Below are 288,358 nucleotides of genomic sequence, written 5' to 3' on the forward strand. Positions count from 1 at the left end.
AGTTTAAGATCTCAAATGCAGATTTTCTAATGATGCATCAGAATTTGTCAAAACTTCTATAGAAAGAGATAATTAAGGTGCTGGGGGTGGGGTCACAGCAGAGCAGGGTGAAAATCTTGCTCAGTTTAGGGCAATCTTCCAGCTCCCACAGGGTGCACTGGCCAGTGATGTAATAGCTGATGCACCCATTATCCCCTTCAGTGCTCAACACTAGCAGAGTGAGGAAGTGGGACTGGTGCTCTGCCTCCTGTTTTGTGGAGGCAGAAATGGGCTTTGGGAGGCGAAAATAATTTGCCCCAGGCCTTCTAGCTGGAAGGTGGGGGAATTAAAATTTAAATCTATATGTTCTGATTTCAAATTCTATGATTTTTATTACTCACACTTGACTCAACAAAGCACTCCAGCCTGAATCTATTTACAGTAGAGAAGCTGCCTGGTATTGCCTGGTTTTTCAAATCACTAGACTGCTCCTTTCCCACAAACAGCATTTGTAAAAGCCCATTACACATAAATCAACATTATATGTAACATTATACTTAATGCTGAGAAAAGGTGAATGCTTTCTCCCTAAGATTGGGAACAAGGCAAAGATGTTTGCTCTCACCATTTAACATAGTAGTAGAAGTACTGGCCAGTGAAATAAAGCAAGAAAGGAAATAAAAGGCATACAGTAGAAAAAGGAAAAAATAAAATTTTCCCTATTTTCAGATGACATGATCATAACACAGAAAGTCCCAAAAAATCTATAAAAACTCCTAGAACTAACAAAGAAGTTTGGAAAGTTCATAAACGTACCAAAAAAAAAAAAAAAAATCAACCATAATTCTATATACCAGCAAGGAACACATGGACACTGACATTACAAGTATAATGCCATTTACAATCACTCAAAAAATGAAATACATAGGAGTAAATCTATAAAACATATGCAGGACTTGTATGTTAAAAACTCAATGAAATAAAATAAAAGATCTCAATAAATGGACAGATATACTATGTTTATGAACAGGAAGACTCAACAAGGGAAAGATATCAATTTTCCCCAAATTGATACACATATGTTTGACACATTTCCTATCAAGATCCCAGGAAGAATTTTTTTTGTAGATATAGACAAAATTATTCTAAAAATGCATATGTAAAGGCAAAGGAACAAGAATAGCCAAAACAATTAAAAAAAAAAAAGAATAATAAGGTGGGAGCAATCAGTCTACCCAACTTCAAGATGTATTATATTGCTACAGCATTCAAGACTGGATGGTATTGGCAGAGGGACAGACGTGCAAATCAAAGGAACAAAACAGAGAACCCAGAAGTAGACCCACATAAATGTGCACAATTGATTACTGACATAAGCACAAAAGTAATTCAGTGGAGGAAGAATAATCTTTTCAACAAATGGCGCTTGATCAACTGGACTTCCGTAAAAAAAAAAAAAAAAAAAAAACCTTGACCTATGTCTCATAGCTTATATAAAAATTAACTAACTCAAAATGGATAATGGACATTAAACTATTTAACAGAAAGTAAGGAATATAAACTCACAGCACATAATTGCCCCTTAAAAAAGAAAACTCAGAGCACAACTACCCACTTTGTTTTGTTTAATTAAAACACCTGTGGCCTAACTCATTATCTCTAAGAGTTTCATTTTCTCAGTCTTGCAGAACCCTAAGCAGACAGCAGGGATGTGAACTCCCCACCCCAGCTCTCTGTCTCAGTTTCTGCTAGAAAAACATTTTCAAGGACTCAGATAAGCCAACCTCACAGAGAAAGGAAAAAATAAACAGCACCTGCAACAGCTTCACAGCCGCTTCTGTTATCAGTCTGCTGAAGCAGAAGGGGGAAAAAAGCCATTTTTTACCCTTTAAAAATTCCAAGCAAATTTTCCTTGGGGAACACTGCCCTCCTTCCTCCATGTGCCATGGTCACTCCCTCCTTTTCTGTTTCTCTCTCTCTCTCTTTCTTGGAAAAAACTAAACTTTTTGCTACTTTATATCCTAATATCTACATGAAAAATCTTTCTCCACCAGTGGTGTGAGCACCTAGTGAGCTTTCCACCCTTTCACTAGTTAAAGAGTTTTTACACTTGACATCAAATACAAAATCTATAAAAGAAGAAATGGATAAACTGGACTTCATCAAAATTAAAAACTTTTGCTCTATGAAAGACCTTGTTAAGAGGATGGAAACACATGCTAAAGACCAGGATAAAATATTTGAAAATCTTTTCAATGAGTCCTCCAACAAAGGACTAGTATCTGGAATATATAAAGAACTCTCAAAACTCAACAGTGAAAAAACAATCAAATTAGAAAATGTACAATAGACTTGAAGAGACATTTTACCAAAGAGGATATACAGATGGTAAATAAACACACAAAAAGATGTTCAACATAATTAGCCAGTAGGGAAAAGCAAATTAAAACCACAACATCACTACACACCTAATCAGGATGGCTAAAATAAAAAACAATCACAACACTAAATGCTGGTAAGAATGTGGAGAAACTGAATCACTCAAACACTGCTGGTGGGAATGGGAATGTAAAATGATACAGCCATTCTGGAAAACAGCAGATTCTTAAAAAACTAAACATGCAACTACCATATGATCCAGCAATTGCATTCCTGGAAGTTTATCCCAGAGAAACGAAAACTTATGTTCACACAAAACCTGCGTGTCCACAGCAGAATGTCCAAGCAGATTAATTACTAACGGTCAAAAACTAGATACAGCTAGGTATCCTTCAGTGTTTAAATAGTTAAAAAAAACACACTGTGGAAAATCCATACCATGGAAAACTACTCAGCCATAAGAAGAAACAACCTACTGACACAACTTAGGTGAATTATGCTCAGTGAAAAAGCCAATCCCAAAAGGTTACAGACTGTATGACTACCTTGATATAATACTTTTGAAAATTATAGAAATGGAAACTAGATTAGTAGCTATGGGGTGTGGGGCACTGGGGTGTGTCCATAGAAGGGCAACATGCAGGATCCTCGTGGTGACAGAAACGTTCTGTCTGCAGCTGACTGGATCAACGCCAATATCCTGGTTGTGTAACTACAGTCCTGCAAGGTATTTCCATTGGGGGAACTGGAAAAGGGCATATGGGATCTCTCTGTATTATTTCTCACAACTGCATGTGAATCTATAATGGTCTCAAACCTACTACACATTAATTAATCAACTAAATTAAAAAAAAAAGGGGATAACTATGCTTAACTTCAGAGTTAGGGAAGCTACTGTGGAGAATGTATTATCAATAAGCTAAAAGACAGGCCGGGCACGGTGGCTCACACCTGTAATCCTAGCACTCTCGGAGGCCGAGGTAGGTGGATCGCTCGAGGTCAGGAGTTCGAGACCAGCCTGAGCAAGAGCGAGACCCCGTCTCTACTAAAAAATAGAAAGAAATTATCTGGCCAACTAAAAAAAAATACATATAGAAAAAATTAGCTGGGCATGGTGGCACATGCCTGTAGTCCCAGCTACTGGGGAGGCTGAGGCAGTAGGATCGCTTGAGCCCAGGAGTTTGAGGTTGCTGTGAGCTAGGCTGACGCCACGGCACTCATTCTAGCCCAGGCAACAAAGCAAGACTCTGTCTCAAAAAAAAAGAAAAGCTAAAAGACAAAACAAAAACAAAAACAAAAACAAAAACAAACCCAAAGCAGACCCACAGTAATTCTTAATCAGCAGGTGCTGGACCAAGTGTGCCTTAAAATAAATGAATGGACTGGAATAATACTTCAAGAAACTGGTCAGGTCACAAAGAAAGAATCCAGGATGTCAAATTTCATGTTTTCCACCAAGAGCCATACTTAAGTATGAGAGGAGAGTCATCCAATTTTGCAAGTAATTTGGCTATAAAGACCTATATTGAGGGCTGGGCATGGTGGCTCATTCCTGTAATCCTAGCACTCTGGGAGGACAAGGCAGGAAGATCTCTTCAGGTCAGGAGTTTGGGACCAGCCTGACCAAGAGTGAGACCCCAGCTCTACAAAAAATAGAAAAAAATTAGCCAGGCATGGTGGTACACACCTGTAGTCCTAGCTACTCGGGAGGCTGAGGCAGGAAGATCACTGGAACCCAGCAGTTTGAGGTTGCGTGAGCTGTGATGACACCACTGCATTCTGGCAGGGGTGACAGAGTGAGACTCAGTCTCAAAAAATAAATAAATAGGCCGCAGGCCGGGCGCAGTGGCTCACGCCTGTAATCCTAGCACTCTGGGAGGCCGAGGTGGGCGGATCGTTTGAGCTCAGGAGTTCGAGACCAGCCTGAGCAAGAGCGAGACCCCATCTCTACTAAAAATAGAAAGAAATTATATGGACAGCTAAAAATATATAGAAAAAATTAGCCGGGCATGGTGGAGCATGCCTGTAGTCCCAGCTACTCGGGAGGCTGAGACAGGAGGATCGCTTGAGCCCAGGAGTTTGAGGTTGCTGTGAGCTAGGCTGACGCCACGGCACTCACTCTAGCCTGGGCAACAGAGTGAGACTCTGTCTCAAAAAAAAAAAAAAAAATAAATAAATAAATAGGCCGGGCGCGGTGGCTCACGCCTGTAATCCTAGCACTCTGGGAGGCCGAGGTGGGCGGATCGTTTGAGCTCAGGAGTTCGAGACCAGCCTGAGCAAGAGCGAGACCCCACCTCTACTAAAAATAGAAAGAAAATATATGGACAGCTAAAAAATATATATAGAAAAAATTAGCCGGGCATGGTGGCACATGCCTGTAGTCCCAGCTACTTGGGAGGCTGAGACAGGAGGATAGCTTGAGCTCAGGAGTTTGAGGTTGCTGTGAGCTAGGCTGACGCCACGGCACTCACTCTAGCCTGGGCAACAGAGTGAGACTCTGTCTCAAAAAATAAATAAATAAATAAATAAATAAAAGACCCAGATTGATGTCTTACGTGAACGTGAAAACTGCTAGTATGGATCAGTGACTCAGTTCCCCCATGCTTTCTGTGTATGTTAGGAAGGGGAGGCACAGATAAGGCTTAGGGTTCATGATGAAAGCCAGAGATGCTGCCAGGTTGCAAAGTAACCAGGATTACAGAGGAACATCACTCTAATCTGACCTCCTCGTAACCTCCTCTAACCTGACATAACTCAGAAGCTTGTCTTCAAGGCTGTTCTCTGTAAAATGCCAGAATACTTCCTTTTCCATCTTGCTAAGCTGCCTTTCTCTGCGTCCTCTGAGACCCAACTGCGATGTGCTGCCCTGGCATATCCTCTGGCTCGATTGTGTGCACCTATTTGTTTAGGAAGCTTGAGGTCCCACAGCTTCAGGTATCATCCACAGTAGCTTCAAGTGCAATAACACAATACTATTTATCCCTTGATGAGAATGATGAGAATGATTGTTATTTATGGAGTGCTATTAACCATTCATTTCCATATGCTATCCATTTAATGTCCCACTAACTTATTTGAGATGTTTGAGGTATTGCTATCCACATTTTATAAATCAGGAAATAGGCTTAGAGAGGGTAGGTATGCTGCCCAAGATTATAAAACCAGTGGGTTCTACACGTGGGATTTAAATTGGGGTTCATTTGATTTGTCAGAACATACTACATGGAAGTGTGTATCTGTTTTAAATTAATAAGAAATATTATTTTTACTGCTACTTTTAAGTACATATACTTGTTATAAAAGATTCAAATATGAACACATAAAATGTGAAAATTTTCCAACTATCCCATCCCAACCCATATCCCCACACTCTGGTCAATACTGGGTATTACAACTTTTTAAAAAATCTTTACCAATATCACTTTTTTACTTTCTATGAATTTCATGACAGGGTGAAACACATTTTTACATTTATTGACCCACATGTTTCCTCTAGTATCTCTTCCTGAGTTTTGCCCATTTTTCTACTAGATTTAGTTTGCCTTTTTCTTGTCCATCAATACAACCCTTTGAATTGAAGGAGAATGTATAAGGAGAATATAAGGAGAATGCGCCCTGTGTCACATATGTTGCTAGTCATTTTCTCACTTTCTTTTGATTTTGTTTACAGTGATTTTGACATATATAATTTTGTTTTAATATCATCAAATTTATCAATATTTTATAGGGAGATTTTGGAGTTTTTGGTTTTTATATGAATGGATATATTAATATACTATCTCCTTCGATATAGCAAAATGTACAGCTCCTTCTCTCCATAAACAGACTACCATAAGTATTCTATTCAGACCATAAGCATGAAGCCATGATAAAAATGCTAACTGTTTCTTTTATAAGGGGGTTTACTAGTTATTTTAGGATCTCAATTTAGGATTATCTCCTAGACTAGGAACCACACTGAACATAAGTCTTCAAATATAGAGGGAAGAACACATATGCATGACTCTCAGCAAAGTAAAGAAACCAAATGGAAAAGAAGAAAAATAAAGAGAACGACTACTCGCATGGGGGAAAAATTCACACAGATCAACTTGAAAAAAATCTTATTTTGGAAACCAAGAAAAAAAAAAACCAACTTTCTCAGAGGGAAAAACAAAAACAACCCCCCTAGACTTTTCCATATGTGAATTACCCTGATGAAACAGGTGAGAGGGTGGAGGAGGTACCCTGGCAGATTCCAGCACAAGAGCATCTCAGGCAGCCCCACCCAGCCCTGCCCAGGGACAGCACTACCCCTTCCCAAATCTTTCTTTCCTCTCCTCTCATCACAGCCCCTATCACGCTCATTTCCATGAGGCTTAACTTGCCCAACTGCTGCGCAGGCTGAGCTGCCCCTTCTCTGTGGAAGGGTCTGTTGCTCTTCCCACCTCCAGGCGGGCTCCTGCCCCTCATGCCCGGGAATGGCTCGCCAAGGTCAAGAAGACCTCTGTTCCCTGGCTGTAGGGACTCAGTAGTTTACTCAACTTCTCTCCGGCATTGTGTGCTCTTCAGCCTGCTTTGATAAATTTTCTGGCTTCCGGGCCACTGCTCTCTGGTTTTCAGCTCACCAGGGGCTATTCTATTTTAATCTCCATCAAGGAGTTCTCTGGCTGGTTCCCTCTGCTCTCCTCTGGGTCTGGTTCACAGCCCACTTCTCATTCTGCAGCCTCTTTTGGTGATCTCCACTTCTATTTGGCTGTCCCACAGGAACCCCAAACTCGATCTAGGTAAAAGTGAACTCAAATCCTCCCTATCGCTGCCATTTCCCCAAAAGGACAATAAAAACCAGGATACAAACCTGTTCCTTTTATACTCCCGGCTCAGTGGCAGCACCATCACCCACCCTTTGACCAAGCCAGAAATTTCAATTCATTTTCAGGCCTCCATTTCTCTTACTCCTCTCATCTATCAGCCACCCCCGTGCCATCAATCCGTCTCCAGTTCTGGCCTCCTCAACCCACCCCCCAAGCAACAGTCAGAATGATCTTTCCAAAGGGCAAATCTGATATTCCCATTCTGCTTACCATCTGCAGCACTGTCTAACCACTGCTGACTCTGCACGACATACTCTGGTGCTAACCTAAAGCTAATGCTTTCCCAACTTCTTGATTTTACAGACTTACTAAAAACAAACAACTCTCTAAATCGGGGAGTCCAACAGAGTGTTGCCCCCTCTTTATTTTGCAAGGAAAGACATAAAAAATTCACAAACCCAGTAGGGATATTTTTTTAAAACACGTAAATGGGTAGAAAGGACACAATGTCAGTATATCCTCCCAGAGGAAGGACTGGTGGCACTATAGTCTGTATAGTCATGCGTTGCTTAATGACAGGGATACATTCTGAGAAATGTCTCATTAGGTGATTTGGTGTTGTGTGAACATCATAGAATGCACTTCTGCAAACCTACGTGGTGAGCCTACTACACGTCTAGGCTACAGGGGATGGTCTATTGCTCGGAGGCTACAAACCTGAACAGCACGTTACTGGGGGCAATTGTAACACAACGGGAAGTATCTGTGTATCTAAACAAATTGAAATATAGAAAAGGTGTCGTAAAAATACAATAATCTTAAGGGACCTCTGTTGTATATGCAGTCTTTCATTGCATATGACTGCATATGGAAAAATAATTTTTTTCTAATGCAAAAGAATTACAACATAAAATTTTACTTTATGACATTAAAGTGTGTCTAAATTATTCTCTTGATATATGATTGTCAGTTTGGTGACCTTCAGGGAGGGATCATCAAGTGTCCGTCCAGCTTGTTCTGAAATCCAAGCATTATCAAAAATCCAGTTTCATCTGAGTATGCTGACAATGACACAAAATGATGTTATTTTACTCACTTTGGAACTTCTGGATGAACCAAGATAAGCTGAGGAGCAGCGGTTTCTCTTTCCAGAAGGTACTGAATACCCAGGCCATCACTTGACTCCGCACAGTCTGCCCAGTCTGCTCAGAGGCTGCACTCTGAAGGCTGAGCGGCTGGCAACCTGATCTCCACTCACAGCAGTCAGGAGAGGGCATGCTGGAACAGGGCGCAGAACCTCTGCTTCGGACCTTTGACCGTGCTGCTTGCAGAAGGAGGGACCACTGACACACACTTGTCCCTGACCCTCAGGATCAAGAGGCTCTCTTGGCCTCCGAGCATCTGGGAACGAGCCAGTTCACATGTGTCGGCCTGATGCTTTCTAGAAGGGGTACCTGAGTCTTCTTTATCATTTACTGCTTTATGCCATGTGCCTAGCATATTGCCTAGTGTTTCATGTTTGTTAAGTAAATTAATAACTAGATTTGGAGAAGACTGGCTGGGTGATGGGAGTATTAGCTCAGATTCTTGTTCTCCTAGATTGATCTAAAAAATTCTCATCAATTTAATGCCTGCTATATTTTGGAAGAATGTTTCAATTTAAAAATGTCACCTTGTGTTTGTTCATGCTAACAATTAAGTTCTGAATAGTGATTTATAGTTTACAATAACCCCGAAGGGTAAAGACCTTGAGAAGAATGAGGCAAGAGACTCAGGCTGCAGACTGAGGTCATGTTAAGGATTTTGGTCCATATTTAAAAGCAACAGGAAGCCACCCAAGGGGATTTTAAGCAGGATGACTCAATCAGATCATCTAATCAGTCCAGAGAGGAGATCTGCTAGTGGTCTACAAGAGAGATGATGGGCTAGGGAGTGGTGATGAAGATAGAAAGAAATGGGCAGGATTTTAAAGATATTTAGAAGATAAAAATCAACAGACCTGGTTGGTGGGTCGGATCAAAGTGTCTGAGATGTCTCGTAGACTTCTTACTTACATAACTGGATAGACTGTGGTGCTCTCCACCAGGAGGGAACACAACCAGGGCAAAAACCCCGTTTGGTGGGGAAGGGCAAGACATCAGGTTCAGACACGTTGGGTTTGAGACACTTTTGAGACACCCAAGCAGAGATGAAGAGTATATGCTGGTTATGTCGGTCTAGAGCTCCTAAGTCTGGACTATGATTTATGTCTGAGAGCCTCCACAGAAGCCAGGTGTATCTAACTTCAGAAGCCCTGTTACTAATCTTAAATCACTACAGTGTCCTTCAGAGAGATTAAAACTGTCAACAAAATAAGAGTCAGGATTGAACCTTTTGTCTTCTGGGTATATAGTTCATGCTGTCTCCTGTCCACTACCTTGCTCTATAGAGCATTCCTGAAAGTTCTTATTGATCCTAGACGATAATCAGACATGGAACTGGAGACCTATATAAAACCCTCAACCATTTAAACGCTGCAAATGGAACTTAAAATAAAAAAAATTGTTTGTCTTTCCTAAATTAGAATAGTGAGCAGAGAGGAACTGAAAAAAAAGTAGCAATGGAGCGAGGAGGCAGTTCTTTCATTACAAGAAGGTTTTTAAGAATGCCTCCTTTATGTATACATGTGTACAAGGTTTTTCCTTAAGTAAATTCAGAGACTGCAAGACATATTCGTATTGATATAAAAAACACTTTCCGAAGCCAAGTATAAATGACCTTTTAGATTATTTAATGCTTTGGTTTTTATCCTCACCACCATTTCCCACATTGATAAGGGGACAGTGACTACCTAGCTGGCAAGTGCTTTCAGTTTCCACCATGGAGCACCTAAGGCTGATCCTTAAGCAGGTTACTCATCTTTTGGAGGTGCAGCTGAATGGGACACAAAACCATGTTCTATTTTGACGACCTAAGTTCTCCCTTCACTTTCAGTATAAGAACAGGAGACCAAAACAGCTTTTGGGAATTGATGATACCCTTTTTAAAGATAATAGCTCTTCTAAGGCACTAAACACCACTTAGACTACCCGTTTCAAGAGCACTAAAAGGGTCCTCTGAAGTTCTCGATTTTATTTAAGTGAAGCATAAATGAATACTGTAATGCACGAGACATTACAGTAATAGAAGCAGCATTACCCACAAGTAAGATTGATTCTTTCCAGTAGTTTATACCACTTACCAGGATGAAAAACTGCTTTTTCAATTAATATTATTAATAATTAATATGGGAGGGTCCATGAAGTAAACCTGAATCAGGCTGGTCATTTGAATTTTAATATATTTTAAAGCTGTATTTCAAAGGTAGGAAATGCATCTTATTTAGTTGTGATGACAGATCAGTATATTTTTCTTAAACTTCTTTAGTCAACCCTCTCCCATAGTAATTAAAAAAAGGAGGGGCATAAACTAACTTATGTTCACATTGGAAAGCATTATATTTATAAAAGATTTGTCTTTTCAACTTCATTTTCCTTACGTTAACATTTAAATTAGTTTTTAGTTTCCAAATGTAAGTTGGGGTCATAAGGAGGCAATTCAGGGACTTTTTAGGTGCCAGGTACAAGTAGGTCAGAGATTTATGGCTAATAAAGAGTTGATATTAAAGTGATAATTCTAAAGGCATTATACTAAAATAAACTTTAAGAAAACCTGCATACGATCACACACAACAAAATTAAAAACTTTATCTGCTTCTAATAACCCACCAAGTAGCAACTGTTTTCCTTTTTTATATGCCATATGATAATTTGTAAAATTAATCTGAGGAAAATGTAATCACCTACAGGTATAGCTCAAGGCACGCCATACTTGTTTGTGTTCCAAATGTTTTTAACTCAGTCTCAACTGAATAATATATTTCAATATTTTAGGGCAGAAATTCTCAAGATTTTTGGTGTTAATACTTCTTTACACTCTTTAAAATGACTGTGGTTGCCAGTTATATGTTTGTATGGATTTTAACTATCGATATTTACCATATTAGAATTAAAACTGAGAAATTAAAAAAATATTTATTAATTCAATTAAAAACAATAAACCCACTCACTACATGTTAACATAAATAGCACATTTTTATGAAAAACTATTTTCAAAAACAACAAAACAGTGAAGTGGCCCCTTTTTATATTTTTGCAATTCTCTTTCATAGAAGACAACTGGATTCTGCATTTACTCTGCTTCTCAATTTACTCTGTTGTGGTATTTGTTTTGCTTGAGTGTTTAATAAAATCCAGCCTCACCTACATAGTTGGAAAAAGGAGAAGTACAAATTTAATAACCTTTTCAGGCAACTGCGGCTATTTTTCTTTGATATTATGCCAAAACTTGACAAGTGGTAGTTTCTTAAAGGTTAGTTGTATGATCTAAAACTACATCAATGGATAGACCTGCCCACTCAATTACAGCAAAGTTCACTCGTCTATGCACTTCAATGGCTTTTACCCATGCATGATATCAACATCATCCACTGGTCATTTGGAAAATATGAGCTTACTGTGTTAAGTAGATCTTCCCAATGTCAACACATTTTGCCAACAGTGAAAAAGGCCAATAATATCTTTTTTTTAAAAAATTTCATCTTATTGTTATGGGGGATACAGAATTGCAGGTTACATACGTTGCCCATGTACCGCCTTTCCCCCCAAGTCAGAGCTCCAGGCGTGTCTGTTCCCCAGATAGTGCGCGTTGCACCCATCATGTAGGTATATATCCCTCCCTTCCCCACCCCCCCCTTCCCGAGTCAGCACCTTCAAGTGTTACCATTCCCCAAACGGTGCGCAATGCACTCATTGTGTAGGCATACACCCATCCCCTCCCCCACCCCCCATCTCAGTCTGATATCCGATTGGTGTCGTTCCCAAATGTGTATTTAGGTGATGATCAGGGAAACCAATTTTCTGGCGAGTACATGTGATGTTTGTTTTTCCATTCTTGGGATACTTCACTTAATATAATGGGTTCCAACTCTCTCCAGGAGAACCATAGAGATGTCGTATCTTCATCATTCCTTATAGCTGAGTAATATTCCATGGTATACATATACCACAGCTTACTAATCCAATCATGTATTGATGGGCATTTGGGTTGTTTCCACATCTTTGCTATTGTGAATTGTGCTGCTATAAACATTCGGGTACATATGTCTTTGTTACAGAATGACCTTTTTTCCTTTAGATATATGCCCAATAATGGGATTGCTGGATCGAATGGCAGGTCTACTTGAATCTGTTTAAGATACCTCCATAATGCTTTCCACAGGGGTTGCACTAGTTTGCAGTTCCACCAGCAGTGTATGAGTGTTCCTGTCTCTCCACATCCATGCCAACATGTGTTGTTTTGGGTTTTTTTGATAAAGGCCATTCTCACTGGGGTTAAGTGATATCTCATTGTGGTTTTGATTTGCATTTCTCTGATGATTAGGGATGTTGAGCATTTTTTCATATGTTTGTTAGCCATTCTTATATCTTCTTTTGAGAAGTTTCTATTCATGTCATTTGCCCACTTTTTGATAGGGTTGTTTGATTTTTTTCTTGCTGATTTTCCTGAGTTCTAAATAGATTCTTGTTATCAGTCCTTTATCTGATGTGTAGTATGCAAAAATTTTTTCCCATTCTGTAATAATATCTTAGTATTACTATGACAATAGTTTTGATCTTATGTAATTCTGAAAGGATCCTGGGGATTCACAGCAGTCCGTAGAGTAGACCACATCTTAACCAACCACTGTTCAGAATCACTTTGGGGACTCAGACAATCTAAATGACTAGCCTGGTGCAGGAGAACACGCACACTTCGCAATCATTTTTGCAGATGATTCTGATGCTCACCCTTACTTGGTGCAGAATTTAGGAGGCAACTATTAAACAAACAGTATGCTAAAACCTCTTGCAAAGAAAAAATAGTTTTTCTGAGTACTGAGGCAGATACATAAAAATGCTATACAAATTTCCATCTTTGCACACTGAGCTTTCTTGAAGTGACAATCAAAGTCATATGATATACATCTCCTGCATGTGAACTGGGGATTATGTGTTTGAGCATAAATACTAGCGTCTAACTTGACCTCTCTACCATAAAAAATGGTCCTAAATGTCTTAGATTTCCAACTCTTGATAAACGTACTGTGGCTACTCATTCCACATCTTAACGACTGTATCCCCATTGTGAAAATGCTGAATCTTATTTACTATCCATTCAAAATAACATTTTTTAACAGTTTAATTTGCTAATAAAAATTATAACCTATTTGAGCACAAAAAAGGTTTTAAAAATGTTCTCAGTCTAATGCTTAGAATGTTTACAATTTTTTTTATTATAAAGACAATTAAAATTTTCAATTCCCTTTTAAGTTTTCAGGGTCATGTTTGGAGACCCAAAGAGCATAAGAGAATAGGAAAAGTGATAAATGACCTTTTGCCAGGCACATTTGGAAATTTACGGTAAATATCTCCAGCAAATCAGTTCTTCCAATCTTCCTTCCCCATGACATTCTGGCACCACACAACTTGCCCAATTTTTCAAAGTTACTACAGGGAAAGGTGATTCGGTCTAGGGAGGAAGCACCAAGAAACTAGAAGAGCTCCCACCTCTACCGAAGCTGATCCCACGCCAATGCCATACTGATTGGCCTTAGGTGGGTCCTTCACTCTTCTCTTTCCGTAATTCTCAAACGGGAAAGCACACATCCCCTTATTCAGGGATGTGCAGTGGGTTCTAGAAATCACAGGATTACAAGTTGTATTTCCTTAGGGGTTTGGCGTGGATAAATTTTTATATTACATTACCTTATAAAAGTACAGACTTAAAAATGGCAAGCAGCTGAACTGTACTACAAAGTTTTAGGGGTGCTTTATATACCATGCTCATTAATGGGTTCCTCCACTGCTGACCATTGGTGGCACTTAATACCACTGGCACATCACTTCCTGTACTTTTAGATATTATAATGCTTTGGCTAGCAAATAAACTTATATAAACCACAAGTTTACCAAATGAGAAGTGCCCAGTTAAAAAGAATGTAGTATTAGCGGTAAATTACTATCTTAAAAATTACCTTTTAACAGTTTGAAGACATCCTGTACACACACCAAGAAGGTCATTCAGAATGCAAAACGAAATTTACGTTGCCAATTAATTTGCTTTGTGATAAATCAGAGAAACGAAAATTTAAATGGCTTAGTTCTGATTTTGTATTAAAATTCCAGGCCTCGCACACTAAAACGCCAGTGATGCGTACACCCAGCCCTTGTGCTCCGTCGGGGTCAATATAGATGGTCTACAGAGCAGACTCTACACTAGAGGACAAGGGCAACCGGTTTAAGTAAACCTAGCGTCCTGGAGTTCTGCGTGAGCCCGTAATTCTGACCTCCTTCTTTATGCTTTATTTTACTAAAACAATACCCTATAAAAATGAATAGAATCGAGACACACACTAAGTAGGCCCACTGTATGATGAAAGAGCAAATGAACAATGCAGACGGGTGGGGAGGGGCAGCTAAGAGCCTGGGTTGTATCCCTAAGGCATAATTAGGAGTTCAAGTAGTTGGAAGTTCTCGCGTGTAAATGGCGTAGCAATAACTGTGTTTTCACTCCACCCTTGCTTTCTTTATTGCCTCTCTAATTCACTACCAGCTAAAAGCGACAAAAACCTTCTTCCCATGCAGTTTCTGGCTTAGCGCTCTTCGCAGCCTTGTTTAAAAATTAATGGTTTGGAGGTTTCGCTACGCCGAGAAAACGACTGCGGCCCCGGGAAGCAGCCTCCGCATCCCCAACCTTCCCCTCCCGGAGCCCGGGCCGCGCGGGTCGAGGCAAAGCAGCGGAAACCGCAGCGCAGCTCCGGGCTGGCCCCGGCCTTATCGCAGGCGCAGATCGCCGCCGGTTCAGCGCGCTCGACACCCGCGGCCAGAGCCGCAGCGAGGGGCGAGCAGGGCGGCGCCCAGCAAGGCCCGCGCATCCCCCGCCCGCCCAACAGCCGCCTCGCCCCACCCCGGCCCATGGGGCGGGAGCCTGACCGGAGGCGGGGCCGGGATGCGCGGCGCCAAGACCCATGGGGCCCCTCCGGTCTCGCCGGCCCCGCCCCCGTCTCCGAAGGGCTGGGGAAAGGGGAGGGCGACGCACTCTGGCCGCGCCGCACGCTCGCCGCTTCCCTCAGTTCCGCGTGCGCGCGCGCGCTCGTCCCAAGTCCCGCGGAGTTTAACACAATGCCGACGCCTACGCCGTGCGCAACGCCCCGGCCGGCGCAACAGCCCGGCGCCGGGGGCGGGGGGTGGCCCAGACAAGGAAAGGGGATGAGCGCGCGCGAGAGCCGGAGACAGCGCGAGACCCGAAGAGGCCGGAAGCGCGCGTGCGCGCCCCCGCCCGCGAGCGGGGAGGCGGAGCCGTAGCAGTAGCGGCAGCAGCTGTAGGAGCCGCTGCAGCTGGGAGAAGCGCCAGAGAGGCCGGGCCTGCTCCGGTCGGACCGGATCCCTCCCCTCCCCCTCTCCCTCCCTCCCCTCCCCCAAACCCACTTCCGCAGCTCGCGGCCTTGCCGCCGAAGCAGCAGCGGCGGCAGCAGCAAGAGGCGGCGGCGAGGCGTCGGAAGGATTACGCACCTGACGGGCCCGCCTTTCGGGGCTCCAGCGCTGGACGCTCACCGGCCGCCGCCGCTCGGGACGCTCTTTGCGGTGGCAGCGGGAAGGGAGGGACCGGCCACGGGGAACGGAACGCGAATCGCCCCCCTCCCCTTCCTCCCTCCCTCCTCTGATCCGCCGCCCGCCCTCTCGGCTTCCGTCCCCTCCCCCTCCCGCAAAACCCCGGATGGAGCCGCCGCCGACTCGCCGCCGCCTGGCTCCGGGGGATGGTTTTGTCAGGCGGCCAGAGCCCGGCGCCAGGCGCAGCCGCCACCGCCCCCGCGGGGCGCCCCTGCCCTCGCTTCCCAGAACCGGCTCCCCGTGTGGCCCGGGCCCTCCGCCTGCCTTAACCCGGAGCCCTAGGACGGGGGTCATTCGTCTTCTTTGTTGCCACCGCCGCTGCCGGAACCGTTTGCGAGCTCCGGTGGCCCCCGCCCCCCCTCCGCCTTCCCGGAGCCCGGGCCGGGGGTGGCACGTGGGCACCGGCCCCGGGAGGCGGAGGCGGTGCGCGCTTACCTGTCGCCGGTGCTGCTGCGGCGGGGGGTGTGGAGGAGGCGCCGCTGGGCAGCCCTGGCTGTGCTGTCTTCCCCGCCGCTGCCTCTGCTTCTCGCTGCTGCTGCTGCTGCCGCCGCGGTCGGTGTCTCCGGCGCGGCGGCGGCGGCGGCGGCGGGGCTTTTCCTGTCCGGTTACGTTAAGGTCACATGACCGAGAGAGCGGAGCGACTAGTGCAAAGAGGCTGAGAGCGGCTCCCGCCGGGGGGGAGAGGCGGCGAGGGAGCAGTGGCGGCAAGAGCCCCCTCCGCCCCCCCAGCCGCTCCCCTCCCCCCTCCCGCCTCCGCCTCCGCCTCCGCCTCCTGCTGCTCTGCCGCCGCCGCCACCGCCGCCGCCTGCAGCACTACACTGCCGCTCCCACCCAGGCTCAGCTCTCAGCTCCAGCCAAACTTCTGCAGACCATGTGCAGCCGAGGCGAGGAAACTTCTCTCCACCTATTGGGGCTGGAGGCTTGAGTCACAAGCCCCTTGTTTACATAGAGTGTTTAGGTAGGACAAATCCTTGAGATGCTCGGGGTAAGGATGGAGAACTACTACTGCTCGGATCTTTCTGCTAGCTTGTGCTTGACATCACTAGGCCTGTACCATTGCCCCTTGACTTCCCGTATTAGTTTAAGTTATAATCTTGGGACTTAAAATGAAGTGGACTTTAGAACCTGGGAGATACTGTAAACCACCAAATACCTTTTTATCACCAACGGTAATTGAAAGTCATACTGAAGTAGAGGTGCCTGTATGTGCTGTTTATAGAGGAAGAGATGCTTCCTTACAGCGTACTTGAATGTGATGTAAGATGTGCTTGTTAGGATTGAATTTCATGGTTATTTCAGTAATTCGGTTATAGTTTTTGAAGCTTTGGTCCCCTCAAAATCAGTCTGTAAAGCATGTTTGTTACTTAACAATTTACTCTCCTGTTAAGTTTTGGTCTTTGAGGTAGATTCCAGAGTTGGCTATTCTGTTAGATTTAAAGGTCCAGAAAATCTTTTATCAGGGAGACCCTGAAACGTGACAATGGCAGGGGAGTTAGAATTTCTTGATGGTTATTCTTAACATTTTAAGGTTTACTTTTTTGTTGTTGCCATTTTGCTAGCATTTATATATTTTCTTTGGAAGTACAGTTGAGTCCTTTGAGGACTGGAATTTAATGATTATTTTACATATTTAGGATTTTGAAGACTTAAGAAAGGATATGGCTTGATTCATAAGGAAATGGAGGCAGCAGTTTCGAAGTTACTCTTTGGTTTTAAAGCATGCTAACCTGGTTGTCAGTGCCTTGACTGTCTGATGTGTACACAGCCAGACCCTAGCACAATGTTTACCACATACTTTACAAGTCATTTAAGGCAAGCATACTATCTTAAGACAGTTTAATATACAGAAGTGTCTCTCCTAAAAATCTGAGTTTGATTTAGCAATCCAGTTATACCTGCAGCTACTGATGACTGATTCCTTCTTTAAAGACAAAACAGGCAGCTGTGTAACTTTAGTGGCTCAAAAGTGAATAATAGATTAAGTATACACCTGCCTTGAACTTTCTTGTTCTTTGATCAGCTGGATAAATGACTTGTTGAGTGGTTAAATGTCTGCCTCCAAAACCAAATTCTGACCCTGATCTCAGTATTCCAATGCATTGTCCCTAAGAGATCAAAGTTGGCCTTCAGACTTGAGTGCCAGCTTCCTTGGATTGGCTCTAGAGTTTCATCTTATTAGGAAGCTTAGATGATTTTGAATGTTTTGTAGAGAGTCATAGCTAGAGATCTTTAGGTTCTTAATTCTTTTTGGACTTTGAAAACTTTCAAGGTTATGGTGCTGATGGAGTGCTCGTGAAGAGTGAAGTGATTAAGAAAAACCAAAAGAAAGTGGGCAAGACTAATGCTAGACCTGAAGCCTTTGGGCAGAAACTTGCTTACGTGTCTAGAGTAATTGGCCTTGAGTCAAAGTAACTATGCTTATTCTTAAGATCAGTAAATAGTTTCCCAGTACTATACTCTAGGTTTGTAGAAATAAACCCAGGGGTAAGCCTGAAACCATCATTCCTAAAAGGAAGTGATGCCAAGAGCATCCTTTTCTCTTGGAGAGCTCTTAAATTTAGAACTGGGCTACTTTGCTGCTAATTTGCTCAAGGCATAGGCACACTTGAATTTTGCCAAGTATGCAGATTATTTTGATTTTTAGTCACCATCGTCAAGCGATAGTATTATAAGGAGAGCTATACTGACTATATCTGCTTTCTACAACTTGCTGAAGTAGAAACATTTAGATGGATACGTACATCTGCAAAGGTTGAGGAGAAAACAGCCCCAGCAGCCCCAGGGCTGGTTAGTGTATCTTCCCTTGGACAAGGCCAAGGGAAGCTATCAGTTCTCTAGAAAAGTCTGGTTGTGGGAGAGCCACAAATGCCCCAAGTTAAGTAATAAGATAAATGAAAGGTTAAATCTTTCTTTAGTGTTTATGTGCCAATTTATTTTGGTATTTTGAAACTAAATCTGGCAAATTAGGAGTTCAAAAAGTTTCACACATTTTACTTCAAAGACAATTGGTGCAAACAAATAATCTGGATTCATCAAAAATTAAGTTATGCATAAATACACAAAGTCTTTATTGCTGGAAGTTTTGATTTGTGTTCTGCTGGGGCACAACTATAAAAATATGCAGTTGCTTGTGTTCTGAAGAGGGTAGTTCAGGAAGACTTGGACAGTGGGCAGAAAATAATTTAATAGTATTAAACCTTTTTCTTGTATGTACGCTCAGGTTGAAGATGGAATTTATTAATACTTTAACATTGATAAGAAAAAATAGGAGGAAGTAATAAATGTGGTTAAAGCCCAAAGCAGCTTTTTTGCTAAATTTATGAAGGATATTCTTTTGACTTTTTTTTTTTTTTGACTTCTTAAATTAAGAAATTAAGAAAATGATATGCTTTTACATGGCAGATTTAACGTCTAGGTCAGATACCATGCCCTCTGTTTTATATCAAGCTAACACGCAAATCAGAAAACATGTGTTTTGTGAGTGCCTTGCATTTCGTTGGTTTGGTCATAAAGTTTATAGAAAACGCTTTTTTTATATTTGGTTGTTATTGAGACCGTAGTCCCTCAAGGAGAATTCCCTATGCTTTAGGGAACTTTTTGTTTTAAGGCTACTGATGTAGACCTGTGGGTTTAAATGTTTTCAACTGTGATTCTAAGAAACACATTTTAAATTTCTATGTAGTATGTACATATACGTAAAACTGAAACAAAATTTTTAGGAAATAGTACTTACTATGAATGAGTGATGTACTCTTTTTCTGTTTCATTTTTTTTTAAAGTTGCTAGTGCTGTCTTAAATTGATTTCATCAACCATAAATGGGTCAGGTCCCATAGTTTGGAAAACATTGGTGTAGTTTCTTTGCTGTTATAAATTAAGTCAAAATTTAGTGGCTTAAAATAAACAAACATGTTTATCTCATACATTTTTTTGTGGGTCGGGAACCTGGGAGTTGCTTAGCTAGGTGGTCCTGGGTCGGAATCTTTCATGAGGTTGTAGTTAAGATGTTGACTGGGGCTAAATGGTCCCCTTCCAAGGTGGCTCACACTCTGGGACAAGTCAGTGCTAGCTGATGGCAGAAGGTCTCGGTTCTCCATTGAACTGCTTGAGTGTCCTCACAACATGGTGCTGCTGGTTAACTATCCCCAGAGCAAGTGATTCAAGCCACACACCATCACTCCCTTCCATACTGGTAAGTCAAGCCAGAACTCAAGGGGAGAGGAATTAAGCTCCACCTCTTCAATGGGGGAGTATCAAAGAATTTGTGGACATATTTTAATAACTGCCACAGTTCTTTATTTTTCAGTTTACGAATGAATTAGGATTGAACCAAAAGCCTTACTGAAGTCAGTCTGTAATTTAGTTAATTAAGTCAATTTTTTCTCTGAGGGCATGTATTCAAACTCCCTTTTCAATCTTAAATTTGAGAAAGCAAGCTCGGAGAAGTTAAGTAATTAACAGGTCCAAGGTCATTCAGTCTTGGGGAAACTTGAACAAATTTTCTCTGACCTTTGTCATGAATAATATGGGTTGATAAAGATGAGAAAATTGGCCGGTAAATTTTACTTTTTCTAAGAAGTTATAGTGTAGAAGTCGTTCTCTGGTCTTTGAATTTGTAGGCTCCTACATACTTTAAACTACAGATGATGCTTGGTGTCTGGATTTGTAGATTCCTCATACCAGCACCCCTTCTACTCGCTTTTTAGAGGAAACAGAAAAGGTATTTAAGAAACAAAATACACTTATTAAATGAATTCAAACTACTTTGAATAGAGTTAGCTCCCAGATGATGCCAATTGCAAGATACTGACTTGAAATTGTGCAAACTAATTCCATTTAGCACATTTTGAGGACCTAAAAGAGAATGTTATGACTTAAAGATAGTCAGGATTTAAATATAAAGAAAACTGTACCACTTCTTTTTGCTGTGAAATTTTCATAGAAATTCTGGATCTGAAAGAATTTGTTCTAAGACTAGCTTTAGTTTAGTGGATAACAAGGAATTGAATGAGACCCTGACATTGGTAGTGTGAGTGAAGAAGCCAGGATAAATTTCTAAGGCCTTCCTTAAATTTTTTCTTTTTCTACGCCATTAAGTTTTTCTGGGATAATGGCTACTTTTTCTTAAACCACTTTCCAGTTTCTTACAATTCCTGACAGTTCTTTTTCTGACCTGTATCTTACATCCCCCACCCTCACTGTAAGCTGCTTGAGGGCAGGAACTTCTTATCATGTATACTCCTGGTACTCAAATGCTTGCAAAATTGAGTTGATTTGCAGTTGAAGGACCTAAGAAGACCCTTTTCCCCACTGGAACTGAATGAAAAAAGGTTTATTGTTGTAGAAAGCCATTGGGTCTAGGTGTAAGGTGCAGGTGGTGTATATGTGAAGGAGAACTATCCTGCTCTTCAGGTGCTCTCTGTCCCACTGCTCACTGTGGGGGAGAAAAACACAATCAGATACTTAATATACAATTTGTTCTATACTACAGATGTGTAGTTGTGTAGGGGAGGTTAATGTTTAAGCTGAACTTTGGAGTACCAGTAAGGTGAACGAACAGGTGTTCCAAAGGTAGACTTAGTTTTGTGATGTGCTTGGAAGTTGTGCATGTCTTAGCTTTTTACTCCATCGTCATACATTTATCTTGAATTGATTTCCTTTTATTGTTAGTTACCATAATTTAATAAGTTCGCTTCTTCCTGTGGCATGTATGTTCTTGTTATTTTGCTAGAACTGTGCTGTCCAGTAGCTGCTAGCCACATGTGGCTTGTGTCTACATGTGCTCCAGTAGCCACATGTGGTTAGAGGCTACCATATTGGACAAATGTTTATTACAAAACATTTCTATTGTTGCAGAAAGTTCTGTTGAACAGCACTGTTCTGGAATCATGTTTTGCTTATCTGCATTTCTTCACATTGTATATAGTGTGTTGAGTTAGGAATAGAATAAGGAAACTTAATAGCCTTCTGATACTGTCATTGGGAGAGACAGAGTGGTTGGTATTTATGCACAGGTGGGATGGAATATAGTATATTGTAGGTACCTGGGTTGGAATCAGGCTTCATCCTTTATAAGCTGTATACTTTGGGCATGTTACTTAACCTCTGAGCCTCGGGTCTTTCTTTTCCTCAAAGAGGGATAATAATATTGATCACCTAATGGTTGTGTGAGTATAAGATGGTGTATGTAGGGAGCCTTAGCACAATACCTCCTTAAATGCTAGGATCATTAGTGCATTTTTGAAATAATCACTGATTTAAAAGAATTTAAAATTATGCAGTGAAATGACTTATTTTTTTCAATGTACAGATCTGTGAATTTTAACAGTGTTCATTTGTGTAACCACTACTACCAGAATACAGGGCGGGTCTGTCACTTCAAAAAATTCTCTCATGCTTTCTTTTTGTAGCGCTCTTCCTACCCCTCACCCCTGGCAACCACTGATCTGTTCTCCATCGCTATAGATTTGTCCTTTCTACCACATTAAATAACGAGAATTATACAGTATGTAGCCTTTGCAGACTGGCTTCTTTCACTCAGCCAAGTTGAGTGAGAGGTTCATCCAAGTAGACACATGTACCAGTTGTTCACAACTGATTTTTAAAGACATTAAATTTTGAATCATTATTTCTTAAAAGAATTGTGAATCTGAATTATTATAATTCAAGTTGTGTTTGACTCAGGATTTTTATGTTTAAAAGTGAAATAACTGATGAAATTTATAGGGAAAAATTACTACTTCCCTTGATTACTAACAACTTGTGTCTATGTATGATATCAACATGTTTTTCTTTATGAAAACGATTGGTCATTGGTAGGGAAGGTTCTTGTTTTTAATAGTTGATCCACATTAAAGACCTGTAGAATTGCAGCAAGGACCTGAGTTGGAAGGGTGGCTGTTTAAATATTAGTTTCTAAAATGTGGTCTGAAAATAGGGTGACCAGTCCTGGCTGCCTAGGACTTTCTCAATTGTAGCACTGAAAGTCTGGCTGCTCCCAGGAAACCCTTTGGTCTCAGGCAAACCCAGGATTTTTGGTCATCCTATCTGAAAACTGGAGGATTCCAGTTCTTCAGGTTTTAATAGTGAACCATACGTCAACTAATCTTAATTGCTGTCAGGGTGCTCAGAGTCAAAATCTCCAAGGTAACCAGAATCCAAATCACATGAGACTTTTTAGATTAAGATCACCTTGAATTTAAGATTTTTGTGGCTTAGTGGTTTAGATTTGACTGGAATTACATTGTTAATTTTTGTTAATTTGCTGCCCTCTGTAAGTCTTCATTTGATGAGTTCAAGAAGCACTCCAGTTCATCTTTTTATATTAGCAGTATTTTTAAAAATTATTAATGGTAAGCAAATTCCCAAGCCTTATGTATAGAAGCTAAGTTAAAAGTCGAGTTTATACTGAAGTAGAATGTCTCCTCTTTTGACTTTTTAAATTCAAATGGTGATTCTAAACCTCAAGTAAATTTTAAGTTCTTTAGTTGTAACAAGAACTAACTTATACCACTGTTGTACTTTTTTTTATAGAACAGATTACTTTGTCAGTTGTTTTACTCGTTTTCTTGCTGTCACCGTTAGAATGTGAGCTTCATGAAAGCAGGGGCCCTACCTAGCTGTCATCTTTACCGCTGTATCTTGGAGTTCAGAGCAGCACTGGATGAAAACATGAATATCCATGAGAGGTTTTACAATGCTGCATGCTTTCCAGATTATTTCATTAATAACAGGCTAGGATATGTGGAAATGTTTTTAAAGAAATGTTTAAATTCATGTTTTGCTTCAAATTGTGCAGAGAAAGTAGAAATGTGGCCTTTAAAAATCTTTTGTTTCATTAACCCAGGAAAGGGAATTTATAGTGAACTTATATCTTCCTTAAAAATGGCAATTCAGAACCAATGGAGAGAGCCGAAAGTGAAAAGATTTGGATTGGAGGTATTTGAAAAATTCCCCCTACTTCTTATCCTCATCATCTTCTCCCAACACACACGGTTTGTAACGGCGGAGAGAGCAGGGTTATGAGGAGATTGAGTTGGGGAAAGAAAGGAGAACTGAGTCACTTGAGGAGATTTAGTACTTAGTAAGCAAGAGTGCTAATGAATTATTTAAAGTCTGCATAACCTGAGTACAAACCAATAAAAAGACTGTAAGTTAGTGGTTCTCAGATTTTAGTGAACATAAAAATCTGGAGTTGTAAGGAACAGATTTCTTAGCTGCAGCCTCAGAGGTTCTGATTTAGTAAGTGTGGTGTTGAATTCAGGAATCAGTAATATTAATGGACAATCTGGGTGTTTGCCCATGCAGTTGGTCTGAGGACCGTATTTTGGAAAACCTGCTGTAGAAAGAAAGGAGGTAATTTAAAATAGGTGAATATGGTTTCTTTAGGTAAAAAACAAAACTAGAACTATACTGATTTTATATATATTAAAAAATCTCTACTGCTGACAAGAAGGCACCCTGGAATACCTGGTGGCAGCTGCCTGGTATATGCAAAATGTGTAGCGTTTAAAAAAGCCTTTGGGGGCTTATACTGAAGAGCCAACCCATTTTAAACAGTGGAAATACTGCTTTATATCAAAATGGACCATTCCATTCCTATGCAGGATTCAGTAACATCTATCTTTTAAGTCTCAGTCATGATGTTTCTTAAAGATTCAAAGGGGGATCCTGGGAATTTGATTCAGGCTCCATTTAATCTCAGAATCATGTATGGATTTTACAACCCAGAAGGATTGTAGTAATAGTTAACACTCTTACAGCTTCACACATATTCTGTTAATCTTCATAGCAACCCTGTGAGACAGTAGGAGTGTTAAACCTGTTCTACACACATCTTCCATTAATCCTCACAGCAACCCTGTGAGATGTAGTAGTATTAAACCCGTTCTACAGATGAGGAAATCGAAGCTGAGAGTGTCAGTGATTGCCCAAGGGTGATAGAGCTAAGTAAGTGGTGGTGAAGCAAGAATTCAAATCCAGGTTGCTCTTAACCGCTTGAACTCTCTTTCTTGGGTGATAAAAATTTGATACTACTTTGAGGAGGGCTTTGGGAGCCAATGGTGAATGTATTTAATTTAGACTCTTAATATTCTGGTGTAATTTCTTGGTCATTTTGTTCTTAGAAGAGGTAGTGATCTTGAAAATCAAAGCTATCTTATCACCTTTTAAAAAGCCTTTGTGTCTAGTAGAATGTAATGCCATCATAGTGAATTTTGATGTCTACCATGATCCATTTAAACAGATAAACTACTTAAATTTAACATTGTTTTTTCTTCTTAAAACTGTATTTTTGTTAAATTTCTCCCTCTAAACTTTATCCTAATATAATAAATATTTATCAAAGTCTTATTGATCATCTTTTCATTCTTTGTAACATTTGTGTATATAAATTGAAGGTAAAATTTTAATTTGCCATAGCCATAAGGCACGAAATGTTCATTTTTTACTGGTTTGTTAAAATTGTTACTGTTGATCAATTAACAGCACATTTTACACATTGATATGTGGAGTAAAATTTTATTGAAATTGCATCTCTTGTAATAGAAAGGAAAATATGACGTCAATTAAAGGAGGTTGCATTGACCAATCTTTGAAATTGTCCACTGGTGTAACTTCCCAAAAGTTTAAAAAGAAAATAGGTTAAATATATTTAAAGGTTACTGAATAAAGTGTACCAAACTATTCAGGATAGGTGAGAGCTGCCTCCCTTCTGTAAAGTGTGATAAGGGAAGATGGCAAAAGAGAAGAGGCACGTTTGCAGGTGTGTACACAGGCATGCTAATTTAAAAATAATCTGGTGGAATTAGATATAGAAAGCAATTTTTTTCTTTTTCTGAGATACAGTCTTGTTCTGCTGCCTGGGGTAGAGTGCAGTGGCATCATAGCTCACTGCAACTTCAAACTCCTGGGCTCAAGCAGTCCTCCTGCCTCAGTCTCCCAAGTAGCTGGGACTACAGGCACATGCCACCACACCAGGATAATTTTTCTGGTTTTTGTAGAGACAGGGTCTCACTCTTGGTCAGGCTGGTCTTGAACTCCTGACCTCAAGCGATCCTTCTTCCTCTTTGGCCTTCCAGAGTGCTAGGATTATAGGCCTTGAGCCCATGGCTAGCCTAGAAAGCAATTCTTTAACTATCAATGCCTGCATGCTCCTTGGAGTTTTTGGATACACTTGGGGTACAGGTACCACAGATGGAAAACAGCTCCTCAAGAACTTCCAGTGTGCTGAAAAGGACACCATACATTTACCTTAGCACTGTTAATTCATATTAGCAAATACATAAATGTCCATCAGTAAGGGTATAGATGAATGTGTATTCTCTTGGTGGAATATTGTGTAGCAGTAAAGCAAGTTGTAAGATGGCACTGCAACAAAGTAAAATTTTGTTCCCATTTAGATACGTATTTATGAAGAGAAAGAACATTTAAATTCACCATGGTGGGGACTGTAGTGGGGCAAGAGGGGTTATACATAAAAATTCGGCAGTGAAGATAAAGATTTGATCTTTAAAATGTTAATTGTCAATTTAAGATGGTAAGTATATAGATGTTAAATTCTTTGGGCTTGGTACTTTTCAATTTCCCTAAAGTATGTGCAAAACAAAAGTCTCCATGGGAAGAATATTTTGACTAGGTGAAAGGAAAGAAAGTATTGATTAATAAAAGGCAAAGTGCCAGTGAAGTCACACTCAGTGCTATCTAAAGTGGGTATCTAAAATTCCTTTCTGCTGTTCAAAGCCTGTTTTGTTATTGAATATATTGGTTTCGTCACTTCCAAGTTCCCGTGCAGTTCTCTTAGCTAGGGCCCTGATTGGGATTCCCCTGGGATAGGTTAAGTTACAGTGTCCAAAATCTAAGCCTTTTGTCTTTCAGAAAAGATCTTTGCCTGGATTTCCTAGACACTGAGGTTATCTATTCCTTAAACTGAAATATTTTCCTTTTGAACTGTCAGTGATAACCTAACACCAGATTGTTTATAATTTTTATTCAAGCAACCATATATTTGGAGCTGAAAAAGATCATAACAATTTCTTGATTAAAAAAAAAAATACTAAATAAAAGGTGACCCAATAGTGAACATTTATTTTTGATTGCAGAACTTGAACATCTCTTGCAATGACACTTTGGTTATCACTTGGTCAGAAAAATACTCGTCCCAGCTCAAACATTACCTTGGGATGATAAAAAGTGAGAATTAGTAATTTCATAGCAAAGAAATTATTGGTACAAATGAAAATGACTTTTCCAAGATTATGATTAATGAAAAGTGCTCCTGAAGTTAGAGTAAACACTTGGCTTTCTCACAAGGCAAGCTGCAAATCTTGAGGCACAGGTACTTGATGTTGGGCTGTGCATTATAAACTTGCAGCTAGAACTTTTTCCAAATGCTATCTTTAAAAAGGTGGACCCTTTTCAAATACTACATTTAATGTATTTGCAAAATACAGTCATTTGAAACTTACTTCCAAATAGACTTAGTAATTATAACAAAGTCATTCTCTTTCCTGCTATAATTTTCTGTGTCAAATTATCTTTATTCTCAGCCCCTATATAAGATGTAAGTGATCACAGTTCACGGCATTTCCATTTACCTCTATAGTGATGAGGATGACGATCATCCACTCCAAGCGGAGCGCCCTCTTCTCATTCAGATGATTCCGCATCAGATCTGTTAGTTCCATACAGTGCTGAAGTTTTTCATTCATGACCTGTATAACAAAAATCTTAGTATCATGTATTTAAACAATTTGCTTTTATTTAAGTAAATAATATGGTCACATCCATCAAAATTCCATAGGTATACAGTAAAAAAATTGTCCCTTCAACTCTTGCTTCCCAGTCCTCTGCCTGAAGGTAGCTAGTGTTACCTACCAGTTTCTTGTGAACCCATCCAGAGACACTTTGTAATGCACAGATTTGACTGCAAGAAATACTTTGCATACTGAAGCTCTTCTATTTGAAAGATTTTGATGGAAGATCTAAAAGTTTTTGAGTCCTAGCTTTTGGTAGCTGCCCTTGTATTTTTAGCAGTTAAAAAAGGCAAACTTGAAACATTCCTTTTTTTTTTTGCATGGCCTAAAGATAACAAAACACAATGATTACCTTCTACACAATGATTACCTTCCACAAAAACCTCAAACTTAACATTTGATGTGCTGCACACTCACCACTAGATGGCACTGCTTTCAACTCTGAACTGCAAAGGTTCTCAAAACAGGTTGGCTGTGGGGAGTTCAAAGAAGATAGAATCTTTGAACTTAAAATTTGGATGTGACTACTGGCAAGTCATACACCTACTCAGTATCTTTGTATGTCGCTTGCCTTTGGAAATTGGAAAGTCTGGAAGCAAATTTTTAAAATAGTTTGATTCTCTCATAGGGTATGCTGAAGGTATAGGTTTGGTCAGTGAACATTCAGAGACAAAGAATCATCACAGATATGTGTTCAGGGATTGACAGGAGTATGTTAGTGCACCATGATATGATTTTGCACAGAGCATTAAACTGCCTTACTAATGAGGGATGACACACTGAAGTGCATTGGTAACATCTGCACCTATTTCCAGATTTTATGGTCACCCTGTAGTTTCTAATCTGTATAAACTGTTTACAGTGTACCTCTTTTCCTTCTCTTTTTTCCCTCTCTTTTCCTTTCCTCTTGCCTTTTCTTCCTTTTTTCTATTTCTATTGGCTGCTTGATCCTGTTCTTTAACATGTTCATCCTTAAGCTTGCTTCTCTCTTCAAACTACTGACTCAGCCCTCTTCCATTTTCTTTCAGCTCTGATCAATGAGGAGAAAACTTTCTTCCTCCACTCCTCATCACCCAACTTATTCCTTAGCTCTTTAGAATTTGTATATATTACCACAAGTCCCCAGAAACTTCCAAAAGTCTCCTAATGGTTAAATCTAACAACTCTTCTTAGTTCCACACTTCAACTAACCCAAGCATTTGACAACATGTTGAAATGTACAAGCAAGAGACCCTACTACTGCATGCTTCCTATTTCATTTAGTTGTGGAGGAATGCCCGTTACGTGCATGCAGATGAAGGAGCAGGAAAAAATGGGGGAGGCTTCACAAAATGTGAATTAGGCTTTAAGTAGGCAGCTGCCAGGTTGAAAAGGTGGGGTAGCGGGGAGGAAGCATTTCAGGCAGAGGAAATGGCATAGAGACAAGCCTAGCTAGATAGGCGACAACTTGGAAGGAAGTGCTTGGAAGTGAGGTTAAGAAGGTAAACTGGTACAAAACTGTGAGAGGTACATAAAGACACAATAATGCACCCCCCCCCCCCGCCCCAAAGACATTTACGTTCTATTCCTGGAATCTGTGAATATAACAGCAAAGGTGAATTATGATTGAATATGAAATTAAGGTTACTGATCAGCTGACCTTAAGATAGGGAGATAATCCTAGATTACCTAGGAGGGCCCAATGTAATCACAAGGGTCCTTAAAAGTGGAAAGGCAGGCAGAAGAGTTCAGAATGATGTGAGGACTCAACTCGCTTTGCTAGATGGAGGAAGGTGCTATGAGCAAGGAATGTGGGCGGCTACGAGGCACTGGAAATGGATCCTACCTGCAGCCTCCAGAAGGGCACGCAGCACTGCCAACACCTTGATTTTAGCCCAGTGACACCCATGTCAGACTTCTGACCTACAGAACTATAAGATGATAAATTGTGGTCAGCTGCTAGGTTTGTAGTAATCTGTTACAGCAGCAATAGGAAACTAATACACCTTGCTAGAATATTTGAACTTTATTCTGCAGGTAATGGGGAGTCCTTTGTTCAATCTTGAGATATTTATTTAACATTCACTACACTATGCTGGGCAGAGGTGACAGACTGGTGAATAAGATAGATTCGTCTCTTTCTTCTGGCGAAAGGGTGCAGAGAGACTGGAAAAGGGTCCAGTCTAGAGGCTGAGACAGTGAAAAAAGTAGAACAGTCCAGGTGAGAGGGCAGGGGCTGTGGGATGCACATTAGTAGTTGGGGGGCCTGAAGACAGGGCATTTCTCCATCCAGCCCAGGATCAATCACATAGGCTTTCAATAAATGTCTGCCCATGAATGACTGATACTTAGGGGGAAATGAAAAGATTGACTGAGTAGATGTGGTGAGTGCAGCAGAAAGAGGTCACTCGGAAACTTTAAGTTTCTGGTTGAATGACTAGGTAAGTGAGGCCAGCTGAAATAGAGAACAGAGAAGGTTCTGCATTTTCTGGGAGAATACCACAAGTTTCATTTTGAAATCTAATCACTGATTCATTCTACAAATATTTATTGAGTACAACTGTAAGTGAGGCCTTTGCCAAGAACTGGGAAGAAAATAATCATGTCTTTGATCTCATGGAGCTTACTACATTCTAGTGGGGAATGATGCAAATAATTTAAAAAAGGATGCTATGAGACACGTAAATGTGGAGGATCTGTGAGATTTAGGAGGCAACTGGGAACATCTGGAAGGCAAACAAGAGATTGGGGTTAAGAGATGTATGTCTGAAAATTAGCAGGAAAAGGTGGGAATAGAAGTCATGAAAACAAACACCCCTGCTCAGGGAGTAGACAGCACAGGGAGAGAAGACTCAATGACAGGACCTTGGGGGACACTGACAGGAGGACGCAGAGCGAGGGACCCACTGCCAACTGAGTTCTGTCCCACACACTGCTGTAATTGCTCTCTGAATCTGTTGCAGTGATCTCCTAATTACCAAAGAAGGTGACTCAACCTCTGTCCTCAACTGTTTTGACTGCTTTTCAGCATGTCTTATGCCTAATCACCGGTTTTGCTCAAGACTCTTTTCTCTACCTTTTGAGAGAGAAAACAGAAAACAAGGACCAACTTTCTTCTAGCATTACCACCACCCTTTCCTTGTTTTGTCTTCTTAGAAGTCTGCAAAGCTTGTTGAAGGTCAGGCCAGTTCTTACTTTTCTTTTGTATTATACAGTGTAAGCACTGTGTTGCTCAGAAGGGAAGGTAAACTCTTAACCCCTTACCCTGCTAAAAAACCTTCACATAATCCAACCAGTCTGAACTGCCTTTGGGATGCTAAAAAAATACTCTGAGAAATGTAGTTTGAGAACTCTAGGTATGCTTTATAACTCATGTAGAAGATTTAACACCAAAGATTGAGACTGGGGAATGAAATGAAGAATGGTTAGATTGCGAGTAGTGGGGATTGTAAAAAAAAAAACCAAAAAACCAAACAAACAAAAAAAGGCATTTTAAGGCTGCTTTTCAATGATGTGGCCCATCTGCAGTCTCTGCTGTGGAGGATGTCAGGCACTTTTGAGAAAGCATAAGAGAAGAGGTCTTTCTGTATTTTCCTACTCTGGCTAAATCTTTCCGTACAAGCTGTCACTCATTCAGAAAGGCTGTTATGCACTGATACCCTGGAGACTCCAAAGATGTGGAGCTTCCCTTAGGAAACATGTAGTCCTAGAGACTGATGTACTCCGACCACCGCGATGCAGGCTGGGAAGTGCTGCATCTGAGGAATACATACAAAGTCCTCCAGGAGAACACGGTAAGGACTGGGAAACCTTTCCTAGGCGGTGATATTTGGGCTCATGGGGCAGAATGCAGGCAAGGATGGTCCTGGCCAAGGATACAGAATGAATCAGATCACAACTAGAAAGAGCATGAGATATATATTTGTAATGGTGCCAGATTAAATAGCTTTTTATTTTGATTCTTCAGGAGATTACCTGAATTTTTTTACCACCCTGCCCCTACCCAAGCTTGGCTGAGGTATAAATGACAGATATTTCAAATGTTTACAATATTGTTCAGTGGAACAGCATGCATTCTCCCTGTGTACTCACTTAAGGATTCAGAAGCCAGTTACTATATTTATATATCTGATACATTCTGAGAAATGTGTCATTAGGCGATTTGGTCATTGTGTGAACATCATGGAATGTACTTACACAAACCTAGAGCTTAGATGGTATGCTTAGGCTATGTGGGATGGCCTATTGCTCCCAGGCTACAAACCTGTACATCATGTTACTGTACTAAATACTGTAAGCATTTGAAACACAGTGGTAAGTATTTGTGCATCTAAACATAGAAAAGGTACAGTAAAAATACAGTATTATAATCTTATGGGACCACCATCCTGTATATGGTCTATCCACCAAAATGTCATGTGGTACATGAATGTAGTTCATATAAGATTTTTAAAAATAACTGCCACCGAACTGAGTTGTTACAGGAATTTTCAAATTTTGGGACAGAGTGGAACCTGCTCCGCTAGCTCTCTGGGCTGCTTAGTCAACTTTTCAATGGTGGGTACAGAAGCAGTCCTTCCACTCAGAGGAGCTCTGTCCCCAGACAAGCTCCAGGGTACCCTTCCCGACGTGTTCCTTCCCTCTGGTTTAGCAGATGCACAGTGCACCGGCACTTTCTCCAGGTTTTCCCCTTCCTTCTTAGTAGATTAATTCTTGTCCAGCTAGTTGATTATTCATTGCACTTTTGTATTCACTATTGATCCTTCTTTGACATTTCTCATTTTCCACTGTTGCTATCATGTTGAACGTAAGGGATTTGAGTAAGTTCTTGAAAGTCATCCTTATCTTTATACTTCTCCTTTGGACCATACACTATCTTCCTTGCCCAAGCCTCATTACTGGTGGCTGTAATCTTGTTCTCCTTTCCTGTACTCTCCCCGAGGAGAGACATGTGAAGGATACCATGGCTATCACCATCAAAGAGATTTGAGGGAGGCCACAGAATGCAGCAGGGACGCCTGAGCTCAAGCTTGCCAAGAAGCTGGTTATCTTAGTTACTGCTCAGTCACTTTTATTAACTTAAGCAGAGCGGGCTGGTTATCAGAAGGAAAGAAGTCTGCATCTGCTTGATGGCAATGATACCATCTCTCATCACAATCACGATTCCACCAGAGGTCTCCATACCAAAGAAAAAGGAGAGACATCTAAGAGCAGTAAATTCTGAATACTTGCAGATTTGTCCCCAGTAAATATTACCTCTAAAGAATTCTCACAAGAGGCTTTATTTTCAAATTAACTTTGAGACATAATTTACATACAATAAAATGTACCCATTTTAAGTATACAATTTGAAGATTTCTGACAAATGTATACCCATGTAATTGCTGTCACATTTCGATCACCACAAAAAGTTCCCTTGTATCCCTTTACAATCTACTGTTCTACCCACCCACCCCACTCCCATGCCTTAGGGAATCCTTGATCTACTTTCTGTAACTATAGATTAGAGGTGTCTTTCCAGAATATCTTATATGTAGTACAACAACAGCAGTATGCTTTGGTATCTAGCGTCTTTATCTCAACCTAACAATTTTTGAGACTTATCCATCTTTTTGCATGCATTAGAAAGTAATTGCTTGTATTGCTAAGTGGTATTCAACTGTATGGAGACACTATAATTTGTTTTTCTATTCACCTAGTGATGGGCGTTTGGTTATTTCAAGTTCTTGACTATTATAAATAAAGCTACTATGAACATTCATGTACAAATTTGCGTGAGGACAGATTTTCATTTCTCATGGGTAAATACTGAGGAGTGGAATTGCTGGGTCATACGATAAGATAATGACTAAGTTTATGAGAAACTGCCAAGTTGTTTTGCAGAGTGGCTGTACCAATTTATATTCCACAAATAACAGATGAAAGTTTCATTATTCCACATCCTCACCAACACTTAGTATTGTTAGTCTTCTAGATTTTAGCAATTTTAATGGGTGTGCACAGTCTACAACCATGGAAGTCCAACACTTTCGACAATCCAGTATGTCTGACCAGACAACTACATTGTCAAATCTGTGTCTAATTAGACATCTTATATCTGAAACTGTGTTGAAGGAGTCCACTGAATTTGGTTCTTAAAGCATCATTCACTAATTAATCTTTCACTGTCAGCTAAAAGCAACATAGCTTGGGATGGTTACCTTTCTCTGACCACTAGCAATGATCTCTACTTTCCTGTGCTGGAAGACACATCCACACAGGAATAGGTGATACCAAGATCAGTGACAACTGCAGATAATTTCAATGTGGTTTTGCAAGGGGTAGTGTCTGGCTTGGAGGACAAGATATGTAGATACCAGAGCTGCCATAGCATTCAATGAGCCATGGTGGGTTTCTGAAATTGTACGTTATTTATTTTTTATGGGAACACAAGGCAAATGTGGGAAGTGGTAGGATAAAGATTGAAAAAGGGATAGATTAGGAAGGACCTTGTATATCAAGCAAAAACACTTGAATATAACACTTCAGACAATGAGGGAGACTGGTGGTATAAAAATTAGTTGGAAGGAATAAGAAAAGACAATCAATAGACACTAACATCAAGAGGAATCTGATGTTAGAATTATCCGACAAGGATGTTAAGGCAACCATCATAAAAATGCTTCAATAAGCAATTATGAACACACTTGAAACATGAAAAAATAGGAAGTCTAGCAAAGTAATAGAAGATATAAAGAAGAAAACAGACATTTTAGAGCTGAAAAATAAAATAAGCGAAATAAAAAACTGTGATGATGGGCAGCAGAATGAAGGAGACAGACGAAAAAATCAGTGAACTTTGAAGACAGAACATAGAAATTACCAAATCTGTATAACAGAGAGAAAATAAGCTAGAAAAAGGTGAACAGAGCTTCAAAAATTTGTGAAATTATAGTAAAAGATCTAACATTCACATCACAGAATGACAGCAGATTTCCTATCAGAAATGATGGAGGCCAGAAGGAAGTGGCACAGCATTTATCAGGTACTAAAAGAAAAAAAAAAACCCATCAACCCAGAATCCTATATGTAGTAAGTAAAATCCTTCAGGAATGAAGGGGGAAATGAAGACATTCTCAGATGAAGGAAAACTAGAGAATTTATCTCACCGGAGTTACCTTAAAAGAATGGCTAAGAAAATTCTTGAAACAGAAAGGAAAGAATAAAAGAAGAAATCTGAGAACATCAGAAGGAAAAAAGAACACTAGAAAGAATAAAAATATGGATAGATACAAGAGACTTTCCCCTCTCCTCTTGAGTTTTCTAAATTATGTTTGACAGTTGAAGCAAAAATTATAACACTATCTGATGAAGTTCTCTATGACTGCAGAAGAGGACAATTAACACAATTATATTATAAATTGGGGGGAGGGTAAAGAGATGTGAAAGGAAATAAGTATTCTATACTTCATTTAATCTGTATAATGTTGAAACCAGTAGACTAACAAGTTAGGTATAATGTATAATGTAATACCCAGAGCAACCAATGAATATCTGTGCAAAGATATAGACTCAAAAACAATATAGATACATCAAAATGAAATTGAAAAAATGTTTACGTAATTGGCAAAAAGGCAGGAATTTGATATATACAACTTGAAGGCATCTCATGGGCATTATACTTAGTGAAAAAAGACAATTTAAAAAGTCACATACCATTCAGTATGAATATAGTAAAAAAAAAAAAGGTCACATACTATATGATTCTATTTATATATAACATTCTCAAAATGACAAGATTATAGAGGTGGAGAATAGGTTACTCACTGCCCGGGGTTAGGAATGGTTGGGGGAGGAAGAGAGGCGTGTGACTATTAAGTGGTGGCATGAAAGAGATCTTTGTGGTGACAAATAGTTCTGTGCCCTTGACCGTGTGGTTACACGAATCCATGTGTGATAAAATGTCACAGAACTATGTACACACATTGTACTAATGTTAATTTTCTGTTTTCTATGCTCTTTTCCCATGTAGTCCACCTCCATCATCAACTTGATACAGCTGTCTCTCTTCTCAACTTTGTGCCCACATTTCTATATGCCTGAGTTGGCAGTGCTAACTGAATGTCCTGCTGCTACTCTAATCTCATCCTATCTTAGATTTAGCTTCTCACCTCCCTGCTCTGACCTCTGTCTGTTCTACCTGTCACTCCCAGACAAACATCAGCCATCATTTATTCTTCCCTCTCCCTGGCCTCCCATTACCAGTCACTTGATTTGTCTTATAGGATTCTTTCTTAAATTAATTTCTATTCTGTCACCATTATAGTTCAGGGCCCCATAAACTCTTGCTTGAACCTTCACAAGAGCCTCCTAATAGACCACTGAGCCTCCAGACTTTCACCAATCTTATCTAGCCTATAGAGCTAATATCAGAAAATCCTTTGACACAAAAAGTTGAAAAGTTGACTGTATAGAGGACAAAAGGAAGGGGAAATATAAAGAGATCTGAATAGAAGTCAAACCAGACATTTCTCTGAAAGCAGGTAAACACATTCACTTAACTTAAAATTTATCTTCACATAAGTCATGCAAATTCTAGGCAACAACATGTCTTTCTCTCTCAGTACAAAATACATACTTTAACTCTTCGGGTAATGCTAAGGAACTGGCAAGTTTTATCATAAAGTTCTTCCAGGTTTTCTCTGTCCCAGTAGAAATCAGGAGTAATCAAGAAGTCGGAACTCAAGTTTATACGGTGCCTTAAAAAACAGAAAATTATAACTTTTTATTTATCTTAAATTAAAAATCACTGTTTCTCTTATACTTCACATTTTTAAGGTGTGTTATGAAAACATTTTTTTAATGCTGACCTTTGCAAAATACTTCTCAGAAACATAGAAAGTTTACAAAAAATTTCAAAATTCTTAACCAAATTAATTCAATCTTTACCATTAACATTATTTATGAAGTAAAGAGAAAAAAACCCTCTCATTTTGTTTCTAATTTCTAAGCTTGTTTCATTTTTCATTAAAAAATTTACAATATATACACAGATATGTTTTTTGTAGATAGGTAATCACATGGCTTAAAAATAAAAAAGGTAGGCTGGGTGCAGTGGTTCACACCTGTAATCCTAGCACTTTGGGAGGCAGAGGTGGGAGGATCCCTTGAGACCAGGACTTTGAGGTTGCAGTGAGCTATGATCACACCACTGCACTCCAGCCTGGGAAACAGAGCAGGACCCTGTCTCTAAAAATAAATAAATAAAAAATAAAAAGATATAAAAAGATAAAAATTGATAAACCTTATTCTTATCTCCATTTTCCTCTTGCAAAGACACACACACACACACACACAGTTTCTCTTTCTCTCTAATTTCTAGCTTTTTATATAAGAGGTCTGAGCTTATTTTTTTTTTAATCTGCTCCCCAGAAAAGTATAAGCTTACTTTTAAAATTTTTAATTAAATGAAAATCTAAGTTATAAAAGTACATATAAATAGCTGTTCACAGCTGGGTGAGGTGGCTTACACCTATAATCCTAGCACTCTGCGAGACCACGGCGGGAGGATCACTTGAGCCCAGGAGTTCGAGACCAGCCTGAGCAAGAGCGAGACCCCGTCTCTACAAATAAATAGAAAAATTAACCAGTGTAGTGGGGTGCATGCCTGTAGTCCCAGCTACTCAGGAGGCTGAGGCAGGAGGATCGCTTGAACCCAAGAGTTTGAGGTTGCTGTGAGCTATGATGACGCCACTGCACCCTAGCCTGGGCAATACAGCAAGACTCTGCCTTAAAGAAAAAAAAAAAAAGTAGCTGTTCACTATAAAAAAAGAAAATACCCTACAGAAGAATTCAGAAAATCAGCTGTAGGCCATCTTACCCGACCACACAACTCAAATTCTTTCTTCTCCCTAAGGATACACCTGTGAACACTTTGATGTGTCCTTCTAGATCTTTATGCAAACATGCATGTGTGTGCAAGCACACACATATATGTAGATAGAGATAAATAGTGCATTTATTTTTGTTTGCTTACACAAATGGGATATCATATATAATTTGTGACTTAATTGTTTTACCTAATATAACTTGCCATGTTTCTCTCCACAGAATTATCGCAGTCCTTTTAATAATACGTAAGCACTTTTGTTGAAAACTTACGGTAAGAAAAGTAAGCCTGTATAGAAACTGTTCGTAAACCTAATTAGTCCAAACTTTTGGAGTTTTGATATTATAATTCATTATATCAAATTCTGCTCGCACTACTAAGACAGCAGGAGAGAGAAGAATCTTTCTACTGTACTTCTCAGAGGACAAGATTTTAGATCTGCTGTGCAATGCTCCTGAAGAATGGGTTTTTTGTTTTTACTGGTACCCTGAATGAAGGTCCCTGAGCTATGAGAAATGTATAGAGGATGAAACACTGGACCACCCTCCTCTCCAGGCAGAGTATCTAAGGATAATGTAGAAACACAAGTCCTAGGAAAATATCTATGATGAGCTCTGGCAACTCACTCCATATGGTAGAAGAAAACTGGACAATGCTGCTCTGTGAGAAAAACACCAACATCTGGGATGTTTCATTCCATAAATCCTAGGGCAATTACAAGAATAAAATAAACGGAAAACCTTTCTAGACATTTACTGAAAACAATGCATTACTGTAGAACATTAGTTTTAAGACACAGCTCTCTTTTAATTATCTCTGAAAACGTGAGGCATCTTAAAATTAATGGTGTTGTACAGAGGCCAGTGGACACTTGGTTGTCATTGCCTTAAATAAGTTATTTCCCTTATGCCTTCCTTTTCACGCATGCCCAAAAGGGAATGTGACAGAATCTACATCCAAGTAAGACTGAAAAAGCTATTTTGGCAAGTGTAAAATGTAATTCTGTGATTAAAAAAAAGCACTGTCATAGTTTAATTGGCAGCGTCTTTTTTCTCCTGTGGCATCTTGGTGTCTTGGATTCAATGAAATATGGTACATGACTTTTCTGTAGCAATTATGTGTATTTAGCATTATGATGCACTGATGTATTTTTACTGAGAATTCCCATCAACCAAATACAAGAATATGTCTTTCTACCTTCAAAGAACATCTACTGAGCACCCTATGTGGGTTCATGGAGACGAGTTATGGTCTCTGTTACACATGCAGCATTTCTTTAAGTGTAGTCCTAACATAGCCCAACTGCTTCTATCGGGTAAGAGTTCTCCCTGCCTGTAATCAATGGAATGAAAACAGCTGCAATTCCCACAAAGGTACAAATGTGTGCTCTTTACTACAGAACTATACAAATGTTTTCTGGAGATTGGCAAATATATGAACTATTTTGTTTACAGAGAAAATTTTTACCTTAGGGCAAAGAGTTCACCCAATTTCTGCATGACTTCTTCATGAGATAGTTTCACTTTCTTCCCAGCTTTTAAAGCCTATTTGGAAGGAAACAAAACAAAATCTCTCTTTTTCTCTAATAAGCATTAGGTCCGTAAGTCAAATTCTGCAGTGACATAACTGTGATCTTATGTAAATATCTCTTAGGATGACTGTCTCCCAGATTAATGTCCTAACTCACCTTGAAATTTCACAATTTTACTAGATACAAATTTTATCTTCTCTCTTCATTTCCCTTCTCATCAGCATTTTCTATGATATAGATTCCTGACCTCTTAGTGGAAAAGCAGGGCCTCCTAGGTATAGTTAGATTATTCTTTCACAATAAAGACAAAGTTAATTAGAGTCAAAATGATTTTTAATATATTTTGAAATTGTAATATAACTTTATATGTATTTTTCATGCCACTATTTTCTCCTAATTTAGCAAAACACTTTTTTAAAATCAAGAAAGGTGGTCATAATTTCCTTCCTTAGAGAGGAAACATTTCATTTTTCTTCTTTAATTCACTTACATTAAAAATATTGCACCATCAGAGGAAAGTGATTTGAAGTTTTAAAAAGTAAAAAAAAAATCAATATGAAGTTTCTTATTTCATTATTTTATATGTAATTGGGAGATCTATTTTGCTTAAATTCAGTGAGCCTTCTCAGTGTTTGTTATTACTTTATTGTACTCCTAAATACTGTTGGCCTTCTGTATTCATGTGTTCCACATTTGTGGATTCAACCAACTCCGGATTGAAAATCTCTGGAGGGGAAAAAAGGTGGTTGCATCTGTACTCAACATGTACAGACTTTTTTCCTTGTCATTATTTTCTAAATGATATAGTCTAACAACCACTTACATAGCATATACATTGCATTAGGTATTACAAGTAATCTAGAGATGATTTAAAGTATTCAGGAAGATGTGTGTAGGTTATATGCAAATACCATGCCATTTGATGTCAGGGACTTGAGCATCTGTGGATTTTGGTATCCACTGGAGTCCTGGAACCAATCCCCCGTGGATATTGAGGGTTGACTGTGTATTGTCAAATTGGTAAGTTAATATTACTTTTCCCATATAAAAATCAATCTTCGAAAATAAACGTAAGATTGACATAATTACCTCTGGAATTGACTGAATAGATTCAATAAATTTATCCAGTGATGCTTCCCAAATAGCCAGTTTCACTGGGGGGAAGAAGAAAATTAACAATGGAACATTTCTATATCATTATATTCACATTTATACAAAATGCTTAACTGCACAGTACCTTTACCACCATTTCAACAATAGTTTAAGAGAAAAATGGGCTAAAAATTTGAAGCTATACTTTAAGAATAGTAAATTACTATTATAAAGGATAGAATTAAAGTGGAAAAAAGGGAAACAATAGATTTTCAAGCCCTATTGGCAGACCAAAGTTACATTTGGTAGAACCCTTGATTTTGTAACATTACATCTTGGAAACAGAAAGTGCAATGTACAGACAGGGCAGGAGTGAGATTTTCCTGGCCTTTGCTTCTACTCCTCAAGAGTGTCAGTAAAGCTCAGAAACCTCCAAAGCCTCTCAGAGTGGTATAGACAGGCTGCAGCAGGTACAGCCTAACGTAGACTGGCAGCAAAAGAAATTCTTAGAGAACTTCTACAGTTTTATTCAGGGGCATAGATCTGTTAGAAAAAACTTAGAGCCACTGTGACTCCATGTCCCATTCCTAAGAAACACTAGAGTATGTTTTTCTACACAGGGACCTGTGCCCAATCCACAAGGCTGGGCTTTCTCCGCTTAGATTAAAGACTACCTAAGAATGACAATCACATAGAACAGGATAGGAAACAAAGGCAATAATAGTATAAAAAATATTTTTGGAGAGGTTTAGCTTTATCAATACAATTAATAAAGAATGAGTAAGTTTAGCACAGTACTATCTTTTATACTACATATTATATATTTTTTCTGTTGGAGGGAATAAAAGGAAAAGGAATGCTAAGGATTTGTTGAGTATTTTAAAAACATGCCAAAATCTTTACTAAATACTTAAACTTCCCTTGATGAAATGAAAATTAATAGTACCTTCTCCCATAAGTAGCAGTAACTTACCTGAAAGGCAGAGAGCATTGGAGAAGGCAAATTTCTCTAGAATGGCATCATCTAAATCCAACTCCGAATTTAACTTGATTTCCCCTCTGTGGAGTTTTGACTGGCCCCTGTGAAAAGCAAAAAAGTGATTATCTTCTAAATCTTAAAAAGCACTAAGTTTTTCCTTTGAAAAAATTACCTTATAATCTTTCTAGAGGTCATTTTGACAATGTGCATCAAGAATCTTAAAAGTGTTCTCATATTCCTTGATCCAGGTAATTCCATTTCTAGGAGTTTATCCTAAGGAAATAATCTAAGGTGCAAAGAAAAATTTGTGTATAAAAAACTTTTTATGGTCAATGTTCAATAATAGAAAATTAGGAAAGAAATTAAATGTACAATGAGGGATGGTTCAATAATAGTCATTCCAGGCTGAGAACAGTGGCTCACACCTGTAATCCCAGCACTTTAGGAGGCTAAGGCTGGAGGATCAGTTGAGGCCAGGAGTTTGAGACCAGCCTGAGCAACATAGCAAGACCCTGTCTCTACAAAAAAAAATAGAAAACTTAGGTGGGTGTGGTGGTACATGACTGTAGTCCCAGCTACTTAGGAGGCTGAGGAAGTGGGGATCAATGAGACCAGGAGTTTGAGGTTGAAGTGAGCTATGATGATGCCACTGCACTCCAGCCTGGACGACAGAATGAGACTCTGTCTCAAAAAAAAAAAAAAAAGTAAATAAATAAATATATATATATAGTCACTCCACACAACAAAAATTAAAAAGTGTGTTTTGGAAGGATATTTAATAAAAGGGAGAATGTTGACAATAAATTTCTAAGTGAAAAAACACTGAATATAAAACTACATAGAGAGTGTAATCCCAAATCACATGACGTGGTTGGAACAGAGAGGGAGAGGGAAGTTGTGAAAAATGAGTGTGTACCTTGGAGAACTTTGGAAGGGACAGTGGGAGGTGGGGGCAAGGAAGGGAACCTGTGAATGTAAATGTCACAAGTAAATGGAGAAAGGGTAAACCTTCAGAAAAGATGTGAGACAGAAGAGATGGGCAAAAACAGGTGGACAAGGCACCTAATGGGCGGGCCGAGAGGGAGAATCTGCTCTGACAACGTCAGGTGGAGGAAAAAAAGAAAGACAAAAAGAGAGAGCAGAGTTTACAAGATGATTTATGAACGAGGTTGGCCATGCCACAGAACCGAGTCAGGCAGCAGATACCGGGAATCATAGGTGGAACTCACATAACCACCATGGGGGTGGCAGCTAGGATGGTCTTTTTGAAGAAACAAATAGCTGACTCTGGGATCCGAAAAGGTAAGGACTTTACTCCTCACAGACTATAAGGGTGTGTGTGTGTGTGTGTGTGTGTGCACACACACACGTGCATGGGCCTAGTAAGCAACAGTTTGATCTAGAAGTAGAACACAGAAGGGGGATTCATGGGAACCATGAATAAAAGGCTGAGGGTTTAATAATTAATAAAGTTAATGAAATTCTATTAGTTCCTCATTTGCCATGTCCCTTAGGTTCACATCCTCACTTCTGATTGCAGCCACCGTGGGCCCAGGCCCCAACTCACTAGTCAGGTGCCCTTTGGCAAGACAGAACTTCTCTGAACCCCATATAAGAGCCAGTTAACTGCAGTTATAGGGTTTTTGTCAGGATGAAATGAAATAATGAATGGAAAGCACCAAGGAAACAGTGACCTCACATGGTGAGTACTTACTCATTGTCTGGCTGTTATTACTTAGCTCCTATAGGTAGTATAGGAGCCAGACACTAGACTAGACACTAGTCTTTCTATAGCTAGTGTCTCTCCCAAGCTTCCCAAAGCTCTGCTTTCAACACTTCCCTTCTTAAGAACCTACAGTGACTTCCCCCCCGCCCCCCATATCCCACCAGACAGGTAACTCTGTGAGGAAAAAGACTTCTCACCCTAACAACTCCCCAGCCTAACAACTCTCTTCATTTTTCCCCTCGTGCTGAGACAGGAAAATCAGCTAGTGTATTGCCTACCCACATATCTTACTTGAGAGTGGTATGTCAGGCTCCCACTTCTTGCAGGCACCCACATTTCCACAAGTGGTTCTTTTAGACAGCCCCCTCATTATATTTCCCTTTTATACCCAAAATCAATAGGAAGAAAATGGATTTACTTAAGAGAAAACTTTACTGGAATAATTTGATAGGTTCATTTGATAAAAGCATACTATCTTACTGATTTAGTCTGCTTAAAAACCTTAAACTTTCCATTTTGGGGTTATACTATTTACTTGTTTTAATTCGTGGATAAAGAGAAGTTAAAAAAAAAATTATTGGCTAGGCACAGTGGCTCACACCTCTAATCCCAGCACTTTGGGAAGCTGAGGTGGAATGAGGCTAGAAGTTTGAGACCAGCCTGGGCAAGATATCAAGACCCCATCTCTGAAAAAAAAAAAAAGAAAATTATGTTTATCTTTTAATATTTTTTATATGGTTTAGGCTTTATACTTGTACCAGTAAATTTTTTCTTAAAATGAAGTCTTATTATTCATAATAATGTACCTCCTCTACTGCTTTAACTAGTTTAATCCAAACGCCCTTTCCATAAATTTGACAAAAAGTTGCTTACTCTGTTTTTATGTAGTTAAGTTCTTCATTTTCCCAGTGTACCAGTGCAATTTCATAAGGCTGAATCTCATGTTTTTCTAGAACTTGCATGACACGCGTCATCTAGAAGAAAAGGAAGATTGACCTGAAATTATAAGTGACTCCCTCAGGATAAGTATGTTATGGTGCTAATGCTTGTAACATTCTTCATTACACTTAAAGGCATGTTTTCTGTTGCACGTTTTTAAGGAAAAGGCAAATTCATTGTGATATTAAACTAATCAGGACAACCTGTTCATTTGTTTTACATTTGGAAAACACAGATGAGCATAAAGAAGAAAATCAAGATTATCCCAAAGAAAATCACTAGTAACATTACGGTTTGTATCCTTTAAATCTTTTTTAAAAAAGCTAAAGCACAACATACTTATAAAAATTTAAGCATCACAGAAGTATAGGAAGTGATCATCTCTCTCTGCTCTCCTGAAATCCTAATTCCCAGAGGTAACCATGATTAAATTCGGTGCATATCTTTCCAGACTTTCTACGTGTATATGTGTACACACTTATTTTGCTTTTTATGTGAAATGGGATCATACTATGCATATGAACATTTTCAATACTCAGTGCTCCCTAATGGAGAAACTACAATTAATTTAACCATCCTAAATGTGCATCTGTGGGGGATTATTTCTACTCTGCATTATTAGTGTTGCAATGTGCCATACTTACGCATGTATCTTCACGGCCTTGTGGGACTACTTCTTTAGAAACTGCTAGCTCAAAAGACACGCATGCATATCGTTTTGATAAATATTGCTAACCTGTTCTCCAAAATAGTTTCTCCAATTTTAGAATCTAAACATTTATGAGAGCACTCTTAAAGAACACTGGGTATAATCAGCCTTTTACATCTTTACAACTTCAAATAGCCAATTTGTATTTTCTTATGTTTACTGGTCGCTTATATTTCCTTTTCTCCAGGATCCCTCCCCCACTGAGTGTGTCTATTTGCATGTATTTCCTTTTAGTAAAACTAGGATTATATGAAGTATTATTTTTTAACCAGCTCTGATATCATATGTTATAATCTGCTCTTTTAATTTAACTGTATTATACACACAGGCAATTTCCCAGGAATAGATATTTTTCCACAGATTTTTAAGAGGTTTAGTGTATTTTTATCCTATGGATATATTTAACAAGCTTTCTATTATTGTGTGTTTTTGTTATTTCTTATTTTTCTGATTATAAATAATGCTTTGATGAACGTTTCTGTACATAATTCATCATGCATAATTGTTATTTCTTTTGGATAAATTTCTAGGTGTAAAATTGCTGAGTTAAATATAAAACTTTGATGTAGATTAACAGATCACCTCTAAACAAGTTGTGTTTAGACAAATCCTCATTTGGATGTTGAGCAAATTATTTCCCATAAGTGATAAGTGCTAGAAAACTTGATCTAAGACTCAATGCAAACAACTTCCAACTAATTGCATATATATTCATTTTGTATTTATCACATGCAAAGTACACTGTACTTCTTTCTGTCTGTCTGCAGTGTAGCTAGGATAATTCTGATTCTCCACAAATTAGTGTGTGTCCAGAGAAGGAAAATGCTTGAAACTTTAAGCAAAAATACAATATATTTTGGAAGATGAAACTGATAAGATAAATACCACATAACGCAGATCAAATAAGTTGTGCATTAGCTGTTAATTTCTCTTCTAATAGCTCACATTATTGAGTGACAATTAACAACTCATTCTCATAAAACTTTAATTTTTTACTTTTACATTTTATTCATACTTACAGTTTTGTCTTTTACATTCCAAAACACAGCAGCGCCTTCCCTGATTTAAAAAAAGAATCAATATCAAAATAAAAAAAAAGTAATGGTATAATACATTCTTTAGGGTCATATATAAAGCTATACTTAGGTAACTTCTAGAATGTGTCTAGGATGCAATTTTTAAAAATATGATTTATTTACTAATTTGACATTATGGTCCCTAGATGAGCTTGCTAAAATAAGAGCTACTATTTAAATTCTTGAAAAAAACCTGGCCTCTAAGAAATTCATGACTGCTCTCATGGTTTGGAGAATAAATAGCTATTACTGCAATACTATATAACTTCATGTATCTAGACTCTTTCATAACCAGTTCAATTCTGGTTCACAGAAATCAGAATAAGGAAATTTTTTGAGACCCCATCTTAGCTCTCATTAGGTAGACTCTGCCGTGGGCAAAGAATAACTGATCATGCTTTTACTAGTTGTGTAATAAAGTGACTGAGATCAATTAAAGCCTCAGTTGACTAAAAGCCACTATGGAGTAATGCCACCCATCCTTACAGGGCTTAGAACAGAACTATAATGAAGCCATACGATGCCTTCTGCATCCAATTCTGGCTTTAACAGAATTTAAGGTCTAAAACTATAAATGCACTTGTTTGATTTCTGAAGTTTGATGTGTTGTTGTTTTAGGTGGTAAATCAAGTGAGTTATGGCTCTGGGTTACTGCACTGGGGGAAGGAAAAGTAGAAATGGAAGAAAGGAAAAAATATGATGACCCCATATCACCCTTTAAACATTTCTTAAGTAAACTGCTTAGTACATGAGTGAGTCTGTGCTTAGCATTTGGGATAAAATGATGAGCATGATCTATTTCCTATCCTCCACCTAGAAAAGGCTGACATTTGGACCACCAGTTACAACAGCGTGTGATCAGTGCATCAGAGTTCTGCGGAGTATCCTACGGGCTGCACATCAGAGGGACACCTCTCCTAAGAACTAGCAGAGCTACCAAATGAGAAAATGACAGGAGCCAACAAGCAGAGGAAACACACAGGCTCAAGGAGGAGGTGGGAGCATCAGAATAAATAGCTAGTGGCTGCATGGCTGTGGACAGAGTCAAGTAGTGGGCAACCAGGTTAGAGAGGCAGGCAGGAGCCAATCCCTGAAGGAACTTTATGCAATGATAAAGAGTTTGGTCAGATTCCACAGAATTTTAAGCAGGAGTGATCAGAAATGCCTACTGAAGAATGACCCTCCCTACGATTGACACACAGACTGGCGGTGGGGTGAGCAGGCGGGCAGGGAGACCAGTTAGCAAGCTGCTGCAAGAGGACAGGAGGGGGTCTCAGGACATGGATTTAAGAGACGGTATTTCAAGCAACATCCACAATATCAGTTCAGAGAATTACTTCTAGGCAGAAGAGTGGGCCAGTGAATTGCACACTCCTTCATTTAGAGCCATGCATGTTACACGGTGCTCAGAAGCCACATGTGGCAACAGAGCACTTAAAATGTGCCTGGTGTAAACTGGGATGCGCCGTGTGACATATACAGCAGATTTCAAAGATTTAGCATGAAGAGAAGAGTGGAAAAATCTCATTAGTGATTTACTAAGTACATGTTGAAATTATAATATTTTAGATATGTTGGACTGAATGAAATACATTATTAAAATTAATTTCAGGAAGCATATGATACTATTATTTGTGTCATTCAAAGTTAATTTCATTTTAAGAAAAATTTTTTTAAATGTGGCTACTAAAAATGTACTTGCATGATACTTCTACTGGACAGTGCTGATCTAGAGGTCCTCAGAAATCTAAACTTCTCACTTGAGGGATACTGTTATTCTATTTGGACTAAATTTGAAATTTGATTCTCTCTAAAGATAGGGTCAAAAGGAAGGTAGGTATCGAAAGGAATAAAGATGGGGCTTCCAGTTATCACCAACTATACGGACTAAGACGACAAAAATGATATTCAAGTTTGGATTCTTATGGATGTCCCATGTGTTTCTGTTCTGCCACTTATTAGTCCCATGACCATAGGTAATTCACTTAATCCTTCTGACCCTCAGTTTCCTCAGCTGCAACATGGGAATAATAGACCTTCCTCAAGTGTTGTGAGAATAACACAAGATTATTTTACCTGGTTTCTGTTATCATTATCACTCCCAGTCAGCTACTCTGGAGTATTTGGTATGAACAGAAACTTTAAATAAAAGGAATAAGTGTATGTGAGTTAGGATCCCAGTCTAAAGTCTGTGGAGAAGAAAGGGGGTGCTAAAATATTAGCTAAAGAGCTACAAAAGGGGAAGAAAGAAAAGGAAGAAATTGGTAAGGAAGAAAAGACAGCAGGGGAGGTAGCTTGATTAGGGGCACTGAAGATGAATGAGAAATACGATGTTTTACATAAACTTAAGTCAATGAAAATCCACATGTACAAAGCAAGACAAACCAGGGGAAGATTATTTACTTGTTTTAAAAATTCTTTATTTCATAAGAGGATTTACCAGAAAATTCCTAAAACTGACAAACTCTCTAAGGTCAAATAAGAATTAAATGATAAATTTAAATCCTAAGTACATTTTGCGCACCTTTACGGTCAAGAGAGGTACACATGCACCTTTAAGACCAAAATTACCTACCATGAACCCATCTCCCAGTGGGGTTTCTTTCCTGTCTTACCTAAAGAAGAATATTGTTCCAGGATCACCTTCTTTTGCAGAATTTTCCACACCCATCACCAAAATATTTGCTGCATCTGTGATTTAAAATAAATGAACAAAAGCTATGTCACAAGGTAACACGAAGTGTAAGAGTCACCTATAAACATTTTATTTATTTATTTATTTATTTTATAATTTACACAGTTCCTGGTGTATCTATAAACATTTTAATAAAGTACTTATGATCATTTCTTTTATACCAAGAAGTATGCTATAACACAATGTCCATCTTTCTACTAAGTTTTCTCAAAGGATTTAATATATAAAAATATGACCATAAGGAAAAATGACCATAAGAAATTACTTGCATATAACATTCAACAACCTGTGATATTATTAGTGCTATTTAAAACTGCTCATTCACACCGATTTTGATTCAATAATCATCAATCCAGTTAATATATATATATATTTTTTTTGAGACAAGGTCTTGCTCTGTCGCCCAGGCTAGAGTGCAGTGGTGTCAATCATAGCTCACAGCAACCTCAAACTCCTGGCTCAAGCAACCTTCCTGCCTCAGCCTCTCAAGTAGCTGGGATTGCAGGTGCACACCACGCCTGGCTAATTTTCAAAAAAATTTTTTGTGGAGACAGGGTCTTACTATTGCCCAGGCTGGTCTTAAACTCCTGGCCTCAAGTGATCCTCCCACCTTGGCCTCACAAAATGCTAGGATTACAGGCATGAGCCACTGTGCCTACCCCCAATTCACAGTTATTAAAGTCTTAGCTTCAATACAACTAAGCTTCAAGAATTAAACTTCTTTCTACAAAATTAATTTAAAATAAAATTTGAAGTATTAATATAGTCTCTTCCTTTAAATACCATTTTATTAGTAATACAATTTCAATATTTCCAAATTATTCATTCTGCTGAATTTTAAAATACATAAAGTGTGGGGAATAGAAAATATAAAGAAATAAAAATACTGACCATTTCAAAACAAGGTTAATCATGAGAACTATCACTATAGCCACCTGTAACTATTTAAAAATTTTAATCTTTTCAGTATTAAATATTAAACATATACAAATATACCAATATTTATCATTTATAAGTAGTTGCTTTACATATTAATATTTACATAGTAATATTTATAAGTATATATCCTATAATGTAAATTATAGACTATGTGCTAAAATATCAATAAATATACTATTATGAAGTTTTAAAAACTATATATAATTTCCTGACATAAAACTAGGATCCTCAAAGCTTCAGAATTCCTGGTAGCGGTGGGGGATTCAGACAGTGACCAAATCCTAAACTACTTTTTTTTGGTGAACTCTATCTTCCCTAAGTACTATATCTTACACAGGACAAAGTTTGCTTATCCAGCCAAAAGCAACAGAAATTAGACGGAAAAGACCCAGGGCAAAGAAGCCCTCAACTCTAGGATCCACAAAGCCACACTGCTGGCAGCCTTCGATGTCAGCCAACAATACCTCTGAGCAATTTTTCATCTTAGGGGCTCTGGACGTAGTTGTTATTTCTAAGTCAACTCTGCTTGTTTTTTTCATCAAACAGCACACATAATCTGTTCAGATCATCAAGGCTGAAAAAGCACAATGACATTTCAACTGTTTCTTTTGAGATTAACGACTCTTAGGAACTTTCTTTGTAGCTGGGAGGTTTTCAATCTATTTTTGCTACTCTGAGGTAAATTCATAAATCTTCTGAGTATTGGGCTATCTTGAATTTCACTGTAAAACTTTCATCAAAATTTTCTAATTTATTCTTTTTAATGTAAAGCAGGCTATTTTCTCAAGAATTCTTCCTGATACTATCCTAAAATCCTCAGTTACATTTAATTTTCTACTTTTTTTATACTCATCGTGTTTTATCTTTTAACAAATTTTGTTAATATACTAATTTTATGAGAAAGTATTAGATTGAACTGGTAAATTTTTTTCAAGAGCTCTTCTCATTTCTATTAATTTCATAGTTCTTCCGTAATACAAAAATAACTTTTTAATTTAACAGGAATGAAGCAGCATGACCTTTGACCACCCCAAGTAATAGTGATCCTATAAACAAAGCATAATAAATCATATTGATTTTAATTTGAGAACTAAGTTCTCCATAAATACATTTTATTTTCTTTATATGTCATTTGTATAAAGAGATTCAACACCACTTTTATGATACAATCCTTTCTAAAGAAAAGGAAATGCAAACAAACATACACTTAAAACAGTATCATAAAAAAAATTATCTAATACATTTTAACATACTTGGCCCCAGGTTCAAGAAGAAGTACCTCTAGGCAAGCTTGTTATTTCGACAAGTCCATGGGAGGTCAGGTCTTGAGACAGATTTCCCAGGTGATATTCATCTGCCGTTGCAAATGCTGTGCAGTGCATCAGGTCCTGTTTCAGGGAGACGAGCACAACACGAGTCACCAGGAGGCTATACTGCCTCTGATGGCTTCTGGGCTGCCTTATGGAACTCCATTCTGCAAAGCTAGCACTGTGTTTTCTTCCAACATCTCAAAGGTTCATACAAGGGATGCAATGAAGATGAAGAGAACAAAGTCACAGGGGACAAATCTCAGCTCTATCTACAAAAGAACTTGCTCTTTCTAGATAAAGGGATGGAACGGATTATCCTGAAAGGGAAGCCACTTACTGATTGGTAGTGTTTCGAGCACAAAAGATATAGAGAGGATTATGGCATCATATGGGTGAATGGATGAAACAATATTTAGAGTCTCTCCAACCCTGAGTTTCCATGAATGACTCTTTTTCAAAGCAACTTTAGTATTTGAGGTCATTTTCTAACTTGTCACTAGCCTTGTACAGGCAGAGAGTCCTTTAAATCCCCAAAGGAATTATAGTATTTCTACTCTGGTTAATACTAAACAAAAAGTCCTGTAAATCTGAGGCTGTTTCCTGGTTTGGTTAGTACTTTGGTTCATGCACTGTAAGTCTTGTCCATGTATACATGTGGATATTGATGTAGTATGTGTCTATACAATAAACATAAGGTATATGGCACAATGAACTGTTTTTTTCAAACTACCTGTTAGTGAGTTCTGATATCAATTTAGTTGGCCCAAACTAGCTTTTCAAAAAAACTAAATAGAATAAAATAGGAAACATTACAGTATATTACTCATAGTAAATGCATATGAAGTTTTCTTTCAATTATGTATTTAAATATATTTCTTACTATGGGATGAGGTCAATAAAGTTTGAAAGCTATTGGCAATAAGAGTTAAGATTTCAGGCACAGAATTTGATTAAAATTTTTAAAAAAATGAGTGCAATAATAATGCCTGCTTTATAGGGTCGCTGTAAAGTTTAAACAAGATGATGAATGTAAACTGCTCAAGACTGTGACACAAATGTTGAACATTTGTTCATTATAGTTGGTCAAAAGAAGTTTATGAGTAACTAAATCAACATTTATTCTTAGGACTTACTCTTCTCAGCTCCCAAATTCCTTCCCATTCTGTTACATTCCTACTATGAAATTCTAGAGAAGTAGTATATTAATTCCTTCCTTCCTCCCACCTGTGCTCCTTAACTCTCTTAAGAAACAGCCTGACCTTGCTTTGCCTTTCAAACCTCAATCTGGTACACAGTTCCAATGTGTGGTTTAAAAAGTAGCAGAGGAATGAACAGAGGACTGGGCATCTACATAAACTGTAAAATCTAAAAACAATAAAACATCCACTCATAAGCAAAATAAGCTTAATTCAATTAGAAAAAATTAAAAGTCAGACAAGTTGAAATTATTGGGGAATGTGAGGATAAGTGGATGCAGCACACTTATTATTAGCTGATAATGGATAAGCTAATTCCCATAGTCCCATATGAAGGTAAGAACACACTCATATATAAACACATGTGGATCAAGAGAGCCAGAGCCTAGACAGTTACTGGAGTATAGGGATCAGGTATGTGCTTAAGGTTTAGACCTTTGAGCACTAGCTGTTCCTTTTCAGACTCCACGGGGTTAAAAATAACTGCCGGGATATCAGTATAGAGATTAACTTGGCTGAAAGAAAGGAGTCCTCTAAGAGGCATCAGGTGGGACCACAGCAGGCAGGCTCTACTGTGAGACCTGACAGATCTACTCAAGTCTGCCAGGTAAAATCACGGTTGGATGTCAGAATTACTTCCGTGACTGCTACGGCTGATAGGCTTAGTTTGGGCTGGAGTGGGAGGAGCAAGAGGCACAAAAAGGAGGTAAGGAGGTCAAAAGCTAGTCCAGTGAAGGATCTCCCCATAACTGCACTGAAAATGGTAGAGGCTGCCTCTTTCTAGAATCAGAGTTGCACAGTGTCAGCTCAGAGAACCATTCAACTCAAAAGTTGACCTGCATAGCACTCCTAAAACTGACCTGATCGTCAACAGCATGAGAGATAACACACAAAATCCAGATTCCCACCATCTCTTGAACAAGTGGAAGATCTGGCACTAATGGCCTAGGATAGGATGTGGGGGTTAGGTTTTCCCACCCACGCAGTCCCTCTCTCTCCTTGTTGTCTCACGCCTGCTTCGCCATCATTTATGTCACTGGTCTGGCCCATCTGTGCCAAAATACATACCATCTGGAACTCTCAAGGACAGGACAAGGCAAGTCATTCAATGGCTGTTTTTATGAGAAAATATATTCTGAGTTCCAAATAGATTATGAATACATGTTTAAACACAATGTTTTTCCTTAGCCATTCCCAGGGCCTTTGTTGTAAGTTTTTTGGATTGTCACCTTTCTTTCTCAGCATCTACTATTTAGTTTGGCTAAAGGTTCTGTCCAGTGTCATGCAGCTTACATGGCCTGCCACACTCCTTTCTGTATACTCCTTAAACTTCTTGGATCTGAATCTCTGTTTCAGTTGTGGGCTGCTTCTATTAATAGATGATTCACAAGTTTTAAAAATCTAAAAAGACATCTTGTTTTGGTTTTGTTTCCTTTGCTTTTAAATTTCAAGTTTTTTTTTTTTTTGAAGTCTATTTGGTAAAGGGAAAAAGAAGTACAGAGTGACTTGTCTTTTTTCCTACTAATTCAAAGTGCCATTACTTTCAAAAGCTTTCATTTGCATACATGTCCTTCTGGATTTTTATACTGAATCTTTATTTATTAAGCATTAATTACATGTATATATGTAAAGCAAATTTCAGGTTTTAGGGTGGGGATTAGCAACTTGCTCTTAAACAGATCTAGCAAACCAACCTAAAATAGTTAACTTAGGGCTTTTCTATTTTAAAGTGTTAAAAAAAACCAAAAAAAACAAAACAAAAAAACCCCAAACCACAGTATTTCAGGATGTGTTTTGTTTTTCTGGCAACAGAAGACACGTTCCAGCAGATGGGGCTATAAATCTATATATGATTCTTGTTTTAGTAGCATCACATGCTCTGACAGAACACTTACCAAAAAGCTTATTTTTATTTATGTGCTATTACTGAAAAAAATTAATGTATTATGGCAATGTTGCTTCTATATTACTGTGATGTTCTGACATAATATATTTATATTTGGTCTTTCTCCTTGGTTTCTGGCACAAAGCTCCTAAAACCCTTGTAATGTCCTAAGTAATAAGGGTGATGATAGATAGGAGTATTTTTTATTGTGATATTTGGTCTCTGCCTTCAGTTCCAAACTGAGTTTCTAAATCCTTTGGAATTTCTTGAGTAATAGGAACATCTTTTGGTTTAATGAGGTGACTGTTGGTGGGCTCCTGGATAGCTTCAAGATGGGGGCTGGCTGCCAGGAAGAGTGAACCTGGATTAGAGGCCTGGAACTCCCCCATCACCCCCGCCCCCTCCTAGCCTCTGGGGAAGGGAGAAGGCTGGAGATTGAGTTAACAATTGATCATGCCTACATGATAAAACCTCCACAGAAACACCACACAATGGGGTCTGGAGAACTTCTGAGTTGATCAATGGGTCCACGTGCCAGGAGGGTAGCCCACACCAATTCCACAGGAACAGAAGCTCCTGTGTTTGGGGCCCTTCCAGACTTCGCCCTATGTACCTTGTCATCTGGCTGCTCATCTGCATCCTTTAGAATTCCCTTTATGATAAACTGCTAAACATAAGTAAAGTGTTTCCCTGAGTTCTGCGAGCCATTCTAGCAAATTATCAAACCCTAGGAGAGGGCCATGGGAAGGCCCGATTTATAGCAGGTTGGTCACAAGTCCCAGGTTGACACTGATGTCTGCAGTCAAAAGCAGTCTCATGAGACTGAGCTGAACTGTGGGGTCTGCACTAACTCTGGCTGGTGTTGGGACTGAACTGAATTGAACTCTGGACACCCTGACAGTGTCCAGAGAGTTGGAGAATTGGTTGGTGTGGGGAACAAACCACACGTATTTGGTGTCAGAAGTACTGAGTAGAAATAGATCATATTTACTAAGGGAAAAATGCATCTTTTCCTGCAATGTACTGACTGGAGATGAAAGTTATAAAGCACAGACACAACTTACACTACTAGTTAATGCGTTAACTTGTAAGTTTTTTGATTATAAGCTATCATGAGAAATCATTTTATACACACAATACATATACACGTGTACACACACCAGTAACTGTAACAAAAGCTTCACAAATGACTATTCATCTTCATCATGAGCAATGCATTCCAGTATTTTCTATTCTATTTCATTTTTTAAAAAATGATTAACAACCCGCTAGTAATTTTACAACACACTGTGCTGTTAGTCTCCTTGGGCCAGGTTCCATGCTGCTCAGACCAGCGGTTCTCATCCTCTGTCATTGTTCCCCTGAAAGATGGGACAGGAACAACACGAAGCACCACTGTTCTTACAAACTGTAAACCAGTGGGATGTGGGTTGAGTGTCTCAGTAGCTTATGACCTCTGCAAATGGGACCAGGTAAAGATTTAATTCCAGTATAGAGGGTGACTGAAACCTCACTGGGCCAATTCCGAACGCATGGTGCTCGGCAGTGGTAAATGGATGAGCTCGGGAGCCACTGTGGGAACGAGACCAAGTACATACACACGCTTTCTGATGCACAGCAGGGTCTTTTCCCTGTCTCAGTGAAGAGTGGTATAAAGGGCTACCCTGTAACAAAGGATTGACCAGCCTCATCGTACCCAGATAAAAATGAAGTGGCCTCAATTTGGGGTTGATGAAAGTCAGTCTTCATTCCAAGGGATATATTAACTTGTTATACTTCAAGACTGCTTTCTCTATGAAAAGTAAAATCCTCAGAAAATAATGTTCCAAAAGTATATGACCTCAGATCACTTTTGAAACATATGATTTTCTATTATTTTCCTTGGTTTTAGAAAGACAACATACTGCTTCTGTTTCTGCCAAACTCCAAGTAAAGTCATTGTCTATTATGTTACATAATGTCTCCTATAAAAGGACCCAGGAAATAAATGATTCCTTAACTTCAGTGCTGGAAAAGGTTGTTTTTCTTAAGATATTTTTGTTTTTCTCTGTCTCCCCCTCAACAATAAACAACAAACAATAAATTCCAGGAGGATTTCCTCTTTAATTATTGGGATTCTCAGAACTAAATGCTCAACCAGATCATTCATACCAGGTAATTTATTTCTGTTTACATCAACTGTTTGCTCTGACTTATGTGAAATGTGAAAGCATTTATTACCTCATTTGAAATGATGTTTAATTTTGAAAATCTACTTCAAATCCTTTCCCAGAAAGAAGCAGAGAAAAAAATTCTACAGAAAAATAAAAAATGGAATTCAAGAAAATGGCTTCTAAGTCCAGGGACAGCCCAAAGAAATAAAGCCTCTATGATAGTTCACAGCCAATTGCTACAAAAAAGAGACTTCCCTGACCATATCAGCTTCTTCATAAGAAACCCGATGCATTGTGCTGCTGGATATAATAAAAGAAAAAAATGAGTTGCTCTTTCCCTTTTTTGGATCTGCCCTGAATGCAGGTTTTTACACTTAACATCTTAACTTAAATACTGAATATCCCAGACTACCCCAAAGCTCCAAGCAGAAGGAAAGGGGACTAAGTACCTGCATGAAGCTTCCATGCTTTACATCCTGGGTGCAGGAAAACCACACAAGAATTGAAACCTAACTAGAGTCCAACATAAAAACTGTTTGTTAACGCTTAGCTTCAGAATCTGAGGATTACTGAGACAAAGGCAAGTGTATCTTTTCAAGGGATGTCAGCCACACAGTAAAAAAACAAAACAAAAAAACACAGCCCAAATCAAACATGGAGAGGGTCTACTTCTCAGAATCAAGATTTGAAGACATTCTAATCTGTTTTCTGATAGATTCAGGAGGGCTAATCAGTTTAAAATATCTATACTCCTATTTTTAATGCTGATGACTATTGACATTAAAGATCCCTTTGCCTCTTTTCAATCCTTTCCAATTTAGTAAACATTAAGCACAAGGCACGGTTCCAGGTATTATGCAAGACACAAAGGTGAACAAAGACAGGGCTTGGTCCTGACCTTTTAATTGTTTATTACTCAGAGGCGGAATGCACATTGCAGCTGAAAAATTCCCAGAAAACTCTTTAACGGTGAATAAAAAACAGCCCCTTAAACTTTCAGAGGATAAAAAAGCAAAATCCTTCTTGCTGCTTTTTGAATCTATCTTGCCACATCATTTCACCGCCCGTGCAGTTACCACAGGCTGCTGAATGCTCACCTCTCTGCACAGTTACAATTTTTCTTAATTTGGTGGAGAATTTAATTTTGTTTACATGGGCCTTTGTTTTTTTTACAGTTCCACCTTAGACTAGACTTAATACTAGTCCTGTTTTTCAAAGTTTCATTAGACAAATAATTAATCCTTTCATAAACTATATTTTTATATTTTATTGCTTATTTTTGTTTTTATATGTATCACTAATTCTTAAGATTTTGATTCCCTTTGGACATATTAGGCTTCACAGATCTTTTTTTTTTTTTCCTTTTTTTTTTCTGGTCAAGTGAAGCAGTGGGTGTGGAGAAGGAACAAAGGAATCTGTAACTGGTTGTGATCAATTAGGTGTAAACACCACTGCACTCGGACCGACCAGGTTTCAAGGATCTCGATGATAAAAGTCTGGGTGGGCTGCCAGTTGTCTCAGGTGAGCAGTCAGGCTGTGGTGCAACGCACGCTAGTTTAGAAAGTGAGTGACGACTGCTAAACGCAAGTGCAACAACCACACTGATTTTACCTCGTTCACAGACAGAACTGGAAGGTTGGTCCTGGATGGCTGCCTGGTCCTGGATGCTTTCAGTGGTCTCTTGATCTGCGGAAAGTCTTGTTTCGGAACAAATGTTTCAGTTGATATAGATGAATGATGCCTCTTTAATGTTTTGATAAACCATTTAGGACCCAATAGATTTGGTTTGCGGGTCATTTTCCTGTGAGTACCAAATGATTTCATGGTTGGAGAGTGCACTTTTTCATACTGGCAATGTGTAGCATTTAATGGAGAGAGTGTGCTTGTATTTGATATTTTCTGGTTTGTTTCCAGGATCTGAGACTTATTCAAACCACCAGCTGCAATATCAGGAAAGAACAAATCCCAGTTTTGATGCATTGTCAGTGTGCTGCATGTTGCATTTTCAAACTCCTTAAGTGGTTCTAACGTTAGATGAACAAGTCTTTGGCACTGATGGGCTTTTGACAATATACGGTGAGATCCGGCCAGGGCTCTGAGAAGTCTGGCTTGCATTACCACATCCCAAACTAAAAGAAAAAGAATTCAAAGTTCAAAGCTTTTTTTTTTAAATGTTTAAAATATATATAATATTTCGCTAGACAATACACATATTGCTTTAAAAAAATTTCCAAAACAGATACATCTTAACCTAATTCTAGTAAAAGAACAAGGTTAAAAAAATAAATACAGTGTTTCTGCCTCTTTTCCTTTAGTCAATGTTTGGCCTTCCTTCTGGAACATTACAAGATCATAAAGGTAGTGACATGACAAGAACCTTAAAAAAGAAAACAGAGTGATAGGACCTCTTATTTCATTAGCATATCAATTTAAACAATCTGGTGCTTACAAATTCCTTTATTCAATATTTATTCAGCCTTTACAATGAAACAAGACATGAACTGAGGCCAGGGATGCATCCATGAGAGCACAGGGCACCTGCCATCATGGTGCTTAGGTCTCCTGGAGGAGACAGGCATTTTCAACTGCTCTTTATAAACCAGTGGAACAGACCTTACCATTGAGCTATAGAGCATGAGATGCTGAGGAAACACAAAGAGCTCACAGGAAGAGGCAGGAAAGGCTCTCAGAAGATATAAGCTGCTTCTTGAAGAAGGTGCTTTTCAGGTTGGGGCTGGGAGCGGGCATACGCATGTCAGCTACACACACACTCGAGACAAAGGAAACAGACTGTATATGTAAATAACTTCCCCCCTTATTTACAGTATAAAATGTTCTTTAAAAGTAAGCGCACAGTAGGTAATCAATAATTCTTTAAAAAAATAACATGTTAGGTGCTAGAGATACAAGTATGATCTCAGAATTCACAGTCCAGCAGAGGAGATAGAATCATATGTCATACAAATTGCTATGAGGTCCAGAGAAGGGTGGATGCAGGGTGAGGGGTGAGTCACAGAGGTGACTTTGAACTGAGACTTGAAAGGGCAAAGGGGTCAGCAAATCAAACACCCCAAGGTTTACTTATCTGACAGAGTGCAACCTCAGTGGAGGCAGGAGGGAGTGGCAGGAGATAAGGACTGAAAAGGAGCCAGCAACCAGATCATGAATAGATCCGTTAAGTCATCCTAAAGAGTCTTTACAGTTAATGGGAAGCCAGAGCTTTAAAATATGAATGTCACATGGTCAAATGTATTTTTTTTTAAGATGAGGTCTCACTCTGTTGCCCAGGCTGGAGTGCAGTGGCATGATCATAGCCCACTGCAGCCTCCAACTCCTGGGCTCAAGTGATCCTCCTGCCTTGCCCTCCGAAAATGCTAGGATTATAGGTGTGAGCCACCATACCCGGCTTAACTCTTGATGGTTTTTATATCCAAGTAGATCAGTGGTGGGAATGATTCTTCTAATTCTCTGGCCTCTGAGTTTCCTGAGTGATTTTGTTATTCACTGTCTCTCAGCTACTCACTCCTATGGTCTTATGCTCTGACCCATATAGTAGCCACCAGGTAACACATGTTGCTATTGAACACTAAAAACGTGGCTAGTATAACTTGAAGCTTCATTTTTTAAAAAACATAAAATATCTCAATAATTTTTATATTGGTTACTTGTTGAAATATTTTTGGATATATTGAGCTAAATACAATCATTAAAACTAATTTCACTTGTTTATTTTTACATTTATCAATGTAGCTTCTAGAAAGCCTAAGATTACATTTGTGGCTTGCATTGTATTTCTATTAGATAGCGCCCACCTTGTCATTATCAATAAGTGCAACCTCACATTCTCAATTTCATGTATTCTACTCACCAAACACCACCTATCTTTCCAGCTCACTCCTTCTATTATCCAATCCAACAATTCTTCAACCACTATAGGACCTACAATTCAATGCCCCAACCACCTTTTCATTGGGTCTCACTCCCCATGACATCACTTCCTCCATATCCAGTTTATAGTCTATGGTCTACCATTATAATCTCTCCCATACTCAAATCCTCAAATCTCATGCATCCCTCACTTTTCCACAAACCCAGGTGATATAACCTCAACTCTAATTAAATATAATTCACCTAAGTTGTGTCAGCATTCCTGCAGCTGAACTTGGCTAGAGACAACCAACCAAGCTGTCTGATTTCACTCTAAAATCATGACTATTCACTTCAGGCAGGCCTTTCATGCTGCTCAACAATCTCACTACATTTCCCCACTATATCCTACTCTGCTTTCTCCTCAAAATATCAAGCCTCCTTCTCCTTTCTCATTCTCAATAATGGCCTGGTCAACATACCCATACACTGTTTCTACAAAAAATTTTAAAAAGTTAGCTGGGCATGGTGGCGTATGCCTGTAGTCTCAGCTACTTGGGAGGCTGAAGCAGGATCGCTTGAGCTCAGGAGTTGGAGGTTACAGCAAGCTACCATCATGCCACTGTACTCCAGCCTGGGTGACAGAGTGAGATCTTGTCCCTAGGAAAAAAATTTTAAAAAAATGAAAGAAAAAAAGGCACAACCAGCACCCCGCCTCTATCTTCCTCCACTTTATATTTTGCCTTTGTATTTAATATTTAACATCACTTGCATACTTTACTAATTCACACAACATGAACTGAGTTCTTACCATGTGCCAGGCATTGATTCTCCTGGTTGCCAATACAGCAGACGATAAAATAGACAAAAATCCTTATCTTTTGAAACTTACTTTACATTGGCTGTGACAAACAATAAACATGGTAAATCAGTAAAATGTATGTTAGTGACAGTGCTAAAGGAAAAAAAGATAGAGAAGGATGGAGTTTTGTAAGCTCTTTGAGGATAAACATTTTTGAGTTTTGTTCATGCTCAATCTCATGTAACAATAGTACCTAGCACATAGTAGGCATTCAGTTAAATTTTTAAAAAGGAAATACATGGCAGTTATTCAGTTGCTAGGCACATTTCAACATTTACAAAACAATAATATCAATTAAGAAAACAGTTACAGCTAGGCTAAGATTCAATGGACAAGTGACCCTAATCTTTGGGAGTATGCGTTCCAATTCTTTAACCTCAAAATTATTTTATGGAACTTTGCAGTTACCACTCTGCACTGGCTCAATAAAGGGTCCATCAAGTGTTTACTGACTGAGTGCTTTTTACTCCCAGCTAAGCCGGCCAAAGATCACTGTAAGAGGCAGGAGGTCATAGCGGTACTGGTGTTAGCGAGAGGGTTCGCGAGGCCGGGTGCCAAGGCGGAGACCTTAGTGCCAGACCATGCAAGCGTCTAGGGAAAGCCAGTGCACTAACCTCTCCGCCAGAAGAAAAGAAGGAAGCACCGGCTTCCTCGGCAGGACTGCAGGCAAAGAGACAAGCGCAGCACCAACCCCCGGCTCCCGCGGCCAAGCCCTCTCCTAGAAGGACGCTCCTTTCCAGCGCCTGACACCGCGCAGGCGCAGGGAACTCCAGACCCGGGCGCAGCGCGAGGCACGCAGGCCACGTGACTGCCCGACCACGTGACCCGCACCGCCGCGACCTCTTCCGCTCCCTAGTCACTGGGACCTCCCGGTCCCTGCCTGCTTCCGCCTTCCGCTGGCTTCCTAATCCCGCTCCTCTCGTCGCTCTCTACTGTCCCCGCCTTCGTCCCCGGATGATCGCGTGCTCGTGCCAGCTGTTGCTTGCCACTTGTACGGGCGCCAAATAAAGTTTCCTCATTCAAAAGTTTTTTTTTATTTTTAAAGCCACATCGCTCCCTTTCTCAGCTCCTCCTCCGCAGCGGAACCGTCTCTATTTCTGCGGACGGTGCGACCCGAGCGTTGGGGCCGGCGGCGCGAAACGTAATGGCGAAGCCTCCGGCGTCTCTCTCGGGACAGGACGTAGGGTTTGTCTCGCCTTTCTCCTCCCCACTTTTGCGGAAAGCCGGGCCTCTCCGGGAACGTGTGGGTGACAAGCGGAGGGCGGACTGCTCCCCCGCGGCTGTTCGAGTCTCGCGGTCGGGCCCCGCTTCCCAGGGTCGCGTTTTCGGGTTTCGAAGCCTGGTTTGGAGGCAAAAGCGAGGCGGCCCCAGGGGACGGAGTCCGCCCGCTGCGGCTGCTCGCAGGGGTCAGGACTTGGATCAGCTTTGCAATCTTTTCCTCGCGGTCACTTTTTATTTATTCACTTTAACCAATGCGCTTTCGGGGGAGTTAAAATTCTCCCTAAAAGTTGGGAATCTCAGATTTATTGAAAATGTGTTTCTTGCTGTTGCCGATCAAATCATCGTCTCACAGTAAAACTTGCCTGTAACTTTTTGCTTTTTAGTCGTCACCTTACAGATTGTGGGCAAAGTTGTGGGCGACCATAAAAATAACATCCATTTGCATAAATTGAATGTTTATATTCGAAATAGATCCTTCAAAATGTTGCAAAAAATGGGAACACTTTGAATAAAATGGCCCTACCTGGGCAGGAAGGAGATGTATGCCAGAAAGAAGCCAATGGCCCACAATTTAAGCAGGCACCGTCATGCAAATATAGGAAGTGAGTGCCTCCTTAAAACTTGCGCCATAGGCGCCTTTGGCCTCACCCAGGCCAGGGACCTTACCCCGGAGGTGCAGGCATCTGTCTGTCGTAGAAAATGTTGTGATTAGAGAAATAGTAATACTTTAAAATCGCAAAGGACTGTCACTTATTTTATCTGCTGCTTTGGAAAATTCAAATGTCAGTTGATTTAATGTTCCTTCTGTCCCTCCAAGGCATTAGTGATTTTAAAAAATTATTTCTAATCACAGTAGTTACTGTGCACATTAAACCTAATCACTTTTTTTAGGATACTCAAAGCACCACGGAGCCAGAACATATTTGCAATTTTTTCTTTAAAATTCTATAGCTATCATTTGAGGAAATGGTTTAAAGACGTAAATACTCAAGGTACAATCCAGTAATTTAAAAATTGTCTTTTGTGACCTGAAGATATAAACACTGAACAGCTAAGCTCCATGCTCTATGTTTAAAACTGTGCAGAATTTCACCATCTAGTAGCTTGTTTTTTCTAACTGAATTATATGTGTTTCCTGAGAAAATATATATAATTATATAAGATGATAATCTGTAACTTCTGGTTTTTGAATAAAATCAAGAATATTTTTAATTTTTTAATGCAAGTATAAGTTTTTCCTCATCTCCAGCTTTCTTCATTCTTTGACACTTCTATAAAATCTCTAATTTTTTGGCTGGGAGAGTGAGAGTAGCATGCCTTAATTTGTTTAGGGGTAGAACAAGAGGGAAGGAGAGTGCAATAGAGTGCAGATGGAGAAGGCAGCCTGGAAAACCTTTGAAAAAGATGTGAAATTGACTTAGACTATAGATTGAGACAGAGAAGAGAAACAGGTTCCTAAATAGCTTTATTTCTTTGTTCTTCAAGCTCATTAGCATCTTTAAGGCTGTTTTACATGCATTGCCTCATTCATCTTTCTAAGCAGGTGAAGTCATTTAGTAAGTAATAGACCTGAGACAAGAGCCTGTGTGATTTTTAGGCTAATCTTTTTCTCCCCTATCACATTGTTAGTCTACTTACTGATTCAGGAAAATAAAAGGAATAGAATAAGAAAGATAAGACTAATTAGACTCTAGAGGAGAATCTGGGATTAGAGACACCAAAACTACTTAGCTTCCATGACATACCAGAGAAATTCTTAGACTTTCTTATGTTTTGATATAGTAGTCACACAGTACTGTTTTACTTTTTTAATAGCTACATAAGAAGGCATTTTAATTTAAATGGGGTGTTCCAGAAACTAAGATAGCCTTTATAGCAGTGGTCCCCAACCTTTTTGGCACCAGGGACCGGCTTCATGGAAGACCCGGTTCCTAAGTTTCATGGAAGACAATTTTTCTATGGAAGGGGAGGGGAGGAGGGAGGAGGGTGGGAAGGAGTGGGGTGAGGGATTGGCCGAGTTCAGGTGGTGACTTGGCCTGGTTCCTAACAGGCCACGGACCAGTACTGGTTGGGGACCACTGCATTACAGTATTGATGCTCCTCAGTAATATATTGTATGTGACTCTTTTTTCTAGATCATTTGCATATCTTACAATTAAAGACAGAATACCACAGATCTTAACTAAGGTTATTGATACGTTGCATCGACATAAAAGTGAATTTTTTGAGAAACATGGAGAGGTAAGAATTGTGTTTTAACTTTAATTTTTTGTTAATTTTTCAACAGAAACACAGTAAGTAGTTATTGAAGTTAATCAGTTTTCTTGTAAAGTGTAAAAGTGAATACATGGGCCAAATATTTATCTGGGTGTAATGTAATAGGTTGAAATGAAGTATAATCATGTGGTAGTCAAGGATAGAGCAGCCAATCCCATTTAGAAAAAAATTGTGTTCCAACAATTAATTCTGTCAGTTATTTAGACTTCAGAACATATTTTCTAATACATACAATGTTATAAATGGTGACTAGGTTGTTAACTTGCTCAGGAAAGCTTTTTAAATTTAAGTTTAGCTGAATTGCAGTATTTATGTTAATAATTTGAAATCTTGAGTCCTGGAAGCTCAAGGTGCTGTGCCAAACTCAAGATGAAGAGTGACATGATTGGTTGACACATTATGCTGATTAAAGATGAGAAAGACTCATTAACATTCAGAGCAGGGTGAACTTTATTTTATTTTATTTGGAGAAGGGGTCTTGCTTTGTCACCCAGGCTGGAATGCAGCGGCACTATCATAGCTCACTGCAGCTGTGAATTCCTGGGTTCAAATGATCCTCCTGCCTCAGCCTCCCACGGGATGGGACTTTAGAAATCACCTTGTCCATTCAGTTACTAGATGAGGAAAAATCCAAATAACTATATTTTGTAGGTATAGGTCTTTAAACTTGCAAGTTCAGTAATCTTTCTATTACTCAGTAGACTGTAAAAGACCATGCACATACCAGTACATTTTTTTTTAAAGAGTTAACAACAAAGATATACAGAAATGGTTGGTGGTCTTTTCTTCCTGGCCAAATTGAGCTGGAGCAAGGCAGCACATAGACAATTTGAGCATAATGTTGTGTTTCTTTATCAACCTTTTTTATATTGTCTTCTTTGAAACTAATCCTGGCACAATATGGGGATCACCTGTTCTTTTGCTGAGATTATAGCTTAGCTTGGACACTGACCTTTTTTTTAAGTGTTTAAATATTCTTTCTTTGATATTACACATAAACCACACTAAAATGCCTTTCAGTAAATAAAAGGCAGCATTTTAGTAGACGTAGGGAATTATTGGCATAGTAAAGACCAAAAGTATAAAGCAAACATTGATACCTTATCTCCAGCCCTTGCCTTTAACAGGCTAATGAACACAAATTAAAACACTAATGAGCCTTGCTTGGTTCTAACACAGTGAAGGAGTTTCCCTAGTACGTAAATGTATCCACATAAACAGTTATGTAAATCTAAATATAAAACCAGTCTTCAGTAGGTTTTGAGATGGCAATTTACTCTTTGTGAAAAGTTGAGTGTTATTAAGTCCAATCATATCTTTAGAAGGAAAAAACAGTGATAGCATTTATTGAATTGGAATTATTATCAAAATTCACAAAACCGATCATATTCATTTAACCACAAGCCAGCCTTAGTTAAATCAGGACTGTCCAACAAAAATATTCTGATACTCATTCATGATCTGAATTCTGGTGTATGAGATCAATTAAATTGTGGTACACATAAAAAAAAAGTCATGAGACATTTCTGTTTTATAATAAATAAGGCAGTGGCCAATTGTTACTCATTAGTAGCTTTTTTGAGATAAGCTATCAAGTCTGCCCTTTCTGCCTCCTTCTTAATGCTATTGAAGATCATTTTCATTCCAGGTATGTACTTCTTGGGAGTCTATATATGCTCCATCAGTGTATCCTCTCCTCAGGCGATGCCTTTGTTCTTTCTGGTGTCAGGTTAAGAGAATCTAGTAGCCTGACCTGTCTTCCACCCAAGAAGCCATGGAGATTTAGGCCAGTCTTGTGTTTGCCTCCCTTTTCCAGGGTGTGACCCTGGGCACACTTTGGAACAAAAATCTTCTTGCCTTTTTCCGTATCACTCATGTTTAATTCTCTCTTTAGTTGCTGACAGTACAAAGGTTCCCCCTCTGAAGCCCGACATGACACTCTGTAAGGCACTGACATTGATGAATAGTTTTAATGTTTATCACAAAAACATGGTTTTGTTTTGATATATGCACACATTTAGCATATAAGTATAATTTAGGCAAGTTTGGGTTGCTCACTTGAGTATTTTGTCATATACTTAAGCAAGTCCCCATAATAGTTGAACTTGTAATTTCAATTTTTTCAACTGGTGTGATCTAAAATATAGTAATTAATCGAGTTGTAGCATATTACTGCTTGGCCTGTATGCCCGTAGTCATCAGGTGACCATACCAGCTGAGAGCGAGAAAGCACGGTCTATTGTCCCTCCAGCTCTAATCCATTTCACACTGTCCTGGGGATGGGACAAGATCTAAATAAAATGTTGACATCAGTCTGTTTTTGGTAGCCTTTCTGTCTCCTTTTGCATGCATCTCTCATACCTACGGCCACTCTCCTTAGGCCCCACGTGTTCTCCTAGCTCCATAAGCCTCCAATTATACCAGTACCAGGCTTGTCCCCAAAGGAGCCATGCCACACAGTTTTCTGTCCTCCTGTCTTAGTAGCCAAATGCCTATTCCCTTAGACTACCTGGTTTGGCAGACATGCATCCCTGAGAGACAGGGGACCAGGCTTTATTCATCTTTCTTTGGCCCTGAATTTAGTATCTGACACATACAGAGTATGTGTAAACATTTGAAATGAATTGAAGCAAGTTAGCAAACTGGCGTTGACACAAATATTAGTCCATTATCTCTTCCAGGTATTTGCCTGTGTAAAAGAGGGTGCTCACAAACCCTGTAAAAATCTTAATTGTTGGAATTTATGCTTAAATAATTAGTTGAAGTTAAAGAATTTAATTAAGGTAGAGATTTGGAAGGAGACCTCCTCTCAAGAATGTGGGGAATCTGGGGCTCAGCTCCTAAAATTTATATTTTTAACAACTTTTCTTCTATTTTTGAACTTGCAGAATTTCTAGAGCTTCAGCCTTTCGTTCTAGTGGCAAAAGAAATTCTACTTGGGAAAAAAAAAAAGATTGGAGAGATGTCTGTATTTCGACAATTATAGGTCTGAAAGTAGGGACTGAATTCCCTTAATATCAACATGGTGATAATGATTTTATAAAAATACTCATTTGGGTTTGATGTTTATTTCCTACATTTTATTCTATATGTTTATTAGGTTTACATCTTTTTTTTTTAATGAGCAGGAATCTTGCTAGTATAAAACCAAAGGTTTTCATTTTCACTTTATTCTGATCCCGTAACATTTGTCCCCTCTCTAATTGGCCTATTATGTGAGATAATACTGTAGAACCTTGTATGTCAGGGTATCTATCTGGAAGTTGGTGGAAAACAAATAATTTTAAAAACCCTTTGAGCTGCCAAAAGAAACCTCAGGAAGACCAGAATAACACATTTGGAAGCATGAAAGACATGGAAAATCTCATGGTTTGTCCTCTTCCTGTGCATGGTAATGGTCATTCCACCCAAAGATACAGAAGGGCCAGAACTTCAAAACAAAACAAAGCAAGATAGATAAGTTATGATTATGTTGATCTGAGATCTGCATATGTTCTTTGATTTTCAACTTAAGAATTCTAAATTTAATGTTTACAATAGTTTGTGAAAGACATAAAATATCATTTTGAAATAGAGTACTTTTCTGTCCTTCTTAAATTTAAGTCCACAAAAATATATTACCCTAGAAGAATTACACATGTGCTCACACACAAACACACAATTTATTTTTCTTGTATTTCCACAGGAAGGCACGGAAGCTGAAAAGAAAGCTATCTCTCTTCTTTCTAAGTTACGGAATGAATTGCAAACAGATAAACCAATTATCCCCTTGGTTGAGAAATTTGTTGATACTGACATATGGAATCAGTACCTAGAATATCATCAGAGTGTTTTAGATGAAAGTGATGAAAAACCAAGGTGGTTCTACTCACCATGGTTGTTTGTAGAATGCTACCTGTATCGTAGAATTCATGAAGCAATTATCCAGAGGTAAGTATATAACCATCAACTAGTAAATGTTTAGATACTTTGTACTTTTTTTTGAAATTATTAAAGGGTAAGTTTAAAAAGTAGCACCAGTAGAAACCTGATTTAGTTGAGTTCAGTAAGTATTAATGGCATTGTTAGACACTTCTGCATATGTTACCAAGTTAATAGATTCTTGGCAGTTGTAATCCACTTACCTAGAATAGATATAAGATTAAATATCTGAAGCATGAACTAATTAAAGATTCTTATAAAGACTTCTAGAGTAAAAAAAATTGTACTTACTGAGTAAAAAATAATTTGAAATAATTACATAAATATAAAATCAAGATGCATCAAAGTAAGCATATGTTTTATTTATAAAAATAGATAATATGCCACATTTATTTGGTATAAGGAGTCATCAGTCAGAACAGTGAATCACTCTTTTGTTTTATACACTGTGTTAATCTTTAGTGTTGGGTTTTTTTTGTTTTTTTTTTTTGAGATAGAGTCTCGCTTTGTTGCCTGGGCTAGAGTGAGTGCCGTGGCATCAGCCTAGCTCACAGCAACCTCAAACTCCTGGGCTTAAGCGATCCTACTGGCTCAGCCTCCCAAGTAGCTGGGACTACAAGCATACGCCACCATGCCCGGCTAATTTTTTTTCTATATATATTTTAGTTGGCCAGATAATTTCTTTCTATTTTTAGTAGAGACGGGGTCTCGCTCTTGCTCAGGCTGGTCTCGAACTCCTGACCTCGAGCGATCCACCTGCCTCGCCCTCCCAGAGTGCTAGGATTACAGGCGTGAGCCACCTCGCCCAGCCTAGTCTTGTTTTTTTTTAAATGGGTAGGTTAGAAAAAGACTCTGAAAGTTACACATGTATTTTAAAATAACCTTTTATAGGCTTGTTTATATTATTTAGTTTTTCCTAGGAAACTTCTAAAATAGAATTGATTTATAGTGCAAAAGAAAAGGTAATGTGACCTGTCCTTTTAGCCCACAGGTTCCAAAATACAGGTTTGCTGAATACGAGGAATCCTTTGGTATCTGTTCCAACATAGCGTTAAGATAATTTAAAATGATTGATAAGCCAGTTCTAATTGTAAAATAAAATTGTTTTGGGAAATGTATGTAACTTTGAGTCTGTTCATTAGCTTTTATTGTCTTACTCTTTATAATTTTTTTTTTAAATCACAATTTGTTTTTGCTGAATACATAGGTTTTAGAATTTCTGCTCTAAAAGCAATGCACACTATTAAAAATCTGGTATACTACCTGGCACACAGAAGTCACTGCAGCAGGAGATGTAAGGAGCTGTCATCTATTGAATACTAGCTATGTTACAGTTACTGTGCAACCCAGTGAAGTGTAGGCATTGTTATGATTTCCATTTTATAGTTGAGATGACTGAGGCTCAAAGAGGCTCATAACTTGCCCAAGCTTACAATGGCTAGTAAGTGGTAGAGCCAGGATTTGAGCCTGGTCTGTGTAAATCACATTAGAGTTTTTATCAGACTATTCTTCCCAAGTAGGAGATTTAGATGCTTGTCAAGGACCAAGAGTAGTCTGAAATTATGGTGATGGTTTCATAACCCTGGGAATTATTGGAAAATATCTGTGGTATGACTCAGAGCTGCCAAGGTGTTGAAAGATTGGGTGGCACCTTGAGTAGGGTTAGTAGAGTTTGTAAGTTAGAAGGGCAAAAGGAATAGTGTTTCTGAGTTTGACTTTAGAGGTGGATCAGGTTTAGAGAATAAAAAAACCTAGAGCAGAGTTCACAAACCTGGATACACATTTACAACCCAGTTGGGGAGAGGGAAGGTGGTTTCAAAGATGCAGATTTTTAAATCATTATGTTAGAATAAATACTGATCCTTTAATTTATCTAGGGTGGTGCCTGGGTATCAATTTTTCTTTAGGCACCTCAGGGAATGATATCCACTCGTCCAGGGAACAGCTTGTTAAACAGGGTAGAAGGAAAATGTACCTTTAAGTTCAAGAAACTAGAATGTGTAGAACTCTTCCCAAAGTGATTTCTCTGGCAGGTATTTGATGGTCTGGGGATTGGTGTTACATTGTGCTAGAACTCAGCTTTTAGGTTGGCATAATAAAGAACTGTCTTAAAGCAGAACTAGCACTGAAATAGTTTTTAAATGTCCAATTGGTCAGGTTCTTTTAGGGGGGATTCCTGTCCTTAGTCAGTGGCAACTCCAAAGTGACCAAAGGAGGGTCTTCTAACTTTTGTAGGATCCTAAGGCACATATTAGCTTTACGACATGTTCATGTTGATCTACCTTTTTATACTGAAACATGCCAGGCTAAGTTAAGATTCAAAGTTTTAACCATATGTGAAATTTAAACATGTTAAGTAGATATACTTCAGATATTGAAAGATGAAAGTACACAGAAATTAGCAGACATTTTAAGACTTTTTATTAAAGTGTAATTCATAGAGAAAAATGCACATGCCTTAAGTGTTCAAGAGCATACTCGTGTACCCAGGGCCCAGATCAAGAGGCAGAACCTTCCTACTACCCCAGAGGTCCCCTGTGAGTCCCTTTCCAGTCACTGCTGTCAAGGATGGCCAGTAATCCTGACCGATGTTTTGCCTGTTTTTAAACTTTATTGACACGAAATGATAGGGTGTGTGGTTTGTGTCTGGCTTCTTTCACTCATTGTTATATTGGTGCGATGCATCCGTATTGTTGTATATAATTATAGATCATTCATTCTTGTTGCTCCGTAATATTGGCATTGTATGAACATATTGCAGTCTGTTTACTTATTCTATTGTGATAGGTGTTTTAGTGGTTTCTGGTTTGGAGTTATGAGGAATGCTGCTGTAAACATTCTAACACATTTGTGCTGAACGTGTGTGTGCATTTCTGTTGGGTATATCCGTAGGAGTGAATCATTGGGTCAGAGTGTATGTATGTATATATATATATATGTAGCTTTAGTAGATCCTAAAATAGCAAACATTTTAAAATAAGAAATTATCTATCTTTATATAAATTTAGTCTTATAAATATGAGAAATAAGGCTCATTTTTAATGTGACATATGACTTTAAACTAATGAATGATTTGTTAATAAAACATTTGACATGGGTTGGCAAACTATTTTTGTGAAGGGCTAAGTAGTAGGCTTTGAGGCCATGTGGTCTCTGTTGCAGCTGCTCAACTCTGCCCTTGTAATGTGAAAGCAGCCAGAGATAATATGTGTAAATGAACATGGCTGTGTTCTAATAAAACTTTACCTGTGGACACCAAAATTTGAATTTCATGTGTCACAAAATATTGCTCTTTTGCTTTGTTTTCAGCCATTCAGAAATGTCAAAACCATTCTTTTTTTTTTTTTTTTTTTTTTTGAGACAGAGTCTCACTCTATTGCCCAGGCTAGAGTGAGTGCCGTGGCGTTAGCCTAGCTCACAGCAACCTCAAACTCCTGAGCTCAAGCGATCCTCCTGTCTCAGCCTCCCGAGTAGCTGGGACTACAGGCATGCACCACCATGCCCGGCTAATTTTTTCTATATATATTTTTAGCTGTGCATATAATTTCTTTCTATTTTTAGTAGAGATGGGGTCTCGCTCTTGCTCAGGCTGGTCTCGAACTCCTGAGCTCAAACGATCCACCCACCTCGGCCTCCCAGAGTGCTAGGATCACAGGCGTGAGCCACCGCGCCCGGCCTCAAAACCATTCTTAGCATGTAGGTCACACATACCAGGTTGTGGGCCAGATTGGGTCTGTGAGCTACTGTTTGCTGACCCCTACGCTTGAACCTATGCATCCAAATGATTTTTATCCTTTAAGTCACCCTGAGAGACTGATTGATTTCAGCAGTGCTGCCATTGGTAAAAACATCTTTGAATTCTTTGGAACTTTTTTCAGAGCCAGTTTACAGAGCCTCAAAAAGGAAACTAATCTTCTCGTTTTTTAGTTACTCCTCATTTTTAACCAAAATGGTTTTTTTCAATTTGATACACACCTCATTCTACTGAAATCACTCTGAGTAACTTTTGGCTATTTCCAAAAGTAAATTGACTTCAAAGGATGAAGATATGTGATCATTGACGGGACATTTAATAATGTGCCACAGGTTCTGAAGAAAATTCCAAAAGAGGAATTCCAAAAGTGCTTTGAGTAATGGCAGCATCCTTGGAATAAGGGTGTAGTTTCCTAAGGTGACTGACTGACTGGAAAGAGGCAGCCGTCATTTGGATGTATAAATGCTGGTAGGTTTTTTTTCCCTTAAATCCTGTTATATCATTCTTACTGTTTTTACCCTCATGTGGATGGTCCCTGGAAAAAGTAGCTAATTGACAAGATCCAATAATCTGAATGTCTTTGATATTCAATTCTATAAAGGCGATTATATTAGTATTTAGATCTTATCAGTTATGTTTTTCTTAGGCCAATATTAATATGACTGAATCTCTCATTGGACAGCATGAAGATGTAGCAGTGGCACATACATCACCTTTGGTAAAAATCATCCCGGGAGTAAAAGTTGCCCCCAAAATGCCTATATATAGATGATCAAAATTTATCATTCTAATAATAATATTAAGTCTGATTTATCTTGAGTACTCACTGTGTTTCCATAACACTTTGTTTGACTCTATTAGTGATTACTTCATTGTATTCAGATATTCAGTTTATATCCATATATTGTTGAAATCCTGCCACATTGGATGCTCGTAAAATGTTTGTTGAACTAAAGCAGTTATCTTGAAATTTTGTTTCTCTTTCTCCTTCTTTTGCCCTTGAATCATTGCTGGGTAAATAATTATGGGCATAGTTACTATAATTATTTAATACTTCAAGAAAAGTAGTTGATTTGGGAGCTTTTGACACTTAATTACCATTGCCTTTCGGGGATTTATTTTTGTATAACTTGATTATCTATGTTATATCTATTGTCTGTTACCACTAATTGTTGAGACTGTATGGTACTATTCTCTTTCCTTTAAAGAACTGCAATTACCCAAATGTTAAAAAAAAAAAAAGTACAGACTTACATAAATGTTTCATTTATATTGTTCTCCTACTTTAGTCCACCAATTGATGACTTTGATGTATTTAAAGAATCAAAAGACCAAAGTTTCTTCGAGTCACAGGAATCTATCATTGCTTTATGTACTTACCTGCAACAGTTGGTGAGAACTATTAAAGATCTAGATGAAAGTCAGCTGAAAAATGAATTTTTTAAACTTCTGCAGGTAAGTATGATAAGTAATCTGCCAAATATATTTGTTAATTTAAACAGAAAATAAACTGGTACACATTTAACAAAGCATATATATATATATGATTAAGTTATAATTGATAATTTTTTATCTAACATAATAGTATTACGAGTTGATAGTCCACTTAATTTCTAAAAGTGGGTTTTGAAATCTTTGCTACTCCAACTGGAAATGATTTTAGTGGCACAGGAGTTTTCTGACTTCATAGTTTCTGTCATGCTTTTGAGAATACTTCACAGTGATGTGGTTGGTCCAGCCTGACTTGTCCTCAGCATTGGCTCTGTCGATTATTTGTGGTCAGACTTGACATGTTACTTAATTTCTCTGGGCTTCAGTTTCCTCATCTCTTAAATGAGGATGATGGGGTATAGTATACCCCATAATTCGATGTGAGAAATTAAAACTAGGTTTATGCTGATGAAGCGCTGAACACAGAGCCTGCTATTATCAGCAGGTGATAATACTTGGTGGTCAGTTGACCTAATAATAATACATTTCTTCATTTATCTTGTATTAAATTTAGTTTTTAATTCGTGCAAACATCCTAAAATTTATAACATGTTAGAACTATTTGAAAACATGTGGTACACGATAGTATATCCCCAGCCGTCTCGTTTTCCAGAAATTTGCTGACAGGTTTGCAGGGCGTGGCAAAGCCCTGATGAGACTTCAAGGGCAAGCAGAGTCAGCGGAGAGATCATGAGTAAAGGCGTATTTTGAATTTGGAAGAAAAATTGTTAGGACATTGTTAACTAATAAACCTAGTTTTTTGGTTTTTTAGGGGGTTTCCCCCCCCCAATTGTCCTTTATGCTTAGCTTGGAATTAAAAAGAAAAAGAAAAAAAACTAGTGTGCCAGCCCTGGGCTCCTAGCTAGCCCATTCTTTCAGGGAAAAGTCTTTGAATGTGTTCTTTGTCCCATAAGTATAATCAGTTGTGAAGAAGAATGAGCACCCATCTATTTTCTGTCATCCATTTTGGCCAGCGACTTCCCCTGCCACTCTGCTCCCAAGTAAAGGGAACCACCGTGAGCAACAGGTTAACGTCTTAAGTCAAGAGAAGCTAGTTTGCAGAGAATGTCGACCCGTTTTCAAAACTCCTGGCACTCTCCGACTGTCCATGAAAACATTTCTGGACATACTTTGTTAAACACTGTTCCAGGTGCTGAGCGTGTGGTGATGGGAAATAAAAAGTCCAATCCTCACTGTCATAGAACGTGTAATCTTGAGGGAATATAGACGAAAAATTGTACAAATAACTATATAATTGTAAACTGGAAGATGGAGCGAGAGAATGTGCAGGAGGCCAACACAGAACCTGTCCCAGGTGGTGACGGCCATCACGTACACCACTGTATACGTTTCTTTAGCAAACTACGGAAAAGTGTGACCTTAGACACTTCAATTGTTAGTTAAGCCTTATTTTTCAAACCATTCATCTCTCTTTTTAAAAAATACTCTTTGTTGGAACATGCATTCTCTTATTTTAAATCACAAATGAGAGTAGAGTCTATTTTGGCTAATATTTATTGAGAACTTCTGTATGCCAGGTATTTGGTGCACTGTTTACATGCATTATATCAATTATTTAATAATTCTCACAATAGCTGTGTGAGGTAAGTATTACTATCTTGTTTTCCAGTCAAAGAACCTGAGCCTTAGAGATCTTAAGTAATTTGCCAGTGGTCATTAATTGAAGATGCTGGGATTTGAACCCACGTCTGTCTGATTTCAGAGCTTGCAGTTCGAAACATGTAATTTTATAGCTTAAAAAAAAACAGCACTACATACCATTTTCTACAAAATAAAATTGTTATTTCAGTTTAAAGCCAAATAATAGATAATTGATTGTGGTGGGTCTCTAGTTAAATTGCCTCGTCTAAAGAGTTGGGTCTTTTTGTTTGTTTTTGGAGATACTCCTGAGTAGCTAGGACTACAGGCACAGATCACCACACTTGGCTAGTTTTTAAAAAATTTTTGTAGAGATGGGTGTCTGTGTTTCCCTGGCTGATTTCAAACTCTGGCCTCAAGCAATCCTCCTGCCTCGGCCTCCCAAAGTGTTGAGATTACAGGCGTGAGCCACGACGTCTAGCCTAGAGTTGGGTCTTTAGACATCACCTTGTCCAGCTTTTTAAATTTACAAATGAGAGAACTAATCCCAAGGAGGTTGTCATGTCCTAAAGTTATACAATTAGTAAAAGAAACTGGGCAATTTCAGGGGCTTTGGAGGAAAAAAGGAACTGTTTCATTTTTCTCTTGAATCTGGATAATAAAGTAAACTCTGAGCCTCTCTTTGCAGCATCTGATGATGTTCTAATATCTGTAAGATGCAAAAACTTTTCCTCTGAAAAAGCAATAAGGATACTAAAATCACTGAAACCAGTTCTTTTAAGTTCATTATGGACCGATATTAAAAATTTCACTCTTTTACCTTATTAATTATAGCATCATATAAACAGTCTTTGCATTATTAAAGTATAGATTTTATATTAAGAGTTTATAGAAATTTATGACTATTTTTAGCACCCCCCCCCCACCACACACACATATATTGTAGTAGAGTTTTTGTTGGTTATTCAGAAGAAGGGTGAATGTTTTGTACTTTTTCTTTTTCAGATTTCGCTGTGGGGAAATAAGTGTGATCTGTCTCTATCAGGCGGGGAATCTCGTTCTCAGAAGACCAATGTAATAAATTCTTTGGAAGACCTAAAACCTTTCATTTTAGTGAATGACATGGAACATCTTTGGTCATTGCTTAGCAATTGCAAGAAAAGAGAAAAAACATCTATTAGAGTGGATATTGTTTTGGATAACTCTGGGTTTGAACTTGTTACAGACTTAATATTAGCCGACTTCTTGTTGTCCTCTAAACTGGCTACTGAGATCCATTTTTATGGAAAAACTATTCCGTGGTTTGTTTCTGATACTACTATACATGATTTTAATTGGTTAATTGAACAGGTAAAACATAGTAATCATGAGTGGACATCCAAGTGTGGGGCTGACTGGGAGAACTATATTAAAATGGGTAGATGGGTTTACCATGATCATATATTTTGGACTCTGCCTCATGAATACTGTGCAATGTCTCAGGTCGCCCCTGACTTACATGCTGAACTACAGAGGGCACATTTAATTTTATTCAAAGGCGATTTGAATTATAGGAAGTTGACAGGTGACAGAAAATGGGAGTTTTCCGTTCCATTTCATGAGGCTCTGAATGGCTTCCATCCCGCACCTCTCTGCAGCATAAGAACGTTAAAAGCTGAAGTTCAGGTCGGTCTGCAGCCTGGGCAAGGAGAACAGCTCACAGCCTCTGAGCCCAGCTGGCTGACCACTGGGAAATACGGAATATTTCAGTATGATGGTCCACTTTGACTCGGTTTAGGAGCAGTCAGTTGTGTAGAAAGGTCTACCAAGCATCTTTTCATCCCTAGAAAAGCAGCGTGCCAAGTTCAGTCACTTGACTGCTCTGCATTAGCTCTGGGAACCCTAGCTTCTCCACGCTCATTTACATATACTCATTTTGCCCCACTGCATTGTTTCGGGGTTAGATGGTTTTAAGCTATTATAGTTACAGATATTTATGTTTATGTTGGCATTTCAGTAACTCGTTTCAGGTTAAATACATAATTTCAAGTGGTTTTAATAAACTTACTTTTAATTGGATAAAAAGCAAAATATAAGTGAGTTCTGCTTTTGAAGTTACTTAACTCTATCTTTTTCTTAAATAATATATACTGCATGGTATTTAATGTTCTAGGAAGCATGGAATTTAACTTGATTTTGGGCTCCTTGAAACAATGGCTTTGTGAAAATACACATTTTAATGATGCTTTGTAAAGAGAGGCATTTCTTACAACTGTGATGTTTGAACACATTAAAGCAGAACTTACCTCATAAGTTAATTCTTTTGTTCTTGAATTTTATTTCATTTCAATAGCTTGTTTTATTTGCATGCATTTGTATTTCAATTGGCCTGTGGAATGGATGTTAGGAAACACAAAATTGAATAGAGTGAAACAAATAGTATTTGAAGAAATGTAATACCTTTTACATTCTGTTTATGATATCTTTGACAAACTGAAATTCTTTTACCACATAAGTGTTTTAAATGAACAGATTTTTAGTTTGCAGTTTTTGAAAAATGTTTTAGGTAGACGATTCTTATGCATTGAACTTGGAATACTATGAACAATGAATTAATTTATTTTTTATATTCTTACACATTTTATTGGCCATTAGCACAGATATTGAAGGCTAAAAATTTCAGGTCACTTTGTTTTGAAACTGAAATTGGAAATGAACCTGGAAGTGTTTTCTTGCACTAGAATAATAAAATGAATTATACTGAGAATCTCATTGGTTTTATTTTCCAAGGGGAAAAAGTTGAGAAGGGAAGATTAAAAATGAGATTTATATAGCAAAGAAATTCATAATGTGTATTACAGATGTTGCCAAAAGCAGTAATTAAATAATGCCACTTACAAATGAGTCTATGCTCTTGCTAAGTGCTTAAAACTTTTTTATATTAATAAAATATTTACATAAAACTGCACGTTTTGAATTGACTGTGTTTCGGTATCTACATGTGTTCCTTTTTTAAACATTGTTACTAAAATGCCTCCATTTTAGAATTCTTTGTAGACACTTTACATAATTTAGAACACAGTTGTATATTTGGATTGTCTTCATAGCCACAGTGTGAGCTATTGTGTGGTAAATTACATTCTCCAAAGCACTTGGATTTTCTTTTTCTACTTTTACCACGTAGTTTATTTTTATTAAGAACATGGCATTATGGTGTATAGGAAAGTAGTTCAACACCCCTCCCTACTCCTGCAAGAAAAAACAAGGGCAAGCTAGTGCAAGGAAGAGAGAGTAAAAGAGATCATTTACAAACTTCAGTCAGGATTTAGGAAACCTAGTAAGAAATACTGCAAAACAGAATCCCAGAGCTTAGGGGAGGGAATGTTTATTGGAACTTGGGGAGGGTGGCTATATAGAAAGAGCTACCTGAGGAGAATTGCAGGCTTTGCTAGAACACAGTCAATCATCCACAACTGACAGAATTGGTGGTCTAAATACCCTGACTTCCCTCTCTTCTGCCCTCTGTTCTCTGGCGAGAGCCTCCCATTGAATCAAACAACTGGAAGCCTGAGCACAAGAAAAGTCAGTGCTTCCCAAATCGAGTCACTGAAAAGAGGGAGAAAAACATTTTGCAGTGATACTGCAAAGGTTTAAAATGTTTGTCCTAATCAGGACAGGAGCATAACAAGTTGGATTTGGCCTATGGGCCATAGTTTGCCTACCCCGTCTAGGACAAACTTTAGGCTATGGGTCCGTTTTCCATTTGAATAAATTTAAAGTAAATTATTTAGTAAATGATTGTGTAGGTAGTATTCAGATACAGCAAAAATCATAGAAGTTGATAATGACTAACATTTGGAAAACACTATACAGGGACACACAGTGGAACAGTGGAATTACTGGCAGTGTTGAGTGAGCCCTGAGGTTTATGGTCATGATTTTAAATGAAAGTCAACTCAAATGTATGATTTTTCTCCTGTATATTTCAATTGTTTGAGAAAATGGAATATAGTTACCCTCAACCAAGGTCAGGGTTGTGCCAGGCGTGTAAGATAGAAAGAGGAACGAGGTAATCGATTGTATTTACCAGGGAGCCATTATAATGACGGAACATGAAATTTAAGCTAGATAGTAAAGAAAATGAAGATAGGAGGAAAATGAAGGAACATGGGAGTTTGAAAAGAGAAAAGGATAGGACCGATGAATGAGAGGTCTTGATGAGATCAGAGCATTGTTGCCGTGGAACTATTCTAGTTAGTGAATTGAAAGGACAGTGGGTGGTGGTCAGAGTGGGGATGCTTGAAACCAGAGATAGTGCAGTTCCTGGTCAGGCTGTAACCATGGGAACAGGTGGCTCAGTTAAAATACACAAAAAAAAAAAAATCATTGATCCTGAGGCAGGTAATCAACTGAATGGTCAAGATGTTGGATGGGTCACTCAGCTGGCTGTTGATGTCACCAAGGGTGATGATAGAGGAAGGCAGCTAGGAAGAAGTCTTCAATAGATGTAGTTCACAGATTTTCCCCCAGAAAAATTCAGCCCTCCTCCTTGGTGGCTGAAAATAATAGGTTTTCTAGTGAAGATGTAGAGTAAAGCATTTCCCTTGCTTTAACCAAGGTGGACATCAGTAGATTAACCCTTAATTGAAATTCAATTATAAATGAGATCTGATTCTTTTCATATATATGAAAAAAAACCCACAAAACCCAAAAAGCACCTATAAAGTGTAAGAGAGATCTTGTCCTTTTTTAAACATATTGAATGTCCTTGGATTTATCCCTGGACTTAGAGGCCTTCAAACAGTGTAAGTAGGTAGACTCTGGAACAAGACGGTCTGGGTTCAAATCCTGGCTTTGTTTATTTTCTAACTTCTTGATCTAAGGCAGTTTCCTCAACCTCCTTGGTCCTATCTCCTCATCTGTAGTACAGAAGTAGTAATAGTACTTAATCCACAGGGCTGTCATAAGGATTAAATTATTTAATGCATGTAAAGTGCTGAGTATGCAGAACTGAGGACAAAGTACAAAATAAGTGTTAGCTATTGGCATGAGTATTCCAAAACGCAGAGTAGAGAATTCCACCACAAGACACTGCCAAAAAGGGCTAGAAAAGCAAAGTGTTAACTCTTACTCTAAATTACTCAGAACTTGGGAAGATCATAGGCTTAATTTTTTTTTTAAGAAAAAATGCTAAAAATAAATAAGAATAAATTTTTAAAGCATTTTCTTTTACTTTTGGAAAATAAGAATTTTAGAAAGGGGTTGGATGCAACAAAGAGATGCCTCACCTCCAAGAACTTGGAAATCAGTTGGCCTCATATGGTTAAACTAAAGCGGAGATATACAAAACACCTTGTAAAGACATACTCTCTCTCCAGCCAAAACAGGACTTTGAGTTAATTGAATATACTAATTAACATATAAAGAAACTATACGATGATCACAAGAGAGGTTATTCCGCAGTAGAAGCTGGGCTTAGGGCTGGGGGGTGCTGAGCAGGTAACGGGCTTCAAATGCCAATGTCTTGTCCATTTGACAGCTTTATTTCTCATCTAAATCAATAAAGGTCAAGATTTCACCCTCAAAGCCTGCAAGCCTGTGGCCACAAAGCCCTCCCCAGAAAACCTGTCTTCCCTCAGGATCCTTGTCTATTCACAGGATGTGCATGGGAGTGGTCAATGGTCAAGAGAGGAGGCCATGAAGGTTGCAATTGTGACGGCCTAAGCAAGGTGAGTCAGGGTTACCCTAAGGGCCCAGTGAGAAAATGATTTTGCTCTCAAAGTTGGAGTCCTTGGAGGACCGATGTTAAAAATGCCTCAAAAAAAAAGTGATAATTTGCCAAATGTTCCACTAAAATCAACTTTCAAAAGCAAATGTGGTTCCTAAAGTAAGCAAAAATGTCAGCTTCTTCTGGATCTTTAAAATGCCCTTATTATTTTGGAAAATCTTATGGCTTTGAGTGGGGGGGAGTGTGGGATTTTCCTGACCCCATTTTAGACATGCATTAGATTTCTTTTAAAATCGTGCCAGTTTTCTTTCAAAATCAACAAATAATCTTGTTTTTAAAAGTTGAGTAAAGACTGTTTCTCATATGTACTTACTCCCTGGATTCTCTGTGTTGATTCTAACTTCCTGCTGAGGTTTCACAAAATAATTCAAAAACATTTCAATAATTTTTCTGATTCAAACCAGGCTAGATTTTATTACCAACTGAGGTTTAACCAACCCTATACAGAGGTATAAAGTGATTCTCATCTACCCCTCTCAGAAACATCATCATAACAAATTAGTCTAATTTTTGGAAAGAAGTTTTATCTTCTACTGATTTACAGATTTAACCTCAATTAAAATATCCTATTTATAAACTTGCATTACTGGTCATAAATTTACTTGGTCTATAAAACTTCCTCTTATAAAAGAGAAAGAGAAGCAAGCAAGACACAGGAAGATGAGCAATCAGCTAATTATTTTTAAAGAAATAAACGCCTCAGCTTTCCCAGGGACAGATGTCTCTTGAGATAGTTTCTAGAAGTTTTATTACTAGATACGAAACACTGATTTGAGTGTCAACCACCTTTATTTTAGTTGATAAATCAGTCTGCTTAATACAGAGCACTGATCAGAATGTACAATGAGTCAAAAAGAGAGGAAAGAGTATTTAACTCTATCCTCAAAAACTTTTAGATTAATGAGGAATGATGAGATTTGTAAAAGAGAAAAAACAAAATCACCTCAAAAAAATTAGTCACAGAGCAATATTGCCAAGATGCTAAGTTATAACTTGAGTTATAAAAGTACCTGATGATAGTTTGGAAAAGCCTTCTCTGGGGAGGTAAATCATATGAGAACTCTGAACGATAAAACGAGAAAAAGTAAGAATTTTTCTAACTCATAGCACTTCGTGCTTGGGGATGGCCATTTTGAAACACGTGTAAGCAAAGCTCTCTGAACCAGTTCTTAGACATTTCAGTATTTACACATCGTCACAGAAACACAAACATAAATGCAGCCTGACTTGCCGCAAGGCAAAAACATAAATCTCGGGCCTAGGTTTATGTTTTACAATTTTTATATCTCAGTCATATGTGTAGCAGAGACTGGTTTGCTCACACTAAACCCAGTTAGGTGTGACCTTGAAATCTGACCTTTGGGATGTGGCAAAACTGAAGTGTGTCACTTCCAGGTTTGGCCCATAAAAATGTCCCGTGTGACTCTGTGCCCTCTCTTCCCCTGTGTTCTGGCTAGGTCTTGATTCCAAGATGTCCTCTAAAGCCACATACTGAAGGTGGCAGAGCCACCATCAGCCAGGTCCCTGAACGCTTCATAGAGCCAGTAACCGCCCCCGGCCCCCCACTTCCCACACCCTGCTCCCAGCCAATTGTACTTTCATCAGTGTACGTTTTAGTCTGTTAAACCCCTGAGCTTGGGATGTTTATCTGTTATGGCAGCTAGCATAGCCTTAACTATATAATGTATCATTTTTTTAAAACAAAACAAAAAGACATACATGTGATGCTGCTGAATTATGTTGGCGAATGTTAGAAATTTACGAAAGACATGACTCATTTTCATTTTTAAAGGTAAAAAATAAAACATTTGAATAGTGAGTATAACTAAAACTGTAAGTGTAGATACAGTTAGAAGAATACATGAGTGATAAATTCAAGGGGAAAATTCTTTTGCATTTTCTTTTCCTTTTTTTTCCTTAGAGGTTCTCACTCTGTCACCCGGGCTAGAGTACAGTGAGTGGCATCCTCATAGCTCACAGCAACCTCAAACTCCCTGCCTCAGCCTCCAGAGTACCTGGGGGTATAGGTGCCAATGCTTGACTAATTTTTTCTTTTTTTTTTTTTTTTCTTTAGCTATAAGGTCTAAGTAAAGGCTTTAAACTCCCAGCCTCAAGTGATCCTTCTGCCTCAGTCTCCTGAGTCGCTGGGATTAAAGGCTTGCGCTGCCACACCCAGCAGAAAATTCTTTTCCGTATTGGGTCAGACCTGGAATATACAGCTGTTCCCTTGCACCTAGCGGGGGACCGGAATAGCTTCTGACTGGGGAGACAGAGACTCTTTACTCACAGAATAAGAAGTTTTTGAGTGTACAGGGTACTTACTTCCCTTGCCTTTTCCTCCTTGTGTAACACTTCAGTAAATTTTACAGGGAAGCAAATACATAAGACGGGCCATCTAGGGTCTAGGCTCTGCTCTGAATGAAGTGGGAGTTGAGAGTGTGGCTCTAGCCCCAAACTGTTCCTGGCACCCCTGGAAACACCTTAACAAAATCCCAGGGGCTCTTAGGAGCACAGTTTGAAAGCCACAATTTATATTAATTCAATCACAAAATATTAAGAGCAGTCACATCAAACATCCTTGGTTTTCCTTATAACTTATAATGGCCCCATCACCTACCAGTTTATTTGTAGTTTTGGAAATTATTTAATTTTTCTACCTGTCTAAGCTCTTGGGTAATAGATTCTACTTTCATTTAAAATATTTTTTTTTTTACATCCATCTTTCTTCCCCTTTTCTCTACCATAAGTCCAAGTCAGGCCCATGTTACATGGTGCTTTGCCTCAGTTTCTCCCCACCCTCCCAATCCATCCTCTTGGAGTCTGTTCTCCAGCAGCAGCATGAGTGGACTTCTTTAAATATAAAGCACTTCCTCCTCAGAAACTCTCCATGGCTCCCTGTCACCTATAACAGCAGTTCTCCAGACTTTCTCCTTTTAAAGCCCATGCACTTTGTTCAACTGGAGACTTTTGGGGGGAGCCGGGATCAATTTTGAGATTCCCCTGTTGACCTAGTTAACAAGGGGTGGGGCACCAGAGTCCCACTAACATCCTTTCCATGACCCGCACTGTACACGCCACCCTAAGCCCCCTAAGTACCTCTGCAGAATCCCCTGAGAACCCCAAAAACCACAAATTGAAAACCAGTGGCCAATAGGACAAAGTCAAAGTTTTTAGAGTTATATTTCTGATCTCTGGGAGATCTCACTATTTGTCCTTTCATAGTAATTTATGGGGCCATAGAAAGAGCAGAGGACTCAGAAGTCATTAGGTTCAAGTCCCAACCCAGCCACTTACTAGCTGTGTGGACCCTATTCCACTTCTGGTGCCTCGTAGATCAAGTTAGTGTAACAATACCTCTGTCAGTGCTCTGATATCACATAGTATGTGTCTTTGCAAAATGTGTGCTAGAGCACTCTGTTTATGGGAGGCAAGACAGATGGTGGCAAAAACTATAGGTTGGGACCCGTTGACTTTGTTCAAATACAGGTTCTGCCATTTGCTACCATGGGCAAGTTTCTTACTCTCTCAGAGTCTGTTATCTCATGTATAGAATGGAGTGAATGTAGCGTTGCATCCAGACCTGAAAACCTTTAGCAGAAGAGGGATATCTCTTTCCATAAACCTTTTTTTAAGAGCAAGAAAATCTTTTCCGGAAGCTGTCAACAACCCTGCCTCACCTTGGCCAGAGCTTCATGCCATTTCTGAAGCAATCACTGGAAAGGGGGGTGGTACCAACATGGGAAGGATGCCCAAATGAGACAGCGGCCGTGCCAGCAGGAAAGAAGGAAAAATGACTTTTGTATAGTCATTCAATTCCTACCCTTGGAGTCCTATTGCTAAGCCAGGCCTCTCGATATTATAGACTATTTCTCCATTCCATGAAGAATTACTACTGTATGTAGTGTCAATCAATAATCTACAACATGAAATATTTTCAGTGGATTCATTTACCTGAAAATAAGTTCTATCCTCTGGTTCTTCCTTACTAATACATATGATTTTATCATCATAATTTGTCTTATAGAAACCACTTAAAATTTCCAAAAGGGTAGTGTGCAAAAGCATGTTGTCATGTATAATAGGTACCCCCAACCTGCTCACCATGGAGCTGGGAGTCATCATCTTATGGATAGAAACCAAGGTGGAACTTAGCCAATATTTCCATGGGTTAAACAGATTAGCAGAGAGAAAAAGTAGAGTTTTCCATGAAGAAAATAAATGGCATAAACAAAGTAGGAAGAAGGAGATAGAATTCTCTACAAAGATAAAGTGCCAACTTTTGTGCAATAAAAGTAAATAGGATTGCCCTGTCTTGGTGCATGGCAGAAAACACAATTAGATCCTAAAATTATAGACAGTTAGAGCTAAAAGTGAATTTACTGTTTATATATAAGGACATCATGTATCAAAATAAAAGAACACCTAGCTAGATTTTATAACCTAGCTTTTTTTTTTTTTTTAAGACAGGGTCTCCTTCTGTCCTAGGCTGGAGTGCAGTGACCTCATCACAGCTCACTGCAACCTCAAAGTCCTGGCCTCAATAGATGCTCCCAGCTCAGCCTCCCAGAGTAGCTAAGACTACAGGCACATGCCACCATGCCCAGCCTAACCTGGCTTTAAGTGACATAGTGATAGAGCTGAGACTACAATCCTTGCCCAAGTTATAACTCTTTGAGCCCATCTCAGGAGGAAGGTGGCCGGTGGGTCTCCTCCAAGACCACAACTATTAGGGTTTCAGTGCTTCAAATCATATACCATTTGAGAACCGATGAGAAAGGAAACAAAAACATAGAATTAAAGCATGCTTTTACAGATTAATGTCAAATTGTACCTCATTTAATTTTAAACGATTTATCATTAACGCTATAAAAATCAGGCAGGATCCTCATTAGTATAGTGGTGAAGAAAAAATAATTAAAAAAGGAAAAAAATCAGGCAGGAATTAAATTAATTTCTATGAACAGAATTTTGGATTTCACTGAGAACAAAACACAACTATATCATCCCTTTGGTTGGAAGAATGAGCCAGTTCATCCTTGTCAAATCACTTCCATCTGTTCACAAATACAGTTTCCCTTCAAAATAACTACCCACTGGCTTCCAACTGCTTGGTGGCCTGAAACATGAGAAGCATCCTTTTCGTTACAGATTTGCTGATGATGTTCATCCCTCTACATGAAAGCTCTTAGAGAACTTCTTTCTCAGTATGGTGTTCAGCCTGTTGTAAAAATCCTTGAATTCCTATGTGCCCAAAGATACCAAATGTAATGATACAGAAAACCAACCCAAACCCTTACCCCCAACTGTAGATCTTTATTGTAAAACATAAAAGTAGGGTGCAGTGGCTCCTGCCTGTAATCGCAGCGCTTTGAGAGGCTGAGATGGGAGGATGGCTAAAGGCCAGTAGTTTGAGGGCAGCCTGGACAACATAGTGAGACCCCATCTCTACAAAAAATTTTTACAATTATCCAGGTATGGTGGCACACACCTGTAGTCCTAGCTACTCGGGAGGCTGAGGCAGGAGGATGGTTTGAGCCCAGGGGTTTGAGGCTGCTATGATCACACCACTGCACTGAAGCTTGGGCGACAGAACAAGACCCTGTCCAAAAAAAAAAAAAGCCAAACAAAACATAATAATTGTACTTAGCTATATTTTTCTTCTTTTACTAAGGCTTCAACATATTAATAATTCATAATATGGCTTATCATTCACATAATCATGGCTCAAATGTCCATTGATATTAATAGTATATTTAGTAATTTAAAAAATTATTTATTTATTTATTTTAACATATCCATGTAACAAAATACTTACTCTACATGGCTACAAATTATGCTAAAAGCGTGGTAACTTCAAATACAAAGCCATAACTTGAGTTTTGGAGGCCAGAACGGAGTTTGAATTCCGGCTTTGTTGACTGGCTGAGTGGCTTCGTGCCAGTTAACTTGAAATCTGAGACCTGTTGTCTTTAAATATATAATGGAATAAAAATATTTTCCTTCAGGATTTTTATGAGGATATCATGCCACATTACAAGTAAAGCATTTAACACAGTGCCTGGAACATAGTGCTTCATAAATGGTATCTATATTGATTATAATGCATCTGTACACACACGATTTTCACAGATTGCCAGTAATTATCATAAAACTTGAAAAAACACATGAAAGAAATTTTCGTAAATTTTGCCTCTTGCCGTATATTTTAAACAAACCGTTCTTTCAGATTTCTCATTTCTAGGACCATTAAGATATTTTTAAATAACAGTTCTAAATATGAGAAACATTCCAAACACTTTTTCAGCTTTTTAGATTTTAAAAAGCCTCCTAATAATAAGGTTAAGGATGACTCCGTCCATGTACACATGGAAAATCTTTCATTTCTTTTAAAGATCTTTTGAAGGCACTGAGCTGGACAAGAAAGGGTTGGTATTAAATGAAATTTGAGATGGGAAGAAAAAAATACGCTATAATGTGTCTCCTCTTTGCCTCAAAAAAAAAAAAAAAAACTGGTCATAACTTTCACCAACTTTGTGAAAAGAGAAGAAAGAGAATTGAGGAAAAAGGAGCAAAAATAAGAGCGGATGTTCTTAACTGCTTTTGTGTCATTGACTCCTCCAAATAAAGTGTTTAAATGCCTTAAATAAACAATGCAAAAGGGAAAATTACATCAAAATAGTTGTCAAAACATTAAAAAGATCCATTTGTAATAAAGTAATATATGTGAATCTTTATTAGCACATAAGGTCTAACAGTGGGTCTAACTATTGTAATTTAGATGTAATGATGAACTAATATTTAAAGACAGCTGAAACAACTGATGTAATATGAAAACATCTGTGATTTCTACAGGTGACAAAGGCACAGTTATTGCTAACACTCCTGAGGTTTGTGGCCCATATTCAAACTTGAAGGAAATACCAAATTTTAACTATACGGTGAGGAAAATAAAGATGAAATTTCTTCCCACCCAAGTTTACAGACCATCTGGATTCTACCCACTAAACCCCTTGGACACCTGCTTTAAGAATTCCTGCATGAGAGACACACCTAATCTGTATCATCTTAAACGTAAGATAGAGTCGGAATATTAGTTTCTTTAAATCTTTCCAATCATGGTTAAAATTAATGTGTTGTATTACAATTAACAAACTGAGGGGGTACATATAGTATTTCTTCTTTCCTTTAGTTTCTTGTGTGCAATATTCAAGTAAAGGTTAAGAGAATGGAAAACAATTATCTTAATTTTATTACTAAGTTTTTCTGGTGTGACTTTTCCACATTTATTAACAAAACTCTATTTCTTCTACTTTTCCTGGATTTTAATTTTTTTCAAATTCACCTATTTTATGATATACTTCTATGATAAACCACTGTAATATTTTATTGCAAGAATTATGTATATGTATAAAAATTAACCCAACAAATGAATGAGGACACACATATAATCTTATCGTCATTGAACTTACTGTGTTTTACCATGGTAGACACCAGAATCCTAGCTCCAGGGTAATGATTTTAAAGTTGAAACCACAAGAATGTGTGCAGTCAACAATGGAAATTATACTTTGCCCAGTTTTCTTGCTGACATCTCTGTACTAAATAGTACAGAAGAAAAATTGAAGCACTTTATTATGCTAACGGATTTATGCCTAAACTTGGTATTGAACTCAAGCAGGATTGAAAGTCATCAGGATGGTATGTGGTATGCATTAAAGGAAAAGTAGGGAGAGAAGCAAGTTCCCTTTTCATGGTAAGCACTTAATCAATATTAATATTGAGAATTTGGGATTATAAATCTAATGCAAACACTATTCTAGGTAGACTAGAATAACTGGGTGGTTTCTAATAATTAGCAGTATCTGGAAACTTGAAAATCTTAATGGTTGTTATTAGTGGTCTGAAGATGTTCATTTCAGCTTTTTTTTAATTATAGAAAAAATTTTGAATAATCTATATAGCAAGAGACAATATGATCTAGTCATATGATGAAATAAATGTAGACATTAAAAACCACACGTTTGAAGAATTTTTAACAAATGGGAAATGAATCACAATATAATGTTGAAGGACTAAAGCTATATTCAAAGATGCATATTTTTATTGAAAACCCCCAATTATGTAAAATATATATTCCTTTAATCAATGAGTACTAACTGATGTCCTGTTATCTGTCAAGGTTTCCAGCAGACCCATTTCATCTTTCAGACCTCAATTTACACAGCTTCAGCTCAGAGTTTTAAAGAATTATTCCAAATGCTGGAATTCACTGTCTATCAACCGTTCATTGAGCACCTACTCTGTGCTCAACAGTGAGCAGGGCAAATACACAGAAGATACAGGTGCAGGCTGCCTCCGAAACTGTGTGACTAGTAGGAATTGACACATTAGAAATGTCTTCTGTATGAACTGATTTTCCCTTTTATTTTCTAAAAACTCAGCAAATAGAGCGAAGTAGTATTAGACAAACCGAAAGGGACAAATGTGACACACCAAAGAAAGCAAAAAGGAAGGAGAACAATTCGAATGGTGGCCTCTGACGCGATGGCTCAGAGCACCTACCTGCTGCTCCACAGGCAACACTACTTCCCTGTTTCCGGAGGGGAAAGGGTGAGGTTTTATGGAATATTCCGGTGGCCACTAGGGGGTGCCAGCATGCCAGTGTCGTTCAGTATGTTTCCAGTTTCCCTAGGGTAATCTGGGTTTGGGACTGAATATAGTTCAAGTTGACCAGAAATAACTTCTCCTTTTCCAGTAAAATTGTGAGAATGTGACTCAGGTCACACAGTTCATAGGAGACTGGTGCCATGGTTTGAATGTGTCCCCTCCAAAATTCGGTCTTGCAACTTAATGGCCAATGTGATGGTGTTAAGAGGCAGGGCCTTTAAGAAGAGATTAAATCACAAGGGCTCCTTCCTCATGCATGGGGTTAAGGCCCTTGCAAAAGAGGTGTCGTGTAGAGTTCGCTCACTTGCCATTGCGCACGAGAGACTCAGCGTCCCTCCCCTCCGGAAGATGCAGCAACAACACACAGTCTTGGAAGCTGAGGCTGGGCCCTCACCAGAAAACAAACCTGTTGGTGCCTTAATCTTGAACTCCAAGCCTCCAAAACTATGAGAAATAAATTTCTGTTGTTTTTAAACCACCCAGTGTCAGGTTCGTGATGGCAGCACAAACAGACGAAGACAACTGGGAATTAGAACTCAAGTATTTGAAGAGTCTCAAGCCATTATTGAGTCCCAGGTAATATTAAATATTGCTACCCAAGAGAAAAAATCTATCCCTTCGGCAAGAAATAATTAGTAAACTAAAAAAAAAAAAAAAAAAAAAAAATTACCAAAGCAAAATGACAACAAAACCAACCAACCAATCAAAAGTCAGGAGTTGGAAAAATACTTCAGAATTTAAAAAAAAATGTTAAAGCTGCAGGAGGAATTCGAGTGTGCAGCCAAAGTGGAGAAGAGCTCATGTAAAGCCCTCATCGGATCAAGGCCCTTGTGGTTAGAGCCAGGGCCTTTTTCTCTCCAGTGTCAGGGCAAGGTTTCTTCTTTTTTTAAAATTAATTTTTTATTATGGTAAAATACACGTAACGTAAAATCTATCACTAGGGACATTTAGCATATTCACAATGTCGTGCAACAATCACCACTATTTAGTTCCAGAACACTTTCATTAACCCAAAGGGAAACATCACACCCATTAAGCAGTCATTTCCCATTCTCCCTCCTCCTGGCCCCAACCGCTAATCCACTTTCTGTTTCTATGGATTTGCCTCTGCTGGGTATTTCATATAAATAGAATCAAACGATGTGTGGTTTTTTTGTGGGTGGCTTCTTTCACTTGACATGTTTTCAAGGTTCATCCATGCTGTAGCGTGGATCAGAACTTCATTCCGTTTTATGACTGGAATCCCATTTTTATATCCTATTCTGTGGATATGCCCCAATTTGGTTATCCATTCACAGGGGTGCATTTTATTGTAGTTTAAATATTGGACTCTTTTTAAACTGCTCTGTAAAATAGATGTTGACTGAAATAGAACAGTGGTGTTTCTCCCGGAAAAAATTTTTTTATGGTATGATCCTGCTTTTTAGTCTTAGAAATGTAAAAAAAAAAAAAAAAGATGTCTATAGTGAAAAGCTTAGAAATATATACATCAAAATCTTAACAGGGGTATTTAGAGGTGGTGGTACTATGTTCTTATTGTTGGTTTCCTGGGTTTTGTTCTCCTCTGGTTTATTCATTTTTTTTCCCATCATCCTCTTGTTGCTATATGGTTTATGCATTTTTTATAATTTCAAGGTATCACTTATTGTCTAACACAAGTTTCTGACATTCTTTATCTAGGTAATGACATGTATGTGTAGAGGTGATCAAAGTCTTCCCCACTCCTAACCTAGCAAAAAAAGGAGACAGTAGAGAGGAAGGGAGGGAAAAAGAAAGATTTCATGGCTGAAGAAGTTCTGGAATAAGGCTTAGTGGGGGTTTGGGCAGAGAGAGCTGTGTTAGAAAAATGGGTGGGAGAGGGACTTTAATAAGTAGAATTCTGAATTATATTTTCAATCCACTGTGGGGTTTTCTCAAAATGCAAGTAAAGGTTTGAACTATGTTGGTATTGATTTTTGTGTCTTGTGTGTATTTCTTTTATAGAAACATAACCTTGAGATTGAACAACGTGGCTTCTGGTTTCATAAAGGTTCAAAAACATATGTTATCAAACACAAAAAATTGCCTCAAATTAGATAGAAAAGCTGAATCATGCCAAGTCTTATCCTTTTGCTATTTAATAAAAACATAAAAACATCATCCTCTGCCTAATTATTTACCTGCCCTGCCCTTCATCCTCCACATTTCCATCTTGGATCTAAATCCAAGACTTGATAAGTGTATTGCATAATTTTTTTTTTTCTGGAGAGAGAGTCTTACTCTGTAGCCCCAGGTAGTGTGTAGTGGCGTCATGATGACTCACTGCAACCTCAAACTCCTGGGCTCAAGCAATCCTCTTGCCTCAGCCTCCCATGTAGCTGTGACTACAGGCAGGTGTCATGATGCCCTGCTAATTTTATTCTATTTTTAGTAGAGATGGAGTCTCACTCTTGCTCAGGCTGGTCTTGAACTCCTGAGCTCAAGCTATCCTCCCACCTCGGCCTCCCAGAGTGCTAGGATTACAGGCGTGAGCCATCAAGCCTGGCTGATAATTTTTTTTAAAAGATATAGGGTCTCACTACATTGCCCAGGCTGGTCTTGAACTCCTGGCCTTAAGCAATCCGCACACTTCAGCCTCCAGGGTAGCTGAGTAGCTGTGACTACAGGTGTGAGCCACCAGGTGCCTGGTGCAGTGCAGGAAATTTATAAGTTGCATTTACTTCATATGTAACCAAGTGTGGGAGAAGTTGAAACAATTGAAGACGCTGTTTTGGGCAAGCTTCCTAAGATAGTTCTTCAGGGGAAAACTCCCCCACACCTGATTGCAGAGCACCAGTTTCCCACCATGCCATGCTGCACTGAAGCCAAACATATGTAGGCCACGTCTGCTCAGGTGGAAACAAGTCTGGGTGGGGGGAGATTGGCAGAGAACCATCCATTGGGTTTCTCAGTCCCTCACTCGGTGGCCCTTAAGAGGATTTTAAGAAGCAGTTCCCAAACCTGCATTTTGCAACAAAAGAAAAAAATAAAGAGAACTTATCCAAATTAAAAACTTTTGTGCTGCAAACAATGCCATCAAGAAAGTGAGAAGACAACCCACAGAATGGGAGAAAATATTTACAAATCATATATCTAATAAGACACTTGTATCCAGAATATAGTTTTAAAATCTTACAACTCAATAATAACAAGATAATCTAATGTTTAAATCGGCAAAGGAATTGTAAGACATTTCTCCAAAGAAGGTATACACATGGCCAATGAGCACATGAAAATATGCTCAACATCATTATTCACTAGGGAAATGCCAGTCAAAACCATGAGATCCCACTTCACACCCAGCAGATTGGCTATAATAAAAAACATGGATAATAACAAGGATGCTGACAAAGATGTGGAGAAATCGGAGCCCTCCTGCATTGCTGGAGGGAATATAAAATTTGGTAGACAATGTGGCAGTTGCTCAAAACATTAAACATAGTTGCCATATGATCTAACACTTGCACTCCTAGGTATACACCCAAGAGAACTGAAAACACGCATACACACAAACACCTGTACATGAGTGTTCATAGCTGCATTATTCATAATTGTCAAAAGTGAAAATAACCCAGATGTCCACCAACTGATGAATGAATAAATAAAACGTGGCCTAGCCATACAATGGAATATTATTTGGCCATAAAAAGGGATGAAGTACTGATACAAACTACAACTGATGAATCTTCAAAAGAAGCTAGTCACAAAGTACCACATATTTTATGATTCTCTTTTTATGTAGTGTCTAGAATATTTAAATTCAGAGACAGGACAATTAGTGGTTGCGGAGTGCTAAGGAGAGGGCAATGGGGAATGACTACTAACGTGGACAGGTTTCTTTTAGGGGTGACAAAAATGTTACTAAATGAGATTGCACAACCCTGTGAATATACTAAAATACTGTACAGTTTACATGGATGAATTGCATGTGTTTTATATCTCAATAAAGCTGTTAAAAAAAAATGAACTGGTGGGCCGGGCGCAGTGGCTCACGCTTGTAATCCTAGCACTCTGGGAGGCCAAGGTGGGAGGGTCGCTTCAGCTCAGGAGTTTGATACTGGCCTGAGGAACAGTGAGACCCTGTCTCTACCAAAAAGAAAGGGGAAAAAACCCAGCTAGGTGTTGTGACGCACACCTGTAGTCCCAGATCCCTGGGAGGCTGAGGCAGCAGGGTGGCTTACAGCCCAGGAGTTGGAGGTTGCAGTGAGCTACAGTGACGCCACTGCACTCTACCCAGTGCGACAGAGTGAGACTCTGTCACAACAGAAACAAACAAGGCAACTGAACACCCCTCCTCACAGTCCCCAACCCTTTCATTAAAAAAAAAAAAAAAATCAACTGGTGAAAATACAGTAAGGTCCTTCCCCCTGCTAAGCATTTTCAAAAATTCCGTCTTGAATTTCTTTCTTTCTATAAATACCCAGTTTGTGTGTACTCTCATTTTTGTCAGAACTATGACACAGCAGTGATGCTTTTTCAGTGTCATAAACCTCTCTTTTAAACACTACATCGCTGTATAACAACCAAACAATATTTTTTTTTAAATTAAGAAACAGTCCCATGGTTTTCACTAAATGCCAGTTCACACATTTGTTTTTTATTATGTTTGAAAAATTAATTATACTGCTAAGAGTAGGGAAACCTTAATATCTTGGAAATAGCCACTTATTTCAGGTAGTTGAGTTTGTTGGCCAAGTATAAATTCTACATTTGGGTTCAACACCTCAGTTGTACAAGGATGGCATGATTTGACTTATAAGTAGCATATGCGTCAGCTATATAATTAACAAAGTGAACTTGGCCACATAATAGATGACCCACAGGAGGGAGGAGTATAATCCTACCTACCTGTGGCCTGTCCCAATCACAGCTGTAGAAGAGGGCTATGATCAGAACTTTGAGAGGATCATTGAATCACTGGGATTATAGGCATGAGGCACCCCATCTGGCAGAACCAAAATCTTTCAGAGCTCAGAGCCTGTGCTCTTAACCACTAAGATGGTTCCACTGATAGATGAGGCAGAGGAAAAGAAAGAGGAAGAAGCTTGTGATGAGGCCACAGGAAGAACAGGAGATGGTGATATCATTATTGATTTTATCATTATTAATATATAATCTTGTTCTCTCTACCTGGAATACCTCGTCCCTGGGACACCTTTTCCCCATGCCCATTTTTCTGCCTAGGAACTTCTATTTGTTCTTTAAGAACTCGACTCAGATGTCACCTCCTCTGAGGAGCTTTCCCACATCCCATCTCCCCAAACCGCCAACCCTCTGGAATCCCACAAAAATTTGCTCAGATTTCTATTATAGCCCAAGTTATATTATAAAGTGTTCATTTTCATACTTCCTCCTTATACTAAATTCAGAACTCCTTGAGGGCAAGGACTGTGTCTAATTATTCCTTGTGGTTCCAGTGCTTAGCTCAGCTTATTGTAGGTGCTCAGGGAAAGTGAGATTGAATAAATCAATCACCACACCTCAAGGACCCTCTGTCCTAGCAGGTACCATGCTAAGAGATGTAAAGTTACAAAGATAAGGTCTTTGACCCCTTAAAGTTCATAAACAAATTGAGGATGTGTTCCTATCTTTCAATTCTACGTTATAGAAACCCAACACAAACTAGCTTAAAAGGAAAAAAAGAATGTGGGCAGGGGACAGAATTTATTTGTCCTAGGAAGGTTACTTCTATTAATAATTTTAGGAATAGCTGAATCTAAGATCCAAGGGTTTCCAACAATGTTATCCTCCAGATTAAGTCTCTTTCTATAACCTGTTCCTGGGTGGCTTCATCCTCAGGAATTTTTTTTCCATGTGGAAGCCCCTCACACCTCCATATTTACATCCAATTGTAGCAAAAATAGAGATTTTTATACCAATGGTCCTAGCAAAAGCCCTAGGAGTAATTCTCAATGCTTTTAATTGAGTCACCTGCCCTTTACTGAACCTATTAGAGTAACTCTGAATAGGCCTATGACACATGCCTACCTCTGGATTTGGAAGTGGGGTTGACCCCATCCAAATCATATGGATTAAAAGGTTGTTCACCAGAGGAAAATCAAGTTGCTGTTACAAAAAGGAGGAGAAGATATTAGGCAAGCAAAAACCAACACATGTCCTCCATAGAGGAGATATCCTACACATCAGTAATTATATGGTACGGCTAGGAGTGATGCCGTCTTAAGTGCTTATAGCCAAAGATTAAGTAGGAGAAATGGATCACGCCAAGGACAGCTGTCCACAAACACCTTCTAGGAGGAAGCCTATGAACCAGGCCTTTTAGATAGGTAGGATTATGGTAGATGAAGACGAGGAGGCCTTTCAGATACGTGGAAAGGCAGGAACACAGGCAGGAAGGCAAAGGATCCTTTGGAGGTTTCCCAAGTTTGCTGGGAATTTTTGGGAATTGTCTGGAACTTTGGTTGGGGGCCAGAATCTATACATAGTCTAATAAGTGCTAATCCTTCATGCAGATTTCTTCCATATATGATCTTAAAAAAGAGTAATTTTGGCAGGCGCCAGGAGTAGGATTATCCTTCCCATGTTACTGATGGGGCAAGTGAGGCCTAGTGCAAGAGATGCCTGCTGAGAGTTCACCCTCTTGTGTCCAGAGACAGAACAGCACAAGAAGCCCATTTTCTGCCCTCCAGCCCAGGACTGTGTCCCTCCCACTATCCACAGGAAAAATACAATCTGGGGTTGGAAATCATAGGACAGCAGCTGTGGCTGAACCCCAGGGCCAGCCTGAGGACACCTTTGGAGGAAGCTGTGGGAACAACCACGTAGGCAGAAAGAAGGTATCTAACTTGCATAATGGCTAAGAGCAGAGACTCTATAATGAGCCCTGGCTTTGAGTCTCAGTTTCATGAGTTAAGTTGTTACTTTGGGCAGATTATATAACTTCTCTAAGCCTTAGTTTCCTCATCTGTAAACAAGGTAAAGAACAATACCTATCTTACAGAATGGTTGATGAGGTCTGAATGAGGTATTGCATATTAAGAACTTAGCATTCTCGGCCGGGCGCGGTGGCTCACGCCTGTAAATCCTAGCACTCTGGGAGGCCGAGGCGGGTGGATTGCTCAAGGTCAGGAGTTCGAGACCAGCCTGAGCGAGACCCCGTCTCTACTAAAAATAGAAAGACATTATATGGACACCTAAAAATCTATATAGAAAAAATTAGCCGGGCATAGTGGCGCATGCCTGTAGTCCCAGCTACTCGGGAGGCTGAGGCAGTAGGATCGCTTAAGCCCAGGAGTTTGAGGTTGCTGTGAGCTAAGCTGACGCCACGGCACTCACTCTAGCCTGGGCAACAAAGTGAGACTCTGTCTCAACAAAAAAAAAAAAAAAAAAAAAAAAAAAGAACTTAGCATTCTCTTCCTCCTCCAGTCTGGTCTCCTCTTCCTCATCTGGTCTGGTCTGGTCTCCTCTTCCTTGTCCAGTCTCTCCAGTCTCGTCTTGTCTTCCGCATCTGGTCTCTCTCCTCTTCTGGTCTCGTCTCCTCTTCCTCATCCAGTCTGGTCTCCTCTTCCTCATCTGAAAAATATTTTTTGTAAGCATCACTGCTTCATTTTTCTTCAAAGAATTTCATAATCTTTTAGATGCTTTCAAGGATATTATGGAAAATTTTTGATTCCTGCATCTTTTTGCTGGCAACATTAATTTTATTTAAAATGATACCAAGTTAATTTAGAACAAATATATTTAAAAGTTATATTTTGAAGTAACATTTGGTCTGCTTTTTAGGATCCATGATAAATTATACTGCAAATCTTTGACTCATTCTTTGCTTCATTTTTTCATTCTCAAAGAGTTTATAATATTGACAGAAAAAAATACTGTGAGGCAGAAAAAATAATGAGAATTCACAGATTTTTTTCATCATTTTGTTATATGTGATAAATTTTTTTTTCTTTTTTTTTGAGACAGAGTCTAACTCTGTTGCCTGAGTTAGAGTGCAGTGGCATCATCATGTAATAGCTCACTGCAGCTTCAATGTCCTGGGCTCAAGTGATTCTCCTGCCTCAGCCTACGGAGTAGGTGGGACTACAGGTGTGCACCACCATGCTTGGCTCATTTTAAAATTTTTTATGGAGACTGGGTCTTGCTGTATTGCTCAGGTTGGTCTTTAACTCCTGACCTCAAGCGATCCTCCCTTCTTGGCCTCCCAAAGTGCTAGGTTATAGGCATGAACCACTGTGCCCAGCCTGCTATGTGATAAATTTCTAAATTTTGTACCTACAGAGTGTTTTGCAAAACCTATTTCACTTCAGGTAGACAATTTTTAACAAGAATATATAATTTAAAAATATTTATATTACATGGTCATGTACCCAAATTGGCAGGAGGTTCACTTAGCTTATTGCATTATTAAATATTAGTTATTTCATATCAATTGTTGTCCTAATGAAAATACCTTTAGATTTAAATTGGGAACTCAAAGATACCATTCTGGACAATAAACAAAGAGCAGATTATATGAACTGCAATGTGAATGTCAAATTTGACCAGTGACTAAGTCCAGTAAATGCAGTAAATTCTTGGTATTCATAGTAGTTATGTTCTATAAAGTTGCTATGAATGCTAAATCAGTGAATACTGAACCATTGCTCCTAGGAGAAGTACAGGTTACTGTACCTCTAAATGTGGTGGCGTTCTGCAGTGCAGAACCTGACCAATCATATGTGCCAGCCTGGACTGTAGCACAGGTTATGTACGGGAAACACAACAGGCAAAGTAGATGTGTGCAACTTTTGAGAAGTACTGAATGTTAGATAATATCAACAGTAAAATGAGTAGAGAATTTGGAGGCAAGAGATCTCACTTAAAATACCTGTACTGCCATTTAAGGGGCAGTACATGAGCAATTTCCCTCTCTGAACTTTAGCTTTCACATCTGTAATAAAATGATAATAATATCCAATCCAGAGGAGTTACAAGGACCAGAAATAATAACTTACGCAAATTATTTTTTAGAAAAGAGGCATATGATAAGTACCCAAGTGCTAAGACTCCTCTTTTTCTATAAAGAGTGGGGGTGTTTCTTCAAAAGTTTTAGAACAGGGCAATACTCTGATCAGATTTGAGTTTTAGAAAAATAATTATTGTGTTGTTTTGAAAATGGATTAGAAGTAGACTGCAGTAAAAGCCCATATCTAAAAAGAAAAAATTCCTAAAACCTATTCTAAGGCAGTAATAGCAAGAAGAGGAAGGTTTGGCCACATGCTCGAGTAGCTTGTTGCCCTGCGCTAGCCTGCTGCCCCGTCTCCCTGTCCTGAGAGCTCTGCTTAATAAATCACTTCCTTAGGAATCCAGACTCCAGCTCTTCTAGGGGAGCCCCACAGAGAAAAGACTTCAGAAATAATTCGCTGTGAGCTGATTCAGAGGACAGAGGAGTTCAAGAAAGCCCTTACAGCTCTTCCCCCCAGACTTTTCATGATCCTCCTGGTTGATTGACACTTTTCCTATACAGAGACACGTGGTGGGGTGGTTCTCCTGGCAGTTTGCCAGAAAGCACTCTCTCTCTTTAGATTAGAAAAACATTAACATTGATTGTCCGATTTATCCCTCTAAATTTTTCCTGAAATATTAGACTATTCTAAACTTGCGACTTTACAACTTAAAGATCACCTCAATAAGGTCATAAAAAGTGGTATTACGTATAAAAAATCTTTTTGACTAGTTGAGGAAATATCAGTTACAATTGCATTAATATGTATTGAATCTGTAATCAAGTTAAAATCATATAGATCCAGAAAATGTGCCCTTGTGGATATTTTTAGAACCTTATATTTACCCAGCTAAAATATCTTGAAATGTATTTTACATTATTTTTTTTTTTTTAGAGACGGGGTCTCACTCTGTTACCCAATCATAGCGCACTGACTTGAACTCCTGGGCTCCAGTGACTCCTCTGCCTCAGCCTTCTAAGTAGTTGGGACAACAGGCATGTGAGACCACACCTGGCTATACTTTACATTTTTGATAAAAAGGATTTTGTTTTAAAAAAATTAAAAACTTTATTTATTTTTTATTTTTATTTATTTTAATTGTTTTTAGAAATGGGGTCTTGGTATGTTACCCAGTCTGGACTCAACTCCAGGGCTTAAGCAATTCTCTCATCTCAGCCTCCCAAGTAGTTGGGACTACAGGCGTACACACCCCTATCCACAGCTTGGATTTTGCTTTTTAAAAGAACAATTGTGATTTACCTTAACAATGAAACAGAAAGTCATCCAGTTGATTATTTTCCATAAAGTGAGCTCTCAGTGGTTCTCTAAACTGAGCCCATCGTAAAGTTATAAAATGGATCACATTTATTTTAGGTAAAAAAATATATTGGAAATGGACATATATATGGGGAAAAGAAAGAAAATTGACCTTAAAAATAAACGAAGTGAAAATTTATGAAAATCTTTGGACATGACATTGATAAATTGTTTTACAAACAGCTGTATGTCCCAATAGAACAAATAAGGCACAGGGACCCGTTTTAGGATGAATTGATAACTTTAACATCATTGCGAACGAAGGGCTCATTTATTAGAGAGATAAAGTAGGGATTCAGTAAACAACTAAAATACAGCTAGGAAAGGACTGAGATTGTCTTTAAAGACCTTTAAATGCTGTCACTCACTTGTGATAGCAGTACAAGATTTTAGCCCTCCGTATTTCACCAAGTAATTTTCTGTTAGATAAATAAGGTAGTTGTTTGCAGCCTTTGGCAACATTTCATTCAGTTAAGTATTAGTCCATTCAGGCCACAACAGCAAAATACCTCAGACCTGGTTAATAAACAAACAATAGCAATTTATTTCCCACAGTTCTGGAGGCTAGGAAGTCCAAGATCAATGTGTCAGCAGACTCGGTGTCTGATGAGGGCCTGTCCCTTATAGATGGATGTCGCCTTCTTGCTGCATCCTCACACAGTAGAAAGGGCAACGGACCTCACTTGAGCCACTTTTCTTTAAGTTTCAACAATATTTGTTTAATATAAATACATACGTATGTCACCTTTAGGAAAAATTTTGCTTCTAAAATATTTTTTCATTAAACATTTTTAAAAATTTATTTTATTTTCAATTGGCTTATGATAATTGTACATATTTATGGAGTACACAGTGATGTCTCATTTCCTGTGATGTAAAGTGATTAGATAAGGGTAACTGGCACATCCATCATCTCAAACGTTTACCATTTGTGTTGGGAATATTTAATATCCTCCTAGCTATTTGAAACTATATAATATATTATTGTTAACTATAGTCATCCTACAGTCGTATGGAACACTAGAACTTATTCCTATCTAGCTGTAATTTTGTACCTTTAACAAATGTGAGCCACTTTTATAAGGCCACCAATCATGGAGCCCTCATGACTTAATCACTTCCCAAATGATTAAGGCCCCACCTCTCAACACTATCACATTGGATATTAGGTCGCAACATATGAATTTGTGTGTGTGTGGAGGGGCATCAATATTCAGACCATAGTAAGTTGTTCAGGAAAATATTAAAATCAAACCTACTCTTTTCATCAGTCTTTAAACAACTAAAAATCACAGAAGTGGTTTCAGTGACAAGCTTTTAAACATAAGTCAAAAGCATCAAAAGTTGTTACCATATTACAAATTTTCCTATGACAAGCATGTACATTTGTAAAACAAACAAGGAAACAAACAAAAAGGAGGAAACCAAAGTCATAAACTTATGACACCACAAGAAAACCTCAAAACAGAAGCTCTATTCTGTGGTTAGAAAGGATAGAGCTCTTTACTACCCTGCTGAGCTACTTCCCTGGCATTTTTATTGTCTCTGGTATTGTGTTTATTTTATATATATTCCAGCATACTGGGATTATCAATATGTTTCAGGATAAAATTTAACATAATAGCAGAGTAAGCTGGATATTCTGATTTAAACTGGATGTGCCCCGGACTTACCGTTTCACACCGCAAAATATGTTGGTCTTGTCCTATGGGCCCCTCAGACTAAATTTGTCCCAAACTAAACTCTGTCTTCTCTCTACTCTGCTTTGTTTCTTTGCTGCCTGATGGGGCCTCACCACACTTCTAGCCTGGCTGGCAAGCTTGGACTCTGTCAATTCCACCTCCGAATCGTTCCCCTCTTCACCATCATCACTTCCATTTCCTCAGGAGATAGTGTCGGATGATGTGTACAAGGCTCTCCCAGCTGGTAGCTTCCCGTCTGTTGTCATTGTAAAGGAAAATAGAAGTCTGGACTGATGTATTGCAGACCCTGAAGTACTGCCCACACACAGAGTTTTAGGAGAAGTCTGGACTGGAACACACTTTTGTGCCTTTTTACTTCCCTCCTATGCTTAAACTGTCATCAGACTTGGAGTGACCTGTCCCCCGCCCCCACAGTCCCAGTTCCTCCAAACTGTCATGCCCTCCAGGGTCCAACCTTGGAGTCCTCCCACTTACCCCCTTGACATCATCACATCCAGTCATCAGATACTGCCTTGAAGGGTCACTTGGCTCATGTCTTGACATCCCAAAAGCCTCAAAGGCTTCTGGGCAGGGGTGAGCCAAGCACTTTTTCTGCCTTTGTTTACCATAAAAGTCCATTGCTTTTCCATAGAGAAAAATTTGTTTCACACAGATTTTTAAAGACTGTGTAAATTCATATCCATTGTTCTCATAAAGAAGAGTTACAGGTTGACCAAAGTGACCAGAATTAGACTTTATAACATGGTTTCTGAAACAATTGGATTAGAGTTAATAGAAAGGGGACTTTCTCAGGTTGGTTCTTTTCCAAGTACCTTGAATTTTCATTAATTTTGTGTTTCTTCTGCAAGTGCTGGTTCATTGAAAATCTAATAAGTTTGTAATGGTTCTACTGCAAGGAAAAGCTGCAAACTTGAAAATACACTTACTAAGAATTATACTATTAATAGGAGATTTCTGGAAAGCCTTAGTTTCCATTAAGAACTTTTTTTTAATGTTGCTTCAGGTGACAATGTTGAGGTGATTCTGGATTGGGTATATGACAATGTCACTGTTAGATCAAAAGCCATTGTCAAGACCAAGAAATCCTCAGAGACAATATGGATTCGGGTAGGATGACTGGATGGAATATGAGGAAAGCTGCCACAGCTCTGATTTTATGTAAGTTTCGAACAGCACATGGGTCCACCAGGAGCTTTAACGTGAACTGATCGCAGTTTCCATTTTCATGCAGGTTACTCACCTTCTCTGTGCTTTAGTTTTATAGTCTGGGGTCTGACTGTCACTCTACCACTTGCCAGCCGTATATCTTGGACAATTTATTTCATTTCCCTGTGACTATTTCCTTACCCTACAAATAGATTATTCTAATATCCACTGCATAATCTTGTTTTATTTAAGGAGATCATACCTGGGAAGCACCTGGAACAGCTCAGGTAGGAACACACAGCTGTAGCTGTTATGAACAGTTGTGTTATTACTATTACTTGTATTTCCTTGCAGGGTTGTTGAGAAGGTTAAATGAAAGACTGTGCACCAGGACAGGCCACCTAATTTGCGGAGCCCAGTACAAAATGAAAATGCAGGACGCTTTGTTCAAAAATGACTAAGAATTTCAAGAAGGGGACAGCAGAGGCTTAAACCAAGCGCAGCACCTGAGCCTGTGCAACCGCGCAGGTTGCACAGCTACAAAGACAGCCCTGGAGCTCACAGACGCCTCTGCACACAGTGGGTGCTAAATAAATGCTCCATTCACCGTTGTGAACGCTCCTACACCTCGCGCATGCCAGCACCGTTAACACTACCCACTCACTGTCACTTGTCCCTGACCTAAGGACGAGGCCTGGAATTGCGCTCACGGTAGAGTCCCAGCGGGAAGACCGACCTCCATCCCCGCTGACCCCGAGTCGCTTTGGCAGCGTCCCCAGCTCAGCCTCTGCCCCTGGTCCCGGAGTCTGTCCCGTGCCCCCGGGCGCGTCCCCGAGGCCGAAGGCGGCCCGGCCACAGTGCCCGTGCGCAGCGGGGCACCGCCGCCTCCCCGAAGTGTTTACCGGTTGCCCGAGGAGACGCGCCCGCGCCTCCCGCCGGCTCCCCGCCGCCGCCCAGCTCCAGACCGGCTCGGGTTCGAGCGCCCCGCGGGGCTCCCGCCGCTATGAGCCGCGGTCGCTTCTCCGGCTCCAGGTGCCTGGACGGCACTAGCGACGCCGCGTTGGGCGCAAAGTCGCCGGTGCGCGAGGTACGGTCCCAACTGCGGCCGCGCGTCCCGGAGGCCTCTCAGCCGCGGGAGAGGGCCCGGGGACAGACCACCCCAGGAGGGGCAGAGGCGCCCCTACGTGCACCCCTTTCCTCCTGAATGCGTGGGGAGGACCAGCGCAGAGCTGTCTCCCCGTGGGCACTGGACGGGGACTGCCGACCGCGCTGATTTTGGGAAGCGACGGGCAGGACGGGAGTTTGTGAAGTGCGTGTGAATTTTGGGTTGTGCCGCGCTGCTTCGCTCGCCATTGAAACTGGTTGAATTCGAAGGACGCTGCGGTCGGCTCCTGCGGTTCCTCTTCCCTCTTCAGCACCCCCCCCCAAGCAAATGATGCCTTCCTTTACCTGTCGCTGCTTAGCTACTGAGACGCGATTCAGAGCAATTTCTTGAAAATCTCATGTGGTAGGATTAATACCAACCCTGAGCAAAGTCGCTGGCCTTTTTGTTGCTAACTACTCCAAAAACAATAATTTCGTTGTCGCTGGATCCATTTGCTTATTTACCCCAAGCAATCACTTAGGCATTGGGGACTTCCAGGCAGACACACACACACACACACACACACACACACACAGGACAAGTTCTGGCTGGCTCAGCCTGAGTTGAGGATCCACCTCTGGACCTGGCATTGGGGGCCACCCGGGTATTGTGCGTGTCGGGGGCAGGGGCCAGAGATGGGAGAATTGTGCTGAGCTGACCTGCTAACCTAAGAGGCTTCCTCAATATGGACATAGGGACCGTGTATACCCCTGGGGATATATTAGGTTCAAAACATGGGTTGGACTCTTCAGCATGCTGTCAGAATTCTTCTGATATTCAGCAGCTTTGATGGTCGCTTTTACATCTCATTTGTATTTAGATTTCTCTGATTCCTGGCATATTTGTGGAAAATTTTGCACCATGTGCAAAAAACCTATTTTTTCTTTCATCTGACATTTTTATATTTGACTTTACTACATTTTATTCCAATACAGTGTCTTCTATGAATTAAGACTGTTAGCCCATATATAAATATGTAGTATTTTTATATTATTTATACTTTGGTGAGCCCACTGAAAGTATTAATAAATTACAGACATCAAGACCCTTAATCCCTGAATACTCTGGTGTGTATCTCCAAAGAGTAAGGGCATTCTCTGACCAAAGCACAATGATCAAAATCAGGATATTTAGCATTGCTACAATAATATTATATACACTATCTACTAAAATTTTGCCAATTATCCCAATTATTGCCAACAAAATTTTTTTTATTCAAGAATCACACATTATATTTAGTTGTTACGTCTCTTTAAACCTGTAACAGTTCTTCAGCTTTTTTTTGTTTGTTTTTGATGATACTGACATTTTTGCATAGTCCAGGTTATTTGTTTTATAGAATATGTTTATCTGATTGTTCTTCATGGTTAGATTTTTGGTAGGAATACTATATAAGAGATATTGTGTCTCAGTTCATCATATCAGGAGGTTCCTGATGTCAACTTATCCCATTATTGTACTGGTGATGTCCCCAGATGGTGGCATCTTCCAGATTTTTCCACTGTAAAGGTTCCTTTTCCCCTTTAGCAACAAGTAAGTAATTATATCAATTAATTAATTTTGATTTAGATAGGAATTTTTAGAATGATTCACTCCTTACATAAAGGAAAAGTTCCATCAAGCTTAAGATTTTAATTGGCTTGAAAGAACTAAACTTTATTGAGAACAAAAGTAGAAGTAGAAAGGCCAGGATTTATTGTGATTACATGTTCAGTTTGCAAAATACTTCATGAGACAATCTTACAATTTAGGTAGAAAAGGCAGGGATTTCCCATTACATAGAGGAGGAAGTGGCTTGCTCCAATGATGAAGCAGGGACTTCGATATCGTTCTTTTGAATGTTTTGTATTTTTCTTACCATGCTGCATTAAAAAACATTAGAATAAAAAGCAGCAATAGTTTGCAACTTTCTGAAGAAGCAGAATACTTAGGGACTGAGGTATTAGGTTTGGAACAAAAACTGAGTTCAAACTATCTTGATGTTACCACTTAATGTGTGACACCTTGCTCAAAAAAATTAATGTCTCAGAACTTTAGTTTCTCCATCTGAAACACAGGATCATCACACTTATCACATAGTGTAGTTTGGGGATTTTATAGTTAATATACGTAAGGCACCCAATAGAGTATCTGACAGAATAACCACTTAACTATATTAGTTATTATTATTCTTTACAACTTTTGGAACGTGCTTTGGTGTCAACACCACTACCCCCCACTACTATCAGCTTCACCAATACCCACATCAATACCTCAGCTACCCTCTCAACAATCAGTTTATTGAGGATCTGTGTGAGGGACTAACGATACAAAACTGAATTTGACACCATCCCTGCTCTGTTCATAAAGAGTCAAGAGCTCACAATCAAGAGAAATAGACATACAAAAAGATTACTCTTTCATCAGTGTCACCCATGAACCAAATTTAATGCTGAACTTTTCTCAAGTTGGGTTTACCTGTAATAAAATCATCAGCAGAGCTTTACTAGGCCAGCAAATGTGCCAAATACTAACAGCAATATTATGAGAAGCAAAGCAGAGCAGGTCAAGCATGGAGGACAAAGATATGTTTTGGGGGACATTTACAAACTCAGCTATCACTGGACGGTATAACTTTGTCATGCATTTGAAATAATGCTACTGAATGAAAAATGTGACCAAATTATAAAGTGGTATTCATGGTCAGCAAAAAGCTATAGCAGTAGGGTAGTGGAAAGTGCTTGGATTTTGTATCAGAGGCCACAGGCATATGGTGGCTTGCAGGCTATCTTGCTATGCGTTTTCACATACCCAGAGGACCTGAATCAATGGATTGGAGCTCCAGGCCATAGAAATTTGAGCAAGTCTCTTTCCTCTCTGTAAAACAAGGGTTAATTGGAGTAACTGTCTGATGGGATTGTTGTGAGAAGTAAATGTACATAGCAATACCCTATCAATGGCTATAGTTCCTCAAAGCAAAAGACTTCGTTAAATGTAATTATAAAGGAGCTGGTTATATATAATTATAGAGGAAGTAAAATTTGTTTTTCTTTTCCTCCCACTATTTCCACTTTTTAAAAAAATTGCATAAAATACACATAACATAAAATTTAGTGTCGTACATTAAGTACTTTTATTAAGTACATTAAGTATATTCACATTGGTGTGCAGCCATTGCCACCATCCATGTTTAGAACTTAGTTCATCTTGCAAAACTGAAACTCTGTACCCATTAAAGAATGACTTCCCATTCTCTCCTCCCCACAGCCCCTGATAACCACCATTCTACTTTGTGTCTATGAATTTGACTATTCTAGGTATCCCATTTGAGTGAAATCATACTGTATTTGTCCTTTTGTGAATGGCTTATTTCACTTAGCATGTCTTCCAGGATCATCTATGTGGTATGTGTCAGAATTTCCTTCCTTTTTAAGGCTGAATTATATTCCTTTGAATGGATACACCATGTTTCCATTCATCTGTCCGTGGACATGTGGGTTGTTTCCACCTTTGGCTATTGCAAATAATGCTGCTATGAACATGGGTGAACAAATGTATCTTTGAGACTCTGCTTTCAATTCCTTTGGGTATATACCTGGAAGTGGAATTGCTGGATCCTGTGGTAATTCTATTATTAATTTTTTGAGGAACTGCTATATTGTTTTCCATAGTGACTGCACATTTTAATTCCTACCAGCAGTGCACGAAAGTTTTCATTTCTCCACATTCTCACCCACATTTGTTATTTTCTGTTCCTTTTTTTCTTTCTTTGATTGTAGCCATTCTAGTGGGTGGGAGGTGGTATCCATTCACACTTTTTAATGAATCATTTCCTCTCTCTTCTGGTTTGCTTTGTTTCTTTTTGTTATTGTTGTTGCTCCTCCTTTTTATTAAAATCAAATTTAAGAAAAGATCTGACTCTAATCACGTCTTCATATGAACTGAAGCTAGAAGCCTCTTTTTTATAGGTATAAGAAAAAAAACCCCTAAATCCTCCCCTCTCCCTGAACAACCAAAAATGGAGAGAAAAAGAAACAGAAGAGCAAGGAAAAAAGAAAACACAAAATGATAGTTGAAAGCAATACAAATATATCACCAATTACAATAAATGTATATGGACTAAATGCTCAGTTAACTGACAAAAATCATCAGATCACATTAAAAATATCCAAGTATATGCTATTTATGAAAAACACATCTAAACAAAGGGATATGGGAAAGTTGAAAGCAAAAGTGTATAAAAAGACATACCAGGCAAATAAACAAAATAAAGCTGATTAGCTATATTAACATTATGCAAAATACGTTTAAGGCCAAAAAGCATTACTAGAGGTGAAGAGAGTCACTACATAATGATAAAAAATTTCATTAATCAGAAACTTGTAATAATTCTAAAGGTGTGTGTACCTAATAACATAGCCTCAAGGTATAAAAACAAAAATTGACAGAGGTAAAAATCTGTAGGAACAAATAGACAAATCCACAACTAAAGAGAATATTTTTACCATACCTCTTAGATTTGGTAGATCAACCACACAAAAATTTGGTAGGAGAGCTGTTAAAAGTGCCCAAATGCATACTTGGTTAAGTCATTGTGAAGAATAAAAAGATATAAAATATTTGAGATATGGCCGTAAAAGTTAACAAGGATAATTTTTTCCCCTTTGCCTAAGGGAATAAATAAATACATTTAGACTATGAAATAATCAATTGGACAAAAGCCTAGAAAGTGTAGTCTATTGGTAGAGATTGTATTAGATGAGTAATTAGTTTTCCTTTTGTTTTAAATAAAAAGGCTTTATACTATTTAAACTAAATCTTGACCATATAATCATGAAAAACCATTAGACAAACTCACCTGGAAGGACATTCTAGAAAATATCGACCAGTAATCTCTGAAAGTGTCAAGGTCATGACTGGGGGAGACTAAAAAGGAATGAAAACTAAATGGTATGTGGGAGCCTAGATTGGCTCCTAGACCAGAAAAAGGACATTAGTGAAAAAACTGGTGAAATTGGAATAAAGTCCGTAGTTTAATTGGTAGTATTATAAGAATGTTAATTTCCTGGTTTTAATAAATGTACCTCGGTTATGTAAGTTGCTAACATTAGGGAAAGCTCGGTAAAGGGTATATAGAAACTCTCTGTTCTGTTTTGCAACATTTCTGTAATTCTAAAATTATTTCAGAATAAACAGTTTTAAAAAACAAATGATAAACAGTAAATTTATTTAGACATACAACTTTATTTTAACTTTAACGTTTGATTTCTCTTGGTATCTAACGATTGTTTGACCATCTGGCTTCAGAATGCAGCATGAGATAAAACCTTCAAAGAACAGGTAGGAGAGAACTTTTTGAACACAGAGAGTAGGTTTTTATTTGCATATTTTGAAGAGATTGTGTATTTACTTGGTGTTACCAAATACAATGTGTAGTATACTTCAAACAATAGTAAATACTCCTTGGTTTGTACTTGAGTTGACTAATTATAAATGTTTATTTTTTCCATGGTCAAGGACAACTTAAAATTTTTTTAATTGAAAAAGGGAGTAACATTTGCTGTACTAGGAATTATTTATGCTATGTTCTTTTACCCAAGGTTTCTTTATTTCTTTGTTTTGCTTCCAATTTTTTTCCTTTGAAATTAGTGCTTTGGTAGCTTTGATCTAAGGCAGAGAAGTTCAAAAGCATTGCTGAGGCAGACCAGTAGCACCTCACTCATTCTCTTACTGATAACAAGCACAGCTATTGATTATCGCTTTTATAGCTACATGCGTAGATATTGATTAAATAAAATATTTTAAATATTGCTTATAAAAATAAGTTTCCTCCTTAGTGCAGTAGGGGGTGTGTTGGTCTCATGAAAATAAATATCTGAATTATATTTCTGAATAACTGAAATGACTTTCTTTTCCTTGACTGAATTTACCCTTAGACTTTGCCTCTTGAATTTTCCTTCCTAGTTTTTTATAAAAATGTATTTTTCAGCATATTAAGGTCATCTTAGTCTAGCCTCAATGTCAGTGCAAAGGGAAACGATAGTAGACTTGACTATAATTGCCACATTTCCCTAAGTCTCTTCTACTTCAGGATAAAAGAAATGGATAGCAGAATACTGAAAAGGAACACTTGATGTAGAAATCTTATGAATGTTGGGAGTAACCAAAAATGAGAACTTAAGAGGAAATGTGAGCAACAGGTATTCTGCTTAGTGAATCATACACTGTGTTAGTCACCCATTTGGCAAACATTTATTGAGTCTTAGGCACCCTGTTAGGCACTGAAGATAAAGAAACTCTTTCCTTCAGTAACTATAAAATGAGTATCTATTTTATTTTATTTTATTTATTTATTTTGAGACAAAGTCTCACTCTGTTGCCTGGGCTAGAGTGCTGTGGCATCAGCCTAGCTCACAGCAACCTCAAACTCCTGGACTCAAGCGATCCTCCTGCCTCAGCCTCCCGAGTAGCTGGGACTACAGGCATGAGCCACCACGCCCGGCTATTTTTTTCTCTGTTTTTAGTTGCCTGGCTAATTTCTTTCTATTTTCAGTAGAGACGGGGGTCTCACTCTTGCTCAGGCTGGTCTTGAACCCCTGACCTCAAGCAATCCTCCTGCCTCGGCTTCTCAGAGTGCTAAGATGACAGGCATGAGCCACCACTCCCTGACCACGTACTTATTTCAAAGCAGGTATTGTTTTAAAACAGGTCCCACTCTCATAAAAGCTATATTCTGTAAAAAGTAAACAGATAAACAAGGTAGTTTCTGAGAGTGGTAAATGCTTTGAAAAGAAAAGAGAGCAGGATAAAACAGGATAGAGATTGAATGGGGTGAAGACAGGTCTTGTTTGGATAGAGTGGGTGGGTTTGGTTCTCCCAGGAGAGGATGTACTGAGTCTGAATGATGCTGGGAAGACTGTTCTTGGAAACAGCAAGAGCAACACCAGGCCCTCAGGTGGGAACAAACTCGATGTGTTTAAAAAGAGTGCAGTTTGTGGAATGTTCTTCAATTTGGGTATATCTAATGTTTCCTCATGGTTAGATTCAGGTTAATCATTTTTGGCATTTTTGACGATTCTGTGAAAGGTGTTGTGTTCTTCTCAGTACGTCACAGTAGGAGCTTCATGCCAGTTTATTTCATTACTGAAATTATGAAAGACAAAGAAAGGCTGAGACACTGTTCCACATTAAACAGACTAAAGATACCTGACAACCACATGCAATGCATTTACAGTTGCTCTAAGGAATGCTGTTGGGATAACTGGTGAATAATACTGTGTCATTGTCAAATTTCTTGCATTTGACCATTGTATGAAGAGGAATGTCCTTGTTCTTAGGAGACACAAGCTGAAGTATTTAGGGATAAAGGGCCATGACATCTGTAAATTGCTTACAAATGATTCAGCAATTATATCGTAATATACGTAGAGAAAAAGGAATAAATCAAATGTAGCAGAATGTTCTCAAAATTGGTGAATCTAAATGAAACATACATAATTAAGTTCATTGGATTATTCCAGCAACTTTTCTGTAGGATTCAAAGAGAAATTTAAAAAAGAATTGTGTGCCAGGCAATAAATGGGGTTACAAAGTAGAAGGTACTCATTCCACCTATTGAGCTTACAGTTTAGTTAGGTAAATAATAATTGGTAATAAATAAAAGTTTTAAAAAAGAAGAAGACAAGCATAGCTGTAGTAAATATATGGTCTCGATAAGGATCTAGAGGGAAAGACACAATAAAGCAAGTGTAATTACACAGGTGCTCTAGCAGACGAGGAGGCAGGAGGGAGGGGAGGTTTTGCTGAGGTTACTGGGGCAATGGTGGGGGTGGTTGGGAGCTGATGCTGACCTTGAAGTGCCAGCAGGACATGCAGGCGATGGTCAGTGGCCAGTTGGAAATGTGACTTCTAGCTAGAGCTGCAGATTTGGGAGCCATCAAGGTACTGGAAGTGGCTGAAATCTCAGGAAGGCATGGAGTAGGCCAATAGGGATGTCTTGAATGATGGGGAAAGAGTGTTGAGGACAGAACCCAGCAAATATGAGGTTGTGGAGTAGGTAGAGGAAGATAAGCTGTGAAGGGACTGGGAAGGGAGGACCAGAAAAGGATAAGTTTCTGCGAGTGTGATGGCTGCAGCCCAGAGGATGAGCATTTAGACTAAGTACTGTTTTCTTCTTCTTCTCCTCTCCTCCTCCTCCCCCTCCTCTTCCTCCTCCTCCTCCCCTTCCTTTTCCTCCTCATTCTTCTCCTTCTCCGTTTCCTTTTTCTTCTTTCTCTTCCACCTCCCCCTTCCCCTCCCCCCTTCCTTCCCTTCCTCCTCCTCCTCCTCTTTCTTCTTTTTCTTCTTCTTGGAGGACCTAGGGACATCCTGTCTTCTTCTTGGTTCCAACTCTTCCCTCTTGAACTTGGCCATCTGTCTCTGCTGAAGTCCTGGGCTCTGCCCTGACCTCTGAAGGTCCAGCCTGTTGCCTGCTCCATATTCCCATCCCAAGTCTCTTTAGATCTATTGCCTTATCTAAGTGGCCCTTTTTGCTTTTCTTGGGAAAATGGGAAACAGGGTATGGTTTCCCTTCTTTGCTTGAGAAGTGGGTTCCTGAGCTGGAGCTTGGGACCTTATGGCGCTGTCCTCTGCCCACTCAGTCATTGTCCTTGATTCTACTCCCCGGAGCTGTGCTGCCTGCAGGTGTTCTCTGAGAGGCCCCTGTCTCTGTGGGCCACTTTCTGGGAAGCCAGGGATCTAGCTGGAGTTTTTATTCCCAGTACCCATCTCAGACAGTGGGTCCCAAAAGGGCAGGCAGCATCTAAGCACCCGTCCTGTCTCCCTCTGGTTTTCCTTCCCACTGTGTTGGTGCCAATTGTTCCCTCTCAGGTGGGAAAATGGCTCTCCATCATGGATTGTTCTCCACTCTAGGATTTAAAGCAATGATATTTCTGCTGTGAATCTTCAAGGCTTTGCTATTATTATGCAAAAACATGCTATTGAAATTTTAAAAAAATTCTTCTTTTTCAGAAAGCCCAGTTCTTAAAAATCAAGGACTCTCTAACTCTGGAAAGCTTCTGTTGATCCCCCAGTGTGGGCCTGGGCCACATCCTCATGGGCCCACCAGCAGTGTCTACCCACAAAATGATCCCTCCAAGTAATGGGATGAGTGGACTTATTGGATGGATTCATTTAGAATTGATAATTAGAATTTTAGGGAATAGCTGAGAAAAATGATGATTACGGTTTTGACCATATTGGCAGTTAAGTGTTTGCTTTCTGATAGTACTTAAACAAGTATTTAGTGTCATTTCTGGTTCATGATTTTAAAACCATGACATTTGGGTAAAGAGAAATATCTGTGCTCTTATTCATGAAGGCAAATGGGCAGACTGACATTTACTTAAAAGCAAAATTAAAATATTTAGATGTATTCAAGTTTACAAACCTAGTTTGTAATAATGTAGTTCCATGTCACATCATTGTGACCAAGAGACAATTTATTCCTTCTCCAACTCTGGCAGTGATATTTGCATGAAGATTTTTGTAACCCCGTGTAATTATCTGGTATCAACCTTAAGGTCACACTCTTTTTGAAATGCAGAATGTGATGGCTAATTTTATGTATCGCTATGAAGGTATTTTTTTTAGATGAGATTACCATTTAAATGATAGGCTGAAATAAAGTAGATTACCCTCCATAAGGCGGGTGGGCCTCATCCAATCAGTTGAAGGCCTTAAGAGAAAAGAATAAGATTTCCTGAAAAACAGGGAATTCTTTCTGCCTTCAGACTCCCTTTGCACCTGAGCTGCAATATTAACTCTTCCTGATCTCCAGGCTGCTGGCCTGCCTTGCAGATTTCAGGCTGCCAGACCTCACAATCATGTGACTCAATTCCTTAAAATGAGTCTCTCTCTCTCTCTTTGTGTATATGCACATCCTATTGGTTCTGTTTCTTTGGACAACCTTGACTAATAACACATGGTAAATTCACTTTGAGTCCTTTCATGCTTGAGGAATTTGTTAGAATAAATGGGTTTGGAGCCCCCCACAAAGGACAGACTATGGCTAGGCCCACAAGTACATCATACATGGACTCAAAGGCTAATGCTGGCCAGGCACAGTGGCTCACACCTGTAAACCTAGCACTCTGGGAGGCTGAGGCAGGAGGATCATTTGAGGCCAGGAGTTTGAGACTAGCATGGGCAATAGTGGGACCCTCATCTCTACAAAAAATAAGAAAATTAGCCAGGCATGGTGGCATGTGCTGTATTCCCAGCTACTCAGGAGGCTGAGGCAGGAGGATTGCTTGAATGTTCAGCTGATTTAAAAATTTTTTTTGTAGAGACAGAATGTTACTATGTTGCCCAGGCTGGTCTCAAACTCCTGGCCTCAAGTGATCCTCCCGCCTTGGCCTCCCAAAATGCTGGGATTATAGTTGTGAGCCACCGCACCTGGCCGACCTGAAGCTTTGAATGGAGGTTGAAGTCATTTTCTGAAATCTAGGCCTTTTGTCAACAGTAAAGATTACAGGGAACACTAGCAAGGTGGGGACTTGCCTTTAGTTTATGACCCTGCCATGCTACAGGGGAAGTACGTTCCAGATCACTCACAGAAGGCAACTTTTCTCCTGTCAGAGCTTATGGCTACAGGAAACATTCATGCTTTTTGGTTTGTTAATGCTTCTGGAGAGGGACAAGCTGAGATGGAGTATAGCAGGCTATTTCCTGATAGTGGAGAGTCTGTGAACTTCCCACACCAGCCACTTCCAGGGTGTGGGGTTGGGTAGAAACAGCCAGCTCCAGGGGCTGAGGATACTTGGTATTGCAGATAAGAAAAGAATGGGACTGTGGAGTCAGTCCTGTGGCTCAGGACGTTGGTAAAAAGAGCATCCATCTGTCATCAATCAATCAGATGGGAGGACTAGGGTATTAGTAAAACGAGCATCCATTCATTCACTTGAGCATTTGCACTGTGAGGTCCCAAGCAGGTGCTAGTGTGACTCAGTGAACACCACAGTCCTCTGAGGCAGGGAGACGTTGACTACTCACTCACACACACAACCTTTCCCCTTACCCTGTGCCAAGTGCTAGGAGAAGTGTGGGTTGCTGTGAGAGGACAGCTGAAAGAGAGCCGCGGGAGCTGTGATCTGTCCAGCTGTCCAGAGCACTGGGCAGAGGAAGAATGGCTTGGGAAGACCTTTAAGTTGTAAATATAGGGAGAGTGAGAGGATTGCTCGGAAGGTGTGTGCACTGGCCAGTCGCTGCTTTTCTTTGTGGCCTCTGATTCCTTCCTACGTTCCTGAGCTGCCTCCTGCTGCTCTCTTCAGTGGAGGGAGGGTGAGCTTGGCAGGACAGGAGTCCACCCACGTCCGTCCTAAAGAGAGTGTTGAGGACACTCTTGTCACCTTCATGGTACGTCATCGGAGTTGCTAAGCACCACAGCGTAAGGTTTGACAGCTGCCTTTAATCCGATTTATTCTGGGAACAAAGTAGTGAAAAAACAATTCTAAAGACTTAATTGTGGACCTTTCTTTGTCTCCTTGGAAGGATTCTTATAGGAAGGTTAAAAATGATTTGATTTTTCTCACAAAGAGATTACATGTTGCTAACATTTCCTCCCTTCTCATTTGTTTACACAGCGGGCCACTGCGGAGGCCTTGTTACCATCAGGATTGTGTGTTCACTGCATGTTCTAGATTCCTTTTCACAGAAGAAACGGCAGCTAGACATGATGAAGCAGCATGATTTGCATTGAGTTTTGTTTGAGCAGAGCTAAGGACCACCTTGGAAGGCAAAGCAGGGATTTAGTGCAACACGGAAGTTACTTAAACAATTTTCTCTCGCTCTGTTTGTCCTTTGCTAATTGGAGGTCTTACTCCGATGAATAAAAACATAAAAATCATTGAATTCTTGTCTTAACCTTTGAAGGCATTTAATATTTTGGCTATAACATTTTTTATATCCCATTTATTTTAATGATGAATTTCCTGTTCCAAATGTAGTCAGAATGTGTACTTGCACAACAAATGCATTCCAAGGATTGCTGGAGCTCAGTAATTCTTCTTTCTACTTCTTTGTGCATGCTGAGGTTCAAGTTCAGGGTTTCCTGTTGCCTCTGCAGCCAATAAGGAATTCACAAACGTAGTATGAAGTTTCTTGAAGTTTGAAGTACAGGAAGATTAAGATGTGAACCTGAGAACCTAACAAATTGGGCTCTAGATATTTTCAGTTGTCTTTTACTTAAGAAACTGATTTTAATGCTAAAATTATAGTCGTTTTTTCTTTGAACATTAGAACATTACAAATGTAGTGACGGTTCCCTTTGATGACCACATCCCATCTTGATCCTCTTCCCCCATTCTCCAGAGGTCATTATTATGTAAGTTTGATGAGTGTTGTTCGGAACATTAAAAAATACTCACATTCATACTTGTATCGATAGAAAATGTATTTTGTTTAGCATGTGCTTTTAAAACATAAATTGTATCATACTGTTTGTTTTGTTCTCTAATTTATTTTATTTAAAAACATAATATGTTTTTCAGATCTAGCTATCTTGCTCCAAATAGATTTAGTCTGGTTCTTTTAACCGCTTTTCCAGATTCTCATCTTATGGATGATGTACTGTTGTTTACTAATTCCTGTATTGATGGACATTGCAGATCATAAACATTCATGTAGAATTAGGGATAGAGCCATAGGGTATCTACCAAAGTGCCCCCTGCAGTGGCTGGGACATTTTACATGCCCATTCATTAAGCATATTTTAAACTTGCTTTTTAAATTATATAGCACAGAAAAGCAATCGTTGCTTCTAGATTTACTGTTAGTTGTTTTTTCTTTTCTTTTCTTTTTCTTTCTTTCTTTCATTCTTTTCTCTCTCTCTGTCTCTCTTTTTCTAGTTGTTTTCTATCTGGCAATATAATTTCCCTTTTGTAGGCCTTACTTGCCTTATTTTTAGGTAAAGGCATAACAACAGTCCCCACTAAATGGATTATTATAAGGAGGGAATAGGAACAGTTCCTGGCTCAGTAAATATTAGTTGTGATGATGAGTGTGTGTGTATTGTGTGTGAATATATATGTTTAGGATTACATCAGGACTAGTAAAGTAAAGCCCCCAAAGGGTTTGATATCTAAGTTTTTCTAACTGTGGCCCCTGCCCACCCAATGAAAAGAAGACTCGATTTATTTTAGTAGGACAATAATATTAAGAATATTTTGGAATACTGCATCCTTTTCAATAGGGATGTTGAATAAGAAGGGTTTTTAAGTGAATAAGAGTGATGTCCAAGACAAAAGGAATAGGAAAATAGTGCATAAATAATATGATCACCATTTTCACAATTCTTGGTTTTATGCAGAACCCCTTCTTCCAAAATTTCCCCATAACCACTAAGATGTAGATGCTTAGATTCATTTTCTGTATCCCACACCCATCACACTCTCCCCTGCAGGCACTAGTGAGTCCCGGAAGCCAAGTGCAGATAGAAGGAAAAAGAGAAACAGGAAGGTCAAGAAAGCCCTTCCAAGTAGGGAGAAGAACTGATAAGTACTCACAAATTGGAGGAATGATTAGATTGGAGAAATACAACTTGCAAGACTTAATTCATGCACTTTAAGTTATCGAAGACACTTTACCTGGGTGGGAAGAAGCTGGATAGTAGAAGGGAGCAGTGGTGGGGGCGGGGTGGGGGGTGGGGAGAGAGAGACAAGGAAACCTTCCATAATGGAAGAGCCTGTGGTAATGCAGCCATGCACTGCAGTATGGAATGATGCGGGGACAAAGGAGAGATTGCTTATGGGACAGGATGATGAGAATGGAATGGATAGGAGCTTTTGTGTGTCAGAGGCAGGCAGTGATTTTCATCTTATTTTTCTGTCCATGGGATAATAAGACAACTAAATACCATAGTAGCAAGACTGGCCCGAGACATTGTCCTTAGGTCAGATAATGGGGCACATTGTATACTAAATTAGGAATAAGCTTATCTTTGCTTTATGCCATTGAGCTTTGAATCCATCCTTTATTCTGAAAAAGACTATGAACCACCCTGTGAGGCAATTTCAATCATTATCATAAATACCAGTAGCAGAATCAAATCATATGTAGTTGGCTCCTTCAAATTAATATAAAATTGCTTCATGGATTAGTTGAGAGGTACCTAATAATATAGATTGTTCTCATGTGAGGACAAATGGATGAGTTTTTATTTAATCATGCCATTTTGAATAAGGTAAAAAAACTTTTTTTAAAGCAAAAATTGTTTAATACTTATAGGAAAAGTTGAAGAACTTTGAGAAACTTTTATGAAGTCCAGGAGGGCCTAACTGAGAGCAAACCCCCTGAAGTGTCAGCTCTCTCATCTGTTCAAGTCTATGCTACCTATGGTTGTTTCAAAACTCACCAACCAAGCACAGCATAGCATGGTTGGTGAGTTTTGTCTGTCCTTGTTTCTTTTTCTTTCTTTTTTTTACATCTAAGAGAGGATGTTTATTTATTCTGATTATGAAAGTAATACACAGTCATTGTAAAGGATCTATAAATATAGAAACATATAATAAAGAAGAAAATAAAATCTAACCTATAACCAAAAGATAACCACACTGGACATTTCTTTTTTCTTTTTCTTTTTTTGAGACAAAGTGTCACTCTGTTGCCTGGGCTAGAGTGCTGTGCTGTCAGCCTAGCTCACAGCAACCTCAAACTCCTGGGCTCAAGAGATCTTTCTGCCTCAGCCTCCCGAATAGCTGGGACTACAGGCATGTGCCACCATGCCCAGCTCATTTTTTCTATATATTTTTAGTTGTCCAGCTAATTTCTTTCTATTTTTAGAGGAGATGGGGGTCTCTCTCTCTTGCTCAGGCTAGTCTCGAACTCCTGACCTCCAGCGATCATCCTGCTTTGGCCTCCCAGAGTGCTAGGATTACAGGCATGAGCCACCGCGCCTGGCCACACTGAACATTTCTTTCCAGCATTTTTTTTCTTTTCTTTCAATTATATTTAGTTATACAAATAATGCCTAAGGACATCTTTCTTAAAAAAATTAAACCATTCCCCCCCTCCCCCAGCTCCAATAGGGGTGTCACCCCCAGAGGTAAGTACTATCATCAAGTGATGTGTGCTCTGTCAGACTTTTCTTTTTTGTCTCTATTTGTAGCAAATACATAGTATTTTTCCTCTTGTCTGTGTTGTAGAAACTATGTTTCTACATGGTTGTAGATCCATAGTTTGGATCTTATTTTTGTTCAGTGATATATGTATTTTAGGGATACTATTATGCCCAAACATACAGATCTCTCTTATGCTCTCTGTTGCATAGAATTTAACAGTATGGAAATGCCTTTATTTGGTAATTTCCCTGTCAATAGGAATTTACATTTTTCGTTATTGCCCTTCTTGTTGCTATTACAAATAATGGTATAATGAATATCCTTATACATATCTCTATGCACATGTGTGAATATTTTTCAAGGGGAGATGATCGGAAAGTGAAGCTGCTGGGTCAGATGGTATCTTAGTCCATTTTCTGTTGCTATAACAGAATACCACCGGCTGAGTAATTTATAAAGAAAAGAAGTGTATTTGGCTCACAGTTCTGGAGGCTGGGAAGTCCAAGAGCATCATGCTGTTATTTGGTGAGGGTCATCCCATGGCGGAAGGACAAAGGATAAATGAAGGAGAACTCACTTTTACGATCAAGCCACTTTGGTGGTTTCTAACCTACTCCCACAATACTATTTATTAAACAGTATTTTCTTTCCCCACTAGGAAATATTTGTGATGTCTCTTTTTTCATACACTAAATTCTTCTGAGGATTAGAGACTAAGGACTGTACCTGGGTTTTCTATTGATCTCTCTGTTGATTTCCTGTATGAGTATCACATGGTTTTAGATGTTTTTCAAAAGGAGAATTTTTAAAAGGGATTTTTAATTAAAAAATTTTTAAATCCCTCTAAGCCACCAAAGGGCCATTTAGTTTAAAAAACTATCTGGACACTTCTAGTTTGAAAATATACGACTGGCCTTTCCCCCTTCCATTCCTAGAAATTAGCCACATACAACAAAGAAAACGAGAAATAGACTCTATTTTTGACACAATGAGATGGCTGAAATCCCAAAATGCAAAATTAGTGGAAGGCCCCCTCGAGGGCAGGGGTGTGGAGAAAGAATTTTAGCCTTAATCACAAACCCAAACCTGACTTTATTTACTTCCAAATCAAAGTGATATAGAAAGGTTGGAAATAAGAAGATGGAACACAGGTATATGCAGTCAGATGCAAACACAAAGAAACCAGAGAACAAAATATCAATATCAGAGAAGATTGAATTCATAGGAGAAGTGATTAAATGAGACAAATAATGGCACATTCTAATGTTACACGCCACAAGTCACAACGAAGATGTGAAAGTTTTGAGTATCTTTGCATGGAATAAAACAGCATCAGCATCGATAAAGCAAGGATACACGCACTACAAGGAGACATAGTTAAATTAGTAATAGAAGGCTTTAACTCACCTCTCTTAGTTGATGGGATAAGTGTTCTCATAAAAGTGGCTCAAAAAAGCTCCTACCTCTATAAAAGGGTAGAAATTAAGCAAGGGTAAGAAATACCTAATTAAATAACCAGTAAAGTAGATCTAATTTATTCTATATTCCAAGCCCTGCAGAGAATACAACTTTTTAAGTGCCCATGGGATATTTATAAAATTGAACATTCACAAAAACCTCAATAGATCCACTGAAGTAGAAATAATATAGAAAGGGTAATGATCACAATACACGATGACTGCTATAGCATGAGAATGGACTCAATTCTGAATAGACACTGTTCAGCCACACTGGCATGCACCAGTGAATGTCAGCTCTGACCGCTGACGGCATTCACTGAGCACAAAACAATAAAGAAGTCAGTAACAAACCCAGAAAACAAAAAGCCACAACAACAAAGCTCTTAAACAACTCAGCTCAAAGATAAGGTCACACTGGATTAGGGTGGTCCCTAATCCAATATGACTAGTAACCTTACAAGAAAAGGAAAAGAGACACAGAGGCAATGACATAGGGAAGAATTCTATTTAACAAGAGAGGTAGAGATTGGAGTGATGTGTCCACAAGCCAAGGAATGCCAAGGATTGCCAGCAACACCAGGAGCTAAGAGAAAATCATGGAACAGATTCTCCCTAGAACCTTCCGAGAGAGCACACCTGCTGACTTCTTGGTTTGGGGTGTCTGGACTTCAGAACTGTGAGAGAATAAATTTCCATTGTTTTAAGCCACTCAGTTTGCGGAAATTTGTTACAGCAAATTTCCTAGGAAATTAATATACCATATAATGTAACATAGTCATAGGTTGGGAGGACATTATTCTGGCTACCACAAGATTAAGTCAATATTAGAAAAGTTATTAATACAGTACCCTTTATTAACAGATCCAGGGAGAAAAATATCATTATTTTCATAGAGATAAAAAATGGATTTGATAAAAATCCATTCTTGATTAAAAAAAAACCTCTTAGTAAAATAGGTATAGATGGATATCTCCTTAACATGATAAAATGTATCTGTCTCAACCCAAATTCCAAATTCTACCATTATGCTTAACAGGGAAATATAAATACATTCCTATGAAAGTTAGTAATAAGAAAAAATGTCCATTATTGCTATTACTGTTTAACAATGTTTTGGCATTATTAACCAGGGCAATCAGTCAAAAAAAAAATGGAGGTATAAAAATTGGAAAGGAGGGAGTGAAATTATTCTTATTTATAGATGATTTTCATGTTTACAGTATAAAATCCAGGAGAATCAAATTAAAACCATTTCCAACACTAAGAAATATCAAAAAGGTATCTAGGTTCATACTTAATATACAGGAATAAATAGATCCAATTTATAATATCAACAAAAAAGATAAAGTACAAAATACAGTAAATCTAAATTGCTACTAACAGATACATAAGAATACTTGAACAAATGGGAAAAAATGATTTTAGTTGGAAGACTCAACACTGAAAAGATATCAGTTCTCCATAAATTTATTTATAAAATTAACATGATTTCAATAACAATACCAACAGGATTTTTGGGAATTTAGCAAGCTGATTTTAAATTTCATATGGTAAAATTAACAAGCAAGAATAGCTAGGAATATTCTGAAAAAGAAGCCCTACCAGATACTAAAATATATTAATGAGCTCAGAGCTGCCTTTCAAGCCCTGCTGCCGCTATTCTTTGCCTGACTTTGTGCCTGAGCCTCACTGCTTGTTCTCAGATCTTTACCTACACAGGGCAGACTCCTGCCACAGGGCCCTTGCACGGGCATTTTGCTATTTGAATGATGTGTGCTGCTTCTGCTTCAATACCTCTTGCCTGTTTAATTTAATAAATCATCACTTCCTTAGAGAACCCTTTTTTTCCTTCCACCTCCCTAATCTTAATTCAGTTTCCTTTGTTATCTGCTTTTTCCCCTGTTCCGTGTGTTTATTTCAGTTTGTATTTCTGCAATCATTAATATGGTTATTTGATAAATGCTCTTTCTCTTATTAGACTGTAAGCTCTGTGCCTGATGCCGAGTAGGATTTCAATAAGTATTAGTTGGTGAATAATCTCCAGTCAGCTGGACTCTGAAGGGTGATTTGGGCCTAATAACTATTTTCTAAATTCAGTAATCGAGAGTCCCCCAATGTAGGTCCTGCTCCAGTGTCAAGGTAATGATATCTTAATACATAGTTTCTTTTACCCATGAACATTTGAAGATGCTAATGCTTTTGGTACTGTTCTGCAGTAGATTGCAACCTCCTAAAGCAAAGGACCATTTCTGAACTGTCTTATCTGGCTCATAATATTATATTATTGGATACAATATTTATTATAGGAAGGACATATAAAATAATGGTATGACTATATCATTTCCTGAAAAAGAAGATGTTAGTTATTGGAAGAAATAATCATATTTCCCCGTAATTCATTGGGGAACTTATTTTCCTAAAGAATTTTATAAAATTATGTGCCATACATGCTATAGGTCAAATTTCTCCTAAGTGACCTACATCCTCACATGGCCTTGTTTAGGAAATATACCTGGTCAGGGTGGAGAAGACCCTTTTGACTATTGAATGAGTCTGAACAGGATGTGGTTCTCTAATAAAAGATTCAGTTAAACTATTTAATGCTTTCCCCCACCCAAGAGTACATACCTACCGTCTTCTTGACTGTGTTGTGATTGGCAAACACCAGCTGTTACCAAGTGCCCTGAAGGTTTTGTTTGGCATTTTGTGGATTGAATCACACTAGTCATGACAACGTTTGTTGTGAAGTTAAGTGCTTTGAGATGACTTGTATTCATAAGCATATCAAACAGTGGTCACTGGCAGCTGAGAAGTCTCTGGTAGTCATAAATGGGTTTTACTGGTGAGTCCCCTGAGGCCACTGAGATATTCCAGGAAATCCTCCTTTATGTGACCTCTTTGATATTCCTTCAAAAGTGAATGGCTTTCTTGTACGCCTTTCACAAAGACCACAGGCCCTGGAAACTTCATAGCGGTGGGTGTAGGTCTCTGTCCAAGCTTAGGAAGAAATCTTGAAGGAGGCAGGCATATGGCATGAGTCAGACGGAAACAGGACCAGAGGCTGCAGACTGACCCACAGGCCAAAGCCAGCAAATCTGCTCTGCAGGTGTGTTTATCTGGCTCATATGTGTTTCTTTTTTAAACACGTCAATTGTTTGCCAGGCTGCAAACACTGGGAATTTTTACTTGAAAAAATCTAGATATATGGCTTGTCTTAAAACATTGGAATGATTTGGCCAGGCGAGGATCCTGATTTCTGCGCCAGCACTCATCAGTAGAACTGAGAGTTGCTCCCGTCTAGGTGGGCCAGGGGTTGTCCCTGTACCACCGCCCTGTCTCTAACCTCAAGCATTCATCTGAGTCAACTTCTTGACCCCATGAGAGGTGATAAGATTGAGAGTAAAAGGCTTAATGAATAATTATGAAGGAGACAGACTTTTACATTTAGATTACACGATCTCTTTGATATGTAAATGAGACCCTTTATTCAACAGACAAGAGAAGAGTTGATCATCCTTGTGGTCTGGAAACAGAAGAACAATGAAAACTGCACCCCTACCCGCCCCCCACCCCCAATGCAGCATTGATTCTCTTCTGACTCTCCTGGTTCTGGGCAGAGCTAAATAGCATTTGAGTTGGGTGGAAGGAAATTCTCTACAGTGGCAAAGGCCAATTCTTAAATGCTAGTGCTAAATCTCACCATTACCCCGGGGGAGTACATCATTTGTTCCTGGGCTTCCTCCTGCCTCCCTTTGAATTTTGAGAATGAGAACAAAATGGTCTGAAAACAACACTTTCTGGGTAGCATTTTTTACACATTCGGAATACAAAGAATGCTTCTGTCTTTGATCTTGCTTTGCGCAACTACACAGAAAAGATTGTTTAACACTCTTTTTTGTATTTAATCTTTTGGGGAACTCTACCAGGAAACGTACGATCATCTTCTGGAAGTCCCGGTCACTCGGGAGCAATTAAACCACTATCGGAATGTGGCTGAAAATGCTCGAAGTGAACTTGCAGCAACTTTGGTCAAATTTGAATGTGCTCAGTCTGAGGTAAGATTATGCATCTTCACCAATCAGAAGTGGGCCTTCTTATCTTCTTATAAAATGAAGCAGAGCATAGAGGCAATTAGAAACAGGACAGTGGGGTACAGATTTAAACCTTTTGGCAAAGTTGACACTTATTCCCTTACTGTGCGCCAATCTCCTAGAATTCCTGGAAGGTTACGCATTTGCCATGCTGCGAAGCAAAGTGGTTGGGGCTGGACTGTGGATCCCAGAGGAGCTCTACAGCCTTGCAAGATGGGGGCACCTGAGGACTTTGGGCTGATGCTCCATGGGGCTCGGAGAACTTTTAGCCTCTCTCAGAATACCTTCCGTTAATGTAGATTGCTTGTAATTTGGAGCTCTTAGGAGGGAATTCTGAACTCCTTCCCCGTGGTAGTTCCAACTGGTTGGGAAAATTCTTGGAACATGATTGGGATCCATCTACCCTCTAGTCTACATCAGGTCTAGAGGCGAGTTCTGAGTGAGTCTCCCTAAACTTGGTCTGCTTGTGGTCTGGGGGCCCCGAGGCATCCTAGACTGGCCTGTGAGGTCTGACTAAGGCTGCCGGGGCCCCACAGAAAGATGATAATGTGTGTGTGTGAATAAATGTATACATGTACATTTACAGTTCTAAATAAGTATATGCTTTCATAAAGTTTTCTTATAGGGTACACCTGACATCCTAACTCTATAGGGCACATACATTGTTTAGCATTTTGATGCCACAGAACTCATAAAAGTTAAAATGCTTCCTTTGTATAAATCCCATAAGGATTTCTCTTTTCTCCCATATTTTTTCCCAGAAATTGGTATGTTGTTTTTCCTTATGACCCACAGAGTCCAGAAGACAAGTGGGAGAAATTTAGTGATATATTGCATAGTTTGCATTTACTTGGGAAACAGTTAATAGCTATGAAGTCACAGATGGTACGGCTTGTAGGTTCCTTGTTTCACATTCATCAGCAGCAATAGCAGCAGTACAGATTTAGAAAATGAGTTATCATTGCAAAATATTTTATTGCTTTTTTGAAATACACGTCACATATGTCTCCTGGCTATACTTGTGATACATATCACAAATCAACATAAGACATTGCACAATTGTTTTTGGAAGAGACAGAATAGGAAGTTCATTACTTAGGCATGATTTCCCATTTGGTAAGACAGACACAAATATTTAAAAGAAGAAAATTGGATTAAGACATGAATAAAACAGTGAAATTTTAAATTAGGGTTTTGGGGTTCTTAAAGATACTTCAAACTTATACTGTTAAGTTCTTATTCCCTTTTTTTTTCCTTAACTTTTTTTCCATGGTAGCTTCAAGACCTCCGATCCAAGATGCTTTCTAAAGAAGTCTCCTGTCAAGAGTTGAAGGCTGAAATGGAGAGCTACAAAGAAAATAATGCCAGAAAATCATCTCTCCTCACCTCTCTGAGAGACAGAGTTCAGGAGTTAGAAGAAGAATCAGCAGCACTTTCCACTTCTAAAATCAGAACGGAAATCACAGCTCACACTGCAGTCAAGGAGAACCAGGAATTAAAGAAGAAAGTTGTAGAACTAGATGAGAAATTACAGTAAGGATACTGAAATATATTTCTCAGTTTAGCTAGCATTATGATACTAGCTTTTGATAGCAGGACACATGTTTGAATATATTGGCATTTTGCATTATTTGGCCCTGAAACTCAGTTTGGAAAAAAAAAATTATCGACCTCAAATATCTTTGGAGTCCTGAAAATTTTTCCCAGGCTCATTTCTAAATGTCACCAAGAGTCCCAACAAACATAGTATTGTCCTAAGCATTTTTATGTCCTATCAACTAGGGCTGCAGATGCTTATATACACAATTTGGAAGATTCCTCTAAGTAGAGGTTTTAACCCTGCAGTGGCAGGTAGTGCACAGAGGGAGGCATTTATTCAGAAGCTAGTTATAAAAATTACCCCAGAAGCCAGATGACTCCAAACCACTCAGAACACTCCTCATTAGGTTTTATTGCCAGTTTATGCAACAAATTCCTGAGACCTAGGTTTTCCACACTTTGTTCTGACAAGAGAAAAAAATTGGGGACTAGTTGTTCCTAAAAAAATATTTTAAAAATTCCATATATGACTTGAATATCTTTATTGATAAAATGCTTGATATTTATTTAATTTAATTCTTCTTAAAAAAATAACTTAATACTTCCAGCTATTGTTCTCTTTCTCTCTTTCCACTTAAAGCAAAACTTCTTAAATATTTCTATGTACTCATGGTCTCCAATGTCTGTCCCCTCCCCTCTCTCTTGAACGTGCTCCACCGACACCACTCATTAAGGTCACCAGGGAGCGCACAGTGCAAGTTGAATGGCCAGTCTTCTCTTATGTAACCAGTCAGCAGTATCGGGCACAGTTGATCTTTCTACTTGAATCACTTTCTTCTCTTGGCTTCCAGGGCATTACACATGCCTAGTTTTTATCTTACCTTTCTAGTTAGTCTCTGTTGCTGTTCCTCCTTAGCTCCTTAGCTTTGAAATATCAGAGTGCTTCAGGGTTCAGTCCTTGAGTCACTTCTCATTTTTACCTAAATTCACTCTCTTGGTGATATCGTTTAGTTTCACGGCTTTAACTATGATCTAAATGCTAGTGGCTCCCACATTTTGATGGCCAGCCTGAATGTCTTCCCAGAACTCAAGACCCGCATATCTTACTACTTCCCAGACATTTCCACACGGATGTCCAACAGCCATCTCAAACATCATGTGTCTAAGACTGAGCTCCTGGTGTTTCCACAAAATCCTGCTGAACTTTTCCTCATCTCATTCAATGATAATTACATTCTTCTAATTGATTAGGTCAAAATTCTTGGTATCATCCTTTGTTTTCTTTCTTTTTCGCACTCCATGTCCGCTTCCTCAGCAAATCCCATTATATCGACCCTCAAAATAAATTTAAATTCTGTCTGCGTTCCACTGTCACTCACGTTCATTACCACTAACTTGGTCCCAGCCACTATCATCTCTCAGCTGGATTATTGCAACAGGTATTTGTTACAGCAGCACCTCACTGCTGGTACCAATTTCTGTCTAAGTCAGTTTGGGCTGCTGTAGCAAAAATACCATAAACTGGCCGGGCGCGGTGGCTCACGCCTGTAATCCTAGCACTCTGGGAGGCCGAGGCGGGTGGATTGCTCAAGGTCAGGAGTTCGAGACCAGCCTGAGCGAGACCCCGTCTCTACTAAAAATAGAAAGACATTATATGGACAACTAAAAATCTATATAGAAAAAATTAGCCGGGCATAGTGGCGCATGCCTGTAGTCCCAGCTACTCGGGAGGCTGAGGCAGTAGGATCGCTTAAGCCGAGGAGTCTGAGGTTGCTGTGAGCTAAGCTGACGCCACGGCACTCACTCTAGCCTGGGCAACAAAGTGAGACTCTGTCTCAACAAAAAAAAAAAAAAGAAAAAAAAAATACCATAAACTGAGTGGCTTAAATAACAGAAATTTATTCCTCACAGTTGTGGAGGAGGCTGGACAGTTCAAGATCAAGGTGCTGGCCTATTCAGTTCCTGGTGAAGACCTTCCTCCTGGTTTGCAGACAGAAGCCTTCTTGCTGTATCTTCACATGGCAGAGAGTAACAGAGGTCATTTGTCATGTGTCTCTCTTTATAAGGGCACTAATCCCACTCATGAGGGCTCCACCCTTATGACCTAATTACCTCCCAAAGGCCCCACTTCCAAATACCATATTAGGTTATTAAGTATGGAGTGTCCAATTTCCTTAAGTACTAAGTTTGACAGTTGATATCTCTGACATTTCACTTTGACACTTCTTGTTTTAATTTTATTGTGGGTACATTCTCAGTCTTTCAAACGCATGTTTTGGCTTGTGATTATCTGTCACATTTTTTTAAGAGCAATTTTTGTGAAACCATGGATAAGTAAAAAATTCGTGTTATTTTTGAATATAAGTTCCATCGTGGAACCAGTGCAGCTCAGACAGCTCAAAATATCAATGGAGTGTTTGGGAAGGGTGTGGCTAATGAACACACAGTACATCGATGGTTTGGGAAGTTCCATTCTGGTGATTTTAATCTTGATAATGAGCCATGTGGGCCACCTGAGACCAAGGTGGATAATGATGAGCTGAAAGCTGTATTGGAAGCAAATCCATCTCAAACTATGCATGAATTAGCAGCAAGCCTTGATGCTACTATTCCAACACTATTGGACCATTCGAAACAAATCAGCAAGGTAATGAAGCTGGATAGATGGGTTTCACATGAATTAAACGAGCATCAGAAAGGAAATTGTCTCGAAGCTTGTCTTTCTTTGCTGTTAGGATGTAAAGGCGAACCATTTCTACACCATTGTTATATGTGATGAAAAATGGATTCTTTTTGACAATCACACATGTTTGGCACAATGGTTGGATAAAGATGAAGTGCCAAAACACAGTCCAAAACCGAATATTCATAAAGAAAACTAATAATGTGTGTTTGGTGGTCCAGCGCTGGTATTATCCACTGCAGCTTCATGAAACCTGGTCAGTTGGTTACAGCGGATGCTTACTGCAACCCATTTGATGAAATGATGAGGATACTTGTGATTAAGCAGCCGGGATTGATCAATAGAGAGGCCAATCCCCTTGCAAGATCTCATGTCACGAAAAGCAACGCTGCTCAAACTAGGAAAGCTGGCCTTGGAAACACTCTGTCATCCACCGTATTCACCAGACCTTGCACCAACTGACTACCACTTCTTCAGGCTTTGGATCACTTTTTGCGAGGAAAAATATTCAGTTCTCAACAAGCTGTGGAGAAGGCCTTTCGAGATTTCATTGCCACTCGCTCTCCAGGCTTCTTCACTGGTGGCATGAGCAAGTTACTGTTAAGATGGCAATACTGTGTCTATAGTTTAGGTGCATACTTTGATTAATTGTACTGCGTCTTGTCTGAGATATAATAAACGACACTTTTGATTTGAAATCGGACATTTCATATTTAATGACCTAACATTAGGGCTTCAACATATGAATTCCAGGGGGACACAGATGTGGAGTTCATAGCAGTGGCTTTCCTGCTTCTGATGGCGCCCCCTATAGCCAGAGAGATGCTGTTAAATAAAACACAAATCAAATCATGTCAATCCTTGGCTCAGAGCCCTCAGTGACTTCTCTTCTCAGGGTGAAGACAGGGTGTTTTCCATGACCTAAAGTGCTCATCCTAACCTGGTTTTGCCACCATTCTCTCCCTCCAAAGGAGTGACCCTACCTCAGGACTTTTGCAATTGCTAGTCCCTCTGCCTGGAGGGCTCTTCCCCCAGATAGTGCACGGCTGCCCTGCGTCATGTAGGTCTTCACTCAGAGGGCACCTTCCCAGTGAGGTCTTCCGTGAGTACCACATCTAAAATTCTACCGCCTCCAATATTTCTCACCCCCCTTTCTGCTTTTTTCTTCTCCAATCCTTCTATAAAATACTATGTATATTACATATATTAATATTTCCATTATTATCCATTTTTCCAACTAGAACATAAGCTCCATGAGGGCAAGAATTTTTTATCTGTTTTGTTTATTACTGTACCTTTAGCACCTTTAACAGGTCCTGGTGCATAGTAGGTGCTAAATAAGTATTTATTAAATAAATGGTAATAAAAATAATATATGCTTACTGTAAATTTTTTAAATACAGAAGAGTGCCAAGAAGAAATTAAAATTACTCAAAACCTTATGATTGCAGAAAAGCTGTTAACATTTTGTTAAACAGATTCTCAGATAGTTGTATACAAATGATGTGTAATGTACCATTTTTACTGAATAATATGTTGTAAATATTAAAAAATCATTTATCATATCATTTTAAATGGCCCATTATATTCCCTTGCTTGAAATATCATAAATTACTCAACCAATTCCCTTTGTTTCCTGTAGGCACTTAGGTTAGTTTCATTTAAAACATTACTATAACCCAAGCTGCAATGAATATCTTATGTGATTATGTTCCTAGGACAGATTCCTGGAACTTTGTTGGGTCAAGTGAAATGTGAATAGAAGTGGAAGTTGTTAGAGCCCTTTGGAATGGGGAAATAATATCGAAATCTTGGGATTAATATATGGGGTCATATATGTAAATCAATCAGCACCATAGCATTAACTGTGCTTTTCATGAGTCTAAAAGACTGAATAAGTATACCTTTAATATGCTAAAAATAAGAATTCAGAGATATAGTGATATTAGGCTTTTATTGTTATTCATTTTTCTAAATAGACATACGATACGCTTTTGAGTATCTGCAATTACAGGCTTTGTTAATCTTTGAATAGAGTGAAAGAATTTGCAGTAAACACTTGACATGGTAACAAGGGAAAGCAATAATCATGTTTATTATCTAGGATATTGAAAAAAATGACACTAAATTACTAAAATGATTCTAATTTGACTTTAAAGTATGTCTATTTTTTGATGATCTCTTAGTCTCTAACATTTAAAGCATGATTTGAACAAGCCTACCTGAGATTTGAAGTAAAATATTCATACCACGTCATAAATCTCCTGATTTTCCTTGACTGGGCAATTCCAATACTCTTTCAATACTCTTTTTTCTACTTATATTTTTAGTTGATGTGTAATAATTGTACACATTTATGGGCTACAGAGCGATATTTTGACAGGTATATACAATGTATAATGATCAAATCAGGCTAATTAGCACATTTATCATATTGAACATTTATCATTTCTTTGTGTTGTGAACATTCAAAATCCTCTCTTCTAGCTTTTTGAAAATATATAGTAAATTCCTGTTCACTGTATTCACCCTGCAGGGCTATGGAACACTAGAAAATGGTTCCTCCCTTCTAGCTGTAACTTTGTGTCTGTTAACCACCCTCTCCCTCTCCTCCCCCACACCCTATCTAGCTTCTCATAAACCACAATTCTACTCTCTACTTCTGAGCTCAATTTTTTTAGCTCCCACATATGAGTGAGAACATGCAGTATTTATCTTCCTGTGCCTGACTTATTTCACTTAACATAATGTCCTCCAGTTCTATCCATGTTGCTGTGAATGGCAGGATTTCATTGTTTTATATGGCAGAATAGTATTCCATTGTAATATCTATCTATCTATCTATCACATTTTCTTTACCCATTTAGCCATTAAATGGACATTTAGGTTGATTCCATATCTTGGCTATTGTGAATAGAGCTGCAATAAACATAGAGGTGCAGGTGAGATACTGATTTCCTTTCCTTTCTTCCAGTACTCTTTAAAGACTCAGGGTGTATAAACTGATTACGATCTTTGTTAGTGATTGAACATCTTTCTTTTCAAGAGGTGAAAAGCTTCCCCGCTCCTGATGTATTTGTTGTTATAGTTACGCTTGGCCGTGAAGCAGGACCCTGATAGATCACGTATGTTAGGAAAAAGAAACAAAGCCTGGCCCTCTAAAACCAATGTAATAGCACTCTCCCTCTTCTCTGTGTGGCTCTAGTGGAGATTTGTGGGTATGTGGATGGTGACCACACATATGGCAAAGGGTCCATGTGTGATCTGGAAGCTGCCTCCACTTCCGTAGATCCTAAGGGTTGAGGATAGGAGAATCCATCTCCCCTCCTGTTACTAGGTCCACGATGCCATGAGGATTACCCTACATTTCTGCCAAATGGAGGTGCCCCGAAATTGCTTCCACTTTTCTCCTTCCCTTACAGGGCTTGCATGACAATAATTTGCTCTGTGTCTGGGAAACTGTGTTGTGTTGAAAATGACAATTAGTTATTTCCCACAGAGAGCTTACGTTCTGACTTGGTTTGATGAATGTTATCTTCCATGATGTTAAACCCTGACTTATTTGTTATTTGCCTGATAGAAAGTGTTCAAAGGAAAATGAGGAGAATAAGAAACAAATCTCAAAGAATTGCAGGAAACATGAGGAATTTCTAACTCAACTTCATGACTGCTTGGATCCAGAAAAGAAGAATGAAAAGGCATCAGAGGAAGATTTAATTTTTAAGGTGTTTGTATACAGATTAAAAAGACCATAACTATAGTGCTTATTCTGACATGTGGCACAAACGGGAGTGCTGTGGCTGAGTGTGGGAGTGGTAGGAGAATAGGATGGTGGCCCAAGTGTAGCATTAATTCACTGTGTGACTTGGGACAGACTGTATTACCTCTCTGAGCCTCAATTCCAAGATTCTTTTTAGCATTATTTGGAATAATTATTCTCCAAAAGGGATTAACTGTTTTGTTTAAAATATTAATGTATTCAGATTGTCACATACAGTTAATTATTCATTTTAGCGATTTGTTTTAGAGAGTTGTTTTTCCTTTTAGTTACAGACAGAAACACACACACACGTAACAGCTGTGTGTCATTTTTGGGATACTGACTGAGGGCAGGGTTGAGATTAGGTCTAAAGTACTTTTTAAAGTTTACATTAAAACTAGTAAAAATTCTACTTTAATGGTATATTACATTAAGATGGAAATTAATGATATTAACTGAATAATTCACTTGGCCCATAGGGCTTCATTAGGGCACTTGAAAGCGTTTGAGTGCTCGTGGCATCTTTGCTTATTTACAAACCTTTCATATCCTTGCTTCCTGACAAATTTCCATGCAGCCATTCTTAAAAGCCACCTCTCCAGTGTCTACTAGTATCTTCCCAAATGTCCTCTCTGAAAGCTGCAAGATGATTTCATTTTACTTTGGGAAGTATTTCACTTTATTGATGGGTTAGCTCAGGCCCAGGATGTACCCGATACCCTCATAGGTGCTGGATGCTCCTCATCCTCCTCCCTATGGCTAACATGTGACCAGGAGCTCAGCTGTAAAAGTCCACTTTGCAGTATAGTTTGGGGATTATCTTTTAAGCCAAGTGGTGGGGAAAGAAAAGGAAACTCAGAGCTCCTTCTTTTAGGACGCCCTTTCCTCCCTCAGAGACAATCTCTGTGTGCTAGTCTGGGGTTCTATGTTGCCCAGGCCGGTCTTGAACTCCTGACCTCAAGTGATCCTCCTGTGTCAGCCTCCCAAAGTGCTGGGATGGGAGGTGTGAGCCACTGCGCGGGCCTATTGTTGGTGTTTCTGATGCTTTGGCATCTGGGGCCTTGCTGACCTAGGAGAGACTGCCCCTCACTGCAGGGCTTTCAAATGCAAACTGACCAATTCAGAGCCCACTCCCCAACCACCTCTTGTAACTGGCTCTTATACCTGGGGCCACCATCCCTTTGCCCCTAATCACCTTACAGCCAGATACCAGACAGCTCAGGGACACCCTTATCCCTCAGAGCCACTGGAATCATTCAGACTACCAAATCTAAGCCTGCTTACCCTGCCTTGGTCATTCCTTTCTGCAGAAGAGACAGTAAAGACTCTTGCCCACATTTCTCCCAACCCCTTCTGCCATCTTACTGGCCCTGGTGCTTCCCTATGTGGCCCTGTGTGGCATGGCATGCTCCTTCCTCTTGGGAGCCATGAGTATTTTGATGGCAAATATCCCCTGATTTGTTGGCCTCAGCATCCCTGAGTAATAATGCAACCTGTGCTTTGTAACAGATGGGAGGACTCTGGAGCGCTGGCTCCCCATCCACCTGAACAGGTGCCTATCTTTAAAAAAAAAACCCATTGGCCAAGATCTGGAGGTCTGCTGTCTTGATCAAGACTGCAGCCTCACCAGGTGTTCCACCAAGAACAAAATCGCTCCAATTCCAAAGCCACATGCTCTTGTAAACACGTGTGCACACATACTCCCGAGGAGCCATGGTGGAAAAGGAGCTATTCCTAATAATTTGCTTGACATTCATTCATCCATTTCACTAATATTTAGTGAGTGCTTACTACATGCCAGACACTGTCCTGGAGCTGGAGATACAGCAGTGGGAATGAGATAAGACTAAGTCTGTGCTCTCCTGGAGATTTCATTATCAAGGGGTAAACAAAGTGAAGAAATAAACAAATAAATAAGTACCACCTAGTAAAAGGCACAATGAGGAAAAACAAATCAGGGTGCGGGAGTAGACGGCGAAGCAAGGGAGAGGTGTGGTTTAGCTAGACTGGCCAAGGAGTGTCCCCTGAGGGCGGCACTTTTGAAGGACGTTGAGGAGTGATCATGTGAATGTGAGGAAAAGTGTTCGAGAGAGGGGAACAGCGCTGAGCTGGGAGCAGGGCCCCATGTTGGCAGAGTGCTGAGGCTGAAAGATAGGTCACTTCCACAGACAGTCATAACACCGACGTTGGCCCTGTCCTGTGGGGTTCAAGTCTTCCTACAGGCGTCCTCGTGGCCCTCTCCTCGAGGTCAAGGAGCCTGCCTGCTTTGATGTTCCCCATGTAAATCTTATAAATGCTCTCAGTTAACAATGCCAATACGCAACACAGAAAGCAGAAAGCCTTGCTAATTCCAGCCCTCAATGATAACCACTGTTAGAGCATTTTATTCAGAATTTTTCTATGCTTATACCAATTAAAAGAGTATTTTAAAAAATCATAGTCCTGTCTTCTTCTCAGTGCCAGGGACCACTCTGCATGCAGCAGGCCCCACTGGATGTGGGCTGAATACAACTCCCTCCCTTTATTGCCTGGTGTGACCCGGGGCGGGTCACACGCCTTGGGTATTTAGCAGCCAGAGGCTTGCTGAGGCAGGTTCTGCTGGGAAACTTTTGGCTTACCTCTCGTCATCCTTGCCTTGTGGCCGCCCTTTGAATAGTTTTAATTTGACTACAGGGTCTGCACCTAACAACAGCATTTAGAGGCTGCCTTTGAAAGTGTGATCCTTTGGGTCCACGCAGGGATAGTGTTTTTACCGTGTTGCTAATGCAGTCATTGGGGCATGGACTGCGAGTTGCTTCAGAGAAAGTGTATGAAATTGTTAATTTTTATAGGATAGCTGTAACTGCTTTTTCTTCAGCTTAGAGAGCTGCACAAGGAAAATGCATTCGTGAAAGGACAAATTGTTACTCTTGAAGAGACCATAAATGTCCATGAGATGGAGGCAAAAGCTAGCAGAGAAACGATCATGAGGCTGGCTTCGGAAGTCACCAGAGAGCAGATAAAAGCTGCCTCCTGCGTTGAAGAGAAAGACAAGCTGAACCAGGTACAGTATGTGAAGTGTGTGTGTGCATCTGTGATCATACTTAGGAAGCAGAAATGGAAAAACGGATGTTGGATGGGCGCACTAGTGTTATCGACCACAATTTTAAAAGGCTGCTGTCAGTAGGAGGGCAGGGGGCAATGTGGGACAAAATGACCTTGAACAGGCCATTGGAGAGAGAGATATATATTTGGAAAAAAAGGATAAAAAATACTCAAAAGTAAAGAATTTGTACAGATGACTTACTTTGGTTAAATTATAACGATTTTTAAAAATTTAAATTTAATATTTTTTGAAGAAATAGATAATATATTTACAAGATACAGAATTCTAAGTGCATAAAAGAGTATATGGGGAAACGTTTTCTCCCTACCCCTCTCCCCAGCCACCCAGTTCTCCTCAGAGGCAACCGCTCTATTAACAATTTCTTATATACCCTTCTGGAAATATCTATACACATATATGTGTGTGTATATATATATTCTTTTTATTTATTTTTAACACAAATGGTGACACGCTCTATTTTCCTTTTTTTATTTATTAATATTTTCAACACAAATGGCAACATAATATACACTATTACCAACAGGCTTTTATGAATAATCTCATATCGTTCCTCATGTGTGAGAATACATTAGTAAGACAAAATCTGAAAAGTAGGTTTGCTGGATCAAAGGACGTGGATATTGTAATTTTGAGAGATACTACCAAAGGGAAGTGTTTTTTATTTATACAACGAATTGGCTACAATTTGTTTATTTATACGATGAATCCCACCGTGAGGGCCCACTCTCATGACCTCATCCAAAGCTAATTACCTCCCAAAGGCCCCACTTCCAAATATCATACATTGGGGTTAGGAATTTAAAATATGAATGTAGGGGGAACACCATTCAGTTGTGAGGCCCATGTGGCAAGGATGGGAGGCCTATTGGCTACCATGTGAGTGAGCTCGGCAGGGAATCCTCCTCCAGTAGGGGGCAGGGTGTGACTATCACCTTGATCAGTAGCTTGACTGTAACTTTAGGAGAGACCCTGAGGCAGAACCACCCAGTGAAGTCATGCCCAGATTCCCGACCCATAGACACTGTGAGATAAGTAATGTTTGTTGTCTTAAGCCGCTAAGTTTGGGGCAATGTACTATACAGCAACGGATAACTAATAATCATCCAGTATCATTCCACATTCAAATTTTACCACTTGCTCCAAGAATGTCTTTTACAGCTATTTTCTTGCCCAAATCGGGATCCAGTCTAGGTTCATCCACTGCATTTCTTGATTATTTTTAGTTTTTATAGTTTTGTCTTTTTTTTTTTTTTCAAACAGCATTGACATTTTGGAAAGCCCAGAGCAGTGAGTGGTCTGATTGTTTCTTCACAGTCTTGTTTAACTCGTTTCTCTTTATCCTGTAAACTTAAAAGTTGGATCTAGAGGCTGGATTTGATTCGGGTTAAACTTTTTGGCAAGAATATTTGAAAGGTAAAGTCGCATATTTCATATTGCATTATATTAGAGGGCAAATAATGTTAGAATGTTCCACTGTTGGTTTGACTGTCAATCTCTTTAGTGTAAAGCTATATATATTTTTTTCTTCTGCGGTTAATTAAGGTTCTGTGGAGTGGTAGTTGTTGGGTTATTCCTGTTTCCTATGACTTTACCTTGTGATGTTAGCATCCACTGATTCTTGCCTGGATGAACTATTACATCAGAGGTGGCAAAGTGGTAAGACTCTAATTTTATTATTCTTCCTATTTCTTAGCTTGTATTCTTCTGCAAAGAAAAGATTTTCTTTTCAATTCAATGGACACATGGGTTTTAGTTTATTTACTGTGTTATAATCAATTATTCTTCTTGGTGCTCCAAATCCTCTAAATTTGTCCAGAAGAAGCCCCTTCAAGATGGGCCCTGTGACCTTGTAACATGACTCCTTAGTCTTACAACACTTCCTTGCTTTCTGGAAGAAGATATCCCAGGCTTACTTGCAATTGTTAGTCCACAGAACTAAAACCAGCCAATTTCCTACAGAGCTTTGGTTACCAAGGAATGGTGCTTAGAAACCAAAATTTACACTTTAGGTATGCTCATTTTTTGAATACTTACCATTGGCACAGTTATTGTGCTAAGTGCTCAGAGAGGTTATGCACTCTGCTCAAGTTCACACAGCTATTAAATGGCAAAGATGGGATTTGAACCCAGGACATTACATTGCTATGCCTTCACCAGTAGTCCCCTTTACATATATGTCCACAGCTATATCTTATATATGAGTCTCATACCAGAAATTATTTATTAGTTAGTAGAACAACAATAAGTAGCTATACAAATTTTCTTAGTAACTTTTAATTCAATTATAAATAGTAGTTATTAAATTATGAAGACTTGAAAATTAGGAAGAATTTAGTATTTATTTTTAAATGCATCTCTGGAGATAGTACTAGGAAATGAGTAAGAAAATTTGTTGTAATATCACATTAAAAAAACAGAATTTATTCCTTTTCTTATATAAGCGTCTTTACTTGTGAATGTCTGATGCAATGTTATTCAGGCTTTGGAAACACACTCACTTTGGACTGAGTTCCTGCCAAAATAATAAAAATTACAAAAAAGTATACAGGCAATAAAAAACTTGAGGTCTTTAATAAAGTGCTCATTCATAAGATTATGACTCCAGAGATTTACTACTGAAAAATACTGTCAAGTGGTTTTACTGACACATTAACAGCCTCAGGAAGCTGTTCGTAGTGCTTTCTAAAGCTCTGTTTTTGAGGTAGGAAACTTACTTTATTAGCGAAGTCCAGAAGGACTGCAGAAGTAGAAGTATCTGCAGGGCCAGGGTGCTGTCTTTACATAACTCAGCTTTTCTGATTTGCTTAAAGACTCTACTTGAGTTCCTTTATGAAAATTTCAAAAATAAACATCCAGATGATTTATCATATGTTAATAAATTGTAAATATATTATTTGAAAATCTTTAGTAGTAAATATTGAAGTATGTTTTGAAAACTATCAAAGAATCATACCTTTCCTCTTGGTTATCTTGAAATAATCCACTGTTCAGCAAAGTAGCCACTTTGCCTACACAAACTATACGCCCATTTCCTACAGACTATAGAAGTTAATATTGGTAGGATCAGAAATTAAATTTACATATTGCATTTTAAACAGCTTCTTTCCTTTCACAGTGTTCACATTTTCTTTAATTCTAATAGCTAGATTTTAAAACTAAGAAATAATAGTGGTATTGGACTGAGGCAGGCCTGGGTTTGGAATGATGTCCTTTCTGCCTTTTTGGTTTGTTACCCTGCAGTAGAATATGTAAGAGGCACAGTGAGCAGAGTGGTTAAGCAGTGAGGCTCTTGAATTAGGCTTCTTGGGTTTTCATCCTGGCTCCAGAGTCATTTGGCTGTGGGGGCATGTGGCTTTACCTCTTTGAACCTCAGTTTTTTATTGTAAAACTGGAAAATAATTCAAGGGTCTTTTACAGTTATTGTTCAGTATTTTTATTTCTCTTTCCTAGGTATTTATTTTACCTAGGGACTAAAATAAACATGAGATTATTTTTAAGAGTACAGACATATGGAAGTAGTTCCTGGAAGTGTGAAATGATTACACAGGACAAATTACTAAAGACATTAAATATCTCTTACAATTTTGGGATCATAATATCAGAACTGACTCTCAGGTCATTTAGAATCTAGATCCTCTAACTCTCTATGTGAAATAAGAACCATCTTTAAAATGTCCCAGACTCTAGCTAGTGTCCAGCCTTTCCTTGAATTCCTCCAGAGGCAGGGACTCAAGTACAAAGAGGTCCATCTCATCTTTGTGACGTTCTGATTGTTTGACAGTTCTTCCTTGTAGCAAATCAGGATCAGAATCCCTATAGTTCATATCCTCATCCTGGCTCTATCTTATGAAACTTTACTGAATAAATGAAAATCCCTGTTCTGATGGCCACCCTTCAAGCACTTAAAGACATTTATTATGGATTTTCCAGTCTCTTCTGCTAAACAGCCCCGGATCTTTGAAGCTTTTCTTACGTGAACCTCCTTCTTATTGTCTGTGAGGTAGGGGGAGTTCTAGTCTCTGGGTGAGGAATTAAAATGAAAATAAACACCAAAATAGTATCTGCCCATATTATAAAAAATTTAAGCTGTTTGTAAAGCTCCAAAGTACAATCAAAACCCCTCTCTTCTTCCATTCTCACCCCTAGTCTCACACTTACAAAATAACTCATTTTAACTGTTTCTCTTTTTCAGTTCTTCTGATAATTATCATAAAGACTTTCAAGTAATTGATTCATCAATTTGAAGTAGTATTTTAAGACTTTCTGCTATGAAATATGAAGAATTTAATGTCTCCTACTTAGTTTTTATCAATACATAATATTTATACATATTTATGGGGTACATGTGATATTTGTTACATGCATAGAATGTGTAATGATCGAGTCAGGGTATTTGGGGTATCCATCACCTCGAGTATTTATCAGTTCTATGTGCTGAGAACATTTCAAGTCTTCTAGCTATTTTGAAATGTACAATACATTGTTGTTAGCTATAGTTACCCTACTCAGCTATCAAACAGTAGAACTTATACCTTCTATCAAACTATATGCTGGTACCCATTAACCAACCTCTCTTCAAGCCCCCATCCCACCCTCACACCCTTCCCAGTCTCTGGAATCTTTCTACTCTTTAACTCCATGAGATCAACTTTTTTTTTGGCTCCCACATATGAGTAAGAACACATGAGTGTGATATTTGTCTTTCTGTGGCAGGCTTATTTCACTTCACATAATGACCTCCACTTCATCCATGTTGCTGCAAAGGATACGATTGTATTCTTTTTATGGCCAAATTGTATTCCATTGTGTATATATACACCAGATTTTCTTACTTAATTTATCCATTGACAGACACTGGGTTGCTTCCCTATCTTTTGCTCTTGTGAATAATGTTGCAATAGATATGGGGGTGAAGGTATCACTCTGATATACTGAGTTCCTTTTTTTTGGATAAATATCCAGTAGAGGGCTTGTTGGATTGTATGGTAGTTCTATTTTTTAGATTTTTGTGAAGTTTCCATACTGCTTTCCACATTCCCACAAACAGTGTATAAGAGTTGCGTTTTCTCCGCATCCCCTCCAGCATCTTTTTGTCTTTTTAATAATGGCCATTCTAAGTGGGATAAGATGATGTCTCATTGTGATTTTAATTTGCATTTCTCTGTTGTTTAGTGATGTTGGCCATTTTTTCATATACCTTTTGGCCATTTGTATTTATTCTTTTGAGAAATGTCTACGTATGTCCTTTGCTAACTTTTTGATGAGCTTATTTGTTTTTCATTGTTGAGTTGTTTGTTTGATTTCTTTGTATATTCTGGATATTAGTCGAATGGATAGTTTGAAGATATTTTCTCCCATTCAACAGGTTGTCTCTTAACTCTGTTGATTGTTTCCTTTGCTATGCAGAAGTTGTTTAGCCTATTTTTGTTTTTGTTGCCTATACTTTTGAGGTTTTAGGCATAACATCTTTGCCTAGATCAATGTCTTGAACTGTTTCCCTATGTTTTCTTCTAGTAGTTTCATAGCTTTGGGTCTTATGTTTAAGTCTTTAATCCATTTAGAATTGATTTTTGTGTACAATAAGAGATAGGGGCCCAGGTTAATTCTTCTGCATATGGATAATTAGTTTTCTCAGCACCATCTATTGAAGAGGCTGTCCTTTTCCCAATGTATTTTTGTGGCACTTTTGTAGAAAATCAGTTGGATGTGAATTTATTTCTGGGTTCTCTATTCTGTTCCATTAGTCTATATGTTTGTTTTTATACCAATGCCATGCTTTCTTGCTTGCTATCGTCTTGTAGTATATTTTGAAATCAGGTAGTGTGATGCCTCCAACTTTGTTCTTTTTGTTCAGGATTGCATTGGCTTTTGAGGTCTTTTTTGGTTCTATATAAATTTTAGGATTGTGTTTTCTATTTCTGTGAAAAATGATACTGGTATTTTGATAAAGATTGCATTGAACCTGTAGATTGCTTTGAATAGTATATTTAACAATATTAATTCTTATGATCCATGAGCATGAGATGTCTTTCCATTTTTTAATGTCCTTTTTAATTTGTTTCATCTGTGTTTTGTTGTTTTCCTTATAGATATGTTTTACTTCCTTGGTTAAATTTATTCCTAGGTATTTTATTTTTTTGTAGCTATTATAAATGGGAGAGCTTTCTTAATTTCTTTTTTTTAGCTAGTTCATTATTGGTGTACAGAAATAGTACTAATTTTTGTATGTTGATTTTGTATGCTGCAACTTTACTGAACTTATCAGTTCTAAGAGTTCCTTTTTGTGGAGTCTTTTGGCTTTTTATAAATATAAGATTATGTCAGTTATAAAGAGAGACAATTTGACTTCCTCTTTTCTAATTTGGATACTTTTAATTTCTTTCTCTTGCCTAATTCCCTGGCTAGGACTTCCAGTACTACATTGAATAGGAACGATTAACGTGGGCGTCCTTGTCTTGTTCCAGTTCTTATAGGACAGGCTTTCAGCTTTTCCCCATTCAGTATGAAATTAGCTGTAGGGTTGTCACATTTGGCCTGAATTATGTTGAGACATGTTTCTTCTATGCCTGGTTTGTTGTGAATTTTTATCATGGAGTGATGTGAATTTTATCAGATGCTTTTCTGCATCTCTTGAGATGATTTCATAGTTTTTGTCCTTCATTCTGTTTTTATAATGGTAGATATAGTCCTTTTGCTTTCAAGTTTTGAACTTCCTTAAGCATTTCTTGTAGGATAAGTCAAGTGGAGATAAATTTCCTCCATTTTTGCTTATCTAGGAAAGATTTTATTTCCTCTTCATTTATGAAGAATAACTTTGATGGATATAGTTTTCTTGGTTGACAACTTTTTTCTTACAGTATTTTGAATATATCATCCTGTTCTCCTTTGGCCTGTAGGGTTTCTGCTGAGAAATCCTCTGTGAGTGTGATGGGGGTTCCCTCATAAGTGCTAGATGCTTTTCTCTAGCTGTTTTTAGAATTCTTTCTTTGTCTTTGACTTTTGAAAGTTTGACTATATTATGTGCTGTGGAGAAGAACTTTTTAAGTTGTATCTATTTGGAGATCTATCAAATTCTTGTATATGGAAGTCTAAATCTCTTGCTAGACTTAGGAAGTTTTTATATATTATTTCATTAAATGAGTTTTCAAACCCTTTCTCTTCACCTTCTGGGACACCAAAAATTCCAATATTTGGTCACTTATGGTGTTCCACATGTCATGTAGGTGCTGTTCTTTCTTTTTTCTTTCTTTTCTTTTTTTTTCTGACTGGGTTATTTCAAAGATTTTCCTTCAAGTTCTGAAATTTTTTCTTCTGTTTGATCCAGTCTATTACTGAATCTCTCAAATGTATTTTTTATTTCATTCAATGAATTCTTCACTTCCAGGATTTCTGTTCTGTTCTCTTTTATGATATCTATCTCTTTTGTAAATTTCTCCTTCACATCCTGGATGGTTTTTCTAATTTCTTTGTATTGTTTACTTGTATTCTCTTGTGTTTAATTGAGCTTCTTTAATATTATTATTTTAGTTTTTACCCCAGCATTTCATAAATTTCTTTTTCATTGGAATCTGTTGCCGAAGAATTATTGTATTCCTTTGGAGGTGTCATATTTCCTTGCTTTTTGGTGTTTCTTGTGTCCTTATGTTGATATCTGTGCATCTGTTGTAACAGTCACTTCTTCCAATTGTTTGCATTTGCTTTTGTAGGGGAGGACTTTTTCCTGAAGATGTGTCTATGGTTTCAATTGGGTAAGGCATTTTGGCTTAGAGACTGTGTGCATATAGTAGTGTAGTCTCTGTATAATTTCTTTGGCTGTACATAGTGCCAGTGGTGTCTGTGATTTCTCAGTGGCTTAAGGTGTGATTGTCAGTGGAGGCTGTGGTGAAGTTTCAGTGGGGACAGGGACACCAGGTGGGCCAGTCCTTAGGCCCTAGTAGGATCAGCAGCAGGCTGAACATGCCTGTCCTTGGACCCCATGTTGATGTATGCTAGCACCAGTGTTAGCTGGTCCAGGTGGGCTGATTCTTAGGCCCCAAAGCAGTTTGCTCAGGTTCCAGCAGTGGCATCAATGGACTGGGTGGCTGGGCAGGTCCTTGGGCCCCTGGGCAGTGGGGTGGCATGGGCAATGATAGCAGCAGTAGCAGGACAACCTCTGCCTCCCAAGTGGTCCATGCTGGTATTAGCAGTGGCTACAGTGGGTTGGGTGGGCCAGTCTCTAGGCCCACAGGTGGTGGGTCTGGGTGGGTGCCAGCTGTGGTGGTAGTGCCAGAGTGGGTGGGCCTGTCTTCAGGCTCCTGATAGAAGTGCTCAAGTACCAATGGTGGTGGATGGGGGAGGGAGATCATTTGGCCCCTGGATGGTGTAGTTGGGCACTGGAGAAGCAGAGTCAAGATGGGTAGGAGTGTCCTTAGTCCTCCCAGTGGTGTGTATGAGCACTGGCTATGGTGTGCAGGAGCAGGGTGATCCCCAGGGCCCTGGAGGAGAGTCAAGTGGGGATGGCAGTGGCTGCAGCTAAAGGCAGGCATCTGGGGAGTGCATGCCTCAGACCTAGGTGATGGCTCTGGGTGGGGGAGCCTGTCTTCAGGGTACATGTAAGTGTGTGATGGTGGCCCGTCTGCTAGTGGGGGCAAGGTCTCTGCTAGTGGCTTATGCTTTGGCCCCAGCAACAGCAGCCAACTATAGTAGCAGCTGTGGGTAGGAAATGTCTATGGGGATCCAAGGATGTGGAGATGCAGGGGACTGTTGGGCTCCAGGGCAGGATGCTGTCTAGTGGGGGCTGGGCTCTTAAAATGGTGCCTTGCTGTGGCTGTCTAGGATTCAGGGGTGTGTGGGACATAATGTGAGTTCCTTCTCTGGAGCAATCCTGTCACATGGTCTCCAGACAATTCCCTATGTTAGTCTCAGATCCCATGTGGGTCAAGAGGCTCTCCCATGGCTAGGATTGGAGGAGTTCACAATGGGAATGTGGACTGCTGGGGGTCTCTCACTTACCCTTTCCCCACACTGGGGAGCCTCTTTGGGCTCCTAGCCAGTGCTGGCTAAGCAGGCTGCTTTGCTTCCTTCTCCTTCTTTGCCTTAGGTATTTCCTGGCACTTCTCTGTTGAGTTTCATGTTCTCTCTTTGATGATCTAATTGAGGTACAATTACCTACTCATTGTTTTGGTTCCTCTTTGTGGAAGAGAGGACTGCCAGATGCCTCCAGGCTGCATCTTCAAGCCCCTCCCCTCCAGACCATCTAATACCACCTACATTTTAGCCTCTTTTTTCTATGTCCCAGTGTTTATCATATTATTATATTTACATGGTCAGGGTTTACATTCTGTTCTGTAACTGTAATGAAGTCTTCAATGGTTTCTCTTTAGGTTCATTCTAAAAATTAAAAATTAGTTAAAACAGTATTTAAAATAATATGATTATATAAATATTTTTATTGTGGGTCTAATGTTAGCATGTGATGCTGAACCTATTCCATTTTGCCAATGTCCGTTTTAAAATTTCCAGATGGTAATTGTCGATGGTCCTCCAAGCACAGTCTGACCAGTTCAGGGCAGAGTGTCTGCAGGACTGTAGTGCAGCTCAGGAACACATTGGCCTCTTGGGCAGCTAAATTTGTTATCAACTGGTATTGATTTTGTTAATAATGAGAATTTCAAACTTGAGCTGAATTCTTATTATTTTCCAAGGTTGATGATGCCATTGGGACAGCTCAGATTTGCAAAAAATCTCATTTTCAAGTAAAATGTTACTCTGAAAGTTCTACTCTATTAGCTCAAGGACCTGAGCAGAACAAACCAAATCATCCTACATGACAGACTTCCAAACTTTTGAAGACATCTACAGGATAAATGCCTCTATTTTTTTTTAACATTTCCTCTTGGAACATGGTAACTCTGAATATACCCTAATACAGTTTCTTTTCAAACTATCTATAGGGAAGGATACTTTTTTCTTTATTTCCAATCCATTGCCAAGTGACATTTCTATAAGATACAATAAAAATGAATTAATAGGAAAAATTTATTTAAAAAGATATATAAAACAAAGTCCAAATTTTAATTAGAAGTTACAGACATAAAATTAAATTTCAATAAATATTATCAGAATAAACATGGGAAAACTAATAGAATCACATAAACTACACATTCTTTTTTGAAAGTATGTTTGTAAGAGATTAATATAGAGAATCACTATTATACTCATAGCTTTTTGTTATTCTTCAATCATATCTGACCAAGAATTTATGACTAAACTTCCTTGTATTAAAATTCTACATGTACACTTTGAGTGAATACTGCTTATGTCAGTATTTAAAGTTTAATTGTAACTATGAGCTAACTTCTTGCTGGTTAATTTAGGTAATCTTGGTTGGATTGATGAAAATGCTGCTTGCAGAGGGTAATGTATATCATATGATTTCATATTTTGCTTTTAAGATATTCACGGTAGTAAACCTATCTCACAGAGGCTTGTTGAGAATAGAAGAGATTTTAAAGCAATTTTAGAAATCTCACCATATTTATTTGTAACTTGTATCCAAAATGAAACAAATGTTGTGTTTTAAAAATCTATCTTCAATCCTCTATCTGTAGACAGTTCTATATCTGTAGATAGTGTAATTTATTTTGTGAAAGTGTAGTTAAATTTAAATTACATTTGGTGAATGAAATGGGCTCTGGATTTTATATAATTTTTATTATTAGATTATACTTGGCAAACTAACCTCAAATATTACATTTTTAACATTTTCCCACAGTATACAACAGATGTACAACTCATACCACATGCCACTTACCATAGGAGTTCAACAAAGCCTGAATAGGTGCATAGCTTTTTCAAAAAGCAAATCCACTGTTCTTGGATGTTGCTAAACTCTAACTCCTAATTTCTGAAATTATCTTGTTGGGACTTGGCACAGATAAGTGCGTAAGTGGCACCAGACTGTAAATCTCATTTTGAATAGCATTATTTTAGGACTGGTTTATCTGTATTAAAGTTTGAATCCCAGAACTGAATGTCAAACTCCAGCCTTGGTTTAATTCAATTGTAATAGAGCACCTTATTCTTTTTTTTGTAATTTCAATAGATTTGAAATTAAAATAAAGTGTTTTTTGTTACATGAATGAATTGTATCATGCCAAAGTCAGGGCTTTCAGTGTACTCATCACCAGAATAGTGTACATTATATCCAATAGGTAGATTTTTATCCCTCACTGTCTCCTACTCTCCCCTCTTCTTACTTTCCAATGTCCATTACAGCTCTTTATGACTATATGTCTCCTTTTTTTTTTAGCTTCCACTTATAAGCGAGGATGTGTGGTATCTGTTTTTTCATTCCTGAGATATTTCACTTAGGATAATGATCTTCAGTTCCACCCAAGTTGCTGCAAAAGACATTATTTCATTCATTTTTATGGCTGAGTAAGACTCCATGCTTATACATATACCACATTTTCTTTATTCACTTATCAGTTGATGGACACTTAGGCTGGTTCTCTATCTTTGGGCTTGTGATTTGTGCTGCAATAAGCATGTGGGTGCAGGTGGCTTTTTTAAAATATATATATAAAAAGAATTCTTTTCCTTCAGGTAGATAACCAGTAGTGGGATTGCTGGATTGAATAATAGGTCTACCTTTAGTTCTCTGAGGAATCTCCATACTGCTTTCCATAGTGGCTGTACACATTTATATGCCCACAAACAGCATATAGGCATTCGCTTTTCACCAGAACCACACAAACATCTATTGCTTTTTGACTTTTTATTAATAATGATGGCAATTCTGACAGGAGTAAGGTGGTATTTCTTTGTGGTTTTAATTTGCATTTTCCTGATAATTAGTGATGCTGAGCATTTTTTTCAAATGGTTTGTTGACCATTTATTTATCTTCTTTTGAGAATAGTCTGTTCATGTCTTTTGCCAACTTTTTGATGGGGTTATTTGTTTTTTTCTTGCTGATTTGTTTGAGTTCTTTGTAGGTTCTGGATACTAGCTCTTTGTCAGAGGAATAGTTTGTGAATATTTTCTCCCATTATGCAGATTGTCTGCTTACTCTGTTGATTATTTCCTTTGCTGTGCAGAAAATTTTTAGTTTAATTAAGTCCCATTTGTTTATTTTTGTTGTTGCTGTTATTGCTTTTGAGGTCTTAGCCATAAATTCTTTGCCAGGCCAATGTCTAGAAGAGTTTTTCCTACGTAGTCTTCTAGAATTCTTATGGTTTCAAGTCTTACATTTAAGTTTGTAAGTCATCTTGCGTTAATTTTTGTATATGGTGAGAGATAGGGATCCAGTTTCATTCACATGCAGAATATGGCTATCCAATTTTCCCAGCACCATTTATCAAATAGGTTGTCCTTTCCCCAAAAATATTCTTGTATGCTTCGTCAAAAATTAGTTGGTTGTTGCTATAGGCTTTATGTCTGGGTTCTCTATGCTGTTCCATGTGTCTACCTTTACACCAGTACCATGCTGTTTTGGTTACTATAGCCTTGTAGTATAATTTAAAGTCAGGTAAGGTGATGCCTCCAGATTTGTTCTTTTTACTTAGGATTGCTTTGGCTATTTAGGCTCTTTTTTGGCTCCAGGCGAAGTTTAGGATTATTTTTTTCTAGGTCTGTGAAAAATGACATTGGTATTTTGGTGGGAATTGTGTTGCATCTGTAAACCACTTTGGACAGTATGGACATTTTAATAATGTTGATTCTTCCAATCCACGAGCAGGGGATGTTTTTCCATTCATTTGTATCATCTATGATTTTTTTCATGAATGTTTTATAGTTCTCCTTGTAGAAATCTTTCATCTCCTTGGTTGACTATATTTCTAGCTATTTTATTTCCTTTGTAACTTTTGTAAATGATATTGAGTTGTTGATTTGACTCTCAGCCTGACTGTTATTAGTGTATAGAAATGCTACTGATTTGTGTACATTAATTTTATATCCTAAGACTTTACTGAATTTATTTATCAATGCTAGGGGTCTTTTGCTGGAGTCTTTAGGGTTATCTAGGTATAAGATCATATTGTCAGCAAACTGGGATAGTTTAACATTCTTTTTCCTTATTTGGATGCCCTTTATTTCTTTCCCTTGCCTGATTGCTCTGGCTAGGACTTCCAGTATTATGTTGAATAGAAGTGGTGACATCTTTGTCTTATTCCAGTTCTTAGAGGGAACAGTGTCAACATTTCCCTATTTAGTATAATGTTGGCTACAGGTTTTTCATATAAGGCTTTTATTATTTTGAGGCATGTTCCTTCTAGGCCTAGATTATTGAGGGTTTTTATCATGAAAGGGTGCTGAATTTTATTGAACACTTTTTCTTCATCTATTGAGATTATCATATAGTTTTTGTTTTTAATTCTCTTTATGCAGTGAATCACCTTTTGATGCATATGTTGAACCATCCTTACATCCCTGGGATTAAACCCACTTGACCATGGTGAATTATCTTTTTGATATGCTGTTTGATTCAGTTTGCTGGTATATTCTTGAGAATTTTTGCATTTATGTTTATGAGGGTTATTGGTCTGTAGTTTTCTTTGTTGTGTGTCCTTTCCTGGCTTTGGTATCAGGGTGATACTGAATTTGTAGAATGAGTTAAGGAGGATTTCCTCCTTATTGATGTTATGGAACAATTTCAGTTGGAAATGTACCAGTTTTTCTTTGTAGGTCTAGTAGAATTTGACTGCTAATCCATCTGGTCCTGGCTTTTTTTTTTTGTTGGAAGATTTTTTTTTTACCCTTATTGGTGTGCTCAGATTTCTATTTCTTCCTAATTCAGCCTTGAAAAGTTGTGTGTTTACAAAAATTTATTCATTTTGTCTAGATTTTCTAGTTTGTGTGTGTAGATGTCTTCATAGTTGTCTCAAATGATATTTTGAATTTTGGGGATCAGTTGTAATGTCTCCTTTTTCATTTCTAATTGAGCTTATTTTAATACTTTCTCTTCTATTTCTGATTATTCTATTTAGTGGTCTATCAAGTCTGTTTTTCTTTTCAAAGAACCAACTTTTTTTTCATTGACCCTTTGTATTTTTTTTTTGTTTGTTTGTTTCCATTTTGTTAGGTTCTGATCTGATGTTTGTTATTTTTTTCTTCTGCTTCCTTTGAGTTTTTCTTTTTCTAGTTCCTTGAGGTATGACATTAAGTTTTTAATTTGTGATCTTTCTGTCTTTTTGATGTAGGGATGTAAAGCTATGTACTTTCCTCTTAGCACTGCCTTTGCTATATTCCAGTGATTTTGGAAGCTTGTGTCTTATTTGTCATTCCATTTGAAATTTTTTTGATTTCCATCTTGATATCATCACTGACCCAAGGATTATTCAGCAGCAGGTTGTTTAATTTTCATGTGTTTGTGTAGTTTTGAGAGGTCTTCTTGGAATTGATTTCTGATTTTATTCCACTGTGGTCTGAGAAGATACATGGTATGATTTTCATTTACCTAAATTTGCTGAGACTTATTTTGTGGTCTAACATATGATCTACCTTGGAAAATGTGCCATGTGTTTATGAGAATGTATATTCTGTAGTTTTTGAGTAGAATGTTCTGTGAATGTTGATTATGTCCAATTTTTCTAAAGTTCTGTTTAAATTCAGTGTTTCTTTGTTGATTTTCTGCCTTGAGGATCTATCCAGTTCTGTTATGGAATCTTGAAGTCCCTAGCTGTTATGATGTTGTGTTTATTTCCTTCCTTAGTTTTACCAGGATTTGTATTAAGAATGTGGGAGCTCCTGTGTTAGGTGCATATACATTTAAGATTGTTATATTTTCTTGTTGAAACTGATCCCTTTATCATTATGTAATGACCATCTTGTCTTTTTTTTTTTACCATTATTGATTTAAATTCTATTTTATCTTATATGAGAATAGCTAGTCCTGCTCACTTTTGATTTCCATTTGTGTGGAATATTTTTTTCCATCCCTTTACCTCAAATTTATAAGAATCTTTGCAAGTTAAATGGGTTTCTTGGAGACAGCATAGTTTTGTTCTTTTATCCATTTAGTCATCTATACCTTTTAAGTTGGGCATTAAGACATTTACATTTTATGTTAGTATTGATATGTAAGATACTATTCTGTTCATCATGTCGATTGTTACCTAGTTGCTTTGTTTTCTCCTTTGTGTTACTGTTTTGTAAGATCTGTGAGTTTTAACTTTTAGGTGTTTTTATACCCATGGGTGTTGATTGTTCTGTCCCATGTATAGAGCACTTTTAAGCATTTCTTGTAGGGCAGGTCTAGTGGTGACAAATTCCCTTAGTGTGTGTTTGTCTGAGAAAGGCTTTATTTGTCCTTCATTTAAGAAGTTTAGTTTTTCAGGGTACAAAATTCTCGGATGGTAGTTATTTTGTTAAAGAAGACTAAAAATCGGACCCCAATCCCTTCTGGCTTGTAAAGTTTCTGTTGTGAGGTCTGCCATTAGTCTGATGGGTTTTCCCTTGTAAGTTACTTGATGCTTTCACCTTGCAGCTTGTAGGATTTTCACGTTCACTTTGACTTTGGCCAGATTGATGACCATGTGTCTTGATGATGTCTTATTTGTCATGACTCTTGCAGGTGTTGGATGACTTTCTTATATCTGGATGTCTGAAAATCTAGTAGTACCAGAGAAGTTTTCCTCAATTATTCTCACAAATAGGTTTCCATGCTTTTTTATTTTTCTTCTTCTCCCTCAGGGATACTTGTGAATCTTATATTTGTCCACTTTACTTAGTCCCATATTTCTTGGAGAGATTGTTCATTCTTGATTCTTTTTTCTACATTTTTGACTGACTTGGTTAATTTGAAAGCCTTGTCTTTAAGCTGTGAAATTCTTTCTTCTGCTTGGTCTAGTCTATTTTAAAACTTTCTGCTGTATATTGAAATTCTCTAAATGACTCTTTCACTTCCAGAAGTTCTGTTATATTTTTTCTTATGTTATTTATCTCTTTATTGAATTTTTCATTCTTGTCCAGAATTTGTTTGTTTTCTGGTTTCTTTGTGTCAGTTTCCAACTTTCTCATCAATCCCATCGGTCTTACTTGCTATCCACGTTCTGAATTCCCTATCTGACATTTCAACAATTTCCTTTGGGTTGGAGTCCATTGCAGGAGAGCTATTGTGATTCATTGAAGGTGTCAAGGCAGCCGGTGTTTTCATGTTGCCAAAGTTCTTATGCTGGTTCCTTCTCTTCTGGAACCTCTTCTCTCAGCTCAAAGCAGATAATTTTGTGGTATTCCTATTCTCCTCTTGTGGGACCTCTACTGCTAAGTGAAGTGAGGGAGAGGTACCTGGATGGCATACTTGAGTCTTACTCTGGAATTCACCAGGAGGAGAGGGCCTGTGAGCATTTATTAATACTGCCACTGTTCTGCATCTCCGTGTTCCCCTGTGGTTGTCATGCAGCTGCTGTGACAGGGCAGACCTGTGGCAGGTGGTCCACCAAGGTCCAGCAGCATTGGCTGCATAGTTGTTTGCCCTGCCCCAGTCTGTTTGTGGTGGGGCTTCCCAGGCAGCCCAGCTGTGCTGCCCAGATGGTGTGCAGTGGGTGCTGAAGGTCGTGGGTGTGTGTTCATCATGGATCTCATGAGTCTCATGAGTCTCGTGTTCATCATGGGAAGTGTGGTTGGGTGGGGCCACACAGGCTATGACAGCAGGTGCAGTGTCTGTGAGTGCCTACCCTGCCCTAGTCGCCTGGTGGTGGGGCAGGGAGGGGCTCATGGCACTTGCTTACAGGGCTCACAAGAGCTCTTGACTTTCCTGCTCTCTCCCCAGACTGGCAGGGGTAAGGGGGAGGCAGCTGCTCCAAATCTGACCCCCAGGTAGATGCAGCACTCTGGGGCTGGCACCTCAAAATGGTGCCAGTTGCAGTTCCCAGGGTTTGGCAGCCAGCTGTGCCTTCTCTCCAGAGCAATATCACTGCACAGCCTCCAGTCAGGTCTCTGTATTAGTCTGGAGGCCTGCTGCAGTGGAGGGTCCCTCCTGCAGCTCCAGTTACAATGTCTGCAGGGGAAGTATGGAGCCCAGAGGTTCTTCTCTCTGTCCTTTACCCATGTGCAGGTACCTTCCCCAGGTACCTGCGACCCTGCTGAGTGGGTCATCCTACTTCTCTCCCTTTGACTTTGTGCCTCCCGTGGCTTGTTTGTTAATTCCCAATGCTGTCTCTTAGGTGATCGATCTGAAGGTGAATATCTATTCACCACTTTCAAGCCTATCCATGAGAGTAGCATTGTGCAGGCTGCTTCTAGTCTGCCCTCTTGGCCCCTCACACCTCCTTTATTCTAGATACTTTACTTTATTAACACAGCCTAAATGTGCTGTGTACGTGCATGTGCTAGTCTATACTCATATCAATATTGATTCAGCACTTTAAATGGACAGAAGTTCCCCAGTGTTGTCACAGTTGCCACTGTTCTATGGCATCTTTCTTCCATTTCAGTCCACCTTCCCTCCCCCCACACCACCCCCAGCTATAGTTCCCTTCTACAGAGATAACCAGAATTGGCAGTTACTTGTGCATGTCTCTAGAGGTGCTGTTTTCATAAAGCTACAAAGGTACTCTGCCAGACACACTGTTTGGCACCTTATTTTCTCCACTAACTATATCTTGGGGAATGTTTCATTTTGGCATATGAAAAGTTTCCCCATTTCTTTTTAAGGGTATATAGTATTCTATGGTATCAATGTCTTGTATTTGTTTAAACAATCACTTACAATGAATATTCATGTAGCACCTATTTGCTATATTATAATTGAGTAACTCTGCATACACCTCCTTTTCCATATTTAGTAATCTATCCTATAGATACATTCTTAAGACCAGAATTGCAGGGCCAAAAAGTACGTGCATGTGAAATTTTGTTAAATATTTATATCAACAATGTATACCAAAATTATAGCTATTCTTACTTCTATCAGTAATGTATGGGAGTGCCTGTTTGGGAGAATTTCTGAGTTTATTTGTTAATCATAATTACAGTAGGTAGAATTAACCAACTGATATTTTATTTTATAAAATTGATCTAGGATTGGAGAAATTTTAAGCTCAAGCCAGAGGTTCTCCACCCTGATGATATTTAGATGTTGTGTTTTTGAGAGGCAATACGATCTCATGTGTACCTAAATCCATATAATAGTTAGCAACATCATAAAAAGAATCAAATGTGTTTTTAAAACACAAACCTTTGGATGGTTTCATTACTTAATGTAGATTCACACATTTAAATGGGAAGCTAAATTGAATCCCGTAATCATATTACTTATAAATGTTTGTGTTACAAGTAATAGTGAAGGGTTCATTATTCCTTTGTTGCATTAGTTGGATCAAATCTAAAGATCTGTTAATTATAAAAAAAATCTTTTTTAAGCAATCCACATCACTGACTATATAGGGCCTGTCCTCATTTGCAAATGTGATTTCCTCTGTGGAGGTCAGTCTGATTTTGCTCATAGGAAGCTACTTCTTTCTTGTTCTGTGTGTCAGCGTGGTCTGACAGCAATCCTAGGTCCTAGCCAATGGTCCTGATGTCACATTATTTTATGCCATGTGCTTCAGTGTATCCTTGAGGTAGCCATGCAACCAGACTCCACTCTGGTGGCTTTCTCCTGATAGCCGTACGGGTAATTGCATTTGCAGTCTGAGGACATCTATTTCCAGCAGATCAGCCCAGTGCCCCTGAATCTTCAAGCACGTAATCAGAGCACTGGAAGAGCGGCCGTTCCCAAGGCCTTGTCACTGGCTCCTGAGTGCTGCATTTCATAGGAGAAACAGATTAGAGTTTATGAGGCTGGATGTGTCCAGAAAAGGAAAACCTCACCTGCTAACAGGCACCGTTGTAGTCTGCAATCACAAGCTAATTTTATGATTTTTACTAGACATAAATGTTCGTGCTTAGGTTTAAAAAGAAAAAGTACTTTTTATTTGTTAGAGATGATTGTTTTGATCCTTGTCTCTAAGCCAGTGAAATAATAATATGATACTGGGGTAGGTATATTCCTCACAGTTGAAATATTTTAATTGTGTTTACTGGCCTCCTGGTGTTAGCTGTCAGTTGATCCATCTACTCCAAATTGATAGTAAGTCCATAGTACACAAGCATCTGTTATATTTTTGTGTGTATTTTGAGGGCCTTTTGTAAATAATTGGTTAAAATATTGCTCTATTGACCATGGCAACTTCCTCTTTTTGCATTAGAGATTTTCTTTCAATATCAAAGTTAATATATAATAGCTATGTGGGTTTAGAACTGTAAAGTGATTAGGATAAATTTTCACCCTTGAGTCACTGAATTTAGTACCTCAAATTTCTAACCACACATTAGATTGTACAGTTGGTTTTCTGTGTCCCTGAGTTCCACATCTCTAGATTCAACCAACTGTGGATTGAAAATATTTGGGAGAAAAATACAAAATAACAGTACAGCAATAAAAAATAATAAAAATAAAAACCAAAACAGTACAGCAACTATTTACCTGGCATTTACATTGTATTAGGTATTATAAGTAATCTACAGATGATTTAAAGTATATGGGAGGATGTACGTAGGTTATACGCAAATTCTATGCCATTTTATATCAGGGACTTGAGCATCCTTGGGTTTTGGTATCTTTGAGGGGGTCGTGGAACCAATCTCCTGAGGATAACAAAGGACAACTGTAGTTTCTAAGTAAAATATGGGCCCAATTTATTATCACCAACGTTGACACTGGTTACTCTAATTGAGCAGGAGAGCAGCTGTTGTATTACTATCAGAAGAGAAATCTGTAAACTGTTAGAATATTGAATTTGTGATAAAGTGTCCTTGACTCCACTTTAAGGGTGATAATTTAATTAGCAGCAGCAGTGGGGCTTCTCTACAGACATGACTAGTTTAGAAAAGGAAAGGGGAAACCACGACCCTGAAAAGCAAGGCATTTTACAAAATAGGCTGCATAATTAGCTCAGTCATTACATCTCTGAAAAGGGCAGGCTTCTCTAACTACCTATCCAGTCTGTGACTTTTCTTTCAAATTGATGTCTGAGACTTCCTTGATTTAAATAAAATCACCATAATAAAGAAAAAGATGTTGTGTTTTCTATAAAAAATGGGAACTAGTGTTTCAGCTTCCTTTTTCCTGTCTCTAAGCTGTTAGTGGAGAGAAATTCCTTTTAAAGCCCAGTTTTAATGCAAAGGAAATGATTGCATCTTAACTAGCAGCCTGATACGTTATTAGCTCGTTTAAATGTAGACTCTATTATTCAAAGGTATTGTGTTTCTTTTTAGCGCTTTTTACCCCAGTGTACCATTTTTAATAAAAATATATATTTTTTGCTACTTAACGAGGCAGTAATACCATAGCAATGCTGGTTAATGAACTGCTTAATCTTTTAAAATGTGAATTCATGTATTTTGGAACTTGATGTTAACAAATAATTTTTAAAAAAAAATTAATTTTAAAGATGTCCCTTTGGTGCCTCTTTGGATCATTCTAGATTATTCTAAATAGAAATAGGTGAAATGGTGACTTTCTCTATGCTTTTCATTATTTTTATGAGCCTAATCATACATATTATAATCTTTAAGATTATTCTTAGTATGATACTTTATCTTCCTCTACTTTTTTTTTTTTTTTTGCAGTTGGGAGCTTCGTCTACTTTTAATACTCCCACTCACAAATATCTGGTTATTTCTGTCTCCTTTCTTCAGGTTCTATCTGTATTAGTTTTGTCTTTGTGAGAGAAAGGGATTCACAGTAAATCGATATTGGAAGAAAGACCTGGTTCTCTTTTATGCAATGATGTTTTTATGAGAATACTACCCTATTATTTAAAATAATATTAAGGAGCCATCTTTATTCAAATAATTTTTAGTGCCCAGCTAGAACTCTGAGAGTTTACCATTGATTAAAAATCAATTTCCATGTATACCACGCTTGAAAACAGGTAGTTCTGTAAACATAGTCTACATGTGAATTGAATCCATTAGTTAGCCAATGCTTTGTTTTTATTAACTCTTTGCAGAGGTGCACATAGAAAAGGCTTATGTGTCAAAGGTTCCTTCTTTTTCTAACCCAGATTTTATATCCCTTCTCTGTTTTTAAGACATGTAAATTTTCCTGAAATATCCTTTATAATTTAATAACTTTAGGAAGAGGCACTAGGGAACATGGAGTTAAAAGTGGAGTGAGGAGTTATCCCAACTCCTTGAAGTCAGTAGTAATTGAGGTGAATGAATTGCTATAGTAAATGCAGGTGTACCTGGTTGGCAGCTAAGGTTATTATCTTCACTTTCTATAATCGTTTTAGGACTTGCTCAGTGCTGTAGAAGCAAAAGAAGCTCTCAGAAAGGAAGTTAAGATCTTCCAAGAAAGGCTGCTTGCTGGCCAGCGGGTCTGGGATGCCTCCAAGCAGGAGCTGAGCCTGCTGAAGAAAAGCTCTGAAGAGTTGGAGAAGAGTTTGAAGGCCAATGTGGACGCAGCCACAGCCTCGCGAAGCCAGTACTCCTCATTCAGGGAGAAGATCGCAGCCCTCCTCAGGGACAGACTGGGCATGACTGGGTCCACAGAAGATGCCATTTTGGAGAAGATTCAAGAAATGGGCAGCCGGGAAGAAAGCAGGGACAAGGTGAGTGGGCGGTGGCTGCTTCTGCAGAATGGTGAGCTCTTTCATTTAGCATACTCAACACGAGATTTAGCTGAATTACTGAAAAGTATTAAATGTGGTTGTATTATTTTCAATTTCAATAGCATTTAGAAGGGCCTGGGAGTCCCTCAAGCCATAGCTAACTTGGATGTGGGTTCTGGAGTCAGAACTCCCGGGCGCTGAATCCTACGTCCAATGCACATTCACAGGCACTGCGAGCTTGGCCAGGTCCCTGAGATTATGGCCTCTGAGATTTTGTTTCCTCATCAGCTGGAAGGGGCTGGCACAGGGTTCACAACCCCTTACCCGAAACCCCTGGGCCCCAATGTGTTTTTGAATTCAGAATTTTTCAGGGTTTGGAAAGGTAAGACGGTATACAGAAAGGTAAGACAGAAAGCACCTTACACAGTCCTCCACGGTGGTGTCTGGGACACACTCATCACCGGCCACATTCAGAGTTATGCAGCAAGACTGTGAGCAACTCTAAGTGGGGTAAATGAAGACTATAAATAGCCTCATGTCACTTTGGGTCAGGGTTTGCTGCCCGGATGGATCAGGTCAGGCCAAGCTTTGTCAGTAAATGAGTTACAAAAAAACTGGATTTTGGACTTCTGGATAAAGATTCCTAGACCTGTAACAGGATCTGCTTCGTAAGGTTATTGTATACTGAAAACATTAAATGGAAAAACATTGTTATAAAGACCTTAACATATTGTCTGGCAAATCACAATAAATATTAACTACTGTTGCTGTTGCCTCTTCCCCCATCCTTGCCTCCTTCTTTCCTCTTTTTCATAAGTGCATTGGTGCCTAGAACAGTCTTTTGTGGGAGGGACCTGTCGGATAAATGGAGAAAAATGGTTTAATTCACATATCTGACTGAAACTGGCTTAATTTTGTCATGTGTATATACTATCAATAATTCTGATTTTCTGAAAAGCTCAACTTCAGCCCAAACTCTGTTTAAATTATTATCAAATCCAAATCATTGAAATTCTAATTGATGAGATTTTAAAGTAAATGATATCCAAAGTTCATGTATAATTCCATTACGAACTCTTTCTTCTACTGATGTTGTGCTTGCTCAAAAGGAGAAAAAGCACATTTCCATCTTTTAATGTTACTAGAAGAGTCAGAGTGATTGCTAACTCAAATTCAGGGTTGCACTTGTAAATTTCCTTTAACAATCAAAAAATTTAAAATTCACTTTAAAAATTCTCCAAAATTCATACATGCTCTACGACCAACCCTAGCAGCCCCTTTGGCCAAGTGCAGGGTTCTCTTTTTGGCTATAAAGTGTTCATCCACAGAGCACTCATGGGCTCACCTCCACACTATGACATGTAAGGGTCTCTGAGAGTAACCTGGGTTTTTTGTGACTCAGTTTACATAGAGATATTTGCAGAGGAAGGAAATTTTTTATAGGTTTGAGAAAAACGTCATTATTTACCTTGAATGGTGATAGTTACATAGATGATCTTCAACTTACAGTGGTTCAATTTAGGATTTTTCTGCTTTATGATGGTCTGAAAGTGACATGCGTTCCACAGAAACAGTACCTCGCGGACCCCACAACCATTCTGTTTCTCACTTTTAGTATAGTATTCAATAAATTACATGAGATATTCAACACTTTATTATAAAATAGGCTTTGTGTTAGATGATTTTGCCCAACTGTAGGCTAATATAAGTGTTTTGAGTGTGCTTAAGGTAGGCTGGCTAAGCTGTGATGTTCTGTCGGGTAGCTGTATTAAGTGCATTTTCGACTTAACGATATTTTCATCTTATGATGGGTTTATCGGGATATAATGCCATCCTAAGTCAAGGAGCACCTGTACTTCAGTCGCTAATGGTTTTTTTGCCATTTCATTTTATTGCTTTCCCTTCTCTATTTACAACTATTTTCCTAAAACTATTTTAATTCCAGCATGTGAAACGTGGCACAATTGTCAGCATGATGTATATGTTTATTTTCTAAAGCCAAATGATGTAAATTGTTTAAGCTGGATATGCCTTCCCCCACTCCCTATAAAAATTAGAATGATTCAGAGTCTTTTTAGTGCCTTTTTCTGCCTTTCCCACCCTGTAATTTTTTTCAATAGCTGCTCTCCCTATTTAAAAGCTTGAAATCAAGCATATAGCTGGTGTCTTGTGTGACTCATCTTCAAGTAAAATCAGGAGAAAATGGATTTCATATATTGTCTCAGAAATGTTTCTAAAGAATGGAAGCTTTACAAATTGATGAATCTGTTTGTTGAGGAGGCTGCCTGCCCCTGCCAGCTGCCATGGCTACGTGCACAGTCAATGGTTGCATAATGCCAATGGGAAGACCCAGCAGTGGGATTAGGCTTGGCCTGGCAAATGCTCCACTTCATGCCCACTCCTACTGACGGAAGCTTGCTTTTCTTATTTACCCCTTTGCTATCCATTTTTCCTCTCCTGTGTTTGCAATTCTCAACAGAATTCAGGACAACACCCACACTTTTCCAACAAGTCATTTTTATTTGTTCCTTACATTTTTGCTTCTGGGAAAATTTAATCTTCTTTTTAAAAGCTTTACTATATCTTAGAGCAGGGTTTCTCAGTTCCAGCACTATTGACATTTTGGACTGGATGATATTTTGTTGTGGGTGCCGTCCTGTGCATTGTAGGATGTTTAGCAGCATCGCTGGCCTCTACCCGCTATATACCAGTAGCACTTTCCCCATCCCCAGTTTGTGACAACCACAGATGTCTCTGGACGTTGCTAAATGTCCTCTAGGGGTCAAAATTGCCCTCAGTTGAAAACCACTGTCTTAGAAGAATGTCCTAAGGCTGGGTTCCCAGGAGTTCTAAATGAGTATTTGAATGTTATTTAGTCTTGAAATTTCAGGACACCATAGGAGAGGCTTATAAAATAATGAGTTCTTGCACAATGACAGAATATTGCAACATTTCCAGATTTTACTTTAGAATTTTGAGGCCATTTTTTTTTTCTTTTAGTAAGAAAAGGGGTAAACAAGAAAAGCAAGCTTCCGTCAGTAGGAGTCTGCATGAAGTGGAGAATTTGCCAGCTAAGTCTACACCCACTGCTGGGCCTTCCTGTTGGCATTACCCAACCGTTGACTGTGCACGTAGCCATGGCAGCTGGCAGGGGCAGGCAGCCTCCTCAACAAACAGATTCATCAATTTGTAAAGCTCCCATTCCTTAGAAACATTTCTGAGACAATATATGAAATCCATTTTCTCCTGATTTTACTTGAAGTAACTGGCTGATCATCTCAATGAGAATTGATTATGTATAGAGAGAACGTGACCATGACCAATTTCTACGTCATTTCCGAAATTCAAGACAAATGAGTACAAGCTCACAAACCTTTATCTGGATAGCATTTCTGTTTTGCTGTAGGCACACTTAGACCTTTATTTCCTCCGCTGGAGTGTTTCCTAGTCTAGGGGCTCTGTGGGAGATGTGGGGACCCAGCCTGATGCTGTCAAGAGCCCGAGACGTGCTCCACAACCCCTCTACACCCGTCTTATCTCAGAGCCTGATCATCGTCCTCCCGCTCTGTTCTCAATCCCGCCACCGACCAAAGCAAGTGTCTCCCCAGAAGCCCCAGCAGACTTCCACTGGCCTGTCATTGTGCAGAATCATGCTACACGGTTACCCCTGGCTACAAGAGTATCTGGGAGAGTGAACAGACAGAGGTCTTAGCTTTCCCAGCCTCTCCATTTGTATTGGTTTCCTAGGGCTTCCATAACAAAGTACCATAAACTAGGTGGATTAAACAACAGACATTTCTTGTCTCTTGGTTCTCACAAATTAGAAATCTGAAATCAAGGTGTTGACGGTGTTAGTTCCTTCTGAGGGGCTGTGAGGGAGAATCTGTTCCATGCCTCACTCCTGGCTTTGGTAGCCTCAGGCATTCCTTGACTTGTGGATGGCATCCCCAGTGTCCTTATGTCTTCTTCCCTCTATGTGTGTCTGTCTTTGTGTGCAAATTTTTCATTTTTTAAGGACACCTATTGGATTAGGGACAACCCTAATGACCTCATTTTTATTCTGTTACTACTGTAAAGACCCTATTTCCAAATAAGGTTACATTTTGAGGTACTGGGAGAATTTAGCATTTCTTTTTTGGGGGGACCCAATTCAAGCTAAAACAGAAGTTGACAGGAACAAAGGAGGAAGGCGGGAGGGCTGGCCAGTCAACAGCGTTGGCCACACATACTGACAAGAAGGAAGAAGAATTTGGTTGATGTTAAGTTTATAGAAACTGATAACTTATTTTATATATTTTCCAAGTGAAAATTATAGCTTGAATAGTTGGAAAAGAGTCCATTTAGGAAATGATGCAATCACTTACCGTCCAAAAAGCACTGGACCTTAAGTGACCCAAGTGGCTCTTTCTCCAGTGTAGAGCTCTTTTGCTTTTATTTGGTTTAATCTTAGGGCAAAAATGTCTCTTTGGGGATATCAACAAATACTTGTCCTTGGGGAGTGAATTAACTCCTTTAGGGCATTGTGACTTCCCTTCCAAAAGTCATGCTGCTTGTTCTCAAGTATAGTTTAGTTTAGTGCCCTTTCTGTTTAAAAAATTGAGGTATATATATTCTTTATTATTAATACTTCCTCCCACCCATTCCCTATATCTCTAGTATTAAAATTCCCAGCACATTTTGTCCCACAGAATATCAGATATATGTTAACAGATGACACTAAGAAAAAGAAAAAAAAAAAACCAGAAAAGAAAATAAAAGCTTGTTTATTTCTTAGACTTTTTGGTGTGAAAAACAACACAAGTTTACAGTTCTGATGGAACACATATGTTCACCTAGGCACTGACATTTGATGTTCTCAAGAATTGAGTCAGATTGGAATATTACTTTATTTGAATAAATGTATATAAATTTAGCTCTGAAAAAAGTCAGTGGTGTCATGTACCCTGATACCTACATAAGCATATGAGGCTAAGTTCTCTGACATGGTAGAGTATCAGGAGGCTCTCAGTTTGCTCCTCTCTGGACACCAGACTCTTGGCATGGCAGTTGGGTAGGTTTTGCAAAGTTCAGCCATCTATATTTAGTAGTTTTGAAAGACATACTCCGCTGAATCTTGGAGGTTCCACAGAACACCCTGGGTCCACCCAGGGTGAAGATGCGAAAGGGATCTTCTCACCTTTGATCCAAACACATTTGTCTTTTATTTGTCCTTCCAAGAAAGACTTCTATTTGGAAACAAAGGCTCTACAGATGAAAATAGTTTGAAAGGCATGACATAGGACAATTCCTAAAGGGGTTCTTTAGCTCTTTATGGCAAGAGCATAGGATTGACTGAACCCGTACACCAGAGCAGTAATCCTGATGTCAAAAATGGATGCAATATGTTGATCTTCAAGAGGGTGTGAAGTACTGTGCTGCTCAAATTGTCCAAATTAGCTCATTTAATCATCACAGAAAAGTTTATGAGTTTCAGAGAGGTTAATTACCTGTTTTGGTTAACATGCTGGTTAAGTGGCACAGTGGGAACCTGAAACCAGGGCTGCCTGGCTCTAAAGCCCCTTTCCCGCATTCTGGTCTATATCAGATGTCTGCTGCTTCTTTCACTGGGTCACTGTCACTCCCGTAGTCTAACTTACTGCAGATACTCAGGGTGTCATCTTCAGAATGGAGTCCTTCCTAATTGATTTCTATGGAAGGCTTTGCTTTCTTCCAGTAAAATCTACAGTGTGCTGACTATGGCTAAGTGACCACGCAGTTCTCCCTCTCTTCAGCTGAGCTTTACCTGTCTCTTATCTCTTTGGTTTCATTCTCTTTGCTGGGTCAACTGTGGGATAGGAGAAGTGTTGATGGATCTTCAGGTGGAAAGACTCACTTTCTACTTGGAGTTCAGTGTGAACCTACATCTCCTGTTGCGCAGAAACATGTGTCATACCTTGAATAATATGAATTAGTCCCATGGGAGGTGGCATTTTGTGGACATTGTTTCATGGCCATTTTTCTGTAGGTTACTTTGCATGTTGTACAAAGATGAGCACATCATTTTTCTTGCACTAATATCAGATCTATTATTAGTGTGTTTATTATTAGTAAGTATTCAGGGTAGGAAATATGAGATTTCTCATTTCATGTTTCATTAATGTCATGTTCTGTAATGACATTAAAATTTTCCCCAGGGAGTATAATTCCTTGGATGTGGCTCTGAATAGCTCACCATCAAATATCTGATTTTAAGCACCCACAGAGATATAGAATTAATTGATTTATAGGCCTGGAAACTTGAGAGCCATAGAAGCACAGGATTGGCAAGTTTAGAGTTCATGTGGTCTAAGCTTCCCAACGTGGCACTTCAGTCCACACTGTAACATTTTTAATAAATACAGGCACACCTCAGAGACATTATGGGTTCAGTTCCGGACCACCACAATAAAGCAAATATCCAAATAAAGTGAATATCACAATAAAGCAAGTCACACAATTTATTTGGTTTTCTGATGCATACAAAAACTATGTCTACACTGTACTATAGTCTATTACATGTGCAATAGCATTATGTCTAAAAAGTCCAATGTACATACCTTAATTAAAAAATACTTTATTGCTAAAAAATGTTAACTATCATCTGATTCTTCAGAGAATCACAAAAGATTTCTCTGTAGCATGTGATGCTGCTTGATAGCATTTTACCTACAGCAGAACTACTTTCAAAATTGAAATCAGTCCTCTCAAACCCTGCCACTGCTTTAGCAACTAAGTTTATGTTGATATAGCATATCTATATGTATACTCTAAATTCTAGTTGTCATTTCAACAGTGTTCACAGCATCTTCACCAGGAGTAGTTTCCACCTCAAGAAACCACTTTCTTTACTCATCCATAAGAAGCAACTCCTCATCTGTTCAAGTTTTATCATGAGATTACAGCAATTCAGTCACATCTTCAGACTTCCCTTCTAATTCTATTAATAGTTCTCTTATCATTATCATCACATCTGCAATTACTTCCTCCATTGGAGTCTTGAACTGCCCCCTCAAAGCCGTCCATGAGGATTGGAATGAACTTCTTTCAAACTCCCATCATGTTGATCTTTTTACTTCCTCCCATGAATTACAAATATTCTTAATGACATCTGGAATGGTGAATCCTTTTCAGAAGATTTTTAGTTTACTTTGGCCAGATCCATCAGAGGAATCACTATCTGTTGTAGCAGTAGCCTTATGAAATACATTTTCTTAAATAATCAGACTTGAAAGTCAAAATGACTCTTTGATTCATGGGCTGCAGAATGGGTGTTGTATTAGCAGGTATGAAAACAACATTAATCTCCTTGTACATCTCCATCAGAGCTCTTGGGTGACCAGATGCATTGTCAGTGAGCAGTAATATTTTGAAAGGAATCTTTTTTCCTGAGCAGTAGATCTCAACAGTGGGCTTAAAATATTCAGCAAACCATGCTATAAACAGATCTACTGCCATCCAGGATTTTGTTGTTGCATTTATAGAGCACAGGCAGAGTATATTTAGCATAATTCTTAAGGGCCTTAGTATTTTCAGAATGGTAAATAAGCATTGGCTTCAACTTAATGTCACCAGCTGTGTTAGCCCCTAACAAGAGTCAGCTTGTCCTATGAAGCTTTGAAGCCAGGCATTGATTTCGCCTCTCTAGCTGTGAAAGTCCTAGATGGCATCTTCCCATAGAAGGCTGTTTTGTCTACATTGAAAATGTGTTGTTTAGTGTAGCCACCTTCATTAATGACCTTAGCTAGATCTTCTGGATAACTTGCTGCAGCTTCTACATCAGTACTTTCTGCTTTACCTTGGACTTGTATGTTATGGAGATGGCTTCTGTAAATAATATAAACCAGTCAGGATGTTTCAATGTCTATGAGAATGGTACTGTAGTGTAATGTAAATATCCACTAGTCTTTTCCTTTCCTCTTCCAAAATAAACTATCAGAAGGAAACAAATCTATCACCCCAGATGTGGTGGTTTTATTGAGTTCAACATATTACGAAAACTGGATTTAGTAAAGTCAACTTGAGTATTGTGAAAGTGCACCTGAGGTCTTTGGTAAACTTATGCTCTTGATTTAAGGGGATGGCTGGACAAAGAAAGGGACTCTTGAGAAAGATGGGACCACTGGGCAAATTAGGGGTGTTGTGGAGAGTCTTGTGGGCTTTAATGGAGGGGCAATGATTATATGCTACAGAAGAGGAGACAGGATTCTGTTCCCCTGCCCTCTAGAACATTGCTGTTACCCTAGTTGGAATCACCACATTAAAGAGATTTTGACCTTTCAAATGCTCAAATGATAATATTACTATATAAGTATGTAGTGTAGTCAATATGACTGGAGTTTGGGGCATGTGCAACCAACACTCTATAGAAGGTTGGAAAAAAGTTTGAAAAAATATATTTGTGCCCTTGAATTTCCCAAAATGCCTCAAGGTTTCTTATCAAGATTAACTCACTTTTCATCAACTATATGTGGTGGGAGAGTTTCTCTGGGGAATGACTCTTTTGTAGATTTTTAAAGTACCTTTTATCTTAACTCTTTCCAACTAACCTTTGAAACTCCTAAATTAAAGTTTTGAAGGTAAGTAAATGTTATTTATAAATGATTATCCATTAACTTGTTGAAGGAATTATATAAAAATTAAAAATACCAATCAAAATATTTTATTACATAATAAATGCAGATTTATTTCAGAGGCAAATGCAGCTATCAATTACTTATTTTAAATTTAAGTTTTACAAAAAATCTGGAAGCTGGTGTCATAAACAGTTTTGTGGCTTAGGCTAAGCACTGGATTTTAGCACTTTTTTGCATCTTTAAACGAGGTTTATCATTATTCTGTTTCTTTTTTCCAGATGGTCTCCCAGCTTGAAGCCCAAATATCCGAGCTTGTGGAACAGTTGGAAAAGGAGTCTGCTTTTCACCAGAAAGCTCTTCAGAGGGCCCAGAAAGCAGAGAACAAGTTGGAGACTCTTCAGGGTCAGCTGACACACCTGGAAGAAGAGCTAGTTTCTAGAGATGTTTTGCGAGACGACTTAAATCTTGAGAAACAAAAAGTAATAATCTTGAGGGCATGTCTATGGGTGGAAGCATCTGTTGCAGTGTAAAATTTTACCTGAGATATTCTGAATTTTACAGTACTTAGACTGGTTAAATGCTAGGTCATGAGCAAATTTCAAGGAACAATGGGTCTCTTCCTATTGTTCAGAGCTTTTTTGATGCAAATAAATTCAAGTATTTATTTATTTACTTAATATGTAATTAGTTTTTTTATTTTTTCAACAAGTATTTATTAAATGTGCATTATATATGGGGCCCTGAAGGTTTGAGGTGCTAAAGTATGATTAATAATACATAGTTCCTGATCTTAAAAGGCTCTTAATTCAATAGAGGAGACAGATATTCAGATAATTTGCTGGACTATGAGATTATAAGTGTTATAATAGATGTGTAGAATTCATGAAGTGCTGTAGGAACTTCTGGATAAAGGGAAGATTTTGTAGGGGAGGAGATAATTAAATTCATCTTTGAAGGATAAGTAGGATTATAGTGGTGAGAACAGACAAATACTGTAGGGGAAAGAGTTTGAACAAACGCATGAAATCTTGCAAGTGCGTGGTGTATTCAGAGAATGCAGAGTGGTTAACTGCATGTGGCTGGACAGGTGGTATGATTTGTGGGTCTGTGGCAAGAGAGAAGACTGGAATGACTTGGATTATGAAGCTGGAGCACTCTTCACCCTGTAGAGTATGAAGTGTGATAAGTGATTGCAAATGTTGCAGTATCTCAGAAAGATACGTGATGTCTCTGTGGAGCTGAGATTGCAGGATGTGTAGGCTCAGAAGTGATGGTGCCAACAGCCCAGTGGGAGAGGAGAGTTGAGGGAGAAGAGAAGGAGTCCACATTGAGGGTTTGAGTGTGGGAGAGCTTCAGCGACCTCCGAGAGGCAGTTTTGGTACAATGGTGGAGAATAAGCCAGTTTGCTTCGGGCTGAGAGATGATAGAAAGGGACAGGAGAGTGACTTATGAACAGACTGCAATGTCTGGTGGCCAAAGGAAAAAAGAGGCAGGAAGCAGTAGGCGTGAAAAACAGGATTAAAAAAAAAGGGAGGTAAGTGCTTATGGACTGAAAGAGTCCATGGGAGGCAAGGTGCAGGCAACGGGATCAAGAGCATAGGTGCAGAATTTGGCATGAAAAATATGCTTAGGTTAAAATACCTATACTCAAGAAACTCACTCATTTTCATTCTTCTGTACTTAAAAAAAATTGAGGAAGCACCATACTAACATTGAGGTTGGATATGCAAGGATGCACTAAAGGCATCCATGGAAAATTGTGGTCTAATGGAGGAAACAGGTAGATCAGGGCACGATTAGCACAATGAGTGCTATAGTGGGAATGGGTATGAAATTCAACAGGAACTCTGAAAAAGGAGCAATGACTCCTTTCCTATTCCCGAGTGAGGAAAGAGCCATCTTCATGGAAGAGGTGACATTTGAGAGAAGGGTTAAAGAATGAGTAGGAATTTGTCAGGCAAAAGAGGTGGGAAGGAATTTGAGGTAGAAGGAACAGCAGGAACAAAGAAGGACGGGAGGTGTGAGATGGTGGCTCCAGAAACGCATGAGGTGCAGGGTGACTGGAGCAGGAGGCCTGGAGAGGCCAGAGGCATGAGACGGCCTGGAGGCAGGTAGGAACAGCTGAGGTAGGTCAGATCAACTACTCAGGTGTCATCGTATAGGTCATGGGGAGCCATAGAAGGTTTCTGAATAAAGGAAAGGTTTCTGTCAAGGCAGACTGGCTCAGAGGGTCTGGAGCTGAAAGCGGGGAGCCCAGTTAGAGGATTCCTGGAATAGTCCAGATCAGAAGATAATAGAGGTCTGGACCAAGGAGTGGTTCTGTGAACGAAGATGGGGATAGATTTGAGAAATTTGGGAGGGCAAAGGAAGTTTTTTCTATTAGATATCTGAAAAGGTGTGTTGGTTGAAATTATGATTTTGAAAAGAAATACTACATCTGAGGATAGTAGCGTACATCAGAAAGCAATCTAACTGCCTGCTGGACAGCTCCCCTCAGATGGTCCATGAGCACCTCAATGTATTTTAAACAGCAGTGACCTCTCCTCACATTCACCCCTTTTGCTTCAGTAATGGTGGTCATCTGCCTCCATTTGCCTAAGCCATCTCAACGCTTCCCTCTTTTTAGTTAATGCCTAAGCCCCATAGATCCTGTCTCCTTACTACCTCTCCAGCACCTCCCCTTCTCTACACCCCGTAGCGGTGCTTTGTCCTGAGCATCGTGCTCATTCACATGGACCAGGGAAACGACCTTCCAACTGAGCCCTCTGCTCTGGTCTCCACCCCTCAAATTTTTTCTCCATTTTAATGAAATGCACGCTGAATATTTATCTTTCTCCATCTTAAAACTGGCCAGTGGCTTTCTGTGGCCCTCAGGATCAGGTACAGATTCCTTCTTTCTCCATGGCCTGGAATTCCGTGAGCCGGCCAGTTGCTCTCTCCTTCTCCCCTCTCCTCTGCGATCTCTCCGCCAACAGGGGCAAACTCAGAGGCCGTCCGCGACTGGCAGGACCCTGGTGGGGTCTGTGGTGAGGGATTGCTGAGCCTAAAGACACCCACATTCAAGTTTGTAACAACACTCATCTGCCCCCTTGGCTGCCTCCCATTTTGCCCTCACCTCCTTCACCTGCAATGACTCTCTCTTCAAGATTCAGCTCGAGTATCACTTCCTCTGAAAGCCTTCCCTGAGAGCCTTCTTCTCCTTCCTCAGGCTCCCCAAACACCGTGTGCCTGCCTCCTTCACACAACTTTGTACCCTTCCTGGACAATGTTTGCATTTTTCTTCTTTAAATAGTCCAGGATTTTGGAGGCCAGGGAATTTTTTTTTTTTTTCTGTGTTTCTCCAGGACCTAGAGAGTCAATAACTATTATTTGAATTACAGAAGAAATATATGAAAGGCAAGAATTTCAGGTGGATTGATATCTCTTCCCTTCTTTCAGTATAAATGAATCACTAATTTTAATTGGGATTATGCCCAAATGACTCTCAGTAACGAAAACAAATTGTATAAGTGAATTCTGTCCATGGTGAATTTTTTGTAGATAACTGCATGTGAAATGAACATCCTAGTAAGGATAGTATCTTGTAAAATTGAGAAGCAAGGTTGTACAGAGCTTAAATGCTAAAGGCAGGTAATCTAGGCTGAACAAAAGAGAGTAGAATGCATAGTTTCTTATTAATATTTATGCTAAACTGTTATTCAAATTAACAAAATAGACAGTAATCCTTCCCTTCTATGGAGTTAAAAGTTTCCAGTAACCTTAATCTTTGGAGGGATAGCCAAGATCCTTGAAATGGGCACCTCTTCTGTGGGGTCTTGGCTTGGTCTTGTCTTAATCCTTTTTTGTCTGTTGCAGTCCTTGCATGCTAAGTGGATGGGTTATATGTAGAAATTATAAAAGAGCCTTTCATACCTTCTCATAAAAGGTAATGACTCTATTTTATGTAAAATACAAGCAATAGCAGTTAGGTCACTTTTTGCACACGGATTAGAAATCAAAATTCCAAAGGGAGAGCTGATACAGCATTGAGAAGTGATAACCTGGTGATGCAGAGACAAAAGCAACCTGTGGTTTTGTAGTGCAATACAGTGAGTGATATTTGTAGTGACTGTGACTTACAAAGAAGAGATAAAATCATATTCATATGGATGGTATTTAAGAAAATTAGAAAATATACAAATAATTTTGTCCTGATGATTAAAATATAGATAGTTCTGGGCTTTAAGCCAGTATGCTTCAGTAAGCAGGAAATTATATTTATTTAGACATTTAATTGCCTGCAAATGTCAGATGAATGAAAAGTTATTGCGATCAGAAGAAAATATCAAAGATAGAACCTAAATCATAAAATTGTAATACAGAAAGCTCATTGATTGATTTACTTATCCAGCAAGCACTTAGTAAGCATTATTCTATGTCTGGGCATGGCCAGATAAGCCACAGAAATCAAGTAAGGAAGACCCTTAAATAGTTTTATAACTTTAGCCTGTTAAAATATGAACCTTAACTTCCTTCTATTCCTTCCTCTATTTTATGATGCTGTTCATTTAACTTTTAAACACCTTTAAAGACACTTTCTAAAACTTTTTAATGAAAAAAATAATCAAACCAAAATGTTGTCCAAATACTGTTTGTATGGAGAGCTTGGAGTTTGGAGTAATATGTAGAGCCTAAGAAGAGTGGAGTAGCAATTGCTTAAGTTGGCAGTTTCCACCTTTGAGGCCAGGGCCCAGTTAGGTGGGAAAAATTCCCATGGAAGGTGCATGGATGGGTGGGTCTCAGAGATTGGGTTACCTGGGAGGGGCATGGTGGCAGCAGAATGTTGCCAAAGCAGAAAGATAAGGGTGTAATCAGGGACATAGCCAAATTTGCCATACGACAGGGTTAAAAAGAGTGTATAATATTAGGTTGAACGTCAAGGTCACTGACTGGGACAGTCAAGAGTATTTGAACAAGGAAAGGGCAGGAAACTGACAGGGTGGTTCAGAAATTCAACACCAAATATTGGGGTCAGAGTCCAGGCTCTGTGCTGGGTTTAAAGAGAACTACCTGTAAGCTTGGGAGAAAGTGAAGCATACTGTGAGATCACCCATTAACTTTTACCTTTTGTCTCATTTTCATTTTTTGTTCTTGGGCTTAGTATCTTACATTTCTGGATCAGCTTTCAGAGAAAATGAAATTGGACCAGATGGCTGCTGAACTTGGTTTTGACATGCGCCTGGATGTAGTTTTAGCTCGTACAGAGCAGCTGGTCCGTCTCGAGAGCAATGCAGTCATTGAAAGCAAGACCGTTGCCTACAATTTGCAGAGAAAGGTAGGGGATATTAAAACTTGCTAGCTCTGAGAGAAGGAATTTCTGAAAAACCCAAATATTGAAAAATAACTTACCCCCACCATATTTACCAGAGTGGCTAGGAAATATATTATAAAATAAGTATTTAGGATTTGAGGCTCAATTTCAACTCTGAAGAATAGGTAAGTGTATCTATCACCTAAGGTTATGTTTCACTGTGAGTATCAGAGAGCCTGAATAACAGTGGCTTAAACAAGCAATGTTTTTTTTTTTTTTTCTCTTCTTACACAAATTCTTGGAGATAGGCAGCTTAGGGCTGGTGTGGCAGCTCTGCTCTGTAAAGTCTTCAAGGAACCAGGCTCATTTCAGCTCATTAATTTCCCATCCCTAGGGTGGTCCTTATCTTCATGGTCAAAATAGGACCATCATATCTGTGTTCTAGGCAAAAGCGAGGAAAAGGATGAGGAAGAGGGATACAAAAGAATATGCAAGAGGTGTCTTTTGAAAAAGGCTCCCAGAATTTGCTGCAAGAACTATATATCCCATGGCCAGAATCTGTTCTGATGGTCAAACCTAGCTGCAAGGGAGGCTTGCATAGGTAGCCTTTTTTCTGGGTAGCCATTTGCCTAAATGGCTAAAAAAAACCCCACAGTTTCTATTACTTTGGAAGAAGAGGAGAACTGGGAAAACATCTAGCAGTTTCTGCCTCCATAAGCTGGAAAGTAGAGAGCGAAGGGCTTACTTTTCATTCATTCAAAGGAAGAGTTAGAAAGAGTTTAGACTAAATTAATGAATAGATGAAAGGGATAAAATGTAATCATTACTCATATAATCATGGTATTGGGGAAAGAAATAGGAAAACACAGATGTTTTCTTATAATAGTTCTTAGAAAATTCTATGGTAGAATTGTAGTGTAGAGTCTGTGTAATGAATCACATCTGGGTTCCCAATTAGGCTCCATTAAGCTGTGTGACCTTGGACAAATCATACACCTCTCTGTCTCTATTTCCTCATATTGAAGATGGGGATGATATCTACCCCAAGGGGTTGTTAGTTTTCAATAAATAACATTCTTGAAATCTTGGCTCATAGAAGATACTTTATTCATATTTGGCCTCTTCTCCATTGACTGCATCTTGAGAAATATTTTATAAAAGATAGCAGACAAGCCCTATTACTGTCAGACACATTAAATTGAGCTTTCTGAAGTTCTCAATAATTGATCTATTTTGTCCATATCCAATCCCATTCTTTTTTAAGAATTATATAATTATTAAAATTACCAGTGTTCAGAACTTACCAGTGTACATTGCAATAAAGAGGAATTTGCCATGAAGAAGCTCATGAAAGGGATTTTGGTTAGGGAAATACTAAAAGTGATCTGGGCACGGACATAGCTGCCAGTGTGAGTCAGGATTCTTTTTTTTTTTTTATTTTCAATTTAAAATTTTTTTATTTCAGCATATTATGGGGGTACAAATGTTTAGGTTATATATATTGCCCTTGCCCCACCCGAGTCAGAGCTTCAAGCATGTCCATCCCCCAGATGGTGTGCACTACACCCATTAGGTGTGTATATACCCATCCCTTCCTCCCCACTCCCATCTGTCTGACACCCGATGAATGTTATTACTGTATGTGCACTTAAGTGTTGATCAGTTAATACCAATTTGATGGTGAGTACATGTGGTGCTTGTTTTTCCATTCTTGGGATACTTCACTTAGTAGAATGGGTTCCAGCTCTATCCAGGATAATACAAGAGGTGCTAGATCACCATTGTTTTTTGTGACTGAGTAGAACTCCATGGTATACATATATCACAATTTATTAATCGACTCATGTATTGATGGGCACTTGGGTTGTTCGCACGTCTTTGCAATTGTGAATTGTACTGCAATAACCATTCAAGTTCAGGTGTCTTTTTGATAAAATGACTTCTTTTCCATTGAGTATATAACCCAGTAGTGGGATTGCTAGACTGAACAGTAGGTCTACTTTTAGTTCTTTGAGAAATCTCCATACTGTTTTCCAGAGGGGTTGTACTAATTTGCAGTCCCACCAGCAGTGTATAAGTGTTCCTTTCTCCCTGCATCCACACCAGCATCTATTGTTTTTAGACTTTTTAATAAAAGCCATTCTAGCAGGAGTAAGGTGATATCTCATTGTGGTTTTAATTTGCATTTCCCTGATGATTAGTGATGTTGAGCACATTTTTATGTTTCTTGGCCATTTGTCTATCTTCTTTTGAAAAACTTCTGTTCATGTCTTTCACTCATTTTTTAATGGGGTTGTTTGGGGGTTTTTGTTTTTCTTGCTGATTTGTTTGAGTTCTTTGTAGATTCTGGATATTGGCCCTTTATCAGATGTATAGATGAGGCAGGATTCTTAATGCGGCATTTCAGTAAGTGCTTCTGACACGTTACAAACGCAGAGTAGATAACGAGGGAAAATGTGACGATCTTCAGCTGGAACATTCAGTAATTCTACGTGATTCTAATATTTGTAACTGACGACAGAGGTTCTGTACTTAATATTCCACTCACTAATTATGACATGTGGAGCCCAGGAAGATTTTTTTTTTTTTCCTCTTATAGTCCGTAGTCGTTTTCTAAAAATCGCTCTAATTTCCTTTGTCAAATTTGATTGCCAGTGATAAATGATGTTTGAGGACCTGTTTCCTGCTTGGTTTGTGGTTCTTACAGGCCAGACATGTAACAAAGACACCAATGAACTTTCATGAAGTCCCTTTTATTTCTAAGATTTTAAATATATAAGAAAAGTTTTCTTAAAAATCTCTTTGATATATCTTACTTTGTTTTTTTTTTTTTTTTTTTTTTTTTTTTGAGACAGAGTCTCACTTTGTTGCCCAGGCTAGAGTGAGTGCCGTGGCATCAGCCTAGCTCACAGCAACCTCAAACTCCTGGGCTCAAGCTATCCTCCTGCCTCAGCCTCCCGAGTAGCTGGGACTACAGGCATGCACCACTATGCCCGGCTAATTTTTCTATATATATATTTTTAGTTGTCCATATAATTTTTTTCTATTTTTAGTAGAGACGGGGTCTCACTCTTGCTCAGGCTGGTCTCGAACTCCTGACCTTGAGCGATCCACCCGCCTCGGCCTCCCAGAGTGCTAGGATTACAGGCGTGAGCCACCGCGCCCAGCCAATATATCTTACTTTGAAAATATATTAACTTTCATGTAGGGGGCCACTCAGTCAGTTCTAAGAGATTGACATTAGCAAGTCTACATTTATAATATGAATTTGTATCCTGTCTTGTTTCAGAAAACACCAGTTCATCTCATTGTGGCCATTAGACGTTGGGAGGATTTTGTCTCTCTGTCTTATTATATTCTGCTCTTGATAAGCCCATTTTAGTAGTCTTAAAAGTAATTTCACATTTTTATTATTATGCATATAATGTTGGAGAGAATCACATGTTGAAAGCCAACTCCTCTGCCATTTTCTGTGGCTGTTTTGTCTCATACTTTGCAGCTACAAAATTAATTCTTGGAAAAGGTATGAATAAAAAAATGCAGCCAGGAAAAGAAACTCAATGACCTTTTTTGATGGCTTACAAATGAGTCTTATTGAAGTGTAGATGAAGATCAACATTATCTGGGTAATTCACTTATATTTACTGACTGTTCAATTATTATTATTATTATTTTAAAAAAATCCCTGTTTGTATCAAACCAGCTAAAGACTCAGAAAGAAAGACTGGAGAGCAAAGAACTGCACATGAACCTGCTCCGGCAGAAAATAGTCCAGTTGGAGGAGGAGAAGCAGGTGCGCACAGCCTTGGCCGTGGAGAGGGATGAAGCACATCTCACCACGAGGAAGTTACAGAAGAAGGTGGAGAGGCTGCAGAGGGAGCTGAGCCAATGTCAAGAATCAAACACTGAGCTCAAAGCCAAACTGGCTGACACCAGTGAGCTTAAGGCAAGGGCTTGGCTTCATTTCCTTATTGCTTTTTGCTAGTTACCATCAAAGTTTATGCAAAAGAATAGTAGCCTTGTAATAGGCACACCAGAAAAAGAAAGATGAAAACTTCCTCCAATTTTCTAGAGTTGTGGGGAAAATGTAAAAATCACACAAATCAGAGTACATATCTCTCTACTTTTTGATATAGGCATTTATTGTCATAAATTTTCCTCTCAGTACTGCTTTTACTGTATCCCATAAATTTTGGTGTGTGGTATTTCCATTTTTGTTTCAAGAATTTTTCTTAATTTTTTCATTGACCCATTGTCATTGTATCCCTTTAGATATGGTAATATTTGCTTTATATTAATATATATGGGTTCTCCAGCATTGGTTGCACATACAAGGGTTGTCCGAAAAGTATCCAGCCATGTAGTATGTTCTCATTATATTAGCAATGGCTGGATACTTTCTGGATAGCCCTCGTATATTGAGAATTGTTATATACTCTCTTGCTGAATTGATCCCTTTATCATATAATGACCTTCTTTGTCTCTTTTACTATTTTTGACTTAAAGTTTGTTTTATATGTTATAAGTATAGCTACTCCTGCTTGCTTTTGGTTTCCATTTGCAGGGAATATTTTCTTCCATTTCTTTACTTTCAGTCTGTATGTGTCTTTCCAGGTGAAGTGAGTTTTTTTGTAGGTAGCATGTAGTTGGATCATGTTTTTTTCCTCCATTCAGCCTGTCTGTATCTTTTAAGTGGAAAATTTAATCTATTTACATTCAACGTTATTATTGATATGTGAGATTTTGTTCCTGTCATATTGTTAATTGTTTTCTGGATGTTTTGTATATCCTCTGTTCCTTTCTTTCTCTCTTCTTGTTTATCATTGCAGTTTGTTGGTTTTCTGTAGTGGTATCATTTGAGTTCTTTACTCTTCCTGATTTGTGTGTTTGCTTTACCAGTGAGTTTTATACTTTGGTGTGTTTTCATGATGGTAGTTTAGGACTCCCTTAAGAATTTCTTGTAAGACTGGTCTAGTGGTGATGAATTCCCTCAGTTTTTGCTTGTCTGTGAAATACTTTATATCTCCTTCATTAATGAAGGATAACTTTGCTGAGTACAGTATTCTTGGTTGTTAGGGTTTTTTTTTTTTCTTTTCAGCACTTTGAATATATCATCCCATTCTCTCCTGTCCTCTAAGTTTTCTGATGAGAAATCTTCTGTTTGTCTGTTTGTCTTGTTTGTCTCAAATTTTCTGTTTGTTTGTAAGTGACTAGATGGGATTTCTTTTGTTGTTTATAGAATTCTCTCTTTGTCTTTGAGTTTTGACAGTTTGACTATAATGCAGAGAGGACCTCTTTGGGTTGAATATAATTTGGGATATTTGAGCTTCCTGTATCTGGCTGTCCATATCTGCCCCAAGACTTGGGAAGTTTTCAACCATTATTCCATTTAATAGGTTTTTCCCCCCTTCCTCTACTTCTTCTTCTGTAAGTTCCATTATGTGAATATTTGTTCACTTAATGGTGCTCCATATGTCATGTAAGCTTTCTTCATTGTTTTTCATTCTTTTTTCTTTTCTTTTTTGTCTGACTGGGTTATTTTAAAAGACTTGTTTTTAAATTTAGAAATTCTTTCTTCTGCTTGATCTAGTCTTTTGTTAAAGTGTTGTTATGTTTTTTATTTTATTCATTGGATTCTTGAGTTCGAAGATTTCTGTTTGATCCCTTTTTAAATGATATCTGTGTCTTTGTTCAATTTTTCATTTAGATCATGAACTGTTTTCTTTTTTGTTGCCTTTTCATGTATATTGTTTCCCTATGTTGATATCTGTGTATCTGGTAGAACAATCATTTCTTCCAGTTCTATGGTTTAGCTTTCATAGGAAAGACTTTTTTTTTTCCCTGTAGATATGTCCAATAGTGTTGCTTGGGTAGGGTGCTTTGGCTTTGTTTCTGGGTAGGCACAGTAGTGTAGTCACCATATGATTTCTTTGTTTGTAGTCAGTGTTAGCAGTGTCTGTGAGTGCCTCAGTGTCCTTGGCTGTGGCTGTTTGTAGAGGCTGTGGCTCAGCTTTGCTGGGGTGGAAGACATTGGGTTGGCCAATCCTTGGGTCCCTGGGTGGCACATACAGACATTGGACAGCCCCCTCACTGGAGGGGGTGGCATTGCCAGTAGGGGTGGCAATAGTCCCTGGGTGGGTGGCTTTCAGACTCTGGGGCGTGTGTACTTTGGCCTCCTCTGTCCTGGGTGAAGACTCTATGCCATGCTGTAGCATTCCTAGGGAGTGCAGGCAAATCAGCATGAATTCCCTCTGTGGAATAATGCCGTCCTGTGAACTCCAGGCAGCTCCTTATCCTGGGTTCGGGTCCTGTTAGGTCTATGGGCCTCTCTTGTAACTAGGATTGCAGGTGTCTGTGGTATGAATATGGACTTCTGGGGATCTACCACTTATCTTTTCCCTACAATGAGGTGTCCCACTTGGCTGTGAACCAGTTCTGGCCAGCTGCTTTGCTTCCCTCTCTCTGCTGCCATCTTGAGCCTCTGTGCCTCATAGTGTCTCTGTGTCTTGCTGAATTCCAGTGTTCTTCCTTAGAAACCGTATTCAACATGTAGCTATCTATTTGTTGTTTTGGTCCTTCTTTGTGGAAGAGGTGGATGCTGGGTCTGGAGTCAGCCAATTTCATGATTTCTGTTACTTAGTAAAATCTTTGTGGTCTTCTTCAGGGAGGGTTACAGCTTCTATTTGGGCCATGGGGAGACTCCCCCACTTTGTTGTCCCTCCCCATTCAGGGAGCTTGTGCACAGTGCCTGGCTCCTTTTGGGTGGTGTTTTCAATGCAGCTTCTTGAAACTCTCCAACTGGAGAATTTAGATCTTCTGGGGAAGCCAACACATCAGATTTTAAATTTAATTACCTTCCCTTTCAGGGCCTTTGGCCCTTATAACATGAGAGAGAGTTGTTCAGTAGGTTTTAAAATGTATTCCCTTAGGAAGCAGACAGTAGATACAGTGTTTACTGAAAGTGGAGCACACTTGGAACGTTCTCCATCCTTGCTAGGGTCTGAGTGGCACATCAATCTTGTTTATGACCAGTTCTGTCCAATTGGAAAAGAAAATTAGGGACATAGTCTCTTACTGAACTCTGGGTTGGCTCTGGGAAGTTCCCTTAGGCATATTTAAGAAACCAACTTACTCCCAGGAATCTGTTGTTGGGTTTGACTTTAGGAGGCTGAGGCCTTCGTCATGCCGCTGGCTCCCAGTTCTGTCCTGGTGGCTTGGCTCAGAACTCTACTGTTTGCTCTTGCTTCCTGACAACAAGAACTCAGGCAGCCCTGAGGATTGTGATAAAGTTTCATATTTTTCAGCAATAAATTCTTCTCATTAGGACTTGATTTCATAAGCTTGTATTTCTCCAAGTTGTGTTCCATCCCCTTTGGTAGATAGCCCACAGTAAATGTTTTCTCAGTCTGAAAAGAAGGGATGAATGTATCTCTTCTTCCATTAGTATAAGGTCTTGAATCCAGCACACCAGTTCTAACAATCTTTCCGTTTTGCCACAGATTTTCCCTGCAGCAGTGAGATAGTTTGCATGTGAAGGGAATCTGTTTGTTTTAAATGGAGGTAACTTTGTTTTAAACATTGATATTTATTTAATCAATGTAATGTCCTCAATTTGTAAAATGTTTGATAGTCTACAGAGTATATTATTTTGAGCAGTATATGTCTATAATTTATAAATACATATACATATGTATTAAAAAATTTTTACTAACAGAATCCATGATCAATACATTCCATTTCCCAACTTCTTGTCTTGAAAAATTTGAAGTCTATGGAACAATTGCAAAAATAATATAGTAGATATTCTTTTAGCCTTCAGATAGATTGTTAACATTTTACTGATTACTATATTTTGCCTAATGAGGGGGTGGGGAGAGAAAGAGAAAGAGAAAGGGAGAGAGAGAGAGATTGATTTTAGTTTTGCCAAACCATTTGGGAATAAGTTGCAAATATCTTGACACTTCATCCCTAAATACCTTCCCATGCGTCTCAAGGGCATTCTTCTACATGAGCACAATATAATCATCACACTCATGGATTCACATTAACAAGACCCTGATAAACTGGTATCTAATATACAGTCCATATCACATAAGGCTTTAGATAACTTGCTATCCATAAATGATCTCCAAGGCCAGCCTCTGCAGACCTGCTGTTAGTAGGTGGCATTTCCTTGTCTTAAACGTCTACTCTACTGGTGCCATTTCATTGACTCCAGTGCTCACTGAGAATCCTTTTCCCCAGCTGTTGGCATTTTACATTTTATGTCTGCATATTTCCCAAGCTGCAGCAGTTCTTATGCTGTCTTTTTTCTTTCTTTCTTTTTCTATTTCAGAGTATTACGGGGGTATAAATGCTTTGGTTACATAAATTGCCTTTATAGCACCCAACAAGTGTGCCCATCCCACAGACAGTGTGCACTGTGTCTGTTAGGTGTGGATTTACCCATCCCCTCCTCCCCCAGCCCACCTGCCCAACACCCTATCAATGTTACTTCCCATATGTGCGCATTAGTTTTGATCAATTAGTACCAATTTGATGGTGAGTACATGTGGTGCTTGTTTTTCCATTCCTGTGATCCTTCCCGTAGACAAATGGGCTCCAGCACCATCCAGGATAATACAATAGGTAGTTCATCATTTTTTTTTTTAATGGCTGAGTAGTACTCCATGGTATACATATACCACAGTTTGTTAATCCACTCATGTATTGATGGGCACTTGGGTTGTTTCCACATCTTTGCACTTGTGCTGCTATAAACATTTGAATGCAGATGTCTTTTTTATAGAATGTGTTTTCTTCCCTTTGGGTAGATACTCAGTAGTGGGATTGCTGGATCAAATGGTAGTTCTACTTTTAGTTCTTTGAGGTATCTCCATACTACTTTCCACAGTGGTTGCACTAGTTTGCAGTCCCAACAACAGTGTATGAGTGTTCCTATCTCTCTGCATCCACACCAACATTTATTGTTTTGGGACTTTTTGATAAAAGCCATTCTCACTGGATTTAAGTGATATTTCATTGTGGTTTTGATTTGCATTTCCCTGATGATTAGAGATATTGACCATTTTTTCATATATTTGTTAGCCATTAGTCTATCTTCTTTTGAAAAGTCTCTCTTCATGTCCTTTGCCCACTTTTTAATGGGGTTGTTTGATTTTTTTCTTGCTGATTTTTTTAAGTTCTATATAGATTCTAGTTATCAGCCCTTTATCAGATGTATAGCATGCAAATAGTAATCGTAAGTCCCATAGTTGTTGTTAGTTTACCCAAAGGATTTTGTCCCCTCTGGATGGAGCCAGTTCAATGAACCTCTCTAAGCATGTCTGCATCAGCCTCATCTCTAGAGGAAAAAGATGTCTTAGTGCAGGGGTGGGGAACATTTTCATGTTGGAAAGCCCCATTAATTTAGCTGTAATCAAAAAGGCTGCTTTCAAGCAACTTCAATTAGAAGTTAAAAATGTAGATTATTTTGTAAAAGTCTAACTACTAGGTACTAATAGTTTCAAAAAATGAAAACTGTTAATTTTAAAGTTAACTAACTTTTTAATGACCATGTTGTGTCTGATTTTTGTTGGAAAGTATTTGAATATTTGGTTGCAGCAGGGAGGTCCACAGTTTCAGTTGATCCTCTAGATGGGTATCAGTCATTTATGACCTTAAGGGAGTCTTGATTTGGGTTAGGTAGGAGAATGTAGATACACAGCAATAAGTGGTTAAAAGCAAGACAGTGTTTTTTGGGCATATTGCTGAAAGCGTGGGTATTCTACCACATTTTTCCATATTTCAACTGGATCTTTCTTAGCATCAAACATGACTTTAAAATGTCATCTACTGAGAGCTCAATAAATTCCATCTGCAAGTTCTTTAGGTGCCTTGGTAATATCAACTAGGTGAGGCTGAAATGCTAATTTGAATGTGATGTCATGATTCTCAAGGTCAGTGAACCTTTCATTGTATTCTCCAATTAACAGGTGTATAACAGCTACATATTCTCCAAATGATTCACATATATCGTCTTGCTCATCAATGACCATTGCTAACTGGGGAAAATGTTCATCTGATATTTCCTTTTGAAGAAATAGTGTTTTGAAAAAAGATAGTTCTTTTGAAATGCTTGAATTTTTTTGCCACATATCATATATAGACTTAGTTTACATTGCAAAGAAATATTCAAATCGTTTTGATTTGACATGATGCCACACAGAAATGCTGAATTCCTATAGAAATCTTCTTTCAATAATTCACATTGCTGATTCCATTCTTCGTAGAATTTAACTATCTGTTCTTGCAGAGGTAAAATTCTGGCTAACACCTGTCCCTGTGATAGCCAATGCACTTTAGAATGATATGGCAAATCCACACTGAATACCTCATCTTCAACTTTAGCATGTTACGAAATTGATGATGCCATGTTGCATTTGAATGAATATATATAGTAGTTAACAACACTTATATTAATAACTTGTTGCAAAGTGCCACTTAAAATAGTAGCTTTAGCACAGAGATTTTACTGATGCAAGATACAATGAAAAGAAATGAGAGCATCTGGATCTGTTAATACTTTTTAAAATCTGTGCAATAAACCCTTCATGTTTTCCTGTCATGGAAGTGCACCATCTATATATACACTACTATATTTACCAAATTCAGTCCAGTTTAAAGTTGTTGAAGATATCTATTCCCCGTTTTCTGTTCACAAGAGTGCCCGAAGTGAGTAACTCATCATAGCAAAGAAAACCTTCTGTTATGACCCAAATGAAGTATAAAACCTGTGCCGAGTCAGTAGTATCAGTTGACTCATCTAAAGCAGTTGAATAATGTATATTTTCCTTTTGAAGTATTGCATGAAGTTGTTCTGTTGAGTTGAAGGCTGATTCATGCTGCTGATCAGTTATGGTTCTCCTTGAAAGAGACAGTTGTTTGTACTTTGAAATGTTATTAGGACCCAAGCATCCTACAACTTCGACAATACATTCTTTCACAATTTCTACATCACTGAATGACTTCCCTTTTCTCCCGAGTATATAAGCTATTTTATAAGTTGCTTTAGGGGCATTATTTCCAGGTCTTATTGCTGCTTGAAAGAATTGTCTTTGCTTTTGTTTTTCATCTTTTAATTTCTGCAATACAACCTTTTGCACCTCTGCCTCTAATGTAAAATATCTGTGGTCCTTATGAGTGTTATAATGCTGATGAGCATTGAATTTCTTTGATGTTGATATTGCAGTATCAAAAAGCAAGCAAATCATCTTATCTTTAGCAGAAACAAGATAATATTGCAATTCCAATCCTCTTTAAAAAATCTGTTTTCTTCCTTCAGTGTTCTCTTGGTCTTCTTTGACATGATGGTCTATTAAGCAGACAGAATTAAAAAATACTGTCAAGCTGTGTAACTACTCAGAAATTCCACTTCAAACAGAAACACAGTGCACCATTGTCAAAAGCTGATAACTGACTGATGTACTCCACCGCCATAAATTTTTGCCAACCTGCCTCATGCGGTAGTGGCACCAGTCAGGGAGCGGGGGAGTTAGAACTAAATCATGAGCGCAGCAGCTGTCAATTTAGCCTTTATGGCTCACTAATGTTCTAATTGTGCTGGTCAATATGGGAGGATTATTTCGTTGAAACTTATTTTATTCTTTGGTATTTTAAATATGTTCATTTTGAAAATAAAAATATAAAAGATGAACAAAAATGTATTAATAAAAACAAAAGGATTTGTTCTGTAAAATCTGGATTCGGTCAAAAGGCTGCACTTAAGTTACCTAGAAGGCCACATGTGGTAAGGCTGCAGGTTCCCTACCCCCGTCTTAGTCTATAAAGGCAGCTACAACAAAATACCATAAACTGGGTAGCTTATGGATAACAGAAATTTATTTCTCAGTGTTCTGGAGGCTGGGAAGTTCAAGATAAGGGTTCCAGCAGATTCGATGTCTGGTGAAGGCCTGCTTCCTGGCTCATAGATGGCACCTTCTTGCTGGGTCCTCACGTGGTAGAAAAGGCAAGGTAGCTCTCTGGAGCATCTTTCATAAGGGCACTAATACCATTCATGAAGGCGCTGCCTAATCACCTTCCAAAGGCCCCCCATCACCTTGGGGTTTAGAATTGCAACATACAAATTTTGGAGGGGAGATGGACAAAAACATTCAGAACATAGCAAAAGAAATTTAATTTTTTAAGAAGTTGTGTGTGATATAGTAAATAAAAACTGGTTTCTAGTTAGGGTTCAGCAGGTCTTTGACTCAGGCTTCCTCAATTTAGTGAAGTCACATAAGACATTACAAATCTGATTTTCTATCTGGACACCCATATCCCAAGCCATCACACCTGCTCCATATCATGTCCTAATCTTAGCATAGTTGCTAGCATTTCCTCTGACTTTGTAGTGGGATAGTAAGAACCTTCAGAGTGTGGATTAGGTCAACTTGGGTGACAGTGAGACCCTATCAAAAAAAAAAAAAAAAACCCACAAACAAACAAAAAAGATCCTGTACAGCTTCTTAGAGGCAAGGACCACCCGCCCCTTCTTTGTTTGCTGTGGAACACAGTTGCCACCTTCAGACACTTCTTCTGAAAAACTGCCAGTGTATATTTTCCTCACAGCAGTCGTGAAGATTTGCTGAGGGGATTTTAAGTGGGGCTCCTCTGGGATACATTGTGAGAAGAGGAGACATTTCACTCTTCCTAACGTTTACATTGTGGGGATCACTCATTGGCAGGGGCAACAAATGCAAGTTGCTTTTGCTCTTGGAGCACGTAAGAGTGTGTGTGTACATACCAGCAGGCTTCACTGTAATATCTAACTCCGGAGTCATGCTGTCTACAATTGTATCTCATTGATTTTCCAAATGAGAGTACTCTGCTATGTTGTTGATAAACTATAACTGTCGTAAGACATGTTTTCTGTTCTTTATTCATAAAAAAGCTATGCAGTGAATTCTATTGACTTCTGATTTGTCTTGCTTATATAATTTTCCGAAATAAATACAAAAAAAAAAAACATTTTCGACATTCTCTTCACTTCTTAGATTAAAACTTTGGAACAGACCAAAGCCATTGAAGATCTAAATAAATCCAGAGACAAGCTGGAGAAAATGAAGGAGAAAGCTGAGAAAAAGCTAAAATCTGTCAAGTTAGAATTGGATACTACAGAGCATGAGGCAAAGGAGGATAAAGAAAGGGCCCGAAACATGATAGAGGTGGTAACCAGTGAAATGAAGACGCTAAAAAAATCTCTGGAAGAAGCAGAAAAGAGAGAAAAACGGGTGGGTATAAATCTGGTGGTGACACCTTCTTGTTTAAGACATGACAGGATAGTTCAAAAGCTTGATAATTATTCATGAATTTACTTTTTTTTTTTTTAAATGTGGAACTCTTCATCAATTTCCACGTCATTCTTTCACAGGGGCCATGCTCATCTTCTCTTTATCATTCCAATTTTAGTGTACGTGCTCCTAAATCGAGTACTAGCCATACATTTCTTCAAAAACAATTTCCTAAGCTTTCTATATCATTTCAACATAACTGTCCACCCTCTGGCATCTTTTTGGCACTTAAGTAGCCATTATGATTTACCCAACTCAGGAAAACAATTCATATTCTCATGGCACGAATTTTAGGAAAGAAATAGATATTCTTATCAAGGCAGTGGAAAGCTGGTGAAAAACCAGGTTCTGGTCATGGCAGGGTTTTTGTTGTGTTCAGTGATTGCCTCTGAAGTTTGCATCATCCCAGATCTTTTAACATTAACTCGGGTTTTGGCCTTAAGAGGGAAGCTTTATCTCTAGCAGGGATCAGTTGCAGGAAACAGCTCCAAATCTCCAACAATGGCACCCAGACTTGATAGCCAACCAAGCACAGATGTAAGCCATAAAAAAGTACTTATTTGCTCACTGGTTGCAAGGAAGAGCATTTTATCTGTGAGTCCATCAGGAGGTCAGACATAAAGAAACATGTACCGGGCAGCCTGACCTCCATTGCTTTGGCTTTCATCTCACTCTCCTTCTAAAGCTCAAAAGGGCATAGAGTGGACTCTGATCCTAGGATTTTTTTTTCCCTTTGGCTGTCTCTGCTTTGGCTCATGTGTCAGACAGAGTTGGGGAAAGCCAAACCATAAGAGTGAGTGTTCTCACAAAGACAATCTCTCAGGAATTAAGAGCTCTGGCCACATTGGAAAAGGTGGAAAAGTTTGAGGGAAACATTTTCCTTAGGGGGACTAGGTTGGTGTCTTAGTCCATTCAAGCTGCTAAAACAAAATACCACAAACTGGGTGGCTTAGAAACAACAGAAATTTGTTTCTCACAGTTCTGGAGGCTGGGAAGTCCAAGATCAAGGTGTCTGGTGAGGACAGCTTCCTGGTTCAGAGCCAACACCTTCTTGCTATGTTCTCACATGGTGGAAGGGACAAGATCTCTGAGGTCTCTTTTATAAGGGCGCTCATCCCATTCATGAGGGCTCCACCCTCCTGATCTAATTATTCCCCTCAAGACCTCACCTCCTAACATCATCCATTGCTGATTAGGTTTCAACATAGGAATTGTGAGAGGGCACAAACATTCAGACCACAGATGGAGAGAATGTCACAGTTCCCAAATTGGACTCTGCATGGGAAGGAGTTTGGGAAGTAAATGAGTGTGGAGTGGGAATGTTTGGATGGCATTCTCCTGGGCATAACTCTGTCTTCAAGTTGGATCACATCTCTTCCAAAATGGAGTGTACTTTTAGTGAGGCATTGGCTGGATATCCCTGATTTATCTGCTTCTGCACTGGCCTAGAGCCACAGAAACCAGCCATGAGAGTTTGAAGGGGTATGAGGTGAATTGAACCATGATCCCCCTTCTCCCATTTTTCTTTTTCTGATCAACAAATAGTAGTCCCAGAGCAGTCCACTGTTACAGCTTGTGAGGCAGAAGTCTGTGTGATGCGCTTTCATAATAGTTTGGAAGTCCTGCTTTTATCTGCTCATACTTTCTTGCCATTTTCTCTTTTTAGTTGAAGAGGTTATCACCCAGCTAAAATTCCAATGTGTAAGTACTTACTTTCCATTGACACAACCACACCAACGTGTGTATAGCACTTCCTACTATGCACAACACACTCACTGTCATTATTTCATTTGATCCAAATTTCAGAACAGCCCTCTGAGGTAGGTATATGATGAGTCCCACCCTGGAGTTGAGAAAATGGAGTCTTAATGAGGTCAGAGTCTCATTTGTGGTTTCTTGACCAGGATTCTTAACTTAGTACTCAGTACCACATTACTTGGCTCATCAGAAAAGTGGTTATGAAATCTCTGAAGGTTGGCACCTGATGGGACTTAGAATTTGGTAGCTCAGAGAACTAAAGCTAAAGAGGGTAGATAATTTGCCTACCTCGGGAAAATATGGGTTTTCCACAGGTTTGTTGCTGTTGCTGTTGTTGCATTTGGCTCAGCAGTAGTTGAGGTGATACATTTTGTTCTCCCAGTTATGTGTTCCTGTTTGATCTTGCAGCTGGTGGACTTCAGGGAGGTCGTGTCCCAGATGCTAGGCTTGAATGTGACCAATCTCGCTCTTCCTGACTATGAAATCGTCAAGTGTCTGGAAAAACTGATCCATTCACATCAGCATCACTTTGTCACCTGTGCCTGCCTCAAAGATGTGACTCCTGGGCAAGATAGGTACCCACAAAGCCACTTACAACTTCTTCATTGAACTGTGCATCTCTTGAGGGAGGTGGCACCGAGAGATGGGACACAATTCCCAATGTCACCAGTTTCCCACGTATCTGAAGTTTGATCAGTGTGTGAACATTGTATACTTTGATGATACAGCGAAAAAGCATCATTGGCAAAAAAGAATCTCAAAAGTGCTCGGCTTTGATAAATACCAAATACCATTATTTACATAGGATTGCATTATTTAGATAGGGAATTGGGAGTAAGGAACTAACATTCATAGGGTATCTACTGTGAGTCAGGGGCTTGACTAGCCAATTTAATTCTCATAATAACCATGTGGAGAAGTTTTAATGTTTTTATTTTACAACCTCTCTGGGACTAACGACGGTGTTACCTGCCCAAGGTCGCAGTTGGTGAGTGGTGGACGCAGTGGGCTCTGCATCAAAGGCCGTGCCTCTCAGCTACTTCCCAGTCTCATCTCTCAGAATCTCTCTGATGCTGGCAGAAACTGCCTGCATAGAGGAAGGAAGACATCCCCATGATCAGTAAAGTCCCAAAGTGACAGATTTATAAGTGTAAACTATATAATTGCTTTAAAAAGCAATATACCTAATTTACTTCAGTAAAATATGCGTAGGTCTGAGGTCCTATAAGAAATTTACCTGTTTTAAATATTGCCATCAGATTGCATCTGGTGGTAATTTTTAATGTTTGAACAGGGATGATATCAGTCTTTTAAGAATGAAAGCTTTAATGTGAACCCAGCCCTTCGAGATGAAGAAATACCATTCAGTCTTACTCACCGATACATCAAACGCACTCACAGCAAGGGTACTTTTCCAAGATCAGGATTTTATTGTAAATTGTTATCCCTTCTTGCCTTCTTTTTAGATTTCTGTTTTACAGGAAATCATATTCTTAACTTCACTGAGAAAAATGTGTTACTTTTTGGGGCAATATATCAAATTTCTACCATTTAAAATGTATTTTTTATTGTCCCTGATAGAAGCACTAGTGTCTAATTAAATGAAAGGGAAAAAATAGATCTATCGTACCCAAACATTACGAGAAAATGAAAAATATACAACAAACTGTTCATGAGTCATCAAAAAGCTAATATTATAAACAAAGCACTGGCTTCTTCTAGATTAAAAGAGATTAAAGAATCAATTGCAATTAAAACTTAGGTTGGAACTAGATTGGATCTTGGTTTGGATTTTAAAACAGAATAAAATATTCTTGCAACAATTGGGTAAATTTGAATGTGGACTCAAAACTAGATGATATTAGAAATTATTTTTAATTTTTTAAGCATGATAACTGCACTGATAGTTATACTCTAAATACTTAAAAATCCAAGAATCCATAGTGCTACACACAAGAAAAGCAATAAAATGGAGGAAAAAAGTGAAGATCTTTTAAGAAAACTACTATCCAATAAACATAGAATGGACGATGGGAAAAAAAGAGAGAAAGGGAAAATCTAAAAGAAAGCAAACGAGTTTGACACTTACAGTTGGATGGCAGACAGACTGCATAGAGGAAGAGCGACCAGACTTTGCCTGGGGGGCGGTCATCCCTGCCTGGCCTTCTCCCTCATGTGCAAGGACAGCATAAGAGGCGTTTCCCGAGTAAGTAAACACACCTATGTGGCTCTGGCTTAGGACACACGCTGGACTGGCCAGAGGCAGGAGATCAGCCTTGACTTTTCTCTGGGGTGGGCCTGCAGTCTCTGGAGGCACCCACGTGTGCCAAAGATGCAGTTTTGGACCACAGCTGCTGCTTTGGACCCGAAGTTCCCCTGAGTGGAGAATGAGACTTCACTGGGTGTCTAGATGCTCCAGAGTGGAGTGGCCCTGCTCTGCCCAGGAACATGTACCCGTGAGTGCAGCCACAGGTGCCTGTGTTTGTATCGGGGGATTGTTTGTGTACTTTCTCTCTGTTTTCACTTCCCAAATACGATCGTTAATAAACGATTTATTTCCTCTGTAAATTTATTTTCTATGCTATTCTGAGATATTTTAAATAATGTTTTAAAAACAAAGTATATTATTTTTTTCATTTTTGACTTATTATCATTAATTATATATCAGGATTCATGTAAAAGACTAAAAATGGTCCATAGTGGTTAGTACCGTACTTTCTCTTTATTACATGAAATTACATTCTGTTTATCCAAGTACATGTTTATATAACATGACCACTGTATGACCTAAGTGTATACACAATAATGTTTAGCACATGCAGAAATATTAAAAATGTCTGAGTATCATCCTTAGGGGCTTCTAGTGGAAAGGGTATATGAAATGAGAAAAACAAATTTTGTATATGTATATAGTCTATGTGCAACGTTAACTATTTGTCATTTGAAAAACTGGAAATACTTTAATAAAGCCATTTTCCTCCTTGTTAAAATGCCAGCTGGCCGTTGGATTTTCCTCTGTGGCATTCATTTCCAAGTTGGCAGGCCAGCTCTGAATTTTTATGTTAGATGTTCTTCTTCTATAATATCCATGTATATTTTATATTGTCCAATAAAATTCATTAGATCGATGTGATTTTTACATAAGGCTTTAAAATATTTAATACTAACTCTTCTACCAAATAAACTTGAGTGATAATTGCTACTGAGATTATTATTCTGGTCGTGGTCTGAGACAACTAAATACATGCATAAAATCTCTCAATTAGGAAAAAAAAATTTAAGCTCGAACTATCTAAATTTTCAGTTTTACCTTATAGTTGGTTTTACAAATGAACAGCAAGTGATTCAAGGTCCAGGGGTGGTGGGCTGAAGAAATGTTAAGGAAGTTTTGATTATTGGTATTGGAATAATAGTTAGGACTTAGAAGTGGAGTCTGATTTTTCCTGGGGAAGCATTTCGTGGTTATATAACTGTTGGCTTGGAAGGCTCCACCCAGTTTATTCACTAGCGATTATATCCACATTATTGCACATTCCAAGTAGCTTCTCGTTCGCAAGTGGGGTCTCTACACTTCTCTTTCCCCATGTGGCTTTTGTACTGTTATTCCTTCGCCTTTAAATAAAAGCCATCACTCTTTTGAGGCTCCTGCTAAGTGATATTTACATATAGCTTTCTTCTGGTCCTCGTTGTGGTTATTTACTAACAGCCTGCCTGTCCACCCGACTTAAGACTTCAGCAAATGGTTCATAGGTGTCTTCCCTATTGTCTGAAGCAGTGCTGCCTTCATCTCGGGTGACCTGATTCCCCACGAGGCCAATGCACACGACGTAATTTCTTTAGTTCCTTGGCCTTCCCACCTCTCATACCTTTATCTCCTTTTATTTCAGCCACTCACACCCTAGAATGCAGGTTATGGTAATCCCATTTAGACTACCCTAAGGCAAAGGAGAATTTTGGAGCCTCATTTGAAAGATTCAGCAGTGGACTAGCTTCAGCTTTGCTAGATCCAGGGATTCAAAATTGTTGTCTGGATTCTTTTTGCTTCTCTCCCTCTCTCCTCTTGGCTTGATTTTGCTTGTCTTTGTATGTTGGCGTCAGTTTCTCCTTTTGCAAGGGTGTTCCTCCATGCCACTAGGAAAGATGGGCACAAGCAGTTGCGTGGTCGTTACAACTCAGGAGCTAAGAAAAAGGGCCTCTTTGTCTCCAAGCACCCAGAGAGCCTGAGCATCTCTTCTTGATTGTGTACCCATCCTCGAGCCAATCACTGTAGCCAGGGGGATGAACTCAGCAGCCTGCATCCCATGCCAACCCCTGCCAGTGAGTTGGGGTGGGATGAGACTCTAGGATTATCTGTTCAACCAGGATCACGTGTAATGACAGAGGGAAAGTTCTCCAAAAGAAGAGAAGCTAGACAGACACACGCACACACATCTATGACACATGGTCACATCAGGACCTTCTAATCATCTAGAACTTCTCCCACCTCTAAAATCTTAAAGTAAATCTTTACAAACTTTTATCATCCCAGACCTCTACCTCTTACTCCAAAATCGCTGTTCTTTGAGCTTCTGCATTTCCGTGAGTCTCATATTTCCTCCCTATTAGCCCTGCCAGTCTTCACTCCGTCTGGAGCCAGCCAAGATATTATGGTTCATTTATTTAATCATTCTCTTCTTAACACCTTTACCTCCTTGTTCCCTTAACCTTCTGTCCTCAACTTTGAATTAATCCCAACTACCAATGTTTCTGGTGCTTTTCCTGCCCCACTGAATGAGGCTGGAGAAAATCACATAAAATCACAGCTAAGTGGCACCCCAAATTCCTGGCCTTTGATCTCTCTTGAGCCCTCTGTGCTGGCTGGTAATCCCGCACCGTTTTCCCTGGTAGATCTGACTGCCATTTTCCAAAATGACTATTGCAAATATTCTGCCCTCCCTCAAGGCTGTTATCCTGTCTTTTTCCTCTTCACTCTCAGCAGATAATCTTGTCTCCCATTTCACCCAGCAAATAGAAGTCATTACAGCAAACACCTTCAATGTCATGTCCTAATACAGCCTTCTGTGTGTCCACACTCACCCTTGCCTTCCTCTCTCTCCCTGTCTCAGGTTATTTGCTCTACCTGGGCACTTGCATTCTCATCGTTTCCCTCTCTCTTCCATGTTGTCGCCCTCACCCTCATTAGTGGCTTAGTTCCATCAGCATTTAAATCTCTCTCATTAAAAAAAAATAACTCCTTCTACTCCATTAGCTTCTGTGATTTTCATTCAACTTGTTTTTCTCCCACCTCTCTGGGTACTTGAGTTAGATCATTTTAAGATTGTAAGAAACAAAAATGAAATGAGAGATTAATGCAGGAATAAGTGTGGATATAAGTGTGGGTGGGAATCTTGACCTCACAGTCAGAACTTAGTGAAGAACAGTGGGATGTCCCGGACCCTGGGACATAGTTGATTGCCTAAGACCTGGAGGGCTGTGTGCAAGGCACACAGTGGCTCTGCTGGCTGGGTCCTCTTAGCTTTCCCACAAATCCAGGTTTTCTTTGATCTCCTAATGACGACTCAACTGCCCTCTGCCTCTGCACCTGCTGCTTCAGCTGGCGTCAGCATCGTCTGCCCGCTCTTCTCTCTACCTTTGGCTTCAACTTCTGCTTATTCTGGGCTTCCTTTGTTCATGTTTTCTGATGCTTCCTGGCTTTTCTGTGTCCTGCCATTTCTGTTCCCACCACTGACTGCTCTCCTTCTTTCTCTCTTTGTCTCTCCTTGGAGGCACACCCTGAGGGGGCAGAGAAAGAAAGAGAGAATGAATTGACAGAACTGAGTAGAAGCCCCAGGTTTCCTGACCCCTGGTCTCATGAGTTTTCCATTTCAAAAACTACATTCCCCTGCAATCCTTTGGGCAGTCTTGTGGTTAATTCTTGACCTCGCAGAAAGTAGGGAAGAGGGTAGTGTAAAAAGTGTAAAAAAAATTCTATTCAAGTGGTAATGGCCAATAAAAAAAAGTGGAGAGATTGTATCCATTGCTGACCTGGAAACAGAGAATAGGTACAGAGCCTGGACTCATGCTTTCTGGCTCTAGACTCACAAAGTTCTATTTGAAAAACAGGCCTAACTGTAGTATTGCTAAGTGGAAGATGAATTTTGTTGTTACTATCATGCTTAAAGTCATTTACATACTCAGAACATACTTTGACTATTTTCCTATAGGGCTGGACTAAATGTCCTCACAAGGCATTTAGGAAAAACTGTAAGGACATGACAAAGACAAATGATTGTCTGGGCTCTGCAACAGATGCTGCAGTGAACCCCAGGTTCCCCCTGCAGGACTAAACCGCTCATTCTGCAGCTGCCCAGAGCTGTTGGCTCCTGGGAACCCACAGCCAAATGCCCTCCAAGGACTTGCGCTCTGATGAAGGGAGCTACCTCATTCTGGGTCACAGACCCTTTCCAAGGGCAGCTCTCATCCAGAGACTGGTCAATGAAGGGGTTACACAGATCTGGCCCTCTTCCGTCAATGCAGGAAGGGTCACCTGAAGGGTCATCTCAGCTTCAGAACCCCCTTCCCCATAAGATTGGCTCAGGCCTCTGTGGCAGCTCCATCACAGGGCAGCTGTCCCCTCTGCCCATCCTTCTTTCTTACTTTCTTGCAGGTTTTCTTCTCAAGTGTGCAATTCGACTAACCCTCTACTTCCAAATCTCCATTTCAGAGTCTTCCAGGAAACCTGACCTAAGAGAGATTCATTCATTCTCCTTGCAGCTAGTTATGAAGATACTAAGCCGTTTTGTTATCTTCCATCATGTGGTTTTATCCATCAGTCAGTCAACAAGAATTTGTTGATCGTTTGCTGCTACAGATCCACAACACCCCCCCCCCCAAAAAACCAAAAATATCCATGACTTATAGATTACTCATTTTTCTGTATCTTTTCAGAATTCTCCATGGGAATTTATAACTAGTTTTTAGTATAATTCTGACAACCAGAAAAAGATTTATTTTTTCTTTTGTGTCAGTTGCAACAGGGTACAGAAGCAGACTAGGAGCTACTCCTGGTGGTTTAGGCAAGACGGGATATATTATAAGGGTATTAAGTGGCTTACAGAATCATATGAGGGCTGAAGAAATAGACTTGAGGTTGAACTTTTCCATAGCAACTCCCAAAGGCACGCCACAGAACTAAGCCACCAGGAGAGCTGCTGCTACATCTACAATCAGAAAGCCAGAATCACATTGATACTAGCAGGACCCTGAAGCCACTGCTTTAAACGTGCCTCCCCTCCTGCTGCTAATTCTAGAACGTTACTGCACCAGATGCTATCTGGACCGGGAAATGCGTGCCTTGTACCCTGCCTCTCAGAACCCATGAATCTAGTAACCAGATGCTGGATCTACTGCCAACGATGCCACAGAGCACCAAAAGTGTCCCCCACATGCTTGAGAATAGGAAGAGCTATGGCAGTAGAGTGTGACCCCTGCCCGTCTTCCAGATCTCACACTTGAGCGTCTCACTGGCCAAACCCTAATTACATCTGCAATCTTTTCCCAAGGCATTCCGGGAAGCATGGTACGTAGTTTCCTGGTGTTGGAGGTGCAGAAAGGTATGCTAGAACAGTGTTTTTCAAACTTTTGACATAATCTCCTGTAAAATTCATTTTGTGCACACATACGCACAATCATCTACATGCCTCCCTGAAATAAAAGATTCTCAAGACAACTTGATGTGCCCTGATGGTTTCTATTCTCGTCTGGGCTGTGTGCTGCTATGCTCTATGCTCCATTAAGAAATGCTGGTCTTGACGCGCTGAGTTGATTTCATGACGGACTAATGGATGGGAACTGGCAGTTTGGAAAAAAAAAACACTTCACTATGAGAAGGGAGAAATGGATGTTGAGTGCCAATCCACAATAGCCACTATTCCAAACTGCTCCTTCCTTTGTCCCTCAATTAACAAAAAGGATTTGAGGCCGCTCACAGAAGGGACTTAGTAACATGATATAGTGTATAGTGAACTGAGGATCAGGAGAGAGGCTTGTAGTCCTTGAAGAGGCAGTTTCTCCATTTGTGAAGGAGAGTGTTGTGATAGCTCTGTGTTATAATGACCTGATTGACATCTACCTAGTAGGAAAACTAAGGAAAAGGGCGATCACTCTGTACCTCATAAGTTTTGGTAGAGGATGGATTAAGCTCACAAGGCAGTCTTCATGGCAAATGCACTGTGGTGTGCTTTTGGGATTAACTGTCGTACTCCTAAAAAAACATTAGTTGGCTTTAGTCCAGGACCTGGTTTTGTACGTAGGTGTAAAACCTAATGATTAATTCTAAGAGCAGGACAGAATGTATTGAATATGAAATACATGATTAGTTCCCCTGCCCCATGTCTGGAAGGCAATTGTTAATTAATTACACTGTTAACGTTTGTTAAGAATTTAATTCCTTAATGGAGAGCTTTTAGGTAAAGGCTTATATTTACCAATGATTGCGGCTTTCAGTGAGAACTTTTTTCTAATGTAGTGCAGGTTTGAAGGTAATTGGTTTTAAAAAAGAAAAGCCTGTTGAGTATGCAGAACGAATAAACATTTAACAATTTAACAAATGTCTAATCTGTGCCAAACCGAGTGCCAAGCATTTCCATATACAATAACTCATGTAATCCTCACAATAATTCTTAATGGAGAAATTATGATTCTCATTTTTACAGATGTGGGGAAAGTCTTAAAGTGATTAAAAGAGACTCACCAAGGCCATTAAACTAGAAAGTGGAAGAACTTGGAATTTGCATTCAATTCCGGACAATCACAGCTCCTGTTTTTCCTATTGTACCAGAATGTGTCTGTTGCTTTCATTACTTGTTCAAGGTGAACATAAATGGAAAAAAAAAAACCCTCAAAATAGACTTTATTAGCAAGACTGAAATTTTTATGTTTTGGAGCAAGAGACATTCTAATGGGGACCTAGGCTTCCTATTTCATATTAAAGCTTCCTAAGCTATATTTTGTTCTTTATAGGACCTTGATATCTAAGAGCAATAGAGAATTGAAAAGATAATTTGTAGGCATTATTTCAGTTTCATATCTTTCATGTTTTTCTTTTCTTGCAATAGTGTTTAAAGGAACTGGAAGAATTTGTGTTAAGAACCAAATGTTTATGTCTACATAAAATTCATTGAAGCCCTAACTCCAAATGTGATGGCATTCAAAGGTGGGGCCTTTGGGAGGTAATTAGGTTTAGAGGAAGTGGTAAGGGTGGAGCTGCCATGATGGAATTAATGTTCTTATAAGATGAGAAAGAAATCGAAGTTTGCTCTGTCTCCACCATGCAGAGATAGCAAGAAGGCATCTGTCTGCAAGCCAGGAAGAGAGCCCTCATCAGAACCAGGCCATGCTGGCACCCTGATTTGGGACTTCTATCCTCCAGAACTGTGCAACATAAATTTCTGTTGTTTAAGCCATCCAGTCTATGGTATTTTCTTATGGCAGCCTGAGCAGACTAAGACAGTAACATAAGATACTCCCCTAATCACTTCCATTTTATAAACATAACACAATGCCTGTTGGATATGTGGCACTTTAGTTGTGTGTGGTTGTGGCAATGTGAAGAATACTAAGCTTGTAAAGTGTGTGAAAAAAAATCTATAAAGTGTTTATACCTCTATAAACACTTGACTCAATATTGTTTTTGAATTTTCCTCCTTTCGCAAAAATATATAAAATTAAGCAAAATATTAGGCCAAAAAGAACACAATTCAATGGGATTCTTCACCCAGACAATTTGATTTTATTGCCTTCAGCACAGAGGTTGAGCTGACACATATGTTTACAGGATATATAATATGTGACTTTGGGGGACATGGTTACATACTTTTGAGAATCACATTTTCTTAGGCTAAGCTAAGGAGTGTATTTAAAATCTTTCTTTAATTATTTCTTATGTGGAAGGTACTAGATAGTCTACATGCTTCTGTTGATAGTTCTCGGAAGCTAGCAACGACGTCCTCCACAGAGACGGTGTGTGCTGAGTTGAGAGGAAACAGCAGAGTTCCCAAAGCAGTTCTGAAAACCACTTACTCGTAATCTTAATAATAATAGCTACCATTTAGTTACGTACCAGAGACCATTGAGCACTTTGTAAGCTTAACCTAATTTAATATTTTCCTAAATTGTAGAGCAGTTGGCAAACACTGTGACTGGCCTTGTTCTAAAGCTGAAGAAAGAGTCTAAGAGAGAAGTGAGTGGCGTCAGATCCGAGGGCAGGTGGTGTGACCTGGAGGCATGTTCTCTCTCCTGTGCTATTTCTTCTTCCTCCTTGGAACAGCCCATTGCCAGGCCCTAAAGGTGGGTGTCTGGCCAGGCCATGCCCTGTCTTACATGAGAGTGAGAACTGCTCTGTACATAGGTGTCAGCCAGCAACGCAGAAGTCTTTGGACAAGGAGGAAAGACATCTGCCAAGCAGAGAGCTTTGTGTTTGCAGGAGCCCCCTCTGACTTCCTGGTTTGGGAATCAGGCTGATTGACTTCAATTTAACGGTAAGGGTTAATTTTGAAAGCCATGCCATGTTCACTACAGTGGGAAATGTTATGCCATTCTGCGTAGGAGTCTGGTAATGTGGGTGTTAACACCACGGACTGTGTAGTTGTATTCACTGGACTCTAATCTGAACCCACCTTTTGCTATTTGGTTCCATTTCTGGGCATCTGTTCTCTCATCCATAAAATGAGGATTAGTAATGTTACTGATCTCCTACAGTTGGTAGGAGGGTTAAGTGACATCATAGATATGAAATGTTTAGTCCGGTGCCTGGCATATTATCATTGTCATTATGTATTAGTTATTATTCATGTTAGGCCCTTAATATGCCCAATCATCACGCTTTCATATTTAATGCCTTGGTTGCTAGACGAAATCACTGTAAGAAAATACTGATTTTTCTCCTCCCTCTGGGGTAGACTGTTACATGGATGTTCCCTGGTGAAGCACGCCTCCTGCTATCCTCTCTCAACCCACATTGACTCTGAACTTGGCCACGTGACTTGCTTTGGGCACTGGGACACGAGCGTGTGTGCTGCCCACTGTACACTGGGGCTTGCCCTATTGGAACACAAACGCTGTGCAGGGACAGCAGACCAGGCTTGTCTTCTCAAAGAGAGGCCCTAAGACCACATGCAGAGAGAGGCCCCGTTGAGCCCACCCCTGAGCCAATTTTCCAGCTGAACGCAACCACATCAGGGACTCCAGTTATGAACAGCACTGCCCAGTCAACCCACAGAATCATGAGAAATAATAAAGTACTGTTGTTTTAAGCCACTGATTTTGGGGGATGGTTTACTATGGAGCAATAAATGACTGAAACACCCTCCATAATGTCTGCGCACTACTGTGAGACATAACCTTACACCAACGCTGTATTAGCGAAGAGCAAGCACGATGCCACAATCCCAGTGGTACAGCTGTGGGAAAAGAGAAGAGCTTTCAAAGAGCTCAGAGTTGCGCATCCGCATCGCAGACGCACATCTTGTTGCCACAGGTCCATGAGAGCACACCTAGGGCCTTGCCAGGTCTCCGGCCTGCTGGGAAAGCCGGCACCATGGCTGTCGGCCTGTGGAAACGTGAAGAAAAAGACCCCGCGGGTGCTCCAACTGCCTCGCCACAATAATTGCCACTCGCATTTCTATTTGCCAACAAAACCAGTGTTTACAATAGAAAAACAAGATTATTTATAATTTTAGAAATAAATGTTTTATTTGGAAAATGTCAGTGCCAGTTGCACCCTAATGGTGTTTTTCCAAAACATGTGGTTAGTAAGAAGAGTAGAGCAGGGATTAGGGTTATTTTAAGAGAGCACTAAGAGGCTGCCTAAACAATATCAAACATTATTGTATTTGAAGGAACGCGGGCCTGTTTGCATTGTGGTTGCTGAATAAATGTGCCATGAAATATCCTCTTGCTCTTGGGCAAGGCGTGGTCCATGCACCAACCCTGTTGCGTCCCACTGACTCGGCTTCCCTTTCCTGAATCGCTTTCTGTTCACCGCGTTAGACGAAATGAATTGAGTGGTTTGGAAATTGGAGAGGATTATAAATCTTCAGGGGAGAAATACAATGACTAGGAGGATAGAATAAGGAAAACAAAAATATCAATTTGGAATGAACAGTTTTTTTACATAGACTTTATATTTTGAAGCAGTTTTAAGTTCGCTGCAAAATCAAGTGAAATGTACAGAGATTTCCCACATACTGCTCCCCGCCAGCCCACGTACGCACAGCTTTTCCTACTGTCAAAATCCTGCACTACGGTGGTACATACGTTACAATCCATGAACCTGCATTGACACACCAAAGCGCACAGTTTACACTGGGGTTCACTCTTGGCGTTATATGTTCTATGAGTTTTGGCAAATGTTTAATAACATCTATCCACCATTATAGTATCATGTTGTTCCACTGCCCTCAGAATCCTCTGTGCTCTGCCTAATCATCCTTCCTTTCCTCTTAATCTTTGGCAACCATTGATCCTATTACTGTCTCTACATTTTTGCCTTTTCAAGAATGTCATGTAGTTGGAATCATACAGTGTGTGGCTTTTCCAGATTGGCTTCTTTCGATTAGTAATATGCATTTAGGGTTCCCCCAAGTCTTTTCATGGCTTGATAACTCATTTCTCTTTAGTGCTGAATAATATGCCATCGTCGGTGTGTTCCACCATTTCTTTATCCATCCACCTACCGTAGGACATCTTAGTTGCTTCCAAATTTTGGCAATTATGAATTAAGCTACTACAGACATTGGTGTGCCAGTTTTTGTGTGGACATGTGTGTTCAACTCATTTGGGTAAATACAGGAGCATGACTGCTGGATCCTATGGTAAGAGTATATTTAGTTTTGTAAGAAACTGCCAAACTGGTTTCCAAAAGGACATTCCCACCAGCAATGAATGCGAGTTCCTGTTGCTCCACATCCTTGTCTGGATTTGGCATCGTTTTGGATTTTGAGCATTCTAATCGACATATATTTGTACCTTATTCTTGTTTTAATTTGCAATCTCCTAATGACATATGATGTTGAGCATCTTTCTATATGCTTATTTGCCATGCATGTATCTTCTTTGGTGAAGTATCTGTTCAGATGTTTTGCTCATTTTTAAATTGGATTGTTTGTTTTTTTATTGTTGACTTTTGACTTTTAAGAGTTCTTTGTATATTTTAGATAACAGGTAATGATCAGATATGTCTTCTGCTAATATTTTCTCCCAGAGCAGTTTTCAAAAGATAATAATATTTGAGATATTTAAATTAATCTTAGCATTGTATAAATAAACTGTAATTTTTAAAAAGGAATAAATAGGAATATATTAACTATCATGAGCAAATTTTTGAGGAAGCATTTTTAAGTGGCTGATCCTTTAACAAATCTGATTATTTTATGTAAAGAAATGAATATAATAAAGTTTCTTTGTGAGTTATAAAAATGTAGCTGGGGAAATTACCAAAGCATATATAATCTAATAAAGGCTGAGAAATAGGGAAGACCTGTAGAGAATAAGGGAATCTGTCAATGTAATACCATTGTTTTACCTTTATCTCACTGTATTATTGTTATATGTGTGTCTATTTCCCTTGCTAGGCTGTGAGCTTCTGAAGTATAATATCTTTCTGATATTTGAAACTGCTGCCTCTGGGATGAGACATAGGAGAGCCTCAATAAATGTTTCTTAAATCAATAAATATATGAATGGCTATATACCAATTTAAAAAATATTCTGAAATTTCCATGAAACTGGACTTATCAGAAACAATCTCAAGTGTTATTTGACGATGGGCTTGCAGCACTCACACCTTTGGGGGCCATATTACATAGCAATCAAGAGCTCGGGCTTTGAAACCAGAGAGATTCATCTCTGAGTCCTGATTCACCACTTTCAAGTTCTATGATCTTGGGCAAAGTATCTTTCTAAATCCTTTGTTTCTCAGCAATAAAATGGTAACAAAAGTAATGTCTATCTCATGGGCTACAGTAGTTGTGAGAGTTAGATAAGAACACAGGCGCAAAGTTGTGTTTGCCCAAGAGGAGGAGTGCCAGGTCCCCCCGGTAGAGAGGCTCAGCCCTGGAATCCAGAGGTAAGGTTAGCATAAGACTGTGGGGCTGGGAGGCAGGAGTGAGCTGTGCCTTGGCATGAGGTGCACTGGGCTAGCTGTCTTTCTGCTGATACTCTTTCTCTCTACTGTGGCTGGCCGCAGGCCGAGGACACTTACGCTTTATGGTCCTTTGTGGGGCAGTCATATTCTGACCACAGCCAGGGCAGGAGTGGGTAAAGGACCAGGATTATGGGCTGGCTTCAATCCCAGATACCACCTGTAGGTCATGACCCACTAGTTCTTACAGACTCTACACAAGGCTCTTATCTAACCTGAGCTGCCAACTCATGGGATTCAGACTGACTCATACAAGTGGTCAATCAGTGATCTCTTAGTTTGATATTCACAGCCATAAACCCCAAACATTAAGGAACATTGTTGCTTACATGATTATTAAATCCTGTTCCAGGTTTGCTCCACGGTCTCATAGGGAAGAGAGGGCTAAAGGCTAACCGTATGAGTTATTAATGTTTTTCAGGAGAAGTCAAAACATGGACTCTTGCAGCCATTAGGAATAGCTGTGCAGCTTATAGTGTTACAAGGCACCACTGAAGAGATATTAGGAGCAGATGGATAATTATGGACAGATAGATAAATTATCTCATCTTCAATAAGCACATCCCATGAAAGTGAGGCTGCTTAAGTGGGAAATAATCCTCGTACGGCCTGGCTGGGGAAGGCTCTTTCCTTCTAGGCTTGGTATTCACAGAATGTTTGTCTAACTATGAGTCTCAAGGGCAGAAGTATCTATACCACATTCAAGGAATGACAGCTTGGTTCTCACTACTCCACATGGCCTGTCAGTTCCCTCTGTAAAACCTGCTGCGAAGCACAGCAAGGTTTTCTATCTGATGCTTAGTCTGGGTCACACTGACAGCAACTTACAAACTGTAGTGTAATGTATATTTTGATATATCCAGACAGTTATTGCATATATATGTGTGTATTTCTTCTTGTTTATCTTTCTAGCTATCACCCACCTACTTATCCTGAGTGAGCCCTCTCTTGTCTATTAGAAAGTTTACTAGAAGAAAGTGTTCTATGGATTCTGTTCTGATAACTAGTCAGTTCTTGTTTGTTGAATTAGTAGAACAGGGACCCCCAGATGTGATTTCTTTGCAACCTTGATCTTTGAAATTTCTAGATTCTGCATCTATAATACTTGTGCAGTGTTTATGGAGCCTCAAATATTTCCCAAAAGTCCATGGGGAAAAAGAAGAGAATTGCTACCACTTTAATTTAAAACAGACACACTCACACACAGAGACATGCACACACATTTCATTTCAATTTCATGAAAATACTGTATGAATAGGTTCTTTTCATGTGTAGTAACAAAAAAATCAGGTGAAGCTAAAATTCCCTTTACTATCCCTATTCCATTCCACCATCCAAAGACAATCACTGATCTTAGTTTTACAAATATAATATATATAAGTGTGTGTACGTACGTGTGTGGCAGAGGAGAGAGACAGAGAAACAGAAGACAAAGAGAAAGACATGTATAGATTTTTAGGTGTGTTTTAAACGTAAGTGGTGTTATACTGTGTGTGTTAATCTACATCTTGCTTTTATTATTGTATTATTAGTCTGTTAAGGCTTCTATAACAAAATACCACAGACTGGGTGGCTTAAACAACAGAAATTTATTTTCTCATGGGTCTGGAGGCTGGAAGTCCAAAATCAAGATGCCAGCAGCGTTGGTTTCTGGTGAGGCCTCTCTCCTTAACTTGCAGATGGAGCCTTCTTGCTGTGTCCTCCAGGTGGCCTCTTCGCTGTGCACAAGCAGAGAGAGAGCTAGTTCTGAGCTAGCTCTGATGTCTTTTTCTCTTCTTCTAAGGACACCAGTCCTATCGGATTAAGGCCCCACCCTTATGACCTCAACTAATCTTAATTACCTTCCTAAAGGCCTTATCTCCAAATACAGTTGCATTGGGGGTTAGGGCTTTGACATATAAATATTGGAGGGACACAATTCAGTCCACAACAATCACTTAATAAGATGTCTTATAGATCTTTCAGCATACACAGATCTACCTTTTAGTTCCCACATACCCCTGTGGAATCCTCCATGGCATTTAATAGCATTGGTATTTCATAACTTATTTAATCATGTCTTAGTCTGTTTTCTGTTGCTTATAACAGAATACCTGAAACTGGGTAATTTATAAAAAAAAATAATTTATTTCTTACAGTTACGGAGGCTGAGAAGTCCAAGGTCAAGGGACTATATCAGTGAGGACCTCCCTCCTGGTGGGGACTCTCGGTAGAGTCTCAAGGCAGCACAGGGCATCACATGGTGAGGGGCTGTGTGTGCTAGCTCAGGTCTCTCTTCCTCCTTTATAAAGCCACCAGTCCTACTCCTATGATAATCCATTAATCCCTTAACACATTAATCCATTAATCCATGAGTGGGTTAATCCATTCATGAGGACAGAGTCCTTCGGACCCAAACACCTCTTCCAGGCCCCACCTCTTAATACTGCTCCATTGGGGATTAAGTTTCAACACAAGTTTTGGAGGAGAAAAATATTCAAACCATAGCACCATACCATTGAATATTTCCAATTTTTTTACTAATATAAAGTGTTGCAATGAAGCACCTTATCTGTGCTTTACTGTACATATTTCAAGTATATCTCCAAGATCAAGATAGAGCTGTAGAATTTCTGGGTTAAAGCGTGTGCTCACTTGCCAAATGGCTTTCTTTCAAGAGTGAACCAATTTACTTTCAGAAGAGTATGAGAAAATCAGTTTTTCCGCAGGCACCAACAATTGATACTATCAAATTTGGAAATTTTTCTAATCTGATCAGGCGATAAATGGTATGTGATTGTTTTATTTTGCATTTCCCTAAGGTAAGAACAGTCAGGAATAGGAATTTTTACACATTGTGCTAGTTGAGGTCCTCTGAGAAGCAGAGACCAGGGCTAGATTAGACGATAAGCGGTTTATTAGGGGAAATACTTGTGAAGAGAAAAGGGAGGGGCAAGGATTTGTTGGGGACACTGACGCTGGTGTCAGACTGGGACACAGGTCTGGCCCCTGTAACGGGAGTGGGAGAGGAGGAGGTCGGGGTGGGCAGAGTCTCAGATCACTGTGCGGTTCTAGGAATGTTTCACCCAGGCCACCATGGAGACCCTGGGACGGTCACCTGTCAGAGGAGTCCTGTGTCCTGCAAGAATGGATTCTCATTGATAGCCTCGCCATGTTGACTCACTGGCTTGAAGCAGTCCCTGGGAAGTGTGGCCTTGGTGTGAACACAGCAGTGGATTCAACTGTCACAGCTAGGGTGTCTGCCAGTTCTATTCCCACAACAGAATATCTGAGTGGTGCATTTCCATGCCCACCTGTCTTCATTGATCATCTGGATTTCTTCCTCTAGGACAGGGATTGGCAAACTTTTTCTGTGTAGAAACAGATAATAAATATTTTAGGCTTTACAGGCCTGTCGGAACTACTCAGCTCTGCCCTTGCAGTAGCAAAGCAGACACAGATTACATGCAAATGACTGAAAATATCTGTGTTCCAAATAAATTTGATTTACAAAGGTAGGCAATGAGCCAACATGTGCTGTAGTTTCCTGACCTGAGGACTAGGAGATGCCTGTTTACATTTGTAGTACCCATCTCTTGAGAGTTTTGTAGAATTTGCCCATAAAATTATTCGAACCTGGTGCTTTTCTTAGGAGATAGACTTTGACTAACTTTCTAATTTATGCTAGGCATGTTTAAGTATGTTTATTCTTGTGCCAATATTGAAATTTGTATTGTTTTCAGAAGTTCAACCGAATTATGTAGATTTCACATTTCTTGCTACTTTACTTGGTCTGCCCTTATTTTCAAAATCTCTACATTTTTCATCTTTTTTATCCCACATTTTAAAAGTTAATGTTTTATTTTGGATGATGTACATGAAAAACATTTTTAAAGCCTCTGTCATAAATAAATATAAATCAAGATAATGTATAGAACGCAAGATGATATCCATTCACTTATCTAAATCTTGATGTTCCATGGATGAGGAAAGGCAAGAAGAGCCAGTTATGGTGACATCTTATCAATCTACAGTAGGTAGCCAAATTTGTTAATATTTTTCTAAGCATAAATCAACTATCGAGTCCAAGTATCTTACTACCATCTGGATTCATTTTGTTGTTTAGATGACTGAGGTTACTTACAGTGGCTAAGCATATAGATTCTGGAGCTAGAGGGCTTATATTCAAATCTTGACTCCACCACATACCAACGTTGTGAACTAGAGTAAATTAACTAACTGCTCTGCCATAGGTCCCTATCTGTAAAATTGAGCTAATCATAGTATCTACTTTGCAATATTATGAAAAATTAAATGAGTTAATATAAGTACAGAATTCAGACTTGTGTCTGGTACCTGTAAGTGCAACTGATTGTTAATATAAGTATTAGTAGTATCATGTGCTTATGTGCTTGATTTGTTTTGGTTATAAAGGTTTTATTCTTTATGGTTTTGTTTCCTTGAGTCTGTCTTTGATGAATTTTGTGTAGGCACTGTACTTTTTGTAAGATTCTTTTGTGAAGTTCAGCAAATGATGGTTCATGACTGTGTCAACACCAGAGATTGCTGTGATATCTGTTGCCTCACCCTCAGAATTTCAGCAGAGGCAGTCTTAGCACGGAGGGAATCATTGATGCCCTCTGTCCCACTGAGCATCTTTGCCTTCACCTCTGGGCATTGCTCTTTTACAGTCATCAAGATATTGTCATGTTTGCTCAAGATCCTGATTTCAATTCTTTTGGATCAATATCCAGAAGTGGGACTGCTGGGTCATATGGTAGTCAGAGAAATCTGCCCTCCCATGTTTACAGCAGCATTATTCATGGTAACCAAGATGTGGAAAAAACCCAAATGTCCATTGACATATGAGTGGATGCACAAAATGTGGTATATACCTACAATGGAATACTATTAAGCCTTAAAAAAGAAGGGAATTCTCCAATGTGAGACAACACAGATGAACCTTCAGTTGGACGAACCATGAACTTATGCTAATTGAAATAAGCCAGTCACAAAAAGGTAAATACTGCATGATTCTATTTGTATGAGGTATCTAAAATATGCAAATTCCTAGAATCAAAGTGAGAAATGGTGGTTGCTAAGGACAGTGGGGGAAGGGGAAATGTGGAAGTTACTAAGCAATGGGCATAAAGTTTCAACCAAACAAGATGAATAAGCTCTGGAGATCTGCTACACATCATTCTACCTGGAGTCAACGATAATGTGCAGTGCACTTAAAAATTTGTTAAGAGGGTAGATCTCATGTTCAATGTTCTTACCACATTAAAACAAACAAACAAACAAAATATACTGTAATGTTGGAGAACTTTCACAGTGGCTGAATTGGTCTCCACTGGGCATAGAATTGGTGGTAAAAGCAGATGTGGGAGGCTACTCTGAGATTAATTTTGCAGGGTTGGGGGAGGGGCACCTTGAGTGAGCACAATACTTGGGGAGAGTGTTGTAGAAAGGACAGAAAACAAAAGCAAGTCATGTAGACAGCACCTTCTATTAATAATACCTTTATGCCTATTTTACTGTTCTTTTCAAAGAAGAGCTTTAAGTTTAATTGATCAACACTTTTGGAGTCCCCATTTAGTTGTGTTTTCAAATTTATTGATTTCTATATTTCTATTTATTCATTCCTTTCTTATCCTTTTTTGGGGGGCTTATATTATTGTTCTTTAATTTCTTGAGCTGAAAGCTTATCTTGTTTATTTTCAGTCTTTTTGGTTTTGTAATGAATACATTTAAGGATCTGAATTTTCCTCTGATAGCTGCTTTGGTACTACCCCCTTAGGATTTTTTTTTTACCCCTTGTTCATGATTTATTAGTATCCTTTCCAACATATTCCAATGCTCATAACACTACATAATGTTTTTAAAAATAACTTTATAGTGTTTTTGTTTGCTTGTTTGTTTGTTTGTTTTCCACAGTGATAGATTCTTACTCTGTTGCCCATGCTGGAGTGCAGTGGTGCAGTGGTGCAGTGGCACAATCATAGCACACTGCAGCCTCAAAATCATGGGCTTAAGCAATCCTCCTGCCTCAGCCTCCCAAGCAGCTGGGACGACAAGTGTGCACCCTCACACCTGACTAATATTTATTTATTTATTTATTTTTGTAGCCATGAGGGCTTGCTTTGTTGCCCAGACTGGTCTCAAACCCCTGGCTTCAAGCAGTCCTCTTGCCTTGGCCTCCCAAAGTGCTGGATTATAGGCATAAGCCACTGCACCCAGCCAAATATTTGTATCTTGACCTTTGAACTTTCTGTTTCATTATCATCTTTCCTTCAGAGTTCCTAAAGAAAAGTCTTATGTTGATCTCATTCTATTTTCTTAGTTGGTAGCCTGTTTTTATTTCTCTCTCTCTCTCTGTAAGACTTTAGGATTTTCCTTTTATATTTAGTGTTCTGAAATTTTTACAGTACTGTATTATGTGATTCATTTTTTATTCATCTTTGTCTATTGAGTCTGAGGATTTTTTGTTTGTTCTGGAGTATTTCTCTATTTCTGCTTTGAATATCCCCTCTTTTCCATTCTCTCTATTCTTTCCTTCAGGCACTCCTATTTTCAAATATTAGAATTTTTGCATCTGGTCTAAAAAGTAAACTTAAAAAATTTAGTCAGTAAGTCATGCTAGAAATAAAAGGGGTACCCTTGATAGTTCAAGAGCTATGAGAAAGCCATGACGTACCAAACAGATGTTACGAGATGAACTTGTAGGAGGGAAACACTGCCCGAGATGTGCATAGGGAGGGGTGTCATAAAGGTAGTAGTGGCCCCAGAGGATCTTCATCAGAGATGGAACCCAGAGGAAAGCAGAGAGCATGCCTGGTTTAGGAACAGCTTCAGGAAGAGACAGGCATAGCCAAGTAGAAAATAGCGACATTGTCATCCTGCAGCAGAAACTGTGAGTATAGGGCATGACTTGAACAGGCATGAAGTGCCCTGGCAGGTTGGCATCACTGAAGAGTAGTGGGAACACTGTGCTCCCAAACTAGCAATTACTTCACTCTGTGGCAACACATCCCACCTTCCTTGCATCTCTAGGGGCAGGTTTTGACAAAAAGATTTGGTGTTCACAGATAAGCTGATGACAAAGCTCAAATAAGAATAATAAGCATGCAACCAAGACTAAACATCTTGGGGGTGGGGAGGGCAGAATCACTGCTAAAGAAAAAAGCTTTCATGGCCGGGCGCGGTGGCTCACGCCTGTAATCCTAGCACTCTGGGAGGCCGAGGCGGGTGGATTGTTCGAGGTCAGGAGTTCGAGACCAGCCTGAGAAAGAGAGAGACCCCGTCTCTACTAAAAATAGAAAGAAATTATCTTGCCAACTAAAATATATATAGAAAAAATTAGCCGGGCATGGTGGCGCATGCCTGTAGTCCCAGCTACTGGGGAGGCTGAGGCAGAAGGATTGCTTGAGCCCAGGAGTTTGAGGTTGCTGTGAACTAGGCTGATGCCACAGCACTCACTCTAGCCCGGGCAACAAAGCGAGACGTGAGACTCTGTCTCAAAAAAAAAAAAAAAAAAAAAAAAAGCTTTCAAATCCAACAGAGAAAACCGAGTTAATAAAAAGCAGAACCAGACCTTAGAACAGGTACTATTCAAAACCTATGAACAGCCCTGGGAGATGTGAGTGATGCTGCATCCGTAAGAGAGAAATGGGTAGAGACTTAGAAAATATAAATTTGATGTTGAGAAACAGAAAACTTCACTAGATGGATGAATAACACAATAATGGACTAGGTAAGTTAGTGAGCTTAAAGATCAAGTCAAAGAATTTTCTCAGAATGCAGCTGAAGGACACTTAAAAAAAGGAATATATGAACTTGACTCTACTTTTTTTTTCTTCCAGTTTTAGGGTTGCATAGTTGGGAAGAGGTGCTTCAGTCCAACCATCTTGCTTTCTTCCTTTCTGATTTAAATTGATGACATAAAAAACCTATCCTAGTGGTCATAGAGATTTTCCTTGAGAATCAAAAGAAAAATCACCAGAGAATTACCCAATACTGTGAGTTATAGAAATAAAATTTCCTCTATTTCATTATGACTCTGGGAGTTCCAAAAATTGCACACCAATTTAGCAAATTTTTATTGAGTGCCTTTTACATGTCAGGTATCATGATAGGTTTTGATGATACAATGATTACTAAGACATTCTCAGTCTTTCAGGAACTCTGTGGAATCCATGAGTTTGAGAAAACAGTAAGAACTTTCTATCACTCAGTGTCCTATTACTAATACCCAACATTTGCATGGCAATTTACAGTTTACAAAGTGTTTTTTAATACAAAGGGCATTTCAGTTGATTCTCATATTATGTATTATGTATCATTATATCATTTAAAAACTATGAGAAAACAGTTGGAATATTTTCCTCCAAAGTGTCAAAATACAAATTATTATAGCATATATGTAGATTATTAAGTGAAACAGAAAGATGACAAGAGTAGAATGATGTAGGGACAGAACTCAAATTTAGATTCCAGATCTTGATATCTTCCCACTATTGTACTGCTCTGGGTCATGTTAGCTTAGAAAGTTGCTTTCTGATCTTTGGATTCATGATCTAAAAACAGTTGAGAGAGGTGTAGTTAAAGTAATTTCTTTTCTTTTCTCTTTTTTTGAGGCAGATTTTTGCTCTGTTGCCCAGGCTGGCGTGCAGTGGCATTATCATAGCTCAAGGCAACCTCCAACTCCTGGGCTCAAGCAATCCTCTCACCTCAGCCTCCTGAATCCCTGAGAGTATAGGTGAATGCCAACACACCTGGCTAATTTTTATTATTTTTTTTAATAGAGGCAGGGCCTATGTTACCCAGGCTGGTCTTGAACTCCTGACCTCAAGCGATCCTCCTGCCTCGTCCTCCCAAAGTGCTGGGATTACAGGTGTGAGCCACTACACTATAGTAATAATTTCTAATGTGTCTTCAAATCTAGCATTTTATGAGCTTTCTTTGAATTGCACCTGGATGCATAAACACTTTGATAAATTCACTATGGGCTCTTAATTGAATTATTAAAATTCTGATGATAGCCAGCTATTATTCCATGGTAGACTGTAAATATTGCTTTTCATTGCTTTACTGCAGTGGTACATTTTCTAGAAATATTTGTTCTTCCTACCCCAAATGGTATATTATTGAAATCACAAAAGACGGAATATATAATTTTTTACAAGGCTATCGTTTGTCTAACAGAGGAGCACTAAGAAGTTGGACTTCATCCTAGCTGGATACTGTCACACATGCAAATGGCTATGCTGATTTGACAGCTCACGGAGCTCAGAATGACATGTCATATAACATACTGTCTCTGTTGAGTAACATTGCAGCTTATGTCCGTAATAATCTGAAATATTTTATGTGTAGCTGCCATTATTTTATGACTAAACTAGGGGACAATTTTAGTATCTGTTACTTTCATGCACATATAAAAAACCCTATTTTTATGTTGGGAACATTCCAGTTATTCTCTTCTAGTTATTTTGAACTATACAAGACATCGTATTCCAAAAATATGTAAAACTATTATGCATCAATAAAAAACCCCCAAATTTTTACACCCATAGCCAAAGAGATTGTTTAGGTTATAACACTGATTGCAGTCATCCTGATTTTTGGCATAAGAGGGAGATATTTCTAAACTAGACAGTTGTAGATGTCATCTACAAATGTCCTAAAAAACGAGGACCAGGCAGAGGGGGAACCACAGGGGCTGGATTGAAATTTTGGGCCTGGGGCTGCAGCTCTGCCCCTGATTGGGCATGGTGCCACAGTTTCTCCTTACTATAGCAGGAGAAGTCATACCTGCTTTACCTTTTTTATGAATCTGCTGTGAGGATAAAATAAGATAATATATATAAAATAATTTTAAAATTTAAAGGATTTTAAGTTCTTCTGTTTTTACGAGAGAAGCAGGAATACATTTTCCTCTTCCTTTTTCTTTTTCTCCTCCTCCTCCTCCTCCTCCTCTTCTGCCCCTTCTCCTTCCCCTTCCCTTTCTTCTCCTTCCCCTTCCCCTTCCCCTTCCCCTCCTTCCCCTTCCCCTTCCCCTCCTTCCCCTTCTCCTTCTCCTTCTCCTCCTCCTTCTCCTTCTTCTTCTTCATCGTGTGAGGCATAGACAAGGATTTGATAAGTGACTGCCCTGTGCTCACATAATTTCAGGAGCATTACAGAAAACTTGAAATTATCCACAAGACAATATGATTGCCTTGAGTTTTAAAAGGAGGAAAGAGAAGCTCAAAGAGTTCAGGTAAATTGGACAAGTTCGGAACCCCAATCTCAGCACACAGTGCAGAAAGGCTTTAAATCTGGTCTGTCTGATTCTAGAGTCCATGGTTTTACCTGTGATTAACTTTCCTGATTTTTTAAAAAAATCATTTCTTTGCTTAAGTAAAGTGCCGGAGAATTTTGAGCAGAAGTATTAAGTTTTTTGGTGTTGATAGAGAATTTTCCTGAGGCAAAACCAATAATCATAAAATCATAAAGTCTGGCCGAAAAAAAAAAATTGATCTGGTAGATAAAAACTGCTTGGTAAAACTATCAGTCTGGAGACCGAACAGTCACAAATAAGAAGAATCTGCTATTGCATTTTGATGGAGTTGGGAAAAATTTTAATTTGAACTTTTTCACTCAAAGAAATGAGAGTTACCAATTGTCCCTAACTTGATGGGAGTTCACAGTAGGAAAAGGTCACGTAAATCTTTGTTTTCAAGTGGAGATGGATAAGCACCATTTACTCAGTTATGGTTCTTTCTTCACTGGCTTTGGCAGAGTCAAACAAAAAGGGAATATATTGGAGTGGTGCTCAGTAGATCATAGAGCAATAAGCCGTTGGAAGACCAGGTTGAAATGAACCTGGAGGACATTATGTTAAGTGAAATAAGCCAGGCACAGAAAGACAAATCTCATAAAATTTCACTTATATTTGGAATCTAAAAGAGTTAGCCTCATAGAAGCAGAGAGTAGGATGGTAGTTACCAGGACTGGGGAAGGGGAAGCTGCAGAGATGTTGGTCAAGGGATACAAATTTCAGTTAGGAGAAATAAGTTCAAGAGATCCATAATATTGTACAACATGATGACTATAGTTAATGACAATATATTGAGTCTTGGAACATTGCTAAGAGAGTAGATTTGGTGTTCTTACCTCACAAAATGGCAACTATGTTAGGTAATGCGTACGTTAATTAGCTTAGATTTAGCCATTCCACAATGTACACATAGTTCAAAACATTATGTCTTACACAATAAATATTTATTATCTTTATTTGTCAATTAAAAAACCCTGGAATTAGGGCAACAAGAGCTATTCGGGCACTTGGGAACAAATAGCCTCTAACCATCTTTCCTTCATCGTATCTGTGATCAAGATGTAAAGTCCCTGGGGGGAGGGTCTGATTAGACCAGCGTGAGTTCCGTTTTTATGCCTTGGCTACGAGACGAATGTTCTTACTGAAGTTGCCTGTGACAAACCCTGTGGATGCATTTGGCTTGGAAATATGAAAGCCCTTAATTTAGAATTCCATCAAGTCTGTCTGTTCACAGTGGGGAATTTTTTATGCTTTTATTCTCCAGAAGGAAATCAAATGGTCTCAAAAAGGAAGAATGGCTGCTAAGCAGGCCTCTCTCCTCTCGCCGCCCCCCCCAAAGATCTGTTACAATGTATACTTTAAAAAAATTTATTTTAAAATAAGTTTAGACTCACAGGAAGTTACAAAAACAATACAGAGAGTTGCCATGTAACTTTTACCTGGCTTCCCCAATGATAAAGTCTTATATAACCATAGTACATTATTAAAATAAAGAAATTGACATAGGCTTGGGTGGTGGCTCACACCTATAATCCTAGCACTCTGGGAGGCCAAGGTGGGAGGATCGATTGAGGTCAGGAGTTCGAGACCAGCCTGAATGAGAGTGAGACTCCATCTCTAGTAAAATAGAAAAAATTAGCTGGGCATAGTGGTGAGCATCTGTAGTCCCAGCTACTCGGGAGGCTGAGGCAGGAGGATGGCTTGAGCCCAGGAGTTTGCGGTTGCTGTGAGCTAGGCTGACGCCACTGCACTCTAGCCTGGGCAACAGAGCAAGACTCTGTCTCAAAAAACCAAAATATTGACATAGGTAAAATACTATTAACTAAACCACAGACCTTATCCTGGTTTTGCATTTTTTCACATATACTCTATGATATCAGTTTGTATGTAAACATGGGTTTGTATATATCCATAAAGAGAATTCAAATCATACTGTTTTGTAAGCTGATTTTTTCATTTATTAATATATTAGGATTATTTTCCCATATCACATGTTGTGATTTTTTTGACAACATAATTTAGTGGCTACATTGTATTCTATCCTATTTCTTAAAACTTCACTAAGAATTTTTTTTAAAATAATGTTTTAGTATTACAAAAATCCAGTAAGGAATATTTCTGTACATACAATTTTTTAAGGTTTGAGTTCTTATAAGATGCTGAACTAGCAGAGACCACTGGCTCTCTTCCGTCATATCTGGAGAGATTATAGATGGAAAACATCAAGATTCAGAAAAACTGTGAGGATTGTTTTGAATTGACCGGTATATGTGTGTGTGTGTGTGTGTGTGTGTGTGTGTATGTGTATACGCGCGCGGGCGCGCGCTTGTGTATGCATGCTTGTGTGTGTGTTTGTTTGCGAGCATGTGTATGTGTATTTGTGTGTTTGTGTGTGTGTGGACTTAGGAGTGATAGCTGCAGCCTGGGAGTGGAGGCTTTAGGTGTGGCTGTGGGATGGTAAAACAGGGTTTTTGGAGTTCTGCTTCTGCCTGGGGACACTCAGTGCCTGCCTCAACAGCTGTGGCTCAGGATGCTGGGTAGGTGTCCCCAGAAGTGAAGTCCAGGCAGTGAGGAACTGCCTGTGAGTTGGTAGTTGAAGAAAACAGGAGGAGGTGGATTGTACTCTGAAGAGTGTCTCATCTTAATGTTGTCTGCCTGCAGGGAACTGGAAACAAAGTACTGAAAAAAATGAAGGGGTATTTGGTAGGGCAGGGAAAGATCAACTGTGGGTTTTGTGGAACCCAAGAGTTTCCACCTTTACACACAGACACACACACACACACACACACACACACAGAAAGAGATGCCTTGAAAGAAAGATGATCAAATGCCTTGGTAAAATTTGTTGACTTAAAAAATATAACAAATGCCTGGAACACAAACAGGAAAATTTTATTCATAACTATTCAGACTTAAAATTCTAGATTGTATCAACATTAAAGGAGTTGATGAAGATGTGGGAGAAAGCCAAGGGATGTAAGATTATGCTCAATTTTAACTTGTTAGAGGGAAGATATAGACATAAAACTTTAAAGAAATAAGGAAGGATTAAAAATAAATAGAAAAGCTGAATCACATTGACAGTGTAAAATAAGGTGATAGAAAGATATGCAAATATGTCAGTATTACAATAACTAGAAATGGGTTACATTTGCCAGTTAAAAGAAAGGAATTATCAAATTAGATTTAAAAAATCCACATATATACTTTTTATATGACCATGCTTAAAGCATAAACACAAACCCAAAAAATTAAAGGATGGAAAAAATCAGCAAGTAATAACCAAAAGTAAGCTGATGTGTTTATATCAATATAAGATAAAGCTCAGTTTTAGGAAAAAAAAAAACATTATTAGTCATAAAGAAAATCAATGCATAAGGTTAAAGTTTCAATTCACCAAGAAGATATATCAATTCTAAGCATGTACACATGCCCAAATAAACTGCCTCAAAATATATGAAACAAAAATTGAGAGAACTATAAAATCAGGCATAAGAATTGGAAATGAAGAAATAATAGCAATTATTTTCAGATGATAAGCTCATTAACACAGAAAACCCTAAAGAACCTTCAGACAAATTATTAGAAATAATAGGAGAGCTCAGCAAGATGGCTGGATATAAAACCAATATACAAAAGTCAATGTCATTTCAATGCACTAGCAATAAAGACTGGAAAAAAGACACTATTTACAATAACACTAGAAAATAAATCTAGTATAAAACGTGGAAAAACTTCTTAGAGGAAAAATCATAAAATTTTATTGAGATATTAAGGAGCTAAATAAATACAGTTATATCATATTCATACATAAGAATATAACATTTTGAAGATATCTTGTTACACATACACCTAGGCACTTTGTATTTTTCTGTTTTTATGAGTGGGGTAGTTTTTTTAATGTCTTTTTTTAGATATAGGGTTTTGCTATGTTGTCCAGGCTGGATTTGAACTCCAGGGCTCAAGCAATCCTCCCACCTCAGCCTCCTGAGTAGCTGGGCTGGGCTGAGTGGGGTAGTATTCAGTTATATTATTTTGAACTGTAGATGAAGGAAAGGTTTTTTTTTTTTCTTCAATATGTCAAGAGTTTGAATGAAGCCAATTGCTCTAGGAAGGCTGTAGTGAATTATATTTAATACTTCCACCAGCGGTGCTTGAGAATGCATATTTCCTACACCATTACCACCATAAATACTATTTAAAAACTGGTAGCATACAGTTTTTAACATTTGTAATTCTCTAATTAACAGTGGAATTGACCTTTAAAATTATGTTTATTGGTCTCTAGTATTTTGTCTTTTGCAAATCTTTTGTTAGTTTTTCTGTTCACATGTTACACTTTAAAATATATTTTTAAGAGCACTTTATGTGTTGAGAATAGCAAGCCTTTGTCCATTGTAATTAACGTTTTTTAGGATATCCTTTCTAAATACAGTTTTTTCAGTTTTAGAGCTCGGAATGGAAACTTGTCCCCTGCTACACCACGTTCGCGGTATCTTGTGATGCCTTCGTCACAGTCACGAGCATCGGTCAGCATTACCCTCACTGTTAAGAGCACATTTGCCATCCTTTAGAAAAATTACTGATGGTTTTTCAGACAATTGTTTTTTCTTTCAGTAAACAAAATTTTCCTGAAAGCAGAAATGACTTTCCCAGGACTTCCCAGGAATGCTATCAATGCCTGAATAAATTGTGCAAGCTTTATCCAAAAAAAATATTTGGTTAATAGATTTTATTTTGGTTGATTCTATGGTTTTAACCGGTCAGATAAATGAATGCAGAGCTTCAAATATTTCCAAAATCTGATATCAATCCATTTGATTATGTAGCTTCCAAAGAAGGTAAGTTTTAATTTTTTCTACTCTATTAAATGTACCTTAGGTAACCTAATATTCTAATTGGTATGAAAGGATGCGATAGGACCAAGGCCTCACATATCAGGTTAAAATCTTACAAGGCAGAAAGAACATTTGAGTCTCATAAAATGATACCAAGACATGGATGTGGGATAGATACAGGTACAATGATTGATATCTTCAAAAGCTTTATATGTGGTCCCTGGGTTTTCAGAGCTTTTAACTTATGATGATGATCTTCCAAATTAGTAGAATTTTTAGACTGTAATGTTGGCCAAACAACTCGCGCACTATGTTAAATTAGTCTATATCTTACACACAAGGAATATATTGTTTCTTTTTGTATTGTTTTGTTTTGTTTTCTTGCCTATTCATTACCACATGTTTTTCTTCTTAGAAACTCAGATTCTAGATTGACAGTTGTAAAGAAGTTTATGGGAATTTAAAATTGTTTTGAAACTATATAGAAAAATATAGTTGAATTTAAGATCCAATGCACCACTAAAAAAGGGAAATTAATCAAACTGGATAACTTTTAAAGACATTAGCCTTTAAAAATAAAATCTTAATCACTGCAAATTATATTACATTGAAATAATTTTTAACCTATTTTGAAGTTAAATATTTTTGGTGACAATTATATTTTGTAGTTCACACTTTGCATAATATTTTAAGGAAAACTAGTCCTTTTTAAGAACAATTATTCTTAAATTTTATTGTTAGATAATATTGCTGCACTAACATGGTTTACTGAAGTGGTTCTATCATGTACATTTAAATTTTTGCTCTTTATGAAATGTGTGGGGTGAAATTTTCCACATCACTGGTCAACTTTTTGTGCTAATTTTCCAATCCATCAATTTAAATATTATGTAATTATTTTCTCCAAATCTAGCTTGAATCTGAAAAGGTCCCAGAAGGGATTAACATGAGTTCATAGAAGATGGACCATAAGTGTTACACAGACACCAATATGTATCCAGCTTTGAAAAATGGCTCACAGAAGTGAAGGTTGAGCCATATAAAATTTCTAGACTTATTCTGGATGTAAAACTATGATTGAATATTGCCACGTTCATCTCATCCAATCTAATATCTTTTTTTTTTTTTTGGGAGGTTCTTGGCAAAAAAATTTGTGATGACCAGAGCATTGTTCACTCTTTTAAGTTTTATGTTTTAAAAATATTTTTTTAATTTTAAAGGAATATAAATATTTTCCAAAAACACTGGAAATTTTTGTAAGCTAGGTATTTTTCATGATTTTCCCCTCATAGATTTATTTTTATGCTATGCCTCTCTCCCCAATTAGATTTTAGTCATCCAAGAAAGGTCCCTTGTGCTTCCAGCAGCTCTCCCACCACCTAAACATAAATGCAGCCCACACTGCAGTGTCTTGAGTGCAATAGCCACTCAGTAAATGTTTGCTGATGGTCCTGATTACGGTATGATGAAACACGCTAAAGGTAACTTAAACTTTTGTCAATAAAACTGGGTTTCAGGTTAGTTTGACCTTCTCAGTTTCTCTAAACATTTTCTTTCCCGTCAATGAAATGGCTCACAAAAGTACTTATTGATTTTGAAATCCTTTTTCCCTCCTGTGTTTCTGAGCACTGAATTTAAGTGTTTTATATATCTTCATTCACGCCCAGCACACTACTGCTGCTGTTTGCTGGTTTTGTTAAATTTGTGCTCATTAATACTCTTTATTCAATAAAAATAGCTGGAACCCCCAGTTTGCAACAAGCACTATTTTAAGGACTGCTGTTCATTTCATTGAGTCAATAACATCCTTTTGTTTTCCCTAATCTCATAAAAGTTAGATGCCAATATTAAATGTATATTTACATATAATGTGTGCTCTTAACATTTTTATTTAGAAATAATAGTAGATATCATATCCTAAGCACCTACTATATTCTGGGCACCGTTCCAAGCGCATTAAAGTTATTTCATTAATCCACATACAAAAATAGTGGGGGAGTGTTGTTCTTACTTTACAGATAAGGAAACCAAGGATTCGAGGATTTATATATCTGACTAAGATCACAGAACTAGTAAAGCAGTGGATCTAAATCCAAGTTTTAAATACTGTATTAATACGTGCATGCTTAGTAGAGGGAAGCCCAAGAAGTCTGAACCGAGAAATGCCAAGGCAAGCATTGACCACTAGAGGGGGTGACTAGTCCCAGGGGCAGGTCTTTCCAACTGGAAATCAACCAAGAATTCCCTGATTTTCTGCTTGCGTTGTTCATCCTACAAAATTCTGTTCATAAAGTGGTTTCCATTTGGTTTGCCCAATGATGCTAGTCTCTAGTCTTTTTTACCCTTGAGTTTCTCATGGCTAATGAATGCTAATGAATTAGCATTTGGGTTTATCTCTAGGACTCTGAGCCAACCTCTGAAAGAAGGCCCTCCTTCCTAGCTGTGGGCATGGTTTCGGGATTAGATGCTTAATAGGAGTAATTAATCAGGCAATGTCTTCCCTACCAATGCTCCAACCTCACCAAGAACTTTCTATTCAAACAATCTAAAGGTCTATAGCGTGAATCTCAACTAAGTAAAAAAAAAAAAAAAAAGAATGGAAAAATGAATGTATGTGATATACACATTAATTCAAATGTTTATCCCTACAATTCATACCAGATTATGGCTGATCATTAAAGCCAAATTAAGGAGGTAAAAGGTGTAAAAACAAAAGGAACTATTAGGCATTATAGTCTTTAAAATAACACATTACTGTTCACAGTTGCTTGTGAAAAAAGTATCTTTATTTAACATGGTAAAAAGCATAAAGGAATTGTTAGCATTTAACTGTATGTACTATGTCCATCTTATAATAGATGTGTCAGTATAGTCATCAATTTAGCACTTTAGAGTTCGCTAGTTTCAAAGAAATTAGAATGAACATCCATTCTATGTGGTCACCTGGTAGATGAATTTAACATATCCACTTTACAGGAAAATGTAAAATTCCCAATCCACTCCATAGCACTTTATGACTTGCTCTGGCAACTTCAGGAAACACAGCAGAAGTTAGGCAAGACGAAAAGGCATAATTGTATTCTTAAACTCTTAACTTTGCTATGCAGTGGCTTTATTTCTAGTATTTATGATTGTGCAACAAGTTCAGTACAGTGGTTAGTTTCAGTATAGCTCAGTGGCTGAGCTTTTAAGATGGACACTTCTACGTTCTGCCTCCACCTCTGACACTTGTTAGAATGTGGCTCTGGTCAAACTACTGGCCCTTTCGAGCTTCTGTTTCCTTGTCTGAAAAACTTGATTCATGGGGTTGTTGGGAGCATTGAATGGAAACCATATAAAATTCATCAAAACATAATTTTGAGCCAAAACTGGCAAGTCTCAGAAGAATACATACAGTAGGAGTTCAATCACAAAAATTTGAAAACAGGCAGACGCAAATAACATTTTGTTTAGAAGTACATGCATCTGTGAAAAAAATTATAAAGAAAAAGAAAGGAAAGATAAAAGCAAAATTCTGGGTAGTACTTGCTTGGCCAGGGAAAAGAAAAGGCACTGAAATGAGGAACAAAAGTATAAACTTTGCATGTTTTGGAAATAGTCTGTTTCTTTAGTTGGGTGGACAACATTTTGGGTGTTCTTTTCCCTATCATTACTTTTTAAAACATACATATATGTTATGTAGATTCTTTTGTATGTGTATTTCACCCACAAGAAATATTTATAAATACAGCTGGGAGGTATATCACACACACACATGCACAGAAGCACACATACACATTGGCCAGACCCAATACACTGCCTCATTTCTAAATGGTATTTCTAGTGGTTTGTAGGACAGTGGTTTAAAATCTTGGCTGCATGTTAGATACCCTGGGGAACTTTAAACTGTATATTCATGCTGGGGCTCTACTTCCAGACATCCTGATTTCATTGATTAGTGGTTTGACTCAGGCATCAGTATTTTTTTTTTATAAGAGCTTCCTTGATGATTCTAATGTGAAATTAAAATCGACCAATACTGGGATTACTTTTTAAGAGCTAGTGCAACAAATGCTAAGCCAAATGGGCGATATATCTCAAAAATGGTAAAGTTGTTTAAAAATTTATAATATAATTTTTACAATAATTTAATAATTATTAAACTTGCTTTTTAAATTATTATAATTTTTTTTAAAGCCCCATATAGGTATCATGGAAAAACCAGAACTTTGTTGGATTTCCTTACAAAGATTCTGTGGCTTAGGAATGTTTCTATTTTGAAGTATGTATTTGGGAGATGAAGGTGGGAAGTCGAGGAGCGCTGTGTAAGGCCATGCTTTGCAACAGGGTGTCCAGATGGGAGGCACGTAGCGGGTAAATGCCAGCGCGCATACTGCTCCCCAAGGTGCCTCTCCGGGTGAGGGGTCGCTTCCAATGGGAGGGAGAAGTGCTACTTCCTAATGTGTGCACACAGGTTCTACAAACTCTCATTTTGGTCCCAAAGGTGTGGCTTTTATTTTGGTGCTTAAGATGGCTGAATGTCACCAATTTTTTTTTTTTTAAACACAAACAAATATTCAAAATAGTTATGGGCACCGCCTGTTTGTAAGGGCACCAACCAATTAAAAGGGATGCTGGTCAGTGGCACACGGCAGGGTCCTGGCTGTCCCCCTTACCATCCAGCCACCATTCTGCCAGGGCTAGCTCATGAGTTGTTGGAGGCCGTCCTGCGGGAGGGCCCAAGGGGCTCGTATTAGTGGCTCTTTAATAACTGGTATGGACTTATTTCGATCTTTCAACCATCACTGCGGCCTCACCGGTGTGCACAGGCTGGTGATGTGCTCTCCTGTTACCTCTCACGGTAGTTGAAGTTTCACCATTTCTTTCGCTATCAGCATATAGTTTATGAGCAGCAACACAGGTTTATTTTCCAGTACTGGGAAATAATAATCATGGTTAGTAATACTCATTGAGAACTGGTTATTTCATTTCATCTTCATACCAAACCTTGGGGTAGTTACCGTTTTAAAAGGGGAGGAAACAGAGGTTAAATAACTTGCCCCAATCAATAGTGGGGAAGTGGAAGAACCAGGCTTCGAGCCCATGTCTGCCTGGGCCTTGAGCCTAGCTTGAGGTCTGTGCCCTATGGCCTGGGACTCTTGCTGCCGACCCTCCCCCCCCTCCTTGTCCCTCTCCACTGCGTCACCCAGCAGCCAAGCCAAGCCCTGGGTCATGAGATGCAGGGCGGAGAAGACAGCAGGCTACAAAGCAACAGCAGCAAGGGAAGGACCCTGTGGAATCGCTGGGAGATTCTGCCCCCTTTTTGAGAGGGGACCCTCAGCCCCAGCAGACAGGAGAGAGAAACTGAGTAACGACCTCACCGCTTCTCAGTTTCTGTTCAAAATCAGTTGCAAAGAAGAGTTTTAAAAGCTCTTAGCATGTACTTGGGAAATGAAGAATTTTGTTTATAAGAAAAAAAATGTGGATTGTTCCCATGCTTCTCTGAAAAATTCTTGTTAAACTTTTGTGCAGCTAGTAAATTAAGTCATTGTTTATTCTATGGAATGGAAAGCATGCCTCCATTGTGACTCAGGATCTCTGGTTTGAGGAATGGTCTGGCCCTGAATTCACCGTCAGTCTCTTAAACTACCTGTCTCATTATTCTAATCTATTAAACAGAGGGTTGGGGCTCTTCTATCGGGAGGATGGCATTTGGCTGCATTCTCTTGAATATATTTCTCACATCTTTGAGCCTCAGCTTCCTTTTTGGTGATTATTCAATTACACATGGTGCCAGAATTAGAGTGTTCTATACAGTGCCTGGTATGGCACTAAGATTATGTTTCCACTACAGTAACGAGATGGTTTAGGGATTAGTTAATTAATTAATCAATGGCCTGTAGATTTTAATGTAGGTTGGGTACTTCAAAATCTCATTCACATTTATCATATTCATATTTTATCTACGCATCACTTTTATTTCAGAATGTTTTCTTCTGCTGAGGCCAAGTGAGATTTCTGGAAAACAGTCTAATTGTTAGCACTTTGCCCAGTATATTTAGTGAAAACTTGTCCAGTATTGACTCAAACTTAGTTCCCTCAAGAGGGCTGGTGCCTTTCATTTCAGTTTTTTTTTAAACATTAAATGCCCATAATAATTGAAGAATTAATGCAGTTTCTTTGGATTGTTAAACAAAAAAATCACTGACATGGGAATTTGTTTTTTTTTTTTCATGTTTAGTTTCATTCATTTCCTGCTTGAACTTTCACTGTGTCCCCAGAACTGTACTAGGTGCCAACAGTGGCCCCGAAAGTACAGCTTTATGTTCGAGGAGATGACAATCTTGTTGGAGGGAAAAAAAAAAAAAAACACCTTACACACAGACCAATTAGGGAACAATACAAGAACAATGTACAATGCAAGTTCTGATTATATGTTTTTATGGCTATGATCTAAAACAAAGTACCTGTTGTTCCTGATAGTGAAGAAACAAGACTATACGCTACAGAAAGGTGAAATGAGTTAATTCCGTGGAGAGCTTGGAGCATGTAATTTTTCATGTGAAGCACTATCATTTGGTGTGGCTTCATTGTGTGGTGGTTGTTTTTGGTTCCCTCTGGCTCCGACCCTGTCGTTTAAAGACGTCCCTCCTATGAGGGATCTCTGGGGCATGTTGGCAGCTTTGCCGCTGCCCTCTGGTTTGTGTTCTTTGATGCCATGCCAGTTACATCACATTCTTGCTAAGTGAGTAAAGGTAATCATGATTAGAAGTAAAAAAAAAAAAAAAAAAAAAGGAGAGAGAGAAAGATTGAAGTGGTGACTTAGAATTGAGGAAACATAGATTCCACAGAGGAAATCATATTTAGACTGTAGGACACGCTGAAAGCTCACATCACCGCCAGATGGAAGCGAGCACGGTTTCACGGATTACTGGGAGAAGGTCAACCTTCTGTAAGAGCACATAAACAAGGACCCCACTACCGTATTTTCAAGTAATTTAAATTAAGAACTTAGTCCTGATACTGACATGATTTCTAAATTATCTGGGATTAAACCCAGTAGCTTATTGAAAAACTATTGTGAAAGAAATAACTATTAAAAATATATCAGGTTATGATAAGGATGAAACTTTAGATAACATAAGAAGACAGTTTCTCTTTAGGCTGAAAGATACCAGGCACAGATTTATCTTTGACAGAGTGACCTGCCAAAATGCTTGCTCTCCAGCCCATCTGATAAAGGTCAACGATTTGAACACCCAAACAAGTTAATACACATAGCACCTGTCCGGCAAAAACAGTTATCGTCGTTTTTCTCAGCCCAAATCTCACCATTTTGTTAAAGTCCGAAAAAGCAATAAACTAAGTTTCCCCATCCCGCCAGTAAAGTTTTACTTTCTCTTTTTCATACTAGACACCAGTCGGTGTTGTTGCTAAGTTCAATGAAGACACATGTGATGTGTCTGTTTTTTCTTTCCTGCTTTCCAACTCTTTCTTTTACACAGCCCTAACAAAACTCTCCCACTTCTAAGTTGAGAAGGAGCTAGGAAAGATTGAGTTGTCTTTCAAATGGCCTTAGAAAAAGAGAGATAACGCTCATAGTCATTTTATTATTATGACAAGCTTGGGTTTTACAAAGTAGTATTTTCCAAATTACTACCTTCAATTTTTAAATAGGTAGAAAACTTGCCAACTTTAACTGCCGAAAACTTATAGTCCTCAAAATATTTTGTGTAGCATTACTATTATTATTATGAAAAGAAATAGCAATGACAAAAATCAAATCAAGTTTTGTGAACACCCCAAATTCCCTCTGTGTGGGTGCGGCGGGGGTGGGAGGGGAGGTCGTTTAGAATGAGTGGAATCAATGTTCTTCCTTGCTCACAGCTGCAGCCAGCTCGGTGGCTTTCAAGTCGTGAGCTTGCTCTGACTTTTCTGGCTCGGGCCCCTCCATTAAACAAGAGAATGAGGTGGGGAGGGTCAGGAAAATCGCAGGGTAACGGAATTGACCTGCACTCGAGCCTCATCCAGTCCACGGATTTTTTTAAGTGGTTGGTTTTTCAGAAGTGTCTGCCTTGACCTATAAATCATTGTTAATTGTATTGTTAAACTGGCCTCAGAGAGATTTTGCTTTAAACAGACAATGGAGTTAGAGAATTGTGACCTCTGAGCTCAGAAGCACAGAACTCCAGAGCTGGGGCGCCCAGGCCCCCGCGAGGGAAGCTCTCCCAGCGCCTCCGGCCCTTCTGCATGGAAGTTTTACCCTTGGCCTCTCTCTCGCTTTGCCCACCCTCTTTCCTGGCCACCCTATGCTTAGTGGAAGTAAATGTTAATAGTTTACATTAAATGCAGCATCAATTTGGATTTGGTAAATATTGAACTAGTGCCGCCCTCTTTTGAGCGACACCTTAACCAACTGAAGGTGTGGGAGGCTTGCAGGGGGTACCCTGGGGAGAGGGATGGCTGGCCCTGTCATCCAAGCCAGCGCTATCCCCTCTACCACTCCACACAGCTTCTGTTTCTTTCTTTCTTTTTTTAAATCTACATCCATCTTCCCTCTTTTTCCCATGCCAACTTAAAAGGTTTCAAATACTTCAAAAAGAAATGATTTCTAAATCATCCCAAAGACCACTAACATATAATGTTTTATCACATTTTCCCAAAGCAGAATAGCATATTGCGAAAATGATTGTATTTTCATCCATAGTCTCTTTTAGGAATATAGAGACGTTATCTCAGATTATTACTTCAAAGAGACAGAGACAAGAATCTTGTGCCATTCAAGTTCTCAAATCATTTTAGGTATTTTAGTTCATTTTGCCTAAATCTCTTGGACAGTTAATTCCTTCTATATTTTCTTGTATCACTTAAAAATTACATTTTACTTGGTCAGAGTCTAAAGAATTACACTGACAAACTAAGAAATTATTGAAAAAAAAAAATCCCATTAGCACAGCGATAATGATCTGAAAAAATTGGCTAATTTCAGTGTCTTTCTTTGGGCTCTTCATAGAAAATTGTTGAAATGTGTCTTCCGTAAGTAACTGGCATTCTGAAATTGATTTAAAGCTGTAGAGGGGAAGAAAAGCTACATTGAAAAAATTAAATTTTAGATTAGGAGATATTTAAAAAACAACAAGTTCCACGCCCAGAGGATCCCAGACATTGGCCCTCTTCTTCAGCCATTAGAAGTGTGTGTGTGTGTGTGTGTGTGTGTGTGTGTGGAGTTGCACAGATGGTGTGGTAGGAGAGACACATGCTTCCTTTAGCTATTACCCTACTAAAAAGCCTTTGTATTGCATTTTCATGTTACTATAATGATCCCAACTATTTCTATGGGGAAAACTGCATCTTCTCCTTCTCTGGTGGAAAGGCCACCCAAGGATATTGGGTTCCTGGTGAATAGAATGACAGCTTCTGGGCCACCTGTCCTCTCCATCTGGCCTCCACTCACCTTGCTGTGTCCCCTACAGTTCTTTCCTTGATGTAGCTCTATGAGCTCCCTGTTCCTTCAAAGTGCTGGGGCTCCTGGCCTTTGCACGCCTATTTCTGCAGCCAGAGCACCTCCACTGAGAAGCAGACCTTTACTTAGCTGGCTCCTACTCACCCTATTGAGGCCTCACAACACAGGAAACAGTGTTGGCAGCAAGTGCTTGCAGAATGAATGCAGGCGTGCAAGGGTGCACATGCTGGAGGATGAAGGCTCTGTTACTACTCTCAGCACACGTCCACCTGGCAGAGGTAAACAGTGTCAGAGTTGTTTAGTGCTCTAGTGAGTAGATGGAGGCTGCAAGGCAAACCGAATGGAGAGGGCTGGAGGGGGAGGAAAGGAGAAAGGGAAGGTGGGAGTGGAAGAGAGGTGGGGAAATGGAAGAGTAATCAGAATGACCCAGGAAATTAGAGTTTGGAGAGGAGAATTAGAGAGTAAATAACAGAGCCAGAGTCAAAAACAGTGAGAGAGACAGAAACTCATAGATTTGCTACCTGGCCCAGGTCTTACTAGCTAGCTAGAACCTTCTTCCTTTCTATTTGCTGACTCATCTGTACTAATCCTTTGTGTAGAACACCCTCTACTTCCACAGAGAAGCTATATGTTCCCATAGAAACCAATACTTTACATAACAGAATGCTTGTCAACATTTCACTAAAATTGCTTTCTGTTAGCTTCTTTTTCCATCAGACAGTCAATTTCATGAACACAGGACTATAGGGTCTACCTTTTTCATCACTTCATCGCAACTAGCGTAGTGAAGCCTGCCCATAATATATAACTAAAAATTTATTGAAAATCTAGAGCGCTGGGCAACTTATTTTGGTTTTCTGGACCTCAGGGTCCTCATTTGTGCTATAAGGGAGTTGCTCTAGTTAATCCCTAAGGCCAACCTCTAGCACTGGTCTTCTGTACTTTTGTACCTACAGCTTCCTGCCTGATGCCAGAAACAATTTAATTCAAGAATACAGGGATGTGGCTTGTAAAGATCCTGAAGATCTTGCCATCCAAACTGTGACTGCTGGGACACGGGTTGTCCAGGGCCTTGAGGCGGCCTGGGAGAGGGCAGTGGGTGGCAGGCACAGTCCCCACTGGCAACAGGCCACTTCTAGGGAAAGATGGAGTTGCCCGTAAATCCACTGTGGATGTGAAGCTATGCTGATGAGCCATGGCAAGGTCATTACAAAGGTGTTTCAGAGACAATCCTAGTCCTTCAGAGAGATAAGGAAGAATAACCCAGGACAGAGGGAGCAAAGAATTTTGTCTATGTGCATATATTGCTGTATATATACATTCATCAGTCAGCAAATATTATTAAGTGCATTCTTAGGCCAAGTGCTGAGGGGATAAAAAGACAAATCAGGCCTCTGGGGTCATGAGATTTGGCTGGGGAAGAAAGGCATATTCATAATGAAAATATAGCAATGATGTTAAGTGGGAGTCTTAGTCCATTTTGTGCTGCTATAATAAAATACTTGAGAGACTGGGTAATTGATAAAGAATAAACATTGATTTCTCACAGATCTGGAGGCTGGGGAGTCCAAGCTCGTGGCGCGGGCAGGTTTGGTTGTCTGATGAGGGTTTTGTGTCTGCTTCCAGGATGGCACCTCTCGGGGGAGGAACGTTGTGTCCTCGCATGGCAGAAGGTGGAAGAGCAAGAAGGGACAAACTCCCTCTGTCATGCCCTTTCAGAAGGGCTTTAATCCCATTCACAAGGAAGGAGCCCTCATGGCCTGATCACTACATAAAGGCCGCACCTCTTAGAATTATCACACTGGCGACAGTTGAATTTCGGAGGGGACACATCCAAACCACAGCAGTGGGATAGAACAGGTGCTTCCTTCCCTGTCGGTCTTCTTCGTTTGGTTTTCCTGTTAAGGACTTAAAAGGACAGAAATACTACTTCCTACTGCATCAAGAGAAGTGGTGTTTGAGCTTGGCCTTGAGCATGGCAGGACTTGGGCATGTGGAGACTGGAGGTGGCATTGCAGGTGGAGAGAAGAGCTGGGAGGGGAATTTATGGGAAGAGTGAGTTTGGTTCAGCTACAGCAGGTTACATGAGGCAAATTGCTTGTGGCAAATTAGTTTGGAAAGGCAGGTTGTGACCAGATGGAAAGCATTCGAACTTTGCTCTATAGGAAATGTGGAGCCATAACAAATTTCTGAGCAGGGTGGTTGCCAGAGCTGGGCTTTAGAGAGACTCAGGACAGTGGTGGGGAGGCTGTTTGGGCTGGGAAGCCTGGAGAGAACAGAGCCAGTGAGAATGCTAATGCACTGAGGTCTCGGCTGGGGCTGCGGATTTCTGGAAATGGGGTAGTGTTGGGGAAAGGGGTTAGACATGAGTTTCTGAGGACCCCAGGAGGGGTGAGTTCTACCATGGAGCAGGTATTCAATAATATTAAGTCTACAGAGAAGTTGAGGAAGGTGGAGGAAAAAAGTTCGATGATACCCTTCAAAAACTTGTTCCAGGAACTTGAAGAGACAAAAACCTGATGCCAAAGAGTGAAGGAGCCACAGGCAAGACCCAGGGGCTCCAAGCCCAGACTGAGAGTCAAGGACAGGGACTCCGGTGCCGGAATGTTTGAATTTGAATCTTGGACTTGCCTCTTGCTCTCTGGGTGACCTTGGGCAAGTTGTTGACTGCATGTGCCTTAGTTTCTTATCTGTGAAATGGGAATAATGATAGTTATCAACTGATAGGGTTGGCATGAGGATTAACTGAGTCTGTAAACATAAAGCTCTCAGAACAGAGCCTGGCAGGTAATAAGCAGGCTATATGTTTGCTGGTATGAGGATATTTTTAAAGAAGTTTAGGGAAGACAAGTATAAACGGGACTTGGAGTGAGTAGCAGAATCAAGGAAAGTTTTTTTCTTGTAATTAATGAGGGACTTTTAAGCATGTTTAAATTGAGGGGAAGGACACATAGAAAAGGGAAGAAATGGAACATACAGGAGAAGATTTGTTGGAGGTAAATTTAGAACCAGGGCTGGGCGCCGTGGCTCACGCCTGTAATCCTAGCACTCTGGGAGGCCGAGGCGGGTGGATTGTTTGAGCTCAGGAGTTTGAGACCAGCCTGGGCAAGAGCGAGATCCCTGTTTCTACTAAAAAATAGGAAGAAATTATAAGGACAACTAAAAATATATACAGAAAAAATTAGCTGGGCATGGTGGCGCATGCCTGTAGTTTCAGCCACTTGGGAGGCTGAGGCAGGAGGATCGCTTGAGCCCAGGAGTTTGAGGTTGCTGTGAGCTAGGCTGATGCCACGACACTCTAGCCTGGGCAACAGAGTGAGACTCCGTCTCAAAAGAAAAAAAAAAAAAAAAAAAGAAAATAGAAACAGGCCACAGGCATGGGAATAAGTACTTGGAGAAAACTTAAGTCTTGCAGGGAGGAAAAATGGCCTGACTCTGCATTTAGAATGAAATCTAGGTTCTTTACTTGGGCCTTCAAAGCCCTCCAGGGAATGGCTTCTGCCTGCCTCTATAGCCATAACTCTTTCAATTCTCCCCACTGCCCTCTGGACTTCTTCATCTCAGACCTGCCAAGATTGTCTGGCCTGGGCTTGCTGCAGGTAGTGCTTCTCCCTGCAGCTCCTTCCTCCTCTTCTCACTTGCCTGACTCCTTTGCATCATCTGGCTCTCACTTTAAATCCGTGGAGGCCTCCCCTGACCACCTAGTGCAAAGTGGCCACCCAATGTCTGTGACATTACCTGGTTTTGCATCTCTACATTGTATTTATTATCACTTGCATTTTCTTGTTTATTCATTCATTGGTATATTATCGCTTCTCTTCACTGACATAGAAGCTGCATGAAGGCAGAGATCTCTTCTGCTTGGTCATCACAGTATCCTTCGCTCCTGGCACATAGTAGGAGCTCAATTAAGCGTTTGTTGAATGAATAAGTGAATACATCTTTCTCTAACATGTAAGAAAAATGGGAGACAACTTTAGGTGAAGAGATGCATTTTGAAGAAGGGAGGAGATTGAGGACATTGAGTCATATTACCTTAATTTTCTCTGTAAACTTTGAAGTCTACTAATATGTAGAAAGTGAAGGGGTGGAGTTCAGGGTATATGTCCAAAGGAAATGAAATCAGTATACAAAAGAGATACCTGCACCCCCATGTTTATTGCAGCACTATTCAGAATAGTCAAGGCTTGGACTCAACCCAAGTGTCCATCAACAGATACGTGGATAAAGAAAATGTGGTGTCTATACACAATGGAATACGATTCAGCCTTACAAAATAAGGAAATCCTCAGGGGTCAGAGAAATGGCGGATTAGTGGTGACCTCCTGGCTTTCTGCTCCCAGAGTAGGAGGTGAAGAATGCAGACAGCTACACAGGAGTGGATTGCTCTCCCATCGGAACAGTGTCGTGAATCTGTAGAGAAGCAGTGCGGGACAAGCAGCACTAGGAAAAAGAAAAAAAAGGTGAATTGGAGAATCGACCATGAGGTCTGGAGAGAGTGAGATATACAATAGGGAGTAGAGTGTGGGACGACCGCGCCTGTCCGCCTGTCAGGGCAGTATGATCTGACCCACAGGAGGACGACTCTTCCTCCACCGACCTCCACATCCACTCAGGCAGGGAAGGAAGCGCTTGAAGTCAGTGCGAAGTTGTGGCACGGGATGACAGGCTGTGTGCAGAAGAGACATTAGTGGGAAACATTTTGAACTTTCCAGTTCTCTGTGCTAGGTCCGTGCTGGGCGGGGGAGGGACTGGTCTGAGTGGACACTTCCTGGATCGCAGGAGGGAGTTTGGAGATAGGCACCTCGCTTCTGGTGGTCACCGGGACCTTTGCTGAAAGGGAGGCTCTGCCCCTGGAAACCGCCAAAGATTCAGCTGGCGCAGAGTGGGACGGAGAGTGCAGGACCTCCCACGGGACTGACAAGAGACAGTGCATCAGGCAAGCAGTGAGGACAGCCAGCAGCTCATTGAGACAGCCTGCCAAACCTAGCACTCGCTGCCCCCAAGCAGTCGCCTCCAGTGCTGGTGCTCTGTGGGTGGGCAGCTGCCATTTTGGGGGTCCATAGCCTAGAAATGCTGAGGCGCATTGTGGATCTGGGCACTGCCTCTTCTCCAGCCCAGCATGGGAAGCCCAGGCAATGGTCTCAGGCACCGCCCCTGCCCCTGCCCCTGCCCAGCAGAGAAGGCCCCGCTGTTGGAGGAGGGCAGGAATGAGAGAAGCTGCTTTCTGAACATTGCTCCCTCAACCTGGCCTCTTGTCTTTTCCCACCAGCAGGTCAAACCCGGCCCCTGGAGGGGCGGAGTAACGAGAGAAGCCCCTTTCTGGGCTGAGAGCACGGTGGCCTCAGGCAGCACCTGTTCCCCAGCCATTGGAGGCAGGGAGAAGGGAGAAAAGTTGCTTTATCTGTGCCACTGATGTGAATCTGTGGGATCTTGGAACTAAGCAAAAAGGGGCAGGCTGTTGATTCGGTTCAGCAGGTTGGTTTGATCATCCGATCAGAACATAACACTAGGGCTTGCCCTTGGCACTCAGGCCATTGCCAGATTTGGGGCTTGTGTTCTGGGAAGGAAAATCCTGGCCAGAGTCCTTAGCAATGCACCAATTGACACCCCCCACCTGGAGCTGCCTTGCAAGTGTGGTGAAAGAGCTCTGAATAACATAGTAGGAGCTCTCCTCTAGCATCAGATCAAGCAACCACAGAAGTATACTATCTCAGGCTCTCAGGCACCTGTTGTCCTTACCCCACCTAAAGTGGCAGCAGGGCTCAAGTAACCCTTGGGAGTGACACAACATTTCCCAAAGACTGGGGCACTTGTATACCCCATTTGGGGGTTTAGAGCCCAACATAAAGGCTTTAGAATACCTTGATAATCGACTCCTCCATGCAAGCTGCAAGCAACAAAAGAGAGGGTAACCCCATAGCTCAACACAGTGCCTTCCATCCCAAACTAGTGAAGGGCAGCAGAGTCACACACACAAGAGTGATTCAACACCTGGAAGCTTAAGGGATCCAAACTCACTAATCTCCTCTGGCAAGAGGTGAAGACAACAGGTCAGAGATAACCCAATATGCTAAAACACCCTAAGGCAATATAGGACCAGAGCACATCTCCCCAGCATTGTCAAGGAACATTCCTTTGGGGACTTGGAGATAAGGCCATAAACCAGCCCCAACACCCCCATTTCTTGACACAGTAGCCTGATGCCAAAAAAATCAATGAAAGAACACAGGAAACATGAAAGATCAGAGAGAAAAGCCACCCCCAAAAGAAAACATTCGATCTCCATCAATAGATACCAACTTACACGATATGATTAAACTGACAGAAGAATAATTCTGAATATGGATTGCAAGAAAACTTAATGGAATTGAAGAGAAAATACAACCCCAACATAAAGAAGCCACAAGAACAATACAGGAAATGAATGAAATTGAAATATTATGGAAAAACCAAACAGAAATCTTGGAAGTGAGGCATTCAAGGAACTTCAAAACACAGTGGAAAGCCTCAAAAACAGCATAGATCATGCAGAGGAAAGAATCTCAGAGCTGGAAGATAATGCCCATGTGCTAAATAAATTGGATGAAGAAAAAGAACACAGAAACAAGAGACAAGACCAAAACATACAGGAAATGTGGGATTATGTAAAGAAGTCAAATATAAGAATCAGGCATCCCAGAGAGAGAAGAAGAAAATACACAAGGGCTGGAAAACTTATTTCATGGAATTCTGGAGGAAAATATGCCTGGCCTTGCCAGAAATCTAGATATCCAGATACAAGAAGCACACAGAACTCCTGGGAGACTCAATGTGAAAAGGCAATCACCGCATCATGTAGTTATTAGGCTGACCAAAGTAAACATGAAAGAAGCAATCCTTTAAGCAGTGAGGTGAAAATAGAAGATAGTCTACAAAAGAAAACCTATCAGACTAACTGTAGACTTCTCAACTGAAACTTTACAAGCCAGAAGGGACTGGGTGCCTATCCTTAACCTTCTAAAATAGAATAATGGCCAACCTAGAATTCTCTACCTGGAAAAACTAAGCTTCATCTGTGAGGGATAAATAAAGACCTTCCCAGACAAGCAATCACTGATGGAAATTGCAAAGACCAGACCAGCCCTACAGGAAGTACTCAGACCTGCATTACACAATGAACAGTGCAACAGACACTCTCCAAAGTAAAATCACTCAAGAGTTAAAGTCTAGAACCTGGATTCCATGATGGCTCAAGGAGTAAAACAAAACAATAGGAACTCACCCAACAATATGAATGGAAATCTACCCCAAATATCAATCCTCTCAATAAATGTGAATGGCTTGAATTGTCCTCTGAAGAGACGTAGACTGGCAGAGTGGATAAAAATCCACAAGCCTAGTATCTGCTGTCTACAGGAAATGCATCTAACCCACAAAGATGCTTTCAGGCTCAAGGTCAAGAGAAGGAAAACAATCCTCTAGGCAAATGGAAGCCAAAAGAAAACAGGGGTAGCAATACTTAGAATACTTATTTCAGATAACATAAGCTTTAAAATAGCAAAAGTAAGAAAGGACAAAGATGGCCACTATATAATGGTGAAAGGGAAGATCCAACAAGAAGACTTAACAATTATTAGTATTTATGCACCCAACTCAGGAGCACCCAGATACATAAGGCAAACCCTGTCTGATCTAAATAGCATGATAAACAATAATGTCATAGTAGCCGAGAATTTCAACACCCCACTGAATCAACCGGACAGATCTTCCAAACAGAAAATAAGCAAAGAAATAATGGACTTAAACAGAGCTCTAGAACAAAAGGGCCTAACATACTTCTACAGAACATTCCACCCATATAAAGCCAAATATACATTCTTCTCATCAGCTCACAGAACTTTCTCCAAAATTGATCACATAGTAGGCCACAAATCAGATCTCAACAAATTCAAAAATATAGAAATTATACCATGTATCTTCTCAGATCATAGTGGTATAAAATTAGAGTTAAATTCCAACAGAAATACTCACCACTTCACAAAGTCATGGAAATTAAACAATCTGTTGTTGAATAACTATTGAGTCAAGGAGGAAATACAGAGGGAAATCAAAATATTCTTTGAATTAAATAACAGGGACACAAGTTAACAAAATCTATGGGATACAGCAAAAGCATTCCTGAGAGGAAAACTAATATCATTAAATGCTCACATCCAAAAAACAGAAAGCTCAAATATCAACAAACTAATAAAGAGTCTCAAGAACTGGAAAAGGAAGAGCAAATCAATTCAAAACCTAGAAGAAGAAAAGAGATAACTAAGATCAGAGCAGAACTAAATGAAATTGAGAATAAAAGAACTATACAGAAGATCAACAAAACCAAAAGCTGGTTTTTCAAAAAGATAAACAAAATTGACAGCCCTCTTGCTAGATTGACAAGAACTCAAAGGGAAAGCACTCTAATAAACTCAATTAGAATTGAAAAAGGAGAGGTTACAACAAACACCACAAAAATATAAAACATTATCTTTGAATACTACGAAAACCTATGTGCCCAAAAACTACATAATGTGGAGGAAAGGGACAAATTTCTGGAAGCATACAACCTCCCTCAGTTCACCCAGGAGGAGATAGAGTTCCTGAATAGACTAATATCAAGCACAGAAACTGGAGCAGCAATTAAAAACCTTCCAAAATGGAAAAGTCCCAGACCAGATGGATTCACTTCCGAGTTTTATCAAATATATAAAGTAGAACTCATACCTATACTACAGAAATTATTTCAAAACATTGAGAAAGATGATACGTTCCACAACTCATTCTACGAAGCCAATATCACCTTGATACCAAAGCCAGGAAAGGACACACACAAAAAGAAAACTATAGACCAATATCCCTCTTCAATATAGATGAAAAAATCCTCAACAAAATTTTAGCAAATCGAATCTAACAGCATATTGAAAAAATAGTTCACCATGACCAGGTGGGCTTTATACCAGAGATGCAAGGCTGGTTCAACTATGCAAATCTATAAATGCAATTCACCTCATAAATCAAAGCAAGAACAAAGACTATATGACTCTTTCAATAGATGCAGAAAAAGCTTTTGACAAAGTCCAGCATACCTTTATGGTGATAACTCTTAACAAAATAGGCATAGACAGGACATACCTTAAAATTATCAAGGCCATATATGATAAACCCACAGCCAATGTCATACTGAATGGGGAAAAAATGAATCTATTCCCACTTAGAACTAGAACCAGACAAAGTTGCCCACTACCTCCACTTCTATTGAACATAGTACTGGAAGTCCTTGCTAGAGCAATTAGACAAGAGAGGGGAATTAAGGACTTCCAAATGGGGGCAGAAGAGATCAGACTTTCACTCTTTGCTGATGATATGATATCATACCTAAAGGCCCCAAGGATTCAACCAGGAGACTCCTGAAATTGATAAATGAATTATGTAAAGTCTCAGGATACAAAATCAATACACACAAATCAGAGGCATTCATATATGCCAATAGCAGTCAAGCTGAAAATCAAATAAAAATACACAGTATCTTTTACAATAGCCTCAAAGAAAATTAACTATCTAGGAATATATTTAATAAAAGAGGTGAGGTGAGAGACATATACAGGGAGAACTACGAAACACTAAGAAAAGAAATGGTAGAAGATATAAACAAATGGAAAAATCTACCTTGCTCATGGATTGGCAGAATCAACACTGTTAAAATGTCCATACTACCTAAAGTGATCTATAGAATTAATGCAATCCCTATCAAAGTACCATCATCATTCTTTACAGATCTAGAAAAAATAATTCTATGCTTTGTATGTAACCAGAGAAGACCTTGTATAGCCAAAGCAACCTTAAGCAAAAAGAACAAACTGGGAGGCATCAGTCTACCAGACTTCAAGGCTATAGTAACTAAAACAGCATGGTACTGGCACAAGAACAGAGATACAGATCTTTGGAATAGGACTGAGAATCCAGAGATGAAACCATCCGCATATTGTCATCTAATCTTTGACAAAACAGACATATACATGGGGAAAAGAATCTCTTTTCAATAAATGGTGCTGGGAAAACTGGATAACTACATGCAGAAGATTGAAACTGGATCCCCATCTCTCACCTCTTACAAAAATCAATTCTAGGTGGATAACAGACTTAAACCTAAGACATGAAACCTTAAGAATCCTAGAAGAAAATGTAGGGAAGACCCTTTTAGACATCAGCCTAGGCAAAGAATTTATGAAGAAGGCCCCCAAAGCAATCACGGCAGAAACAAAAATAAATAAATGAGACCTGATCAAATTAAAAAGCTTCTGCACAGCCAAGGAAACTATCATTAGAGTGAACAGACAGCTTACAGAATGGGAGAAAATATTTGTTTTCTACATATCCGATAAAGGGCTGATAACAAGAATCTATCTAGAACTCAAAAAAAAAAAAAAAAAAAAAAAAGAAAAGTCAACAAGAAAAAATCAAACAACCCCATCAATAAATGGACAAAGGACATGAACAGAAACTTTTCAAAAGAAGGCAGAATAAGGACCAGCAAACATATAAAAAAAATGCTCAACATCTCTAATCATTAGGGAAATGCAAATCAAAACCACAATGAGATATCACCTCACCCCAGTCAGATTGGCCTTTATCAAAAAAAAATCCCAAAACAACAAATGCTGGCAAGGATGTGGGGAGATAGGAACACTCTTGTGGAAAAGAAGGTGGAGATACATCGAAGAGCTAAAAATAGAAATACCATTTGACCCAGAAATAGCATTATTAGGCATCTACCTAAAGGAACAAAAGACATTCTATGATAAAGACATCTGCACTCAAATGTTTATGGCAGCAGAATTCACTATTGCAAGGATGTGGAAACAACCCAAGTGCCCATCAATCCATGAGTGGATTAATAAAATATGGTATATATATACAGTGAAATACTACTGAATTACAGAAAGCGATGGTGATCTAGCACCTCTTATATTTTCCTGGATAGAGCTTGAGCCCATCCTCCGAAGTGAAGTATCACAAGAATGGAAGAATAAGCACCACATGTACTCGCCATCAAATTGACACTAACTGATCAACACTAAGGTGCTCACATTGTAGTAATATTCTTTGGGAGTTGGGGGGTTGGGGTTGGGTACACTTACAATTAATGGACATGGTGAGCATTGTAGGGGGGGAAGGGCATGCTTCAAATCATGGCTTGAGTGTGGCAAAGTCATAACATGTAACCACAATGTTTCTACCCGCATAGTATCCTGAAATAAGAAAAAAATAAAATAAAATAAGGAAATCCTGTCATTTGTGACAACATGGATGAACCTGGAGAACGTTATCCCACGTGAAATAAGCCAGGCACAGAAAGACAAATACTGCCTGATCTCACTTATATGTGGACTCTAAAAAAGTGGAACTCGCAGAGGCAGAGAGTAGAATGGTGGATTGCTGGAGTTGGAGCAGAGGGGGACAGAATAGGATGGTGTTGGTCAAAGGTTACAAAGGTTTAGTTAGGCAGGACGAACAGGTTCTGGAGATCAGCACGGTGACTGTAGTTAATAATGATGTTCTGTATACTTGAAAATTGCTAGGAGAGTAGAACTTAAAATTCCTTCCCACAAAAAATAAGTATGTGATGTGATGGATATATTAAATCTTGACTTAATCATTTTACATTATATAGGTGTATCGAAACATTATGTTGTACACTGTAAATATATGCAATTTTTATTTGCCAATTATAAAAAAGAGGAGGGTGGACCTGGGACTCTGGGCTCAGAGTAGATGGCAGACGAATGTCTTGAGGACACAAACAGGAAGTGGCACAGGGAAAGGAGGGGAGCTTTGGTGTAGCTGTGCCCTCAAGGAAGGGAGAAGAAAGTTCTCAGAGAAGAGGCCTGGGAATTCTCAGTGCAGCAGGAGTTAGAAGTTCTTGCTCTGTTCTCTTTTGTTGATGGAGTTTTCTAGGGCTAACCTGAAACAGTAACAACGGTTGGCACTTTCTGAGCACTTACCATGTGCTTGGCAGGGTGGTAAATCTTTGGGTGCCTTTACTGCTTGTTTCACCAGCAGTAACCTCTGAAGTGGGGGCCACTATTAGTCCCCCCCTTTTTTTAGCTGAGAAAAGTGAGGCTTAGGGTGGTTTAATAAGTAGGCAGTGGAGGTGCCAGGAATCCATCCAGGCCTGACTCCAGCGTGTGGAATCTTAACCACTGTGCTTAGTGGTCCGACTCCACGCTCTCCAAAATCAGGCTGCTCCTCCCAGGGAGGAGTGAATTCTAGCATGAATTAAGAAAGAAAGGGGTCTACCGGCTCTAGTACCACTGACCCCAACTCAGTCCTTCTGGGAGCTGGCAGGGAATTTAGGGAATGAAGGTTTTCCCATAATTATCTTTTTTTTATGTGTTAAATAGGACTCATCTGTGGTCCCATTAGGCTGCAGACTCCTTTTCAAAGATAGCTCTTCAATAACCTTTCTTGTTCTCTATGGTAATTTAGCTACTCAACTTTTTCCACAATTTCTCAGATCAATTTTAGTAATTTATTTTTTTCTAGGAAGGTTTGCCAGGTAGATTTTTCTTTTTTAATATCGACCTAGGTTTGCATTTATAATTTTCTTAAACTCTACTGTTTCCTCATTCTTAGTTTGTATTATATATTTTAATTCTTTCTCCCTCTTTTTTGTGTCAGGTTTATAAAAAGCTTATCTATTTTATTGGCCTTTTCAAAGAAACAGCTTTCAAATTTACTTATTCTTTCTAATTTTTTTGTTTTCTTTCCTTTAGCTTCAGGCTCTAATTTCTCTTGCTAATTTTTTTGAATTTATTTTATTCTCTTTTTTGATTTTTAAAAATGAGTATGAAATATATATTTTATAAATATTTTAATATTGTATATTTAATATGGTACATATTTTATTAATAATATTTTATACTTAATGTATTTGCATATATTTTTAAAACTGCATGTAAGTCAGGTTTTAATGACCTGTAGGTTTTGGACTGAAGTATCTTTTTCATTGCCTTCAAGATAGTTTGAATTAGCTTTGATTTCTTTGATTCTAAAGGTTAGTTATATACATATATGTCCTAATTTTCAAGTAATAATTTTGTTTAACTCTTTTTATTCAGATTTTATTGGATTATTATCAGATTATGTGGCCTGTAAACCTCTTTTTAAAAATATTTTTTGACAATCTTTGTGCCCAAATTCATAATAAATTTTTGTAAATTATTGATGGATAGATAAAAAATTATCTAATTGAAAGACATAAGGATCTCTATATCATTAGCAAATGTAGATAATTTCATAATTAAAAGAAATGTATTGACATCTCTCACTATAATTGCATTTAACCAAGTTCTTGCACTTCTAAATAGTTTTGCCTCATATATTTATCTGCTTTGGTATTTGGACCCATCACTTTATTGACTTTTATATCTCATTTATAAAAGTGTACCTACTATATTACATAATATCTCTATCTTGTTTGATCAGTTTTTCCAAAACGAATGTGGCTCTTTTTCAAAGTTGCTTGGGCAACTTTGCTCCCATCATTATAGTACTGGGCCTTTGGGGTTTACCTTTCTAAAACTGTATATCTCAGTCTTGAACCTATCAAGATAATCTGTAAAAATTTCCATGTCACTTTTTGCCATTTTTTTGTGGGGGCATTTACCTATCCCTATCCCCAATGTGCTTAATTTGGACTTTAATTATAACCAAGTGATTTTTCTCCATTATAAAAGAAAATGCATATTTTTCTATTGGACCTAAGTTGCGGTTCCATTCTACCTAAGACCACCAGACTCACTTGGCTCACTGTAATACCTTCTAGACATCAGTGCAAGTCCATGGACAAGAGAATATTAATCAGGCTGCATTAGATTTCCATTGAGAAATGCTATGCTTTTAAAAGATGAAAAAATGTAGAGCTATATTTTCAGAACTTTCATTTTTCAACCAGAGAATTGGAGTGCTTTGGTGTTTTACAAAAATAAATGGTTTTCTCATTCCTAAGCCAATTTTTGATAAGTAACATGGAATTGAAGGTAGGAGGGAGGAGCACCTGTACTATTGAGTATCTACAGATTACAAGCAAGTGCTGTTAACTGCCAGGCTACGTAACATAACAGATATTTACAGTGCACTGAATTCATGTATGGTTTAAAAAGTGCTGTTAATTGCACGTGCATTCATTGATCTATCACCACATATTCCTGGAGGTCTGCTGTGTACTGGAGTCCAGCCAGGGGCTTGTGACAGAGGGTGAGCACGTCAGGCCCATACTTATGCTCCTGCTATTTCTTTGGATATGAGTGGTTGGATAATTAGGTCAGTGGCTTCAGAGACTGAAATTTATTCTAATAAATTTTTTGGTTGTTTCACAAACCGACAGGGTTTGGGGAACCCTGAGTCACTTCCTCCTCCTGTTTCTTCTCTTCCTTCTTCTCTAGCCAGCCCCATGCCGTGTATTATTACTAATATAGGAAACTTGAAATAGAAAAAAAAAGAATGTTACATAAGTGGTCAGTTCTTGGAATAATTCTATATTGATATAGTGTATCCTAATGATTAGAAAAAAGGCCATCATTTTAGGCTAGACTTTTCAGAAAGCTCACAATGCTACCACTGTTTTGCACTTACCTTAAAAAAATAAAGTATTCCTCCTAAGGTAGCTCATTTACTCATTGGCATAACTTGGTCATTAAACATTAAGAATTGTTTGGGACTCATAAATTAAGCCAGGCTGCGGTGAAACAAAATTAGCAAATCCGGGCTGATGTCAGAAATTGGGTGAAGCCGGGTTGGCTCTTAAGGGCCAGTCCTGTCAGTTGCCGCCCGCAGATTCCGCTGTGGACCAGGTGGGGGCAGCAGAGAGCCGGCTGCGGCCTAGGGGATGGAAGAAGGCACACGCTTGGCTGCCAAGGCACAGGTGGAGGTGGCGGCAAGGTAGGAGGTAGAGTCAAGGTTTTGACTCTGTATCTGATAAAAGGGAGGAAGGAAAGCAAGAGAGTTAGAAACACCACAAAGATCGAGGTGCAAGAATTGAACTAGGACGCAGAACTGGTGTCAAAGAGCTTGATGGGGAAAGCAAGGGTGCGTGGGCGGACAAGAGGTGGCCCCTGGAGGCCAGCCTGCTTCGCCAACGTGCCTCCCAGGGCCTTCCCAGCACCGAGGGCCAAGTCCCTCCTTGGCCCTGCGTGGCCTTCCAAGGGCAGTGGCTTTGAATAAATGGGGACGTGAGAGACAGCAGCTATACCAATCGCTCTTGAGCTGAGATAGTGAGGAAAGTTCTCGCGTTAGTAACAAATACTGAAATGAGTGGAGAATACTAACTGATTTGGTAGCAATCAGGGTGTCCTGGTGTAGTGTCACCCGAGCTTTTCCTTGTGATTACTGCAAAGGACTAAAGTCCTCAGCAGCCTCTGTCCATGTTTTTTCACAATCACCAAGGAAATACAGTTCAATGCTCCTGTTTACTTAATGGTCTACTACATTTAAAACATCATGCTCTCCCTGTGTGGTCTTGTCCTAATTATCTTCAAATGGTGCTAATTAGCAGAACCAACACATGGGCAGCCTTCCCTCCCCTGACTTGGCACCCTCATGTGCTGCATTTAGCACCCCTTGTGGGAGGCATTCTGGAAGATCCCCTATTTGCACCCTCTTCCCACCTCCCCCCTGCCACTCATGGAAGCTGCCTCCCCAGAGAAACTGCTCTCTGGTAAAGAACACCACGGAGTCCAAGCAGATGGAGGCTTATCTCAAGACACTATACTCACCAAAATCCTAGCAGAAGAAAAAGCTGTTTGCATAGTCCCTGAGAGCTAATTATAAGAGTTTGAACTGTGGAAGGCAATTTGGAAATGGAGACAGAGTATAGAGAAAGAAAGACAAAGGGAGATTACCTGAAAAAATTCTGGGAAAAGAAGAAAAATTTCAGTTAGACTTTAGAACATCAAACTAAAGACACTGATTTTGAGAAAATGGCTGGAAAATTTTTGGTTAGCCATGCCACCAGGAACAATGGGTTCCCACTCTTAGCTGTGCCGGAGGCAGCTTAACTGCCGTGTTGTTGATCACAGTAATTAACCTCTTCCTGCCTTTATTTCCCTCTCTGTGAAATGGGAATTGTTGCTTGCTGATGATGTTTCAAAAAGATTTGTAATCCTAGCACTCTGGGAGGCCGAGGCGGGTGGATCGCTCGAGGTCAGGAGTTCGAGACCAGCCTGAGCAAGAGTGAGACCCCGTCTCTACTAAAAATAGAAAGAAATTATATATGGACAACTAATATATATATATATATATATATATATAAAATTAGCCGGGCATGGTGGCGCATGCCTGTAGTCCCAGCTACTCGGGAGGCTGAGGCAGTAGGATCGCCTGAGCCCAGGAGTTTGAGGTTGCTGTGAGCTAGACTGATGCCACGGCACTTACTCTAGCCCGGGCAACAGAGTGAGACTCTGTCTCAAAAAAAAAAAAAAAAAAAAGATTTTTAAGTTAGGAATAGAGAATATTACTGACAGACCAGTGGTTTTCTGGGTGACAGGGTTACTGTGAATGAACGCGGACACGCAGAGCATTTATTAATGAAGTTCGGGGTGTGCAGTTTTTCTTTCTAGAGTAAACATACACCCAGTAGTATTGATTCCGTTTGCATTGTTCTGTCGCATTGTTTGTAAATCTTTGAGTGATTACACAGTATTTGTTCCCTATTGTTTGAAATACTCTTTAAAAAGCTGAATATAGAACTCCAGCCCCTGCTGGTTTGTTCTTTTCCATTTGGCAAAGGTTGGTTGATTTTATTTTTCTTTTGGCCTGTGCTTCTTAGCGGCTTGAAATGAGCATGGCTTTTTCTGTTTACCTCTTTACCCACATTGTCAATAATAGAGCCGCTCTGGGAACGGGGCGCACAGCGTAATTTCTGCAGCAGAGTTTACAAAGGGAGGAGGGCTTGGTTATAAATTAGGAATATTGTGTTGTTTTAGCTCTATTTTCTCAAATGCTGGAAGTGTTTCCTCAGGAGTTATCGTTTTTCGCTCATGCAAATCCACACATTCTCTTGTAACACGTAAAATCTGTAAAAGAAAATGAAAAATACGTTAAAACAAATGTAATGAAAGAAGCAGAAAGCCAGTGTATAGAAAAGGTCACACGAGGAACTGGCTGTGCTACGGTCTGGCTTGATTCCACGGGTGTGAGGTGCGTACGTGGGGTTCAACGGGGCAGATCTATGGAAAAGGTGAGAAACGATGACTCCGACCTAGTGCTTTTCCATTCTCCTTGCACAATAGAATTATCTGGAGATTTAAAACAAATGTTGATGCCTGGGTCTTTCCCCAGAAATCAGAACATCTGAGGGTGTGAGTTCAGCACAGCCATTTGTAAAGTCTCCCTAGCTGCGTAGTCAAGGCTGGGACCACTGATAACCTGTAGCTGTCTCCAGGGAAGGGGCCTTAGCCTAGCACCGAACACCTGTCTGGGCCTGAGACACACCTGTGGGTCTTAACTCTCAGTGGATCTCCTCTTTTGGCACTGCTCCCATGCTATCTGGCCCGTCCTGACTTTCACAAAAAAGTTTCTCTTCAGTTGAATTCCGGAGCAAGTAGGATAGCATGCAAATGCTTCATAAGTGGTCTGAAATAGAAGTAAGTACTGATTGCCTCTATTGACATTGCAGTGGCATTTTTTTTTTTTTTCAAAGTTTCTGATCCAGTTGTGGAAAGATTGTTTTCTGTGTGTGGATGACACATCTGTTTTGTATCTCAAAGGCGATGCCTTCAGCCTTGGAGCCAGCTGTCCTGTCCTGTGTGATTCAAAGAATGCCACGTGTCCCAAATATGGCAGGCTTCCTTTTTTTTGTTGTTGTTGACATGGCCTAAAAGTCTCTTATTAAAAAGAACTCACTTTAGCTTGGAAAGGTAGTTTACCGTCAGATAGATCTGTTTAGTTTCTGTCTGTTAATCTGTTACATCCAAGGAGGAGCGCTCCAAGGGAAGGGGCCTCAGGAAGTGTAAATGCGTTGGGGCAGAGCGGGTGGTAAATTCAGGAGCAGGGGGAGCAAACCCAGGGCAGCCAGACAACAGGGGGGACACAGGCAGCCTGAGGACTGGGGGGCTGAATGGAAGAGAGGAGATGCAAGCGGCTGTGTTGCCAACCTGGAGTCACAGTCTTCAAGGTTTTAAATACCATCTATATATCTGTGACTCCCAAATTTATATTCTCATCCCGGCCTTTCCCATTGTCCCTGGATGCCTAATTGGCATCTCGAATATGACATGTCTAAAACTAGACTCTGGGACACTCCCTTCTCCCAAACCTGTACCTGCTGGGGACTTTCTTGTCTCAGTACATGACAGTCTAGGAGTTAGTTGTTCTGGCCTCCTCCGTTTCTCTCACCCATTGGGCACCCAAACTATGACAAACGTGTTGGCTCTACCTTTCAAATGCAGAGCTGGACAGTAACTGCTCAGCATCACCTACCATCACCCCTGTGGTCCAGGCACCAGCACGTCTCTCCTGGTGCTGTGGATTCGATGTTTGTGCCCCTCCCGAGTTCACAGTGTGAAATCCTGACACCCCATGTGACGGTATTTGGAGGCATTAGGAGGTGGGACCTTTGGGAGGTGCTTAGGTCATGAAGGTTAGGGTCCTCACGAATGCCATTAGTGCCCTTATAAGAAGTGACATGAGAGCTTGCTTCCTCTCTCTCTGCTCTCTACCATGAGGATGCAGCAGGAAGACAGCCATCTGCAAACAAGGAGTGTGCCCTCTCTAGACACCGGATCTGTTGGCACCTTGATCTGGGACTTCCCAGCCTCCAGAACTGTGAGAAATACTTGTCTCTTGTTTAAGCTGCCCAGTCTGTGGTATTTTTATTATAGCAGCCCGTGTGGCCTAAGACACCTGGGTGGTTGCAGTGGCCTGACTGGTCCCTGCCTCTGCAGTCTCCCCACCCGCACTCCAGCCTGTACTAATCAGTTACAGGGAGCCCTTTAGAACAGAAGTCAGATCAGATCACTCCTGCTAAAAAGCCCCTAAGGGGTTTGCGTCCCTGTACTCAGAGTAAAAGCCAATCTCCTTTGGAGAGTCCATGAGGCCCCACACAGCCTGGCGTTCCTGTTGCCCTTTCTACCTCCTCTCCTTATTCTACCCCTTGCTGCGCCAATTCAGCCTCACCGGCTTCCTCCCTGTGACCCCAGATGTGCCTTGGACACTCCAGTCCTCGCACTCGCCGCCATTCTGGGCTGTTTGTGCCCAGAGGGCTCTTCCCCCAGATAGCTACTTGTCCCTTCACCATCCTCAGGGAGCTGTTCAAGGTCATTTTCCCAGTCACCCTATCTGATCTTAAAAGTTCAGCCCTTACCCCTGTACTGCCCAGCTCTATGACCTGCTTACTTGTCCCTTAGCACAGTCACCATTTGGATTTCTCTGTTTTATTTGTTGGTTATTGTCTTAGCTCAGGCAGCCATGACAAGTACCATAGACTGGGTGGCTTAAAAAACAGACATTTATTTCTCATAGGTCTGGAAGCTGACAGCCTGAGATCAGGGTGCCAGCGTGGTTTGATTCTGGTGAGGGCCTCTTCCCGTTCCCACACAGCTGCCCTGTCGCTGAGTCCTCGTGTCTTTTTTTTCTTTATAAAAGCACTAATCCCATCATGAGGCTTCAACCTCATGACCTACCACCTTCCAAAGGCCCGGCCTCCTAAAGCCATCACATTGGGATTCAGCTCATGGATTTTGGGGGGGGGGGTGGCGAGACACACAAACTTGCAGTCTGCAACAGCTGTTGTTTGCCTACTTCCCACCCCCCACTAGAATATAGGCTCTGTGAGGTCAGGGATTCTTGTCTCCTTTGTTTACTGCTGTGTCCCCAACACCTAGAATAGTGCCTGGCACATTGTAGGCGCTTAGTAAATAATTAGTGGATGAAAAAAATGAACTGGTCTCCTACATCATCTCTAAAGTCCCGTTCAAGTGACGGGGTTTGCCTAGCTGCCTTGTGACCACGTCTTGGCCTCATGCCCTGGTCTCCCAGAGGTTCTCACGGCCTGTTGCATGATCTTCTCACCTGTCCTGCCCACCTGGAGCCCTGCTACTGCCGGGGGTGGCTGCTGGGCACTCCCTCGCCCCTGTTCAGTCAGGCAGCCAGGGTCTGGGTGCGCAGCCTTCGCTCACGACACTCCCGCCATCTGCCCCTTCTTCTCTGAACCCACCTCCTGGCTGAGCCCTCCCTTGCGCTCACCTCCTCACTTCTCCCCGGCCCTTGCCAACCGTTGGTCTTCTGGACTTTTGATACATCGGTCAGCCCCAGAGCTGCCTAAACGTCCCTTTAAATGATTCTTAATTACACTTCAGGCTGGCCATGTGCAGCAGACCATATAAATAATGATTGTGTCTAGGGTTGCTTTGGAGTGTGAGAAGGTGGGAAAATTGCCTCAGGGTGACCTGGCCGGGTGGCTCTGGAATGTCTCTTGGGGCCGTGTGGTCAAAGCTTCCCTGTCCCTGCAGAGGGCAGGGGACAGTGGCTGGCAGCTGCAGGTCCCGTGTCTATCAGTTCTCTGGCTTCTCAGGCAGGTTGGTCTTGTCACACAGAAGCCTCTGGAAGCACTCTGTGAAGCTGGAAGCTGTTCTTGGATGATTTCACAACACTTTTCTCCAGGAAAAAGAAAAAAAAAAAAAAAAAAAGCCTCATTCTCTTCATCCCCAGCGTTACATAAGCTAACATTTCCCTTGCTGGGTGGAATGAATACCCTTTCTTCGCCCGAGTAAATCATGCACAGACTCTTCGGGGCCCGCTGCTTCCGCCGCGCCGCGTCCGCGGGGTCCGGCCGCCGGCTGGTGGCGTGGTGGCCCACAGCCGGACGCGGGGCCAGGCCTCCCTCCGCGTCTCCTTCTTGGAGCGTGGATTCTGCCAAAACACCTTTTGAAATGTCATAACAAGTAGCAAACAAGGCCCCACCTGTGGCTGTTGCTGTGACTCTGGAAGACCTGCTGGCCGCAAGGCGCCGGGGTCATTTGCAGCTGGAAATCTACTGTTGCCGGGGCTTGAACGAACCTCCTAAGCGCAGGATCGCCACAAACCGCGCCAAGAAACCGAAAGGTTAGAGAATCTGCAGTTACCAACCCTCGCAGGCCTGTCAACTGTACACCCCTTTATAGAAAATCTGTTTGTTACTTTAGGGGTCAACCCTTCATTTCCAAGCATAGGTTTTTGATTTTCACAGGGAGTGTTTGAGTATTTTCCCACACCTGAACAACTCTCTTTCCATGACCTGCTGTTTAACTAGTTCACATCTTTGTCTTCCCTTTATTTTCTTTGTTTTCCTAGATGAGAATAATAAATGGCACCATTAAATTGCCCAGTAGAGGCTGACAGTACCCTATGCTCTCAGATTGACTTTGGCGCCTTTTGTTTCCTACCAGAAAGCTGTATTGGTGTGCCGGGAAGAGCTGGACTTCCTGGAGGCGAGATCCATGTGTCACTCATTCTGAACTCCTGGGAGCTGCTTCAGCCCACAAGTTGGTAGGTACTCGGGATTCCCTAAGTTTTGAAAATCAAGATCCCTTTGGAGTTTTACAAGTAAAATTTCAAAAACAAGATATGGCTATCCCAATTTATTTTAGAAGAAAGATGCAAATTTTGTAAGTTTATTAATTTGGTAGAAGGTGCTAATTCAAATAGAAAAAGTAATATGTAACACTGTATTTAAAAATTGTGAAAAAACAGTAGTATATATGCTTGCATATTAAGCATTCCATTTACAATGATAAACCCATTCTTTGGTTCTTAATCTTGTGTAGGTTTCTTTAAGAATCTGATGAAGTTTCCAGACTCTTTCTTCAGAAAAATACACATGGGTTTATGTACCTGAAAGTTTAGATATGTTGTCAGGGGGATTCCAACTCTCCTAGAACCTCTTGTGGGGATGTTTTTTATGAAGGGTGGAGAAACCAAACTAATTTTATGAGAGAGAAATATCACTATGCAGTAATTAGCCAATATTTAGTTGTGAGGAAAATAGTGTTAAACATATTCATTGTCCAAATGATGACACAAAATTATACTTATATTACTACTATCCATTTTGAGCACATTTTATACTCATGGTGACCTAGTGACCCAAATGCCTGCTTTTTCTTTGCTGTTATGCTCTTATCTTATTTAATGTCAATACCGTGCAACTTAAATATGTTTTGTCCTGTTTCTGATGTAACTATCTAGTTTTGTTCTTTGTTTTCTGTTTTATCTTTTGCTTCTTGTCCCTACTTGAAGGACCGTGAAGGTATTGGAACTTGAGGAAAAATAATTTGCAGGATAGATTTTGGTTTTGTAGAGGAAGGTTTCCAAACTCAGGCAGGGATGTACTTGGGGGTGGAGGGCTACTCGGTACCCCTGTAAATGGCCCAATTGTTGTTTCTACTGCCTGGAGAGCAAGATGAATGCAGGTGTCCTTGGCCACCGGGGATGATAGAGTGATGTGCATTAGAGAGGAACAGGACTTTCTGCCCCTTCTATTCAAACCAAAATTCATTTGAGTGAGAAGAAATGTATGTTCACCAGGCACAGTGTGAATTACTGCCACGGATGTAGGTGGAGTAAGTCATATTTCCAGGTAACCTGCAATCAACTGGTAGGAGCTGTGGGACAAACAGACATAATTCAGGACCAGACTGAATCTGCCACTTACCTAAGAGAGTTATCAAGTTTTTCGTAAAAGTGTAAGTTCTGGTTGTCATACAATTCGTCTGTTGAAATGTCTGTCTCCCTTCCTAGACACAAGCTCCTGAAGGTCATATCTATCCATCCTTGCCCGGCACAGAGGAGATGCTTCATAGGACTTGTTTCATTGCTGGAGGAGAAAGGAACAGCAGCTGTAGGGATTCTGAGGAGGGTGAGAATAGGGCAATGTTGGCCAATCAGGAAGGGCTCCACGGAGAAGCTGTTCTCTGAGAGGAACCTTGAAGGAGTGGTGGGATCGTAACTGACCCAGGTGGTGAAGGGGCCGAGATCTAAGCATAGGTTACCGGGAGTGGGCAAAGAGGCCACTTGATCTGAGTACAAAGCTGGAGAGGCAGGCAGGGGCCAGATTAACAGGGACAACTTGGGAGGTCATACTTAATTTCGTTTTGTAGTGATAGGATGAGGATGATTCATCAGGAAGGTGACCTGGTAAAAGTGTCTTTGATGGATTAGAAACAGGAGAGGCTGGAAAAAATCTGACCAGTTAGGACACTATTGCAATAGCCCAGCTGGGAGGTAAAGAGGACCTGAGTGGTGACAGGGAGAAGGAAGAAGAAGGGAGGGAGGCTGGGGATATTTTGAGGGTGGAGTCTGAAGTTCTCAGAATCTATACTTCCTTAGAATATACCAGCCCAAAATTAGGTGGTTTTTTTTTTTTTCTTGCTGATTCATTTGAGCTCTTTGTAGATTATGGATATTAGTTTTTTGTTGGATGTATAGGTTGCTAATATTTTCCCCCATTCTGTACCTTGTCTATTTACTCTGTTGATTATTTCCCTTGCTGTGCAGAAAATTTTTAGGTTAATTAAGTCCCAGTTACTTATTTTTTAATGCCATATTTGCTTTTGGGGTCTTAGTCATAAATCCTTTGCATAAGCCAATGTCCAGAAGAGTTTTCTCTATGTTTTCTTCTATAATTTTTTAAGGTTTCAGGTCTTAGATTTGAGTCTGTAATCCATCATGAGTTAATTTTTGTACATGGTGAGAGAATAGAGAACTGGCTTCATTCTTCTGCATGTGGCTATCCAGTTTTCCCAGCACCATTTATTGAATAGTGTGTCCTTTCCCCAGTGTATGTTTTTGTCTGCTTTGTTGAAAATCAGTTGACTGTAGTCATATGGCTTCATTTCTGGATTCTCTATTTTGTTCCATTGGTCTATGTTCTACCTTTATACCAGTACCATGCTGTTTTGGTTACTATTGCCTTGCAAGTATAATTTGAAGTCAGGTACTGTGATGCCTCTAGATCAGTTCTTTTTGCTTAGGATTGCTTTGGCTATTCAGCCTCTTTTTTGGTTCCATATGAAGTATAGTATTGTTTTTTTCTAGATCTGTGAAAAGTGGGCAAAAGACATGAACAGAGTATTTTCAAAAGAAGATAGGGTCTCCTATTTGTTTGTCTCAACTCATTGGTTTTCTCTGTCTCTGCACAAGTTCACTTGCAAAGGGCCTTTGCTTACAATGGCCTCCACTCTACCCCAAGACATCCTCCCTACCTTTGTGGCTCACTAGCTCAGCATAGGTTTGCAAATTCATACTACTGAGAGCTGGAATGTTATGGGCCAAGTGCACCTTCTTCACATTTGGTCATGTCCTAGGTCTATAGATTGGCTGTTCCTTGGTCAGGTGCCTCACTGTGGCCTAATTAGCTGTAATCTGAGGTGGGGGTGAGATGGAGGGGGTCATGTGTACTTGACTCGGCTGTCTAGGCAACAGGAGCTGAGTGCAGAGCAATTTTCCTTAGAACAATAGTGAGTGGGTTGTTGGGTACTGATTGATATCTCCAGGTAAATGGAGTTTCAATTTTGGTTGTTCTTCGTGAGGAAAACTAGAAGCTCAGAGCTGCTTTCATAGAGTGATGGAATTGAGATAATATTTTGAGCAGTGCCCAGTAGAAATGTCTTTGCTAATAAGAACAAATGAAGAATTTTGGCCATTAACTATGTAACTGAAGCCCAAACTCTGCTATCATCTGGGGTGTCAGACAAAAATACATACGTCAAATCAAAAACCTGATTTTTTATTTTAGCCTGAATCACCTGGATTACAGTAGGATTGTGCTCAAATGACCCAGACAGATTGCATCAATTTTCTGCTTTACTTTGCTTGTGGAAACCAGGCTGTTAGTGGTTACTTCTGGAATGGGAGAATGTATCAAAAAAAGGTTGGAACCTGGAAAAATTGCTAGAATTTCATTGTTCTGTGTTTCTTAATAAATAATATGACACTATAAGGGAATGTGTATGTTGACCCTTTTTTAAAAAGTAACAATGTAGTGGATAGCATGATTTTGATGAAATGTCAGGCTTTATTTTTCATTTGAAAAATGTGTGTGAGAGAATCAGGTGTAATGGTGTGATACCTCTCTTTGAATTATACTTATGAGATTAAATTTGTCCTGTGTTTGTTTCAATTACACTGTATTATACCGCTTCAATGAAGTTGTTCTTTTTTTCTTATTTGGGTTTTTTTCCTGACCAAGAAAATTTATTTAACAAAAAGCTCCTAAACGTTAGTGGCTTAATGCAATAAAGTTGTACTTCTTAATTCCACATGGGCATTGCTAGTCCTCTGGTTCTCCTGGGTTTCTCTCCTCTAAGCAATGCCTCAGCGACCGCACATCTTTCCATTTTCGGGCTTTTAGAATCCTCTCCATTTGTCTCACAGGTGAGGGAAGAGGCTGGAAACAGAATGTTAGTTGTGTGTGTCAGTTTTGCAATATATTCGAAAAAATAGTTGAGCTCAGACAAAAATGTGATTTGTAAACAGAAATGGAAGAGACTAGAGTGGCTCTGGAAATATGTAGGATTTCAGGGTAAGAAAAGCTGCCTGCTTCTTTTTTTTTTATTTTTTGTTTGTTTTTCAGCTCATTATGGGGGTACAAAAGATCAGGCTACATACATTGCCCATGCCTCCCCATCCCCCCAAGTCTGAGCTTCAATTGTGTCCATTCCCTAGACAGTGCACATCACACTCATCAGGTAGGTGTGCACCCCTCCCCTCCCCCCCTGCTTCTTGATCTAAGCTGTTAGAAATAAGACTAAGGAAATTTTCTTTTTTGTATTTCAGAGAATTATGGGGGTACAAACGTTTGGTTACATAAATTGCCTTTGCACTGCCCTACAAGCATGCTCACCCCCCAGTGAGGCAGTGTGCACCGAATCCGTCAGGTGTGGATTTTACCTGTCCCCTCATCCCCCCATCCCCCTGCCCAACACCCTACGAATGTTACTTCTATATGTGCACATTAGTGTTGATCAGTTAGTACCAAATTAAAGGTGAGTACATGTGATGCTTGTTTTTCCATTCTTGTGATACTTCACTTAGAAGAATGGGTCCAGCTCCATCCAGGATAGTACATAGGCAGTACATCATTTTTTTATGTCTGAGTAGTACTCCATGGTATACATATACCACATTTTGTTAATCCACTCATGTACTGATGGGCACTTGGGTTGTTTCCACATCTTTGCAATTGTGAATTGTGTTGCTATAAACATTCAAATGCAGATGTCTTTTTTATAGAATGTCTTTTTTTTCCCTTTGGGTAGATACTCAGTAGTGGTATTCCTGGATCAAATGGTAGTTCTACTTTTAGTTCCTTGAGGTAGCTCCATATTACTTTTCAAAGAGGTTGTACTAGTTTGCAGTCACACCAACAGTGTATGAATGTTCCTATCTCTCTGTACCCATGACAACATTTGCTGTTTTGGAACTTTTTGATAAAAGGCATTCTCACTGGAGTTAAGTGATATCTCATTGTGGTTTTGATTTGAATTTCCCTGATTATTACTGATGAACATTTTTTCATGTATTTGTTGTCCATTAGTCTATCTTCTTTTGAAAAGTTTCTGTTCATGTCCTTTGACCACTTTTTAATGTGGTTGTTTGATTTTTTTCTTGCTGATTTTCCTGAGTTCTATATAGATTTTTAGTTATCAGCCCTTTATTAGATGTATAGCATGCAAATACTTTCTCCCATTCTTTAGGTTGTCTATTTGCTCTAGTGATAGTTGCTTTGGCTGTGCAGAAGCTTTTTAATTTGATCAGGTCCCATTTTTCTAAAATTATTCAGTCTAATAATGATGAATACAAGTTAATTAGACAATTTTCCGCAAAGGAGATTTTGTTCTCTATAAGAAAGCACAGAATATTTCAAAACAGTGTTAGTCCAAGCACTCATTTTAATTTTGAGTGATTTCATTAGAACAATAAACTTCAAAATTATTCCTAGTAACCTTTTCGTATCAATCTGATGAAACTGTTCTTGTCTAATCACTAACAAACTCTGAATCTTTTCCTCCCATGATATATACAAAGCATGTGTGTTCCCATAGTATGTCCTTGTGCATAATTCCATGAGTTGGTTCAGATTCTGCAGTGGAGTGTTAAAACATGGGAGTTTGAGTTGGTCTACCTGAGTTTGAACCCTGGTTGCAGCTGGTATAGGTACTTAATCTCAGTTTCCTATGGTTTCCTTATCTGTCAAATAGGTTTCTGGTAGTACCTACCTCACTCGCTTGTTGTGAAAGTGCTTGGAATAGTATTCGACATCTAATACATTGGCCATCCATACCTGTGGGTACCACATCTATAGATTCAACCAATCATAGATTGAAAATATTTGGAAAAAAAATGCATCTGTACTGAACATGTACAGACATTTTTCCTTCTCATTATTCCCTAAACAATACAGCACAAAAACTATTTACCTAGCATTTACATTGTACTAGGTATTATAAATAACCTAAAGATGATTTAAAGTATATGGGAAGATGTGCATAGGTTATATGTAAATATTACTCCATTTTATACCAGGAACTTGTCCTGGAACCAATTCACCTTCCGCCAGCTCCCAACTGAGAATGACTGTATATGTCCAGAAGACATTTGCTATTTTTATTCTCTCACACTGAAGAAAGCACATAGTGGAATGCGATTGAATATCAAAAATAGTTTTTAAGGATAATCTAATGTATATTTTATATAAAATATACACTATACATTTATATTTTCCAATGAAAAGGAAATGATCTATAACATTTAGTTCAGAATTCATTGCTTTATAAGAACTGTTGCTGTAATTTTTTTCTCTGCATTGATGTGCACAACTGATTTTAACAAGTGGCTAAAAGCAGAGTTCACCCATTCTGGCAAATGAAATAATTGAGGGATTTGATTCATCTAGAAAAAAATATTTTGCTTTCAAAACATTTAAACTGTTCAGAGCATTTTATTAAATAATTTCCCTTTCACCAGAAATCATAATAAAAATAATAAAAAGCTAACAAATCCCCCACAGTACATTAGTATATGTAATTATTCCTTGTGTAGGTGAATCTTGTTGAAATTTTATGTTTGCTAACTTGAAATTAAATACTTTACATGTTAACTAAAATACATCCTGCTCTGTGTAGCCTAGGGAAGTTAATCTCAGACAGATTGGCATATTCAAATTACTTTATGGGGTAACTCACAATTCTAGAGAAGATTGAAGATAGTTAAGATCACTTATTTCAAAATTCTTTAAAGCATTGATTATGAGAGTTTTGGTTTTCAACTTTAAGATGCATCTCCTACTCAACAGCAGTCAGGCTGCGCTTGGAGACTGAGAAATACGGTAGCAAGAGAGAGAGCCTTCCACCTCCTCTTCTGCACCATTCTCAATTCCAGAAAACCAGCCTTTCTCCAGACTTTTCTGAAGAGTAGAAAAAGTATATTTTAGAGAGCTCTTTAAAGTACACACTACATGAACCACAGCAGACTTTAAAAGCTAATAAAATTTCAATATTATTTTTAAGCCCATTTTCTACTTTAGAATGTTTATCTCTGTGTTAAAAACAAATAAACAAAAACCGAACAAACAAACATCCTATAAAATTTTAAATTGCTACAGAAACGCCAGACAGTTTGTGGAAAGATCACACGGCAGGAGGAAGGGCTGAAGAGTCCGGAAGAAGCAAAATCTGTGCAGGTTACCAAGGTCAAGAATCCAATTAATCAGTGACAAGACATGCAGCGTGGTTGTTGAATCAATAGTTGAATGAGAAAGTGACCAAAACACTCACAGAAGATGTTTTCTCACCTCTGCTTTTAGTTTAGCTAATTTTGGATCAACAAAATTTATGTGCTGAGTGAACGATTTCTTTTTCCCAACTCCACATGCCTGTCTAGACTTCAAGCTTTATTAGGAGTAGAGAGAAAAATCTGCTGGATTGCATAAAAAAGAATTTCAGGCAGATTAACGATGATTTAGCTCTTCCTAAATATCTATCTTAATGGAAGTGCTAAGAAAGTTAGAATTTGGCCTGGCTTGGAGAAAGGAAGGCCACCCCCTCCTCTATTTTTTAAAGGAGATTTTCCAATCCTAGTCAAATGGTGGTGCTAGTTCTTTATTTTTGAGTTACAGCATTTCCTAATTTCATGGTCATAACAATCTCCTGTCTACAGCCTCAGAACGGATTCTACCAAAACTGAAGATGCTGGCTCCATGCTCTGAAGCTCTTTAACGGGCATGAAAGGTTCATGCTCCTTCCTCCTGCCCATTCTATAGCATAAGAGGACAGTCTCTGAGTGGCATTCTTCTCTTCAAGTAGGTACTCCTCTTTCTTCTTCTCATTTTTTTTCTTTTTGCTATAATGTGCTACTATTTACAAGCATGGGCTTACCTCTCATCTTAAAAGATGTTCCCTTCTCTCTTACTGCTCCAGGGATATTTTGCAAAGTTGCTGGCAAGTATTACCTCCATGTTAAAATGTTACGTCTAAACTTGGTTCAGTGGAAATTCACTTTTGCATTACTATTCAGCTGAGTCAGAGGGCAATCCGACTACCCTTTTCTTAGTGCAGTGCTGACAGGCTGCCTGCTTGCCCCAGATAACATATTTTTTGGATCCAGCTCTAGCTATGAGATTTTGTATTGTTGAACCGTGTTGGAATTTTAAAAGTTCTTAATTGGACTGATCTCAGTCTAGCATGAACATATTATCTGTTTTCTTCATCTTAGGTGCTGTAACTTATGTAAGTTTGAACTAAGCAATTGGAATAAGCCATTATTTGTTTCCTAAAAGGCAGTCAAGTTTTCTGAAAAGATATGCAATCTAGCAATATAAGAATGAACCACCCTGTCTTGAAATTCCCTATGATTTTAGCCAAGTTCTTTTCTGTCTTGCTGTCTCAATTTTCTGTTTATATTAAAAAAAAACTGTGGGTTCCTTTTTGTTCATAATGACTCCACTACATCTAGTAATGTGCTACTCGTGTAATGATGTGGCAGTCACAAAAGACAGGGCAGGATACTTTCATTTTGGTTAGAGGAATGCCACATGCTTCAGGAAACGTTCGTTAAGTTGTAAGTTTCATGCTTTGTCAAGAAGGTAAGCAGTATTCATTATTTCAGATGTGCCCGTAAAAGCCAACATGATTAAAAAAAAATTTTTTTTTTTAAAGATTTACTTAATATAAGGGTTGGGCTTTATCAGGGCTTGTGATCGTGGCAATGATTCCCGTTCAAAGGTGCCAGATTTTTTAATGGCCTTATAGGCCAGATCTAATAGGCTTGCAAAGCAACTCTTAAGTATGCGGTTGCTGGGAAACTCATCTGATTCTGCACGTGATGTATACATATTTTAATGTTGAGAATAAACTTAGGAATACCAGGCAGAAGTATTTGAACTGAATCTTACAAGGCATGGAAAACCAAAAGAAATTAAGTGGGATGGGAATGTTTGAGATCTAGGGTCCAAAGTCCATTTCTATTCCATGAAATCCTTTCCTATTTCTTAGAAGCGAAGGTTTGCTCTGGTTTTGTTAATATCCTAGAAAGACTGCCCACTAGGCCTTGGAATGCAAGGATATAACGCTGTGAAGGTTGGATACAGTACTGTGTGGTTGTTAGAGTTTTGAAGAGATTAGAAATAAAAATAATGTAGGTATCAAAAGATATGACATGTAGGGGGAGATAAAAAGAAAAAAATTTGAATAAGAATATAATGGTTGTATTTACTACCAGGATATTTTTCATAGACACTTGGAGGTATTTGTTTTGTTTTATTGCTCATGACAGTCAAGGAAAAGGATAAAGTTCATGCGTCTTAAACTTGCGGTAAGAACAAAGTCAAAAATCTTTTATTCCCCTGAACTCTGTGTCTTTTATTCAGTGTAGAATTTAGAGCTAGCTATCTTCTACTTTCCCCCTAACACTCGAAACCTCTGTACAATATAGCTGTTTACATTCATATTCACATGGTTATCTGTGGGTCTTCTCTGAGTATTCGCCTGTAGTCATTTAGCCCAGTTGGTCAGAACAACTGCTCAGGCTGAAGGCCTGGTGGCCGAGTTTAGTTTGCTTTGAATAGAGAACAGCTCTGTTCTGCTCCATGGTGCAAATTGGCTCCAAGGCAAAAGAGGCAAGAGAGTGACCCAGCTCTGAGTAGACGATCCACATTGTTTGTTTGTAAACAACTCACAGCACATGCTTCGTTCTTGACTGGCCATGGCCATTGAGATGTGGTCTTGCCATTCCCCTGTATCAGGGCAGGGTTTCCGCTGTTAATCGCTAAGAAAGAGACATCATCTGTTAAGCCCTCTGCACAGTGTTTAATAAAGTCCTATTTTTAAAGGCAAGCACGTTGCAGGTAGCGTTTGCTGAAGGTAGTGGTGATGATGGTGTGCTTGCCTTCTGGGCAGCATCTCATTAGATAGATTTCCTCTGGATTGTTCCCCCTGGACCACAACAGCAAAACCTGGCACATCAGTGGGTTTTATGGTGCTATCTAAGGAGTGTAACATTTTTCTCTCTGAAAAGCTGTGACCCTTTTAGAGGATGACAAGGCTTGTGCTATCCATTCGCCCTTAAAAAGTATTGTGCTAGAAAGCTTATACCTCTGCCCAGGTTTTTCACCACAGATAACTCTTTGGTGAGGATTCAGCCCTTAAGTAGTTCAATTCAAATCCATGGGAAATGCCTGAGTCCACCACTTTCTAGCTGTGCAATTTGAGGCAAATTATTTCACCTCTGGCTTCGAATTTCTCATCTGCAAAATAGGGGTACTAAGAGTAGCCACCAGATATAATTATAGGGAATAAATGAGATCAAACCACTAATTAAACTATTTGTAGTCTTCAAGTGTTAGAAACTTAATATGAAGAGGTCATTTTTATTCTAAGCCTAGTACAGTGCCTGGTACTCTACATGTGTTTAATAAGAAAGAACTCGAGATCAGCACTATAGCTGCTAGGAGTTTATGCACTTCTGTGAACTTTATCTGAAAAATAAAGGGCAGTAAATTTAGCTAGCTGAGTGTGCCACTTGTTGAAATGCTGCTGCTTTTGGAATGAGCATAAAGTGTTGGAAGAAAGAGCCCAGAAACTTCCAATACCCTTCCCTGCGGTAGTCCTCTCCTTTGGGACTATCTCTGTGATGAGAAGGGTAGCAAAGATCTTGCTGAAATAAGCATGTCAAGAATTTGTTACAAATGCTTCACATCTATTTTCACAGATATTTAGAGATTTTTAAAGCATTTTTCTTCTTTGTTGGGCAATGTCTTAGTCCATAGAGTTGTGCAATAACTTTCTAAGTCCACATGGTACCAAAGACCTGAGATAATCTCTCCCTTGGTGGCCCCATAACATATATTTAGTGCCCATGAGGTGGTAATAATAGCAATTAAATTAGCATCTAACATTTGGGGAGCTCTTACTTTGTGCAATGCTTTTTTTTTTTTTTTTTTTTTTTTTTTTTTGAGACAGAGTCTCACTCTGTTGCCCGGGCTAGAGTGAGTGCCGTGGAGTCAGCCTAGCTCACAGCAACCTCAAACTCCTGGGCTTAAGCGATCCTACTGCCTCAGCCTCCCGAGTAGCTGGGACTACAGGCATGCGCCACTATGCCTGGCTAATTTTTTCTATATATATTTTTAGTTGGCCAAATAATTTCTTTCTATTTTTAGTAGAGACGAGGTCTCGCTCTTGCTCATGCTGGTCTCGAACTCCTGACCTTGAGCGATCCACCTGCCTCGGCCTCCCAGAGTGCTAGGATTACAGGCGTGAGCCACCGCGCCCGGCCATGTGCAATGCTTTTTATAGGTATTATCACATGCAATGCTCACACACCCCGAAGTGTAAACAACATTATAATTCCCATTGTACAAGTGAGGAGATCAAGGCAAAGATAGGTCATGTGTCCAATGTTACACAGCTTTATAAATGACAGCACTAAGACTTGAAGATAAGCTCATCTAATTCCAAAGACCATGCTCTCAGCATTACTTGATACAATATTCATTTTTAACGTTTCTGATCAATATGAACCTTTCCTTGGACAGGCAAGCTGAGCATCTGGGGCTGGTAGGAAATAATATTATACCCTCTTGAAGCCCCTGTATCTTCATCTGTCAAATGAGAATAATGATATCTAACTTACAGAAGTTTTGCAGCTACTGATGAGGATTAAATGAATTAATGCATGTAAAAGAGCTTCATAAAAAGTTCACTTTTATAAAATGCAAATCGTTATATGGAATGCATAAAGTATTACTTAGTTACATGTAAAATCTTGTTACCGAGTGAGGGAAGGTAGCCTGGGTGTGATGCTCTGAAACGGGCATGAAAGGCGGATTGGTTTATGCTACATAAGAACTGAGAGTATGCAGCGGCGGAAGGGTGGGTGGGTGCCCTTTGCTGGAACAGCAGAGTACACTGGGTTTTTTACTTTTTCCCCCTCAGGTCTCATCAAACTATTTTCTCGTCAAATGGCCAGTGGCAGAGCCCCCTAAACAAATCTCCTCTTGTAGATTGGTCCAGAAGAAGCCATCAGGGTCCTTTTGCAAATGGGTGATCTGCATTTCTCAGACCCTTCCTCCCTCTGCTGCTCATAGAAATGGTCTCATTGGGATATTTCCTTTCAGAATTTCAGTTAAGACATCAAGAAATCCGTAAGAAATTTTGTGTTTTTCTGATAGAAAACATTTGTCTTTTGGACTCCAATTTCTTTTTTTTACTACAACCAATCTTTTGTAGGATTCATTTGCTTAAAACCGTATAAAGAAAGGTGCTTAATGAAGATGATCACATCATATATAATAATCCATTTAAATATATTTCATTTTAAAACTATGTGACAAACACAGGTGGTCCCTGGGTTATGGAAAAGATGCAGTCCTGAGAATGTCTTTAGGTCGGATTGGTATGTAACTTGGATCACTGATGAACAGTGCATATGTGGTAATAATAATAATAATGCTATAATGGCTTATACGTGGCAATAATAATACCGTGTAATACTGTAATAATAATACTAATAATGATATTCCTGTACTGTAATAATAAGTTACAGAAACTATTGTGCTGTTTCTTTCAATTCAAACAAACAGAACATAAAACAAACTCATACAAAAAGTTTCGATAGGAGATAGAAGAAATTTCAAAAAAGAATATTGAAGATTAACACTGACCTAGTGTTTACATGTGCAGAAGAAACTAATTCCTGAATTATTAATTTAATTATTTAATTATAAATTATCCTTATGGGGAGCCTTGGGAGCCTGTTTGTAAGTGTGGAACGCAGTAAGTCGGGTTGTCCATAACCAGGGGACTAACTGTACAGGTATAGATTGCTTTTTGTTTCCATAAGGAATATTATGGAAATCCTACTTGCATTGAGTAAAGGCTATTTAGGGGTTAAGGTTACTCAGGATCTAATATAGTTTAATTTGACCCATATTGGTAAATTCTTTTTCTAATTTTATTTAAGGAATGAGTAATATTTATAAGCGCCCTGCTGTGGTTTATTAATTTCTATTCTCAAGTCTCTTTTCCCAGCCAGACTGGAGGAGCTTCAGGTGCAAAGATGGGGTTTTGTTCAGGTTTGTGCCCTGGTGCCTCAGGAAGTGCCTGGTGCATACTGGTTTTCAGTACATGATTGTTGTGTTTGACTGAGCTTGATAAGTTTTTTGATCCCTGGACAATCTCTATCAACTATGGACAGTAGGGGACATAATATGACATATGACTATTACATGATAACTATAATATGTGCTTTATGCCATAATGTCAAATAATGTGATAGAGCAGAGTAGAATGTGATGAGTACCTTGAGAGTGAAGTGCACCGAGGTGAGGACACACAAAGAGGGAAGGTATTTCTGGGTTGGTACAGGGTGGTTAGGGATAGTTTCTGGTGGGAAGTGACATTTGACTGTGACCTTAAAGGATGGGCAGTGTTTACACAGGAAGATGGAAGGGGAAGAGCATAGTCAAAGGCATGGGATGGGGGAAGGTTCTGGGGAATCATTAGCTAGTTTCACAGGAACATAGTTAAGAAAAGTGCAGGGAGCTGGTAGGAGATTTTTTTTTTTTTTTTTTGAATGGAGAGTTAAATGTCCCATTGAGGAGCTTGGACTTTACAATGTAGGCATTAAAGATTTTGGTGTAGGGTTGGAATGAGATAAAGACTTAACCATAGGAATATATTGTGTAGATTCAAGTTTTCAGAGGAAGAGTGAGCACATCAATTTGGAGGGGATGGGAATACTTCAAGAGAGGTGTAACACAATTTTAAAAATCTTTTAGGATTTGGCTTTTTGAAATCAGGATTGTTTATGTTCATGACAATTCGTTCCAAAGATGGCTAAGGGAGAAAGCGGTGGATTGGGAGTCAAAAGATGTTACCCTGCTACTGACGTGCTTAGCAAACAAGTATGAAGCTTGGTGCTCTGTTTTTCTAACTGTAAAATGGGTTTAACAACTACCAAATGCTCATGGAAAGATTATGCTAGGAATATGATGAAGACTCAGTTGTAGGACTTTGAAAAGTAGCATACCTCATATGTGTAAAATGCTAATTACTTGGCATATTTTCATAATAAAATTATTTTATTTGGATAAGATATAGACACAGAAGAAAATAGTCATATTTCTATTAGATTAGACTTAAGATTGCTTATGGTTACTAAATAGGCACTTTATGTTGGATACTGAACAAGTCCTTGGCATTCGAGGCCTCATTTCCCTCACAAAATGGACTGAGGCGTTGGACCAGAGGAACTGTATTATCCATGTGGCTGTACCATTTTATGATTCTATAGTTCTTCCTTCAGCAACCTGTGTTTAGAACAGTGACTTGAGATACTAATGTCAGAAGCATAAACAAACCCATATAGGTGTCTGTGCTGGGAATAAAAGATAGATGTGTTATTATTCCCTTGGTTTAGGACTCTAGAAAGGAAGACTATGATATTTCTTCCAGCTGCCTAAAATGCTTTATGTTTATGGGAATGGGAATGCTACATTCAGCGACTGGAGGCTGGGGGAAGGAGAGAGAGTGTGCTTTCTCCCTTCCTCTTTTTTCTTCTCTTCTAAGGGCAACAATTAAAAGAGAAATAGGTGTGGACCTCCTTGGGGTGGGGGTGGGAGGCGAGGCCAAGCACACCAAATCATTTAATCTCAGTTACAATAAATCTCAAGTGATAATGCTACATCCCTGAGAATGTTCCCTGGTGGACAGTGCCTGGGCTTTGAATTTTGAGCAGAGAAGTGCCGGGGGAGGGGGACATCATAATGTTCAGCAGGGAGAATGTTGCTCATGTTGGTTTGTCGGTCTATTCCTCCAGATCATTCGGCCTTCAGAAATCAAGCAAATGGGTACTTCACATCTAATTTGTGAAGGAAAAGATTCATAGGAAAAGGTTTTCTAGGAAAAGCAAAAAACAAAAAGCAAAGGTCTCCCGCGTACTGTGGCATTGGTGTTGCGTAAGCGGTATGAACGTAGTGCACTGTTAGTCACCGAGAACAGTTCACACGTGATTCTCGTTTGAACTCTGCAGGGCCCTTGCTTCACTTCCTTCTCACCAGCTGGAGTCTGTCCATTTCATTCCTCCCTCCACCCTTGGAATAGAAGTGAAATTTAAATGTGCCAATTTTCTACTTGTTAGAAGCCACAGTAATATGTTCAGTAGGGAAAGAGATTTATACCGTACCATAGAAGGAGGTTTTGCGATTATTGAAGATTTTACTTTGTTGGTGGGATTCCTAGAATCCATTTCCACTGGGTATACTGGACAAGTCAGTAGATTTACCAAAGCGTAACTAACGTGGGCTGCACTTGGTTTCTTTATCCAGCTCTTCAGTTCTAAATTTATTGCCAATTTTATTTATCAAATCTATTTTCAGAAAAGTAGTATTTGCCATGGTCACAAGGAAACATCTGTGAGCTTAAACCTTAGAGGCAGATAGCCAGTTAGAACATTTGGCATATGAAGCTTAGATTGCAGAATAGAAAAATTAACCAAGGAAACCCTCAAAAATATTGAGACAGCAATTAAGAAAGACGTCTTATCACTGACACACTGAAGTATTGAGTTCATATTGAGAAATGTCAGAATTCATAATGAATCAATTAGGAGTGTCAGATCATGGCAAGTTTGGAAGTTGATGTCAATCTTGACTACCAGGATTTATGGTAGATTATATAATGGAATCCTGAGTTCTAAGAGATCAAAGGAAAATGCTGGCTCTTTATTCATCCATTCTCTTAGGTCAAGCTTACCCAGCAAGACGCCAAGTGAAGAGTTGAGCAATTATCTGAAGTGGGCAGTAGAGACGGCCAAACCAGATAATATATAACCAGAAAGTCACTATGGAGGGAAAATGTGGACTGAAAATAGGATAAGGGGTGGAAGTATAATGTCAAATAATTTGGTCAGTGTCCACAGTTCAAGTTTACTGAATCACAGCCAATTCTTTGCTTCATGGAGTTATTTATTATAGAACAAGACTAAAAAGCTGTGGTAAAAAAAAAAAAAAGTTCATTACCAATGTTGTTGCATGTTTGTGTAAAATTTCTCCATATCTGTATTATTATCTGTGACATGTCTACTTCTGAGTATTTCCAGGGATTGGATTTCACTATTTTATATTACTGGGTTGAAGTGGTAGAGGAAGACCATATAATCCAACTTGCGTAGAGAAAAGTAGTTTCTTTTGTAGTTTAGTTCGATGTTATATTTAAATAGCCTTCTTTCCTTCACAGAACATGTTTATGAATTTTCCATTAAAAATTGTGATGTTTTCTTACCTTTATCATTTCCTCCTGTGACAATTTCCATATCTCCTTAATTTTACTACAACATAGCAGTGACATATACATGCCCACTAGAATAGCATTTGCATGACTTTTTGGCTTTTTAAAAAAACAACTACCGAAGTTTCAGAATTGGTATGGTGTTTTTCCCTTCTATTTGATATAGAAACCAAAAACTACTTACTTTGAGCAGATGTTTCCCAGTCCTAAAATATAGCTGTCGGTCCATAGACCCTATAAATCTGTCAGTGTGCACCTGCTAATTCTAAAGACTCCTTAATTCAATGTGAAACTTTCCTTTTGTTGTTTTTTTAACTGATAAAGTTTATAAATTAGGTTCACTGTTGCCTGAAGGTAGAAAAAAAACACAGGCATACTAATATTTTAGATGGAAAAACAAAGTTAAGAATTAAACAAGTTTTTTTTTCCACTCCATCATGTCTGAACATTTGAAGCCGTTATACAACATTTTAGAAACAAACAAAAAAATAACCCAGGGCCACTTTTTAATAGCTCAGGCTGATGTTTAAAACACACAGAAAAAATGCCACGTGGAATACTCTTGCAGCACACTCATTTAAGAGTTTGACATACAAGTAAGGATTAAGAAAGTCATTTTATAAAGCTGTGTATTAAGTGGCTTTGCTAAATTCCTTACTTGCTCTGTGTGCTGTGACTGCTTTTTCCATCACACAGCGCTGTCTGCATCTCTGTGGTAGAACCGTCCTATGCAGCCGCAGCAGGTTCCTCTCTGCTGCTGAACATGTGATTTGAAATACTGTGGGCCAGGAGTTGCAGAAATGGAAGTCATCCCCTGAACCAGAGTTGATCGAATGCATTACGGCCCGTGCATAAATGAATAAATGCTTGCTAATTCCATCGATGGTAAATAGCTTATGCACTACTTAGCTTTGTAAAAGAATATGATGAAGGAATTTGATCTGAACAGATAAGTGAAACATTGGTTCTTCAGTACCTACTGAAACGTGAGATTACGTTTATTTTTAGCCATATTATTTCCTTTAAGTGAGGCGTCAAGCCAGTTTAATTAAGGAAATATTTAGAAATCATACCACCCTTCCCTTCTCTGTTAAAAAACAAAAGGAAGAAGACAACTAGAAAGATTTAAGCACAAAAATCTCTTCACATTTTCCAGGACTGAAGTACCAAATCCCAGCACAGCTCTTTTTGAGAAAGGATGTAAATATTACTCTGAATTTTGAGCCAGCACTGAGGTATGTGTGAACATATTAGTTTATCCTTTCTCTCTCCTGACTTGGTCCATGAATTCATAAGACCTAATTTGGCTATCAGTTTGGAGAATGATTTTTCATTTAATTTCTTTGATTATCTAGCCTGTAATGCCAGGGCCTTAGCAGTGTACCTGCTGTCTGATGAGAACTTTATGTGTGTTTCTTGAGTTGAAATATAGGATATACTCCATGAACTACTGCCATTAAAAAAAAAAAAAATCCCTGCATCCCCTATGTGGATGAGGTTTCTTTACCTGTTCTCAGGGAAGTTAACCAATTTACCTACATTGCTCAATAGTTTGTTTTAAATACAGGAAACTCAGACTTTTTTTAAAAACCTTTTTATTTCATTCTTTTTTTTCCTCAGAGCTTTATCATAGCTGCTAGCAAGTAGAAATATTTCCTGATTTGAATTTCACAATCTCCTTCTTCTCTTGCCAGATGTATGGTGCTAATAAGAAGCAAAGATGTGAATGTGCATTTAATTTAACCCTAAAATAGGAGAACATTGTCTGAATACAGACTTTATATATTCAGTGACCTACCTTAAAATAGAGACATGATTTTTACATTCCCAATGATTAAGAAACATTTCTATTGAATTTAATCATCCAGAGTGACAAATGGCAGTTTCATAAGGGAAAAGAAAAGCCATTTAGGTGGACAAGCAGGCATTTCCCTTGTATTTTTGGTCACCAAATAATCACATAACTTTTATTTGAAAATTAAAAGAGAAAATAGCTTGCTGACCTTCAAGTCCATTTCTCATTTCCTCCACAGAACATTTTTAAACCAGTTCACAAACCTCTTGAAAAGCCATGCCTATATTATAGTGAAAGTACAAAATGTCACATTGCCTAGAAGCCAACTTGAGAGGCCGTGTATTTATTTAGCAGTTTGTGAATCCAATAGCAGGCATATGATATAAAAGATTAAAAGCCCCCCCCGATTTGTAAATACTATGCTAGCCTTCAAAATGTTCCAAAGCACAGGAAGTCTGAGTCACCTGAATAATACCTAAGGCTAATTTTTATATAACCTGCCCAAATTGCAAGAGGAGGAGTGTGTGGGACTGAGGTCTGCCTGCGAATCAGCTTGAAATGCTGGTAGACTAAATCCGAATTCACTAAGGACCAAACTGGCATATATTGCTCAGTGTGGTAACTCCCTAATTGTAGAACCAGGCTGTTTTGGCGAAGTATTTCAGGAAAATTTTTAGCTGGACTCTGTCTCCCCTACTGTGTAGGAAATGAAGGTTTCTAGGCAAAGGCGTTACTTAGTGACTAACCAAAATGGCAAATAACATCGCCAATTTCAGGCTTAAACGCTGCCCTCAGAAGTGCTGTGGGACTGGTCAGGCCAGTCTTCCAGGCTGGAGGTGCAGGGCTTTCCCCAGGCACAGGGAACCGCAGAGCCTTGAGGCAAGAGCACGGCTGACTGCAGGCTGTATAGAAGCACCTCACCTGGCAGAACTCCTCTGGCTTAGGAATTTTAAACGATTTTAGTTCTAATCTTTCTAGTAAGAGTCTGAGCAGCTGTGAACGAACTCTCCTGTGAGTCACAGACCTGCTAACAGGTGAGCTGCTGTAGCTTCTTCCTTACAAGCAGAAAGTGCCTATGGCTGTTCGCCAGCTCCCTTCAGCGGGTTTGATTCCTCTTTTGGACAGCAAGGAGAAAGACAATGAAGAAAGAGGGAAGAAAGGATTTTAACAAGTAAATGAGACTTCTATCTCGCTGGGGAACCAATGCCAATCACTGGGAGTCTAGGTCCCACACCATTTTCCGTATACTACTCCCTTTATTCCTTTTCGTGTTTCCACGCACAGGGCAGTCTCTGAGTAGTCTTGCATTTCTCTTCCCACTTTGAGATCTTACATCCAAAACTGATTATTCCAGAAAGGTCTAAGGTTGTACTATTGCGGGGACTTTGAAAGAAGTCTGAAATAAAACCCCTGGGATTCTAGATGCCACTGAACGCAGGGCTCATTGTGCGTCTGTCTGAGTAACTGTGTCACTTAGGTGGTGTCACCGGGATTATTCTCCCCCATTTTTGCTGTCTTTCCACTTTATAAACCATACCCAGAACTTCAGTGTTTCTCCCATTCTCACATGTGTTTGGCTTTCTTAATATTATGTTAGTCTTAAGTAGAAAGAATCTGAAGTCTAAGAAATGAAACACGTAGAATGTTATGTTCGTAGGTCAGCGTAGTGGCCACATATGAGGTTGCCCCCAGCCTCACTCTTTCATTTTCTGAACAGCCAACTCTCAAGTTAACAAAAGTCAATTCTTTAAAGTCCTGTTTCTTTTATGGCCTACTTTTCTCATTCTTGGAGTCAGTGAGTCCAGTTAAGTAGTGACCATAATGACAGTTGTAATAGGTATACATTTATCCAACAGATTATTTTCTGCTAGCCCCAGTGCTTTGTGTTTTACAGAGAACAGCTTATTTAGTCATTACAATATCTCTAGCAGTGGGCATCATTATACCCATTTTCTAGGGAAGCAAACCAAGGCTTAGAGAAAGGAAGTAATTTGCTGAAGACCACCCTGCCGGTAAAAATGGTATCACAAGATTTGAACTTGGGACAATAACTCAAGCTCTTTGTCACTGTAAATGTGGGTTTCCAGGTTATGTATATATAGCCAAATTGCTTAGATGCTGAAGGAAATACAGAAGCAGTATAAAAAGGAAAGGTCTCTTCCCATGAAGAATTTATAATTAATTGAAACGAGGAGCTCAGACTTCTGTGAATTGATATTTGTGTCCACATTGTGTGTGCCTTGTCACTGTTTAGAACTCATCCATTCAAGTCAAGAACTCTGATTCTCAGCCTTTATAGGGCATGAACAATGTTTCTTCCATCTTTTCATCATTGCATGGCTATAATTTCCTGCTTATCAATGATACTTAATGGAGTTGACAGATTATATATAGCTGGATCAATTTCACTTGGCAAAAAAACAACAGGCAAGGATTAGCTGACCAGTGTCTTTATTTATCAAGTTCAATTCCCTGCTGACTTCTCTCCCACTAGTGGAAAAGTGTCGCCAGATTTGGTTCCTGAGTAGAGAGGTGAAGGAGTCTTTTGACTGGTAAACAATAGCCATGCCATCAGTTTTACTTTCCTAATTAAGTTTGACATAGGTTAAGGTAAACAAGATTTTGGAGTTTCTGGATGTATATGAACTAAAGATGGAAAGAGATGACTCAGATGTTCAAAGCCTGGCAGAGGGAAGGATAATCCACAAAATTGGTAATCACACATGAATAATCAAGAACTGACTGCAATATGACAATATGTGTTCATTTCCACTGATGAATAAGCTACCATTATGTCTCTCCATTCTCTATTTGGGACAAATTACTTTTCTGCTACATTTCTATTCTTACTGGTACCTATTTGCTGTGACTTCTCCCAGTTTTGACTTTATCTTGTTACTTTAATCTTGTCTCTAAGTAAATTGCAACCCAGTAAATATGTTCCAGTACTGTTTATTGTAATTCCTGCCTTTATGTTAGGTGGCAAGAGGGAGGGACTTCTTTTATTAATTTATCAGTCTGAATATGTGCTAACAGGAACCCTAATACACATTTTGATTATGGCTGATTGAGTCTAAAAGATTCAGTTGCTCAATTTATTTTGGTCTGTCTGCATAACAATGCCACAGAGTTAATGATACTGCTTTTTCTATGAGTCATATTGTTGACCTGACACATAGGAGTAAATAAGATGAACTAGAATTATTTTCTATCCTGTCTGAACTGTCCAGAAAGTATCCAACCTGGATACTTTCTGGGCAGCCCTTGTGTGTGTATATATATATACACACACACACATATACACATATATACATATTTACACACGCATACACACACACACACAAGTGAAAATCTTAGTCATCTGGAAGTTTGAGTTCCACGAGGCCAGAGAAAGGCAGACACCAGGGCTGGATCAGCTAAGAACGTGCACATTCATATCCATGGCTGCATTTTCTTCCCATTGCAACATTCAGCCATTGTTTTGGCACTTATTTAAATAATAGTATGTTATTACTTATCAAAGTGTAAATAACACTTTGTTACTAGTTGAAAATTGAAAAGCGCTTCAGACAAGTTTTGTGATTTTGACTCATCTCAAACATGCAGAATGTATTTCTTCAAATTACTTTGGCACCAGGAGCGATTGGCTAGTGCACTTGAAAGAAACCCGCCCATGTTTCTGTTGATCTTTCTTCAATCCCACTGGGCCATGGGAAGAAGATGTAGTACGGAATCCTTGTTTGCATCAAGCAGGAATCAAAAGGCCTTCCAAGGGCTAGGTAGGAAAGAGGGTGGAGGGAAGAAGCATGTCTCACAGGGTCAATGTTTATCTTGTCGGCCTGTCGGGTCCTCTCAGGGTAGATTTCCTGGGACAAGAACACAAAGCTTATTGGTTGTCCTTGCTGTGCCACAAGAGCACACCAGGTCCCTGTAGCAACCTTGTTTGCCTTCCCATACCACTGCCCTTGCCTCATGTTTCAGCTGAAATCCTTTCTAGCCAGGAGGAGAAAGGAGAGAAAAAATGGAGGAAACGTTTCCAATTTTGAGACCTCAGACCAAACTATAGAAATATGCTCTACCTGGAAATCTGAAGAAATTAATTATGAATGTTGTTCCATAGAGGTAAAACAAAAAACAGCTTTGCTGGTTTTGAATCGTAGGAGGGCTGTCCATGCAGCCTGAGCACTGCCTACCTCAGAGATTCATGCTCAAAAGGTGAAGATTTGTAATGTTCTGGGGTTTATATGATACTGGAGGGACAGTTTTTTTAATCTAGAGGGCTCTGTGCTCTAACCTTTATCCAGGTGATGTAAGCCACATGTTTAGGTTACTGACAGTCTTAGCACTACTTTTTAATGTGGAAGGAGTGTTAGAGGAAGGTTATGCCTCTGAACATTTAGAATTGACTAAAAGTACCATTTTACTTTTCAAGATGAAATTGTTATCTTTCCTGTGCTTCCATTTAAAAATGGTTATTATGTTTTTGCATATTGTAGAATGCATATTGGTTTTAGCAAGTTTAGAAAAGAGATGAAAATAAAGATGTAAATAGAAATGATCTATATTCTTATCAGCCATGGATAATCAATAATAATATTTTAGTACATTTTCATTTACTCTTTTTCTTAGGGATACATATGTATATAGGTATATATACTTATGTGTGTATATATGTGTATATTGAATGACATGAAAAAGTTCTCAGTATAATAGTGAAAATCCAAGATATAACATAATTTCCATTTGTAATTTGCATAGTCTGTATGTATATATACATAGTATATATGCATGAGATATATATGTAAAATAGACACACACATGCACACGTACAAGTATGTATTTTGCAAGTTGAAATTATGTTGTGTTTTGTAGAATTTATTTAATGTTAGAATTTGTTTACACAATTTTGGTATTTTAACAAGCATTGTTATCCACATCTGTTTATTTTCTTAAGAATAATTCCTAAAAATAGAAATAGAAGGTCAAAGGGCAAAGCTATTTATAAGACTCTTGAGGGGTATTGCCAGATTTCTTTTAGTTCCTTTGAAAACATGATTATATTACAGAAACTCTCGTGATCTCTTTAAAAATTCCAAGCAAAAATTGTCCATAATCCTATTTGGAAATCAAGTCACTATTTTATTCAGCTATGTCATCTCTAGTCCTTGTCTATGAACTTATTTATTGAATTAAATAGATAATTTCTGTTAATAGATAAAGTTTCTATTTTTTACATTGTCTCTTGTTATTGTGCCATGCACATTTTCTGTTGGGCTATAGAATTTTTTTGGGGGGAGTGTCTTTTTTCTTCCCTTCTTCCTTTCACTGTACCCCTTTAGAGAAATGAATACAACTTTATATGTATTCTCTACTCTTTTCTCCATGCTCACACAACCCTGTACAAACACAGACACTGGTATTTGGGGAATGGTCCCTATTTATCTTAAGATGTAGGTTCAGGTTATGTACCTATTATGTGTGCATTGGGGTATGGGGTGTGTGTATTACTTTATATTCCAGTTTTCTCACTTTGCAATACATTTTAGTCTTCTCACTTTGCAACATATCCTAGTCTTCTCACTTTGCAAGATATATTGGAGATTCTGAGAAATATAGATCTATCTTACTCTTTTCAATAGTTGTATAAGGTATGAATTTACTAAAATTTATTGAAGTAATCTGCTATCAATAGGCATTCTGTTGTGACAAGTTTTCAATATGTAAAAATGTACTGTCACTACAAATATTTTTAGACATATGTTCTTAGGTATTGATGGTTTTACTTCTATGGTGTAATTTCAAGAAATAGGATTGCTGGTTCAAAAGTTATGTCTATCTTTAAATATTAATGAATTTTTTCCATATTATTTTCTAAAAATATCATAGCAAATCACCATCTCACTAGCAATGGTTGAGAGTATCATTTTCATCACTTTTCCACTAGCACCCCGTTTTCCCACTTTCTAATTTTTGCTAATCTAATGAGTAAGCATTGTTAATTTTCTTTTCATTTTCTTGACTTCTAATGTTAAACATCTTTTCACATTATTATTGTTCCTTTGGATTTTCTTATCTGTCAATTACCTATGTGTATCCTTGACCCATTTTCCCCCTACATAGTTGCATTTTTTCTTATTAATTTATAAAAGCTTTGGGTACTATAGATTTTTACAATTGATAGACAAAATTATATGTATTTATCAAGTACAATATATTTTGAAATATATATACATTGTAGAATGACTAAATCTAGCTAATTAATGTATGCATTACCTCACAAAAGCTATCATTTTTGTGGTGAGAATGCTTAAAATCTACTCTCTTAGTGTTTTTCAAAAATATATTATTGTTAACTATAGTCACCATGTTGAACAATAGATCTTTTCAACTTATTTCTCTTACCTAATGGAAATTTTGTATCCTTTGACCAACATCTCCCAAACCTTAAATCTGTGTCTCTTCCTATACAGATTCTGGATTCTCTGTCTTACTCTAAAAGGTCTTCCTACTTCCTATTTCTTAAAATTTTCTTCCAAAAATTCTGTTTTCTATTTTTTTATTTTCAACATTTTAGCATTTTTTCATATATGGATTTTATTTTTACATAAAATTAGAAGGCTCAATTTTGTTTACATATTAAATAGACTGCCTTTTCTCTAACAAATTAAATTATATTATATCTATTTTTAATTTTTTTTTCTCTATTCTACTATTTATCCGATGCCAGGCCTGAGACATATGGCTTTGATTATAATAGCTGTATAGTATATTTTAATATCTCAGAAGTTTGAGTCTCCTACTCATGGTCATTCATAATTTTGGTTTAGTTTTCAACATTTAGTCTTTCACATGAATTTTAAAAGAATTTTATGCACCTTTATTAAAAATGAACATAAACAGGTAAGAGCAAAGCATATTTGGTTTATAGTGGTAGTTAAATATATTTCCTAATTTTCAGTGGTTTGACAGCTTTGTGATATTGTCTTCTTATCCAGGAACACGGTATAGCTCTGCATTGTTTAGATCTTGTATTAAGTTCTTCCATTGGATTAATTTTCTTCATATTAATCTAATTTCTTTCTTGCTGTGTTTCCTTTTAGAGTAAAAATAATTTAGTGGGAGGAATAAAACTGGAAGGAAATGTACTAAACTGTGAACATTGGCTGATCCCCATGGTGGGGTATGAATGAATGATTTTTGTTTCTTCTACTTTTCTATATATATATTTTCCAACTTTTCCATATTGATCATTCATGATATTTATAATGGTAAGGAATTGATAAGATTAAATTTTAAAATGGAATGGGAATAATCATGTCTTGGAAAATCATATCTACAACAGTTTTCCATGGAATTTGACTGTTACCTCTTTAGATAACAGTGACTCTCAAGGAGAAAAGGTGCTGGAGGTGGGGCTTTTTGTTGGTGTTGTCTGTACAGTTAAGACAGCATTTTCCTTGTTATTCACCATTTTGATCCTATCACCTGGCTGGCATTCTAGTAGGAGTCAATGAATATGTGATGATCAAGTGCATAAATGAATGTCATAAAACATTATAACAAAATGTAACATTTTACACTTGGAAAACAAACCAAAAATCTATTGTTTTCATAATATAAAGTGGGAAAATAAAATTCAATACTAATATTTTGTTAGTGAGAATATACAGAAGATACATCTTCTCTTCTATGAATCAGTAATAAGAAACTGTCCTTCGGAAACCCATTCTTTCCGGACGGTTCTATCTGGAGAAGGAACATGAGTGAGAAATACTGCACTCAATAACAATGAAGAGTCATGTCGTAGCATCTTAATACTTCAGCACCAGCACAGAGGCTAACACTTAATAAGAACTCAAGAAGTATTGGCAAATTAATTAACTAATAATGAATTATTTTGGGTGGCTAAGAAATTGAACTTATTCTGAAAACATGCATGAGATTTTTGCCTTTCTACGTATTACCAAAATGTGGTACTAGTAAGAAAAACTGTGCAGGGACTGGGAGGAAAAAAAAATCACATCTGTCCTTGCCAAGGGCTGAATGCAGAGGTGAGGGAGTGGTTTTATGATCTAAATGACTGAAAAATAGGTTATGGTGCCCCAGCAAGTCCTTGTTGCTTGTTGTCAATTAGTAATGTCTGTTTAAATCATGGGGTTTTATTGGGCCTTAAAAATATCTTTCAGTTAGTTTCAATTTCTGCAAGGGAAAGGGAGGGCAGGGCAGAGTGGAACTCTGCTCGCAGTCTGGTTGGAAGGTTTCAGCTTGATTCTACCTCTTTTCAGATGAGTGCCCTTTGCAGTTCTTCCTCTTCTCTCTCTAATCTTACCATTTCACTCTGCTCTTCTCTTAGCCCTTGTTTTCTTCCTCTGCATCTTTGGGGGTTGGAGGAACAGCCTGAATCAGTAAGAAGTGGGGAAAGAAGAAAAGAACTCCAGTCTTGTTAGTTCCTCAATCTTCCCTCTGTCACTTCCCTTTCGTGGAACTTGCCTTTATCTGCAATCCTAGACACAATCCAATTTATAGTATTCACTCATTCATTCATCCAAAAAATAGTGAGCTTCTGCTACATCAAGGTAGAGTTGATGCTTGGCTCCTTTAGGGAACATCATAGACAAAGATCTTGCCTTTGTGGAGTTTATATCTTGGGGCAGAGGCAGACAGATGATAAACCATAAACTTCGATAGATCTAGATATCAGAAGGTGGTAAATGCCATGGGAAAGAGCCAAGGGAGAGCCAGATGGGGCACCAGCCGTGTGGGTGTGGAGGGAGGATGCGACAGGACGACGGGACAGGCAGGGCAAGTGAGTTTCAGCCACTGGAGCCAAGAGGGGAGGAGGGGAGACCGTGGATGTTTGGGGAAGAAATTTCCATGTAGAAGGAAGAGCTGGTGCTAAGCCTGGAGGCAGGAGCCTTCTTGTAGGGCTGGAGAACCGCAGGAGGCCAGAGTGCTTGGGGCCCAGTAAGAGAGAGAAGACTGGGGGGCTCAGCAGGGGCTGGTGAACTGCTTCTCAGTTGTGGAGTTCAAAGGATCCCGCTTTGGATAAATTTAAATGAAAACTTTCTCAGATGTGTTTTCATAGTATCTATAATATTCACTTTCATGTGAAAACTTAATTGGCAAACAGACTGCTATATGGTAATCTCTCCTTAGAGCTCTAGGACAATTTTATTTTGTAAACTTCTTTTTCACTCACCAGTAGAGAAAAGAAAAAGGAGCCACAGAAAATTGTAGTGGTGTTCTCCCAGAGCTCCTGAGCATAGAAATATGAGTGTATTTCTGTGTTTCTCTTTAATGTTCGAAGGGGCAGAGGTACTCAACTTAGGATATGTGATTATTTGGAAGCACGACTCAACTAGTTACGTGACTAAGCTAGTAGCTTTCAGAGCGAGTGCAGGGTCAAAGCCTAGTGGTTGCTAATACCAAAGAAGGGGGCAGAATGTTTTGAAATTTTATGATTTGGGTAATCCATTGGCTCATTTTTTTTTTTTTTTTTTTGTCAACCTAAGGGTATAAGATAATTGATATTGCTAATATTCTTATATCTACCATTTACTTTTCTCTTATCATATGCTTGACAATAAGCTGATTGTTCTACCTCTATCGTTTCATTCAAACTATGCAATTTGTCTGTTGAAACAAGGATCATTAACTCCATTGCACAAGCTAAGGAAATTGAGGCCCAGAGAGGTTAAATAAGAAGTTTAAGGTCATATATTAATACATAGTTGGTGAGTAGTACACTTTCATATTCTCTCTTTTGCCTGTATGCTTTGCTCTCTATGTTTAAAAGAGCAAAGAGAGACTTATTTAAGAGAACAAAGAGAAACAGATACAGAAAGTAGCATTTTCCAAATGAGTTCCACAAGATGATCTATTGCAAAAGTCTTGTTCAAATGTTTAGAAAAATGCTGCAAACTTTATTCTTCCTCTTAAGAGGTTTACCATGCAGATCAGCACATTTAGGCTTTTGGAAACTTTGCAGTAAAAAACCCTTATTAATTTATTTATCCCAATTTTTCCCAAACTTTTTGATCATGCAACTCTTTTTTTTTTGAAGTATAACAGCTTTTAATATTTTTTGGGAAATATTTGAGGAAGTATTATATGAAAAGATATAATTGGATACATTAAAAAATAGAAAGAATTCCTAAATGATAATATTTTGGAACAAAACATTTGTTTTTAGACTGTCTGACATACATTAATAAGGGCATAATGTGCTTTTCATGGTTTGTATCCTTTATTTTCTTTTGAATTTTGAATATGCTACTTTATAAAGGTAATTATTTAATTAATTGAACCATGTGTTAAATGTCAGACACCATGGTAGGTGCTAGTAATATAAAGAGAACATATAAACACAAACAGAACACATCTCTTGGTATGTGTTTACAGTATAGTGAAGAACACAAATAATTTGTAGGATGGAAATAAGTCCTACATGCACCACATCAATAAAGTGCTATGGAAACAAAGGCATAAGAATTTAACTCTGCCCAAGGAGGGCTTCCAGGAGGAGGTGATGTTTGAGCTGAATTTTAAAGGGTTCTGTGGAGGGATTAAGAGTATGCAGATCATTCAGAGGCTTGATATGACCTGGGAGCCTACCAACGCAGAAATAACAAAATCAGATGTGAGTTTTGAAAGAGCGTTCTGGCTGTAAAGTGGAACATGATGGATGATTGTTGGAGTGAGATTCCTGGAGAGATAGAGGGTAGGACCATGTAAGTACATCTGCTGGTGTTTTAAAATTAGAAAAAGAAATTTTAGGCAGCAGAATCAGAACAGACCCACCAACTCTTAGCAAATCCTGGGATCAGAATGTTTGGAAAGGAGAGTGCTAAAGATTTTCCTTCATTTGTTTAATACCTACGTGTTGAGTGTCTGCTAGGCCCTGGGCGGTGTGTCCAGCCCTGGGAGGATAAGACACTGTATGACATACTGGGAAAGACCCCAGACCCTCCTTACAGAACTTCAGTTTATCAGACTCTTATTTGTTTACAGTTGCAACCATGGGCTTTTGGCATAACCATTTAACAAGATTTCACTCTTTTTCAAAAGCAATTTATTCATCCAACAAGTATTTGTTAAATGAATGTATGTAGCATCATGCAGTAGGTCATCAGGGAGCTACCATATGATGTTTCGTTTTATTTGGTGTCAGTCCACGGACATGTGAACCAGTGAAGTAATACCAGGCAGAGTGTGATTTGCTTCCCAACAGATGGTGACAGATTAACTTCCTAAGAGACTGACCTGCCCTGGAGGCATTAGGAGAATCTTGTTAGAGAGGTAGATTATTGTCAGGACCTTGGAAAATTGGTGGGAATAATTGATGCCAGAAGAGGTATGTCTGGGTGGTTGGAAACAGCCCCTGAGAAGGCATCAGTCACTTTGGGGTAAGCATGGCATGTCCAGGGACCTGGGAGAAGTGAGGGCTTGTGCTGGAGCAGGTAGGTGTGCTCTGACTGTGGAATTGTTGAGAGACCTACCTAAGTTTTGCTTCTCTGTGTAGGTGAGAGAGCTCTTGAACAGGGAAGAGCCATAAGAGCTCTTGAACACGGCAGTAACATGTTGGAAGCAAGGATTTCATTGAGAAGTCCCCTATGTATGGGGAGGATGAGATTGGGAAGAGCCTGGCTTAGGGAGGAGGCAGAGAAAAAGTCACATATGGACAAAGATAGTGAAAGAAGAGGAAAAAGCTGCTCCAAGCTTTGTCCTTGTGTGGGAAAGCTGGTGCCTTTGACACAAACGAGCCAACACAACTGAGAATAATGAGTGCTCAAAGGAAGTGGTCCCATGGGCTGGAATGACCAAAGCGTACACCCTCTACTAATAGTAATTGTGGCACTGACATGCCCGAGTAATTGTAAATTCTGATATGTTTCTGAACGTGAGCAAGTTTATAGTCTTGCTTTATTGAAATGAAAATCTAGATTTATCTACAACCATTGTCTTTCCCTAAAATGGTAATGATCACAAGTAGCATATGTCTTCATATATAGGCACTAGGGCAACATCCTGTTTAAAGCTAATTCATAATCTAAGCAATTTGTTGCATTAATTATAGTGCAATGTAAAGGAGGTTTGGGAGGCAGGATCACAGTATGTTTTAGATATATTTCATAACATTTATTATAAGCCTTTCTCTACCACTGGAAAATGCCTATAAATGTGGCAGTAATGGAGGCTATAGGTCAAACTTATGTAGGAACGATGCATACAAAATTTTAAAGGTTGGATAGGTTTAGGTCTCTATGTATATAGAACTTTGTAGTTCTTTTGAAAGATACTGTTTTGTATCTTCCAATTTTGGTTTTCAGTGTGCATGAAGGCAACGTATTATAAATTTTTGATCTATTGATTAGGAAGGGGAGGGTGTAGGCTGGGCAGTGAGCATATGGAACTGTTTGGACAGAGATGTGCCCTTTAAAAGGTTACCTGTAAAATCCAATCAGAAGCTTCTGTCTCAACTTAGAAAATCCACTTCTTTGAAAACACCAGTAAAATGACAACAAAGGAATGGAAAAAGGCATCAGTTCATAAGAACGAAGCAGATGGGATAGGAGAAAACAGCACTTTGGAGTAATTCGTGGAATTCCAGAGTGTGAAAAGCTGTTGGAGAACTGCAACCAACTTAGCAGACCAGCTCAGGGGTCACCTGAGCCTGTGGGGGTAGGGCTGTCAAGACTCAGCTCAACAAGCTATGGAGTTGCAGAGAGGCTTGGGATTTCCAGGCAACAGAGGGCTCCAAAGAGGCCAGCTGGAGCTGAAAATGGAATCAGTCAAAAGTCTTTAACAGGAGCGATGAGAGCCACAGATACCCTGTTTGTTAGTTTCCAGCCCCTCTACCATTTAGTGGACAGGCCTCGAGACTGACAGCCAGGCTTGTACCACCCAGGCGGGAATTTGGAGGACTCGTCGCTGAGGAAACTAATGAGTCTGAGAGAAAGGACCTTCAGAGACTGACATTTAAGGGACTAGGTCCCCACCTGGTTACCCTAGAGACACAGATGCAGAAATGTGATTGGACAACCAAGGATCACCATATGATGCTGGACAGACACACACACGCACACACACACACACCTTTCAGTTCTTTTTTTAAATCTTTCCCCCCCCCTTTTTTTTTTTTTTAACTAATCCTGTGACATATTAACCCTTCAGTTCTGTTGGAGGAATTATATAGGATGAGGAATATTTTGTATCTTTTCTGAGCCACCGTTTGCCGAAATGAATGGTTGTGTGTACTCCTGGCTAAGCTGACTCCACTCTGAACACAGATCTTTCTGAGGCAAAGAAAAATCCGCTCCACGTTAGCAGCATCAGGGTTCGTCCTGGGTACTTCTTGGTTTCCAATCCAGAGTTATCACATATAGCAACGCCTGTAACAAATGTCTGGCTCTCTTTTCATGATTCATCTTTTAAGAATCTCAGGAAACATATGAAATATGGTTGTATTTGGTCATTTTAAGAGTTAAATTTCTGACTTTTAAGTACTTTATCTGGTATTGTCAGCATATGAAATTAGGCAGTACATTCACTGCTATTCTATGCATGCCTTATACTTCAAATTCCAAGTGAAGTATTTAAAAATATAAGATCTTTTATTTTGTGTGTGATCCCATGGAAGGCTGCTATAGATTTATTAAAATTCTCCCACCTCTGGCCCCTGAATTAAGGAATTTTAGGCTCTTTTTCATGACAACTCATTAGATCCATGTTTTTTTCCCTCCAAGGCAGTTGGTCTACTCTTAGTAATTTTTGTTGATTGGGGCTTAGCTTTTGTTTTTATTTTTGCTGAACCACCGTTCATGTGTTTTGAGGTCATATGGGGTGTGGTATGTTTGGTTGTGTCCCTCTAGTACTGTAAAATTCCAGGAACATAGAATTTATATAAAAGAGTTTTAAATCTTTTGTTTTTTTCCAGGAAATCTTAAGGCTATGTTCTTTGATTTGCAACTATAGAGTTTCTGGGTAAAGTCTCCAATTATTAGTTTTCTGAGTAAATTCTTGGGAATTGATGAGGCTTTTAAGATTATTGTTTGTCACACTGTTCTAATTAATAGGGGGAAAGCTAAATAAATTTTAGACGTCTAAAATATTCAGCTATTTCATCTACTTGGCTTGGAACTGAAGTGTCATCTAATTTTTATCCAGTAATTGTGGCAACATATTCCTTCCAAAACAAATCACATTTATAAATGTGTATTGAGAATTTCCTACGTGAAAGGCATCGTGTGAGAGTGAAATGAAAAAATAAAAGGCCTGAATTTTGTCCTCTTGGAGAGAACATTCTAGCTGGGGAGATGAGTTATGAAAAGTTAAATAACAAATATTTACACACAGACAATATAAGAGTTTGCAAACTTCATTAAGACTAATTACATGTCAAAATTATTATAGAATTCAAGGCAAGAGAAATGAACTTAACCGAGTTTTACTGGAAGGGCTTGTGAAAAGGTGGGTTTATGTTGGATAAGTGGATTTGTCAGATGGAGAAGCAAGAGAGGAGCAAAAATAAATGGGTGGAAAACCACAGCTGACGAACAGAGAGCAAGGAAATCAGTCATATGGCAAGGGGTACCTTAAATTCAAAACCGCTGCACCAGTTAGAGTGCTTGGATATTAAGGAGCAGAACTAACTCTGACTCAGTTAGGCAGAAAAAGAATTTACAATACTGCGTCCTGCAATCCATCCACATGGATATATATCTGCATTTAGTTAAGCCTTGTTTAACTTCTCTTTATATTTTATAGTTTGAGTAGTTTTCTATGTAGAAGACTTGTGCATATTTCATTATATTTGTTCCTAGGCACTTGACACTTTCATGTTAGTGTTAAAGACATTTAAAAAAAATTTCTATTTCTAATTGTTGACACTACACAGAAATACAATAGATTTTTGCATATTGTCCTTGTATCCAGCCAACTTGCTAATTTAATTTCTTAATTATTAATAATTTTATCTATTTTTTTTTTGTTTTCCAAATATATAATCATGGTATGTATGAGTAATGGCATTTTTTTGGTTCTCTCTAGCTCTATAACTTTATTCTTTTCTTGACTTAATTGCACTGACTAGGATCCTTTAATACAATAAGAATAAAGGTGATGGTGGACATTCTTTTTGCATTTCTAACTACAGAAGGACGGCTTTCAACATTTCACCATTATGATGCTTGCACTACAGATTTTTGTAGATACCTTTTATCAGATTAAGGTAGTTAATCCTAAGTGGTTGGCTAATGGATAATTTAAACTTATGAATTAATATAAAATTAATATATTATTACTAATATATGTTAAGTAATATAAACTTACCAGCTTTTTCTGTATCTATTGAGATGATCATATGAATATTGTCCCTTATTTAATGTGGTGAATTACATTAGTTGGTTTTCAAACACATTTTTATTTCTGAATTAAATCCAACTTGATTGTGATATATTATCTTTTTTCAAGGGAAAAGTTGATGAGTCAGATTCAGAAAAAAATAGGAGCCAGAATAGCAACCGTGACAGGGGACAGCAAGTACCTCGACTGAGAATATCCAATGGGAGAGGGGATTTCTCCCACAGCCTAATCAGGATACTGTTATATGGACTCTTCTACGGATATTTCTATACTCTTGTTGGGCTCTAGACTCAGACTGCCTTATTTGAAATGCCAGCTCTGCCACTTACTTGGTGTGTGACTTCAGTTCTGAGTGTCCTTCTTTATAAATGTGGATAATGCTCTATCTAACTATGGGTTTATGCTAAGGATTAAATGATACGTTAAAGTGCATAGATCACTCCCAGAGTGAGCGACTATAATTTCAGCTGTTATTATTGCTATTAGTGAATATAAGAAAGAAAAAAAAGTCCACTATGACATCCTATGAATGGAAAGTTCAACTAAACATTGAGAAATTTTATTATTAAATCTATTTATTAAAAAGATTTTCATCAACAGAAATCACCGAGTAGTCTGATGTTTTAGCTTGATCAAAAACTTTGAAAAATTTTCCAAACTCATTTACAATATCCGAGCTGTTCAATAACCTCCAAAATTTTTAGGAGCTTTATTGAGGCGTAACTGACACACAATAAACTGCACATGTTTAAAGAATACACTTTGATACATTTTGATATATGTATCCAGCCATTAAACCATTATTACCACAATCAACATAAGGAACATACCACCTCCCCATGCACACAAATTTTGATGTGCTTCCTTTTTGAATTCTCTTTCCCACCCCTCCTCATCTACCACCCACTGTCCACCAAAAATGTCTAATAATGCCCTGGGCAGTCAGTCTCTGCCTAGAAAACACAGTAGAGAAAGACAGTGAAAGTGCTTCCTCACTCTTGAGTTCTACTGGATTTTAATGGACATAGTTTAGCATAAGCCGCATAGACCAGTACTAAAATATAGGCTTTATTCCAGAAAATGGGGTGCTAAAAATACATGAAGCTAAAAGCTTTTATTTGTGCCATTTTCGGCCATCAAGCTGAGAAATTATTAGGTATGCCATGACACGTGAATACTTTCATATTCCACAACTACTGTACCATCCTTTTGGTGTTCATTTGCAATAGACTGAATGTTTATGTCCCCTCCAAATTCATATGTTGAAATCCTAGTCCCCAAGGTGATGGTATTAGTAGGTACTAGGAGGGCCTTCCGGGAAATGATTAGGTCATGAAGGGGGAGCCCTCATGAATGGGATTAATGCAGTCATAAAAGAGGCCTAGGAAGGCTAACTTGCCTCTACCACCATGTAAAGACACAGTGAGAAGGCATCACCTGTGAACCAGAAAGCAGGCCCTTCCCAGACATTAAATCTGCCAATGCCTGGAACTTGGACTTCACAGCCTCTAGAACTGTTAGAAATCAATTTCTGTTGTTTATAAGCCATGGGGGCTATGGTATTTTGTTTTAGCAGACGGTATGGACTAAGAAAAGGAAAGTAAGTGATACCTGTTGAGGCCCACCACATGCTAGACACTGTGCTAAAATGGTTTGCACACATTATCTTAAACATCTCAGCAAGCCTAAGAGGTAAGTTCTATTAGCCTACTTATAAGTGGGGAAACTGAGGCTTAGAGAGAATAAAGAACTTGCCCAGGGTCATCAAATTATCAGGCAAGGTTGAAAGGGGAAGGGGCTCTTTCTAGTCGGGGGGTAAGAGAGCTGGGGCTTATTCCTCCTGTGGCCCAGCATCACATTGGTCGTGTTGCTGTCCCTGCTCTGAATTGTGCCCCAGGCCTAGTAACTAGTTCATTCTTGGTTTCTGCTACAAGCCTCTACCTGTCCCCTGGGTCCGGTTCCCGGGGTCCTATTCCTGTTATGCACACCAGTTCCTGAATTTCTGAGGCCCCAGAGACTGAGCTCCTGCCTGGGCCCTGTTCTTATTCCCATGGCCAGGCATCCTCGTCCTTCTTCACCCTGACACCAGGGCTTCTCTCCCTGCTGCCTTAGACCCCTGAGGCTGACCATCTGTTGGTTCTAGCCCTGCGTCCTGCCTGCTTCCACGTCCCCCATCTCAGATTCTGCTTGCTCATCTCTCTCGATGGGACCTCCCTGCCTGCACCTATTGGCCTGGTCTGGCCTGTGCACTGGTCCCACTCTCTCCAGACATCATCCTCTGCTCTGGTCCAGCCTCTCATCTTTCACAGCCGGTCTGTCCCCAGGGCTATGCTCCTTCTCAGAGGGGCTTGAGTTCTCGCTTTTCCAGGTCCAGCCGGTGCCATGAGCAACACCTGTCTCACCTTTCTCATTTGACTTTATTGCTAGGTCCTTTTCGGAATTGTTTTCCTTTTTTGATTTAGCTTTGGCCTTGTGGCATGAATCATTCACAGACAGATATGTGCTTCACAATTCATTGCTTCCAATCGGTGTTCACTCTAGTCCTATAGATTACAAGGGGGGGATATCTCATATTGAATGTCTTGATGTGAGTATGAGGAAAGAGACACGGTGTGTTTCACGGACATGTGCTTATACAATATACTGAGGTTTTAAGACTAAAGTGTAGCACTGAAGACATTCCTGCTAGTCTTCCCTGATGAAATGTTTGTCCTAATTTTTCCTTTTAGCTCTGAGATCACTTTCACACAATTTTTAATAGGTCATTAAATTAAATAGATACAATTTTCTCTGTCTATCCAAACTGCTGTTAGAAGAATCTTTGTATAAAACTCATCATTAAAAAGATACTTTACTGCCTTTTTTCTCTGGAAAGCCTTCTGTGTCTCAAACAAGGGTGAGGATCACACTCATTCTTCTGTACCTGGTTCACCTGCTCCAGAGAAACTGCTTAGCAGACAGACATGTGGGTGCAGATAAGGTTTTTTTGGGTTTTGTTTTTAAATCTTTGGAAGAATTGAGCTTGGCTGGCAAGACACCTACAGCAACGTGGAGATGGAGCAGCTGCTTGCAGCCTCTACGTGGAGGCCGGGGATAGAGTCACAAGAGAGGTGGCACCTGGTTCTTGCTGCTTCATGTTAGGCCAGGCCTCTGCATGAATCTTTGTATGAGATACCAATAAACCCTTGGAGAGCTTACACGATCCTACTGCTGCAGCCATGGCTTACGCATGATGGAATGCTGATCAGGTTTTATCCTGGCTGCATGAAATAATAACCGTGTAATCATTATGAGATTCTAGTTGTAGGGTCTTTGGTTTCTAATAACCTTCATAATCTTCTTTTTTCTCTCATCAGGGAGACTGAATAAGGTATCTACATTACCACGTTCATTATGCAAGTACAAGATAGAGGTTAAATCTTCAGTTATGTCTTGATAGACTGTAGCAGGCTTCCATATCAGTAGAAAATGCTGTTTTCCCACTAATCAGAGAAAGAAAGTGCTAGTCATAATGAAATGGGTCCACTGTGAAGTCGAAAGCAAGACACAGACTGGCATGTGGAATTGGGAGCAATGAGAGAAGGTGATAGAATTGCCCTCTTCACCCCACACTTTAGATCACAATTATTAACTGGCAGCTGTTGGCTCTGAAAGTCTGTCATTTTTTTTTTGAGACATAAAATCTGAAAATGCAAGTTTCTTCAAGTTACAATTGGTGACTCTTTAGAATAGAGTTTTATAAAGCCATGCTTCTTTTCTTCTTCTAGGATAGCATTTTTATTTCAATTATAAACTTGCCACTATAAATAGCCAGCTCAAGTTCATAGGGTATGAGTCTCATCAGACAGTTAATTTACATTGTAAAAAATATGTATGAGTCATTTAACTAGAATAAAAAAGCAACCAATATCTTATTGTCACATACTCTATGTGATCCTTTTTACTTGAAAGGTAAAAAGTGATTTGATAACTTTGCCAGTATAACTTCCAAAACTTAGGACTTATTTGTAGTTGCTGATTGAAGTTACTCTGTTTATGAGCAAGCAAGACTGCCTATTTCTTGATTAAAACCAAAAAGGACTTTCTGCTTTCAGGACTTGCATATTGGTAAATACGTTTCCCTTGATTTTTTTTTTTTTTTTGTGTTATATGTGTGTGTGTGTGTGATTTTATGAAATGCGTATATCTCGTGCTTCGATGCTAGTGGATGTTTTTTTTTTTTTTTTTTTTTGAGACAGAGTCTCACTCTGTTGCCCGGGCTAGAGTGAGTGCCGTGGCGTCAGCCTAGCTCACAGCAACCTCAAACTCCTGGGCTTAAGCGATCCTACTGCCTCAAGCTAGTGGATGTTAATTCAGTTTGATTATCTTTTCAGTTGACCTATTGCATTTTTTTTTTTTTTTTTTTTTTTGAGAAAGGGTATTACTCTGTTGCCTGGGCTAGAGTGCAGTGTCATCACCGTAGCTCACTGCAACCTCAAACTCCTGGGCTCAAGCGATCCTCCTGCCTTAGCCTCCCAACTAACCGGGACTACAGGCATGCGCCACAACTCCTGGCTAAGTTTTCTGTTTTTACTAGAGATGGGGTCTCACTCCTGCTCAGGCTGGTCTCCAACTCCTGGCTTCAAGTGATCCTCCCACCTTGGTCTCCCAGAGTGCTAGGATTACAGGCATGAGCCACTGTGTCCGGCCCCTATTGCATTTTGAGAGAATTTTTTGGATGTAGTGCTTTGACCCAGAATTACTTCCTTTGATGAAAAGACTCCAGGTTCTCATACAGGCTTAGCAGGGGATATATTATATTTTTGGTCAGAGGGGTTTTTTTTTTTTTTTACCAGCCATCATATCCCATCTTGCAGACTGTGGCTACTGTAACCACGACCCATGAAGGGTAATACAAACAAGGATACTGAAACTGAAAGGGATGGCTGCTGTTTGGACAAGAGAAGAACTGAAAGTTTTTGACATTGTGAGTCTAACCTCTCCAGCCGCATCTCCCAGGGCTGCCCGGCCACACACCCTGTGCACTAGTCCTTCTCATAATCCCTCCCACGACCATCACCCTTTGTTTCTCTTTTTCTTTCATCTTAGTTTTCTCATCTTCTGGACCTGTGAAAAGCCCAGATAACAATAACAGATGATGCTCATTTATGGAACACTTACTATATACAGTGCATTTTTCTAGGTACTTTACCCATATCGATTTTTTTAATCTTTGCAACAACCCAATGAAATAGGTTCTACTCATACCTATTTTACAGTTGAAGAAACTGAGGCACTGAGGTGCTAAACAATTGTCCGGGACCACAGAGTTGATAACCAGTAGAGCCAGGATTTGGACCCAGGCTGTGTGACTCAAGAACTCATGCTATTGGCCACTACATTCAATTGCACCTCAAACACGGATCACATAGACAGCACTATCACCTAGTAAAACCAATCAGTGTCATGTCCATCTTCTCTGCTTAAGTGTATGTTACTTGTGATGAGGAACATGCATCATCTCCAACAGGTAGAGCCACACATAGCAGATGCCCTATAACTGTTAATTACTATCATTGTTGTCATCATCATTATCATTATCATCATAATCTACCACATGTTAGGCACATCTGTGTATAAGGCACACTTCACATAAATTAGATTTAATTCTCGCAATAATCTTATGAAGTTTATGTTGTTTCCATTTTATAGTTGAAAAGACCTTGCATTTAGGAAGTGGTAGAATGGGAGTTTGAGACCCTGCCATTTGGTTCCAGAACCCTCCCCTTAACCATTGTATACCACATGATCAATTAAGAAAAAAGGAACTGGGTAGGTGAGGAAAAAAACAATGGTATGATGAGTTTTGCTTCCCCAGGTATTAGAATTTCTTTCTTCCTCTTTCTAGGCTCTAGAGTGTCCAGGTCATGTGTAACTGTCTCTCCGAAGGGATGGGCCAGGTTGTTCATCCTGGTTTTCTTGGAGTTACATGTACGTATGCTTCTGCCCTCCGCCAGACACCTTTACCTAACACAATTATTTTCTTCCACAAATTCAGTTGATTACATATTCACTGGGGATAATTGGCTTATCCCTACTATTTTAAACCTGTGAGACAGTTCGTCCAATTCCCAATTTAGTATGAAGCTCTTGAATCAGATTTTTTTTTTTTTTTTTTGAGACAGAGTGTCACCCTATTGCCTAGGCTAGAGTGTCATGGCATCATCATAGCTCTCAGCAACCTCAAACTCCTGGGCTCCAGCTATCCTCTTGCCTCAGGCTCTCAAGTAGCTGGGACTATAGGCTCGCACCACCGCTCTCGGCTAATTTTCTTCTATTTTTGGCAGAGACGGGGGTCTCACTCTTGCTCAGTCTGGTCTCAAACTCCTGACCTCAAGTGATCCTCCCACCTTGGCCTCCCAGAGTGCTAGGATTACAGGCGTGAGCCACTGTGCCTGGCCAGATTGTTTTGCTTTTAAAACCTCAGTTCACACCAGTGCAGAAATGGAAGTTTTCATTGGCTGTAGGATTGAGGGGTTATTTTGGTGCATGGAAGTACTTTAAGAAAGGCAAACTGCTTTTTAAATAATGAAATAATGAAATAACGAAGCCTTTCCCTGGGTTTCTGAGGACAGCCAGTGCGCTACATGAGAGCCCTGGCAGCATGTGAGAAAATGGGAAGGGGTTATCATGAACAAGAGAGAGGCGGAAAACAAAGTGGACATAATCCAAAGTCAAGTTCTATCTTCTTTGTGATTTGCCAAGGCCAAGGTGGCAGCTATGATTCTGAGGGTTACTGGAGAGCATCTTCCCCTGAGCTCTCTTGGAAGACTGTGCCACTGACTCCAAACACTGAGTCTTGGCCATCTCAGTTGCTAAAACAAGATTAATTTCTGCGAGCTTCACAGGAACTGCCCACCTTCTCTGATGCAATTCTGTGCTCCTGCCCTCCGTGGGGAGAGGGCCTCACAACCTTGGTGAGAAGATTAAGCACCTCTTGCTGCACTTTTTGGCAGCTGGATGCTGCCAGTAGAAGGGCAAAGCCGAGCTCCAAAAGATACAAAATGTGTAAACTGAAATCCAGTTCCTAATGGGCCATAGGATGAGTTAAAAATCTACTAAAACAAGACATTTACAAAGCAGACTATGAGCAGGCCAATTATATTCTTCGGCCATTCCTTCATGAGACAAGGGTGCTAACTTTCATGCCTGTGTTATTTTGGGGATGGATGGTAGTTCCTAGGACCAGCTAACATCAACAGATTTTTTCCTTAGTTCTGGACTAGGTTTCTAGCATAATGTGTTGTTTTGGTCCTCAAGGTCTGTGATTCTCTCTTGCCAACCCTGTTTCATCAGTCCCCTGTTGCCTGCAGATTTTCGAGGCATCGGAATCCTAGCAACAGATTTCTCATTTAAGTAGGATAGTCCTGATCACCAGTCTCCCACAGAGAGTTGGTAAAAGTTTTGTGTTTCTTATCACAGAAACATCTCTAGAGCATTTTTTGTTGAGTCTGCTCTCCTACCACTAGTAGGAAAACATACCTTACTTGTGAATCCACAATCAGGTGTCCAAATGAAATCGCCCCCTCCTAGAAGATAATATTTCAGAAATCTTGCCTCATTGGGGAGAGACCTGGTTTTCATAGGCTTGTTTTTGTTTATTTGTTTGATTTTGCATTAGGATATGCATAATAGAAATCTCTTTTTAAATTTGGAAAGCCAAATTAATATTCATCCATTCCATTATTAGAATCTTCTGATTAAATATTTTTTCATCCATTGTCCTCTAAATCTTATGCATTTGTTTTTTTTATTCTTAGCAATATGTAATAAAGTAAGTTGAAATTGTGTAACACGTCATGAACTTGAGTTTTTAAAAGATTTTCCTCCTAATTCTAAAAGTAGCAATGATAATAATAAATACTTACTGTATTCCATGTGCTGTTATAAGCAGTATGTTTCTGTTAATTCACTGAACACAATAACCCTTTATGGTAGTGACTATTAATATCCCATCTTACAGATAGAAAAGAGACACAGTGAGGCAGAGAGAGGTGTTGTAACTTGCACAAAGTCCCATTGTCACAAGTATCAAGGTAGGCATTTAAATCCCAGCAGTTTGGCTCCTGAGTCCATTTTCCTAAAAATTGTGGTATATTTGTTTAATGCAGAGAATTTCTTTCTTTCCTGGTTTTTTGGGTTTTTTTTTTTTTTTTTTTTTTTTTTTGTGACAGTGTCTCACTCTGTCACCGGGCTAGAGTGCCATGGTGTTAGCCTAACTCACAGCAACGTCAAACTCCTGGGTTCAAGCAAGCCTCCTGCCTCAGCCCTTGAGTAGCTGGGACTACAGGCATTAATCACACCCAGCTAATTTTTCTATTTTTAGTAGAGACGGGGGTCTCACTCTTGCTCAGGCTAGTCTCGAACTTGTGAGCTCAAGCAATTCTCCCGCCTCGGCCTCCCAGAGTGCTAGGATTACAGGCGTGAGCCACTGCACCCGACCTTAATGCAGAGAATGTAAAAAACATGGGTAAAAAGTAAGAGAAAAATGTGCCACTACTGAAAGACATCTGTTAAAAGGAAACATTTAAAACGTAGCTATATGTACTTTCTGAATTTTTACATGCACATAAACTTTTAAAAAATAAAGATGGGGGGTTCTTTACAATACTGTTTTGTAGCCCCCACCTTGGGTATTTTCCCAGATGAAAAATTATCCATCTTCACCATGACTTTTTGGCTGCATAATGTTCCACTGTTTGGAAGTACACTATTTCCATAATTAAATTTCTTATTAAAAGACACATGTGTTATTTGCAAATCTGTAAGAAATGTTATTGCACTCAATTTTTAGACATATGTTTGGTTATTTCCTTAGATAGATTCCTAGGCTCACTTCTGAATGATTGAGGCTGAGGCAGAGGAGATGCACATTTTAAGTCCCTTTATTCATCATG

At 39.1% G+C, this 288,358-nt stretch overlaps 3 protein-coding genes, 1 long non-coding RNA gene, 1 other non-coding gene and 1 pseudogene across 8 annotated transcripts; 3 read left to right on the top strand and 3 right to left on the bottom strand.

Annotated features, from left to right (window-relative positions):
- Positions 1 to 26,955: 26,955 nt before the first annotated feature.
- On the bottom strand, positions 26,956 to 61,180 carry RMND1 (required for meiotic nuclear division 1 homolog). 3 transcript variants are annotated; one of them, XM_069487971.1, is made up of 13 exons: positions 61,053 to 61,180; positions 60,388 to 60,478; positions 57,321 to 57,838; positions 50,445 to 50,553; positions 48,147 to 48,222; positions 45,475 to 45,514; positions 43,681 to 43,781; positions 41,076 to 41,182; positions 40,100 to 40,164; positions 38,947 to 39,023; positions 36,229 to 36,349; positions 27,474 to 27,590; positions 26,956 to 27,053 (listed from the first exon to the last, which is right to left on the bottom strand). In XM_069487971.1, exons 3-13 carry the CDS (start codon positions 57,822 to 57,824, stop codon positions 27,021 to 27,023), a joined length of 1,350 nt encoding a protein of 449 aa, XP_069344072.1. In that variant the 5' UTR covers positions 57,825 to 57,838; positions 60,388 to 60,478; positions 61,053 to 61,180; the 3' UTR covers positions 26,956 to 27,020. The 3 variants fall into 3 exon arrangements, with proteins under 3 accessions (XP_069344072.1, XP_069344071.1, XP_069344073.1); XM_069487970.1 differs by lacking the exon at positions 60,388 to 60,478; XM_069487972.1 differs by lacking the exons at positions 60,388 to 60,478; positions 61,053 to 61,180 and adding an exon at positions 58,328 to 58,442.
- A 323-nt stretch (positions 61,181 to 61,503) lies between these two features.
- ARMT1 (acidic residue methyltransferase 1) lies at positions 61,504 to 77,447 on the top strand. The gene is made up of 5 exons (XM_069488004.1): positions 61,504 to 61,623; positions 63,795 to 63,900; positions 67,622 to 67,866; positions 72,901 to 73,066; positions 75,707 to 77,447. Exons 1-5 carry the CDS (start codon positions 61,583 to 61,585, stop codon positions 76,466 to 76,468), a joined length of 1,320 nt encoding a protein of 439 aa, XP_069344105.1. The 5' UTR covers positions 61,504 to 61,582; the 3' UTR covers positions 76,469 to 77,447.
- Positions 65,496 to 65,812, bottom strand: LOC138395606 (cytochrome c-like; annotated as a pseudogene).
- Positions 77,448 to 103,270: 25,823 nt separating the features above from the next.
- On the top strand, positions 103,271 to 187,125 carry CCDC170 (coiled-coil domain containing 170). The gene is made up of 13 exons (XM_069489097.1): positions 103,271 to 103,451; positions 112,400 to 112,526; positions 114,589 to 114,784; positions 123,872 to 124,000; positions 125,313 to 125,569; positions 131,839 to 131,983; positions 134,876 to 135,061; positions 156,386 to 156,703; positions 165,573 to 165,773; positions 170,435 to 170,608; positions 174,288 to 174,530; positions 183,619 to 183,855; positions 186,082 to 187,125. The coding sequence occupies exons 1-13, from the start codon at positions 103,271 to 103,273 to the stop codon at positions 186,280 to 186,282; spliced, it is 2,595 nt and encodes an 864-aa protein (XP_069345198.1). The 3' UTR covers positions 186,283 to 187,125.
- LOC138396127 (U6 spliceosomal RNA) lies at positions 183,951 to 184,057 on the bottom strand. Its single transcript, XR_011235607.1, has one exon. It is a non-coding gene; the product is annotated as a U6 spliceosomal RNA (small nuclear RNA).
- Positions 187,126 to 188,084: 959 nt separating the features above from the next.
- LOC138395800 (uncharacterized) lies at positions 188,085 to 196,761 on the top strand. Of its 2 annotated transcripts, XR_011235556.1 has the most exons (5): positions 188,085 to 188,129; positions 194,769 to 194,866; positions 194,988 to 195,162; positions 195,831 to 196,190; positions 196,611 to 196,761. It is a non-coding gene; the product is annotated as an uncharacterized lncRNA (long non-coding RNA). The 2 variants fall into 2 exon arrangements; XR_011235555.1 differs by having other exon boundaries at positions 195,831 to 196,761.
- The last annotated feature ends 91,597 nt before the right edge of the window (positions 196,762 to 288,358 follow it).

This window comes from Eulemur rufifrons, chromosome 15 (assembly GCF_041146395.1).
Source record: "Eulemur rufifrons isolate Redbay chromosome 15, OSU_ERuf_1, whole genome shotgun sequence".
Classification (NCBI taxonomy): Eukaryota; Metazoa; Chordata; class Mammalia; order Primates; family Lemuridae; genus Eulemur; species Eulemur rufifrons.

Bases quoted from the DNA above. Each gene is read 5' to 3' on its own strand.
- RMND1 (XM_069487970.1), bottom strand. From the start codon at position 57,824: ATGCAAGCCAGACTTCTCAGAGCCCTGGCCGGATCTCACCGTATATTG. The intron at 50,554-57,320 runs GTAAAATCAGTG...TCCCTGAAACAG, and splicing joins CAGTTCTGTCTGTGAACGAG to GACCTGATGCACTGCACAGC. The intron at 40,165-41,075 runs GTAAGTTACTGC...TCTTCCCCCCAG, and splicing joins CAATGCTCTCTGCCTTTCAG to TGAAACTGGCTATTTGGGAA.
- ARMT1 (XM_069488004.1), top strand. From the start codon at position 61,583: ATGGCGAAGCCTCCGGCGTCTCTCTCGGGACAGGACGTAGG. The intron at 63,901-67,621 runs GTAAGAATTGTG...GTATTTCCACAG, and splicing joins TTTTTGAGAAACATGGAGAG to GAAGGCACGGAAGCTGAAAA. The intron at 73,067-75,706 runs GTAAGTATGATA...TTTCTTTTTCAG, and splicing joins AATTTTTTAAACTTCTGCAG to ATTTCGCTGTGGGGAAATAA.
- CCDC170 (XM_069489097.1), top strand. From the start codon at position 103,271: ATGAGCCGCGGTCGCTTCTCCGGCTCCAGGTGCCTGGACGGCACTAGC. The intron at 103,452-112,399 runs GTGCACCCCTTT...CTTCTTTTTCAG, and splicing joins AGGGGCAGAGGCGCCCCTAC to AAAGCCCAGTTCTTAAAAAT. The intron at 124,001-125,312 runs GTAAGATTATGC...TTTCCATGGTAG, and splicing joins TTGAATGTGCTCAGTCTGAG to CTTCAAGACCTCCGATCCAA.